General features: G+C 42.2%; 2 protein-coding genes, 2 long non-coding RNA genes and 1 pseudogene across 9 annotated transcripts in view; 2 read left to right on the top strand and 3 right to left on the bottom strand.

The window, feature by feature from the left end:
* Window positions 1–4,679, bottom strand: part of LOC137210164 (uncharacterized) — a 14,832-nt gene extending 10,153 nt beyond the window's left edge. The window contains exon 1 of the long non-coding RNA XR_010936289.1: window positions 4,439–4,679. This is a non-coding gene — a long non-coding RNA (uncharacterized lncRNA). The remainder of the gene's footprint in view (window positions 1–4,438) is intronic.
* Window positions 4,680–90,699: 86,020 nt separating this feature from the next.
* LOC137210155 (uncharacterized) lies at window positions 90,700–125,323 on the top strand. 2 transcript variants are annotated; one of them, XR_010936283.1, is made up of 4 exons: window positions 90,700–91,118; window positions 99,318–99,389; window positions 123,127–123,452; window positions 124,176–125,323. It is a non-coding gene; the product is annotated as an uncharacterized lncRNA (long non-coding RNA). The 2 variants fall into 2 exon arrangements; XR_010936282.1 differs by having other exon boundaries at window positions 123,127–125,323.
* CDH17 (cadherin 17) lies at window positions 99,971–237,483 on the bottom strand. 3 transcript variants are annotated; one of them, XM_067711769.1, is made up of 18 exons: window positions 237,161–237,483; window positions 187,266–187,336; window positions 174,604–174,702; window positions 158,706–158,840; window positions 157,639–157,777; window positions 155,325–155,483; window positions 155,018–155,217; window positions 150,920–151,051; window positions 150,456–150,606; window positions 145,041–145,256; window positions 141,291–141,367; window positions 138,978–139,169; window positions 116,223–116,467; window positions 112,811–112,941; window positions 110,417–110,656; window positions 104,097–104,213; window positions 103,849–103,962; window positions 99,971–100,841 (listed from the first exon to the last, which is right to left on the bottom strand). In XM_067711769.1, the coding sequence occupies exons 2-18, from the start codon at window positions 187,314–187,316 to the stop codon at window positions 100,741–100,743; spliced, it is 2,499 nt and encodes an 832-aa protein (XP_067567870.1). In that variant the 5' UTR covers window positions 187,317–187,336; window positions 237,161–237,483; the 3' UTR covers window positions 99,971–100,740. The 3 variants fall into 3 exon arrangements, with proteins under 3 accessions (XP_067567870.1, XP_067567872.1, XP_067567871.1); XM_067711771.1 differs by lacking the exon at window positions 237,161–237,483 and adding an exon at window positions 219,327–219,418; XM_067711770.1 differs by lacking the exon at window positions 237,161–237,483 and adding an exon at window positions 198,766–199,275.
* Window positions 166,680–167,854, top strand: LOC137210672 (formimidoyltransferase-cyclodeaminase-like; annotated as a pseudogene).
* Window positions 237,484–239,741: 2,258 nt separating the features above from the next.
* On the bottom strand, window positions 239,742–252,016 carry GEM (GTP binding protein overexpressed in skeletal muscle). 3 transcript variants are annotated; one of them, XM_067711766.1, is made up of 5 exons: window positions 251,857–252,016; window positions 250,063–250,465; window positions 243,612–243,688; window positions 242,619–242,823; window positions 239,742–241,121 (listed from the first exon to the last, which is right to left on the bottom strand). In XM_067711766.1, the coding sequence occupies exons 2-5, from the start codon at window positions 250,454–250,456 to the stop codon at window positions 240,844–240,846; spliced, it is 954 nt and encodes a 317-aa protein (XP_067567867.1). In that variant the 5' UTR covers window positions 250,457–250,465; window positions 251,857–252,016; the 3' UTR covers window positions 239,742–240,843. The 3 variants fall into 3 exon arrangements, with proteins under 3 accessions (XP_067567867.1, XP_067567869.1, XP_067567868.1); XM_067711768.1 differs by having other exon boundaries at window positions 250,126–250,465; XM_067711767.1 differs by lacking the exon at window positions 251,857–252,016 and adding an exon at window positions 250,658–250,995.
* Window positions 252,017–288,358: the final 36,342 nt, after the last annotated feature.

The raw sequence follows: 288,358 nt of genomic DNA, 5'->3' as shown, positions 1-288,358 counted from the left end.
ACTTCTAGACAAACATCAACAAGGCAAGATATTCTAACATTGCAGTAACAGCTTTGCAGGCACCCAAAACAAGTCACAAAAACTTTAAGAAAGATTGCTGACAACAGGATCGTTGCCTTTTCCTCCTAGAGAAGTCAGAATTTTCCAAGCTGTCTAAAGGACCATAAGCTTTTCTGCGCCTTTAGAGATTGCCAAATTTCAATCCTCATGACATGCACGTCAATATTTCCAGAGGAGACGGGAGGGCCACAGGACTTTAAATGTCAAGCTTATGATCAACAAGAAAGGAACACTACACTTATTGCATGTGTGAGAACTGCTTTGTATTGTGTGTCTGGACTACAGTACGCTCACCTATTCATTCATTCGTTCACTCCGTATTTATAATTAGCAATAAACATGACAGACAGGATTTCTGTTCTAATAGATTTTACAGGCTGGTGTGGGAGGTGACAGGAGAATGTAGACAGACATTGAATAAGCACTTACAAGTGCTCTTAGTTTTACAAAGAAGGGTGTGGTGCTCTATATAACAGTCAGAACTATCTAGTCTGGGAGGGTGTGGAAGTTCGCTGCAAAGACAGCCACCGGCTTTTCCTTCCAATCCTCTAAGCACTTGTCACTCCAAGAAATGGAGTCTACTTTCCCTCCTCTTGATCTGTGCTGGCCCTGTGATTTGCTCTGATCAGCAGAATGTGACAAAAGGGACACCATATGACTGCCAAGCATAGTCCTTAGGGTGCCTTGTGGCTTCCATTTTCACCGTCTTAGAAGTCAACCACCGCGTAGAGAAGTCCCACTAGTGAAATCTTCGTGGGGAGAGAGTGAGTCCCAGCCGGCCATCTCAGCTGAGGTGCCTGACATATAAGTGAAGCCACCTGGGATCCTCCGGCCTCAGCCAGCTAGCCCAGCGAATGCCACGTGGAGCAGAGCTGAGCTGTCCCCACCAAGCCCAACTCCATCGCAGACTCACAAACAAATGAATGGTGGTGGTTTGAAGCCCCTAACTTTTGAGGAGGTTTGTTCTACAGCACTAGATAACTGAAACAGGGGGCCAAGGGTGGTTTCTGGAGGAAGTTCCATTTTAGCTAAGATTTGAAGAATAGGTAGAAGGGGCCGGTGCTCCGAGCAGATGGAGCAACATGTGAAGAGCCCAAGAATCATGGCACCATCAAGAATTGGAAGAAGCCCAGTGTCGCTGGAAAGTAGGGAACCTGGGGGAGAGTAGTTAGTATGGAGGCTGGAGGGTAGATAAGGGCCGGACAGTACAAGGTTGGTAAGAAGAGACTGTACATGACCCTTCCCTTCATCCTACATGGTTAGCGGAGCAAAATTGAAAATGAGTACTTTGCCGAGAGAGGAAAATTCCAAACTTGGACTTTGCTAGCTATATCACAGACCCGGTGCTGATTACAAGTAAGGTCTGAAGAGAAAGAGAAGATTGATTTATACAAGAAAAAGCTGTTGAGCACCAATCACCTTCGTCATGGGAAAAAGAACTCACAGTTCATGCCTGCTAAACATAGTGACATGCACATAAAAAAGCCAGCCTTACACACACACACACACACACTCCAAAATGCAGAGGGAGCTTCGTGTCAGGTAAGCCTGTGTCACCTCAGAAAAGTCACTTAATTTCTCTGAGATTCATCTGTAATCTTGGAAAAACAACACTCCTTCCGTAGATTATTGGGAGTCTTAAGTGAGAAAAATGTATGTAAGACACCTAATAAAATACGTGAGAGATGCTAAAAATACGGTAGCAAATTAAAAGAGAAAATCTTGTGTAACTATAGTTCCAAGCAAGACAAGGCGTATTTAGTAACACAGCAGAAGTGGAATTCAACATTTAAGACAACAGCAAAGTGCCCTTCTTTTGCCTTCTTATTGTATCTATCAGGAAATCTATTTCTGTCAGTGGTTGTAGACGACCATGAAAAAAATTATAGTTTGTGTTGTTAGCAAAGCCTTCTCCGAAACCCTTTCCCACTCTCAGTGACATGATAGGGAGTCAATAACATCTCTTTTGAGACTGTCTGACACTGTGATGTTCGAATGTGCCACAAGGAGTGTAAATGAATGGCACTTGGTGATTATTATGTACGAGGCACTTTGCATACATGAAGTCATTTTACTTCCCCAGCAATCTCCAGTGATAGGTATTACTCTCCCATTTTGCAGATTTGGAAATCGAGGGTCAGAGAAGTTGCTGTCTTCCCTGACACTAGGTTCTACAACCAGAAAGTGTCAGGCTCCAAACTCACATCCAGGTGTACCTGACTCCAAAAGCTGTGCTTTCTGCCGTAGGCCAAGCCCCCTCTTGTTTGGCATACCTGTGTTTAGATGCACTGTGGTTTCTGAAGGGAGTTGTCCCAATTTAAAACTTACGGGATCTCACAAGAGGCCTGCAGTGTCTCTTTAAGGACCACCCTAAGTCAGTGGCAATTTTTTTAAAAAAACAACTGATATATCAAAGGAGACGAACCCTAGGGAAGCAGATCAGCTCTTGGGAGAAGTGGATCATTTCTTGGGAAGGGGATCATTCTTGGGCACAATGAATCAACATGGTTAGCTCGCTGGAGACTGCTCAAGAAAAACACCAAGGTGAGAGCTTCCAGCAATGACCATCACCTCACTGTCTGCTTACTTTTAACATTACTAATCTATTTTAAAGCCTTTAAAATTGCCTAAGGGTCAATAGAGGTGATCTTAAAGGGCCATTTTCGCTCCAAGATTCTGTTATCTCACAAGATCTGCCATACTGGTTTGCTTCGGAAAGGTGGAGATGCCCATGTGCAGAACTCTGATTGCTCTCATCCTGAGTTCAGGCTCATGTATATCTAAGAATGGAGACTCTCTAAGGCAGTCTAGGCTAAGTAACTTCTTCCAAGGAAGGAAGAAAATAAACATTTATTAAATTTTGTTTTGTGCCGGGAAATAGGCTAAGAATTTTCCCTTACGTTATTAAGCCTAAATCTGGCAACCCAGCCTATCAAGGCTAAATTTGACCTAAAAGCACTTTAAGAAAAATTCCATCTTCATCACTGGTACCTATTTGTTATGGAAAAATAGAGGCTGAGATGGGTAGATATCCATTCTTCCATACATCAAAATACTGACTGGCTTGAGATGTGACATGCAGACAAAACTTGGGAGAATAACAGAAAAGAGTTGGGTAAATAACAAAGAGAACATTTCAGTGCTATGGTGAGACATCCCAGACAAACCCCAGAAAAGGAGGGAATATACAGCCATCACTGAGAGTGGAGGGGCGTGTGAACGGGCTTTTTAGGGACACCAGAAAGGTGGTGAAAGCCAGGATATAGGACAACAGCCAGGAGATGTGACAAAAGTAATAGGTGTGACAATGACTACAGCTTTTCTGTCAGGACCCTAACCACACAAACATCAGTCCACCTTTGTTGTATGAATAGGAAATAATGGCATCATTTGCAGCAACATGGATGCAAATAGAGATGATCATACTAAGCGAAGTAAGCCAGAAAGAGAAAGACAAATACCACATGATAACACTTATATGTGGAATCTAAAATACGACACAAATGAACATATCTACAAAACAGAAACAGACTCACAGAGATGGAGAACAGACTTGTGGTTGCCAAAGGAGAGGGGCATGGGGGAGGGAAGGATTGGTAGTTTGGAATTAGCAGGTGAAAACTATTATATATAGGATGGATAAACAACAAGGTCCTATTGTACAGCAGAGGGAACTATATTCAATATCCTGTGATAAAACATAATGGAAAAGAATATGAAAAGGAATATATATGTATAACTGAGTCGCTTTGCTGTACAGCAGAAATTAACATGGTAATTCAACTATACTTCAGTAAAATTAAAAAAAAATTAAGAATGGCACCAACAGTTTCCTTTCTGAATACTAAGAAGAAATACAAAATTACTGTCAGCAGTGCAAGGGTTAGTCATATATAATTTAATCCTACAATTAACTCTGAGGTCAAAAGCTAAAGGAAATTAGAACGAAGAGAATCAGAGCCTCTGGGACGCTTAAGAGGGTTCTTGGCGAGGCAATGACAGTTGCGGGGAGTAGTCAACAGATGGAGCTAGTGAGCTGCTAACCCCTAAGATTTCAGCAGGGAGCAGGGCTTTTGCGCAGAGAGCTCGGCTTCCTGCGGTGGCAATCACGCTTAATCAAATATACACACATCCCACACAATCCTGTTAATGGGGTCAGAGAAATATGATTCGAGCCCAGGTGAGGCGTGGGCAGCTGACGGCACAGTGATGAGCATGGATCCTGCGTGGTCTGTGACGCAGCCCCAGGACAAAGCCGGCCCTTTTGCTACCTTCAGCCCAGAGGATGTGTGTCACGGAGACAGAGGCTGGACCTCAAGGGGTACCCACTTTGGAAATACGGGATCTCTGTCCCTTTTATTTTATTTAATTTACTTACTTATATTTCTCTCACTTATGAATGATCTCATCTGTCCAGAACCGGCATTTTCCCAAAGAAAATGTTTTTGTCCATAAATGGAAAGAAAAATCAGCTAGAAACGTCCCCATTGTGATGCCTGACATAACCACAAAACCGGCATGAACTAGGGCCTTGGAGAGCAGCCTAAAATCAGTGGCAGGGCTCCTTGGGAGGGGAGGACAGCGGCTCTCCCCTGGTGAACCGCACCCCTGTGGCAGCACAGGGTTTAAGCTCTGTGAAGGTGGGAGCTGACTCTGCCTGATATGACTCATGGTTTTATCTGCTCTACCCCTGGCATCCTGCCCGGCACACAATAGGTGCTCAATACTTGACTCTTGACTGAATGAACCAACAAATGACTGAATGAAGCTTCCAGGTAGGAAGGCTTCCAGCATACAGATTATTCTTAAATTCTGGCTCTTAAATCCTGTCAGGGACAATGTCCTGGGGAAGTTATGTGACCTCCTCTTGGTCATTACTTCTTCAACAATAATGTGCTGTATTTGTCACTATATTCTCAGTGTCTGAAAAATGATAAGTGATCAATAAATATTTTGTGGAAATGAGACTCTGTGCCTCAGTTTACTCATCTGTAAAAGGGGTACCACGATATCTACCTAGAAGGATTAAATTTGTTTCCATCTACAATGCTTTTTAATCATACTTCATACTGTTATAAAGATTAAATGAGGTGATATATTTAAAGTTCCTGGCCCATAAGAAGGGTTGAATAAATATATGGTAACTATTATTTTTGTTGGCAAACATCTCCACTGCCCTCTGTTACCTTACTCCAGGTAACCCTCAAACGTGAACCTGGCTGTCTGCATGCCACCTGTCCTCTCCTACACACCCTCTACTCATCTTAGTTTGCACTTAGAACCATTCAAGGGGTGTCCGAATTCTGAAGGCCCTGACCAGAGATCATTATCCACTTTAGCCCAAAGCTGGAGATCTGCCCCTAGCAACACGAGAGAGAGCTGCAGCTGCACTGCTCAGCCAGGAGAAGGCAGCTGGCTTCCTGGGAGCCAGGCCCATTTCAAACCATCTCCTTAACCCAAGGTAGGGCCCAGAGGAAGAACACTGCAGTCTAAGCTTAACCCTAGGTCTCAGGGGCCTCCCTGGTTGGAAAGATACTCCCAAAGGTAATCCTGGCCACAGCCTCCTTGAACCTGACTTTGGGAAAGATAATAATGGGGGCTTCCACCTCAAGATTTGGAAGTCATATACTCAAATCTATAGGAGATATATGATTCTAGAAGCTTCATGGAAGTTCAAAACTTCAGGACCATCTGGAAGCTTCCAAGAGGTAGACTCTAGGTGAATGAAGACAATTTTCTTTCCAGGGTTCTTAAAGGCAGCCTGACCTGGAGAATTCTTGACGAGTCACTCAATTCTGTGTTTCTATAAAATGATGACACAGAGGGCTTCCCTGGTGGCGCAGTGGTTGAGAGTCCGCCTGCCGATGCAGGGGACGCGGGTTCGTGCCCCGGTCCGGGAAGATCCCACATGCCGCGGAGCGGCTGGGCCCGTGAGCCATGGCCGCTGAGCCTGCGCGTCCGGAGCCTGTGCTCCGCAACGGGAGAGGCCACAACAGTGAGAGGCCCGCGTACCGCAAAAAAAAAATAATAATAATAAAAATGATGACACAGAGAAAACCCAACAGCAACTCGTCTCCTTGAAGATTGTTCTTCTGTTTGGATGGGAATGGATGAGAAGCATCTTTTAGGGAAGAGACAATGCTTATGAGACTGCATTTGTGTAGTGCTTTGACAGTTCTTTCCATTTTATATTTATATTGCCTACAACTCTGTCAGTTAAGTAGACCAGGCACTTTTAATCCCATATTACAGATGGGAAAACTGATATTTAGAAGGTCCAGCTGATTTTCCAAACTTGAATTTAATTACAGACAGACCTGAAATTTGTTTCCATCTACGATGTTTTTTAATGGACCATCCAGCTTCCCAGCTCCCAGCCGAACTTGGAAGAATCTGAATATCAGTATGGTGCCTGCCTCCATGACAGGAAACACATAGATTGTTGTGGTTCAAATCTTTCTTATAATGAAATGTCCTTTCCAAATGTTTTCAGAAACAGACTCAAATATTTTTGAATCTCTTCCCTTTCAACTTCTCATAATTAGTTTCAGATATGTGACCGCTATTTCCCATGAATTTGTCTTCTGAAAAATGTATGAAGGAATGTCACCTTAGGAAAATAATTCTCTCTAAAAAATATGTGAAAAGTTGTGGCCTATAATTTGAAACAGTTTGGCCCAAGATTGACTTTTGGGACAGCTGAGGGGCACTTCCCTACATTTCTTAAAACTCATACAAATTTACTTACCTGTAAACATTGACATACACACGATGAATTTAGCTTTGATTGACTTGATTATTTGATTGGTTTATCAGCTGGGTAATTTTCAAAGTAAGGTTATAATCACATACTTTTATTCAGAAATAACACCTCTCACAACGTCAGCTTCTTCACTCTTGTTTTTGAGGAAATTGGCAATAGGACAGTCTCTTCTGTTGGAATAAGAGTGTGTAAGAGACAGCAGTGGATATCTGGAAGGTTTATGGGCTTTGGAATTAGACCTAACTTTGACACCAAACTTGATTAGTTCATTCATTCATTCATTCATTCACTTGAAAAATCATCCTATCCTATATGCTGAGCATTGCTCTCTATCTAGGCATAAGTGATGATGAATAAAACTCACGGGTCCTGCCTTTGTGGAACTTATAGCCTAGCAACTTTTTTCACTGTCCATATGCAAGTTACAGTACTTCCCTGAGTTCTATTTTAAACTGTAAATTATTCAATAATGGATACTAAAACATTAAAATGAAGAAAGGTGTTTTCTTCACAAGACTATTGTGAAAAGTTATTTAAATAGCAGGAATCACCTGGTTCATGGCCAGAGGTCAAGTAAATACTGGTGTTTTTCCTACTTAATTAAATCAAGTTCCGCAGCAGAGGGCAGTAGAATCACTGCCGACCTCTGCAGTCTCAATAAAACCCCTGCAATGTGGGCTTACCCTCACCATGCTGCTCACTCAGACCTCCCTTGCAACTTGGCCATCTCAGTTGGCTTTTTTTTTCCTTATTTTATTTTATTGAAGTAGATTTGATTTACAATGTTGTGTTCGTTTCTGCTGTACAGCCAAGTGACTCAGTTATACATATACATGCTCTTCTTCATATTCTTTTCCATTATGGTTTATCACAGGATACTGAATATAGTTCCCTGTGCTGTACAATAGGACCTTGTTGTTTATCCACCTTATATATACTAGTTTGCATCTGCTAACCCCAAACTCCCAATCCTTCCCTCTCCCACCTTCCTCCCCCTTGGCAGCCACAAGTCTGTTCTCTATGTCAGTCGGCTTTTCTCACGCTTCATCCACTCCAGTCTTGGCAGAACACTTTGTGTTACTGACCACAGCTTCTACTATTTCTCTCCCATCACTCTTCCTGTTTCCCAGCTCCTTTCTCTCCTCCTCCCCCTCCTCCTATTTATAAGGACCATCTCCATGCACATGGTGCCCATATCTTTTTCACCGGCTGTGACCTTTCTTTCTTCTGACATCCAGTTCCATCTGTCCACCCCCAGGGATGCCTCCAGCTGAACAATCCCAGAACTGATTCTATCATCTTCTCCTCAAAGGGGCCTCCTCTTACCTATTGATTTCTACTTATGAAGTTGAATCTTTTCAGACCCTCCCTGTCCCTAAGTTCCACAGACAAACAAAGATCAAATGCTGATTTGGCCCAGTCTCCTGAATCTGTCCCCTCCTTCTCTTCCCCATCACCTTTGTGCAACATCTCATACCAGTTACTCAGACTACATCAACAGCCTCCCCAATGGGCCCCTGCTCTGTCTTCCTCCATCCCACCTCGCTTATGCTACTAGACTCAATTCTATTCCTAAAGCACAACTCTGATCACCTTGCTTCCTTGCTCAGACACCATTAATGACTCCCCAGAGCATACAAAGTAATGTCCGGTTTCCTCAGTCTGGCACCTGGACACCTCTTCACAATCTGACTTCCACTAACGTTTCTGCTTTACCTCTTTGGGGCTCTCTTGCCCACACTCCTGCAGATTACATCCAGTGGGGGAGATCAACACTGATCAATGATCACAGGAGCACGCATCTGTAAATTAGGATATGGGCTCTGAATGGCAGAGAGGATGCTATCAAGTCATAAAACTAAAATCTTGGTTTGGCACATTCAAGGAGCTGACCACAGGTTGGAGAGACATGAACAGAGGGGACAGTGTGGGGTTGTGACTGGAGAAGGGGCAGGGCCAACCACTCAGGGCTTTAGGGAGACCCTGTGGCCGACTTTGTTCTTTGTCCTGATGGCAATGGAGCCATTGGATGGTTTTAAATATTATGGGCGGGATCACAATCTCAGTTTTAAAAGATGATCCTGCGGCAGGTAAGCTCCTCAACAAGGCGGATGTTGCCTTTAGCTCTTGGTGGCCCTCAGTGCCTGGAAAAGGGTCTTCCATAAGGAGCTGTTAAATGAATACCTGGACAAGAGGAATGAATGCAGACATAAAGGAAGAGGGAGAGATGAAAAGAAGAAGAGGAGGTAGGGAAAGCCAGGTAAATTGACTGGCAAGAGGTGAAAGCCACTTGCGTTGTATGTATAAAAGAATGAGATACTTTTACACAAATATTCTAAGTGTGGGCTACCATTTCATAGCTGTCACCACAAGTCGGCAGAAACCCTGTTGAATTTGGCTTTGGAATTGCCTTCAGAGGCTCTTTATCAATTACACACGTCAAATCTCATTGTCTTATTGTCAAATTTGGTACAAACTTTGCCTATTTTTTCCTCCACGTTTTCCTCCATGCCTATATGATCTTTTTATTTGCCTCCTTCCATTGTTTTATTGAATTATAAATTATATGCCTCTTTATATTGTTTATTTGGATTACAAACTTCTAGAAGACAGAGACTAGATCTTTTAAATAAATTTTAATCGGAAAAGCAGATGTTAGGGATCTGGGTGCCCTACAGGGGCTTTTCCCGTTTACTGCGAAGGTAGAGGGTGTAGGGGGGAGGCATCAGGGGTTGATGAATTGAAAAGGGGACCAGGATCAGGGCAGGAGAAGGAGTCTCCTGCCTTTTATCTTTCTCCTTTATCTAGTACACTGGATATTGAACTTAAAATATATATATATATATATATATATATATATATACACCAATGTGGAGAAATAGCTCTCATAAGGAGAGTGTGGTGTGGTGGTTCACGTGTGGACTCTGAAGTCCGAATGCCTGGGTTTAAATTCAGACTGCATTACTTACTAGCTGCGGTGCCTTGGGCAAGTGGCTTAACCTCTCCGTGCTTCAGTTTTCTCATCTGTGCAACGGGCTGATAATACCACCTATCGCCTATGGTTAATTAAAGATTAAATATGGAAGGCACTCAGAGCAGGCCTGGTCCATAGGCCTGGCACTCAGCTGTTTACTTCCTCCAATTTTAAGATCCTTTGTTCCATAAGATTTGAAATTACAACTATGAAGTTTGATGCACATTTTTCATTTATTCTTCTACGGAGTTTATTTTGATGGTCCACAGAAATGTAAATAGCATCATGCAAATATTTTGGTTAGGGCTAAAAGCCGCCTCCAACATTTAGCACAAAGGACAAAATGTTTAAGAATCATCACGCTTTGAAAGCTGAATGTGAGAGCTCTGTAGGTAAATCCCCTAACAAGTGAGAGATTTTTGAATAAACAATAATTTTGTAGCAAAAACTTAAGTAACAGCTGCAGGAAGTATTGAAACAAACAGAGCCTGGGGGTTGGTGTAAGTGAAGGATGCAACCTGGTGGAAAAATTCATTATCTGGAACAACTGAAATACTGACTCTATGCATATCATCTGTATAGGAAATTTAAGGAATGAAAATACTTGCATGTCATCTTGGAACATTTATTGTCGCAATGTTTACCTTTCAAAAGTAGGTGTGACGTTCGTTAGGCAGCTGTGGTTTTCTGGTATGATGTATAGAGATGGTAAAACATATGTGTATTTATTTGATATTGTCAGAGTTTCCAGTCATTTCCCAGCCTGAGTATGGCAGCGATTTTCCGTTTCATCATTGTTTTTATTTAACAGAATTTTTTGAAAGTATTTCAGCACTTTAAGTAAATGATGAGAGAACAAAGAAGAGAGAGGAGAGAGAGAGAAAGAGAGTAGGCAAATGAATAAGAGATGGGAAAATGGTAGAGTCACGCACCAATAAGTGTAAAGATTAAGTAAAAATCTTGCATATGTCTCTATTGTGAATTTTAGGCCAAATCTTTTCTAATTAAAAACCACCCATGAAGGCATCAAGATGACCTCTGGCCAGAGACTGAATCATCTTTGCATGGCATCAACATGACTCCCTTGTGCAGGTCCTCAGGAAACAGAGCAAACCCCCATTCCTGATCTGAGAAGACAGCCTGGGAACATGTTCCATCCATGTGCATGAGGATCTTGACATGGAAAGAGATGATACACCCTTCTTCCCTACATGGTTCATTCTGGTTATTCATACCCCTAGAACTGAGAAGTTCATAATATACCGCCTTTTAACTACTGTTTATAGAAATACACTTGTCAGAGTCCATCAAAATCATGGACAGTGTAAAGAATAGAGAAAGTGTCCAATGGGGAAGAGTCATAGAAATCACCCAAATGAGGAAATTATAAGTAGATTTTCCATATGACTCCTTTTCTTTAAGGACATGTTCCGTGTACACAATCCTACTTTTGGGCAACTCCAAAGGAAATGCCCCTCATCCCTCACATTCACCAAAAATTCAAACAGGAAGAGATGGATGATCCTTCCACCTTGTCCCAATTAATCCTCAGGGATTGTCTTTTTATTTTCTAACTTGACAAATTAATCAATGTCTGTAGAAAAATAAATTAAAAAGTTGAATCCTTTTCATTTCCCCTGCAGCTTAAGTTGCAGTGGAGTAGAATGGTAAAACATATGTTTGTGAAGTTTAGGGCTGTAATGGTGTATTTCTTCTGAAATAAGCAGTATGATAGAGTTTTGGGTTTGCACCATTTTAGAGATGGGTAAAAACAAGACTCAGAGATTTAAGAGATTTATAGAAGAGTCAGAAACAGCCCATAGCTCTATATTGTAAATCACCCCCATTTTGACTGAAATTGCCTGATTCACAGAGAAGAAGCCTCATGTTCACTAGGTATAAGAGATGAAGAAGAAGGGAGGAAGGGGGAAGAGGGGAAAAAGAGAAAGGGGGAAAAAAGGAGAAGGAGAAGGGGAAGAAGAAAAAGAAGAACAAAGAACTACATTATTCTTCTCTCAGTTCAGTTTTCCCAATTCAAAGTCAGAGCTTGGTAGCTCAGGTAGAAGGGACATGTGGGGCTAAACCTGTACCCTCTGAGTGCTCGACAAATTAACTGCAGGGTGTTTATGCTGAGCTGTCATCATGCTGCAGACCAGGCTGTGAGGAAGGGTGGGTTTGATTTATTCGCTGTTTACAGCAGTGAAAACAACTTGAGTGAAATTAAGGCAGACTTACAGTTTGTTGGTTGGTTCTTGGCCAGCAAGGATCATGTGCCTGTCATATTTACTCAGCTCTTACTACTGAGATTGCACAAAAGTTTAGGCAGTGCAGAGTGTTTTTAATTTTTTCTCCAAAGTAATAAACTCTAGACATTCTTAGGTATCAGTGTATTTGGATAGCAGATTTCAAATGTAAGTACAAGAGAAGCACCAGTCAGTTGGTTTTTCAATGAAAAGAAATTTGTGATTAGCAACAGATAAAACTAACCATGCTTGTTGTTTTTAAAAATCTCTTTTCCTTTGGTATTCTGTAGTTTCATTATAATATGTCTGAGGATGAGTTTATTGTTATTTACACAGTTTGCAAATTGTTGGGCTTCTTGAATCTGCAGATTCATATCTTTCTTCAATTTTATAAACTTCTCACCATGATCTATTCAAATAGCCTCTTTCCTATATTTTCTCTGTTTTTTCTATCTTCAACTCCTATTAGCATATGTGGAACACCTCGTTTTGTCCTCTATGTCTCAATGTTTTTGTGTTTTTCATCTCTTTACCTTCCTGGGTTGATGGGCTTTGGGTGATTTCCTCAGATCAATCTTCTAGATCAACAGTTCTCTTTTTTCTGTGACTTGTTTGTTGTTAACATGTCCATTGAGCTCTAAAATGAATACATATTGCGTAGTTTTAAAATTTGAAATAATTTTCATTTTAAAATAATTATAGAATTATAAGTTGCAAAAATAGTACAGAGAGTTCACGTATACCTATGTTCAGCTTCCCCCAGTGGTGACCTATTAAATAACTAGAGTGCATTATAGAACCTAAGGAGTTGATTGGCACAATACTATCAACTAAAGAACAGATTTTGCAAGTTTTTGCATATAATCATATTTTAAGGTATTTATGTATAAATCTATGACATTTATCACAAATGTAGATTCATATAACCACCACTACAGTTAACATACAGCATTGTTCCGTCACCACAAAGGAACTCCCCCATGTTACCTTTTTATAATCACACACCCCCCTTCCACCTTCTCTTAACTCTGGACATCCACTGATCTGTTGTCCATCATCTCTATAATTTTGTCATTTTCAAAATTTTATATAAATGGAACTGTACAGTTTGTAATCCTTTGAGACAGTTTTTTTTTTCACTCAGTATAATGTCTTAGAGATCCATCTAAATTGTTATATGTATCAATAATTTATTTAGAGGGTTCTTTACATATTCCTGATACAAGTTCCTTGTTAGATATGTAATATGCAAATACTTTCACCTCCAACAAGTTTTAGCTTTTACTGCCCTACTTTTTATTTTGCAAAGTTCTATTTAGTTCTCTTTTCAAGGTCAGCCTGAACTTCTTTTCAGAGAACCTTATACTTTCTCCTTAAGACCTTCTTTATTTTGTTAATCCTTTAAGTCCTTTTAAAGATCATTTCTATTCAAGAATTATAATGTTTAAAATTCTAATTCTGTCTTCTGTATTGTTTGCTGACTCTTTCTCACATTATTGTTTCCTCATATGTTTCACAGTTTTAGACAATGAACTTGGCCTCATTGGAATTTAATCTCTTGAAATCCCTACAGAGACACTTTAAGGGGATGTTCAAGAGAGGTGTTGCTTTTACTTTTGTAAGGTACTCCAGGAGTATCACCAGCTAAACACTACTTTTTATGCTATTATCTCAATTTAAAGTTTCCTACATCTTGCCCATGGCATGAATTTCAATACCAGATGGTTATGTGGCTATAAATCCTCAGAGATATCTTTTTTATTTTTTTTAAACTCCCATCCAAAGCTAATGGATTTTTAAAAAAATTATTTTAAAATTCTACACTGCTTCATCCTGGCTTCATGTTGCAGTTTCAGTTCCAACTTCTTGTCTCTAGGGCTTAAGGCTTTATCTCCTGTTCCTACACAGGGATTAGTATCCAAACTCCTTCCCTGCAGCAGCTGAAGCTTCAAGGCTCATGTTGACCTTACTGGTTTTCACTTCCCTCATTATTTTTGTTAACTGATGATTTCTCTTACCTTATTGTGAGCTTGTCTCTTAATTTAAAATATATATTTCATTTTAAAATAGTGTATTTATAAATATTTGTTATTTTTTATCCAGTATTCCTTGTGTTTAGTAGTGGAAGAGTTTTCAAACTATCTAGACATGTATTTTTCTCATTAGCTGTTTATAACAAATTTTACAAAACCGTGAACTGACTCCTTTAGTTGAACGATGTCAGTATTTATGATGGAGATATAAGGCTTTGTGTGACTTTGTAAATAAATATGCTTTGAGAGTGTAATTATGAGGTTCTGGCTCTCAATATAAATGTCACATCTGCAGAGAAGTCTTCCTTGACTAATTCCCAGCTCCAGTCTTTCTACCTCTTTTTATCTCTCACTCTAGTTTAGTTTCTTCAAAGCACTCACACTTTCTTATTTTTTGATTCTTAAGATATATTTATTACAAGTCTTCTCCCCACTAGGATGTAAGTTCACAAGATTGTGTCAGATCAGAGCAGAAGGATAGAGAATAAGTTTACCTGTCAAGGAGTCACCAAGTACTAGTGATGTGAACACATGGAATATGACATAGGTGACCAGAGGTGCATGAATGGAATGCAGTTTCAACAAAGAAAATGGAAATTTAGTAAAAATATATTGTGTGCTATTTGAAGGGAGAATAAACATATTAACAACAAAAGAAAAGATTTTAGCAAAATCTGACCATCAGAATCATTTTCATTGTAAATCAATGAACAAAAAATGAAAAAAACCCCAACATTTTCATCACCTACAGTTTTGTACGTGGATAACTTTTTTTAAGTTTTATTTTTATGTAAACTACACACTATTTTATAAAACACAATAAGAAGCAACATCTCAGGAAGTGTCTGGTCATGCCCACTAGGGGTGGCACAACACTGCTCCCAGCAAGGTTGGAAAAGCTGCCCTTGAGGAGGCAAGTTGCCCAAGCATGATGGGCAGCAGAACCTTCCCTGGGTTTGCTCTTAGGAGCTACAGAATCTAGAAAAATATGTCTGAGGGCAAGAATTTGGCAGCATTTCTCCAGCTCTGGCCAAGGTTAAGGAGATCTGGTCTGGGGCATTTAGTACAAGGATTATTGCTTCACTTCTGCAGCCTGAATGAAAATGCCATTGGGAGCATCCCTTTGATCTGATTTCATATATCAATAGCAGACATTCATCTGATTGAGAGTGTGGTTGTCCAGGTGTTCTGCATGGCAAACATGAACACTTTGAACTCTGCGAAGGATTATCCCTCCTTGTAATTAGTGAGCTGGCTTTCTGGTTTATACATATGTTTCTTGTGAACTTTGTAAGTGTCCCAATCAGCCCTAGTGCAACATCAAGTTTAATGTCTGTCCAGCTGAAGATCAGACTGAAGTTTGGTCTGGGCAACAAACCAGCCTCCAAGACCTATGGTTCCCCAATTCTCATTCCTGGGCTGGCAGCATCAGATGACCCAGGAAGCTTAAAAATATTTATTCCTGGACCCCACATCAGTCTTTCCTGATTCAGAGCTGGTGTGAAGTGGGGAGGAGAAAAGGGAATCTGTTTTTAAGAAGCCTTTCTGATGAATCTTATGCAGCAGATTTGGGGAACACTGCCCTAGATCATTTTCTTTTCCATCCCCTTGTAACTGGAATGTGCATCTTTTTCCCCTTGCCCCCAAATAATGACTCTGATTTCAGAGGACTTAATTGAGTTTAATGCAATCTCCAGTGCTGTAGGCTTAATCATCCTAATTGCATTTTGAAATAAGAGCTTGTTAGTGCAAATAAATCTTTGCAGCATTAGGGCCTTCTCATCCTTCGGAGCAAGCAGAAAGGTCAGGTTCAGTTCTAATGTCCTTTCACCCGTCCTTCTGCACCCCTCTCCCACATCTGGTGTCTCTTTCCTATTTACACAGGCTGCAAAAATTTACGTTCCAAGGAAGGTGCTGTATGCAGCTTTCAGAAACCAGCTGCCTCTGTGCATAATTTCAGTTGGCCCATGAAGATTCTTTAGGAGACACAGGGTTTCATTCAAGATCTCATGCCTCTCCCAGCCACTCTCTCTGCAGAAAGCATCTACTTCTTTGGAAAATAGAGAAAAAATCAAATTTAGTATGTGGGCCAAAGTGCTGTGACTCAGGGTTCCTGTTACTTTGGTTGGGGACAGGGTAGAAGGGATTTTGATATCTTACCTTCTGCTAATTGTTATTCAACTAGGAAAAGAGAAAAGGAATTAACAGGGAATGAAGGGATTGAACAAATAAATATGGCTTTCATGCAGGAAACTGAGTTGACGCCTTTTTAAAAAAAATGTATTTTATTGTAGTATAGTTGATTTACAATGTTGTGTTAATTTCTCCTGTACAGCAAAGTGATTCAGTTATACATATATATATACACATACGCACACACACACACACACACACACACACATATATATACACATGTATGTATATACATACTTTTTCATATTCTTTTTCATTGTGGTTTATCACAGGATACTGAATATAATTCCTTGTGTCATACAGTAGGACCTTATTTTTAATCCATTCTATATATAATAGTTTGCATCTGCTAATCCCAAACTCCCAATCCATCCCTCCCCCACCCCCCTTTCCCTTGGCAACCACAAGTCTGTTCTTTATGTCTGTGAGTCTGTTTCTGTTTTGTAGATAAGTTCATTTGGGTCATAGTTTAGATTCCACATGTAAGTGATATTATATGGTATTTGTCTTTCTCTTTCTGACTTATTTCATTTGGTATGATAATCTTAGGTCCATCCACGTTGCTGCAAATGGCATTATTTCATTCTTTTTTATGGCTGAGTAGTATTCCATTGTATATATGTACCACACCTTCTTTATCCATTCACCTGTCAAGGGACGTTTAGGTTGTTTCCATGTCTTGGCTGTTGTGAATAGTTGATGCCTTTTTTAGAATGGCTGCGATGGAGAATCTTTGTCTCCAAATTAACCTACTTACTGAAATTTACGTGCTGGTAGGCTTTAATTCTATCTTGAAATAAGTGAAGTGGAAAGGCTTAAAGAGAAGCATAAATTACTGACAATCCACAGAACCCAAGATCTCTTTCCCCAGGACCAGTGCTAGGATTAGAAAGTACAATTCTCATCATTTAATCTCATTATCATTTGAGGATGGTAGCAACCCCTGGCTACAGAGTCCAATTCCATTCATTCAATTCTTCAATGTTATTCAATAAATTTTTGTTAGTTACCCCATTTGTGTGTAGCATTTTTGGGGATGAATACTGTACATTTCACAAGAGTTAGGACTATCTTGTGTGTGGCTATTCAGTGTCCATCAGGGTGAAGTCTAGGAACTTACATGAGAGCTCACATCACCTAGAGTCACATGGACTTGATGATTTAGTTAAGATGTCTTAACATATTGCAGAACTCCTATACCTTGTGATGGATTGATAACAAGTATTTTTCTCTCAGTGCCTCTGACAAAGCTGTGGAGGCCACAATGCAATGAGTGGTTAAAGTACTGTACAATTCCCTCACAGAGGAGCTTGCACTGCTATTGAAAGAGGGTCTTGTTCACCTTAGAGAAGCTTTCACCTAAAACCACCTTGCATGAACTTGATAATGCATTTCTCAAATGTTGTCTATTGAACTTTTCAAGACATTTTTCAAGACAGACCTAACATATTTTCAGTACGGCACCAATTATTTTCTATTTCAGAAAAAATAGAAGAGTTTAAATATCCCATTAAACAGAGCGTAGAGAGGAGTTGTAAGTGAAGGGTTAAAGATGGTATTTCTCTTTTCCTCTTAACTTCAAAACTGTCATGAACGAATGTATAATGATCCATCACTTGGCACTGCATTAAACATATTACAATTATCTGTATCTATATATCTATATCTATTTATAAATTGCCTCTTCCCTGTAACATGTCTCAGTCTGACAAACATGGAAGAAGAGCATTTACAACCCAACAATATATGTAAGAGTGATATTCAAAATTGTGACAACCATGTGACCAGGACACCTGTCAGTCCAATCACATACTGCTGGGTGCAGGCTTGGATATAATCCTGGAATATATGGACACCAGATGCTGAGATGTGTGGAGATCAAGCTGGGAAAATGAAATGTTCTGGGTGCATTAAAGAGGTCTCCTTGGAAAGAATGGGTTTTGAATTGGGTGGTGCACAATGAGGATATGTTTCGGCAAAGTGCCGAACAAAGGTTGTTTCAAACAAGAAGTGGGTGCAGAGGAAGATTAAAAGGTGGGCAGCCAAGGAGTTAAACTAAGGCACCACTAGAATATAAGGAAGTGGAGAAAATTGCACTAATTGGATCTTCATTCAGGGAGAGAACTACAAATGTTTGGAAAGACTATTTTGATAAGCTGCTTGGGATGGTGAGAGGAGATTAAGGGCCTGTAAGTATGTTCATGTTCAAATAACAATACCTGGTCTTTGAATCTCCCTTTATTTTGCTGATTGGGTTACTGCTTCTAGTGGTCCTCCTCCCCATTCTTAATCTTTACCCCAGCCCCTTTGCAGAGCTCAGTTATCTTAAGTAAATGTTGAACAAGTGTCTAAAGAATATTGGTTTGAATATGGGAGCCAATCCAGAGTGCCACACATCTCACACAGAGCTCAGACTGTATGGGAGGGAGCAGGTGATGTGTCTGTAGTAGAACTATTTCCACTGAAGAGAGAGACACAATGGGTAGCGTGGCTTGCTAGAGAGAGCACAAAATTTGCAGTCAAAGTACCTGGGCTTCAGTCCCAGCTCTGCCGCTAACTACCCATATATCTTAAGTAAGTTAAGAATGTAGATGGTTTTTTATTCATCGTAACATCATCAGGAGCTAACAGGATGCTACAGGGCCTGGAGACGTGGAATAAATATTTGTTGACTATATGAGCATATGAATGAGTAAATGAATGACTGCTCTGAATTTAGGTTTCTTCCTCTGCAAGATTGTGATAAGATAAGATCTTCTTGAAGTAGGGTTCTTTTTCTTTTTCTCTTTTCTTTTCTTTCTTCCTTAGATTGAAGGAGAGAATGCATATGTATGTTAGCTCTATGGAAACCATAAAGAATCCTCTAAACTCCAATAGTTTTATAGTCAGTCTAGTGATAAAGATAGGTCAGGAGGTGTAGAGTCTGCCATGTTAATGTTGAATGTGAGACTAAGTTGACAGGGATTCTAGAGTTATGCAACCCCTGCTTTGGTATCACAGCTATGAGGACACGTACCCTGCATCCCCAAGTGAAGAGCACTGAATCTGTGTATTGGAAAATGCTACAGTTCAGTCTATGTCCTGTGAGTTTTTTCTCTTTTACTACTCACACAGGAACACTTCACTCTGGTGACCAAATGTATGGGTGTTTTCCCCACACAAAACAATTCTCCATGACATTATCTGGATGTCCTACAATTTAACTCAATTCTGACACTGTCTTCCTGGAGATAGCATCACATCCCACAGGTTAAGGGCTCAGTGCCACAGGACTTCCCCCGCCCCACTTCAGATGCCAGTTGCTAGTCCCAGGCTGTCACATGTGCTTCTGACCCATTGGCTATAATTCAGAAGTGGCCATGCCCCCTCCTTGGGTTTGGTTAATTTGCTAGAGCAGCTCACAGACGCTCACTTACTTATATTTACCAGTTTACCAGGATATGATACAGGATACAAATGAACAGCCAGATGAAGAGGTACATAGAACTAAGTCTGGAAGGATCCCAAGAGCAGGCGCTTCTATCTCCATGGAGCTGGGATATGTTACCCTTCCAGTGTGGATGTATTCATCTACCAGGAAGCTCTCTGAGTCCCACATTATTGGAACTTTTATGGAGGCATCATTGCCAGTCCTTCTCCCGTCTCGAAAGTGGAGGGCAGGGCTGGAAATTTTAAGCTTCTAGTCATAGCTTGGTCTTTCCCAGTGACCAGTCCTCAATCAGGAGCCATCCAGAGTCACCTCACTAGAATAAAAGAAACTCCTATCACCCAGGAAATTACAAGGGCTTCAGGAGCTCTGTGTTAGTAACTGGAGGCAGAGATCCATACATATATTTTCTATTATCTCACAATCTGAAACCATGACCAGTATTTTACTAGTTCATGGCAAAATGGGGAAAACAAGGTGCTATAATATATATTTTAATAAATCTACCTTTATACAAATTTGAGGACTTTGCTCTTTTTTTCTGATATTATGTTCTTCCTTATTTTGGTGTCAAAATATTCTTTTAAAAATAAAATTAGGGCAGTAGTAGATATTTATTTTGAATGTCCTTATATATCAAATAATAAGATGGAAATTATCTATCACTCCTTTAATAATAAAATGGAAATTATCTATCATCACTCCTTTAAATTATCTATCACTCCTTAAACTGTATTCAACCAAAAAGCCCCCAAATTCAGCAACTGCTAATCCAGGAGAGTTCTGGGTGGACACACAGGAATTTGAGGCCCCTGCTTCAGTGTCATTATCGGGTTATTCAACCCACTAAAGTTTGGCAGTCACAGAAAGAGTTAGAAATTCCACAGTTCAAAAAAAAAAAAAATCATGTAAAGCCATTTTGGAATGTTGTTCTAATGAAACAGTAAGATACAAAAAAATTGTTTTTGAGTTTTTGTCGAGATTCTGACATCTCTTATTAACGAAGTAAGTGGCTAAGAAGTCTACACTTAAACCAAATGGACCCACCAGCTGAAATGTGAATAGATAAAATTACTTATGACAATTTCAGAGCTGGTTTAATTCACTGGGCAAAATGAGGTGCCTGTTTTAATTTGACTCTGGCATCTTCTATCTCTCTGCTTTTTCCAAGATAACTTTTATTTTATTTTATTTTTTAAATTTTATTTATTTATATATTTATTTTTGGCTGCATTGGGTCTTTGTTGCTGGGCGCAGGCTTTCTCTAGTTGCAGTGAGTGGGGGCTACTCTTCGTTGTGATGCATGGGCTTCTCATTGCGGTGGCTTCTCTTGCTGTGGAGCACGGGCTCTAGGCACACGGGCTTCAGTAGTTGTGGCTCGTGGGCTCAGTAGTTGTGCACGAGGCATGAGGGATCTTCCTGAACCAGGGATCGAACCCTTGTCCCCTGCATTGGCAGGCGGATTCTTAAACACTGCGTCACCAGGGAAGTCCCCAAGATAACTTTTGACCTAACTTTAAAAGACTGGTTTTGACCAAACTGAGTAGGTTTTGGCCAGATTGGTATCAAATTACATTTTGAATTTGATATCTGAATTAGTCCACAAATCAAGATCGAAGCACAAAAGAGGCTGTCAAGAATTTACAGATGGAATTACCTTTTATTGTTCTTAACATGTTTCAATTAAGTTTAGTATGTGGGTAGAAGTTACAGAAGTATTTGTTTGCAATACTTTCTCAAACCTCTTGTCCTCAAGTCATTTTTAGGCCACTGTATTATTTCCTGCTCTTATACCTCTTAATTTTCCTCTATGGCGGTTTGTCTCTTTCTGTGAATTCTTTGATTATGAGCTCATCCATAGAAAAGGTTTTTTGTTCTTATCCCCTCCTGAGGAGGTCTTATGAACCTAGAGCTACAAATTCTTTTTCTTTTTTTTTTTTGCAGTACGCGGGCCTCTCACTGTTGTGGCCTCTCCCGTTGCAGAGCACAGGCTCTGGACGCGCAGGCTCAGCGGCCATGGCTCACGGGCCCAGCCGCTCCGCGGCATGTGGGATCTTCCCGGACCGGGGCACGAACCCGTGTCCCCCGCATCGGCAGGCGGACTCTCAACCACTGCGCCACCAGGGAAGCAAGCTGCAAATTCTTTACAGAGCAGCTCGACATTTGCATCTACTGAACCCCAGTGTTTTCAATGTTCCTATACTACTTCCATTTTAATTTCTTAGCTTGGGATTCTGGTGCCACACAGATAGAATAGATGTGGATTCTGATGTGCAGGTACGCAGACCTGGATTTTCAACTTTCCTGAATTGATTCTGGCCTCCTTGAAACCCCAGACAGCAAGCTCAACGCTTTCCTGGGCTGCCTTGTGAATTTTCACTTGTTATTTTTATATGCCCCTTTGTCACCATTGAGCTACCATTTATTAAGTGCTTATCTTGTGCCAGCTCTTTTGCAGACACCGTTTTATAGGGGCCTCTCTATCCACAAGGCAAATATCAGTGTGCTCTACCCATTTTCTGCACCTCTCCTTATCAATACTTGAAGGGGATGTTTGTTTTAGGCCATTATAACAAAGGTATTTGCTGAGAATAACTGAACTGATAATTATTTTAGAGTTAATGTATGCAACATAACTATTTTATCTATAAATGAATAGTATATTCTGTGACTCTAATATTAACATCCATTCATTTCCCACAGGATTTAGGGAAAACCCATAGTCCAGAGTCACTGGGATCATATGTTAGACTACTTCAGTACAGATTATCCTTTTTTTTTTTTTTGGTCTCTGTCTATTTCTGGCCCTATTTCCATGACCCATGCTGCTCTACCTAGATCTACTGTGGATACATAATTTTAGCATCAGAGTGTGTGTGTATATGATTTGCAGAAGGCTTTCAGTTTTTCTCACTGCAATTGTTCGAAATTTAGGTCCTAAATAGAGCTAAATGACTTGCTATTTTCCAAACTTACCATTCCTCACCACAGTCTTTGTCTTTGTATGTGGAGTTCCTCTACCTGGAATCTCACAGTAACCTTTCTGCCTGACAAACACCTACACGTCTTTCCAGACCAAGTTCAAATGCAGCCTCATTTGTGATGTCCACCCTTAGCCTCCCAGCTAATCCACTCTTCCTCTGTGCTCCCAAAGGACCTTTGGCATCATGGTGACTGGATTACCATTATTTGCACATAGGTTTGTTTCTCCCGTTAAATATGAGCCCCCTTGAAAGAAGGGAGTGTGTTTATCATTTCTGTATGTTTAGCAAGCAAGAGTTCCTGTCACGTAACAGGTGATCAAAAAATGATTGGGGAGTGAATGAATAAAAGTTAAAGGCTTTTTACCTCATCAACTGTATTTCTATTCTAGAATTATTTCCATCCTTTTTTCGGTGTTATATAGATATGTGTAATGTAGGGATGTGTTGATTCCACCACATCAGGGCTAATGAGTTTTACAAAATGTCTAGGAATGACTTCTACAAAACTACCGTCTGAAACTGTGGTAGGGTGGGTTTTATAGAATTTATCAATCTGGATGAAGATCCAAATTTGTCTGTGTAACAGTCTCATGCTCATGACTCGTGGGTAAACTCATAAAAATTCACGTGATCCCACCCAGAGGCAAGAGCAGGAGAAATCCGTGACGTATCCTATTAAGAGCCTCTGAGTTTTATAAATGACAAGTGGTTAATCTCTTGCTGTTTTCAAGATTATATTTTTGTTTTGGATTTCAGGTTTTTTTGTTTGTTTGTTTGTTTGTTTGTTTTTTGCAGTACGCGGGCCTTTCACTGTTGTGGCCTCTCCCGTTGCCGAGCACAGGCTCCGGACGCGCAGGCTCAGCGGCCATGGCTCCTGGGCCCAGCCGCTCCGCGGCATGTGGGATCCTCCCGGACCGGGGCATGAACCCATGTCCCCTGCATCGGCAGGCGGACTCTCAACCACTGCGCCACCAGGGAAGCCCGGATTTCAGTATTTTTAATGTGATGTATATAATTGTGGCTCTTTTTGCATTTATTTTACTTGGAGTTTGTTGAGTTTCCTGAATGTGTAGGTTATTGAGTTTTTAAAATAAATTTGGGTTATTAAAAAAAAAAAAAAAGAGCCTCTGGGTTATACACATTATTCCTGGAAGCATTGGACCCTAGCTGCACTTCCAGTTTATAAATGCCTCATCACATTGAAAATGTTTACAGTTCTAAGACCAAGCCACTGCGCGTAGCTCGCCAGCTTTCCAGTATGTGGGGGCACAACTGAAAAGCTGTCAAAACAGCAGAATGATGGCCTGGAACTCTGCCATCCAGAGGTTCGGGGCATAAAGACAGACTCACAGAAATAGATTGCTAGACATGGAAGAAAGTCTTGATTTTTTTTTTTTTTTTTTATTGAGGACTCCAAAGAAATTTTATTTATGTGTATTATATTTATCAATATTTACTGTATTTGAAAATTAGAAAAGAACATTAAAATATTAATTCATTTAAAAGTAACAATAAATCCATTACTGGTTAAAATAACTAATGTATTTTTATGAAAAATAATTACATTTTCTCAAACAAAAAAATTGCTGAGAAGCATGACATTGTTTTACATATTTGAAAATCTCCTTAATGGTCAGTTTACTAGAAGAGCAGTTGGACTCTACTGTCTACTTCTGCATTCTATCTGCTTGATATCACATGTCATGTAACCCCTGGAAAACTCCACTGTACACTTGTGAGAGAACAAGTGGAAAAGGGAACGTGACTTGGACTCAAACTCTAATTAGAAAATGAAATTGGATCCTCTCTCCTCCCCAGCGAGAGAAAAATAACCCTATTGCCTCAAGGTGCTGACAGTGGAAGGGACTAAGACTATATCATAGTATTGTTATGAAAATGGTTTTGACCTTGCAGATCTCAAAGGGTCTCAGTGACTCTCCAAGATCCCCAGACCACACTTTGAGAACTGCTGCCTTAACTAGATGCAGCCATACCTGATGCTATCTACTCTTACCAGTCTTGCGAGCCTACCAATATCCATTTATTTTTTCCCTTAAACTGCTGGAGTTGGGTTTCTGTTACTTGCAACTGAAAGAATTCTGATTAATACACAAATAAACCCTTCATGGTTCTTCTTCGTTTAGGAAAAAATTTAGGGAAGCTTAGGGGAGTCTCACAGATGCAGCTTTGAATCTTTTCTCTCTTTGTATTTCCTCCCTCCTTCCTTCTAAGGCTTAATTTTTATTTTTGTTTTATAAATTCAGTGAACTGGGCAAAGCAGCAAAAGTCAGGTTCTATCTGGTTTACTTCCAGCAAACCAGAGTTTTGTGGTTCTATTTCTTTTCAAGATATCTCATCTTGGAGATGGGCTTTCATCTTTATCAGATAATGGGAATAGAGGCCGACTTAGTGGCACAATTCTTGCCGGTAAGAATGAATCAGGGGACTTCCCTGGTGGCCCAGTGGTAAAGAATCTGCTTTACAATGCAGGGGATGCGGGTTCAATCCCTGATCAGGGAACTAAGATCCCACATGCTGCGGGGCAGCTAAGCCTGTGTGCTACAACTACTGAGCTCACGCGTCTCAACTAGAGAGCCTGCATGCCACCAACTACAGAGCCCATGCGCTCTGGAACCCAAGTGCCACAACTACAGAGCCCATGCGCCCTGAAGCCTGTGCGCCACAACTAGAGAAGAGAAAACCTGCACACCACAACTAGAGAGAAGCCCGTGCACCACAACCAAGAGCCCACATGCTGCAGCTAGGACCTGATGCAGCCAAAAATAAATAAAATAAGTAAATAAATAATAAATAAATCTTAAAAAATAAAAAGTGGACAGGTTGTGAGTTATGTTGTTAGTAATACAACACTTTCTACTTTTTTTTCCTCTCTCTTTCTCTCTCTCTCTCTGTCTGTCTCTCTCTCTCTCTCTTTTAGAGGTTGATATTATATTCCCAGTCATTGGGCAGAATTATGATTACAGTTATAATTAAACTAGTACTTTGAAGGGCCTTGAACAACTTTGCTCTGACAGCCCTCCCACCTCTGATGGCACGTTGCTTGGACAGGGGACTACCTACCTAGAAAGGCAATGAGACAGCCTATGAGACGTTACTGGTTTTGGAGGCAGGAGACTGGATTTGATTCTTGACACTGTGATTTACTGTTTTATGTTCTTGTGTCTCTGAACCTAAATTATCTAATTTGTGAAGTGGGGCTAACAGAGCATTCAGTTTACGGTAAAAGTAGGCTAGGATAGCACTTCCATGGGGTCAGCAAAGAGCAAGGTGTGGCTGGGATGTTGCCGAGGTCAATGACCCCCCGAATTCACTGACTCAGTTAAGAAGGCAGGTCCCAGGGCTTCCCTGGTGGCGCAGTGGTTGAAAGTCCGCCTGCCGATGCAGGGGACACGGGTTCGTGCCCCGGTCCGGTCCGGGAAGATCCCACATGCCGCGGAGCGGCTGGGCCCGTGAGCCATGGCGGCTGAGCCTGCGCGTCCGGAGCCTGTGCTCCACAACGGGAGAGGCCACTCAGTGAGAGGTCCGCATACCGCAAAAAAAAAAAAAAAAAAAAAGATAAATAAAAACAATGTCAACAAAACAGCTTGTGTATAGAAACTATATTCATTATAGCCCCAAACTGAAAACAGCCCAGATGACCATCAACAGGAGAATGGATAAACAACTGTGGCATATCCATTCAAGGCAATACTACTCAACAACAGGAAGGAACAAACTACCAACACATGCAACAACAGGGATGAATCTCAATTACATCATGTTGACTGAAAGAAGCCAGTCACAGAAGAGTACGTTCTTTGTGATTCTATTTATGTGGAATTCTTGTATAAGCAGAACTAATCTACAGGGGGAGAAATCAGAATAGTGGTTGCTACTGTTGGTAGGTGTGGGCTAAAAAAGGGCGAGAGAAAGCTTTCTTGAGTGACGGGAACATTCTCTACCTTGACCGGACTGGTGGCTACACAGGCGTATTTATTTGTCAAAACTCAGAGAGGCACTCTATAATATATATTTTTAAAACAGAGAATTAGTTCAAAAGAGGAAATAGAACCACTGTGCTTTGTTCAGACCACACTTTAGTACATTTTAAAAACAACAATAAATCAAAGTACGTTCAGATATGGGTCACCAGGAGGAAGAAGTGTCAGGAAGTGATGATGCAATGAGAAAGGTGAGGAACAGGGGAGATGCAGGCTGGAGAGAAGACAAGTGGGGAGTGTTGTGTCCTTCTATTCATTCATTGGGAGGGCAGTTGTGTGGTTAAATGCGTGTAGTTATTCACTGAAACTCCAGAGGGCATAACCAGGACCGATGGGTAAAAGTTAAAAAAAGGAAAAAAGTTAAAAAGAGGAAGATTCTTCTAGATACCAGACAATGGAGCTGCAGAGCAAAGCAAAACTTGGACAGTCATCAGGAAGCTGCCACAGAGCCTGGACAAGAGGTGGTGAAGGCCTGGACCACACATGCTATGGGGATGGAGAGGATGTAAAGGGAGAGTGGGTTTGAGAAGTGTCAGGAAGTACAGCTGACGTGACACGTGTGTGTGTGTGTGTGTGTGTATGTGTGTGTGGTATACAAGGGAGAACAATAAATTAAGAATGACTCTCACATTTTGCCTAAGAAGACACTGTTGGTATTAGTTATGTGTCATAAGATCTTATGAATCATGAAATTGTTTTAAAATGTTAGACCTTAAAATTGTGCAACTGTGTCTGACTAAGTGATTGAAATGGATTTTTTAAAAAATGTGACTGAGTCACAGAGCTATTGGAAACAGGAACCAGAAGCCAAACTACCCACCTGTCTGACCTTTCAAAGTAACAAGGTAAGCTGGCCATTCAAGCCCCATCGCACCACCCTATTTTCAGTTTCCTGAACTTACTTCTCTGATATTTTGTAGTTTATATTGTCTGTCTCTGTCCACTAGAATATAAGCTTCTTAAGAGCAAGGATGCTGTGGTCTTACTCACTGCTGCATGCCCAGCTCCTAGCACACTGCCTGTCACAGAGGTGCTCAGTCAATACCTGAGGCTTGAAGGGAGGTTTCAGGCAGAGCTTATCTGGTGATGGCTGTCCGGTGGGTGGATATGAAGAACTGCAGAAACACATGCCAGAGTACGCCAGCCATTCACAGATGCTGTGGCGGGCGTTCCAGATGTTTGTTTCTTTAAGTCTAACGCTCTCCCGATACCTCTGCAGCGCTTATACCTCGTGCCAGTGCAGATCCCATGAGCCCCACACCTTGCTCCAGCTGCCACTACTCAAACAGCTTCCAGACAGGGCTCCAAGCAGACTAATACTGCAAACACACTTGTCCTTTCCTGCCTGGGTTTCTCTGATGCCAGCGTGTGAGATCCTACAGTGACCTGCAGGACACTCATGAGTGTGCAGTTCAGAAATGCGAGCATGATGGAGCCGCCCTTCATCAAACGGGGACAGGTATCAATGCACAAATATTTCCCCCTCTTGTAATTGGGGCTGGTAGCTCCGAGATGACACATTGCAGGAGGCTCCTCAGAAAGTTCAGGCAAGATCAAGCAGTAGTCACCTGTTGCAGGGGCCAACTTGATAACGCGTGCTTACGTTGGCTTTCCCTCTTCCCTGGTTCCTAGTTCCACTCCGCCCTTCTTCACTCCTCCCTGGGATCAGTTCCCAAGTGATAACCGACCTGCACATGTGCATTTGTCTCAGGCCCTGCTTTCTGGGTGACCCAGGCTAAGACAACAATCTAATTTTCATATCCTCGAATCTGACAGTGTTTTCTTGGTTCAGGAAAACCACCTGTATATAGGTCAGACACCTCTGGCAACAAGAAGGACACATTAAAATCCTCCCATGTCCTTTAACTCCCTGGTCCCCTGAAGTTCCGGGGCAAAGTGAGGATGAGCACGTGGCCCTCAGGTAAAGGCAGCATTCCAAGGCCTCACCCGTTATGGTCTAATGGGTAGTGGCAAACCCTCCCTGAGAAGAGCAACGAAGGGCAGAAGCCATCTCCAGATGTGAAAGGCGAGCGCGAGGCTAGGTTGGCAGCTGACTGGAAGCACACTGATGGGCTGAACAAGCAGTAGCAAGGAGATTTCTCAACTTCCAATGCAGTTGAAACCAAGGGTAATCATTAGTCAAATCCATTTCACCTGCCTTCGCTAATCAAGGCTTTTTAAGACTTGCGGGTTCTCCAAGTGGAGCATAGCCTAAGCGATAAATGTTTGCCTGAACTGTTTTCCAGGAACTTGGAGTTAGCTGTGCCTAGTTCAGGCAGAGCTAGTTAAGACTGGTTAGGACCACCAACCCTCCAACTGGGCATACACAAGTGTCCACCGGGTGACCTTTTGATGTCAGAGGACTGAAAACTCCACCCTCAGATGGTGTTAAGGGTCTCCACTTTTGAATGTGCAGAGGTCTATAGCTTAGTTACACCCACGCAGAATGACGATTACTGTACCTTTTTCCAATTACCTTTCCCTATGCTCCCCCTGCTTCTGTATTCTTCATCCCATAAATACCCAAGCCCCTTGCCTTTGCGGAGGCAGATCTAAGACTTGTTCTCCTGTCTCCCGACTTGGCCACCTTGCCAATAAACCCTTTCTTTGCTATGTTTTTGCTTGCGCTGTGTAGGTTAAAACAAAACTGGTTCGGTAACAGTGCTGCATACCCATACCAACTACTGAGATCATTGATCGGGGCAGAGAGGCTCTGGGCTGGGGACAAAGGACAAGTGGTAACAGCAAAGTTTCTTCCTCTCTGGTGGGATCTGTATCTCATTCCCTGGCCTTTTTTAAAAAAAATTGAGCTAAAATTCACATCACACAAAATTAACTGTTTTAAAGTGTACAATTCAGTGGCATTTAGTACATTCACATGTTGTGCAACGATCACTTCTGCCTAGTTCCAAATAATTTTCGTCACCCTAAAAGGAAATTTTATACCCATTAAGCAGTTAGTTCCCAGTACCCGCCCCCTGCCCAGGCCCTGGCTATCATTAATCTGCTTCCTGTCTCTATGGACTTACCATATTCTGGATATTTCATATAAATAGAATCATACAATATGTGTGACATTTTGTGTCTGGCACATTTTGATTGTCTAGTCATCATCTGATGGGCATTTGAGTTGTTTCAACATTTCGGCTATTGTGATTAAGGCTGCTATGATCGTTTGTGTACAAGTGTGTGTTTGAGTCCCTGTGGTCAAGTCTTCCAGTGTGTAGCTAGGAGTGGAATTGCTGCCCATCCATTTTCATGAGGACTTCTTTTACCAGTGTGCCAGTTTGAGTCCCAGAGACTCTATGTGCCAGTTGGTCTCCAGAGGAAATTGATAACCACTTTACACTAAACATCTGTGAAAGGATTTAAGATGACCACATAACTACACTCATCCCCAGTATTCGTGGAGGATTGGTTCCAGGGCCCCACCATGCTCAAGTCTCTTATACAAATGGTATCGTACAGTGAGCGCTCTGGATCTATGGGTTCGGCATCTGTGGATAGGGAGAGCTGACTGTGCATCCACTTGGCCAAAGCTGAAGAAGTTGGCTTCTGGGGATATCTGAGGGAGCTGACCTAAGTCCTTCCCTTGTCTCCCTTTTCTTCACAGTAAGGATCTCAGCCTTACTGGGAACTTACTTGGATGGGTCGGTGAATTTCGCTGTGGGTGAGCGCTGTGCGTGTGTCTTGTCTTTGAGCACAAAAGCTGGATTTAGGTACATCTGTAAAATCATTTCAGAAAAGCAAGCAAGCAGTGTCCCTGTACCCTTATTTCCACATTCCCTTGTGGGAAGTCCTTCAGCTGGGTGACTGGTTATTTATACTGGTTATCATGTAAGCATTATCTGGAACAAATTTTGAAAAACAGAAAAACGGGGGGAAAAATAGAAAGGATTTGATACTACGAAGCTTAAGGTCAGTTCTCTGAATGAAAACAAACTACCTGTACTGTGACAATCTGGGTTGGAGTTGAAGGCTTTCTGTTTTCCACACTGTGAATGCCCTATAGACTGAATTCAGAAACATCTCACTGTGGCAGTTTTAAGACATTAAGTCACCATTGGCTTTGATTAGTAGCAATTCTAAGAAATGAATACTGTTTTAAACAAGAAATGTTCTGGAGTTCTGTTTTGGCAAACTGTTCTGTTTTGGAAAGTTAAGCATGTGTCTGAGTATATATTTGAGTGGCGGAAGAATCTGTGGTCCAGATTGAGACAAGAAACGCTAATAGGGACAGACAACGTATTACAATATTTGTGGCCGGTCAGGTCTCGGTCCCTCACAGCTTGACCTTTTAATTCAATTCAAGAACTGTTACTTCTGATGTGTGTACAAGTGTCCAAGTGCCTCTGCAAGAGTGAGGCTTCTCACTTTCTTGCCTTGGTGTCTCTGCTACTTTGAGCACTCAGAACACTCCCCTCTCAGATTTTCCACTGTGGAGGTCACTGACAACGGAGTGATTAAACAGAGGCAGGATCGCTGAGGTATTTAAGTTTCTGTTCATAAGTCTCTGTGGGAACCTTGCACAGGCCCCGCTTTAATTATTTTCTTTCAGAGCCCCAGGGTCGACAGGAACAGCCCTTTGGGAGTAGCCTGCTGTTTTGATTTTAACTCTCCTCTTCATCAGTCTGATAAAGTGTTTTCACTGGTAACGGTTTTCATAAGAAAGCTGAATTTGCATCTTGGAGTTTCATACGTATTTCAGTAATGTATGCAGAAGGAAAACTGCAAGGAGGTATGGAGAATTTTAGCATTAAGAATTGAGAAAAACACAATTAGCCCACATTCCTAGGAAAACTCCAAGTTCTAAGTTCTACGCTTCCAGCAAAGCTTCCTTTCCCACCTCATCTCCACAAAAATAGTGTTCCCATAGCAGCTAATAGCTATCGCTCCTTCACTTACTTGGCACTGTGCGGTATAATCCTCTCTCAAATCTTATGATGGGTGTTATAAACTCTGCTTTACGGATGAAAGAATTGATGCTCAGGAGCAAGCAGAGCATGGTGGTCAGAAGCATGAAATCAAAAGTAAACAGAAATAAGTTCGAATCCTGTCTCCACCTCCATCAAGGTACTTGATCTCTCTTTGCTTAGTTTCTACATCTATAAAAAGGAGCCAATAAAACCTTAGTAACGAGGTCTTACGGTTGCTGAGAGGATTAAATGAGTGTATAAATGCATTTAACTTAGCAGGAACATTCAAAAAGGGGTCCTTCAGCTCCCTCTGCCGTGACAGGTTTTAAACCCCTGGCTTCTGTTCTTGGAACGGCCTCCCACCTGTCAGTGTCCATTAAAGTGAGGTCATAAAATTGAGCTCATCCAACCACCCACCACTTCACTGGAAAATTTTCATAAAACTGTTTTCTCTTTGCTGAAATAGAGATAAGAATAGTTTCAATCTCATAGGGATGTCACGAGGAAAAAGTGAAGTAATAAGCACAGGGCCTGGCACCATGATATTTAGTGTGTTTTATTAACTACTATTATTATTACTAAATTACATACTATTTAATATCTATTATTATTTTTACTATCATTTAACCTTTAAAATCTATACTAATTTCCTTGCCCTTCTACCCTTATCAAGGAGAGGAAAAAAATGATCTCTCCCTACTTTTCATAAGAATTTATACAAATAATTATTCTTCAACCATATCTATTTATTTTCCATTTTCAGACTTGACATTGACCTAGCTGTGCCACGTACGTTGCAGTCCAGGTACTAGAGGGCAAAGCATCCTGGAATGGCATCAGGAGACCTATGTTCTAATCTCCAACAGCACTAATTTACTGTGTGACCTTGGGCAACTCACTTGACCTTTCTGTGCTTTGGTTTCCTCCTCTGTTAAACAAGAGACTGGACTGAAGTCTCTTTTAGCACAAAGATTGCATGTTTACAACTCTTCATGTGTGTAGATATATATGAGTATTATCTCTGCATCATAATTATTTTTATTATTTAAACCTGCTTTGTAACTAGCTCATTTAAGCCTTTATTTCTATTTTCCTATGAGATAGTGCACAGAGTTCTGCAGGAGGTAAACAGCAGAGACAGAACTAGGAAGTACAGACCTTGGCCTTCAGCCTCTGGTTTAGCTCAGACCTAATATTCCACTATAGAACTCACCAGAGCTGTGGGAAACTAGAAGAGAGCTGTGTGAGGCATACTGTCACCTTTTTCAGTTCTCATTGATGCTCTTATCATTCTTTTTATCCAAATGTCTCTGCTTTTCTTTGCTTTGGACATTTTTCAAATATATCTAAAAATTTCTCAAAAAATATTATCAGTAGTTCTTAAAGATATATTTCTTACCTTACACACACGTTTATGAAGGTGAAAAAATTGTTAAATTCTGTTCGGCTCGTAGAGGTATAACATTTGATACCTTCAGCACCTTTAAAATGCTTAAATTTAGAAGCCACAAAATATTCTTCCCCTGTGACTGAGAGTCCAGATTTCCCTTTTAGTACTTCATGCTTAGATTTTTGGAAGCCTGACAACTCTCTCTCATCATTATCATATTAGCAAAGCCTTAAAAGGTTGACCAAAGACTTTTTAGATTTGATGGAGTTTGGAGTAAAAGCAGAATTAATAGTTAAGAAAAGAAACTGATTCCTCACAATCCATCTTCTCCCAAGACGAATTTTCAGCCTAAACTTCCGGCAGAGACATTTTGAATGATTTTGTAATATCTTACAGTTCCTGGAATGGGCAGGTGCTACACAGATGGGAAGACCTGTGGGCTCATGGAGATAACATGAACATCTCTGCTCTTGCCAGCCTTGGGCGAGGCTAGTCCTTCTGGAGCCACTGATCAGTCGCATGAACGTAACACTGCCCTCTTCCTAAGGGCTCGGGACAGACTTGTACTGAGCACATTTCCTTCCTTTTCTTAATTGTATGTAATAGTGATGTACCCCAAATACAGCACAATACCAACCGGCATTTTACCACATGCTTTTTGGCTGTATGTGTATAAACACATTTTATGTTAATAGTTACACAGTTTTAAATGTATATTATAAAACACTGAGCCCTTTGAGGTTGGCTCTATTGTAATTCCCACTTTTTTTTTTTTTTTTTTTTATGCTATACGTGGGTCTCTCATTGTTGTGGCCTCTCCCGTTGTGGAGCACAGGCTCCGGACGTGCAGGCTTAGCGGCCATGGCTCACGGGCCCAGCCGCTCTGCGGCATGTGGGATCTTCCCGGACCGGGACACGAACCCATGTCCCCAGCATCGGCAGGCGGACTCTCAACCACTGCGCCACCAGGGAAGCCCCACTGCTTTTTTAAGTTCACAGAAATGTAGACTGCCTCTGGGAAAAGCCACGATAAATCATTTGTTGCAGGTGAAGGAATGTTTGTCCGAGCACGGATTTGCGGCCCACCCATACGCAATTAATTGACCAGGAGGAGAAAAAAGAGGGGAAAATGCGTAAATGCAGAGGTCTGTGAATTTTGAGTGGGTTTCATGCTTGTACCATTTTCCAGTTCTGGAACTTTTCATCTGCTAAGCCTGTCTAAACATTGGAGCACATCTGGCATTTTTAAGTTTTTAGCGTCAGACTAATTTTCTTGGAGTCCAAGCCAGACTCTTCTGGTAACTAAGTAACAATTCCAAACTGTGAGTAACAAGAGATTCAAGTCAATGTGTAAAATCCTGCTTTTGGTCTGGCTTTGGCGTTATTACCTTTACAGACTCCAGAGTAAAAGCTGGAGGGGGGAAATGAGGGAAGAAGAAGATACAGAGCGTACCCATGGGAAAAAGTTCAGGCAACCCGGTACACTAAAGGGCAAGCTGACCTGGAGCCCACCTCTGTGAGGCGAGGGCAGGGGGTGAAGGCACCTGAAGCTCTGCACACAGCCCCCTGCCCCCGCCTTCCTTTATGTGATACGTACATTAAGGGAACAAATCCCAAGCGGCTTTCGGGATATAACAGACTAAACTGTGTTAGGACGCGTCCCAAATCTCATGTTTCACAAAATCACAATTAAAGCCAAAAATGATGTTGACAACCCGTTAGGAATATGAACATCTCCTTGAAGGACACTGTTCAGACATTCTACAAAACAAAGCCTCTTAAGGGAATTCTGGCACGAGGAGTTTGCGTTCTGCAGATGGAATGCGCCTGGAGGACAATCCTTGAGTCCCTTGGATGTGTGGGGCTCCCTGATCATTAGTGAAGAGACTGAGCTAATAGGAGGAGGCGGAGCCCAGGTGTCCTCGAGGCTCAGCTGTCTTCGCAGAGAGGCTCCTGAATCCCCTGATGGCGGGGAAACATGAGTCCCCTGAGGAATTCCTTAAAGTGTAGGTTCCTCAGCTCTCATTCAGGAGGCCTAGGGTAGGACCTGAGCATCCAGATCTAAACAAATTTGCACCTGATGCTAATGTGAATAGTTTTGTTTTTTTCTTTTTTTGTCTGCGCCAGGCAGGATCTTAGGTCCCCGGCCAGGGATTGAACCCGTGCCCCGTGCATTGAAAGGGCAGAATCTCAACCCCTGGACCACCAGGGAAGTCCTGATGCTAATAGTTTGAAGACCTCCCTTTGAGAAGCATTCTACAGAATTGGCACCAGAGGATTACCTGATTTACTAGCATTTTGTTGTTGGTTTCCAGCCAGGCCAGCAGGGTATCAAATTGGAGAACCAATATGTACCATCCTTCATCACCAGCTGGTCCTAGCCTTTATTTCTCTCTGTGGAAGGGCCTTTACTCCAGCTTCCTGGAGCGCCGAGGAGGATGCCCTCATCTACCCAAGGCGTCTGCATGTCTGTGCTCCCACTCTGCTCCCTGCAGAGACCTAGCCCAGGGCCACTTGAAAGCCGTCACAGGCACGGTGTCAGGACACGAGTGGCCCCTGCCTCCCACACTGGTGCTGACGCCCCTTTGATGTTGGAGCCCCGCTAAATCTTTCCATTTTCGCTGGTGACCCTGCTGTGCCCAGGGCCAAAGGTGCTGCTGACCCCGGCACGAAGCATGCCAGCCCTAAAGCGTCAAGGCCCAGGGGAAGGAGGGCACTGCAGGAGCTGGAAATCCTTTCATCCACCTTTGTGACACTGACCCAGGGTAGGAACGCTGCGTTCTTGGACTCTTTAATCAACAGAAATTGATAAGAGGCCAGAAGAGGAATTCAGGCAAGGCTTTACTGGGACTCATGCTTCAGCACAAGGGAGAGAGAACAAAGTAACAGGTGCCCATGCTTGATCCCCGGGTGGTGGGGGAAGAATGAGCTGGTTCTTTAAATGGGGTGGGGGTGGGGGTCCGCTGGAGAGCTGGCTTAGATGGTCTGCTCACCCCTTTGGTGGTGCTGTGTGCAGGGATCATGGGTAATACCCTGCTTTTAATCCCAGCACCTCAGAAATGGCAGTTGGACTTTGGCCTTTTTTGTATCTTATTGTTCATAATTTGCCCCAGCTGCACATGTGTGCCGTTATTTTTAGTCCCTTATAGTTTCTTTGTATTCTGTTACTTGAGGAGACGGTTGTCCAGGTGCAAAGCAGTGCAGCAAAGGGCCCCAGGTCCCAGGTCCCAGCCTGGCTCACTGGGAGCCCCGAGGAGGAGCAGAGGCAGGAAGAACCCCAGGCCTGCCTCTTGTGCCAGTCGCCTGAAGGGATGAGGGCGGAGCCATCCTACGGAGACTTTGCTTTGGCAGAGAGGTTACGTGAAGGGGAGGCCAGACCTTGGTCTGGAATGTTTCTGTTGATGCAAAGAGGATTTGTTCTGCCTTTATGAAGTGAAAGGACGCAGGGCTAGTGAGGCCAGTGACACTGAGCATGTGCTCTTGCTGGACACTGTCCCTCGTTACTGCATTTCACTCTGACAGTCAGAGTGCTCCACTTCCTTGCCAACAGCTGGTATTGTTAGTCTTTCTCGTTTTTGTCAATCTGGTGTGTATAAAGTGCAGGTTGTATTTAGTATTTCTCTGATTGCTAATTAGGTTGAGTTCTTTTTAAAGTTTGTGTAATGTTTCCCTCTCTGAAATAATGTCCTGCTTTTACTAGTAGCTTATCCTGGCTTTGATGATCTCTGACGTTTGGTTTTGTCTGGGCCAGTCCAGGAGAAAAGAGATGGGGGAGGAGTGAAAATGTTTCTAGACTTCAAGGAGAGAGAAAATTGGAAATAGACCTCTGTACTGAGGGAATAGGCTCCAGCTGCATGATGATGGTCAGGGCCAGAAGGAGGCCTCTGCCATGAGACTGGCCTGGGTAGATTTGACCCAGGACTTTAGGGAAAGTGATGCCTGGTGCCCAGCCAGGTTCCTTGTTTAATGATGTAATTGACTGAAACCGCCCACCCTGGCCAGGCAGGATAATAACTGCTTGCCCTGAGTTATATCACAACAGGAAGTCCCAATAAGGAACACGGAACTGACAAGCTACAGCCAGCTGGAAGAATTCGCGAGGGGCAAAAGTAGGGAGGAGACACCAGCCCATAATATGTCTGGCCAACCTCCCAGAAATCTTCACACTTGAATCCATCTCAGCTGAGAGATGTGGGCACCACCAGGAAGGACCTGAGTCAGACCAAATATGGGCACAAGCAAGATGATTGGCCAGAGACAACCCAGAAAGCTAACCCCATTACCTTAAAACCTGAGACTGTGAGCCATGTGGCAGAGCAGTTCCCCTGGGTTCCCCTACCCTGCTGCTCTCTGCCCTGGTGCCCCTTCCCAATAAAGTCTTTTGCTTTGTCAGTATGTGTGTTTCCTCGGACAATTCATTTCCGAGTGTTAGACAGGAGCCCTCTCGGGCCCTGGAAGGGGTTCCCCGTCCGGTAGCAATCCCATCATTACAAAAGCCTCCAGCAAGCAACAAGAACATATGCTGGGAAGAAGCTAATGTGGCGTGGAGAGGTAGTAGATTGGTCAGAGGCAGTGTGAGAAGAAACCAGAGCAGAACTTTGGTACAAGGGATGAGAGCACCCTGTCAGGCTGTGTTAGCAGCCCTACCCCTTGGAGCTTTTCGCACTATTTGGGAGTGTATCCTACTGTCAAGACAGAGCTGGGGCCTGATACTAAAGGAAAGGGCAACCCAGGTGGCCTAGAATACAGGGGACATGCAGTTACATCAGGGAAAGGTGAGGGCCGGAAACACTTAATTTTTTGAATCACCCTCCCCCATGCCCTACTGGATCAAGCTTGCCTTTTTCTCTTCCTGTAGGAGCAGATCCTTTCTCAGGCGGACCTCTGTCCCTCAGGCAGCCCAGCTCATAATTTCTAGGCAGGCCTGGACATGTCTGAATCCCAGCAATGAATCCTCTTAGAAAGACGTAGGATGCTCACTATAGGTTTTATTTTGGTTTAATTATATGCCCCCACTTTTTAAAATTGAGGCAGAATTCACATAATATGAAATAAAACTTTTTGAAGTATACGGTACAGTAGCATTTAGTACATTCACAATGTTGTGCAACATTTCCTGGTGGCGCAGTGGTTGAGAGTCCGCCTGCCGATGCAGGGGACATGGGTTTGTGCCCCGGTCTGGGAAGATCCCACAGGCCACGGAGCGGCTGGGCCCGTGAGCCATGGCTGCTGAGTCCGGAGCCTGCGCGTCCGGAGCCTGTGCTCCGCAACGGGAGAGGCCACAACAGTGAGAGGCCCGCGTACCGCAAAAAAAAAAAGAACTTTGACCCACAATCTACAGTAACCTGCCCAGGAAACCAACCTCTTTATCTGCAATAAGCAACCCAGGAAACCAGCCTGGTATAAGTCAGACTTGAGGAAGCCAGATTGCTATCTCCAGTGACAAGCCAGGAAGTTAAACAATAACTTCTGTAACAATCTGCCAGGACTTGATTTATAACTGACAGCTTCCAACTTAGGACCAACCAGAGAAAGCCAAATACATCCCCTAACCAGTCACCTAGGATGCCCCATTTCTAGTTAGCCCTCTGGAGCTTCCCCATGCCAACAGCCTCCAATCAGGACATACCTGAAGCCTCCCCCTTTTTTTACACCTGTAAAGCTATCCCACTCCTCTGTCTGCCTTTGAGTCTCTGTCGAATGTTAGTGGGAGATTAGCTCAAGATGGCTGAATAGAAGGACACGAGCTTGCCCCCTTCTTATGAGAACACCAAAATCACAACTAACTGCTGAACAACCATTGACAATAAAATGCTGGAACCTACCAAAACAGTATACCCTATATGCAAAGATAAAGAGGAAGCCACAGCGAGACGGTAGGAGGGGCACAATTGTGATAAGCTCAAATCCCATACCCACTGGGTGGGCGACCCACAAACTGGAAAACAATTATATCACAGAAGTATCCCACAGGGGTGAAAATTCTGACCCCACATCAGGCTTCCCAGCCTGAGGGTCCAGCAATGGGAGGAAGAGTTCCCAGAGAATCTAAGTTTGAAGGTCAGTGGGGTTTGATCACAGGACTGGGGGAAACAGAGACTCCACTCTTGGAGAGCACACACAAAATCTCATGTGCACCAGGACCCAGGGGAAAAAAGCAGTGACCCAATAAGTGACTGGGCTAGACCTACCTGCTGGTATTGGAGGGTCTACTGTGGAGGCAGGGGGTGGCTGGGCTCACTGTGGGGACAAGGACACTGGCAGCAGCAGTTCTGGGAAGTACCCATTGGCGTGAGCGCTCCCAGAGGCTGCCATTAGCCCCACCAAACAGTCTGTAAGCTCCAGTGCTGGGTCACCTCAGGCTAAACCACCGACAAGGTGGGAACACAGCCCCACCCATCAGCAGACAAGCAGGTTTTCCTGAGCATGGCCCTGCCCACCAGAGGGACAAGACCTTCCTCCACCCACCACCGGTCCCTCCCATCAGGAAGCTTGCACAAGTCTCGTAGATAGCCTCATTCACAAGAGGACAGACAGCAGAAGCAAGAATTACAATCTTGCAGCCTGCAGAACGGAAACCACAATCACAGAAATTTAGAAAAAATTAAACGGCAGAGGTAGATGTCCCAGATGAAGGAACAAGATAAAACCCTAGAAAAACAACTAAGTGAAGTGGAGATAGGCAACCTTCTGGAAAAAAAATTCAGAATCATGATAGTGAAGATGAATCAGGATCTCAGAACAAGAATGGAGGTAAGGATTGAGAAGATGCAAGAAATGTTTAACAAAGACCTAGAAGAACTAAAGAACAAACAAACAGAGATGAACAATACAATAACTGAAATGAAAAATACACTAGAAGGAATCAATGGCAGAATAATTGAGGCAGAAGAACGGATAAGTGACCTGGAAGACAGAATGGTGAAAATCACTGACATGGAACAGAATAAAGAAAAAAGAATGAAAAGAAATGAAGACAGTCTAAGAGGCCTCTGGAACAACATTAAATGTACCATTATTTGCATTACAGGGGTCCCAGTAGGAGAAGAGTGAGAAAAAGGACCTGAGAAAATATTTGAAGAGATTATAGTTGAAAATTTCTTTAACATGGGAAAGGAAATAGTCACCCAAGTCCAGGAAGTGCAGAGAGTCCCAGGCAGGGTAAACCCAAGGAGGAACATGCCAAGACATATAGTAATCAAATGAACAAAAATTAAAGACAAAGAAAAAATATTAAAAGCAGCAAGGGAAAAATGACAAATAACATACAAGGGAACTCCCATAAGGTTAACTTCATAATAATCGACTGTTTGTTTCATGGATCATGCATCTGGTGTTGTATCTTACAAATCATCACCATAGTCCACGTCATCGATAGACTTAGAACTATATGCTTTATGTGTTTTTACATACAATTTTCATACGTCCACACCCGAGCAGCATATGAGTAGCAGTTTATTCTTTCATTGGTGGTGGAGAGTCTGCCTGAAGCACTTTGTTTCTTTATGCTCCTGTTATTGTTTTATCTATTTCTATTTGAGTCAACATCTTGGATTCCTGCGATATGTGGCATCCATTAGAGAAAAGCGAATGAAAATTGAGCACATAGGGCTTTATGGTAGAGGTTCCTGTTGGGCGTCAGGGTGACATGAGGGTTGAGGCAGGAGGTTCAGTAACCTGTCTTCACATTTCTGTAGAGGAGAGGGAACCTCCATTCTATTCTCCAGAGGACAGACTTCTGGAATAATGCTTCTGGTCCCTCTCTTAACCTCTCAATCCTCCTCCATTCTATTCTCCAGAGGACAGACTTCTGGAATAATGCTTCTGTTCCCACTCTTAACCTCTCAATCCTCCTCCTGTGGGGAGAGTGATTATCTGGTTGATGAGATGACTAGAGTTTGACATCCATTGGTCCCTGGATGTGCATGTCCTCTGTTGGGCAAGGTTAATGGGTTAAAGGCACACTTGAGGTTCCCTCCTTATGCCCGTCTTACAGTCTCCTAGACTCGCAGGTGTAAGGCCAGGCCTAATGCTCCATGCTGCTTTCCTGTGCCCAGTACCCCAGGTTTGATTTGGAGGAATGGGGTCAAACCACTATGTTTTCCAATGGTCTAATCATGCTCTCCAATCAGCTTGGCTATCTAGAAAGTGGATGCTCTGCTCCCTATATAACTCCTTTTTACTTCTCAATGGATTCAGAATCTGGAGGGCAGAAGGGAGAAGGCTATGTTTAATTCACACTTCAGAATCCCCCCTTCAACAGACCTGGAGTGGTCCTCAGTCCGCCACCACCACCTCAAGGCCTCCTCCACGGCGAGTTGTGATGAAATCCTCCCCAGCAGCACGTTTGTGGGTAACTTTAATTTTCAGCAAGTCCTCCTTCCCCCATCTCTCCTAACTTCCTACTTCTTTTCCACTCGATTCCATCCATAATGTAGGTAATCATAAGACTTCGGTTTGCTTTTTCTCTGGAAAAGTTTGGATATTCTTGATTTGATGCCACTGAAGTTGAAAAAGAAGCTCTTCTTGGCACCTCATTTTCCTCATCTGTGAGCCCTGTCTTATGGGATTGTTGTGAAGATTAAATCAGATAATGCATGTGAACTGGTGAGCACAGTGCCTAGCCCAGTGCTATAATAGTAGATGCTCTGTAAATAACAGCTGCTATTAATGCTGCTGTTGTTATTATTATTAATCATTATTCAGACCCTTATCCAGCACTTCTCCCACATCTGGCAGCACTATAAAACAAAGCTTCGATAATTGATATGGAGACTTGGACTGCTCTACTTAGGCGCCATTTTGGTTAGTAAAGTCATTCTTCATGACCTATTTGATTCATTAAACCAACTAGAAGAATCTGTGGCATTTGAAATTACCAATGATTCAGAAAGAGTCTTTCATAAAATATTTGAAAACTGAGTAACAGAAACTGGCAAATTCCAGCAGAATGTGTCCCTCAGAATTCTATTGACCTCTAAGGAAATCAGGGCATCTAACCTCAGAAGACTGAGAAAATATTCCCCATATTTTCCCCCAAAAGGATGTCAGGTATTCAAGCAACTTGGAAGGATTTCTCATTTCCAACGTTTTCCCAAAGGTAGAAACACTTTACCCTGCGCGTGCATTTGAGGACTGAAGCCTCCTTTGCAGCACAGATTTCCACTTCTTAACCCACAAATTGTGAACAGTCCAATTATTGATTAAGATATTTGAAGCTCTAAAGGTAATTAACCAAGTTGACGTCTTCCACTGAAAAGGAAATAGATTAAAGTACAGAGGAAATGGTTGAATATAAGGTAATCTCATATGTGAGGTAATATTTCTATTTGTGAAACTGTGAATGTTTTAGGATGTTTAGAAGTAAAGCCCTGTGTTACGCCACACGATGTTTTTCAGTCTGGAACTCAGAGGGTTATTGAATTCTCTAAAATTATCTGTAAAATTTGGGGGGTATCTGTATGTACATTTTTCTTAGGAGAAACAGTATCTTCAGAGAAGGAATTCCTTAATAACACATGAGTAGGATGTGGCCAAATGCGATTTAAAGAAAATGTAATATACTCAATAATAATAGCTCACATCTCTGGAGTAGTTGGGGCCAGACAATATGCAAAGCATTTCCCATATTTACCTTATTTCATCCTTCCAACAACTTTATGGGGAAAGGGAGAGGGGCTATTGTTATCCCCATTTTGAACCAAAGAAATGGAAAGCAAAAACATTAATTAATACACCCAAGTTTACATAGCTAGTAAGTAGAGGACCTGAAATTCACACCTGGCCTGCCTGACCCCAAACCACTCTGCTATCCCTGGTCACCTGGTCAGCTAATAAGAAGCCATTTTTCTGTTTCCTTTTTGGAGCTGGTTTCGGAGCCTTGCCCTGGACTCACCTGCTGGGTGATCAGAGACCCAGAGACCGCTCAAGAGCCTGGTCCCAGGGCTTGCATCTACCCATTGCTTTCCTTCTCCAGCTGTAAGAAGATACCCAAATGGCACCTTCTCTGCCTGTGGCTCCTAAGAACATGGTACCATCAATGCATGGATCCTGTCTACAGTAACAAACTGCTAGGGAGCCAAGGTGCTGTTGAAGTCCCCAAGTGGATGCGATAATAAATTATAATAATGAAGCAACCTACTGCCCTCTTAAGCGGCATCCCTGATTAGGAAGGGCAAAAATCAGTGATTCTTTTTATTTTTAAAGATTTTTTTGATGTGGACCATTTTTTTTTTAAGTCTTTGTTGAATTTGTTACAATATTGCTTCTGTTTTATGTTTTGTTTTTTTGGCTGTGAGGCATGTGGGATCTTAGCTCCCCAACCGGGGATAGAACCTACACCCCCTGCTTTGGAAGGCAAAGTCTTAATCACTGGACCACCAGGGAAGCCCCTCAGTGATTCTCTTTACCCAAAGCAGCCATATTAATGTCCGTCTGGTTTTAGCCACCACTGAGCACCATTGCCTCTGTGGTAATGAGAAAATATTCCCAATAAGAAATATTTCCCTGCACATTTTTTTTCTGTGTGGCTCTGACCTGCAATTGGCAGGTGTCCTGCCTCTTCAAGGCAAGCAGAGTGAGGTCTCCTAAGAATGATATCTCTTGGGCAAAATGATATATCATTTTCATCCGCAAAAATTAGATTATCCCAATTTAATTAGCACCCCACCATCACCCCTCATCAGCTGTATGGTAGAAAGACAGCCAGGACATATCAGGTAAAAAGATTCAGGTGCTTTTTCTAGCCCAAGTCTGGCTCCCTTGTTAGAGAAAACAAAGCAAAGTGAAGCAAACTAACTCCTGGTGGAATCTGAGCCGCAAAGAGCAAGGAGAATTGAGCCATTAATTAGGAAGTAAGAAGGCAAAGGGGCTAGCATCTGTTAACTCTTCCTTTGTGCCAAGCCCTTTATGTACCACAAATGTTTAAATAGACAGCAAACACAAAAAGAATGATGAGGCTCCATTTTTGAAAGATTAACGATCAAAAAAAAGGTTTTGACCAATGTGAGGATATAAACTTTTAGAAACGTAGATGAAATAGACAAATGTCTACCTGTTATATTTATTAATTTATCAAGATGTATTATAAAAATTATAGTAATTTAGAAATACTGCTTTTAAACATTCCCAATCTCATATTCATAAAACCATCCTACATAAGTTCTTCATATTCCCTTTACTATCACTGTATTTGTCGCAACTAAAGTCACTTTTTGAGGCATCTAACAGTTTTCCAAAACACGGCGACTTTACGTCCCACTCAGTTGCTTTGAGATAACATTGCTTTTTGAATCCATACAATATGCTGTTAATGAAAATTTACCTTAGGCTCCAAACATCTATTTTCATAAGACTTAGTACAGTTGTTTTTTTTCATTCATTCTCTAAATGTGTATTTACGATATTTATAAAATAACCCCATTCGTATTGCTTTTTAAAGTGATCCTTAAAAGGCCTGTTTTCAATGATATCTAGTATTTGCTATTGTGAGGTCATATCCCTAGATTTATGACTAAATCTGTATTATCCTCAGATAATACAGATTTATGACTATATCTGTATTAAATTTGCCTCCTTTGAAAAATCCATTGTGTAAAGCGACCCTTATAACCATTCCAAACTGCACTGACAGAATATCGTTTCAGAACAATTTGTCCTTCTCAAACAGTACTTTATCAAAATAATCTAAAGGGAAAGAATTCCTCGGGCAAAGTCTTCCAGCTACCACTTTATCAGGGAATGCGCAGGCAGCAGCCGCGTGCTGGGCAGGGGCAGGTATAAGGTGCATTCCTGAGCTGCAGCCTTGTTGGTATCAAGGCAAGCAAGTGTTCCATCTCTCAAGACACCCTCCAAGAGGCCTTATAATTGTGTCTTGGCTCAGGTGGGATGAGAGGGAAGAATTCATACCCCTGCCCTAGTCTCCCCGGGGTCAATATTCGCCCTTGGGGAGCTATCGTCCCTCCCCTCCTGGGATGCTCAGCATGGGCACTGAATGGACCTCACAGCAAAATGGCAGTGTCTGCAGGGAGTCCCAGAAGGGGCAGGAAGAAGGTGCAGCAGGAAGTGGGACACTGTCGATGAGTTACTCCCATGTGAAGCCACACAGCTGGTGGCCACAGCAGCTGGGCGTTACCTTGGAAACAAGTGAGTCTGAGAGGCTATGAAGTGGCCTTTAAGAGGCCTCTGACACACCCCATAATAGGAAGACTTAGTAGGGACACAAATATAAGGTAGTTCCTTTTTCCTTCTGAGGGCTAAGTTTTCAGGGGGACAAAAAGCTCACCTTATATACAAGCATATATGGTGCATTGTCTATTTACCCCTCAGAACAACTCTGCCAGGTAGGTATTAGTATTCCCACATTACTTAAGAGGAAGCCAAAGCTCAGAGAGGTTAAGTAACTTGCCCAGTGTGACACAGCTTGCTGGGACCGGGACCCAGGTCTGATTCCAGAGCCCATGCTCTTTCCACCGCAGAGCCCCTGGTCTTATCACCGTTATGATCAGGAAGAGAAGGAAAAATGGTGCTTAGGAGAATGGCTCTTTTCACCCCGACTTTTGGAGGAAATTAAGTGGACCCCTCCCCACCTCTCTACATGGGGGTGACAATGATCCTGGGAACTCAACAGAACTGGTTCAAAACCTCTGGTTCCTATCACTTTGGGACTTGAGCTCCTCTCCCCAGCCTCTCTCACTGTTCTTTGGTGGAACACAGGTGAGGGCTTCCCAAGAAGATGGAACCCGGGCCTGAGGAAAGAGCAGCAATGAGAGGCTCCTGCCTTTGACCCACCTCCAGGAACCCTGACGTGGGGCACTGTTCACCTGACCTGCTTCGTGGACACATTTGCCCCCTTCCTCCCACCCCTGCTGTCACGCCTGTTCTTTCCATCCTCATTCTCTTGACTTTTGAGTGGATTCCTGCTGGATCCTCCTTGCTGGTCTCCCTACCTGCAGAATTCTCTCCGCTGCCCCTGCCCTCTGTGCTCCCCGTCATCTCCTAAACTGTGCTCCATCTATGCACTCCTGCTTGGGTGGGTCTCCATGGCCGTACTTTTGCAGAATGGCAACAAATCCCAATTTCTTCACTTGCCTTGACCTCCGTCCGTGGTTCACTCCCAACCCATCACTCAAGCTGCATCACCTACCACTCCCTTTCGCAAACACTGTCCTTCCAACAAACTGGATTTCTTGCTGTTCCACACACAAGCCTTGCTTTTTTCCAGTTGTCACCATTCCATGTGAGCTGGCTTCTCTATCTGGGAAATATTTCCTCATCTCCCAGTCTCCAATGCCTGCTGAAATTTTCCTCATCCTTCCGGGCCCAATGCAAGTGCCAACTCCTGCCTGAAAACTTCCCTGATCCTAACACAATGGGTTTCTACCTCCTTTGTTTATTCTAGCATCTTGTACCCCTCTTCCCTGATGCATTTCATTCTATCTTCATTCAGTAACTGTTAAGAACCTGCTGGGCACAATGGTACAGTGCTCTGTATCAGCTGGGGTCTTGCCAGGAAGCAGATGGCACACACAGATGAGGATTATTCGAGGAGTTTAGTAAAGGGACTATTTACTAAGGAGTGGACAAGGTATAGGGAAAACGCAGAGAGTAGTAAGAGCTGATCACCACTGCCCGAAGGGGCAATAAGGGAGGGCGGTTACCAGAACCTAGGAGGCCGGAGAGAGCCACCTGGACGGGAGCTGTGACCTTCGCTTGAGGGATGCAGCCAGCCCTCCATGGGCAGGGCATCAGGGGAATACATACCCTGACCTCACTGTGCCCAGTTTCCAGGGTACTCAGGATTTGTTTTATCTAGTACCTTAAGACACACAGACACGAAATGACTGTCATGAAGGAAGAAGTTTTTATACTTACAGTTCCCTAGAAACAGGAGGCGTAGCATGCCACTGTGCGAGGGGTCCATAGGGAGGTACCAGAATTGGTCAGGAGGCAGAGGGAGACAGTAGAAAACGTGACCAGAGCCTTTATTGTGGTTTCTACTGGAAGGAAAAAGGGAGGCAGGATAAGAAAGCTTAGGATTGGCTAGTTTAAACAATGGGGTTTAAAGGCTGTCTCTAGTTGTCTGGTACCTGGTCCAGGGCAGAGGGACAGTGGCCCAGAGTGAGAGAGCTGATAAAGAAGGCAGCTGGGAATAAGAACTCTGGATGGGTAAATTTGCATATAAAGGCATCCTCTGAGGTCTGCAAGGCCCTAGACGTCAAAGCTTCAGGATACAGAAAATAAAAGACAGGCTTAAGGGAGCCCGCTCTCTCTGATCTCCTGATGGTGCTGTCCATTGGCTGGCCTCTCCCACAAGCTGGAGCATAAGGGAACTTCTACAATGGTGAGGCAGCCCCTGCAGGCCCACCTCCCAGGATGCGGCGGGGATGGAGAAGACAGGGAGGAGTTCTGGAGGGGCAGGTGGATGTTCCCAGTGCACTGTCTTGTCTCCCTCCTGGAAGACAAGGACTGTGGCTTGTGCGGGGTGCACAGCAGGCCTTCAGTCAATCTCCATCCGTTTATCCAATGCCAAGTGTCCACACGTGCCCTGCACTGCTCTAGGCATGGAGATGGTAGAGCCCACAGAACACATGTGGTCCTTGCTCTCCAAAGCTTATGTATTAGTTGAGGGAGACAGACAATAAACAAGTAAACTATGAACAGGATTTTGTAGACGGTAATCGGCGTTAAAAAGAACAGACAAGAGAGTGAAGGTGGGCTTCCCTGGTGGCGCAGTGGTTGAGAGTCCGCCTGCCGATGCAGGGGACGCGGGTTTGTGCCCCGGTCTGGGAAGATCCCACATGCTGCGGAGCGGCTGGGCCCGTGAGCCATGGCCACTGGGCCTGCGTGTCCGGAGCCTGTGCTCCGCAACGGGAGAGGCCACAACAGTGAGAGGCCCGCGTACCACAAAAAAAAAAAAAAAAAAAAAAAAAAAAGAGTGAAGGTGATGAGGAAGGAGCAAGCCCTCCTCCTTTGTTGAAACCTTGCAGTGGCTCCTGGCCACCTTCAGCATTGGCCACCCACGACCTCCTTCCTGTGCTCCAGCCTTTGTCTGCAGCCTCATCTCCACCACTCATCACACCCGGACCTGCAGCCTTTGTGGGGCACCATTTCCCCTCAGCCTCTGTTTCTTGACCTTTGCTGCTCTGTCCCCCAGATGTGCTACTCACCCTTCACCTCGCTCCCACTCCTCCTGGCTAATCCTCCTCAATCTTCAGGGCTCAGACCTCAGGAAGAAGCGTTCCCTGATGTCCCTGTGCTATCTGCCCCAAGCAGTCCTGTCCCCTTGGCCAGATCGTGGCCCCTTCACCGGACATTACCTTCCTGGCCTGACTTCCCAGACTTACTCTGGGAACTGGGGCTCAGTCAGCTCTGAAGGCCCTGGGCCTGGTGCGCTGGCCCTTGCTGGCTCTCCATAGCTGCTGCTGTCTTACTTCACCTGTTATTTGGAGGTAACAATACCTTCCTCATGGGTTTTGTGAAGAGTGAATGAGATGACGCATGTCCACTGCCTGGCAGGGTATTCAAGAGTGGTATTCAACTCATGTTGCATTTTTTTTAACTCAAGAAGGAGCATTCTTTTTAAGATTGTTTTTTAAAAATTCAGACATTATTGAAACATATATAGTGAAGATTAAGTCTTCTTCTCACCCTAAAGTCTCCAGTTTCCCTTCCCAGAGCATCAACAGTAAGCCAGTAAGCATCTAAGACTGCATATTTGCAGGACTTCCCGGCGGCACAGTGGTGAAGACTCCCCACTTCCAATGCAGTGGGCGCAGGTTTGATCCCTGGTCAGGGAGCACACGTGGTACGGCCAAAAAAAAAAAAAAAGACTGCATATGCCCACATGTATGTGTGTGTAGACAGATAGATCCCTTTTTTGTAATAATCAAATCTAACACTGTTCCGAAGCTTCTTTTCTTCTCATAACAACAAATATCTAACACTGTTCCGAAGCTTCTTTTCTTCTCATAACAACATATCTTAGAGATAATATATTTTTTAATGGCTGCCTGACATCCCATAATATGGGAGGACCATAATTTATCAAGTGGCTTGTTAGCCATGGACACTTAACCTGTCTACAGTTTTTTGTTACAATAACACATGACCTTGCACACGTGTCATGCCCTGCCTGGTGAAAGCACGGCAGAATGGATCTCTGTCTCTGAAGCGCCTGACACTGGGGCTGTCTGGAAGGAGGCTCCGGGTGACTGCTGGGTGACAAACCAATGAGCAACGTCTGGCCTTCATCCCCTTCCAAGAGCTCAGAGCTCTCTTCTGAGCTCTTCCTCACCCAAGCAAAGGCAGCCAGGCCGCTCAGTGTCTGATCCTTGGGTTTGCAAATACCAGGAAGAAAATAACGTGACCTTTTTCTTTGAAACCAGATGTGTTGGGACAGATTTGGATCTCTTGCTAGATCTGAGATACTTTTTCATTCTGTGCCTGCAAAATACTAAGGGGCAAAAAACTGATTGCCTGTGTTGTTCTCAGACTTGAAGCTAAATTGCCCCTGATATTTTCTTTCATTGCAGTGGCTGGATGGTGCCTCACTTTGCTTGCCTTTAATCGCCATTGTTAAGGGACTGAATAAACGACCCTGAGATGTCTCAGTGGCACTGAGGCAGGAGACAAGGTTGCAAATCTGAAATAGTGTGAAAAGCGCAGGGCCCTGAGTTGTTCTCTGAAGCAGGTTCGCTGGCCCACTTCCCCACGTGGCCTGGGGCAGCTGGGGTGGAAGACCGCTCTAGGCTGGTACAAGCTCCACCTCCAGGCCCCAGGAGGGCGACTTCCCCGCGGGAGAGAAGAAGGCAGTCACGACATATCTGTTAGGTGAGAACTCTTAGCTGGGTGTGTGGCTTGTCCTCCGCATGGGTCTAGGAGCTCTGTGTGGGAAAGGATTGTTCCACACCTGGCTCTCATTCCCAGTCACAAAGCAGGTGCTCAATAAATGTCTGTGGAATGGGTTTGGCTTTGTCCTGACCACACTCTGCTTGGTCCTGGTTTGTGAGGTGCATGATACACAAGTGTTGAGCACGGTTAGATTCTTGGAGTTTTAAGTGGACTCGACATACACTTATTAAGCGATATATCAGACATTGTGTAATGTGCTGGGGGGATAGAGACAAAACCTGGAGGTCTCAGGCCTCCAGAAGATAGAAAAATGAGGAATGCTATAATAGAGGATCGCTCAGCAGAGACAGGAACAGAAGAGAGGGGCCTGGAGGTTTAGAATGAGAATAGGATCCAAGAAACTTCCTGGAGAGAGTGACATCGGAGCTGAGTCCTCAATAGTTGGTTGAGGAATGGGATTGGGTCAGGCGACAGTAACAGCGCGCCACACGGCACATGGGGCATCGGGAAAAACGCAGAATGGCTTCGGGGAAGGGACCCGCAGGCTGTAGAAAGGAGGCGTGAAGGATTGGACAGGGGCAGGCGATAAAGGGCCTGAGTGCCACCAAAGGAGCACTAACTTCATCCTGAGAACATGAGGATATGACAGGGTTTGAGCAGAGAGTGACACTCCTGGCCCCTTGCTGGGCGCTGGAACATGACAAACAGCACAGACATTCTCTGCCTTCATGGAACTTGCTTCCTGTCAGAGGACGGGCAAGGAGGCGGCAAAGGAGAATCCCAGGTTTTCTGGTCAGGTGGCTGGGTAGCTGGTGGTGACCTCTGTTATGGTGGAAAAAAGCAGGTTTTAAAATTTTTTTTTTTTTTTGCTGTATGCGGGCCTCTCACTGCTGTGGCCTCTCCCGTTGCAGAGCGCAGGCTCCGGACGCGCAGGCTCAGTGGCCATGGCTCACGGGCCCAGCCGCTCCACGGCACGTGGGATCTTCCCGGACCGGTGCACGAACCCGAGTCCCCTGCATCGGCAGGTGGACTCCCAACCACTGCACCACCAGGGAAGCCCTTGAAATGTATTTTGTAATGATATTCTGCTTTTAACAAAGGGAAGGGACCCTAAGCCACGCTGAAAGGGCCTACGGAAGCAGACAGCTGAATTTCTCTCACTATCCATTTTCCCTTTCTCTCATAATAATAGAACCCCTTATTTTCAGCTGGGCACACAACTCCTCACAAAAAACAACAAAATGAACAAACAAACAAAAGTTACATTTCCTAGCCTCTTTTTTTTTTTTTGCGGTATGCAGGCCTCTCACTGTTGTGGCCTCTCCCGTTGCGGAGCACAGGCTCCGGACGCGCAGGCTCAGCGGCCATAGCTCACGGGCCCAGCCGCTCCGCGGCATGTGGGATCTTCCCGGACCGGGGCACGAACCCGCATCCCCTGCATCGGCAGGCAGACTCTCAACCACTGCGCCACCAGGGAAGCCCTCCTAGCCTCTTTTGATGCCAGACGTGGCCACAGGACTAAGTTTTAGCCGAAGATATACAGAGGAAAGTTGCACGTGTAACTTCTGGATCTGGTGCCAGTAGCTGGAATAGGGCAGTGGAAGTGGAGCAGCCCATCCACAACACAAGACAGATGCACGTATTGAGGATGGCAGAGCAATGAAATGGAAAGAGTCTGGGCCCCTGACATCTTCACAAAGGAAACTTGCTCTACCAGCTTGGACTGTCTCATCAAAGAGAAATAAATTTCCATCCTGGTTAAGCCCTTATTGAATCTGGGTTTCTTTTATTGGCTACACTCCGCATATCTGCCCCAAGCAAAATTGTGAAAGAGGCAGACTGTGAGCTGAGTTTCCTTTCTCTCCACCCTCTTCAGTGTAATCCCCCCACAGGCAACCGGCTCTTCATATCATTCACCAGCTCCTCACTGGTTGGGCCTTTGTGCTTACAATATCCTCTACCCCACCTCGCTCACCCACAACCCATCAAAGCTTGCCGATCATGTATGTTTCATTCAGTTACAGGGAACTTTCTTCCTTCCGACCTCTTGGGACAGGAACGACTCTTTAATCTGAAAATACAAACCTCCAATAGCTAATTATAACTTCGTGTATGACCTAAAATCGGGACAGGGAATCATAGAGACATGGGTTTGAACCTGAGTTCTGCTACTTTCCAGGTGTATGAGCAAGAGGGCTTTGTGGTCTCTGCCTCCTTATTTGTAAAATGGTGATAATGTTAGCACCAACTTTACAGAGTTGTTACAAGAATAAAATAAAATATAGCATTTAGCATAGTTCCTGGAAGAGAATGAGGGTCAAATTAATTGCAACTCTTCTAGAAATGTGTGTTTTCATCCAGGTTCAAGCCATGCGAGTGAGATTGGTCATTGATGCTGCTTTTAGAGACCCCCAGGGACAGTATTTCCATGCCTGCTTAATCATCCTTGCCACTTAGAAGTCCTTCCTTGTGTCTGCCAGGCCCTCCCTCGTGGCCACTCACGCCTTTTTAACCATCTGTGGAGGACATGTGGGCAGCTTTCTACTTGAGATTCTTTGACTTCTTCCTCTTTAGGGTAAAAACCTTTGAGATCTTTATCGTTACATCATAAAATCCCTTGTCTATTACTGGGATAATTTAATAATTTTATTACTCTTTTTAGGAGTCAGAGTGAGGCTTTGATGGTATTCAGCAAGGGACCCAGAAACACCTAGTTTGTAAAAGAAAGCAAAATACTACTTTATCATAAACTGGGCTTGTATCTGAAACTCTAAGCCGGTGATTCTCACAGTGTGGTCCCCGGACCAACGACTTCAGCATTACCCGGAAACTTATTAGAAATGCAGATTCTTAGGTCTCACTTCAGACTTCCTGAATCAGACATCCTGGCTGGTGTCCAGCAGTCTGTGTTTTAACAAGGTCTTCTGGTGATTAAGATGCTTGCTAGAGTTGGAGAACCACTGCTCTGTGCAAAATGGCAGTGAAAAGAATTGGAGAAAGGGGTGCAGCCTGAGGCCTGAAGGGCAGCCCTCAGTTTCCTCCTAGGTCCACATCTGATTCTCAGGCTTTCGCCATCCTCTAGTTGGCAGCAAATGAGAGAAGCCCCCCTACAGGGAGGGGAGAGAGCTTCCCTGGCTCCCTCCCAAACAGGCCGAGACCTCAGCTCCTTTCCCACTGAGAAGAGAAAGGAAGATGGGCCGATCTGCCCTGAATCAGTTTACTGCTTCAGCCACATGCAGAGGAGGAGACAACCACTCATTCCTAGCACCCTTGTCCCCTCGAACGTGACCCAATCAGTGTTCTAGAATCTGAACAACCAGATTATCAGCTCTCAGGGAGCAAGGAAGGGAGTGAGTGCAAAGGCCTCCCCTATGGGGAAAGAGGAGTAAAAACGTCTAACTGGCCCCAGGGAATGAACAACAGCCCTGTGGGTTTCTCCCCCTCAACTTACTGTGGGAAATAAATTCCCTTTGTTGTTTTAAATTAATTGATTTATTTTTGGTAGGGTGAACTAAAGTACCCTAAATTGTGGGGTTTTTTTATGATGTGTGTTGGGAATTATTAAGCAATAGATGTAAACATTATCAAAAGCTTGGGCATAGTCCCAAGAGCAGAACTTTCCATAGCAAAACATCATCAGTTTTCAAATTTCCCTGGAGGTCGAAGGAAATCCGCGTGGTAGACGTTGAGAGGCACCACCAAGGGACCTAAGTCTACCCCACAGTTCAGGCTGGCCACTCACCCAGGCTCTCATCAGGTGGTGTGGGCAGTCCGTGTCTGTGAGCAGCCAGGGAAGCAGGTCTTAAAAGGCACTGGGAAGGACATTGTATTACCGCTTTTGTTTTATTTTTTATGACAGTATGAAGCTAGAAGTTCTGCTTTTGCCCAGTTCTCTGTTTTGTCACAAATCAGTATCGCTCAAAGTCTGAGGTAATTCTGAATAATTGGGATCCTAAGTCTCTGTGCCCTGAATTTCAGCAAAGACAAATATTTCAAGCACGTAAGGAAAAAAGTCATAAACGTCATATTTAAAAGTTCATTAATTTTATTATAGTCCTGCTTTTTCTTTTTGGCAAAATAATGCCTTTTAAAATGCAGTTCACATTAGTCACAGGCCATGCACAGCAGGTCGCTGGTTTCCATAGTGCCGCCAGCTGGGGAGCCACAGGGTAATTATTTTGTCACAGGAAGTGCTCATTCCAGCACAACATCCTCTCAAGCTCTGAGGCAGCCTCCGTGTTTCAAAAGAGATAAATTTTGAGGATCTTTGCGTAAATCTGCCCTCTTCTAAACGGTGCCCTAACTTCCTGCCTGATTTTACGTCTGTTCGTTTGTGACGATTCTGTGGAGGCAACTGAGACACACAGGATGTGAGGGAGTTGGAATCCGATGTCCATTTTCTGTTTTTGAAAATGATTCAAACCTAACCAAATCCTAAAGCAGGCTGCCACGGAACTGAAGCAATCTTTTCACCGGTGACTGAGCAGCCTAGCAGGGTAGCCGGGCCCTGGGCAAAGGCCAGCGAGCAGGAGGTCGTAGCTAACAGAGTCCCTGAACCTTCTCCATGAAGCGATGGTGTGTGCAGAACTTTGTATCAGGCTGGGCAGGAAACGCCCCAGTAGTACTGCGCCATCTCTGCGATCACGAACTTGCACTAAGTCTACAGGTCGAGATGAGCTTGTGCTTGCTCAGGAAGAACCCCAGCCAGAGATGCACCACACACGCGCACACACACACACACACACACACACACACACACAAAAGGTCTCTGAGCGAGTCTCATTCATTTTGGGAGTTTTTTTTGTTTTCCAAAAGTGGAGAGGTCACCTGACCAGGGTGGGGACATGCTCTGAATTTCCTTTCTCTTGATTTTGCTTGGAGTTCTCTAGGGGCTTGTGTTGATGGTATCCTCTCTACCCCTATCCGGGACTCCCGGCAAGGGCCACTGCCTCTGACTCACATTGTCTAGGGGGCCTGAGAAGCCATCACGTCCAGATTTAACCTTTCACAGACGAGGAAACGAGCCCAGAGAGGGGATAAGTCTGCTGAGTGGATTCAGCTCACTGTGAGCTCAAAAGGAACTTTCATTTTCCATTCCTCCCCCGCCACCCTTCCTCCCACAGTAGCCGTCTAGAAGATGATCCACGTCATTCCCAAATTGTTTTCCCTCTGGAAGAGAAAAAGTTGTCTGTACTGAGGCACTCAATCAGAGGCAGGACAAAACTTCTGAGCTCCTGCTTGGTAGCCAGACGGGAAACCACATCTTCTTCAGGCATTTCTCTCAGTAAAGTTAAGGGGAAATACAAAAGACAAAAGGGGGACGCTCTGGAGCCATTTTGAACGGTTTCCGGCGGAAACAATGTATCTTCTAAGCAACATAGTAGGCATTCAAAGCCCTGGTGGCTGAGCCCCACTCTCTTCTAGGTCCTGGGACACTGAGGTAAGGCAGGCCCTGTCCTCAAGGGCTAAGAGCCCAGTGTCGGAGGCAGGTAAGGAGACTGAGTGATAACCCCGCGCGGGAAGAAAGCATGCGCAGCGCTTCAGGGACGCGGGAGGTGGGAGGAGCATCTCTCTCATTGCTCTGGAATATCAGGTACCATGGATGTGGGCAAGGCCTTCCACAGTGGGTTTGTGTGAGCTGGGCAGGCAAGGGTGGAGGAAGGCGATTCAGACCAGTTAAGAGAGGTGACCATTTGGAATTCAGGACGATGTCCAGGGTCATTAGAAATTGGAAAAATAGTAATAAACACAGTCTCGGATTGACCCAGACGGAAACTCACTCTTAGTTTCAAATAAACGATGTGCATCTTAGAAATTTCTCTCAAGGGCAAGCTGTTGACAAAAAGCTGGAGAAGCTCACCACAGACTTCACTAAAGCTTCTGAAGACTGGTATTTTGATTTCAGAAATGGTATTAGTAGTGGGAGTGCCATATGGCATTACACACAGGAAAGGACTATGTAATATTTGTTGAAATCACTTACCTGGAATTTCTTTTTGCTAAGATATTAATTGGGAATTTTTGATTCCTGTTTTTGCTCAAAACTAAAAAATGTACTATAAAAAGTAAAAATTACCTATAATCCCAATAACCAGACATAACCACTGTTAACTATGGAGGTCATACCATTTACTTGTGGCAAATTGTTATCAATAGTTGTATCTAGGTGAACAGTATATGGGTGTTCATTGTACTTTCAACTTTTCTGTGTTTAAAATTTTTCATAATAGAACATTGGAAATTTTTTGTCCATGTCTCTGATTTAATCCTTTTATTTTCTGTTTATGATGAATTCTTAAACTAGAGCCATTGGGTCAAAAGGTATGACCCGAAGGACCTCAATACACATTCCCAAATTGCCCTCTTGGAAGGTTTCACCACAATGTGTGAAACCCTTCATCTCATTCCATCTATGCCATCATTGAATTATATGATTTTTATTACTATTTGTTATTTTAATAGGAAAAAGAGTGTATCATTGGATTTCTTTTGTTACTAATAACTTTGAACACTTTTTTCTTATTTTCATTAGCTCTTTGTATTTCTTTTTGAATCATAACCTTGACCCATTTTTCCATTGAAACCTCAGTGTTTACTCATGTCCTTGAATGGATTTTTAAAATTTATTGTTTATTTTTTCTGGGCAGTATATGAGCATAATATAACATTTAACATTTAATTGTACACGTAGTGTGAACTAGTAGTCCCTGCTCTACCACCGCCCCCCACTACCAGAGGTGACCTCTTTAAAGAGATTTTTTAAAAGAGCTGTTTCTTCTAGTGTTTTCTCTAAGTAACATGTTTTTTCTTCTTTTTTGCTCATTTCAAATTCATTAAGGTATAGCTCACATACAATAAAATGCATATATTTTAACTGTACAGTCGATGAGGTTTTGTTTTTGGCTGCATTAGATCTTTGTTGCTGCACGCAGGCTTTCTCTATTTGCAGCAAGTGGGGGCTACTCTTCATTGTAGTGTGTGGGTTTCTCATTGTGGTGGCTTCTCTTGTTGCAGAGCAAGGGCTCTAGGTGAGAGGGCTTCAGTAATTCTGGCACGAGGGCTCAGTAGTTGTGGCTCGTGGGCTCTAGAGTGCAGGCTCAGTAGTTGTGGCGCATGGGCTTATTTACTTCGCAGCATGTGTGATCTTCCTGGACCTGGGCTCGAACCCGTGTCACCTTCATTGGCAGGCAGATTCTTAACCACTGTGCCACCAGTGAACTCCCCCCATGAGTTTTCTTAATTGGGTAAAAAACAAAAAATTTACCTCTTAACCATTTTTAAGTGTACACTTCAGTGGTGTGAACTATATTTACAGTGCTGTGCAACAGATCTCTAGAACTTTTTCATCTTGCAACTCTATACACATTGAACAACACCCTCCATCCCCCCTGCCGCAACCAGCCCCTGACACTCACAGTTCTACTTTCTGTTTCTATGAGTTTGACTAGATATCATATATAAGTGGAATCACACAACATTTGTCTTTTTGTAACTGTTTTATTTCACTTAACACAATATCCTCCAGGTTCATCCATTTGAACATAAATGGCAGAATTGCTTTCTGTTTTAAGGCTACATAGTAATCCATTGTGTGTATATACCACATTTTCTTTATCCATTTATTCACTGATGGATATTCACTCTTGGCCATTGTCAATAAGGCTGTAATGAACATGGGTATACAAATATCTCTTTGAGATCCTGCTTTCACTTCTTTTGGATATATACCTAGAAGTGGAATTACTGAATCGTGTGGTAATTCTATTTTTAATTTTTTAAGGGACCTCCATACTGTCTAAGTAATATGCCTTAACAGAAGTTTCTTGCTGGTTTTTCTTCAGTTTTTTTTTTTTTTTTTTTTTTTTTTGCGGTACGCAGGCCTCTCACTGTTGTGGCCTCTCACATTGCGGAGCACAGGCTCCGGACGCGCAGGCTCAGCGACCATGGCTCACGTGCCTAGCTACTCCGCGGCATGTGGGATCTTCCCGGACTGGGGCACGAACCCGTGTCCCCTGCATCGGCAGGCGGACTCTCAACCACTGCGCCACAGGGAAGCCCTTTCTTCAGTTTTATAGACATTATCTATTGATAATGTCTATCTGTGAAAGATAAGCTTTATTATACTTCTCTTCCATCTCATTTTCCAAGTATATTTATATCCCAAGTATGTTTCTATCCCAGGTTTCAGTTAAATTACTATTTTGTGTTTATATTTTTATGACTATACAAGCATTATTTATTTTGCTTTCCTGTAGAACTTCTTGTTTTTCTTGGAGCTAAGGATTGTGTTATTTTTTATTCCTTTAGTTCTTTTTATGTACTTATCGCCAACTTACAGCCAGATTCACTTACGAAGCTGTAAAGTTTCCCTCTGTATGGTCAAATACATCAGGTAACCTATTAAATACACTTTTTCCTTGGAGATATCCTCTGTTCTTTTGCTCCATCTCCTCTGGTTTCTTTCTAGGCCTGCTGCAGAGCTATTGTCTTGGAACTTACTTCTGCCATCATCCCGGTTATTCTCTTCATCTCCTTCTTGTGTTGGGTTCCTTATTTCCTGGATCCCATGACTTAGCTTTCCTCAAGTCTGATGGTCCTTGGTTGCCTGTTTATATTTAAGGGTTGAAGCTATGTCTTTACATAGGGATTGACAGTGCAAAGACTGATTGCATGTTACGTACCAGACACTGTTGAGCCCATGGGGCTTGAAAGATAAATAAGACTCAAAAGGAAAGAAATACAAACACACAGTTATAAACCTAAAATATAGATGTGACTACAGTGTGTATTTAAGGGATAACAGTGGCAGAAAGGAAGGAGTAATCAGCTCCTCTTAGGCAGCCTTCCCTTCTAGAATATACTAATAATGATATCAATAGTTGTGTCACTATTGGTGATAAATGCCTACTCTGAACAAGTACTGTTAAATATCTATTTAAGACCAAAGTTTTCCTTTGGTTTTAAGGTGACGACCTTTTCTGAATTTTCTGAACAGAATGTTATTGCCTTGAGAAGAATGAATCATATATCAATAATGTTTGAAGAAGCACAGCTTGACAAGTGGCATTTTGAATGTCTTTGTTTCTCCTTCCATCTCTATTTATCTTTTAAAATAAAAGAAAGTTACAGCTTTATTAAAAGAAGTACCCTTGTGCAGGGCAATATGTATAATATATCATTAGTGCAGAAAGGGATGTATAATACATATTTTTGTATAAATTGCATATTTGCCAAACTTTTTCTAGAAGGACACACCATAGAGTGTGGCTACCCTTCAGAAGGGGATGGGATATGCAAGTATAGGTAAGTGAAGGTGAGCTTTTTCATAACTTTCCTATGCTTCTGATCAGTTTTAACTTTTAAACCGTGTAAATTTGTATTACTTTTATAATTAAAAACTAATTTAAGATAAAATAAAAAATCTAAACATGTAAAATGTAATCTTAACAGAGTAGAAGAGTGATTATAATGGAAAACATCACCAACAATATTCTCCTCAGTGCTGTTTTCAGGTCAAGAGGGAGGGGAACAGGACAGGATGCTGCCCAGGTCAGGGAGGGGAGTGTGGGAAAATGTGACAAAAGGGCAGATTTTTGGAGTCTTGAAATTGTTCTGCTTGTCATCTCGGCCCCTCGCTGACTCCCAGCCTGTAGATGGTGGTGTCTCCAGGTCAGAGCTCAGTCCATCCAATTCCACCTTGCTGTCACCACTGTCTCTCCTACCTCCAGAGCAGTGGTCACAACCTGAATGAGAGCCAGGGCTAGTGATGTCCATGTCAGCTTTGGGGCTAGAAACAGGGTCAAGGTCAAAGGGAAAAATCATGGACTGACCAGGCAGAAATGAACCAATCTGACAGCAAAAACAGTTGGTCAAAACAAGAAGTCAGGAGTGGTTCAGGCTGAGGTCCTGACTGTACCTGTGAATGCAGAAGTCCAGCCAGGTGTCAACACCAAGGAGAAGAGGCAGCATCAGCACCTCAGGGGTTCACTTGCTTAATCATCCCAACGACTCTATGATGTCAACACCATTCTCATGCCCATTTTATAGATGCAGAAACTGAGGCATAGGCAGATGTAGTGATTTGCCCTTGTTATACAGCTGGTAGGTGTTGGAGATAAGATTTAAGTCCTAGTAGTTCGACTCTAGAGCCAGGAACTGTGCTAACAATGGGGATAAAACACTCACTGCATTAACTACTGACTTATTGCTAATAAAGGTGATTACAAACTGAGGTAAGAGGTTTGAAAGGGAGAAATGCAGCTTGTACCTAAGCTACTTGACCTACACTGCAGGGTGAGTTGAAGCTTTCCTGATGAAGGAGAACTGAGGTATAAATATTGAGTTACTGAGACAAAACGCTGGAAGAAGGGGAGTCAGGAAGGGAAGAGAGTTCCAGATAGAAGGCATAGCACTTGGAAAGGTTCTGTGGTGAAACAGAGAATGCTGAGTTTGAGAAAAGCAAGTATAGCAAGTGCTGACTGGTCTTGGGGAGAGCGTGGGGCAGTGACAGAACCTCTTGGAGGTTTGTGGAGGTTGATTCAGGCTGGATAATTGCCTTCATACCTAGGATCCAGGGTAAAGAAGTGCTCTGGCATGGAGGACTCAGACTTTTTGTGGGAATTTCACATGAGGATGTGTGTCAGCCTCTAGCACTATGCTTGCCCAGGCACCGATATGTGTCTGTGTTGTTCTTCCTCTCCCAGGCCCCCATTCTTCCTTCTGCTACATTCCTGGTTCTGTATCTCAGACAGAAGTGAGTAACAATGCCCAGTTTGCACAAAGAACTGGGATGTGGCAGCCCAGCTCCACATCCTTGCAAAGAGGCCCCTTTCCCCCTCCCGCCTCCCCCTGTTGAGAATGACTCACCATAGCGGAGAGGCAGACAGCAGAAGTGCCTTTGGCCAAGGCCAATCTAGCACATTGTGCTGCAGAGCCTGTTGGCTTTCCCTACCCTGGACTTTCAAAAGCAACTCAAATGAAGATGAACCAGCTGCCAGGTCTATTGATCTGCATCTGTTAGAACTGAGGTGGATGTCAGCCGTGTCCCCAGTTGGCACCACGCTTCCAGACTGTGCCAGGAAGGCGCTGGAGGATGCCTACCGGGGTGTGTAATGGAGAGCTGGCTGTCTGGCTTGCACTCACTCTGTTTATCTGGGTCTCCGTACAGTGGCATGGCCTCTATCCGCCACAGAATTGCCATGCTTGGATTGTTTGACTTTGGCATTTTAACCTGTTTTTCATTTCTATGAGAAAAAGATTATTCATTTAACAATCAGGGGTCAATTGGTTATTCAAGAACATTCTGTAAGTGTTACAGGATCAGTTCTTGACTTTTAGAAATAAAGAAAACAGACGTTCAGAGAATGGGGAATACCCAGCTTAGGAACTGCAGTGAAAAGGAGGAGGATATTAGCAGCATGATGGGAGGGTCCTTCCAAAACTCCCTCCCTCAAAGCTGGACTGACTGGCTATGGAGATCTCAGGGCTGTTACAGCAGAGCTGTTTCTTTACATATATGGAATCCTAAACACTGAAAAGTATACAAAAACAATACTTACTCTTCACCTAACATTGAGCCCAGCCCTCTTCCAGGTCCTGAAATCCCAGGAGAGGCTCGCAGTGGAGTGGGGACAGACATTAACTATTGGTTACCTCAGAGGAACCGCCAACGCCCTAACAGATGTTTGCACAAGATGTGATGAGAGCAGAGCAAAGATAGCCATATTTGCTGGGGGAAGGGGGTGTCAGAAAAAGCCTCAGAAGGCTCTCTGATCTTCACACACCTCTTCACAAGGTCCTCGTGTAAGACTTTCACTTCTAAGAGAATTCGTTTACAGCACTTTATGGTTTAGAGCCCCCTTTCTCTACTTCTATCCCTGTCATCACTGCTATAGTGATGTCCTCACCAGAGAGAGGCTTCTGAATGGGCTCCTGGCCTAGTAGTAATAATTAACATGTATTGAGTTCTTACCAGGAGCCAGCCACTGCCCTAAGGAAGCCCTATCTCATTCAGTTTTAGAACTATTCCATGGGGCAGCTTTTATCCCTATTCGCACTTATAGATAAGAAATCTAAGACTTGGAGGGATTAAGTGAATTGACCAAAGTCCCACAGTTGAAGGCAGTGGGCTGTAAAATGGGCAGTCTTGTGGCAGAGACCTTGCTCTAAACCAGGAGTCAGCAAATTACAGCTGGTTGGCCAAATCTGTCCCACTACTTGTTTTTGTAAATAAGTTTTTTTTGTTTTTCCTGTACGCGGGCCTCTCACTGATGTGGCCTCTCCCATTGCGGAGCACAGGCTCCGGACGCGCAGGCTCAGTGGCCATGGCTGACGGGCCCAGCCGCTCTGCGGCATGTGGGATCTTCCCGGACCAGGGCACGAACCCATGTCCCCTGCATCGGCAGGTGGACTCTCAACCACTGCGCCACCAGGGAAGCCCTGTAAATAAAGTTTTATTGGAACATAGCCATGCCCACTTGTTTACTATTGGCTATGGCTGTTCTTATGCTGCAGAGGCAGAATTGAGTAGTTGTTTCAGAGACCTTATGGCCTACAGGGCCTAAAATATATACTATCTGACTCTTTCCAGAAAATGTTTGCTGACCCCTGCTCTCCGTCAGCCTCCCTTTCAATTAAACAAAAGTCTCCCAGGGGACACAGTCTGCCTCATTCATCCCTGCTATCCCCTCAGCCTCCAGCCTGGGAGATTACATTATTAATGGTTACACTTCAATGGACCTTAAAATGCTTGCTCAATTAAATGGATTTAACCTGTATTTAAACAATCCTAAACCTCCTTCTCAAAATGTAGACGTTCAGGCAAAATTCCTATTTGCTGCAACCCTCATTAGTTGAGACAAATCCCAGAGGTCAACACTGATGGCTCTAACAGTGCAGCAAGGACAGCCCTAAATTAAAGTGCATGCTACATTTGTAGCAATCTCGTTCTAAAATGAGTTATTCTGTGAGTGGCTCTGCAATAAACTGCATGGAAGAAAAAAAAAAAACAACAATATATCTTTCAGCACTTTGGAAAGTGGAAAGTACACATAGGCAAAACCTCAAGGAGACAAGAATAAATAAAGCCTACACTAAGTACCTGGCATCTTGCAGGCAGCCCAGGAAGGAAGCAGAAGCAAAGGATGAGGTACAAAGTGGGTGTCCTTTTCCAGCAGTGGGGAGGGGAGGTGGCCAGCGGGCACTCAGTCAGACTTGGAAAGAGTTTCCCATTTTGGTGGGTGCCGCTGAACCAGGGTAGACCAAACCCCCAACCCCACTTAGCCTTTCTCATACGGTTTGCCCAGTTTTGGGTCACAAAGATTGCAGTGGTGTGGGAGAAAGAACATTGGGATGGTATGGGAGATCAGGGGTCAAGTCCCAGCTGTTTCATGCCCTGGTGACTTCCTGGCCATATCACCTGGCTCAAAACCTGACTCTGAGTAAGTCAATGAATGGGTGTCTGACATAGTGAGATGAACACAAGTACTGGAGCCAGATAGTTTTCTATTTTAATCCCAGTTCTGCCTTTACTTTTTTTTTTTTTTTTCTTTGCGGTACACGGGCCTCTCACTGTTGTGGCCTCTCCCGCTGCGGAGCACAGGCTCCGGACACGCAGGCTCAGCGGCCATGGCTCACGGGCCCAGCCGCTCCGCGGCATGTGGGATCTTTCCAGACCGGGGCACGAACCCGCATCCCCTGCATCGGCAGGCGGACTCTCAACCGCTGCGCCACCAGGGAAGCCCAAGAGGTCAAATTTGACAAATCAAAACACAAGAGTCGGGGCCTGGTGCTGAAAGACCATTAAACTCAGGGGAAATTTTAGAGGCCAGAGCAAGAGCCTCCAGGATAAGAGAAGCCGGAACCAAGGTTAGAAATGCAGAGAGAGGAGGAGACCTGTCAGCCAGAGGGAGGCCGGGGCCAGAGATAACAAGCTAACTCCTGTCCCAGATGAGGGGCTGTGTGCCCTTGGGGGGTCTCGGGGAAACCCAGCTCTCAGAACATGCTTAGTTCCTCACACAACCTCTGCCTCTGAATTTATCCTTTTCTTAGTCTGCTCTCTGACAATACACTGTGTTCCCACTGCCAACTCGTCTGTTTCACCACAAGAAGTCTCAGAACTTAGTGATGCAAAGCTCTTTAGCAGATCTGAAATGGAGGTAACCCAGTGTCAGAGGCTACTCCCAGCCAGCCAGTGCCAGGCAGAAGGGTGATACCAACACGGGATCTGTCTCAGGGTCAAGATTAGGGGAAAGACCTCCAGAGAAGCTGCAGCTCTGCTGCTGGAGAGGCACTCCCCAGAAAGGTGGTGCAGTGGTTAACAGCACATACTTGGAAGGCTAGGGAGGTAAGTGTACAAAATATAACCCCTGTGTAAATGTGTCACTGCGCTGCAGGGTGACAGGTTGTGAAACATCAGTTTCAGGGGTGTGGCCGTATGCAGCACAGCCTTCCTGAGTCTCCTTAAAGGGAAGATGCTCTTTCTTGATTCAAAAGCTCTAGCAAACACTCCTGTTTTCTCTTCCATTCTCCTCAACAGGCTAAGAATAATACGGTAAGCAAGGGAGCACTGTCTTACACATTGGCTAATAAAACAAGACAGAAAACCGAGAAAGGCACTATTCCTAAATATTACTGCCAGGAAGCCTCCACAAATGACAAAGAATCGTTTCAGTGACAAGATGAAATCTGTTCAAGGAGAAAGCACCCAGAGGAGCAGCAGGCTATAAGTGCCTCTCACCTCCTGCACCCTCCCTCCCACGTCTAATGACTTTGCATGGTCCCCAGAACGTAAACAAGGCTAGCATTCCAGTCAGCGTGCCAGGGAAAGCAAAGCAGACAGCTCTGACTCTTGGCAGGAAAACCTACATCCAATGTTTATCTAATATTTTTGTTTAGCTTTTCAGGAGCATTTAAGATCTATGCACAGAACCTCAGAGCTACAGACCAATTAAGTTAATGCAGTAAAAAAAAAAAGGTATTGGTCTTGGGAAAAAGTAACCAAACCAATTATTCGATATACCACTAGGAAAACCACCATTAAAAAGTTTTCTTTTTTACGTTTGCCAGCTAATCATTTCAATGTCTGCTTTAATATGACATCAGAACATAAAGACACCTACCATACTTTTAAATGTAAAAATAGTTGTACCCACACAGTGGAATACTACTCTGTTATACAATTATGGGCGATAGTAGTATATTTGCAGATATAGGAAAACATTTACTTGAATATTATTAAATGCAAAAAGCAAATCACAAAATAGTTTGCATTATATGAACCCAGAGAGATGAAAAGATTTAGAAGGAAACAAACTAGTGTATTAACTAGACAGATAAGATTATGTTTCTTGTTTTCTTCCTTTTACTTGTTGACTTCTAATTTTTGTAAAAGATCATATATCCTTTTGTAAAGTTAAAAAAAATCATTTTTTAAATAGTCAAAGCGTCAGGGAGAGGGCTGCTGCAGCAGAATTTTTCACTCATGACAAGGTCCAGGATTGCTTCACAGGTCCAAGTCTCAATTATCAGCAGGTGTTCAGATATGAAAAAAATTACTTCTGGAATAGCAGGAATACTTCTTGTGATAAGCCAGAAGCTCAAGGATCTCCGAGAAGCATTTGAGAAAGAGAGAGCCTGTGTTTTGAGAGAACTCATACGTGCAGCACGTACTCAGAGAAACGCCAGCCAAGTGGCACAGGAGGGAGCCTGGAAGCACCGCCTGCCTGCTGCCTGTCACTCTCGGAGCAAACAGTGCCTGGACTCCTGGGACATGCCCTCAGACAGTGTTTCATTCTTTGGGTCTGTTTCTGCTTCGCTGTGGCAGTTCACTCTCATTGTTCTTAGGACTTCAACGAGACCAGTCCACCAGATGTGGAGCTAGAAGTGGCAACACAATGGGCCCGGAGTGAACAAGAGCGCCCGAGGGTGGACTGAGCCCCCTTCATGTGCTGGATTGGGCCCTGGGCCAGTCCTCTTCTTACATGTGTTATTGGGCTTCATCCTCTGAGATCCACATGGACCAGTGTGGCTTTTGCTCCCCCATTCTATACTAAAGACCATAGAGGTGGGATTTTAAAATTGTAATGCGTTATTGAAAACTAGCTTGTAAACTGCTGAATGGAAAATTCTAGAAGTAGCTCAGAGATGGTATATCTGCCTTATAAGGATGTTGGGAGAATTAACTATTTCATATAAAGCATTTAGCGTAGTACCTGACATATAATAAGTATTTTATAATAAATGCTAGGTGCTAATCATTTCTAACTCAATTTTCCCCTTTTGTAACATAAAATAAATGTGCTTGTATCCCAAATCCTATTTATTTTGAATAGTTAAAACGTTAGTTTGATTAATTCTTGTCTTTTGGAGATACAGAGAAAGAATTCTCAATCATCAACGAGAAGACGATGACGCATCTCAATCAGGCCTAATTTGGTTCTGCAGGCATAGATGCCTTTCTTTTTCAAACTGATTACTCCACTTGATTTCATTCAGGTTCAGAAATTTGAAGATTCCTTGCAGTGCTACCTGGCTCTGCCAATCTTAAAATGGATCTTTTGTGTGCTAGGACCCAATGAGGTTCATTCTTAGTGCTTTTATTCTTTTAAATTTCCATTAGTGTCCTTTATTCCTTTGGAGATCCTACAGTTGTATTCTACTGGATTTTGCATATTAACCCAGGGAAGTTTGCTCCAGAAAAGAGCTGTGGCCAATGGTTTGCTTTCTTCTGACTGCTGAATGACAGAATGAAACTTCTAGAGACAACAGGGGAAGCTATAAAAAAAAATCTGAGCAATTACCAGCATGGCAATCCATTCCAAAGACAACTCCAAATGACAGCTTTAGGCAGGAGATGGATATGTGTTTAGTTTGCTGAGGTCTCTTGAGAGAAATATCCCGCCCATTCTCCATCCTTGTGGTTTACCCACATGTGACCTGGGCCCGTCCAGTGTTCTCCACACCCCACCACAGTTATTGTTACCCGGGATAAATCGGAGCTTTACACTCGGCTTTTTCTGGAGCTAGTAAGAAAGAAGCACTCCTTTCTTTTTTGATTAGGAATCCTTAACTGCGAGAATCATGTAAGCCTAGAGCTGCTGGTGACTCTCTTTGCCTTTACAAGGAGAGGTGGGAGAAAGGTACCCACGAATAAAGCTAACATGGAGCTGAAAAATGGAAAGACAGTCCCCTGCGAGCATCTTCTGAGTCCCTGGGTCTGGCCCTGCCAGAAACAAGCTGTGTCCCAGTCTTCACAGTTCTGTGAGCCCATGAAAGTAAGTCTAAATTGGCTTCTGTTGCTTGACAACTGAAGGAGACCCATCTACTGAAAGCTTACTGAGCAATATTTATGATCCCTTTCTTTGTGCCAGGCACTGAGCTGTGCCCTGTCTTGAGAGACTTTCATTCTCCTTTGAGGTAAATGAAACAGAAAGTCTTCAACAGGAATGAGTCAGCTCCTAAGAGCCTATGGAACTCAGAAATACTGTTTGACCTAATCCTTGAATGTTTAGTGAATCTTGAAATATTAAGGATGTACTTCTCATCAGCACCATCTTACTATTCCGTTTTACCAAAAAAGAAAATCACACCTGAAGCATTGCTATTTCCACTGCAGAGCGTCTACACTATTGCACCACATTGGGGTACCTTTAAGAATTCTTAGCTGACTCTGCTCCATTACCTTGGATATGAAGTTCTCCATTAAGCCATCTGTATTAGTTTCCTAGGAATGCCATAACAAATTAGCACAAGCTGAGTGACTTAAGACACCAGAAATGTAGCTGCTTATAGTTCTGTGGGTTAGAAGTCTGAAATCAAGGCGTCAGCAGAGCCATGCTCCCTCGGAAGGCTCCAGGGAGGAATCCTTCTTTGCCTCTTCCTAGCCTCTGGTAGCTCCCAGGGATCTTTGGTGTTCCTTGGCCTGTAGCTGCATCACTCCAATCTCTGCCTCTGTCTTCGCATGGCCTTCTTTCCTCTGTATATGTGTCTTTGAATGGCCTTCTTTTTTTTTTTTTTTTTTTTTTGCTGTACGCAGGCCTCTCACTGTTGTGGCGTCTCCCGTTGCGGAGCACAGGCTCTGGACGCACAGGCCCAGCGGCCATGGCTCACGGGCCCAGCCACTCCGCGGCATGCGGGATCCTCCCGGACCGGGGCACAAACCCGTGTCCCCTGCATCGGCAGGCGGACTCTCAACCACTGTGCCACCAGGGAAGCCCTGTATGGCCTTCTTATAAGCATACCCACATTGGATTTAGGGCCCACCCTAATCCAGTATGACCTCATCTTTACTAATTACATCTTCAAAGACCCTATTTCCAAAAAGTCACATTCTAAAGTTCTAGGTGGATATGAATTGGGGGGGTCAATATATTCAACCCAGTATACCATCTTACAAGCGCTCTTGGAACAAAACTTTCAGAAATAATGGCCTCAGGAAAATTCCTTCTACTGAGATGATTTCTCTTCATGTCTCAAAAAGTAAAGGTAAAATTTCTAATAGAAATTCTATGCTTTTAAAATTTCACTTTAAGTGAAGAAAGAAATTTAATAAACTGGGCCAGCAGAATGCAGGAAATATAATGATACCTGCATCTATTTTAGTCAAACTAACTCTGGTCAACCAACAAATAGTCTACTTACAGATGTGGGAAAGAAAATATCATCCTGAAGGAGATTTTCATTTCATAATTACTCATCAGGGAAATACAAATTAAAACCCCAATGAAGTACTATTACACACCAGCCAGAATGGCTAAAACCAAAAGACTGACAACACTAAGTGTTGTCAAGGATATGGAGCAATGGGAACTCTCAGTCACTACTAGGGGAAGTTGTAATGGTTCAACTATCTTGGAAAACTGCTTAGCAGTGTATACTAAAGTTAAGCATATGTCTACCCTGTGACACAGGAATTCTACCCTAGGTATATACCCCAAAGAAATGAATGTGTTGTCATCAAAAGACTCCTATAAGATACTTTATTCATTGTGACTAAAACTAGAAATGACTCAAATGTTTATATACAGGAAAATGGTACATAAATTGTGATATATTCACATAATAGAATATTATATACTAGTATAGGGGAAAAACAGCTGTGGAGACATAGAAAAATATGGATGAATCTTAAAAACATTTATATTGAGTTTTTAAAAAGCCAGACATAAAAGAGTATATATACTGTATATCTCCATTTACATGAAGTTCAAGAACAGGCAAAATTAACCTGTAGTTATATGTCAGAATACTGACTTGAAGTGACATTAAAAAACTTTCTGTAGTGATGAAAATGGTCTATATCATGTCCTAGGTGGTAGATATGTGGGTGTATATGCACACAAAAATTCAGCAACCTGTGTACTTAAGATTTGTGTATTTTTATATAGGTAAGTAATATCTCAAAAACAATAACAATAATAGTGAAGGATAAGTTTCCTGCCCTCTTGGAGCTTCCTGATGAGTTGAGGAGATGAACATTAATGAATAAGCATTCAAACATCATTAAAATTATAAATGCTCTGATAGGAAAGAATAATGTACTTTGAGAAAGTAACAGAAGAATACAATTTGAACTGGAGTATTATTTTCCAAATAACTCATATGTTACTATTTCTATCTCAGATCTCTACTGCAATCTCAGATGGTGTCACTTATCTGCAGGCATAATAGGAAGTTATTGAAATCCAGCTGACCCCTGCCTGTTTATTGGATCCCAGGAATCCTGGATCTAAAATACAGGATCATTTCTGACAATGAGTCAGCATTTCATTCCAGGAAGTTGAAGAAACTTGCAAACAAGAATTTTACACCAGTTGTCACTGGCCCATCTTCTCTCCTTGAGCAGAGGTTAGATAAGAGGGAAAGGTCACTTGACTGAGAGCCATGATATGGGCCTTTGGAGGAAACTGGAAGAAATTATTTCCATTACGCTCTTGTTAAACATACTCATCTATACTCAACAAAAGGATTAAGTTCCATTGAATCATTCATGGAGCAATATCTTAAGACTTAACTGCTTCCAAGAGTATCCATGTTGCAGGGGATGAAATGGTCGCTGACTTACTTGACAAGAAGTTGTAGATTATTAATTACGTTAAATGCTTAGGTGAAGAAATAAAAAGCACTACATAATTGAAGTTTTAAAAGGATACCTCCTCATACTATGTATACAGAAAAAGAAACAAAAATGTTAAAGCTAGAGAAGGACATATCCCTGTAAAGTGTTTGGCTAAAAGAAAAAGACACTTTAAAAATATCAGATAGGGTTTCCCTGGTGGCGCAGTGGTTGAGAGTCCACCTGCCGATGCAGGGGACACAGGTTCGTGCCCCGGTCCGGGAGGATCCCACATGCCGCGGAGCGGCTGGGCCCATGAGCCATTGTTGCTGAGCCTGCGAGTCCAGAGCCTGTGCTCCGCAGCGGGAGAGGCCACAACAGTGAGAGGCCCGCGTACTGCAAAAAAAAAAAAAAAAAAAATCAGATAGAAAGTCCCAGCAGATGGGAGAAAATTTGGAAAATCCTGTAGGCATGACAGGTGAAATCTGTCTGAAAGAAGATACCCAATTCAAAAATGCTACTCTGATTATAATGTCTGGAGTGGAAGCACTATGGAATCTCAGTCAAAAGTCTGTTATCTGATAACTTCAGTATCTCCTAATCCCAGCTATTCTAAGGTGCCCCTTTGGATTTGGTGAGTAAATCCTGTGAATTAATCACAGTATATATTTGGTGTTAGCTTTAGAAATGGTTGGTGTCCTTTTAAAATTTTGTGTAATCTCTTGTATATTTTTGAGAATATTGAAAAAATTTGGTTACATACACACACACACACACATATATATATATATGTAATATATGAACACTTGTTATTACAAGTGTTCACTAATGGCATTAAGTGGGCACCCCAAGGGAAAGCTAATGGATCTGTGGCATGGACTTTTGGGACCAAGAAAGATGCATTCTGGATGGTATCTTGACTATAATACACTGCTTTTTATTTTTCTGCAGGTGTGAGGGTTTGCTCTCAATCACAGAGTTAGATTAAGAAAGAGGACTCTTGCCTCCACAACCAATACTGCTTGCTAGCGTTATACAAGTTCAGAACACTAATGATGACGTGATATCACCACACTGATCAACTTCAAAGACGAAAGTGGCCTGCCCACAGGAGAATCATTGAAAGCAACATATCTTGATGAGATTTCTGTTGGTTGGTTGGTATGTTTTGCTACATTTCAAAAGGCAGCAACAAATTTCTGAACACCTCTGTCTCTGTCACCTGGTATTTCTATGAAATTACTAGGATAACATCCATTTAATTAGAATGAAGTTTCCAATTAATAAGGTTGGTTGCACCTACCTCGTTTTCTACTTACCACATGTATAATTACATGTTATTTTGTCATGCTGTTTTCCTTTACCCCCAACTGGGAAATAAGAAGAATGTGTCTTCTTGAGAGCAGGCATCTGAGCAAGATGGCCTTGTAAAAACAATAACCCATTCTAGGCTTTGGAATGTTCTAATGTGGAAACTTATATCCAAGAATGAACTACGAAAAACAGTATCTTTACTATTTTTAGGAGCAAACCACCCTCTTTCTCTGAGTAGTAAGCCTAGTGCTCAGACTTATGACACAAGGACTATAGGCAAGTGAAAAACTATATCAGAATCATATTTTCAAAACAGTGTCCCTATTGTACTTGCACTTTTGCTCAGAATAATTCTACCAAAAATGATATTGAGGATCACAAGCACGTGGCTCCATTGCTAGAAAGAGCTAGCAAAGAAAGAGGAGGGAGGGCCCCGGGGGTGGTGGAGAAGGAGGCCATGAGCTCGCAGGCTACCAGGCCAAGCTCCTGCAATAACAGAATAACCTGTGAGGGGATAATGACACAGACATAGAGAATGGACTGGAGGAAACAGTAAGCTGGGACGAAGTGAGAGAGTGGCATGGACATATATACACTACCAAATGTAAAATAGCTAGCTAGTGGGAAGCAGCCGCATAGCACAGGGAGATCAGCTCAGTGTTTTGTGACAACCTAGAGGGGTGGGATAGAGAGGGTGGGAGGGAGACGCAAGAGGGAGGGGATATGGGGATATATGTATACGTATAGCTGATTCACTTTGTTATACAGCAGAAAGTAACACACCACTGTAAAACAATTATACTCCAATAAAAATGTTAAAAAAAGAAAAAAGGAAAAAAAGAATAACCTGTGAGGAGTGTGCCAGGCCCTCCACTCCTCCAACACAGCAGCCACAGCAAGAGGCCTGAGGGGCTGCTTTGAAGACACCTGTGACCAACGTTGGTCCTAAGGAGAATTCTGTACAGTTGTGATTTGACAGGTTTTGTGTCCCCTCTGCTTAAAAGTCTTGTCCTCACAGTTCTGCTTGATACCAGAAAGTGCTACATTTTTTAAGTGTCTGTCTGATCACACATCTGGATCATGAGGACGAAAGATCCAGGATAAAGAAGGTTTGACAGGAGAAGAAAAAAACAAAGAACAATGCTAATGGGTAGCATTTATTAAGCACTCAGTACCTGTGATACTGAGATATAATAAGTAGGTATTTGGTCTTTGTCCCTATTCCTGGCACAGAGCTCCTAAAACCCTTGTAATTCCCTAAGTGATAAGTGCTCTAAAGGCTACAGGAGCATCATCTGTTATGCATAACAAGCCCCTTTAACCACATCTGAGTTTATGTTAATGAGGTGACTTTTGGAAAGCCCCTACAGATGGGGGCTGGCTGCTGAGGGAACCAGGCAAGTGATTAGAGGGTTGGAGTTTTCAGCCTCACACCCCTCCACTTCTCAGTAGGTGAGAGGGGCTAGAGATGGAGTTTAATCACCAGTGGCCAATGATTTCATCAATCATGCCTGTGTAATGAAGCCTCCATAAAAATCCCTAAAGTATGGGGTTCAGAGAGCTTCCCAGTTCCTGAACACATGGAGGTGCAGGAAGGGTGGTGAGCCTGAGAGAAAAAGGAAACTCCATACCCCTTGCCTCATACATTACCCTATACATCTCTTCCACCTGGCTGTTCCTGAGTTGTATCCATTTACAATAAACCAATAATCCATAGTAAGTAAACTGTTTTTCTGAGTTCTGTGAGCCACTCTAGCAAATTATCAAACCCAAGGAGGGATCATGAGAACCTCCTATTTATGGCCGTTCAGTCAGAGGCACAGATGATAACCTAGACTTGAGATCGGCATCTGAAGTGGGGAGTGGGGCAGCCTTCTGGGACTGAGCCCTTAACCTGTAGGATCTGATGCTATCTCCAGGGAGATCGTGTTGGGATTGAGTTAAATTTGTAGCACACCAAGTTTATGTCCACTGAAATTTGGAGAATTGCTTGGTAAGGGAAAAATCCCTGCCTATACTTGGAGTACAGAGGCCTTCAGTGAATAGTGAGTTAAGGGAACAAGTGTTTTCCTTTTCATCACCTTATTTTCTCTAACTCTCACATATCCCTGGTAGCATCCTGGCGGGAGAAACTCTCGGTTGCCCACCCAGCATCCATTTTTCCCTGTCTTCTAACTGAATCACAGTTTTGTTCTTCCCCAGTGTAGCCTCAGGAAAGCCAAATGCATTCCCACACCAGTGATAAGCTGGCTTCATTTGAGAGTAATCTTGTCTCCTTCCCAGAATTCTTCTGGATGTCCTGTTATATAAGATAACCCTACTGCTTAAGCCAGTTTGAGTTGGATTGTTTTGCTACTTGCAGCCCAAAGCTGATACACTGCTATTATTTTTCCCCCACTTGAAAATCAGGACTCAGACAGCTAACTAATTAGCTCAAAAGTTGGAGAACAGAGTTCAAAACAGGATTTCGCTGACTCTGATGCCAAGGTCTAACCTGCTAACTAGTCTGAGAAGGGGCCATTCATGGAGGGGAGGGTAGCCAAGGAAACAATGATCCAGACCCTCGTGGGGGATGAAACATCATAAAGGAGCGAGTGTAATTCTTCCTTGAATATTCCTCATCAGATGGGGGAGGGATAAGAGGCCAGAGTGGCATAACACCCTAGCCTTTTAATGGGGGGGGGGGGTTGTGTAGAAGAGGACCCCGGAGGTCCCTTTAAAAGCATGAAATTGGTCCCTTGACCAATTTCACAACATTAGAAATAATGTTTTCAGAGGTTTTCAGTGTACAAAGTGCTTTTCTGATACATGATGTTAGTTGATTTGATTCTTTTAAGGATACGATTGAGGCAATACATTCGCCTCCAGAGGAAACTGAGGCTTTGTGAAGTTACAGGACTTGCCCAAATTCTTTCAGCCAAGCGGTGGAGCTGGGGCCTGATCCAAAGTCCATCTGATTCTAAATCCATGCTCTTCCCATGTCACTGTGTTTGTCAATATGACTCTTGTTCCTGCAGGTGACACACTCAAGACCATTTACTTTTAAAAAAATGTGGCAGCACTTTGGGAATGGTAGCTTGCATGGTTTTTGCAATGACTGTGTGATTTAGAGGGAGGTCTAGACTCTCACCCCTCTAGAGAGCACAAAAGGAGCCAACTGCCTTGAGAGTTCACAGGAAAAATTCAGCCCTGGAGCCAAGAATTCTTATCGTCTGGAAACAGGAGAAGCCCTTTAGGGCAGGTCTCATAGACAAACCTCCCACAGGATTAGAATTCTGCAGTGCTCAACCTTTAGATGAAAAGTTCTTTGCCTTCCACTAGTACCCTTCCGTCATGAGAGAAGACATTCCCAGTATCTCTCTTGGTACCTGGCAAAAGAGTCATGCTGAGAAAAGCTATATCATAAATCAGTGGAGAAATTCAAGCTATTGGCCTCCTAATGTTACCTGCTGAGGATTTTCTTTGGTTGTTTATAAAGATGATTATAAATTGGGTTTCCTCAAGCAAGCACACGCCTACCGAGAACTATTCTGTTTTCCTTACCAGCAGCTGTGTGAACTGGGGGATTCTGTGTGGGGCCCCTCCCTGATGTTGCTATGAAACCACAGAAATGCAGCTCAGGGGCTTCAAGGAGCTCCAGTTCTTTATGTCTCAGGGCAGAAAGAATTCAGCAAGAGGCAAAGTGATAGAAAAGAAGTGATTTCTTAGAATAGGACACTTGTGAGGTTTATAAGCAGGTGGGCAAGAGGGGGCCACCCCAGAACTTAGTGGGCTCCAGTTTTATAATCAGAGGAAAAGTGGGGGTGCGGAGAAGACCACCTTCTTCCTCATTCTCATGTGTAGACAAGCTTCCATTATCAGTTCCTCCTCCACACTGGGCGGGGGAGTTTTCTTTTCCCTACATGGTCAAACTGAGATTGTCATGGTGCTACCGAGATTAGCAAAAAGGCAAGTAACATATACTAAAATATGGTAAACTATCTCAGGCTTCACTATAATGTCACCTTTTCCTTATATTTTTGTTTTTAGTGTGCACAGAGGAGTATGTCCTAGGAATCATTAACTTACTGACCTCACTGGGCACAATATGCATCTCATTCCACCATTGTTTAAATGTTTCAGGGCATGTCTCATGCTTCTTTTGCATGGTTTTATTGCTAAGCAAGCCTGCCTGGTTTTGTTGTTAAGCAAGCCTGCTTTCTTGAGTGATCATTAACTTACAGGGGTCTCCCATACTTTTTTTTTTTTTACTTACTATCCCTTAGTGGGATTAACTATTTAATCACCTACTTAGTCCCTTTACTCTGTCCCTATCAGCTATGGGATAATCTACTTGTGATTCTAGTTTCTTAAAACACTTATCGAGCACTGACCTAGTACCAAACACTAAGCATACATTTAATCCTAACAACACTGTGACGGCAGGTATTATTATTCCCACTGAATAGATGAAGAGACTCGGTTCCATGCTGACTTGTTCAAAGACCCCCAGCTAGAAAGTAGTAGAGAAGACACTGATTCTGCGATGATCAGCTTCCGTTGCAGGTGCATGCACTAACTCCATGACTAGCCCATAGTGACCAGGATGGCAAGAGCAGATCTCATGGCAGTTCTTGTTTATGAACCAACTATGCATACATATTATGCTAGTACTTAGTGGAATAAGTGTTGCCAAGGACCCGGTCTTCCACGAGCTTTCAGTGTATTGGAAACAGCTGTTGTAAAACAGACTTCCAGATGAAATCCAAAATTCATTCTCCCCTTCTCCTAGGAGAGAGAATGTTTATGTGGGTGCATTATAACCAAGCTAAACACTGTATGCCCCAGCCTCCCTTGTAGCTAGGAATGGCCCTATAACAAAGTTCTGGTCAATGGGATATAAGAAGTGGTCTTCACAGTTTCTTAGTTGTGCCTTTAAAAAGAAGCGATGATGGCACAATAGAAAAACCCTGAGCTCACCTCCTCTCACAGGTACACGAAAATCACAACTATTTGCAGAGCAACCATTGGTGAAAAAGACCATAACCTACCAGAAAAATATCTCCTACAACATTGGTGAAAAAGACCATAACCTACCAGAAAAATATCTCCTACAAGAAATACACAATATGAGCAGACCAATTACCAGTACTGATATTGAATCAGTAATTTAAAGGAACCACAAGAGATGGGTAGGAGGGCGGAATCACTATGTAGTCAAGTCCCATACCCTTGGGTGGGCAACCCACAAATGAGAAAATAATTACAATTGCAGAGATTCTCTCCAAGGAGTGAGAGGTCCAAGACCCACGTCAGGCTCTACAGCCTGGGGAGTCCTGTGCCAGGAAGATGAGCCCCCATAGCGTTTGGCTCTGAAGGCCAGTTGGGCTTGCTTTCAGGAGTCCCAGAGCTGGGGGAAATAGCGACGTCACTCTTAAAGGGCACATACTAAACCTCACACCCTCTGGGACACAGGACAGAAGCAGTAGGTTGGGAGCAGCCTGGGTCAGACCTATCTGCTGATCTTGGAGAGTCTTCTGGACATGCAGGAGGCAACTGCAGCTCATCCTGGGGACATAGACCCTGGAAGCTGTCATTTTGGGGAGCTCCTCTACCACGTGGACAATGGTGCTGGCAAATGTCATTTTGGAATCCTCCCTCTAGCTCATTAGTCCCAGGACCCAGCCCTGCCCTGGCCCAACGGTCTGTAGGTGCCAGTGTTGGGATGCCTCAGACCAAGCAACTAATTGGGCATGGACACAACCCCACCCCCCAGCAGACAGGCTGCCTTAAGACCCTCTGAGCCCACAGCTTCCGCTGGACATGACCCTGACCACCAAAGGGGCCAGGACCTGGCCATATGTACCAGTGCACAGGCATCAGACATGAGACCAACCCCCCTACCAGGACCTTCCAGACAGAGACCCCAGTACTGAGCTCTACCCACCAGTGGGCAGTCCTCAGCCCTAGATCCCCTGGGCCCTGGCCCCTCCCTCCAGGGAACCCGCTCTAGCCTTGAGACAAGGCTTACCAAGGGGCAGACACCAGCCACAAGCAAACTGCAGCCCTGCAGTCTATGGATCTGGCCCACTAACCAGCAGGCCAGATCCTGCCCTGGGACCAGCTGGTCCCCAGCCCTACCCACTAGTGAACCTCTTCTAGCCTCAGGCCCAGGTTTACCCACCAGTGGACAGACACTACCTTCAAGAAACCCAACATCCCACAGCCTGCTGACCCAGCCCACCCACTAGCAGGCCAGATCCTGCCCTGGGACCAACTGGGCCCTGGCCCAGCCCAGTAGCAGAGCAAAACTATCAACTTCAAAGAAACCCCTGCAAAAACACAAACACATGGAATCTAAAAAGTATGCTACTAAATAACCAATGGATCACTGAAGAAATCAAAGAGAAAATAAAAAAATACCAGGAGACAAATGAAAACACAATGATCCAAAATCTATAGGATGCAGCAAAAGCATTTCTAAGAGGGAAGTATATAGTGATATAGGCTTACCTCAGGAACTAAGAAAAGTATCAAATAAACAATATAACCTTACACCTAAAGGAGCTAGAAGAAGAAGAAACAAAACCCAAAATTAATAGAAGGAAAGATATCATAAAGAGCAGAACCGAAATAATAGAGACTAAAAGCAATAGAAAAGATTAATGAAACTAAGGGCTGGTTCTTTGAAAAGATAAACAAAATTGATAAACCTTTAACCAGAATCATCAAGAAAAAAAGAGAGAGGACCTAAGTCAATAAAATCAGAAATGAAAAATTGGTTACAACCAACACCACAGAAATTCAAAGGATCATAAGAGACTACTACAAACAACTATTTGCCAATAAAATGGACAAACTAAAAGAAATTAACAAAGTCCTAGAAATGTACAGTCTCCCAAAACACAATCAGGAAGAAATACACAATATGACCAGACCAATTACCAGTACTGATATTGAATCAGTAATTTAAAAAAACCTCCCAACAACAGAAGTCCAGTACCAGATGGCTTCACAGGTTAATTCTACCAAACATTTAGAGAAGAGTTAACACCAATCTTTCTCAAACTATTCCAAAAAATTGAAGAGGAAGGAACACTTCCAAATGTTTATTCTACAAGGCCAGCATCACCCTGTTACCAAAACCAGACAAAAATATCACAAAAAAAGAAAACTATGGGCCAATATCACTGATGAACACAGATGCAAAAATTCTCAACAAAATACTAGCAAACCAAATCCAATAATACAGCGGTCCCCAACCTTTCTGGCCCCAGGGACCGGTTTCATGGAAGACAATTTTTCCACGGCCTGGGTTGGGGGGTGGTTCAGGCAGTAATGCCAGTGATAGGGAGCACCAGATGAAGCTTTGCACACTCGCTCACCACCTGCTGTGCGGCCCAGTTCCTAACAGGCTGCGGACTGGTAGTGGTCTGCAGCTCAGGGGTTGGGAACCCCTGCAATAATATATGAAAAGGATCATACACCATGAGTAAGTGGATTTACTCCGGGGATGCAAGGATGTTTCAATATCTGCAAACTCAATCAATGTGATATAATCATATGAATAGATTGAAGAATAAAAACCATATGATCATCTCAAATGATTCAGAAAAAGGTTTTGATTAAAAACTTGCCAAAAAAATGGGCACAGAGGGGATGTACCTCAACATGATAAAAGCCATATACAACAAACCCACAGCAAACATCATTCTCAATGTGAAAAACTGAAATCATTTCCTCTAAGATCAGGAACAAGACAAGAATGTCCATTCTAACCACTATGTTTCTTTTTTTTTTGGTACGTGGGCTTCTCACTGTTGTGGCCTCTCCCGTTGCGGAGCACAGGCTCTGGACGCACAGGCTTAGCAGCCATGGCTCACAAGCCCAGCCACTCCGCATCATGTGGGATCTTCCTGGACCGGGGCACAAACCCGTGTCGCCTGCATCTGCAGGCGGACTGTCAACAACTGCGCCAGCAGGGAAGCCCCATTCTCACCACTATTACTCAACATTTTAGCCCAGAAATCAGAGAAGACATAGAAATAAAAGTAATCCAAATTGGAAAGGAAGAAGTAAAATTGTTACTGTTTACAAGTGACATGATACTATACATAGAAAATCCTAAAGACACCATCAAAAAACTACTAGAGCTCATCAGTGAATTCAGTAAAGTTGCAGGATACAAAATTAACATACAGAAATCTGTTGCATTGCTATACATTAACAACGAACTGTCAGAAAGAGAAATTAAGAAAACAATCCCACTTACCGTTGCATGAAAAAGAATAAAGTACTTAGGAATAAACCTGGCTAACGAAGTAAAAGATGTGTACTCAGAAAACTATAAGAGGCTCATGAAAGAAATTGAAGAAAACATAAACAGATGGAAAGATATACCATGTTCATGGATTGGAAAAATTAATATTGTAAAAATGCCCATAATTCCCAAGGCAATCTACAGATTCAATGCAGTCCCTATCAAAATACCAGTGGCATTTTTCAACAAATAGTTTTAAAATTTGTATGGAACACAAAAGACATTGAATAGCCAAAGCCATCTTGAGAAAGAAGAACAGAGGTAGAGGTATCAGGCTCCCTGACTTCAGACTATACTACAAAGCTACAGTGATCAAAACAGTATGGTACTGGCACCAAAACAGACACATAGATCAATGGAATAGAATAGAGAGCCCAGAAACAAACCCAGGCACTTATGGCCAATTAATCTATGACAAAGGAGGAAAGAAAATACAATGGAAAAGACAGTCTCTTCAATAAGTGGTTCTGAGAAAACTGAACAGCTACCTATAAAAGAATGAAATTAGAACATTTTCTCACACCATATACAAAAATAAACCCAAAATGGATTAAAGACAAAAATGTTAGACCAAAACCATAAAACTCCTAGAGGGAAATATAGGCAGAACACTCTTTGATGTAAACCAAAGCAATCTTTTTTTGGATCTCTCTACTAAGGCAAAGGAAACAAAGCAAAAATAAACAAATGATACTGAATTAAACTTAAAAGCTGTTACACAGAAAAGACAAAGCAAAAACACAACCTACTGAATGGGAAAAAATATTTACTTGCAAATGATAAGACTGATAAGGGTTAATATCCAACATATATAAACAGTTCATACAACTCAACATCATGAAAACAAACAAACCAATTTTAAAATGGGCAGAAGACCTGAATAGACATTTTGCCAAAGAAGACATACAGATGGTCAGCAGGCACATGAAGAGGTGCTCAACATTGTTAATCATCAGAAAAATGCAAATTAAAACCACAAACAGTTATCACCTCACAGCTGTCAGAATGACTATCATCAAAAAGAATACAAGGCTTCCCTGGTGGCACAGTGGTTCGGAGTCCGCCTGCCAATGCAGGAGACGTGGGTTCGTGCCCCGGTCCTGGAGTACCCTGCGTGCCACGGAGCGGCTGGGCGCGTGAGCCATGGCCGCTGGGCTTGCGCGTCCGGTGCCTGTGCTCCGCAACGGGAGAGGCCACAGCAGTGAGAGGCCCGTGTACCACAAAAAAAAAAAAAAAAAAAAGAATACAAATAAATGCTGGTGAGGATGCAGAGTGTACAACACTTGTACACTGTTGTTGATGGGAATGTAAATTGGTGCAGCCACTGTGGAAAACAGTACAGATGTTTTTCAAAAAACTAAAAAGAGAACTACCATAAGATCCAACAATTCCACTCTTGGGTGTATATCTGAAAAAAATAAAAACACTAACTCAAAAAGTGCACATGCAGTGATTAATATAAATAGCACTACAGGAATAATAAGAGCTACTGTTTATTGAGCACTTATGGTGGGTCAGGCACATCCAATGAGACACGCTTTAAATCAATATATGTCATTCAATCCTCACTGCAACTTTTGTGAGGCAGGTACTATTATTCATTTTTCACAGACAAGAAAACTGAGGGTAAGAGAGGCAAGTTGACGTGCCCACGCCTACAACCACTCACTAGCAGCCTGGCTCCAGAGCTCACTCTAAACCATTATCTTATTGTTTCTCCAGTTGTGGTCTGCATAAACCACCTGCATTAGAATCACTTCAGGTGCTTATAACAAACCACTGCACCCCATGCTATTTTAGCTGAATCAGAATCTCTGAGAATTCAAGACATGGTCTCTGCCCTATAATACCTACAATTAAGAAGACTAAAGCACTTGTAGAAACTAGAGGACATTTAAACATGTTAAACTGTGGGATGCTGACTTTAAGAGTGAGTAGTAAATAGGAATCTTGAGACAAGTGACTGAGAACCAGGAAAGGTTTAGCACCTTGTTTGGAGGGCTTCACTGTGACCAAGGACTGCTAATAGTAACATAAGTGTAGTACTACAACTGCAGGCACACCTAGTGTTATTGCACTTAGCTTTATTGTGCTTCAAAGATATTGCTTTTTTTTTTTTTTTTTAAATTGAAGGTTTTTAGCAACCCTGCATTGAGCAAGTCTGTCAGCACAAGTTTTCCAACAGCATTTGATCATTTCACATCTCTGTGTCACATTTTGGTAATTCTTGCAATATTTTAAACATTTTCATTATTATTATTATACTTATTATGGTGATCTGTGATCTTTGATGTTACTATTGTAATTGTTTTGGAATTTTTAGCAATAAAATATTTTAAAATTAAAAAGATACATGCACCCCAATGTTCATAGCAGCATTGTTTATAATTGTCAGGACATGGAAGCAACCTAAGTGTCCATCAACAGATAAATGGATAAAAAGAGATGGTATGTATACACAATGGAATACTACTCAGCCATAAAAAAATGAAATTTTGCCATTTGCAACAGCATGTATATATTGTACAGCACAGGGAATATAGCCAATATTGTATAACTATAAATGGAATATAACCTTTAAAAATTGTGAGTAACTATGTTGTACACCTGAAACTTACCTAATATTGTACATCAACTATACCGCAATAAAAATATATGTATAAAAAATAAATTAAAAAAAGAAAAAAGAAACAGAAGCAATGCTCCCATTCTTTCCCCCTCCTTTTCCTTCCTGCTGCTTGGAATGCAGACATGATGGCAGGAGCAGGAGATGCCATCTAGAATCATGACGTGGAAGCCACATATTCAGGATGGCAGAGAAGCAACATAGAAGGAGCTAGGACCGTGATGATTCTGTAGCTGCCATACCAGCCTTGGACTAGCATCTCCCTGTACTTTTACCTGAGAGAGAAGTCAACTTATCATTTAAATCACTGTTATTTAGGTCTCTTTGTTAAAGACACCAATTAATAGAAATGTGAACACAAATACCTGCAAATCAGTGCCCAATAACTGGGTAAGCCCCGTTTGCGTAATGGTGTCCCCACTTACTCCTGGGAGCCCCAGAAGGTGCTTTACTACCCCACAACTAGTTTGTTAATGTGCACACTTCTTCTAACCTTCCTCTTCTGCTCCCTGTCACCCACATTGCCTTCAGCCTGGCCTGCCTTGCCACAGTCACAGCCCATCACAAGATGGCCACTACCCAGGCCAAGAGACTATGTCCCCCGCTTCCAACGTCTCCAGCTTTCTGGGTAAAGAGCGGTGCCAAAGTTCTTTACAAAGGTAAGTAGGGGGGCTATGCCTGGTGGCGCAGTGGTTGAGAGTCCGCCTGCCGATGCAGGGGACGCGGGTTCGTGTCCCAGGTCCGTGAAGATCCCACATGCCATGGAGCGGCTGGGTCCGTGAGCCATGGCCGCTGAGCCTGCGCGTCCGCAGCCTGTGCTCCGCAACGGGAGAGGCCACAACAGTGAGAGGCCCGCGTACCGCAAAAAAAAAAGGTAAGTAGGGACTCTTTTGCAACTCTGGGCACCTTGAGTGTCCTGGGGCATCTGGGCAGCCCTACCCAGAGCCCCTCCAGACATTGGTGTCGGCTTCTGGCTCTCCCCTTTCACCATGAGGCACACTCAGTCCATAGGGCCTGCCCTTGAGGAAGAGACCAAATCATCCTTTCTAATCTCCTCCTCCTCTTCTCCCTGCCCCCACCAAGGCTCCCGCTCCTCTACCGCTCACCAACCAGAAGCTCAGACACGTATGAACAGAGGGGAATAGACCCCAAGATGCAATCATGGTGTAGGCAGTCAAAGTTAAGCCATATATGTAGCCAAAGCTGACTGAAGTGTGTGTGTGTGTGTGTGTGTGTGTGTGTGTGTGTGTGTGTGTGTGTGTGTGTGTGTGTATGTTGAGTTTGAGGGTCCTGTATTAGCAGGAACAACCATGGAAGACTTCATGGAGGAAGCATTAGCTCCAGATCCTGGCCAGTTACAGGAAGCTCAGAGAGACTTACAATTTGCCATTCACTCCAAATTCTTAATAGATGGCCAGAGGACAGAGCTGATAGGAAAACTGATGGAGAAATTGAAGAGTCTATCTCTCCTTGATCCAATTGTCTTGGTTCATTTATCAAGAGTTCATAAAACAAAAGTACCTAGAGGGTCCAAGAAGGAAATGTCAATGAGTGAAGTGGAAAACTGGGGACATGTGTCCTCCCCATGGTGACAGTGGATGCTCAGATCCTCTAAGTGTTGCCATATAGGAATAGGGACCCAGATCAGATTAAATCAGATGTGTCAAAAAAATGACCAAAACATATGAATATTTGATGTGAAATATCCCAATTTTAAAAAGCTGATTATTAAATCTTTTGAAGTAACTAAGTGGGACAAATTATGTTCATCTTTGGGCCACATTCAGACTTTGGGCCCGCATCCTGACATTCTGAGGCCATGTTTCTATCTGTGCTCATTGTTGCTGAATACTAGCTTTGAGCAGGGCACTGTATTAGTTCTAGGTTGTATGTGTATATATGTATGTGGAGAAAGAGATAAAAACAAAGTCACTGCCCTCAAGGAATTAATAATCTAGAACAGATACGACATAGACACATGCAATTGCAGGAAGGAGGAAGTCACATCTCATTTGGGGAAATGAGGGATTGACAGCTACCCCAAGGAAGCACCTCTGTCAGGAAGAGGAGCCAGAAGAAGGAAGAGGATTTCAGGAAGGGTGTGGTGAGTAAACAGCACCAAATAGTACCGAGTGCTTAAGGAGGACAAAAACCAGGGAAAGGTTGTTGACGTTGACAAGTAGGAGGTCATAGGTCATCAAGGAGAGGGTATTTTTAAAGGGAAATAAGACTGAGGCACAGCTGAAACTACAAGTGATACCACTTGTTGGAGAGAACTGACCACTGTGGGAAGGAAGTAAGAAGACAGCAGAGGGGGCTGGTGTGCTAAAGGGACAAGAGATCAATGAGACTGTGGGAAGTGGGGACACAGGAGAGGGAGCGATGGATGATGGTGGAAGAGGAGAGTAAGAGTGGACTCAAAGGGCAAGAAGGAGAGGAAGGAGTCAAGGGTGTGCACAGGAGGCTAACCTTGGTCAGAGGGCAAGACCTCTGGGGAAGGAAGGAGTCATCTCTCAGAATATTACAAATCACGGGATAGTTCCCAAAGGTCCCATTTCTAAAATATATCAGAACAGAAAGCTGTGTTGGAGAGTTGTGAAAAAGAAAGAACGAAAAAAACTTAAAATTATTTCCATGAAGTTCATTAAGGAATAAATCTTACTGATTGCAGAAAAAATCTTTGAGAAAATAGCTCAGTGAATAGTTCTAAACTCGGTTGGAGGCGATACAAGTAAAGATGCATAAAATTCAGCTTGGCTAAAGATGAACTCAAGAGCGGATTAGCATTAAGTATATCTTGGGGAATGGAAAAAATGTTCTAAGAGTCCATATTAATAGAAGGGGCTGTCTGGGGAGCAGAAAGATAGCCAGTGACTCTTTAATTATGAAATAGAAAAACAAAAGGATTAGATCCCTGTAGATTATTTTGGAAAGAAGTGGGAATGTGTCTGTTGCAGGGTTACCCACTTTACATTCTCGTATAGCTCCCCTGCCATTGTGAGAATTCAACATTTGTTTCTTTCCTAAGCTTGACTTTAGTTCTCCATTGACAATGGCTCTGTAACTGGTTTGTGCTGGCTGCTTCTCCCGAAAGGCTTCCAAGGAAACTATTACAACTGCCTTACCCAGCATGTTCCTATCCCACTAACTTGGTTTTCAATGAAAAGATGCAGTGCTTTTATTTGTGGTACTTTCCCTACACATGGCCTCCACTAGATTCCTATAATTGTTTCTGAGGTGACATCGTGGGCAGAAGGTGACCTAGAAATAGCAACTAGCATTTATCATGGCACATACCTACCATGTGCCAGACAGGGCTTTCCATACATACATTACTGCATTCAGTCCTGACAGTAACCCTCTATCTAATCTCTGCCACTTACCAGCTATGTGGCCTCAGGAAGGTTCCTACCCTTTCTTGAATCTTTTTCAACATAAAATACAATAATGTTAATAGAGTCTACGTCATAGAGTTGTGAAGATTACAGGAGTTTGACATACTTAATGTGCTTAAAATAGTGTTCTGTATGAAGTAAAGGCTCAATAAATTTAATATTATTGTTATTATTATTGAGGGGCTATTATTATCCTTATTTTACATATGACAAAACTGAGACACAACTTGTCTATTTCCCCAGTATCAACACAGCCGGCTGGTAAGTGGTGGAGCTGGGTGATGTCAGAGCCCTCCTTTTTATACAAGAAACCAATTAGACTAGCAAGCTAACAGAGCTCCATGCTTCAAGAAAGAAAGGTAAGGCACCGTGGTTGTGTGTATTCCAATCTTATTCCCTTTCCTTTTCAACTGGAAGTGGCACATGACTGTGGCTTGCTCTGTTTGCTTACATGCCCAGTTGGTTTGCATGGATTTCCCTGGGCAGTTGCAGTCTTCTGAAATTCCATGAGCCCTCCTTTCCTCCAGCTGGATAGAGCACAAGCCATTTATGGGCAAAAATCTTCTCTGAACCTTGACCACAAATATCTGCTAAACAAGGAGTTATTCTGGGGGAACCCTGGTGGTTTGTCATGTGAAAAGAAACACGGGTCATGGGATTTGCAGTGAATCACAGAGGCAAAGATTCCTTCATATGAAATATTGTCACAGGCTTCTGTTGGGGAAACACCGAATGTGCTTAATTTACTTTTCCTGTTCCTCTTAGGAGCTGACTGACTCCTTAGTGTCAGTGCCTCTAAAAATTTCAAGACTCTTCATATTCATACTAAAACCGATGCCTAGTGAAGTTTTATTATGCCGCATGGAGAATCACAGCCTAGATTTAGCAATTCTGATGTGTAAAAAATTCCTGTATTGACATACCGTCTTTCTTTCCAGTGGCCAAAAGGGATTCTGAAGCCTCTTATTTGTTCCCTCTCAGCACTGTTTTTACTAGATAGCTATGATTGTTGTTGTTATTATTTTTATTAATCTATTGGTGGCAGAACTCAGGTTCATTGATGCTAAGTAATGGTTCTAAGATTTTGTAGCCAGTCAAGGGAAGAGCTGAATGACGGCTCCCTTTTGGCCTTAGTTGGTTCCTTCGTTATGGGGGTATATAAGTGTGCCCTGGTCTTCTCTGGTTAAGACTGTGTTTGGTTGCAAGTAAATGAAAGCTCAACATCAACTGTTTAAATAAATACTTTTCTCACATAACAACAAGAAAAAATCAATAAGAAGGCCATTATTTCCATTACTGATTCAACAGCTAAAAGATGTTAGGACTCCTGTCTCTGCAATTGTCTCATTTGCAAGACGGCTGCTGAACTTTGTTTCCTTTTGTCAAGGTGTTTCCCCCACCCTCTAGCAGACATCTGCTTATTACTCTTGCCGGATTGGTGCATATGGCCACCTTTATTTAGCTGCAAGGGAGGCTTAGAAAATAAGCAAGAGGGAAGGGGAAAGGCTGTTGAGTAAGCCAACCCACAGTGCCTTCGCATCTAAATCTTGAAGGTCAGGTTTATGAAACTCCTAAATAACTGAGTCAAGTTGTTCAGCAACTCAGTGAAAAGTATTTCATTTGTTTGGTGGTGCAGCCATCAATTGCATTGTATATTTTATTACTTAATGGGTTGTTTGGCTTTATTTGGACACCCTAATCTTGTTCAGATCGTCTGTAATTTTGGCCCACTGATATATTTAGATAAAATCTGATCAAAACTAGTCATTTTCAATAGCATTCAGTGAATCAGTGCTAGGTTGACTCCATAAGTATCATCTACTTATTCCTGAGTCAGTTTTGGTAATTTGAGTCTTTCAAGAATTTGTCCATTTTGTCTGAATTTTTTAATTTGTTGGTATAAAGTTGGTATATTTTTTAATTTGTTGGTATAATTTGTTGGTATAAACTTTAGGAGTTTTCACCTTATTCTCTTCATCAGATGTTATTTATCCATGTGTTTACGTATCAGTGAAATGAACATTACTGAACATCTACCACGTATGAAGTGTCCTGACATTAACTCTAATTGGCAGAACCATTTAAAGATTAAACTCCTTGGAATCAGTGGTCCAAGCTTATTCACGTTATTGGTGCTGAAGGCAGACATACTGGAGATTTCTTTGTATTAAATCTGAAATCACCTGCATAAGCCAGTGGGGGAACAGACCTTTCTGCTTTATTGTTTTCCATTTTACTTTTGGAACATATGATGTAGTTTAAAAGCTTGGTAATGTTTGCTCTGAATTGGCTCATCTGAAAGTGATTTCAGTTGAGTAATTTAATGATTGGAACATTTCAGAGCTTTTTCCAGGGCACCATAATATTACCTTATTATCATTTTCATGTCTATAAGATCTCTAGTGATGTTCCTTCTTTCATTTCTGATATTGGTAATTTGTGTCTTTCTCTCTCTCTCTCTCTGATCAGTCCAGCTAAATGTTCATCAATTTCATTGATCTTTCAAAGAATCAGCTTTTACATAAATTTAGTTTTGCTATTTCTTTCCATATTCTAATTTATTGTTTTCTGCTCTATTATTTTCTTCCTTCTGGTTACTTTAGGTTTAACTCACCCTTCTTTTTCTTGTATTTTAAGGTGAAATTTTAGATCATTGATTTTGTCCCTCCTCTTTTATAATATAAGCTTGTAGAGTTATAAAGTTCCCTCTTAGGAACTGCTTTAGCTGAATCCTACACATTTTATATGTTGTGTTTTAATTTTAATTTAAAGCTAAATGTTTTCTAAATTTTTTGTAGTGGTGTCTCATTGTTTTTTTAATTTGCAATTCCTTAATGACATATGATGTTGACTATATTTTCGTGTACTTTTTTTTCTATCTTCTTTAGTGTGGTTTCTGTTTAGGTCTTTTGCCCATTTTTAAATCAGGTTCATTTTCTTATTGTTGAGTTTTATGGGTTATTCGTGTATTTTGGATAACAATCCCTTTTCATATATGTCTTTTGCAAATATTTTTTCACAGTCTGTGACTTGTCTTTTCATTCTACTGAGTTGCTCATTTTTTACAGTCTTTTTTCTCTCTGCTTCAGTGTGTATAGATTCTATTGTTATGTCTTCAAATTCACTAATCTTTTCTTCTGTAGTGGCTCATTGGCTCTTAATATCATCCTGTGAACTTTTTAAAATTTCAGATATTGTGGTTTTTATCTCTAGAATTTCCATTTGAGTTCTTATTTATAGCTCTACTGATCTCAATATTTTGTCTTTAAATACTCAAATACAGCTGTTTTACCATCCTTGTCTGCTAGTTCCTTGTAATGTAAAATTTTACATTTTAAATATCATTCTGCAATACTGTGAAGTTGTCATCCTTACCTAATCCCCAAGTTTCATCCCATCGTCAACTTGTACCTGGAAATTAAGATCAAAGTGATCTAGGATGGGGGAGGATCAGAGTAGAAATATCCACTAATTTATTGGGTATATCAGTTGATAATTTTAAAAAATAAACTGTAATTTTTCATTCTGTTGAAGCAACAGAATACTGTGATCAAAACAGTTACATCAAAATACTTCCTATATCAAAATAACCACAACCAAATGGCTGTGTTAATCAATCCTGTTAAAATGTTTTTCTTCAGGTATTTTTTTTCAAAAGAGAAAGTGACTTTAAAACACATCCCGTTTTAAAAGATCACAATTTCTGAAGTATTTTGTTTTGGCTCTTAGTTATCTATTTTGCCTATTTAGTCAAAACAGTTTGGAATTTTCTAAATGGACATTGAAGCAATAGATGAAACCATGAATTGGGAGACTAAAGAGTAAATTGAATGTGAGAAGACATACATCTTCTTAGCTCAGTCATTTAGGAGGGATGTCTTCCATAGTTATCCTTAAACCCATGGGGCCACCACTCTTTGCTGTTAGGTGAGAGAATGGCTACCCTGTGATCTTCAGCAATAGCATAGCAGTACTTCTTGAGACCAATGAAAATAATCCATGTTTATTAATACATATTCCTAACAGAGTAAGTGACTGCAGAAGTGTGCTTGGGTACATATGGCTGCTGGCAGGCCTCAGGTTCGCCCTGGCTACCGGCCAGAAACATTAGGGGTTTTGTCATGTAACTCTCTGCTTAGGACAGCTCACAACGTGGCAGAAAAAGCGAATCAGAGAGTGAGAAAGAGAGGGCAACCCAAGAGAGAAGCCACAGTCTTTCTGCTACCTAACACAAGAAGTAACATCCATAACTTATGCCAGATTCTATTCACTAGGATTCTGTCACTAAATCCAGCCCACACTCCTGGTAGGGGATTATACAAGGGTGTGAACACAGGAAGTTGGAGGTAGTGGTAAAGGCTGCCTACTTAATTGGTCTTATATGCAAATTGCAACTATCATCATCCAGATTACCACTTTGTTATTAAATCCACTTGACATTTATCAGTCCAAGGCATCTCACTACATTTGATCTTGTCAACCACTTACTCCTTTTTATAATTTTCTTCTCTGATTTTTGTCAGCGCTTTAGTCTGCAATTTTTTGTCTTACTTTTTTGACCTCTGTTTTTATCCTCTTTCATAGGGCTATCTTACTCTGCCAAACTTTAGGAGTTTTCACCTTATTCTCTTCATCAGATGTTATTTATCCATGTGTTTACGTATCAGTGAAATGAACATTACTGAACATCTACCACGTATGAAGTGTCCTGACATTAACTCTAATTGGCAGAACCATTTAAAGATTAAACTCCTTGGAATCAGTGGTCCAAGCTTATTCACGTTATTGGTGCTGAAGGCAGACATACTGGAGATTTCTTTGTATTAAATCTGAAATCACCTGCATAAGCCAGTGGGGGAACAGACCTTTCTGCTTTATTGTTTTCCATTTTACTTTTGGAACATATGATGTAGTTTAAAAGCTTGGTAATGTTTGCTCTGAATTGGCTCATCTGAAAGTGATTTCAGTTGAGTAATTTAATGATTGGAACATTTCAGAGCTTTTTCCAGGGCACCAAAACTTTTAACATGGTTTATGAATTCTGCATCACTCTCTGGCTGACTGTTCCCAGCTGCTGGGGAGAATTTACCAAGGCTCTCTGTAATTCCGTAGTTCCGCCCTCACAAAGGGATTTTACCTTTTATTTCCTTAAAATGTTTCCCAGTTGATCTTGGGATCAGGCTCTGATTGTGGTGAAATACCAGAGATAGGAACAGTCCAAAGTGGGTAAATATTACTGCAAACATTTACTTAATAATCACTTGGTGGAAGAGTCCTTGAACCTGGAGTCTGGGAACATCCACAATTCCTTCTGAAGACTTGACAGGGTTCTGTTGAATGAGAAGATTAATGGAGAGGAAAATGCATGAACAAAAGCTATGGGGGTTGTTACCACTGCTTCTGCCTGCTTCGTAGGAATAAAAAAGTAATAAATAGTCATTTGTGGATTAAGTGAATAATGCATGAATCTGAAGAAGATAATCCTTAGCTAAATTCAGAGTGTCCTAATTCAGGGAGCAAATGTCATGTCAATCATTGGGATGACTCTTTGGATAAGGCTCTCATTGACAGAGCAGTCTCATCGCGCACTCTCAGGGTAAATGCTCACTCATCCTCAACAACTGCTTTTTTCCTTACTTTTCTCTCCTTTCCCTCACTCTGAGAATTTTTCCATGCTTCCTTCATATTCTAAACATGATTTTTATAAACAAACTATGAGCATTACTAATGTTAAGCTGTATTAAAGAGCTGGACATATGTCAAGAAGAAAACTATTCAGGGCACCGTTCCAGAAAACACGTACCAAAATGACTTCATTCCTAGCTCCATTGCATGGTGTTGTCCTTGGCTGAAAAGTGGTGATTAATATGCCCTACAAATTCGGAAATAACTAGATGCTTTTTAAAGGGTTGATGGCAAAGAGTTTTGCTTAAATTTTTAAATTGTTGTTCCATTATAGCACAAAGTTATTTTAGTTCGTTCTCTGTTTTCTTGTTCAATAATGTCTAATCTTGGGTAAGGCAAGGCTTCCCAAATTAAGTCCCAGATCAATCAAAGCTAAACTGAGATGTCTGCTCTTTAATAGTCTTTGACAAGGAGGACACGAATTTGGTTTATATGGTTAACAGGCAACAACCTTGGGCTCAGGTGAATTGAGGCAACTTGCTCCGCTAAAAAGAGAACTGAACTTCTGGAAGGTCTTGGAACTCTTCAATTTAATTCAAGTTTACCAAGAAACTTTTGTTAAAGATGCTTTGCTGGCAGCAGAGTTACAATGATAATAAGACATGGTCTCCTGCCCTCAGGAGGTGGGGTGAGGAGAGGTAAACACATGAATAAATAATAAAAATAAGACTTAAATACTCTGTAGACAGACATCCTTCTAGACATGTAAGATAAATAAGGCAAAACATGTATGAAATGGTAACAAATCTTAACCTTCAAAATTTATGGTGTGGAAATCCATTAAGAGAGTGAATCACATGATGTGCTCTATTAGATTTGTGTGAGTGGGTGGCGAGGGGACAGGAATAGCTGACTGAAGACACTATAATTATTGAGCTATATCTCTGCTTCTAAAATCCTTGAAAGGATTCTAAAATATGGCCATCTGAGGTCCTTTCTGGACATTGGGAATCACTTTGTTCATGATGCTGGAAGTGAGAACGGCATCCATAAAGGTTTCCCCCAAACATCCCCATTCCTAGGCTGAGGAGCCATATGAGAGTTCAGTCTCAATGTTGTGTTTGGTCCCCGAAGGGAGTCCACCAAAGCACTCTGGGAGAGAAGGCTGGACAACTGGCCGCCATGGCTTTCACCCATGTTACAGTAAGTTGAAGGAGAGCTCAGGAGGTAAGGAAAGCTAGGGTGATTCCAGATACTGAAAATAAAGGTGCTTCAAACCTGAAGGAAAGAGAAAACTATTTTCTGTTCTCCCACAGACTGCATTATCTCCCCCAGCTGGTTTTTCTCCAAGGTCATCCCTAAGTCTCTGAATTCTGCCCACCCTGTTCAATGCATTTCCTTGACAGTTTCCACCCACCTCAATCTCTCCATTCCTTGAGAAGTTCAGCAGCTATTTTCTGTATCATAGATGTACCTCTTGGCTCCATGATTAGATTCTAAGCTAAGCCATTCATCCATTCAGATAGGGAGTGTCTACGATATGCCAGCACCATGCTCAGTGCTGGGACACAACAGTGAACAAAATTTCTGCCCCCAAAGATGCAAACTAATAAAGGACATATTCTACACTCTGAAAAGTGCTAGGAAGAAAATTAACAGGAAGAAAATAACTGGCAGGACAGCTCGGAGGAGACCAACTTTACAGAGACCTAAAGCAAGAGAAAAGGCAAACCATACAAAAGAGGCTGGAGCTGGGAGGATGTTCCAGGCAAGGCACGCATAAAGGAACGAAATGGAAGGCATTCAGCCTCCTCAAGGAAGTGCCGGATGGTCAGTGTGGCTAAAGCATGGTGAGCAAGAGGAAGGAGGCAGGAGACCAGGTCAGAGTGCCACACCAGGCAGGCCTGAGAAGGGATTCAACGCTGTACTTCTTTCATTCAGCATTGGCCCTCAGGCCACGACTTCCTTCAACAGTCCCCTTAATGCCTGGCACAGACCTTTGCTCAGGATGAGATTTCAGCAGATACTTGATAGTTGAAATGACTGAGGTCCCCATCTTAAGCAACCCTTCCAGAACCTCCCGCCCATCAGTCATTCTCTGCCCAACTTCAGAGTCAGGTCTCCCAGAGGTCTCTCTTCAATCTTTGTGTTTGACAATGTCCAGCCCTCACTCGTGCTTATCCCAGGAAATGGAGAGCTCAGTGGATGAGAATGACTTTGGTGAACATGTCTCATCACTAACTCTCTTCTTCTTCTTTTTCTTTTTTTCAGTTTTATTGAGATGTATAGTAATTGACAAATAAAATTTGGTTGGCCAAAAAGTTCATTTGAGTTTTTCTGTAAGATGTTACAAATGAACTTTTTGGCCAATCCAGTACTCAAAAGTGTACATCGTGATGATTTGAGTTACATACACATTATGAAAGGATTCCTCCCATTGAACTATTTAAATTAACACAATCATCACCTCACATATTTACTTTTGTGTGTGTGTGTGAGAACATTGAAGTTCTACTGTCTTCCAAATTTCAGTTATACGGTACAGTGTTATCAGACTAATTTACTTCTGAGAGGTGGTCCAGCAGTGTGGTTAAAGTCTGAAACTTGGGAGTCAGGCTTCCGGAGATCCTTATCCTGGTATATTTCCCTCTAGCTGTGCCCTGCGGGATGAATTGCTTCACCTCCTTAGCCTCAGGTTTCTGGCTGACAAGAGTGCTTTCTCACAGAGTTTCTGTGGGGATTAAATGGCATGATGCATAGAAAGCCCTCAGGCAGTTCCTGGCACACAGTGATTAGCTATTAATGATTAGCTATTGTTAGCTATTGCTATATTATTAGCATTAGCATTATCAACCATGGCCCTTAAAATGCCCCAGATTTCCCATTTCATCCTCCCCTTCTGTATTTGGAGAAATGCTAAGGCACAGCTGGGTGTCACTTCTGTGATGGGTTCCCAAGACCCTCAGGCAAAAGTGAAGGTCTCTTTAGGGCTTCCCTGGTGGCGCAGTGGTTGAGAGTCCGCCTGCCGATGCAGGGGACACAGGTTCGTGTCCCGGTCCTGGAAGATCCCACATGATGCGGAGCGGCTGGGCCCATGAGCCATGGCCGCTGAGCCTGCGCGTCCGGAGCCTGTGCTCCACAACGGGAGAGGCAACAACAGTGGGAGGCCCGCGTACCGCAAAAAAAAAAAAAAAGTGAAGGTCTCGCTTCTCTCATCTCCGCAGCAATCTGTGTGCTCCACCTTGGTGATACCTGATGCTCACCTCATTGCATGATGACTGTTTAGGTGGTCTCTCCTGTGCAATTGTGCAGCCCATGAGAAGAGAGACAGTGCCTCTGTGTAACAGCTGTCAATTCAAGACTCACATTTTTTCACATTTTAACATCTCTGAAGTTGAGGATGCAATCCTATAATGGTACGGCAAAGCTAACTGATCATGCTCTTTTCTTTCTTAGTGTCACATAAAATAACACATCTTACAATATTCGGTTCCATAGATTAGATGAAATATGGTAGCTTTGGGCGTGACCTTCAGAGTAAGACTTCTGAGATAGTTTATTTGTGACCTTGAGCGAGTTACATGCTTAAGCTTTCTCTATCACAGTTTCTGATCTGTACAATAGACATAATAATTGTATCTCACTCATACAGTTGTTGTAAGGATTCAATGACAACATTTTGTAAGGCGTTTAGAATAGTTCAGGGCACATTATAAATGTAGAATTATTAGCTACTGCTGTTTGTGTTCCTAGTGACCAACTCAGTATCTGGCCATGATGGGGGTTCCATAAAGATCTGACAAATAAACAAAAGACTAAAACAGCAAACTAACTATGACAGCCATGGGGGGGCAGGCTCAGACCTTCCCTCAAGAGGCCCCCGCTGGCTGATGGCCATCTTCACCTTCAGGATCACACCCCTGGTCAGCGACCTGGCAGAGTAGGGGTTCTAAGTTCAGTGGTTTCTGCCGAACAGGGGCTCCTCCATCAGGCTTTGCTTCGGGGCTCGGCTCCCGCCTGGCCCAGGCTCTCTCAGAGCTGTATAATGGGCCTGAGTCCCTTCTCTTTTTTAACACCCATCAACCTACCATCACGGCTCAGGGTCAAAATCCCCGTGCTGGGATTTCTGCGAGCATACACCAAGCCACGTTTGCTTACTCAGGGGAATCCCTCCCCCTCATAGGCCCCAGGAAGGCTGTCTGAGACCCCACCACAAAAGGCAAAACTCAGCAGGGAACTTCAGCTGGGACCTCTCCCCTCCTGCCCCACAGTGGACCTTTCCCTGGTTCTTTGCGTCCACCGCCAACCGAGGCCACAGCTGACTCTGGTTGTCCCAGAGCAGAGCCCCCGGAAACTCTGCCTCCGGGATCTCTTCTTGGCCAGGAGCCAAAGAGGCTCAGTTTAACTTCTGTTACTAAAAATATATTCTGTTTCCCCCTGTCCTGTGCTTAATTCAAGAGACTAACTGAAATGCTGGGTACACACGGGGCCTATTTTTATTCCCACCTCCTTCTGCGTACCCTCCTCCCCTTCCAAATGCAGCCCTCCAAATCCTGGACTTCTCCTCAGCCCAAGTGCTGCAATGGAAAAAATGAGAACTCTTTCTCTCAATCAGATGAACACTTGTTTCCATAACTGGCCATTCGTCACACCCCTTCCTGTCCCACTGTGCACTCAGTCGGCCCTTCCAGGATAAGGATCACATGAAAAAAAGGGGAGTTTTGATTTCCGTCCAAAGAAACCAATGACTGTTCATGGCGAGTAACTTGTGGAGGCCTAAAGTGGGACTTTGCTTTAGCCATCGACATTCTTAGCCCTGGATTCCAGGGCAGCCCCTTACCCTTTAGAATTATCTACCATCTCAGGAGGCCGTCCTCCTTGTCTTAAGGGCCCAGATGGCTGACACACGACTAACACATAGCGTATAGTCACTCTGAAATGTCGAATGGAGCCTGAACTATGCTAGGAGGTAAAAGTGGAAAACCAATAAAATGGGAAATAATTGTGTTATAAAAAATGTTATTTATTTTTGTTAACACTGTCAGGAATTTCCCTTTAAATAGCCAGCTCTCCAAGCACAAGCACAAGAAGATCACTTTACAGAAATGTGTGTTTTCACAGTAATTTTTGCTCTGGTCTACAAAGGGGCTACTCTCCTGCAGGTGAAACCAGCTTCTTTCTTCTCAGCTTCGTGGCTGGAGTTCATAGGCTCCGATGTGCTGGCAAGAGTGACCTGGGGCTGGACCCACCAGGCTGCTCTTAGCTGAAGGATCTCTATGGGCCAAGCAATGGCTCTCTTGACAGCAGCTCTTCCTACCTTCCCTGAACTCTGGGGCATGGCCCATGTTTGCATCTGGGAAAGGGTCTAAGCAGGCCTGGTTAGGATTAAAGGTGCCCAGAAAGTTGAGAGGATTGGGAAGGTGATGTTCTGAAGAAAGACGCTGATTCAGACCCTACAAAAGATCATATTCCACACCAGACTGGTACTAACCCCTCTAGGGATTGTCTGGAATAAGGGAGCTCAGCTGTGGTTGCACATTGGACTCACATGGGGATATTTTTTCAGAATATTAAAGCTAGGGCCCCCTGCCCAGAGATGCTGACTCAGTTGGGGGTAGGGCTCTGGAATGAGTATTTTTGAAAAACTCCCCCAGGTGTTTTTAATCTGCACCCACTGAGCACTCCTGTGGTAGAGAGCTGGGCATCCGACACCTGACCACAGTCTTGGGACTCAGTCAGAATGAGACAGGCTTTGGTGAGAAGAAATTTAGGAGCAATGAGTGGTATTTGGAGAACACACCTGCATGGTGTATACATTGTATGGATATCTTCACAGGTGTGCAAAATGTATATTTAAGTATATACAATGTGTGACACATTTGAATGCAACAAAATCAAAAATAGCATTAGTCTTGAGAGAGTCTCCTCATAAGATAACTTTTCGGCTTGAATGCTATTTTTTTCTCTCTTACTATTGTAAAACCTGTTTTAAAACATTGATATTATGAACAAATATTGTATGATTCCATTTATACCTAGCACACTCAAATTCATGGAGACAGAAAGTTAGAATAGTGGTTACCAGGGACTGGAGGTAGGAAGGAATGGGGAGTTCTTTTTTTTTTTTTTTTTTTTTGTGGTACGCGGGCCTCTCACTGCTGTGGCCTCTCCCGTTGCGGAGCACAGGCTCCGGATGCGCAGACTCAGCGGCCATGGCTCACGGGCCCAGCCGCTCCGCGGCATGTGGGATCTTCCCGGACCGGGGCACGAACCCGCGTCCCCTGCATCGGCAGGCGGACTCTCAACCACTGCGCCACCAGGGAAGCCCGGGGAAGTTCTTATTTAATGAGTAGAGTTTCATTTAGGAAGATGAAAAGGTTCTGGAGGTGGATGATGGTGGTGATTGCCCAACAACGTGAATGGACTTAATGCAACTGAACTGTACATTTCAAGACAGTTGAAATGAGATTTTAAAATCAAATTGTAAGATATTGTACCTTTTCAGGTAACTTTTAAGGTTCCAAGTTTAACAAGTTCCCATGATGCATATGGCATTATACAGAATCTTGGAAACAAATTATTTCCTTCTTGCCCTAGATGCTTCAGAGGTAATCTCAGCTTCCTGCTTGTGAGCTGTCTAGACCATGGACCAGCACCCTGAGATCTCTACTCTTAATTTACTGCTCTCCAGAAACCCCTGAGACTTTCTACGTAGCTACTCACAGGAGTTGCCCCTATACTTCCCACCCCCACCCTGAGACCCCCTCACTCTCCCTGCTATTTCTTAACCATCCAGAAATTCTTGAGGGCTTTGTCACTCACAGCCTCATTCACCATTGCATTCAGCTCTGAGGATGTTTGAACGGAGCGTCAGAGTTTGTATGTAGGGAAACGGAATGTAGTGAAGTGGGAGTTTAACGCCTCTTTGAGGATACTGTAACTAAAAACAGAGAGTGGATTAGTTTCAATTTTGTCAGGTGGGTGGCTCTAAGATGACAGTAGCATAAGTGGCCTACATGAATCAGCTATTTCATGTATTCATTCTTCAAAAACTTATAGAGGAGCTACTATGAGCCAAGACTTGTCATAGAGACATTGAGAGGATTCCAAGAAGTCCCAGACTAGTTAAGGAGATCAAATGGGCCCTAACTGTAGAACATAAGGTCCATAAGCAAGGCACAAATATGCACTCTTGGTTGCAAGGGCAGAAATATATTGAGCTTTAAGTAATAAGGAATGTATTGGCTCACAGGATAGGAAAGTCCAGGGCAAGGTTGCCTTCAGGCACAGCTGGATCCAGGCACTCAACATCTTCAGAATCTTCTCTCAACTCTGTGTGGTCCTTGTTCTGGGGTAGGCTTACCTTTTGTGGTAACTAGAATGCTCTGAGTTTATTTTCTACTAGTTTAGCAAATTCCACTTAAAGAGAGCTATTTTCTAAGAGCTTCAACACAATTCTAGAAGTGAGAGATGGGGAGATGGGGGAAAACCGGAAGTTGACTCTACTCAAACTATACAGACTAGGTGTAGAAGAGCCAGGTGAAGGGGAGGGGAAGATGTTTTCCAGTGGAAATGGAACCATCTTTACCAGAAGAGGGAATAGATCCTAGAATTTTCCTCACCACAGTATAGTAGTTTAGATGAGGTAGTGGCCTGGTACCCTGTAGTTTCCTAAGAGAAGGCTTCCCAAAGGGACCAGTATATAAATTGGTCTTTAAGCCTTTAGGAATGGGTGGGATCTGGTCATGGAAGGAAGAGAAGGTTTAGAGGGAAGGCCCACCCAGAGGAAGAGCAGCACAAGAAATGTGAATACTAATCAGTGATTTTAGACGAGAAGGTTATGTGTAATCAGTCTATCATTCGATGATACAAGTTGGTCCAGAGAGAACAACCCTGAACTGAGGCAGGAGGCATCCCTAAGCCCTCTGAGCAGACCTGCCTTGGGACTGCCTCAGTCTTTCAGGAATGATAAAGTGTTTTCCGGAAAAGAAGCAGGGCTAGCAATGATGCAATTTTAAGTGAACTAAATGTCATATCACAGTCACTCTTGGTCAAAAACACACAAGAAAATACCTACAGAAGTTGCTGAGAAAGTTAAACCATTCCTTAGGTTGGGATATAATTTGCTGTTGGTGCTCTTAGATTTTTGTTTTCTTGTTTTGTCTTTCAGAGTATGGTGAGACAAGAGAGAACCTCGCCCGTTATGAGTTTTCCAATGAGCCTTGTGTGGAAAAAAAAACAGGTAAGAGAGCTCAGTATTATCCTGAAGCACAGGATAACATTCTATCAATACAAGAAAGTAATATTGAGGTCTTAGAAATAGAGTTCGGATATTTTCTTTTGTTTTACTTTTTTGCCTTAAAAAAAGATAATAAAAGCCCTCAAAGAGGATTATTTATGAAAAACAGAACTCCATGGCCTGCTTCAGCCGTCATTGTAGGAGCACCTTTTCAGATACAAGTTGTTTTCCCAAACATTCTTGAAAATTCTGAGAGGCTGTGTAATGTTGAATGCTTTCAAGCCTCAAATCAGAAGCCAGAAAACAGCTCCAGGGCCTCGAAATGCTTCCAAATCTCTAAGGTTTTCTTATTTAAGATTTTAAAATTCCTAGTGTATCTGCCTCGAACACCCCAATCCACAGTCGTGAGCACAGGGAATTTTTATTTCATTGTGGACCCACTCTTTGTGGGTTAATTCTACATGGGAGGCAATTTTGATAAATGATAGATAACCATTGTTATCTAGTCCTTCCCTCAACAAATGCAGAGAACCAGGAAGCAGAGACAAAGAGATCCAAGAAACAAAACCAAAGCCAATGTTTATTCTTGATTTTTGTCACTACATCTTTTGTGCTTCCTTATCTTCCTCTACTGTTAAATATATAATAACCGGAACTTTATTAATATACACATAAAGAAAACATGCGCAGCATGTGAGCGTGGTAGGTAGTGGCCGGTGTTGGCACCAGGGTTTATGAAGCAGGACTCTGCATGGTCTGCAGTGGTCTCATGCTGTTCCCAAGTGCAAAATCCTCCCACGAAAAGCAACATAAGCCATGTGGGGCTAAAGGAGGCGAATAACAACAAAAAGTTTCTGTTCAAACTAAGGGACAGGTCTGCGCTTTAATTTTTTTCCTGAGACTTAGCTTTGTTCTTTCCTCCAACAAATGTTTTAAAATTAGTGAAATACCAAAGGAGATGTGGAGGAAGGAGACACGGGATGGAATTAGCAAAAGCATAAATGGAATCCGGGATGTGCTGTGATGGATGACTGATCGATCTCTTAATGAAGAAAAAATGCACGGAGTATTTCATCAGCCCCTCTTTCCCTAAGAGGGAAAAGCACATACATTTTTGTGTTTGGATAAATAGCTAAGGCTTTTGCAGAGTGGAAAAGTGTCATGAGAAAATGGAAAATGTCTCTATTGTCTACAGCACATGAAATATCTAAGAGTAATAAAATAGTAAAGGGCAGGAAGGTATATCGTAAAAAATTATAGTGCACATGTTGGATGAAAAGCAAAATTATGGGATTAAATGGTTGTGTTACTGAAATAGCACTTGGTACATAGACTCAAACATTCCTTTTCACATTCAGTTTCTCAGAGGCTTGACTTCAGATGCCTGAGCACTTTCAACATTATGTTGGCCTTTATTCTTCTTTATCTGGAAAAACACGACAGCTAAAATTATACCTAAAAGAGAAAATGCAGAGTCAAAGAGATGGAGTCTTAAAATGTACTGTCACATTCATTTATAAGGTAGCACCTGCATAGGAAAAAATGACTCATGTAATTTCATTTTTGTTTGTGGTTCAACAAAGTTTCATTGTCCTGGTGATTAAGAGATTCTAGGCATGGGCTTTCTTGGATAAGTAAGCTTACCACTTATCTTGTTGTCAGTAAATATGTAACAAGTCCCAAGTCATATCGAAGCTGGTGGCTATCGCTGGGTCTCTATCAAGGAATATAGGACTTAATGCCTACACTACCCTGAAGACTAAGTGCGTGAGCATTAGACAGAATTCCTGAACTTCAGACACAGTCAATAAATGTTGATTCCAGTTCTTCTTCCTCTTCCCTAGAGGAAGTAGTCCAATGAGAAAAACCAGAAAGCTGTTCTCAGACCAATTCACCTACCTAAAGCCTACTTTCACCATGTCCACATCAAGTATTACATTTTCTTTGCCGTCTTCCTTGTCGCTCCAGCTTGAGTAGACTACCTAACCTCTCTGGTTTCCCCCATCTCTGACCTACTACAAAATTACATTGTGCATTTTAGCACTATGTATACTATAAATCAGAGACTTATCTGGAAAAGTAAGTCGTTTTTAAGAAATTAACCTGGCAGTAAGTTTACAAGAGGAATCATGGCAAAAAAGACTGGATACTCAGAAGCCCATTAAGAATCTTGCAATAATCCCAACCCTCCTATTTTGAAAAAAGTAAGGATATGAAACTACAAGATCCTATTACTTCTATCTTTAGATCACCAAACTCATCCAATCTTTAACTTGTTGTAAAATTATGAGAGTAAATGGTCATGTTAGAAAACCATGGCATAAAAACTCAAAAATCCTTTCAAGATGAGAGGACAAATAGAATAAGAAAAGGCATAGAAGTAGAGGGGAGTTTGATAAGTGAGTAAACCTCAAAAGCCAGCTCAATTAGTATAAAAGGTGTGCACCAAACTGTGGTTCTCAAAGAGAAATGATGGTCACCATGCAATATTAGGATGCGTAATGGTCATGTCACAAAGGCCCTTCTATGCCATAATAATGAGGAATTCGAATGGAAGGGTATAAGGAAATGAGATCCCTTTTAGAGCTGTGAATCAGAGTCCAATGTGGTAGACTGGATGGTGGCAGAAAAGACCAGATGCCAAGAGAGCAATTAAGAAGACTTAGAATAATCCCAGCTCTTCCTTTAAAAGAGAAAGGATGTGGAACTGTATAAACCCCTTTACACAGGTGAATTGATGAAGTATCTACTTTTTATTTTTAGTACATCTTTTTTGGAGTATAATTGCTTCTCAATGCTGTGTTAGTTTCTGTTGTACAACAAAATGAATCAGCCATATGCATACATATATCCCCATATCCCCTCCCTCTTGAGCCTCCCTCCCACCCTCCCTATCCCATCCCTCTAGGTCATCGCAAAGCACCGAGCTGATCTCCCTGTGCTATGCTGCTGCATCCCACTAGCTATCTATTTTACATTTGGTAGTGTACATATGTCGATGCTACCCTCACTTCACCCCAGCTTCCCCCTCCCCACCCTGTGTCCTCAAGTCCATCTTCTGTGTCTACGTCTTTATTCCTGCCCTGCCACTAGGTTCATTGGTACCATTTTTTTTTTTTTTTTAGATTCCATATATATATACGTTAGCATACAGTATTTGTTTTTCTCTTTCTGACTTACTTCAATCTGTATAACAGACTCTAGGTCCATCTACCTCACTACAAATAACTCAATTTCGTTTCTTTTAATGGCTGAGTAATATTCCACTATATATATGTGCCACATCTTCTTTATCCATTCATCTGTTGATGGACACTTAGGTTGCTTCCATGTCCTGGCTATTGTAAATAGTGCTGCAATGAACATTGTGGTACATGTCTCTTTTTGAATTATGATTTTTTCAGGGTATATGCCCAGTAGTGGGATTGCTGGGTCATATGGTAGTTCTACTTTTAGTTTTTTAAGGAACCTCCATACTGTTCTCCATAGTGGTTGTATCAATTTACATTTCCACCAACAGTGCAAGAGGGTTCCCTTTTCTCCACACCCTCTCCAGCATTTATTGTTTCTAGATTTTTTGATGATGGCCATTTTGACCCGTGTGAGGTGATACCTCATTGTAGTTTTGATTTGCATTTCTCTAATAATTAGTGATTTTGAGCATCTTTTCATGTGCCTCTTGGCCACCTATATGTCTTCTTTGGTGAAATACAAGTAGCTTATGGAGCTCAACAGCAAAAAAACAAACAACTCAATTAAAAAATGGGCAGAAGTATCTACTTCTAATACTTAACTTGTGGTGAAGACACCAGTTGAAAGAGGGTAAGGACTACAGTAGGTACTGAGCTGTTTACAAAAAAGAAGACAGGGAACTCTGCTATCTAGCCAGGCCAGGGGCCATGGCAGAATGAGCCCTGTGATGCAGTGGAATTATTCTGAAATAATAAAGAATCAAGGCCCACAGTCACAAAACATAAAAAGGGGAGTTCTGCAACATTTCAGGTATGCCAGCATCTCCACTGGAAGGCTAGCTTCTACCTATTCCAACAATGGCAGACTAGACCATAAGCTCTGTGAGTGATGGATCTGTGTATATCTGTCACTGTGTTCCCCACCAAGCACTGTGCCTGACACATAGCAGAGGCACAGCTACTGCATTTCTTTCTCCTTCATCATGAAAGCTTGGTAACTAAGCATAAAATACAATAATTTATTCTTTAAAGCCTCTTATGTTGTATTTCCCAACCTAACCAGCAAGGCAGTGATAGGTAGAGGGTGGTACTAAAGCAGTAGCTCCCAATCAGGAAAGTTGGAGATGGTTTACTGGTGATCTATATTCTTGGTTATTGCCTAGATTGCCATTTGAGCAGCCCCACACCAGTCCATGAAGTCAGATCCTGATGTGAGCTTATGTTTCCAAGGCCCAGAACAGAAATCCTTGAATCTGAGAAATTATACTCACCGATGACCAAAAAGGTGGTAAGGAGTATACCAACTGTCATGCCCACAGTAGGTATCCCAGGCATGTGATCTGCTGGCTGGAAACACCTATCTTCCACACACTTGCAGAAAGTAACTGAAAAACAGAACCATATTTTGTAGATAAATTTTTGAGCGAACAATTGCAGAATCCCATCTCAAAGACAAGAATTCCTACAAACTACCATATTGACAGACATTATCCCAAGTTGCCTGCAGCAAAATATCTACCTGGTAAAGAGACAATTCCTTCCAAGGGTGGCCGACCGCCATCATTGATGCGGACTGGGATGTGGTAAACTCTCTCCTCAAAGCCCGTGTGCTTGGTGGAGAGCCTGGCATGAGTTCCTGTCAGAATATGGAAAAAATGACTGATGTGAGAACACAACTGCAGGCCCCTGGATGAGCAGGAATAAAGTTCATCTCTGTATCATATAATACTAAAGTTGACTAGGAAATGGTTAGATATAAGTATGAGTTAAACTACCAAAAGTATTACCACTCCACAGGTAACCTCCAAAATGTTAAAAAGGATGCTAAAACATCCTTCAAGTTCTCAATTCATGACTTCTCTTTAGAAATGAATACTAAACATAGCAGGTTGTCATTACTCGTGGTAGTTATGTTCCATATAGTGTCCGCAAACACTGAATTAGAAAGAGAAAACATATTTGAAGAAATAACTGCTAACTTTTTTCCAAATTTGATGAAAAGTCTAAATCCTCAGATCCAAGAAGACAAACAAATCTTAGGAAAAAGAAAAACGAACAAAACTACACCAAGGCACATAATACTCAGATTACTTAAAACTAGTGAAAAAAAAAAATCGTAAAGACATCCAGAGAAAAAAGACACATGACATTCAAAGGAACGAAGAAGAAACAATACAATCCAGAACACAAAGGAGAAATATCTTTAAAGTACTGAAAGAAAAAAGTCTCAATAAGTTTAAAAGTATTCCAGTCAGGGCTTTCCCTGGTGGTGCAGTGGTTAAGAGTCCGCCTGCCGATGCAGGGGACACGGGTTCGTGCCCCAGTCCGGGAGGATCCCACATGCTGCAGAGTGGCTGGGCCCGTGAGCCATGGCCACTGAGCCTACACGTCCGGAGCCTGTGCTCCGCAACGGGAGAGGCCACAACAGTGAGAGGCCCGCATACAGAAAAAAAAAAAAAAAGTATTCCAGTCAAATGTTCTCTGGTCACTACAGAGTTAAAGTATTTTTTTAATTTTATACGGTAGGCGGGCCTCTCACTGTTGTGGCCTCTCCCGTTGTGGAGCACAGCCTCCAGATATGCAGGCCCAGCGGCCATGGCTCACGGGCCCAGCCGCTCCGCGGCATGTGGGATCCTCCCAGACTGGGGCATGAACCCGTGTCCCCTGCATCGGCAGGTGGACTCTCAACCACTGCACCACCAGGAAAGCCCCAGAATTAAATTAGAAATCAGTAACCAGGAATATGTGGGAAATCCCCACATATATGAGAACTAAATAGCCCACTTCTAAATAACCCATGTGTCACAAGAGAAATCTAAAGGGAAATTAGAAAGTATTTTGAACTGAATGAAAATGAAAACATATCAAACTTTATAGAATACAGCTAACATGACACTAAGAGATAAACTTATAGCACCAAATGCCTATGTTAACAAAGAAAAAGTTCTCAATTGCCTCAGCTTCCATCTAAATAAAAATAGAAAAAGAAGAACAAGCTAAATACAGCATAAGAAGAATAAAGGAAATAACAAAGATCTGAACAATGAAATACAAAACAAAAAAATAGAGCAAAATCAATGAAACCAATAGCTGGTTCATTGAGAATATATCAACAAAATTAATAACTTCTAGCCAGCTTGATCAGGACCAAAATAGAGGCAAATTTTTCCAATATCAGAATGAGGTGATATCACTACATATTCTGCAGATATTAAAAGAATAATAAAATAACGTTATGAATAACTTTGTGCCAATAAATTAGACAAATCAAATGAAATAGAGAAATTATTTGAAAGATACAAACTAACAAGCTCAACCAAAAATAAATCTATAACTTGAATAGCCCTATATCTATTAAAGAAATTGAATTTGTAGTTAACTCATGGTAAGGACACCAGTTGAAAGAGGGTAAGGACTACAGTAGGCACTGAGTCCTACTGTAGAAAACTTTGGGCCAGAAGCCTTCACTGGTGAATTCTATCAAACATTAAGGAAGAAATAAAAAACAATTTTACACAAACTTCCAGGTAATTGAAGAGGTAGAACCCTTCCTAACTCATTCTATGAAGCCAGCATTACTCTGATACCAAAATCAGACGAAGACACTGCAAGAAGAGAAAAATACAGACCAATATCCCTTAGGAATATAGATAGAAATAACCTTAAAATTTTAGCAGATCAAATCCAACCGCATATAAAAATGCTAATATTTCACCACCAAGTAAGCTTTATCCCAGGAAGAGAAGACTGAATTAACATCCAAAAGTTGATTGATATACTTCTCCAATTAACAGACAAAAACAACAACAACCAGGGCTTCCCTGGTGGCACAGTGGTTGAGAGTCCGCCTGCCGATGCAGGGGACACGGGTTTGTGCCCCGGGCCGGGAAGATCCCACATGCCGCGGAGCGGCTGGGCCCATGAGCCATGGCCACTGAGCCTGTGCGTCCGGAGCCTGTGCTCCGCAACGGGAGAGGCCACAACAGTGAGAGGCCCACGTACCCCCCCAAAACAACGACAATAACAACAACAACCAAAACCCCAAATCAACCATACAATCGTCTCAATAGATGCAGAAAAATACAGCTGAAGTTTTTAGCACCCATTCCTAATTTAAAAAAACCCAAAAACACCTCTCAGCAAGTTAAGAATAGAAGATAGAGTCCTTAGTCTGATAAAGGGTATCTACAAAAAACCTATAGCTAACTTTATACTTAATGGTGAAAGACTATGAATGCCACCTCCCTAAGATTAGGAACAACAAGTTGTTTCTGCTCTCACTACCTTCATTCAACATTGTCCTGAAGATTTTAGCCGCTAAGAAAGCAAGCTAAAGATATAAAAGCCATCCAGACTGGAAAGGAAATAAAACCTATAATTCACAGACAACATGACTGTCTATGTAGAAAATCTATGAAAACGTAAGAAAAAGAGGGAGAGAGAACTTACAAGTGAGGTCAGCAATGTTACAAGGCTACAAGATCAATATACAAAAATCATCAATTATATCTCCATATCCTGGAATTACTTAAAAATTTTAAATTTTTAAACATCTAAAATAGCACAAACATATGAAATGCTTAGGGGAAATTCTATAAGAACTATACATTGAAAATTAGAACACATTGCTCAGAGAAAGTAAAGAAGACCTAAATAAGTGGAGACATAATCATATTCATGGATTGGAAAATTCAACTTTGTTAAGATGTAAATTCTCCCCCAAATTCAGCTATAGATTCACACAATCTCAATCACAATCTGCATAGGTTTTTTGGGTAGAAATAGACAAGTTCAATTCTAAAATTTATGTAGAAATGCAAAATAAATGTTTTGAAAAAGAACAAAGCAAGGACATTTACACTACCTGATTTCAAGTCTTATTATTGAGCTGTGGTAATCAAAACATTAGAGTATTGCTATAAAGACAAAGAGATCAATGAAACAGAAAAGAAAGTCCAGAAATAGACTCATATATATGTGGTCACTTGATTTTTGACAAAGATGCCAAGACAATTCAATGTGAAAATGATATTTTCAATAAATAGTGTTTAAACAATTAGATAGCCGTAACTGTAAAAGCTAAAATTATAAGACCTCTGGGAGAAAAAAAAATAGAAAAATTTAGTGACCTTGGCAAAACTTTCTTAAATAATACACAAAATAGTCACAAATTATAGAAGAAAAAAGTCAGTAAATCAGATGTCATCAAAAAAATTTAGGGGCGGGCTTCCCTGGTGGCGCAGTGGTTGAGAGTCCGCCTGCCGATGCAGGGGACACGGGTTCGTGCCCCGGGCCGGGAAGATCCCACATGCCGCGGAGCGGCTGGGCCCGTGAGCCATGGCGGCTGAGCCTGCGCATCCGGAGCCTGTGCTCCGCAACAGGAGAGGCCACAACAGTGAGAAGCCTGCGTACCGCAAAAAAAAAAAAGAAATTTAATTTGCTCTTCAAAAGGCACTGTTACAAAATAAAAATGTAAGCCATGGCCTGGGAAAAAATATTTATAAACATATATCTGACAAAGAACTTGAATCTAGACTATATAAAGAATGTTTATGACTCAACAACAGAAGCCAAACTGCTAAAAATTTTAAGCAGGCACAATATTTGACCAGACACTACACCAGTGAAGATATACGGATGGCAAAAAAGCATATGAAAAGATGTTCAACACCATTAGTCATTAAGAAAATATAAATTAAAACCATAACGACCCAGCAATCCCACTCCTGGGCATATATACCCTGAGAAAACCATAATTCAAAAAGAGTCATGTACCACAATGTTCCTTGCAGCACTATTTACAATAGCCAGGACATGGAGTCAACCTAAGTGTCCATCGATAGATGAATGGGTAAAGAAGATGTGGCACATATATACAATGGAATACTACTCAGCCATTAAAAGAAACGAAATTGAGTTATTTGTAGTGAGGTGGATGGACCTAGAGTCTGTCATACAGAGTGAAGTAAGTCAGAAAGAGAAAAACAAATACCGTATGCTAACACATATATATGGAATCTAAGAAAAAAAAAAGGTCATGAAGAACCTAGGGGTAAGACAGGAATAAAGACACAGACCTACTAGAGAATGGACTTGAGGATACGGGGAAGGGGAAGGGGAAGCTGGGACAAAGTGAGAGAGTGGCATGGACATATATACACTACCAAACGTAAAATAGATAGCTAGTGGGAAGCAGCCACATAGCACAGGGAGATCAGCTCGGTGCTTTGTGACCGCCTGGAGGGGTGAGATAGGGAGGGTGGGAGGGAGGGAGACCCAAGAGGGAAGAGATATGGGGACATATGTATATGTATAACTGATTCACTTTGTTATAAAGCAGAACCTAACACACCATTGTAAAGCAATTATACTCCAATAAAGACGTTAAAAAAAAACAAGTTAATAAATATGTTAACAACTCATATAACCATATTAAAAAAAACAATGAAATACTACACTCCCACTACAGTGGCTAAAATTAAAAAGACTGAGCATAGCAAGCATTGGGAAGAATATTAAGCAACTAGAATTCTCATTCACTGGTGGGAATGTAAAATGTTACAGACTATTCGGGAAGCAATTTGATATTCTCTTAAAAATTTGACTGTATAGCTACCATATGATGACTTCTAGGTATTTAACCAAGAAAAATGAAAGCATAGCTCCTACAAAGCACTTGTTCACAAATGTTCATAGCAATTTTATTTGAAATAGCAAAAATTGGAAGCAATTTAAGTAATAATCAATATGTTAATGAATAATAAATCATGATATAGTCATACAATGGAATACTATTCTACAGTATAAAGGAGTGAAGTGTTGATATATGCAACAACATGGTGAAATCCCCAAATATGTATACTAAGTGATATCCACCAAACAAAAAAAGAGTACATGCTGTTATTTAATTTAGATAAAATTCTTGAAAATGCAAACGAATCTATAGTGACGGGAAGCAGATCAGTGATTACCTGGGGTGAGGGATGGACAGTGTGGGGTGGAAAATAGGGATTGCAACAGAGCATGAATAAAACTTTGGGGGGGTGGTGGAACTCTTCTTATCTGATTGTGCTGATGGCTTCAATGGTATATTGATTTTTATAAAATTGTATGCTTTAAATATGTGCTGTTAATTGTAAGTCAATTATATTTCAATAAAGCTCTTTTTAAAAATCATGATGAGCGGGTTTCCCTAGCGCGCAGTGGTTAAGAATCCACCTGCCAATGCAGGGGACACGGGTTCAAGCCCTGGTCCGGGAATATCCCACATGCCGTGGAGCAACTAAGCCCATGTGCCACACTACTAAGCCTGCACTCTAGAGCCCGCGTGCCACAACTACTGAGCCCGTGCGCCACAACTATGGAAGCCCTCGTGCCTAGAGCCCATGCTCAGCAACAAGAGAAGCCACCGCAATGAGAAGTCAACGCACTGTACCCAAGAGTAGCCCCCCCTCGCCGCAACTAGAGAAAGCCCGCGCAGCAAGGAAGACCCAACACAGCCAAAAATTAAAATAAATAAAATAAATAAATTTATTTTAAAAATAATCATGATGAAACCTGTTTCTCAGCTGCCATTGGAAATTTTGCAATGTTGCTCTGATTGTCCAACTATTCATGTACACTAAGAGAGATGTTGTGTATTAACAATCTTTCTTTCCTCCAAACCCCGGGGGCTTTCAACCCTCTGGAGAGCTTGCCTGTGCAAGTTTCCACAGCATGAACTTCTTTCCTGGAGCGTGGAAGAAAGCTCTGTGTTGAGTGCTGCATGCATACCAAGGCAAATAAAAACTCATTCCATCGCCCATCAGTGTTTTTCTCGATGTTCTTTTGACAACTCACCATTGATTTTGGAAACTTCCCAGTCTTTTTGTAAGCTTTCACTGCCAAGGGAAAATGTAAAGTGTCGACCCCGAAATAACTGCTGATCATCATCGGTGGCCTCGAAAATGAGACTTCCGGGTGCTTTCGGGGGATAGCAGAAGAACAAGCCTGTGTACTCCTTGACCAGCCGCGGGGGGTTGTCGTTCACGTCCGTGAGGGTCAGGTGGAATTGCGCCACGGAGCTCAAGGAGGATCCGCCTAAGGAATTGAATCATTGAAATATGGTATCTGCTTTCTCATTCTCCTCTCAATAAGAAAGGATATTTCCTTTTCTTTAAAAAAATATTTACAATTCAGACCTAGTTTCATTTTCTGCTTAGAAAGTCTTGATAATAATAAGAACTATGTGCTAACATTTTATATACATTACTTCAAAACAACACTGGTGTACATTTACAGATGAGAAGACTGAGGTTCAGAGAAGTTGTGTGACTTGCCCAAGGTCACATAGCGGTAGAGAGGCTTCCAACCCAGGGGATCTGACTCTAGAGCCCACACCTTTAATCGCTCAACACTGACTTAGGCATGTTCGTTAAGTTTTCTAAGGCTCATTTCTTCAGCTGTAAAACGTGACTTTATGAGGATCTGACATGTATTCTTAGAAAATTGTACAGAGCTGTACAAATGTTATTTGCTGTGGTGTCCTGGAGAAAATTTTGACCTCTGTAGCCTGAACAATTGGTAACTGTGTGATCATGGGCAAGTTACTTCTCAGTACCTTGGTTTCTTCATACATCAAATACGGTCAATAATAGTACCTACCCCATAGTGTTGTATGAGGGGTAAGTGCTTAGAACAGGACGGTCAGTACAACGTAAACACTTACTGTTCTCATTCTCCCTGATGTTTCTACAATTTCTGACTCAGACCTGCTTCAATTCCAGTAAACACTACTTGCCTGCTTTTCTTGTCGGCTGTCTCCTTAACCAAAGGAGGACGTCATTTCATCAATGTGTGTCATTTCAGGGCCAACAACGGCAAACAGAGCAGGGTTTTGAACCCTGGTTTCGATTCATGAAACTTCTAAAATGTGAGAGGCCTTTAGGACACATCCAAAGCGAAGTGCTGACCCCACAGTACATTTTAGCGGAAGGCACAGCACAAAGGCTTAGCCAGAAACTTCCTGCTGATTAAATCAGGAACTTTTAAATTGAGAGTTAAATTTATGGAGTGTGATAGTGGTATGTGCTAGAAAGAAGCACATCAACTAGAAGTAAGAGAGAGAGCCAGTCCCCGACCTGCCTCAGCGAGGCCCATCCACTCACACACCACCATTCCAAGTTCGACACACGCTTCTGCGTGTCTACCCTCACTGGTTTAACGTGCCTGCAGTACTTTTGTTTTTCTTCATCTTTTCACACACAGGGACCATTTTCATGATTCCCACCTATTGGAATGTTCCGCATTCCAGCTCCCAACCCTGGGCTTCACATTTTGAAAGTTTCCTTCTTTGGTATAAAACTATATTTATTTAGTCATAATCTGTTCAACTCTAATTTTTTGGTAAGCCAGGCAGATATATTTATTGTCTAATTCAAGGCTCTGACCAGCATAAGATCAACAGAATCCCGACTCCAAGTTGGAAAATTCCATTTAAACGTAAAGAAACTCAGTGTTTTAATCACGAGCCTTATCACTGGTAAGCATAATATTCCTGTGAGTTTATTTTTATAGCTATCTAAGATTCAAACATCCTTGGCTCATCTTTATAATAAATGTTTCCTTTCAAAAGTTCACCTGGTTTCATCAAAACAGATATCCAGGGCCACCCAAATCTACCAAATCAGAATCTGCAAGGTGAATTCCTATCTGTATGGAACAAGCTCCCGGGTGATTCTGGCATATATGAAGTTGAGAACATTGAACAAAACATTTTATGCTTCAAAAGGATGAGACCTCGGTCACTGCAATTTAAGCCTGAAGGAGCAAGTAATAGTCTAGGTAGGCAGGTCAGTGGTTTGACCCTGCTCCCTGGAGAAACCCACAGCCACTTTGGAGGAAGGGAGGTAGCTCAGTGGGGACACAGGAACCTTCCTAGAAGCTGTGGTCCCTTCAGGACACCACAGAGTGAGCAGCAGCCCTGAAGCCTAGCCAGCCTCCGGGTGCATCCCTGCCTGAAAGAGCCCTGCTACCGGGCACGGGGGTTCTCATCTTGAACAAAGCCGAGAAGGTGTGAGCACTTCTCTCCACTTTTGTACCCTTTTCATTTTTCCACTGTAAGATATTCTGACAATTTGACCCAGTTTCCCACCCACCTCACCCTCCTTCCCATTTCTACTGATGTAGCCCCTAATCATTTGTGTTACCTTTTATTTATTATTATTTTTAATTTATGTATCTATTTCGGCTCACCTACTTCTGTTGCCACCACTTGTACCCGATACAGACTTTCAGCTTCCCTGTCCAGCGGAGCCACACTAAAGATCTCGCCGGTGACGGGGTCAATTTTTAGCCAACCTCTCTTGTCACCTCTTAGTGAATAACTTTAGTAAGAGAAAAGAGCAAAAGGAAGCCCACATTACTCTGCAGGAAAATGTAAAGATAGTTTATGCATCACTATGCTATTATATCAGCACTATCCCTTGCATATTACTGACAACATATTTAAAGAAACATGATCTAATATCATTACTGCTTTATTTGCAAACCATCTGCCTTCAAAGGGAGGATTTGTTCATCCTTACAAAGTGGTTTTTGTACTTGTTTTAAAACAAAAGGTATCGTCACAAACTCTAGCAGAAAAAAAGTTAAACTTTTCTGGCAATCAAAGAATTTCAATTAAAACAACCTGGAATTATCTTTTAAAATTGATTAGCAAACCGCCCCCTCTCAGAAAACTTGAACACTCATTGGTGGAAATGTGTGAATGGGTGGATACTCAGAGGCTACTGGTGGGTGGCGCAGTGAATTCCTCATTCAGCAGACATCTATTGAGGGCTTAGCAAATATCATGCTGTGGACCAAGAGAGGAGATTACACAAAGGGATTCTAGGCCGGTGGAGGAGACAGACACAGAGACAGATAATTCCAGTAAAATGTGGTGAATACAAAGAGGCCATGTGGAATCCCAAATAAATTAAAGGGAATCAGAGAAGTCTTTCTGAAAGAGTAGATGTTAACTAAAGCAAGACAAAGAAGGATGCTTTAAGCAGAAGGAATTGTATGAACTAAGGCTGAGAGGCCAAGGAGTAGCTTAGGGTGTGGAGGCATCAGATGTTCCAGCAGTGGTGGGATAACATATCAATAGGACGCAGTGGATGGCAAAAGATGAAGCCAGAGGGATTGGAAAGAGCTGAAACATGAGAAGCAGTGGGCAGCCAGGGAATGGTGGTAAGCAGGATGGTGACCTAGTCATGTTTGTGTCTTCAATGGAACTCATTGGTAGGTGTATGAAAGGTGAATTTGAGAGAGACAAGCCTAGAACCACAGGAAAACCAATTTCTATAGCCTTTTGGGAACAACACTTCAGAGCCATAAGGATGTCTATATCTTTAGGTCAAAGAATCCCACCTCTGGAAATGTTCTCCAAATAAAAAACAATTGAATAGAAGTTAAGAAAAAGAATTATATACATACATTCAAAACTTTTCTAGAATTTAAAAAAAAATACTGGAAGCAGCCTACATGTCCAGTAGTAGGAGAATGATTAAGAAGTTATAATGCGTTAGTTCAAATTAACTTTTCCCCAGTGTTAGAATATTCTATATGCCAAGCACTGTGTTAGGTTATGTGTATGGTCGGTGAATTAAAAATTCCTATGTAGTCGGGATTTCTGAGTGAGACAGACACCCGTTGGAAGGTTTTCAGAGGAGTCACAGGATCTGATTTACTTTTTTAAAGACCCACACTCTGATTGCAGTGAATGGACTCAGGGAGGGGTGGAGGAGATGATTATGGTGACCTGGACCATTGCAGAAGTGGTGAGAAGCAGGTGGATGAAAGAATCTCTAATATTTACTGATACATTGGATTAGGAGCCACTGGGTGCTAATGGATTCTAAGTTTGTGGACCTGAAAGAAAGAAAAGAATTACATTGCTCAGGCTTTGGCAGCTTTGGAGTCATCCTTAATTCTTAACTGACTCATTACTAGCATTCGATCTATTGATTATTCCTCATTCATGAAGTACTTTTTTCATTTGTCTCTTACAGGACACTCCCTTTCTCAGTCTTCTTTCTCATCTTCCTGATTATAACTTAATAGTACATACGTTATATCTTTTCCTGGACCCATCTGAGGAATGATCTTAAATGCCTTTGTTTTCTCCACTCATAAACTCAAATTTTTACTCACTTGTCTGTCTCTGACTAATAACTTTCATAGCATTCTCATAAGGGAGATAGAAGCATTTGTTAAACAATAAATGGTTGTTAAATTAGGAACATTTTGTGCCCCATCATAATTAGTGACTGATGTACAGAGCAGTATCTACACTATCCATACAGTACAACCCAAGTCTTCTTTCCTTTCTCATATTTGTCTTTCTTTTTTTTTTTTTTTTTTTTTTTTTTGCGGTACGCGGGCCTCTCACTGTTGTGGCCTCTCCCGTTGCGGAGCACAGGCTCCGGACGCGCAGGCTCAGCGGCCATGGCTCACGGGCCCAGCCGCTCTGCGGCATGTGGGATCTTCCCGGACCGGGGCACGAACCCGTGTGCCCTGCATCGGCAGGCGGACTCTCAACCACTGCGCCACCAGGGAAGCCCTCATGTTTGTCTTTATGAAAGTTGACAAGTGCTTGCAGAGCAAAACAGTAGGTGGGATCTTAGACAGACAATAAGAAAAAGGTCTTGGAACTGATTCCAATTGCCTAAATGATCGCTCAGTGGGAGGCAAAACTCCCCTTAAATGTTTAGAGGCACTTAAGGAATTGTCATTCATAACCACATGCATGGGTTTTAAGTCATGCTAAAACATCTGTCATGCCATGGACAGTAGGACTGATGTTCTACAATAGAAGCAAAAGATCCGGGTTCAAGTCCTATCTGTGTGCTTATTAACTAGATGATCTTAAAAAGGTTACAGATATTGGTACAGATATGGATACATACACATACATATGTTATCTTAGAAAAATTAATTATCATTGCACATATTTAAGGCAAATCTGTGTGGGTTCTATTGCACTGAAAAAAAAAAAAAAGATTGAGAACTGCTAAGGTAGAAAGAGTTACACATCTTGTTTAACCTTCTCATCCCATGCACTCATCTCTCCAGGGCTGAGTTCTGGAATGAGTCTTGTTGCCCCAGACTTGCTCTCTGCAAAGCTGAGGATCCTATACGACCCCCTTTGAGAAGATTCCCTTCACCCTATCAGGTGGCTGAGTCTGCCGAGTCAGGTTTTTGCTTTATTCTTCTGTTTAGAACTCCAGTCCGCCTTAGGGGTTGGAACTCTTCCCCAGACCCTGGTCCCACGACTGGTCCAGACAGAGGGCCTAGCTTTGGACAGCCCAGTCTCTAGACCCCACCTCCTGAACTCACCAGCTCTCAGCCGGGACCTGCAGTAGGCAGGTTGGGGTGGAATCTGACCCGCTTCCCGCTTGCCCGAGCCTGGATTCTCACTGATGCCCCCCAGGGTACTGGCACCTGCCAGAGCCAAGGGCAGATTCACCAAGTGCACTGGGACATGGCCTCAGATTGCTGGCTGCTCCCTTAGGGGAGAGTCCTGGAGTCAGGCCAGCTTCTCTGCCCTTCCCAGCCCTTCCTCCTCCCCACCATCTGTGGTCACAGCGCACGGCTAGGCCTGCCCAGCACTGCTCTCCTCTACCTTATGTCCAGACCTTCCGGATCCTTGGCAGTCACGTTGCCCACTTTGGTGCCTTTAGCCACATCCTCTCTGACTTTTGCTTGGTATAGTTGTTGGGAAAATTGCGGTGCCTCATTCACATCTGTCACAGTAAGTCTGAATGTAGCAGAAGAGCTGGCATTGTACTGTACACCAAACACCAGAGGCTCTGGGTTTTCTGCTTGGAACACAATATTGTAAACATCTGCTGCTTCAAAATCAAGAGGCTGTGTAGGGGAAAAAAAGAAGGAAAATTAATTGGGGGATACTTAGCTCTCTTAAGATTCATTCCCTATGTTCCTTGAAAAAACTCGTACAGAGCAGCAGTTCTTAATCTAGTGTCAGCAAAAACTTACTTTTCAGGATAATAGAGCCATGGAAAAGTTTTTGCTGCAGGACTTCTCAGGACTTTTAATATGCTAATGTGTGTTCGGACTCTCCTAGAAGAGGAAATCAATGCAGCACTCCTCAAATTTATTAACCCTTGAGTAATTCATTCATTCAGCAGAAACTTACTGATTCTCTCAAGATGGTTCTCAGAAGTCATTGGGAAGTGCTTATGCAGAGATTTTCACATTGGTGGAGGATGATTTCCCAGAAACCTCCGGACTTAAACCTCAAAATAAAAGACTTTAAACTCATGGAGGGTGGGAGAGTTTAGCAGACACAATCAAGAGATCGATGGTCTGTTCTGGTTCAAGCCATGTCGGACAGGACCAGGAATGAAAATCAAGAAACTAATTTTGGTTTAGTTTGAGGAAGAATTTAACAGTTAGGGCTACCCAAGATAGAAAGAGTTGCTTCAAAAAGCAAGTTCCTAACTCTGGAAGCTTTCAAGAATAGGCTTAAACAGGGCTTCCCTGGTGGCGCAGTGGTTGAGAGTCCACCTGCCGATGCAGAGGACACGGGTTCGTGCCCCGGTCTGCGAAGCTCCCACATGCCGCGGAGGTGCTGGGCCCGTGAGCCATGGCCGCTGAGCCTGCGCGTCCGGAGCCTGTGCTCCGCAACGGGGGAGGCCACAGCAGTGAGAGGCCCGCGTACCGCAAAAAAAAAAAAAAAGAATAGGCTTAAACAATACATCAGGTTAGCATAAAAGGACTTAAGTATCATTTAAGCAATTTTTTTTTTTTTAAATATCACCCAAACAATTGGTTTACATTCTTTTAAGGTTCCTCTCAAGGCAGAATCCATAATTCTATGGGGAAAAAGTCCTAATCCTAGAGACCTGCTGAGGAGTGAGACAGACCCTAAAGTAGGGCTTCTAAAGGGGGAAGAAAGGGTTTCCTGGGATCCATGAACTCCTAGAAACCAAAATCTAAATATTGCATTGTTAAAAAGAAACAGGAGGCCCAAAATGGGGTCACTTGTGCTAAACCCCATGTCAACAAACCCAGTCTTAATACCTAACCTAATTACAGTCTCAACCCCTGCCCAGAAATGCAACCTTTAACCAATCAACCTGGAATTACCTCATCAGGACTAGTGAGGTAATCTGCCCAATAGGCCCTTTTGTTCCCTTTAGGAGGGCAACCTTGCCTGAAACAATGCATTCTTTGCTAATAATTTCCTTTTTCCGCCTGCTTTCTGCTTTAATAAGCTCTCCTTTTCTACAGCTTGGCGGAGGTTCCTTCTATGTGCTAGATTCCTAATGCCCAATCCATTTAAAGTCAATTGGATCCTTAAATTTCCTCAGTTGAATTTTTGTTAACAAATTTGGTGGCAGTTGTGGGATTGGAGGAGACTTACAACAGCTTTGAGGACAACGAGAAACACAGGTGTGGTATCCCTCAAAAACTCTAAGTTCACTGTCCTTCTTGCCATTTCCAAGAGCTGGGGGTAAACCCCTCTGAGCTCCACTCTCTTTGTGTTTAGATCCTGATCCACTTGGCTTTCCAGTCCAGGGCTCAGTGGGTCAGCTTGAGCTGGCTGATGGTTCCATGCAGAATCTGAGTCCCTAGGCCTTGGTTCTGTCTGAAGTTCCCCTCGGTTGTATAGCATCCCTTTCCCTAGTTCCAGTCCACAGTCCCCATTTACTGGAATCTGTTGACTTAATCCATGCTGGGAATTGCTGATGGTGTGCACAACCTTCTATTGGTCAGTCTGCAGTAACATCCCTTGATTACCTCTGGTGTGTTAAGGTGTACATGTTTGTTTGTCTTATTTTGTGTAGATAAGGGCTATTGCTAGCAGAGATCTCAGAAGGCAAAAAAAAAAAAAAAAAGCTGCAAAATTTGGTGGGTACAGATGGAGCATTTAAGGGCTATTAGAATGCTCACCACCTAACTCAAAGACTCCTGTATTAGGATAAGTTGGTCATAGAACAGGTTAGATTGATACAGACCACCTGCCAACCTAAAGAAAATTTCTGTGCAACAAGGTACAATACATGGTAAAACAATGCACAATCCCCAAGTCAGTGGCACAGCCCTTTTAGGTATTAGTTCAGCATAGCTAATGGGATCCATAAACGCTAAAGAGTTAAGTGCGCCACCTTCCAGCATACCTGCTTATTTTATGTCTAAAAACTATGTCTCAGGAGCTATAAATACCTACAAAAAAATGGCCAAAATTTTACTAAAGACAACCTAGAATTTTGTGCATAAGAACTTGGCTTGGTAACCATCAGACTGAGGTCCCAAATATGGCTGAACATAAAGTAATGGAAGTTGAACTCCATTTGCTGCTAAGGGTCCTAGCAAACGTTCCAATGAGATAAAAGCATTTAAGAATTGCACTTAGGGCTTCCCTGGTGGCACAGTGGTTGAGAGTCCGCCTGCCGATGCAGGGGACACGGGTTCATGCCCTGGTCCGGGCAGATCCCACGTGCCGCGGAGCGGCTGGGCACGTGAGCCATGGCCGCTGAGCCTGCACGTCCGGAGCCTGTGCCCGCAACGGGAGAGGTCACAACAGTGAGAGGCCCGCGTACCGAAAAAAAAAAAAAAAAAAAGAATTGCACTTAAAATCAAGGAATATCTATTTTAATGGGCATGCAGAAGCCTCCAAAAGACTTAAAATTTCCAAAATAGTGTCATTGAAAATTTCGTTGCAAAAGGCTAATAAAAGATTAGAGATATAAAAGGTGCCCAAAAAAGACTATAGGACTGACATAATTCCTGCTGCTCCCCTCCATCCTCCTTTATTTGAATATTCATTCTGGTAATCTTCTGTCTGAATTGCCTCTCCACTCTGAAGAAACTATTAATTAGTTACCTTTTATTAATAAAATAAGAGCTTAGCTTGGCTTTCTGCCTACCTAGGGCAAGCAGGCTGTCAGTTTTTTCCTTTCGCTATCTTTGGGAGTAACTCTGGATCCTAGAAAGGTAGTAACCTTTGCACCCTCTTTGAGGATACCTCTTGGGTCCATGGAGTTCTTTAATACTGCCAGAAACATTTACCATTTAAACAGGCTGAAAACTGACAAGCTATTGAAGATGTCATTTAGGTTTCAAACCAATCCCTTGAGGAATCAAGAGCAATTCTTTTCATCTTACAAATCTTTGCAAAACTAGATATGCATCTCTAGAGGCGATTCAAAGTTCACTTATTCCTTTTACCAATCTCCAAACCGCCCCTATTTTATCTTAAAAGGCTCATAACTTGCATTCTTTCCCTGTGCCTCTGAGATGTAAATGTTAAAGTACAAACTACAGGGAGGTAAGTTTTATCAGAAGAAAAACAAAAAGGGGAAAGGTCATTTGAAATTTAGGACCAAAAAAAGCAACTTAAATTCAACTCTTTTAATAACTAGTAAAACAGATGTGATAAGGTCTCTGCATCCGTCTGTATGTTCGTGTGTGTCTACATATACACGTGTTGCAGACGTATGGTATTGCTAAGACTCATTTACAAAAGAGTTCTATTTAGCTGGCTTAAACAAACAAGCATTTATATAAATGTAGTCTTCATAGAAAGTCTCAAAAATATAATAGAGGCTAATCCAAATGTTTTTCAGTTTTATATATTCTGGGAAAATATTTTATATCAAAGCTAATTTAAAGTTGCTGGTTTGATTAAAATAGAATGTGTCTAGAATTACACTGAATACAATACAGGCACACAAATTTTATTCTACATGGGTTTATTAGTCAAATAAGTCCATGTTATCTCTGTTACAAAGTTTGTCAGCAAAAAATTAAAAAAAAAAAAAGCTTGTGGTGATGGCTGACTTTGTCTAATGTCTCATGAAGTTTTCATGGGTAATCTAAACATAATAGTTGGGAGCAAGTGATTTAGATAGATGTAAGTGGGATAAGAGTTTTTAGGTAAATGTTTTTCTGCAATAATTATATTTTATGGTATGTGTACTTAGTCTCTCTTTAATAACTTACACCCTTAGCATTTTGCTAAATTAAATGATAGAAGTTCATTGAATATCTAGATCACTTCTAAATAATATAAAATACTAAAACATTAATTATTGAACGTAGATTTTTACCTACTTTTGGTTTCCTTTTGCAGAGGAACTAAAGACATTTGGCTCTATTAGTATATATGGTTTTTGCCACATTAAAAATTTTACTATGAAGAAGCATGTATTTCTAAAAATTATGAAATGTATTCACAAATTTGCTAATCTAAAGAATGCTAGTGGAATTGTTCACAACTGCTTACTAAGTTTTCACTATAAATTAAGGTTTCTAAGGGTTAAGAATTCTAATATATGCAATATATAATATATATTATATATTATATATATATAATATAATATGCAATATATAAAAATAATAAGAAACAACTCTGTATGCAAGGAAAATTGGATATGTTTTTTGTTTTGGAGTTTTTTTTTTTTTGGTTAAAAGGGTATAAAGTATGGAGATACATTTTGTTGAGGGAAATAAAAGTGATTTTGCTCTAAAGTAAAACTAGTTATTTCAAAGTGGGAAGAAAAAAAAAGGACAAACTATGGATATAGGAAGTTAAGAAGAATGAAAGAGAGAAACAGAAAAAGAGAAGGAAAATGAGGAAATCTTGTGTGGTCAAGTTGGCTAAAAACTAAATTGTTATTATAAGGGTTTTAAATAAGCTTTAATACCAGTAGTATACTTATGTAAAACTAAAACTTAATTTTCTTTCCTCTGTTAAAAGGACAAAGTTTTATTAGATTTACTAATAAATGAGATCTACTCTTAATGAGAAATTTAAACAAAGTTTTTTCTTTATCTTTAAAATAACCTGCCTGGAAAGCAAAGATTTTGTGTTTTATCAAAATCATTTTTTGTGTTTTATATCTTTATTATCAGGTCTTTGATTACTTAAGTAAACCGAGTCTTCTCAATATTAAAAGAGCAAAGTTTGGCTCAGAAGTATGTAACTTACTGCATTTGCTCTTGAAATCTTTTATTGTCACTTTGGATAATTAAGTGGATAATTAAGTATTGTTTTATAATGATCTGTGATCCTTTTTAGCCAAGTGTCCAAAACCTTTTGAATTTTTTGGCAAACTTCCCCAAATCAAATTCTAAGTGAAGTCTTTTTGACCTGGAAATAACTTTGGGATTTTCCATAGGGCCTTTGGAAAAATCAGAAAAGATTTCTTCTTTCTCCTTATAAAAAGAGAGATGTGACACTAATTAGGCTTATTTGATATGTTAAATTACATGGGAAAAATCGTCAAACAAGTAATACTGTGCCTTCTTCATGTTATATTTGTATAGATACATGTTATAAGTGTTACAGAAATGGGATAAAATTCCTGGAAATCTATTATTTCCTGGTATGATGTTATCAGTCATAATTGTAATTATTATCTTAAACATTACATATTACAAAAATAACCAAATTTCCTTGTCAATTCCATTATAATGAATTCTCATCAGATCTTTAATAATGGGCATTTTAAGGATTTTGTCATTTACAGATAGTTAAATTTTTATTCTAATGCTTTTGCAAAAACGTTCCTACAAAATTGCTTCATCTTCAGAGAAATCCATAAAAAGGACTCTGACAGGTATTCTAGAATACAGGTTTCTGATCATTTTGTTGTTGTTGTTTTTTGCGGTACGCGGGCCTCTCACTGTTGTGGCCTCTTCCGTTGCGGAGCACAGGCTCCGGACGCGCAGGCTCAGCGGCCATGGCTCACGGGCCCAGCCACTCCGTGACATGTGGGATCTTCCCGGACCGGGGCACGAACCCGCGTCCCCTGCATCGGCAGGCGGACTCCCAACCACTGTGCCACCAGGGAAGCCCTCTGATCATTTTAAGATCATAAAACTAAACTGAGTAAGAATTTCCAGAACTAGTGGAAAAACTCGATTCAAACAGAGCAAGTATTAATTACATTGGATTAAATTAAATGAGGAGGATGATTGATTATAATTTGTATGACTTTTAAAACACTGCTGGTTCCTTAATGCTTTGGTTTTCCAGATTTAAAGAAATCTTTTCACTTAAGCAATCTATGACTTACAGCAATTGATACACTATACCTTTGTAAACAAAAATGACATTTTTTTCTACATGATCTTTCCAGAATTTAGAAACTCTTAATGTATTCTTTTCATGGCAATATAGGTGGTCATTCACATAAGTTCAATAAGAATCTGTTCTCCTGTAATGGAACACAACTGGAAACACTGACCATATTACCAAGGCTTGGACTGAATTGTCACATTTGAGAGAGATGTACATAGACTCAGAGAGTACCTTGCTTCCAAGGTTCCAGCAAAGCAATCTTAAAAAGAGCTTATATAGTCAATCACTATTCTTGCTGCACTTATGTAAATAATCAAGGCAAATTTAATGCAAACAAATTAAGTTTTAGTAGGATTATCCTAAAAAAGAATTTTTTTAAAACGCAGGAATAACTGCTTAAATTTATTAACTGCTTAATAAATTATGTTTGCACCTTTATCTATATTAGATTCTAATCCTGCTAATTATCTTTAAGGATTTGTTATATACATGAAAACTGGATTGGATCCTGAATTTTTCTACTTTCCTCAAATATCTGGCTACAACTTTCCAAACTAATGTTTCCAGTTTTCTCCCACCCTTCTGAATTAGAATCACTAAGAACAAAGACTGCCCTTGAATCTCCTTGGAAGGGACTATACCAGGTCCTCCTCACTACCCTGATGGCAGCCAAACTTCAGGGTCTTAAACCTTGGATACACATCTCACAGCTGAAGAAGACTCCACCTGACATCTGGTCTTATATAAATGCTGGAAATCTCCAAATCAAATTGACTGGGAAGAGAAGTAGCTGACCCTGAGGTAGATGCTTCCTTCCAAGACACCACAACAAGACTTCACACTTCAACTGAACAAGAAACTTTTTTTTCTTTCCCTTTCTTTTACTCTGGCATTGGCCTGGAAAGGTAACACCATCATCTGTATCTTCCAGGCCATTGCTAAGGGATGTAACCTCTGAAGTTTAAAACAACTACTATTTCAGGCTAGGAGAAAACCTAACTGACATCTAGCTTGAACAGGCAAATGCAACTATCCCTGCAAGTGAATCTATTAACAGTGCCACCTTGGTGGAAGTGATTTGTGTCCCGACAGGATTTATCTTTGTCTGTGGTGGTTGTCATTCTTCTTATGTACCTAGACGGCTGGTACATATCAGGCAATGTCTCTTAGGTTATCTAACTGCTCCCCTAAATGTTCACAAACAAACTGAGACACCTCATTGGTTGACTCCCCTGGATTTACATCATTGAGTTAGAAAGGAATTATCAAGAGGTATTCATGACTCAGGATTCACTTCCTTTAGCAGGGCCATACTTCCCCAGTTAAGAGTATATGTAAATGAGAGAAAAAAAAAAAAGAGTATATGTAAATGAGACTAGATCAGGAACCTTTCCTTAACTCTTGAAAATATTGAAACATATTGAAAAATCCTCTGTTAGAGCAATAGCTGTCCAACAAAAAAATCTTTAGACTTTCTGGCCCAAGTTGTTCTTGATAATAATATAGCCCTTGATTCTCTTTTAGCTGAGCAAGGAGGTGTCTGCACTGTGGCCAACACCACCTGCTGCACCTGGAGTAACACTTCTGGGGAAGCTGAAATTCAGTTCCATAAGATCACTGAGCAAGCCACTCCTCTTGGTTTAAAAGGGTTACTTCTGCCATGGAGTCTTTCTTTGACTGATTTGATTGGTTTGGGTCTTGGGGACCATGGCTCCAAAGTGCTCTCCAAACATTGGGAATTATCCTGCTTGTTAGAATCAGAGTACTCGCCCTCATGTGCTGTATTCTCTCAAAAGCATTAAATGCAGGGCTTCCCTGGTGGCGCAGTGGTTGAGAGTTCGCCTGCCGATGCAGGGGACACGGGTTCGTGCCCCGGTCCGGGAAGATTCCACATGCCGCATAGCGGCTGGACCCGTGAGCCATGGCTGCTGAGCCTGCGCATCCGGAGCCTGTGCTCCGCAACGGGAGAGGCCACAGCAGTGAGAGGCCCGCGTACCACAAAAAAAAAAAAAAAAAGCATTAAATGCATGCTCACAACTGCTAACTACCAAGTCTCCCTAAGACTAGAACATCAGAAAAGAGACAAAGAGAATGACCAACTTAAAAATTGTGAACCTGAAGCTGATGCCTGTGACTATCACAGAGATTAAGCAAAAAAACATTATGACTTGTGAGTACCACACAGAGGATCAACAGAAGCGGAGAGAACTACAGAGAGGTATGTGATAGTGGCATTTAATGCCTTACATTTTGATCACATCTCTCAAATAAGCTGAGAGTCTGATCAAAAGGGGAAAATTGTTAAAAAGAAACAGCAGGCCCAAAATGGAGTCACTTGTGCTAAACCCCATGTAAGCAAATCAAAACTTAATAACTAACCTATTGCAGTTTCAATCCCTGCTCCAGGAATGCAACCTTTAACCAGTCAGTCTTGAATTATCTGGTCAGCACTAGTGAGGTAATCCACCCCATAGGCCCTTTTGTTCCCCTTAGGGGGGCAGCCTTGTCTGAAGCAATGCATTCTTCGCTAATAATTTCCTTTGTCCGCCCCCTTTCTACCTTTAAAAAATCTTTTCTTTTCTACAGCTTGGTGGAGCTTCTTTCTAATTGCTAAATGGGATGACACTTGACTTATGAAGTATTTAATAAAGCCAATTTGATCCTTAAGTTTACTCAATGGAATTTTTGTTGTTTAACAATACATATGTTCATATGTGAATCTTTTGGTAGGGGGAGGATATGTAGCTTTTGTCAGAGTCTCAAAGGTACCCATGACCTCAAAAAGATGAAGGAACCAAAGTAAAGCCCAAAAGGCACATTATAGATTATGGGAACTGCTCTGTTTTATTCACTCTTCCAGGCCTGGAGGACCCAGGATCTCCTGGTGAGCTGTCAGCTCTTTAACCTGAGTTTATATCAGTTTCTCATCAGTTAAACAAAAATGGTAGTATCCTTTCATGAAGAGAAAAATTGACACATGATTGCATTAGCTTGGCCTGCCCTTCCCCAACATCTGAAAAAATTCTCCCCCTCAGTCAAAAATTGGCTCAATGCTGTCCTCACCATATTGGCTTCCCTGGACCTTCCTCTCTATCCACAAATGGGTGAGCTCCATGTCGTCTGTAATCTCATCATACTTAACTCAGGATTCTAATTGTTTGGTTATGTATTCTAGATCCTTATTGACCATGAGCTCTCTGAGGAGAGGAACTGTGTTATATTCTTCTTTGCTTCTCATCACTTCCCTGACATGCAGTGCCCATAGTATATCCATTAGGATAGGTAAAAATGAGAAGCCCTCGGTCCTTCTCAAGCCCTCGCAGACTCCAGTGGGAAAGAGATCCTGGAGAAAATCCCCACTCTCTAGAAACCCTCTCCTCCACGTACACACAAACACACACAACATCACAACCCAACTTCTAGTTCAAAAGAAAGTATAATAGAAAGTTTGCCCATATGGAAGAGAAAGAATTAAGTATGAAGACTCAAGGTCATTTGAGATAGAAAATAAGAATCAATTGACCTTTGTTAAAATACAGGATATAAAATTTTGTAAGCTAGCTACGATGTAGAAATGAGGTTTTTCATAGACATAAGCACCCACTGCCCGTAGGGCACAACCCCATGATGACCTCTTGATCACTACCACATGGTCTGAAAGGGCCGCTCACCTGGGGGTTGTGAGGAGGTGTGTGGAAGCTGGAGCATCTGACTCCCAGGGACCCACTCATCATCTCAGGGGATAAGGGCAGGGGTGTCAAACTGAGAAGGTCTGGTTGATGGAGCAGGAAGGCAGCGGCCCCCAGAGCAAGACTGCCGTGTGGATAAAGGACACAGCACTCTGTTCCTTGTGGGTCCAGCCACACCCAAGCTCAGACAGGCAGCAGAGCGTTCTATGTGCTCAGGCAGAGGATGCACACCCCCCATTCTTACCATCAGGTCCTAAGTCCCCTCCCTGGCTTTTCCATCCCTTCGTGTGGTCACCAGAGGTGAGGGGTAAAGAAATGAGATGGTATATCTGCAGAGGTGGAGCAGCCTGTGTTACCAGAACAGAACATGTGAAGCTGAGAGAAGAGAGAGATGACAGTGAAGATACACATCAAGCTAAGAAGTTGGGACTTTATCCTTGATGAGGAGAGAGAGGTGGTGAGCACAAGACTGACAGGGGCGGGGATTTGTGTTGTAGAAAGTTAACTCTGGGAGCAGCCATGGGAGGGGTGGATTTGAATTCATCTGACCTGGGCAGGGAGACCAGTGTCAGTCTCTTGGGAGTCACCCTCCTAGGAGAGGGTGTCAGTGCTCCTGAAACACTTACTGAATGGAAGAATCAGCCTGCCATCAATCAGTCTGCTTAACTTTCACACCAGGAAAAACACTGAACCAAGTTTTCCAGGGATAAAATTAGAAATGGAAGATGCTAAATTTGCAAATGATAATCAGCAGAGTGGAATCAAGGACGAGCCTTGTCAAACCACGTATACTGTCTTTCATGACATGGCAGGTCTGCAAAGCCAGGTCAAGAGACCCTCACGGCCTCTTGGGATTACCTCGGGCCCATCTGGGCAACTTACTCCTCAGGTAAGCTGAAAACACATGCTCATGCCACCATCGCTCTTCTGCATACAACTGCTCAAAAGGTCAAACCCCATGATTTAGATTCAACCTGGAAGCAGAGATAAAGTGCCGAAGGAAAGGAATTGAGACTGGGGATATTTAACATTTACACCAATCATCGGTGATGAGGAAAAAGTGCACATTAGTTTTCCAGATGATACCCTTGCTGGTCAAAAATAAGTCACGTACTAAGAATGAAAAAGAATCAGCCATAATGAAGAAGTGACAAAATTTGTATAAAAAAAGAAAATTAAAGCCAAAACAAACCCCTGAATTTCAAGAAAGGGGGTGCCAGGAGAGTTATTGATGAGCCAGGCAGGGCTCAAAGAAATAGGCTCCCTGGCTCCTGACACCTGCTTGGTCCCAAGGGTATGATGATCTACCACACAACAGGCGAGAGCTTGGGGCAGCAGTAAACAGAGAGAGGACAGCGCTTCTAAAACTTGCTTAATCCTAAGCATCACTTGGGGCAAGTGAAACGATAAAAAATGTATATATTGGTCTCTGCCCCTGGCTCCTGACACTGAGCTCCTAAATCCCTTGGAATTTCCCGGATGATAGGAGTGCCTTTTATTCTAATGAGGTGACTCTTGGTGGCTCCTTGAATGGTTTCAGGATGGGGGCTGGTTACCAGAAAGACCAAGCCATGATTAGAAGCTTGGAACTTTCAGCCCCACACCCACCCCACCCACCGGAAGGGGAGAGGGGCTGGAGATTGAGTTAATGATCAATCATGTCTACATGATGAAGCCTCAGTAAAAATCCCCAAAGTAAGGCCTTCAGAGAGCTTGTGGGTTAGTGAACACATCCATGTGCTGGGAAAGTGGATACACACCCTAACTCCATGGACAGAAGCTCCTACTCTTGGGGCCCTCCCAGACCTCGCCCTATGTATCTCCTCATCTGGCTGCTCATCTATATCCCTTATCATATCTTTTATTAAATAAAAATTGGTAAATATGTTTCCCTGAGCTCTGTGAGCTGTTCTAGCAAATGATCCAACCCAAGGAGAGAGTCATGGGAACCTCTGATTTATAGCCAGTCGGTCAGAAGTACAGGTGAAAACCTAGGACTTGCAATTGACTCTTGAAGTGGGGTGCGGAGGAGTCTTGTGGGACTGAGTCCTTAACCTGTGGGGTCTGATGCTATCTCCAGGTAGACAGTGTCAGAACTGAGTTAAAGTGTAGGACATCAGCCTGGTGTTGGATAATGGCTTGATGTGTGGAATACCCACAAACCTGGTGTCAAAAGTGAAGTGTGGTAGTAATGCAAGAGTAAAGGAGAAACACTTTGCAGGCACTAAAATTACTGATTTCCAGGTCCTCCCATAGAGAGGCTGAGTCAGCAGTCCCCAGTGGGCACCATTTGACTCTTGGATTAGACAAGTTTGGTCCCCTTGGCAAGAAGCGAAAACACATCTATCCACAGGCAGAATCCTGGCTTCTGCCCTCACTCTAATTAATTAGAATTAAGATAATGCTGGACATTCATTAAATTGACTGCTACCTGCTGGGGGCTGTGTTAAGAGCTATATATGTATTTTCACACTGAATCCTCCAATGTCCTTATCAAGAAGGTGCTGCCATTTCCCCAATGTTTCAGATCAGAAAACTGAGGTCTGAGGTTACAACATTCGGTCAAGGTCGCAGAGCTAGTAAATGGCAATGCCAGGCCCCAACAGAAATCATTTCCTGAAGGGAGTCAGAAGCCTGGGGTCAAGTTCCCAACTCTGCCATCCCTGGGGGACTGACTGTATCTTGCTGTGGGCCTGAACCTCATCTGTACAGCGGGGCTCTTTCCGCCTCCCTCAGAGTCAGCGTGAGAAGAAAAGGAGCCTGTGCAGAAGTGCTTCATGAAGCACAAGGGGCTTCAGTTGTGGAGTGTGTGCTCCTCGGTGAATTTTACCTGCGTTAGCACATTTGTAATTCATATGAACAGGTGCTGATAGAATTGTGATTAAGAAAATATCAGGGAGAGGAGCTTCAAGATGGCAGAGGAGTAAGACGTGGAGATCACCTTCCTCCCCACAGATACATCAGAAATACATCTACATGTGGAACAACTCCTACAGAACACCTACTGAACACTGGCAGAAGACCCCAGACTTCCCAAAAGGCAAGAAACTCCCCACGTACCTGGGTAGGGCAAAAAAAAAAAAAGAAAAAACAGAGGCAAAAGAATAGGGACGGGACCCGCACCTCTGGGAGGGAGCTGTGAAAGGGGAAAAGTTTCCACACACTAGGAAGCCACTTCGCGGGCGGAGACTGCGGTTGGCGGAGCGGGGAAGCTTCAGAGCCACGGAGGAGAGCACAGCAACGGGGGTGCAGAGGGCAAAGTGGAGACATTCCCGCACAGAGGATCCATGCCGACCAGCACTCACCAGCCCGAGAGGCTTGTCTGCTCACCCGCCCGCGGCGGGCGGGGCTGGGAGCTGAGGCTCGGGCTTTGGAGGTCGGATCCCAGGGAGAGGACTGGGGTTGGTGACATGAACAAAACCTGAAGGGGTTAGTGCGCCATGCCTAGCCGGGAGGGAGTTCAGGAAAAAATCTGGGCCTGCCTAAGAGGCAAGAGACCATTGTTTCGGGGTGCACGAGGAGAGGGGATTCACAGCACCGTCTAAACAAGCTTCAGAGAAGGGTGCGAGCCGCGGCTATCAGTGCGGACCCCAGAGACGGGCATGAGATGGTAAGGCTGCTGCTGCCGCCACCAAGAAGCCTGTGTGCAAGCACAGGTCCCTATCCACACCTCCCCTACCAGGACCCTATGCAGCCCGCCACTGCCAGGGTCCTGTGATCCAGGGACAACTTCCCCGGTAGAACACACGGCGTGCCTTGGGCTGTTGCTACGTCACACTGGCCTCGGCCGCCACAGGCTCTCCCTGCATTTCATACCTCTCCCTCCCCCCGGCCTGAGTGAGCCACAGCCCCCTATTCAGCAGCTCCTTTAACCCCCTCCTGTCTGGGCGAAGAACAGACACCAGAGGATGACCTACATGCAGAGGCGGGTCCAAATCCAAAGCTGAGCCCCAGGAGCTGTGCAAACAAAGAAGAGAAAGGGAAATTTCTCTGTGCAGCCTCAGGAGCAGCAGATTAAATCTCCACAATCAACTTGATGTACCCTGCATCTGTGGAATACCTGAATAGACAATGAATCATCCCACACTGAGGAGGTGGACTTTGGGAGCAACTGTAGACTTTGGGTTTGTTGTATGCGACTGACTAGTTTCTGATTTATATGGTTATCTCAGTTCAGTTTTTAGCACTTGTTATCATGGGTGGATTTGTTTATTGGTTTGGCTGCTCTCTTCTTTTTAAATTTTTTTTATTTTAATAATTAAAATTTTTTTTTAGTTTATTAATTTTATTTATTTTTCTTTCTTTCTATCTTTTTCTCCCTTTTCTTCTGAGCTGTGTGGTCGACAAGGTCTTGGTGCTCTAGCCAGGTGTCAGGCCTGAGCCTCTGAGGTGGGAGAGCTGAGTTCAGGACATTGGGCCACCAGAGACCTCCTGGCCCCACATAATATCAAACAGCAAGAGCTCTCCCAGAAATCTCCATCTCAACGCTAAGACCCAGCTCCACTCAATGACCAGCAAGCCCCAGTGCTGGATACCTCCTGCAGAACAACTAGCAAGACAGGAACACAACTCCACCCATTACCAGAGAGTTTGCCTAAAATCATAATAAGTCCACAGACACCCCAAAATACACCACTGGACATGGTCCTGCCCAACAGAAAGACAAGATCCAGCCTCAGCCACCAGAACACAGGCACCAGTCCCCTCCACCAGGAAGCTTACACAGCCCACTGAACTAATCTTACCCACTGGGGGCAGACACCAAAAACAACAGGAACTACAAACCTGCGGGCTGTGAAAAGGAGACCCCAAACACAGTAAGTTAAGCAAAATGAGAAGACAGAGATATATGCAGCAAATGAAGGAGCAAGATAAGAACCCACCAGACCAAACAAATGAACAGGAAATAGGCAGTCTACCTGAAAAAGAATTCAGAGTAATGATAGCAAAGATGATCCAAAACCATGGAAACAGAATGGAGAAAATAAAGAAACATTTAACAAGGACCTAGAAGAACTAAAGAGCAAACAATGATAAACACCACAATAAATGAAGTTAAAAATTCTCCAGAAGGAAACAGTAGCAGAATAACTGAGGCAGAAGAATGGATAAGTGACCTGGAAGGTAAAATAGTGGAAATAACTACTGCAGAGCAGAATAAAGATAAAAGAATGAAAAGAGTGGAGGACAATTGCAGAGACCTCTGGGACAACATTAAACGCACCAACATTCGAATTATAGGGGACCCAAAAGAAGAAGAGAAAAAGAAAGGGAGTGAGAAAATATTTAAAGAGATTATAGTTGAAAAGTTCCCTAATATGGGAAAGGAAATAGTTGATCAAGTCCAGGAAGTACAAAGAGTCCCATACAGGATAAATCCAAGGAGAAACATGCCAGGACACATATTAATCAAACTGTCAACAATTAAATACAAAGAAAAAATATTAAAAGCAGCAAGGGTAAAGCAACAAATAACATACAAGGGAATCCCCATAAGGTTAATAGCTGATCTTTCAGCAGAAACTCTGCAGCCAGAAGGGAGTGACAGGACATATTTAAAGTGATGAGAGGGAAAAACCTACAACCAAGATTACTCTACCCAGCAAGAATCTCATTCAGATTCACTGAGAAATTAAAACATTTACAGACAAGCAAAAGCTAAGAGAATTCAGCACCACCAAGCCAGCCTTACAACAAATGCTAAAGAAACTTCTCTAGGCAGGAAACACAAGAGAAGGAAAAGACCTACAATAACAAACACAAAACAATTAAGAAAATGGTAATAGGAACATACATATCAGTAATTACCTTAAACGTATATGGATTAAAAGCTCCAACCAAAAGACATAGACTGGCTGAGTGGATATGAAAACAATACCCATATATATGCTGTCTACAAGAGACTCACTTCAGACCTAGAGACACATACAGACTGAAAGTGAGGGGTTGGAAAAAGATATTCCATGCAAATGGAAATCAAAAGAAAGCTGGAGTAGTAATTCTCATATCAGACAAAACAGACTTTAAAATAAAGACTATTACAAGAGACAAAGAAGAACACTACATAATGATCAAGGGATCAATCCAAGAAGAAGATATAATAATTGTAAATATTTATGCACCCAACATAGGAGCACATAAGGCAAATGCTAACAGCCATAAAAGGAGAAAGTGACAGTAACACAATAATAGTAGGAGAATTTAACACCACACTTTCACCAATGAACAGATAATCCAAAATGAAAATAAATAAGGAAACACAAGCTTTAAATGATACATTAAATAAGATGGACTTAATTGATATTTATAGGATATTCCATCCAAAAACAACAGAATACACTTTCTTCTCAAGTGCTCATGGAACATTCTCCAGGATAGATCACATCTTGGGTCACAAATCAAGCCTTGGTAAATTTAAGAAAATTGAAATCGTATCAACTATCTTTTCTGACCACAATGCTATGAGACTAGATATCAATTACAGGAAAAAAAACTGTAAAAAATACAAACACAAGGAAGCTCAACAACACGCTACTAAATAGCCAAGAGATCACTCAAGAAATCAAAGAGGAAATTAAAAAATACCTACAAACAAATGACAATGAATACTCGATGGCCCAAAACCTGTGGGATATAGCAAAAGCATTTCTAAGAGGGAAGTTTATAGCACTACAATTCTACCTCAAGAAACAAGAAAAATCTCAAAAAACAATGTAACCTTACATCTATAGCAATTAGAAAAAGAATAACAAAAAAACCCTAAGTTAGCAGAAGGAAATAAATCATAAAGATGAGATCAAAAATACATGAAAAAGAAATGAAGGAAATGATAGTAAAGTTCAGTAAAACTAAAAGCTGTTTCTTTGAGAAGATAAACAAAATTGATAAACCATTAGCCAGACTCATCAAGAAGAAAAGGGAGAAGACTCAAATCAACAGACTTAGAAATGAAAAAGGAGAAGTAATAACTGATACTGCAGAAGTACAAAGGATCATGAGAGATTACTACGAGCAACTATATGCCAATAAAATGGACAAATTCTTAGAAAAGTACAACCTTCCAAGACTGAGACTGGAAGAAATTAAAAATACGAACAGACACATCACAAGCACTGAAATTGAAACTGTGATTAAAAATCTTCATCAAACAAAATCCCAGGACCCGATTGATTCACAGGCGAAACATTTAGAACATTCACAAACATTTAGAGCAGAGCTAACACCTATCCTTCTCAAACTCTTCCAAAATATAGCAAAGGGAGGAATACTCCCAAACTCATTCTACGAGGCCACCATCATCATGATAACGAAACAAGACAAAGATGTTACAAAAAAAAGAAAACTACAGGTCAATATCACTGATGAACATAGATGCAAATATCCTCAACAAAATACTAGCAAACAGAATCCAACAGCACATTAAAAGGATCATACACCATGATCAAGAGAGGTTTATCCCAGGAATTCAAGAATTCTTCAATATATGCAAATCAATCAATATGATACACCATAGTAACAAATTGAAGGATGAAAAACATATGATCATCTCAATACATACAGAAAAAGCTTTTGACAAAATTCAACACCAATTTATGATAAAAACCCTCCAGAAAGTAGGCATAGAGGGAACTTTCCTCCACATAATAAAGGCCATATATGACAAGCCCACAGCCAACATCATTCTCAATGGTGAAAAACTGAAACCATTTCCACTAAGATCAGGAACAAGACAAGGTTGCCCACTCTCACCACTATTATTCAACTTAGTTTTGGAAGTTTTAGCCATAGCAATCAGAGAAGAAAAAGAAATAAAAGGAATCCAAACTGGAAAAGAAGGAATAAGAATGTCACTGTTTGCAGATGACATGATACTATACATAGAGAATCCGAAAGATGCTACCAGAAAACTACTAGAGCTAATCAATGAATTTGGTAAAGTAGCAGGATACAAAATTAATACACAGAAATCTCTGGCATTCTTATACACTAATGATGAAAAATCTGAAAGAGAAATTAAGGAAACACTCCCATTTACCATTGCAGCAAAAAGAATAAAATACTTAGGAATAAACCTACCTAAGGAGTCAAAAGACCTGTACGCAGAAAGCTATAAGACACTGATGAAAGAAATTAAAGACGACACAAATAGATGGAGAGATATACCATGTTCTTGGATTGGAAGAATCAACATTGTGAAAATGACTCTACTACCCAAAGCAATCTACAGATTCAATGCAATCCCTACCAAACTACCAATGGCATTTTTCACAGAACTAGAACAAAAAATTTCACAATTTGTATGGAAACAAAAAAGACCCCAAGTAGCAAAAGCAATCTTAAGAAAGAAAAATGGAGCTGGAGGAATCAGGCTCCCCAACTACAGACTATACTACAAAGCTACAGTAATCAAGACAATATGGTACTGGCACAAAAACAGAAATACAGGTCAATGAAACAGGATAGAAAGCCCAGAGATAAACCCACGCACATATGGTCTCCTTATTTTGATAAAGGATGCAAGAATATACAATGGAGAAAAGAGAGCCTCTTCAATAAGTGGTGCTGGGAAAACTGCACAGGTACATGTAAAAGAATGAAATTAGAACACTCGCTAACACCATACACAAAAATAAACTCAAAATGGATTAAAGACCTAAATGTAAGGCCAGACACTATAAAACTCTTAGAGAAAAACATAGGCAGAACACTCTATGACATAAATCACAGCAAGATCCTTTCTGACCCACCTCCTAGAGAAATGGAAATTAAAAAAATAAAGAAAGAAATAGGACCTAATGAAACTTAAAATCTTTTGCACAGCAAAGGAAACCATAAACAAGACAAAAAGACAACCCTCAGAATGGGAGAATGTATTTGCAAATGAATCAACAGACAAAGGATTAATCTCCAAAATATACAAGCAGTTCATGCAGCTCAATATCAAAAAAACAAACAACCCAATCCCAAAATGGGCAGAAGATCTAAATAGACATTTCTCCAAAGAAGATATACAGATTGCCAACAAACACATGAAAAGATGCTCAACAACACTAATCATTAGACAAATGCAAATCAAAACTATAATGAGGTATCACCTCACACGGGTCAGAATGGTCATCATCAAAAAATCTACAAACAATAAATGCTGGAGAGGGTGTGGAGAAAAGAGAACCCTCTTGCACTGTTGGTGGGAATGTAAATTGATATAACCACTATGGAGAACAGTATGGAGGTTCCTTAAAAAACTAAAAATAGAACTACCATACGACCCAGCAATCCCACTACTGGGCATATACCCTGAGAAAACCATAATTCTAAAAGAGACATGTACCACAATATTCATTGCAGCATTATTTACAATAGCCAGGACATGGAAGCCACCTAAGTGTCCATCAACAGATGAATGGATAAAGAAGATGTGGCACATATATACAATGGAATATTACTCAGCCATGAAAAGAAACGAAATTGAGTTATTTGTAGTGAGGTGGATGGACCTAGAGTCTGCCATACAGAGTGAAGTAAGTCAGAAAGAGAAAAACAAATACCATATGCTAACACATATATATGGAATCTAAAGAAAAAAATCCAATAGTTCTGAAGAACCTAGGGGCAGGACAGGAATAAAGTTGCAGAAGTAGAGAATGGGCTTGAGGACATGGGGAGGGGGAAGGGTAAGCTGGGACAAAGTGAGAGAGTGGCATGGACATATATACACTACCAATTGTAAAATAGATAGCTAGTGGGAAGCAGCCACATAGCACAGGGAGATCAGTTTGGTGCCCTGTGACCACCTAGAGGGGTGGGATAGGGAGGGTGGGAGGGAGTCGCAAGAGGGAGGAGATATGGGGATGTATGTATATGTAGAGCTGATTCACTTTGTTATACAGCAGCAAATAATACAACAATGTAAAGCAATTATACTCCAATAAAGACGTTAAAAAAAATGAAGAAAATATTAGGAAATAAAAGTAGTCTGGGGCTTCCCTGGTGTCGCAGTGGTTGAGAGTCCACCTACTGATGCAGGGGACATGAGTTCGTGCCCTGGTCCGGGAAGTTTCCACATGCCGCGGAGCGGCTGGGCCCGTGTGCCATGGCCGCTGAGCCTGCGCGTCCGGAGCCTGTGCTCCGCAACGGGCGAGGCCACAACAGTGAGAGGCCCGCGTACCGCAAAAAAAAAAAAAAAGTAGTCTACATTGGGATTTTAAATTTTTAAAACATGATCAACACAATTGTCCTGAAGCAATGGATGGCTTAATGGGGAGGGAATTAGAAGTAAGGCTAAGCTACACGCGAAAAACCACATAATAGAGTCTAATTTATTTAAAATACTGAAAACTGTATGAATACATACATCTGTCAGTGTGGGTACACACATCCTAGGGGCAGTTGGCTAACATCTAGTGTATCCTCATCAAGAATCCACACCTCTGGGCTGGTTGTCACTTAGCATTTGACAGATCCTAATCAGAGATCCACACTCCAGAGGCAGCTTCTACAGTTTTTGAGCTCACACTATCTCAAGCTGCACTAGAAGGTTTGTTAATTAGCAAAGCGATCCTACAAAGAGGTTTTGTGATATTAGTGGTATTCAAGACATGCAGTTTGGTTAACAATATAGTATATCTCTTGGTCATTAAATGAACAAGAGTGTGGCATCTGGCTAGTCCAGCAGCTTATAGCCTTCATAGTTCCAGGACGCCAGTTCTGTTGTCTGTATCAACACCTTTTCTGTGGACAGTCAGATGAATGCTCTCAATAGAGTACTGTGCCCACAGTGCCTGAGGGACAGAGAGCTGGGACGTCACAAGCCGAAAGCACAAGTTAGATGATGTTTTTTGTCCCAGCTTGTTATTAATTGTACATGGCACAGAATTCAATTATTTATTCAATGCAACCAATGTTTATTGAACCTCCACTATGTGCCAGACGATATTCTGGACACTGTGAATATAACCACAAACAAAATAAGGATGTGACAAAGATTTTGGCCAGAGGCCTGCTGTACTGTAACGTACCTCCTCGTGTCAAGAGCACGTGGGAGTATACTTCCAGCCCTTACCTACCGCTAATCATCAAGGTTATCAATTTTTCCCTATAGGTGCCCTTTAGCCACAAATGGTCCAATTAACTTGATTCACAACAAGCCACCATGAAAAATTACTGACATGTGGGACTCATTCATACTGAGATGGACAGGGCTTTATCTTCTCTTAGATGCCTAGAGAGCTCTGGGCCTGTGGGAGAATAGAAGCTATCTGCCCCTACCTCCTGCAAAAAGATCACGTATGTTGCCTGGACCACCCACTGCAAACTCTGAAGATTGGCCTTTCCTTCTGGGTTCTTTGTCTCCATGTAGGCAGCCACAAATAGAGGGGGAAGATGTTACGGCACCTTTTCCAAATGTCAGACTCACACAAAATACTAATGTCTTGAGTAGATCCACACAAAAACCTCGCAGCTACAGCTCAGCGAGGCCCTTTGTCAGAAGTAGGTTATATAGTCATAATGGTATCAGAATTCTGAGATTCTGCCCCAGGGCTTCCTTCAGCATTAGCACTTTTCTCCCTGAGCTTCTATCTATTTTCTGTGAAATTATTCTGTCTTCATTTTCAGCCTCTACTTCAGCTTTCCTTTATTCTGGGTCAAAACTTTCCTCCAGAGCTTTCTTTTGCAGCCTCCAACACACTGCCCTACAAACCTTCAGCATCCAACCATGTCTGCAAAGTCTCAATTGCTGTAACTCTGACCCCTTTTAATTCTAACTACATTGGATGACAAGCGCTGCTTCCTATTGAGTCATCTGGTAAACGGTTTACATGCTCTAAAGCATAAATGAGGCAGCCATGGAGGAAAGGGTCAAACTTCAGCTGTACACAGTAGGGGATGGGATTAGACTGAGGGAAGGATGGGAAGACCCTCTATTAAAAAGCAAGTATCATGGTAATCAAGATTTTGGCTCTAGACTACCCAGTCCTTACAAAGGGAGAGACGAAGCAAGAGCCAGTGGACGCAGCAATACCATAAAAGATGAAAGTAAGGGGTAGGCAGGGAAGAAGCCGTGAAAGAATAAAGTTGTTTATTAAAACTTGTCTATTAAAGGAAACCTACCAATTTCCAGTCATTATTAAAGAGGAGCCAATGGCTGGCCCATTAGAATAAAGAGTCTAACAGCCTAAAGGGCTCACAGGGTTCATCTAGTCTAATACCCCACATTTGCAAAGAGAGAAATAAAGCCCAGAGCACCACCTTGCCCAAGATTTAGCAAATAAAAATATAGAACAACTGGTTATATTGGAATTGCAGGTAAACAACAAGCAGTTTTTTAGTATAAGTGTGTCCCAAGTATTTCATGGGACATACTTATACTAAAAAATTTTCTATCTTGTAGTTTATATATTTTAGTTGTCAATCCTACCTCACTCTGCAAAGGCTACTTGGTCAGTTAGTGACAGATCCAGAACAAGAATCCTGCCTTCTGTCTTTTGGGAGGACAGGAATGACTGAGAGTGTTCCAGGAGTCCATCACACACCTGAGAGGTCACTGCTAATATGTCACCTCTGCTTATAGGTCCTTGAATGGTCCTAAGTAAATTAACCTTTGAAAAAGACAAATTCCATTCAACGTGCTATTTACCTTTTTAACCTTGACATATCCAGTATTGGTTTCAGGATCTGTTTCAATCTCCAAATGTCCCTCACTGTCTCCCTGTGTAATTCGGTACAAGATTTTAGAACTTCCCGTATACGGTTCATCAGCGTCGGTGGCCTGGATGGTTAAGATGACAGTTCCAATGGCTGTATCTTCAGGGAGAGTTAGGTTTCCATACTAGGAAGGAAACAGGGGAAGGAAACAATGAGAATGTCCATTGTCATCGAGTACAATTGTCAAAGGGCAAACTTGTCTCCTTGGTTTCAGAATGGACACAAGTCACAGTTTGCATCAATACTTACCAAGCATGTTTTTTTCTATTAACGAGTGGATTACAGTTGATTTTGACATCAGTCATACTTGTAGACTGATATCCATTGTACCAGGAAACACAACGTCTCAGAGATCTACTGATAGGATTCTAAAACATATCCCTCCACTCACATCCAATATGTTTAATAACTGTAATTATCATTATAGTTGAGACAAATAGATAGCTACTATGTATTGCGTACCTACAATGTGTCAGGCACTTTACATTATTTTAATTAATTCTTAAATCAATCAGGGAATAGTGGTTAAGAGCCTGAACTTCAGAGTTAAATGGCCTGGGTATGAATCCTAGGCTTGTCACTTATGACCTGGGTGAACTGAAATAAGTTATCTAATTTTTTAAAGTCTCAGGTTCATCATCTGTCCTTGGAGATGATAATGATGATAATAATAATAACAGAACCTACTTCATGTGTGCTGTGGTGATTTACAGAGACGATGCATATAAAACCCCTGAATGCCTGGCACATAATAAGTGGTCAATAAAGATAAGCAACAAAACAAGGCACCCGGGCTTCCCTGATGGCGCAGTGGTTGAGAGTCCGCCTGCCGATGCAGGGGACGCGGGTTCGTGCCCCGGTCCGGGAAGATCCCACATGCCACGGAGCAGCTGGGCCCGTGGGCCATGGCCGCTGAGCCTGCGCATCCGGAGCCTGTGCTCCGCAACGGGAGAGGCCACAACAGTGAGAGGCCCGCGTACCACAAAAAAAAAAAAAAAAACAACAAAGCACCCTACTGAGTAGCTATATTATCATCTCCATTTGACAGAGGAGCAAAAGACTGAAGAGGTAAAACCCACCCAAGACCACACAGCTCGCTGGTCACAGAATTGGGATTCAAACCAATGTCTGTCCAACTCCAAAGCAGGTGCTCTTAATTAACACTGACCTAGACCATCTTCCACTCCTCCGCTGAAAATCCCCCAGATCATGTCTCTTGGCATGATGATCATGAAGATGGTAACAGGCAGGGTCCAGGAAAGGACCACGGCAATGAAAGAAGTGGACTCACCTTTCTAAGGCCCAGTTTGCCTTTCCAAGCTCTGAGATTCCCAATGCAAGACTCTTACCCTCAATCTAAAAACACCGTCTAGATGTAATGCAAGGAAACTACAACACACAGAAAGGATCAAATGCCCAAGAGAATGGAGGCAGAGTAGAAACAGGCTCTTACTCTCACGCTTGCTTAACCTCAGTGCCTACTCTACAAGTTATATTGTCACACTTTTTACCTGCTCAAACCCTCCCATAAATCAATTCCCGTTCTTTGTCACTGCCTTATCCCTATTGTGATTTACGAACATCGTCACAAGGCTCTGGGCCGCCTCATAAACTGACTTCAAACGTAACAATCTAGCCAAAAGGGCTTCTCTCTTCTCCAGAATAAATAAAGAGAGGCGTCCATTTTAAGGGCAGCATCGATCAAACTACCCCCACATTAATAATAAGTTAACTTGAATTCTTCTTGATATACTCAACTGATCATTTTTCTCCTGCTCTTTTTTCCCAATTCTAATTCTTGCAGATGTCTTGGGCACATTTTTTGGCATAAACCAGAGATTCGTTTTTTCTTCCCCTTTTCTCTTATCCAATAATTACAAAATGAGTTTAAATTGGCAATATTCAAAATTTTAAACTCTGACTACACATGCTTGTTTGAGACCTAACAGTAATCTATTTATTGTCCTGCTACACACTGGTTGTAGCTTCCAAGCAGTCCTTGAAATAAATGAGCTGTTGGCAAAATTTTTAATTAAAAAACCAGATGCTTCCAGATACTATAATCGTGAATGTTACTGTTTCCTGAAGAGTTCCACTGAAGATGGTGTTTGAGTTTGGTACCAGTGCATCGACTAAGATATTAAGTCTGGCATTTTCCCGAACTACTGTTTGTGTCTTTATTCCAGAAGTAGGGGTCAGGTAAATATGAACAAAGTAAAGAAAAAGCAAGGTGATAACTACTCACATCTGATTTTTCGAAGATGGGGATCTGATCATTGATATCAATAACGTTGATCTGCACAAAGCAGAGGGTCTTGAAATCTGAAAATCAAAGTCACATCACAGAAATTTTCACTGAAAATCATGCATAAGAATCAGAAATCTGCAAGAAAAACAGTTGGCAAGTAAAGTGACGGCCATAGCCACAATTTTACTATTGACATGCGATTTGTGTGGTGAGAGGATTCTCTGCTCCCCACCTGCACCCATGAGCAGGTCACCAAGGGCTGAAGAAAACCCCACGAGAGGCTCCCCTGGGCTTCCCACTCCCTCTACCTGCCCCCTCCTCAGTAAGGCTTGTCCCCGAGCAAGATGCCTTCTTTTCTGTGAAGCAGCCTCTCTTTTCTGGCTAGTGAAACTTCCTTCAAAGCCCAGTACAAAACTATCCTTCTAGAAAGACTTCTTTGAGCATCCCAGAGGGTTGTCTTTCCTACTCTGAACACTTCCAGCACTTACTGTCCTGTATCCCTTCTGCCCCCCCTAAAGGGAAGGCCCAAGTGAGGGAGGAAAGGTACAATTAGGCCCCTTCAAAAGGCCTGGCTGCCCAGCCTACAGAGGCAGAGGTAGCTCATAGAACTCTAGGAGATGGCATAGGCTTTGAGGGGTGGGTTTGACAATTCAGAGACCTAGTCAGAGACAGCAGGTTCAACCTAGGTCCAAGATGAGCATGGAGTACAGGTGGGGATGGGATCCCCAGGGAAATATCCACAGTGAGAACCAACATGATAGGTTTTTTGTTGGGGTTTCCATTGTTCTATCTATGAAGTAGTATATTATACAAAGGCTAAGACTCTGGGCTTTGGAACCCCACTGTTCAAATTCTTTCTCTGCTACTTATCAGACGTGTGAGAGCTTGGGAATGTCACTCAAAATCTCTGTGCAGTAGTCAGTTTATCTAGAAAATGTAGATTGCAACAGAGCCAAGGTTCTCATCCTAACTGACATTGTTAGCACTCTTTATGTACCAGGCACCATATTAAATGCTTTGCTTCCATGACTAATTTCATCTTCATTCTAACTCCATGACATAGGTACAATTATCATTCTCATTTGAGTTTGAGTTCACACTCAAATGAGTTCACACACATGATTAGTTCACACACATCATTTGAGTTCACAAATGAGGAAGCCAAAGGACAGAGAAGTTGGTGACCTGACCAAGGTCATACAACTAACTAGTGTTCAAGCCAGAATTCAAATCCATGCGTTCCTTTTCCCTCTCTGTCCACTCTCCGCCCTTCACCCTGCTTTGTGCCCTGGAGGCTGACCTTAGGAACTGCATCAGTGGGCATCCTGGCCCTCTGGGTAGAAGTTGGGTTCCACCAGTGGTAGCACTGGCAGGAGATCTAAGGAAGGGCAGGAGGAACAGGGTCAGGGTCTAGTTCCCCACTGCCAGCAGCCTCTTCTATAGTCACAGGAACAGGCTTTGTTCCTTCAGGGGATGTTACCTTCCCTCATCCCTTCTCACCTTCAGGTAAGGAAGGCTGCCATTGTGCTTCACACCCCCTGTTGGTTTCCCATAACCCCTACCCCCAGCCTTTACAAATAATCCCCTCTCTAAACACTTTTTGGTTACTTCTTTTGAGGGGGCTGTCTGTTTCCTGCTGGGATCCTGACAAATATATTCACACAGCCTAGCTCTAAAGCTTGTGCTCAACGCACTGGACACAAAGCCAGGCATGTAATCTAATAATAACAGTATTACAAATAAGTGGATGTTAACTCAAGTTGGGTCCAGTCCCCAGAACATTTGTAGACAGCAAGAACGGCTGAAGATTTCAGGAGGTCCCAGGGCCTGAACTCACTGGCTCCCTGCTCTGCACAAACCTTATTTGGGCCAGCAGTGGACCTCCTGGCTAACAGACCTTCCCTGATTTTAGGTTAAACTATGTTAATTACAGCCTACCAGTCTAATTTTCTACAGTACGCAACTGGATGTTTAACTCCATCAATACACATATATAGTTATATATAAATATACTGTATAATCTGGTCCATATAGTCTATAGATGTACTCAGGTACATAGACAATTTGTAATCTGATGCTCTTGCAGCCTCAAACTGCTTCAGGTCCCCGTGCATTTTCACATGGGCTTTCTTCTCCTCTGTAAGCCTTTACACTATTTTGTAACTTGTCATATTCATCCATCAAAGTTCAGAGCAATGACACCTCTTCCAGAAAGCTTTATCAGCTCTCTACCTTTCCAATGAGTCCCTCATTGCCTTTATGGGCTACCTTGTACATATTTCTTACAATTTATTTTTTCCCATGTCCATCTCCTCTACCACAAATGCTCCTTGAGGACAGACACGGGGTCTTATTCATTTGTGTATCCCCAGTACCTTGAATGGTGCCTCAATCACGGTAACTGCTCAATAACTGTTGAAAGAATGGCTGGCTAATGGTGTGAGATTGTCAGCTCATCATGGGCAGGGATGATTTATTATACCCACTTCTGTTGTACCTCTTAACATAATGCTAGACATTATGTTAGGCCCTCAATATTTGCCTAATCACTACGTCTCAAACATTCTGCTTCGGGGGCCTGCTAAACCCCAGCTCTCTTCAGTATCTAAGCAACTGTGGAATGAAAAAAAAAATGTGAAGCACAGTATGAGATGGTGCTCTTTACTTCAGCACACCTGTATAATCTCTCTCTCGTAGCATAACAATTACTGAACTATTTGGTAATCTAAGATTCAGTGCCAGTTAAAGAACGATTCTTAGCCTAGGAGTATTAATGATCTTAAAATAAGCCTGTCCCTGAGTTCATGTAAGTTTGTATGTCTGTGCAATTTGTTGATAATGTGTACATTTGTTGAGGAATTCATAGTTTCCATCAGATTTTCAAAGGGTCTCATGACTTAACAAAGATTAAAAACCACTTGTTTTGAAATTGTATAAGGCGTTAAGGAAGAATGTCTCCAGATATCGTCAAATGGCCACCTAGAAGCTAATATAAGAAGACAAAACTTCCCAAATGATACATTTTTCCTTCACTGTCATACAGTAGAATCCTTTGAGTCTGAAAGGGAGACTTGGGAAATACAACTAATGTTATTGTTTGTGACCATGGTGGCCATGACAACGTGCCTTGCCAACCCCTAACACCAGGGGTTGTTAATTGACAACTTAATTGACAACATGCCACCTTGCTCTGAAACCCATCACCACATTTGCACCAAGGCCTTGCTTCCCATTGGCTGGCCCAAGCCAGTGACAGAGCAAGGCCGGCAGGTTAAGGTAGGCCTGTTTTGGAGATCACAGGCTCCTTCCACAGCCAACTTTGGACCCCTAATGACCTTGCTGAGCTTCCCTTTGACTGCTTAGTGGTCTATGGTGCTCCCACCACTGTCCTTCCTTCTCTCCTTCACTCAGCGTCCGGCTTGTATTGAGGTCTGATGGCTCTCCCAGCCTTCTCTGTATCCCTCCCCGTTTTTTCTCATAGGCAATTCCCCTAATAAAATCCTTATATATTTAATCCCCTCTTGGGCATCTTCTTCTCAGGGAACCAACGTAATAATGTTGCCTAAGCTGCCACTCTGGCCATTACCATGTTGGACCTGCTGCCTCTGTGCTGTGTTTTACATAGGAAGCAAGAACCCTTAAACAGCATCCTTCTGTAATACACCTAGGCATCAGAGCAGCCTAGCAAATCACAACTAGAAAGAAAACAAGTGTTATCACTCTTGACACAGGGAAGGTGATACTAACCTTTGTCAGACACCTCTACTGTCAAGTTGTACTGCGGAGTGTCTCGCTTCCGCAAGGACTGCAAGGCTAACTGGAACATTCCTGAGTAGGCTTGGACCAGGAAGAGTCCATCTCTAGGAACTTTGGGGGTTTGATCCACAATTCTGTATCCTAAAACACTGTTGATAGTGTTTTCTTCATCCATGTCATGAGCAATAAGTGTTCCAATACTGTTCCCTGTAGAGAAGAAAAGAAGGAAACCCATCCGTTATAGGCTCTTTTTACTCTGTTAAAAAATGATTTCACCAAAGAATCAGGTTCCTAGAAAGCACTGGAAGTAACTTTGAGTAGCAGACTAAAGTTCTTAGATCGATGTTGGTTCTTCTAACCCTTTCAGTAGTACAGTGTGTGGAGAAGTGTCTTTGTCTGCTAGGGGCACCATAACTAAGTACCAAAAACTGGATGGCTTTAACAACAGAGACTTATTTTCTCACAGTTTCTGGACACTAGAGGTCTGAGATCAAGGTGTCAGCAGGGTTGATTTCTTCTGAGACCTTTCTCCTTGGCTTGTAGATAGCTGTCTGGTGCATGTGTTTTCACATGGTCTTCCCCCGTACTTGTATCTATCCAGATTTTTTCTTCTTAGAAGGACACCAGTCATATTGGCTTAAGACCCACACTAATGACATCATTTTAACTTAATTACCTCTTTAAAGACCCTATCTCTAAATAATAGTCACCCTTTAAGTTGCTGGAGGTTACGACTTCACCATATGAATTTTGGGAGGACACAGTTCAGGATCTTGAGATGAAATCATCCTGGATTTGCTTTTTTCTTTTTAATTTACTTTTGGCTATGTTAGGTCTTCTTGCTGTGCACGGGCTTTCTCTAGTTGTGGCAAGAGGGGGCTACTCTTCGTTGCAGTGTGTGGGCTTCTCATTGCGGTGGCTTCTCTTGTTGCAGAGCACAGGTTCTAGGCACACGGGCTTCAATAGTTATGGTACATAGGCTCAGTAGTTGCGGTTCACGGGCTCTAGAGCACAAGCTCAGTAGTTGTGGCACATGGCTTAATTGCTCTGCGACATGTGGGATCTCCCCAGACCAGGGATCGAACATGTGTCCCCTGCCTTGGCAGGCAGATTCTTAACCACTACACCACCAGGGAAGTCCCTCATCCTGGATTTGGAGTGGGCCTTAAATCCAGTGATGGGCGTTCTTGTAAGAGGAAGAGAAGACACAGAGATGCCCACGGAGGAGGAGGCAATGTGAAGAGAGTGCAGAGACCGCAGCGATGCTGCCACAAGCAGCCAAGGAACCACAAGGAGCCAGAAGAGGCAAGGAAGAATTCTCCCCTAGCTGGCACCTTGATTTCAGACTTCTAGTCTCCAGAACTCTTAGCAAATAAATTTCTGTTGTTTTAAGTCACCAAGTCTGTGGTAATTTGTTACGGCCACCCTCAGACACTAATACACAAGGCAAATGGTAAAACTAAACAAGGACAAGCCAACCGTGGTTACTTCTAAGTAACTTCCTGGAAAAATAGCAGAGACTGACTCCACCCCAAAGATAAAGACGGGCACGGGACGGAGAGCAGGGACCGTCTCTGCCTTGCTGCAGTTTATGGTCCTAAGTTTTATTTCTGTTGACGTCTCAGTCCAGGGAGTTCCAGAAGTCCGGCTCTGACTCAGTGCTCCACCCAGGTCTGGCTGAGTTCTGATAGGTGCTGGGTCATCTTGCTCTGTGAAATGGGAATTGTGGGTTTCTCTACACACAGCCAGAATCCCATGTGAGGGCTAAAACTTGAATATGTATTCCCCACTGGCGGAGGTCGGTTTCATCCCCTTCCCCATGTTACTTTGCATCTACTGATTTACAGGGAGATTTGGAGCGTTTGTGAGGGGAGGAATGGAAGTACCTATGTTATGTCTATAATGGAGCTGGCACGTGCAGACGTGTCTCACGGGCTGGGGAGGCGGGGCAACATGGGTAGCAGAAGAGAACACGTATCTGGTGTTGCAGCTGCTGCCATTTCTGCTTTCACACACAACCGAGTCACCTTTGGAACATGCATCTGCCCTTGTAAGAAAAGCATCTGTGTGTTGGAATGAAAGAGTGTCTCGCTAACTTCTGTGATTGTTTGGTGTCTGAGCAGCCCTGCTCTGGACCTTTCCCCCCAGCAAGTGAGCATAACACAGAGGACACTGTCCTTCTCTCACCACGGAGGAAACCTCCGGCTGTCAGAGGCACCGTGAAGACTGTTGACGTCAGTGACAGGGAAATTCCAGTAGGAGACACCACTCAGTGGGAGCAGAGAACTTATGAATGAGCCAGGAGTCAAAGAAGTGTCCCTGAGTGACAAAGGCCAGGAACAAGTGGCAGCCCAAACTGATTCAGAGGTACATACAGCAACTCTTGGGGCACTCGGAAATACTTTAGGGAGGTGGGGCTTTTATAAGAGGATGAAGTTCCTGTATGAACACAAAGGTCTTGGTAGCAGGTGGGATTTCAGAATTAATGTTGTTATTGCTGAGACTTGGGGACATGAGTCCCACAAGATTCTGGCCAATATAAGACACCAAACAGGAGAATATAAATATACTAAGGAATAATTGAGTATTTTATTGAGCTAGACAGTAAGCCCCCAAAAGGCAGGGACATTTTTTGTACCCCTTTGGGCTACATATAGAGAATAGACTCAATCTGTGTTGATTTATAAGAATTCCTGGTCCATTAAGTCCACAATTCAAGACTTTGTGAAATATTGTTACAAAATAAATTCTCACTTTTGGAGATGCAAAGAGCATGCAGCATCCCTGAACAATTTGTTTTACCAACAATGACATCCTCAGCAGCTTCAGAAAACTAGTACTGTCCTCCTCCCAAATAAGGCAGGCAGCCTCTACGGTGGCTCGCAGCAATCCCCCCAACCCTGATATTGATGCCTTGGTGTAACCTCCTCCTTTTGAGCGCGAACTGGGCCTAGTGACTCATTTCTAATGAATATAGCAAAAGTTATGGGATGTTACTTCCAAGATTAGTTATAAGAAGACTGACTTCCATCTTTTTTTTTTTTGAGGTATGTGGGCCTCTCACTGTGTCCTCTCCCGTTGTGGAGCACAGGCTCCGGATGTGCAGGCTCAGCGGCCATGGCTCACGGGCCCAGCTGCTCCGTGGCATGTGGGATCCTCCCGGACCGGGGCACAAACCTGTGTCCCCTGCATTGGCAGGCGGACTCTCAACCACTGCGCCACCAGGGAAGCCCCTGACTTCCATCTTACTTGCCATTTTTTGAGCTCTCTCCCTTTCTCTTTCTCTCTCTCTCTGAATCAAAGGCACTCACCTCACATCCAGATTCTGAATCAAAGGCATGCACCCCATATCCAGATTCCTGACTTCCAGAAACTGTGAGATAATAAATGTTTGCTGTTTTAAGCTGCTAAATTTTGGGACAATTTGTTATGCAACATGGATGACTGATACACTAAATGTTAGGCCCTATGCAAAGAGACTTGAGGTATCATCTACAAAGGTCTTCAAAGATCTTCTGCCTTCATTCAGCATCACAGACCATCCCATATTTTCAAAAAGGGTGATGCCATAGGTGTTTCTTGGCTATTGTCACACATTTCATTGTTACTCCACTGCCACTTTAGAAGATTCTTCCTTAAAATTAACTGAAATCCTTCAAAGTGTCATTTAATACTTCCCGTTGTAAGAATAACTGGAATAAATGAAAAACAGAAGACCTAAGCAGAACACAGTGACAATAGATAGCCTACATATGACTCTTGACAGCAAGAAGGAAAAAAAGTGAGCATTGAGCAAGCAGGCCATGTGAGCAGTGTCCACCAAGACAGCACCCACTGTGTGAAAAGTGTGTGGCAAGAAGAGTAAAGAGATCAAAAAAAAATGATGAGAGTGCCCATGAGGCAGGTGAGGATCTGCCTACAAGGGCAGCCAAGCCCTGGGAATGGTAGTCATGAAAGCCTGCTAACCCTGTAAGCCCTGAAACGTACACGAAACAGACAAAAACACTTCAAGCAATGCCAGCCCGCTCAGCCAATGGGCTCAACACCAAGGGGTAATAGACAATAGGTGTCCCAAATCCAGCAAAGTCATAAAACTCCCAGAAATCACAGTGCTGTAATAGTAGTCGTCCCTGTACAAAACTAAAGCTATCCTGGCACAGTACAAGGAAACAAAACAGGTCAAGAACAAAAGGTCAAAAACAGATAGGATTTGAACTTCATCTTCCAGCCTCATGAGCTATTATCAGCTTCCTAGAGAGGGACAATCAAGGGTCAATTGCAGGATATCTGACATTGGGTGTGAATGTTTGTTTAAATTATTTAGCAAGTTTGACGGGATTTTACCTGTCACTGAGTTTGTTGAAGGCAAATAAGAATCTATGGAGAAACCCTTGCAGGGGCTTCCCTGGTGGCGCAGTGGTTAAGAATCCGCCCGCCAATGCGGGAGACGCAGGTTCGGGCCCTGGTCCGGGAGGATCCCATGTGCCGCAGAGCTACCGAGCCTGTGTGCCACGACTGCTGAGCCCGCGTGCCACAACTACTGAAACCCGTGAGCCTGGAGCCTGTGCTCCGCAACAAGAGAAGCCACCACAATAGGCACGTGCACCGCACGTGGTCCATGCTCTCCACGTGGTCCATGCTCTCCACAACTGGAGAGGGCCCGCGTGCACCAACGGAGACCCATTGCAGCCAAAAATAAATAAAATAGATGAATTATAAAAAAAAAAAAAAGAATCTGCCTGCCAATGCAGGGGACACAGGTTCGATCCCTGGTCCGGGAAGATCCTACATGCCGCCGAGCAACTAAGCCCGTGTGCCACAACTACTGAGCCTGTGCTCTTGAGCCCATGAGTCACAACTACTAAAGCCCGTGTGCCACAACTACTGAAGCCTGTGTGCCTAGAGCCTGTGCTCCACAACAAGAAAAGCCACTGCAATGAAAAGCCCTCGCACCACAATGAAGACCAGCCCCCGCTCGCTGTAACTAGAGAAAGCTGGCGCACAGCAATGGAAGACCCAACGCAGCCAATAAATAAATAAATAAAATCTAAAAAAAAACCTTGCAAAGAGATAACCTTATACATGTATACAGGATACTGGTGTAAATGGTTACAGTGCTAGTGGTAGTGGTAAGGGTGGTAGTAGTAGTAGTAATAGTAGTGGCAGTAATGGTGCTAGGAGTATGAGTAGTAGTTATAAAATGTCCAATTTTGAAAAACTCTTCCCAGATATTGCTTGAAATTAAATACTGTACCTATGTGAGTCCCCAAGTCTAGTCTACCTCTATGCTGTGCTGGGCATGGACCACTGATCCCCAATCAGGTTTACCTGCCCACCTTTTACTTGACAAAGAGGAGAAAGGGATTACAGAGTTAACATAGGGAGGACAGATACACGGCTTCTTACCTATTTGTTCATTCTCCTGGACCTCAAGTACAGTCACTGTAGATGGACATGTAGGTGGATTATCATTAATGTCTTTAACTTTCACTTGAATTTTCAGTGGCAATGCGAGTGGTTTTCTATGCTCATCCCTTGCAACCGCATAAAAAACATACTACAACAAGATCAGAGTTAAGACATGAATCCTTCATCATCCCCTTTAAAAGGCAGAGAAAACAACGATTTCAATGCTATTTCATTTATCCCCTTATCATCAATTCGCTTAGAATTGGGAAATGAGAAAATATAAAATGGGCTGAATCTGTGAGGGTATTATCATGTCTCTGAGAGCAATAATGCACTGAGTTCAGAACACAGTTTGGGGGATATTGGTGGGGGGCTGGGTGTTAAGTAAAATTGTTTCTGCTCTCAGATATCCATGGGCCCAGGATCTCATCACCTGTGAAACTCCTACTAATTTTACTCACCGCATCCTTTTCTTCTCGGTCCAAGGGCTGAGTCACATAGATATCTCCTTCCTGGTCAATTAAAAATGGGAATTTTGATGGCTTCTCCTCTTCCACTAATGAATATAGTGCACCTGGTTCGTTCCACCGCACCTACAGGGCCCAAAGTGAATTGTCAGGAAAGATACATCCGGACAGAGAGAACTGGAAAGGAAATAAACAATTTTCTCGTTCTCGATTTGAAATTTCTGACAACCCTGTTTAGATGTCTGTGGTTTCTTATAACTACTAAATTACATTTTTCGTTTTCAGCTTAAAATAATCCCTCCGCTTTTTTTCTCCTTTGTACTAAGTTATATTGCTCCAAATAAGCATATAGGGGTATTTTTCTTCTCTAAAGCAATTCTTTGTGAACCCTCTAAAGAGTTTGTGGGTTGTTCTTTTGGAAGTCTGCGTGTGAAGATTTCATGTCACGAAACACCAATTTAAGAAACAAAATGTATTTAGTAGCGGCATTATCTGAGCACTAAGCCATGATGGACAACAAGCTCCCAGAACTCACCAGTGAAGATGATGAGACACTTTCAGTTCTTCACCATGCTATTATTTAAGAAAGACAAATGACACATAAATAAAGAACATTCCTCCCTTAAGTCTTTAGTCTTAAAGACTTCAGGGATAAGAATATTTGCCAACAGACTTCTCTGGGTGCGCAGTGGTTAAGAATCCGCCTGCCAATGCAGGTGACACGGGTTAGATCCCTGATGAGGGAAGATCCCACACGCTGTGGAGCAACGAAGCCCACGCACCACAACTACTGAGCCTGCGCTCTACAGCCCACAAGCCACAACTACTGAAGCCCACGCACCTAGAGCCCATGCTCCACAAAAAAAGAAGCCACCTCAATGTGAAGCCCGTGCACCGCAACGAAGAGCAGCCCCCACTCACCGCAACTAGAGAAAAGCCCGCGTGCAGCAACGAAGACCCAACGCAGCCAAAAAGAAATAAATTAACTCATTAATTACTTTTTTAAAACAAAGAATATTTGCCAACTCCTAGAGTTGTTTTGTAAACAACTTGGCAAAAAAAATCAATAAAGTGGTGCTGGGAAAACTGGACTACTACACGTAAAAGAATTAAATTAGAACACTTCCTAACACCATACACAAAAATAAACTCAAAGTGGATTAAAGACCTAAATGTAAGGCCAGACACTATAAAACTCTTAGAGGAAAACATAGGCAGAATACTCTATGACATAAATCACAGCAAGATCCTTTTTGACCCACCTCCTAGAGAAATGGAAATAAAAACAAAAATAAACAAATGGGAAAGGAAACCACAAACAAGACGAAAAGACAACCCTCAGAATGGGAGAAAATACTGCAAACCAAGCAACTGACAAAGGATTAATCTCCAAAATATACAAGCAGCTCATGCAGCTCAATATCAAAACAATAAACAACCCAATCTGAAAATGGGCAGAAGACCTAAATAGACATTTCTCCAAAGAAGACATACAGACTGCCAACAAACACGTGAAAGAATGCTTAACATCATTAATAATTAGAGAAATGCAAATCAAAACCACAATGAGGTATCACATCATACCGGTCGGAATGGCCATCATCAAAATATCTAGAAACAATAAATGCTAGAAAGGGTGTGGTGAAAAGGGAACCCTCCTGCATTGTTGGTGGTAATGTAAATTGATACAGCCACTATGGAGAACAGTATGGAGGTTCCTTAAAAAACTAAAAATAGAACTACCATATGACCCAGCAATCCCACTACTGGGCATATACCCTGAGAAAACCATAATTCAAAAAGAGACATGTACCACAATATTCATTGAAGCACTATTTACAATAGCCAGGACATGGAAGCAACCAAAGTGTCCATTGATAGATGAATGGATAAAGAAGATGTGGCACATATATACAATGGAATATTACTCAGCCATAAAAAGAAACGAAATTGAGTTATTTGTAGTGAGGTGGATAGACCTAGAGACTGTCATACAGAATGATGTAAGTCAGAAAGAGAAAAACAAATCCCATACGCTAACACACGTATATGGAATCTAAGAAAAAAAATGGTTCTGATGAACCTAGGGGCAGGACAGGAATAAAGACACAGACATAGAGAATGGACTTGAGGACACGGAGACGGGGAAGGGTAAGCTGGGACGAAGTGAGAGAGTGGCATGGACATATATATACTACCAAATGTAAAATAGATAGCTAGTTGGAAGCAGCCGCATAGCACAGGGAGATCAGCTCGGTGCTCTGTGACCACTGTAGAAGGGTGGGATAGGGAGGGTGGGAGGGAGGTGTAAGAGGGAGGGGATATGGGGATATAAGTGAATATAGCTGATTCACTTTGTTATACAGCAGAAACTAACACGACATTGTAAAGCAATTATACTCCAATAAAGGTGTTTGAAAAAAAAATCAGTAAACTCAATACTAAGACCTGTCTACTTGCTACAGACAGGGCCTGGCCTATCTGATAGTCTAGTACTAATAACAACACGTACTGAGGGTTTTACCCCATTCCAGACCTAATTCTAAACACTTTTATATGTTATCTCATTTAATCCTCAAATAGCCCCATGAGGTAGAGACTATTGTTATCCCCACCTTATAAATGGGGAAACTAGGGCACAAAAATTTAAGTGACTTGCCTCTAGACTTACAGCCATTTGAAATTTCCACACTCAACTATTCTCTCAAACCAGCTTGGGAAGGGTATCCCTTTCTAGTTATTTAAGCAAACCCTCTGTCCAAGACAAAAACCATGTTCTTAGTTGTAAGCGAGCTCCTTTGATGTCCTAAAAATTCAGCCTAAGTTCTCTCTTGAGCTGTCCCCCTCCACTCTTATTCAGTTTCAAGCCACACAAAGTACCTTCCCCAGGCCTAGGTATTGGGTGTGGCTCTTTAGATTTTCTTTTCTTTGACAGCCCTAAGTGAAAACAAGTGTATGTGTTCTTTTTAGCATTTACAAATCCTTATGAAGGTAACCTAAACAATAAATGGGAAGACTTTAGTAAAGAAACCCAATCTGAAATTCTCACGGTAAAGAGTCCTGACATAGTTTCTTAGCTGGTAAAGCAGAATATTTCTTGCATTCATTCTTTTTGTTTTTTCCTCTGGAGGTGAAATTCATTAATTCAATGTTTAATAAATAAAAATCCTTTTAAGTTAGACAATAGATATGGTGGGATAGGCCATTCCAGGACCCCTTAACAACAACAGTGTCATCTAAAAAAAATTAGGGCTACTACAGACTACAACTCCTTCATAACGTTAATACCTTTTATTCACTTCCACAGATACTAATTAATTTCCACAACAACCCAAAGATCTGTTATTATCCCCATTTTATTGGTGAGAAGTTGGGGCTCATAACAGTTTATCTGCTTCCAAATCCAGTGCTCTCCCACTAACTCACAGTTTTTGCATCAAGAAACTTCCTGATCTTCCAGAAAAGATCAGATCTGGGTGAACCCCAGAGTGGATTTCCAGGAGCTAAAGAAAGAGGAGGGGGCTCAGGATGAACACCAGCCATAGAGGTGGGACCGGGGGAGGGTTTGAATGGAGGGGAGAGGTACCCACAGGAGATGGAGTTGGCAGGGGTGGGCTCCAAAGGTAAAGGTCATCTACTCAGCTTTCACACTTGACCAGTCTTATCTCTGTTCCTCGGCCTGTGATGGGTTGAGTCTTTCGCATAGAGATTTTTCCCAAAGGAATAAGAAACAGCCTTTCAAAAATAATTTGCAGCCCCAAATTTGAATCATGTACATGTACCACATACAGCCCACTCTAGGGCAGCCATATCCTACACTCTTGACAGGGAACAACAGTATTATCTACTTGGAAGGTGAAGGTGAGTGAAGTTCTCTTTTAAAACTCATATATATAATATCTGAATCCAAGTTGTAAAGTCCAGAGTTTACCCATGATGGCAAACTCCAGAGACTTGGGGCCAGAGACCTTGTCTATTTAGTTTGCTTCATAATGACGCTATGCAGAAATGTCAGTGAAGACCATGAGGGCGGGCCCCTACAATGTGAGTGCTGATTGACTGGGTAGGCTCTAGGCATTCCTTGGGCACTACCTGAGTGATTTTAATGGGGTAAGGATTAGTTGAATTTTCTTCAATCTCCACTGGTTCTGGTGTTTTCCAAATATTCTCCTTCACCATAATATCCACAGATGTGGTGTCACTAAAGGAATGCTCATTCTGGCCTCCCATGTCCTCCACTGAGACCACTAGCTTGTAGGAAGGATTCTTCAAAGGATCCAGGTCCTGGGATCCTATGGGAAGTAGGAGAGAAAAGAAAAGCAAATGTCTCTGAAGGTGATACAGATCTAGGTCCTTTTAACTGCCTCAGAGAGTCATATGAGGACATCACTTAACTTACCTGCTAGAGTAAGTGAAATTGCCCCCGTTTTGTTGTTGATCTGAAAGTACATGACATTGTTGACCTTGGGAAGCTGCATGATAATTTTATAAATAAGCTGGCCGTTGGGTGTGGCTGGATCATCCAAGTCTGTAGCATTGACATACATAAAGGGCTTTCCTGTTTAACAAAATGTACCCAGAAAAAAAAGATATTAATTGAAACCCAAACCAAACACAGACACATTTGCCTTCTAAGAGGCAGAAATAGAATGGAGGAAGGTGCCATAATTCATATCAGTGGTGAAATAATTCTTTATTCTGCCCCTTTCCTCTAGGATGAGGTTTCTTAAAGTATGATCCAGGGACTTCTAGAGGTCTTTGAGACTGTTTTTAGGGTCATACATGTGTGAAAGACCCATTGAAATCACAACATAAGGGCTTCCCCGGTGGCGCAGTGGTTGAGAGTCCGCCTGCCGATGTGGGGTACGCGGGTTCATGCCCCTGTCCGGGAAGATCCCACATGCCGCGGAGCGGCTGGGCCCGTGAGCCATGGCTGCTGAGCCTGCGCGTCCGGAGCCTGTGCTCGGCAACGGGAGAGGCCACAACAGTGAGAGGCCCGCGCACCGCAAAAAAAAAAAACATAATTTGATGGATTTTAGCATAAAGGAGTATCCCAAAAAAGGCATTAATATGGTTTCGGATTCTACATTGAAAATAACATTTAAGAAACCACCACTTGTTGAGTTTTGGTCTAGTATCAAAGAATATCCACAATTATCTGAAGCGTTATTACACTATTAACACTGTGTAGGGAGAGTTTTTCTTTAAATGTTTCAGCCAAAACAGCATATGGCAACAAAATGAATGCAGAAACAGAAATGAGAATCCAACTGTTCTCAATTAATCCAGACATTAAAGAGAGGTGCAAAGATTAAAACAATGCCATTCTTCTTAACATTCCTTTTGTCTTTGAAAATAGTTGTTTTTATTAAAATATGCTTATTACTTTAAATCAATCACTAAATAAATATTTTTTAATTTCTCAGTTTTAATTTCAAATACAATAAATATTGATAGATATAACCAGTGACGTATTGGAGTCAACTCGTGAGACCTAGTTGAATTTTCAGAAATTTTGTGAGCCAATTATTAACACCAGTGGTAGCTTAAAATAGGTTATGGTGAGAGTACTTATACCACAGAAATTGACAAATTCTACAAATCAAGGTTTTTTCTCCCCGGAGAGACAGCTATTAAAATTTACTAGCACACCACTGGATATAACCAAAAGTTTCTTGGAGTCCACAATAGTTTTTATGAGAATACAAGGGCCCTGAGATGAAAAAGTTTGAGAATCACTGAATTAGAAAACCCTATTGGTAAAGAATAAGACCTGGAAGATTATTACTTGGCAGAGTTTAGTGGTGAGCCTTTGGTATGCAACCTCAGGGACAGAGACACGTGAAATTGCTCCACATAATAAAGTGGAAGGAATATTCTTCCTGAGTTATTGGAAGTGGGCATTGAAGAGTGAGAGATAGCGATTAAGTGACACAGAGGGAAGTTTGACAGTGAGTTGACGGAAATGGCCAAAAGTCTTTCTGAGAACTCACAGTCTAATATTCATGTTTATTTTGTGCACTGTTATGACATGATGCTCCTTCATTCCTCTAAATCTTCAGTAAAGCCTGCCACACACACCTATGCTTTGATGAGGGGCTTTTGTAGAAATGAAAAGTAAAAGAGTGAAGGGATGAGTCATAGCTAGGAGCTGAAGTCAGAGAAGAAAAAGAACTGGAAGCCAGCAGTGACCATGAGAATGTGGATTTCTGGGAGGATGTGGGAGAGTAAGCTTACCTTTCCAGAGTGTTCTAGAGTGTTCTAAAGCTGTAAGGTGTTCTAAATTTTCACCCTAAAATGGTGATTCTTAACTAGGGGTGATTTTGTCCCCCAGGGGACATTTGGCGATGTCTGAAGACATCTTTGCTGTCACAATTTGAAAGGGAAGTGTTGCTCCTGGCATCTGGTGCATTGATAGATGTCAGGGATGCTGCCTAACATTCTATAATGCACAGAACAGCCCCTAACAAAAAAAGAATTATCAGGCCCAAGATGTCCATAGTGCCAACGTTGAGATGTTGTGTCCCAGAGCAGTGGGGATAATAAAACAACTCCCAGAGGATTGCTGTGAAGTTTAAATAAGATAAATAAAATTTAAATAAGATGGTAAGTCCTTAATGAATGCTAGTTACACATGTTAGCCACACAAATCTGCCCCTCTGCCTGTTACACTTGCATCTTTCCACAGATATCTCCAGGCTCCTGCCTATTACCTGGGCGAGAATTCTGCCTTACTGAGCCTTCATACTTTGACTGGAGAAACACAGGTCGATTGTCGTTGATGTCCTTCACTTCTATGGTGATGGGGACCGGGCCCTCCACTGTATTGCCATGAGCATCCAGGGCTGAGACCTGATGTTGACAGGAAAAGGAAACCTCCTTGGTGAGTCTGGACCTCATATCACACACTCAAAAGTCACTTGAAAGAAATTAGAGCGCAAATAACCAATAACCTGGTCACTACAGGGGAGAAAGACACCCATAAGAGCCCAGATTGGGAGCTGCTAAAATAGAGGCCCTATCAGTTAAATCAATCTAATCATGACTGTGTTTTTCCAGCAGTGAGGTTGGCTGGACACTGGACATGCTTTTTTTCTAAATAGCTGGAATCAGTAAAATAAGAACACTTTGACCCTTGAGGGTATGAAAATATGTCCTGTTACAGAGGCATTTTAGTGGCTGATCTGCAGAGCCAGTAGTAAAATTTAAACAGAAAGCTTTTGGCTTGCTCTTTTCCCCACAATTAGCTCTCCATCATTCAGATAGAGATACAAACCATGAAAAATAAGGGGGAAAGAGAGAGAGAAGGGTCTCTCTAGGCAGCCTCTGACTTTGGTCATTGATTACTTCTGCTTCTTGCAAGGCCCAAAGGAGCTCCATCTAGTACCACTGCCACCTTCTTTGTGGGTCCAGAGACCACCCAACAGCCACAGGCAGACACCAGTGTAATAGCAGAGAAGTACTGGCTAGTTTTGATCCATGTGCCATCCAGGTTTCCACTCATTTTGATGAGTAATGCCATCTAAGAGCCTTAGCCATATAAATTGGGTTACTCTGGTCATAAAGCCTAAAAAAGAGGATACCTTTGCCACACGCCTCTCTAGTTGTTAAAAAATAAAATAAAATTTAAAAAGACAAATGAGATTTGCAAAGCATGTCATTAGTGTCAGGAGAGCTGAAACAGGATTCTGTGCTAGGAAAGAAGGTGCCAGTGATATTTCCAGGACAAAGAGTGCTCAGAGAGATTAGAGTTAGTGTCATTTGTCTGGTCTCAGTTCACCTGGAGTTTGTGAACAGCTCTTGTTTCCCTGTCCAGGGCTTTGCTGTAATACAGAAGTCCATCTTGTTGTATCTGAAATATGTCATCTGTCTCCCCAGTTAGTTTGAAAGTCACAGCAAGAGGACTGGCCTTAAACTGGGGAAAAGCAAACATTAGATTAGGTTGTAAGGAAAAACAATGTTGTAGAATTTGTAGTAAGTCACCAATTTCAGGTAACGTTTTCATTTGTACAATCACTAAAATAAGAAATTCTAAGCTTTTAAAGTGATACATTCTAAAAGTCTGCTTGAACGTTAGCTATGTACATTCAAAATACATTTTCCTCAAGAAACAATATGTGACATAATTCAGTACATTGATGAAAGCCAATAGATGCTTTAAATTGTAGCTAAAGTTAGATGAGATTTTTCTGGGAATATCAGAAAGCTATAATACTACTAGCTTTTAAGTAACATTAAAAAGGGTAGCTTCATTGCTAGGATAAAAAAGATGTCATTTAGTACTTCTACAACTTGTGACAAAGATTAAAAGACATTTTAATATTAAGGAAAACAACTTAAAAGTGGCTTTAATTGATAAAGTTCTATATGACAATCTCACTTTTTCAGAAGTAAAGAAAATACCAATGATTATTAATGGGATAGCTGGATAGCTATAATACTTTTAAGACCACAAGAATAGAAAATTCACATAAAATAAAGCAGATGTAAAAGTTGTTCAACCTCATTAATAATTTTATATATATATATATATTTTTTTTTTTTTTTTTTTTTTTTTTTTTTTGCGGTACGCAAACCTCTCACTGTTGTGGCATCTCCTGTTGTGGAGCACAGGCTCCGGACGCGCAGGCTCAGTGGCCATGGCTCACGGGCCTAGCCGCTCCACGGCATGTGGGACCTTCCCAGACCGGGGCACGAACGCGTGTCCCCTGCATTGGCAGGCGGACTCTCAACCACTGTGCCACCAGGGAAGCCCCTAATATATTTTTATATATTTAAAAAATAAAAACTAATAGTCAATGTTGTAAAGGATGTAAATAAACACACATATTATTGATGAAAATATAAATTAGTATAATCCTTTTGGAAATAACTTGAGGCATAAAATGTTTGTAGCCTTTGATAGCAAATATTACTAAATAGAATTTATTCTAAGGAAATATTTTTTAAACAATAAACTGCATGCTTGTAGCATAGTAGCCTACAATACTGGTAAAGTTGAAAACTCCTAAATGGTCAAAAAAAGAAAGGTATAAAATTATATAACACATAAACTTAATGAATTTTAAGCATTAAAATATTCATTCTATAAATTATGAATCAGCAAAAGAACAATGATATGGTGTAAAGTAACAAAAGGAGAACATGAGTAAGTCTAGATAATGATTGTAACAGTACCAAGTGTATTCATGTCGGTTGGCAAGAAATGGAATTTAAAAAAAAAACCAAACAGCTGATGTGTTACATGGGTAGAACTGTGGCTTGCAAAATCCAAGGATTGTTTATTTAAGAAAATTACTATCAGTTAGAAGCAAGCTTTGTAGTTGCTTTGACTTGCCCTAATTCCATCATCCTTTCTCAGGATATGCAGTGGCCTTGAAAACCAACAGCCTCACAACCATGGTACTATGTAGGGGGTAGAAGGAGTTTGGAGTTTGGAGTTTCCCAGAAGTCCTGTCCCCAAAGAACTGATATTATCTAACCTATCTGGAAGCTCCCTGGAAATACCTATTCATGCAGCTTGTCTTTATTTGACCCAACTCAGAGCTCACTCACTGAAAACAATTTTCTTCCTGGGGAATCTGTTGAAAATAATCATCAGCAGTTGCTTAACACTGCAGCTGCCTGAGACAGTGATAGCAGTTGATGCAAATAAGACTTTAACTAAAACACTTAAAAGGTAAAGCTTGAGAATGAGATGTCCCTTGCAGGGGCCAGGGGAACATCAAAAATCTCCAATAGATTCCTGGGAGTCTAAAAGGCCACATTCATAAGTAGAGCTGTGCACATGCCCAGGAAAAACCTTAGAAGGCCCTAATCTCTCACCTCTGACTGACCTTGAGGCGCTGTGCAAGCAGGAAGTAAAGGCTAATGCAGAGTTGTAAACTGTTTGCCACATCTTTGAAGATGTACCCAACAAGTACACAGAGCCTATTGGCAAAGGTTGGAAGACTTATTGATTCTAGGCTTGTAAGGAAACCTTAATTCAATCATTAGCTGAACACTAAGCTAACCAAACAGACTTCAGTGGCTACATATGGCAAAGAATACAGACTTTACAGAATTAATTCAGGAAAGTCATTAAACAAACAAACAGCAACAACAACAAATCCTGGGAAGACAATGGGATATGATTTCTGGTGTTGCCACATCATATTATTTATAAAGTCCAGTTTTCAACAAATGATTGTGAGACATGCAAATAAAAGAAAAGTAAGGCCCATATAAAGGAAAAATAGCAGTCAACAGAAAATGTCCCCAAGGAAGTCTAGATGTTAGACTTACTAAATAGGATTTTAAATTAACTATTTTAAACAGGTTCAAAAACAAAAGGAAACTATCTCTAAAGAACTAAAGTATGATAACAATGTCTCACCAAATAGAGAATATAAATAAAGACATGGAAATTATTTTTTAAAAAAACAAATAAGAATTCTAGAGTTGAAAAGCATAATAACTGAAATGAAAAATTCATTAGAAAAGGCCCAACAGTAAGTCTTAGCTAGCAGGAGAAGAATTTGTGAATTTGATAATAGATCAATTGAGGTTATCCACCCTGACAGAAAGAAAGAAGAAATATTAACAGAATCCTAGAGACAAACGGAACATCATCAAGCAAACATGCATAATGAGAGTCATAGAAGAAAAGGAAAGAGTGAAAGGGGCAGAAAGATTATTTGAAGAAATACTAATCAAAAACTTCCTAAATTTGAGAAAAACATTAATCTATGCTTCCAAGAAGTTCACTGAACTTGAAATACAATAAATTCAAAGAGACTCAAACTTAGACTCATCATAATAAAACACAAAACAAACAAACAGGGACTTTTCTGGTGGTGCAGTGGTTAAGAATCCACCTGCTAATGCAGGGAACATGGGTTCGATCCTTGGTCCAGGAAGATCCCATGTGCCATGGAGCCCATGTGCCACAACTACTGAGCCTGTGCTCTAGAACCTGTGAGCCACAACTACTGAGCTGCGTGACACAATTACTGAAGCCCATGCACCTAGAGCCCATGCTCCACAACAAGAGAAGCCACTGCAATGAGAAGCCTGCACACTGCAACGAAGAGTAGCCCCCACTCGCCGCAACCAGAGGAAGCCTGCATGCAGCAATGGAGACCCAATGCAACCAAAAATAAATAAATAAAAATATATAAATTTATTAAAAAAAAAACAAAAAGGGCTTCCCTGGTGGTGCAGTGGTTGAGAGTCCACCTGCCGATGCAGGGGACGCGGGTTCATGTCCCGGTCCGGGAAGATCCCACATGCCGTGGAGCGGCTAGGCCTGTGAGCCATGGCCACTGAACCTGCAAGACCCGAGCCTGTGCTCTGCAATGGGAGGGGCCACAACAGTGAGAGGCCCGTGTACCACAAAAAAAAAAAAAAGAGAATTTGGAAGTGCAGAGACTCATCACATACAAAGGATCCTCAACAAACTGAACAGCTGATTTCTCATGGAGGCCAGAATACAGTGAAATGACATACTCAAAGTGCTGAAAGAAAAAGACTGCCAACTAAGAATTGTATATGCAACAAAACTATCCTTCAAAATGAGGGTGAAATTAAGCTATACTACTATTCGAACAAACAAACTTTAAGATAAAAATTATTACTAGAGAAAAGAAGGATATTCTATACTGATACAAGGGTCAATCCCTCAAGATTCTATAACAATTATAAACATATATGCACCTACCAACAGACCCCAAAATACATGAAGCAAAAACTGACAGAATTGAAGATAAAATATACAATTCAACAATAATAGTTGGTGACTTGAAAACTTCACTTTCAATAATGAATATAACAAACAGACAGACGATCAACAAGAAAATAGAAGACTTGAACAACACTGTAAACCAACCAGAAGCTAACAGACATCTATGGAACACTCCATCCAACAAAATCCTAACACACATTCTTCTTAAATATACATTAAACATTCTCCAGGCTAGATCATATGATAGATCTCAAAACAAGTTTCAATAAATTTAAATCATTGAAGTCATACAAAATATGTTCTCTAACCACAATGGAGAAACTAAAACCAAATAACAGGAAATGTGGGAAAACCACAAATATATGGAAATAACAATACACTCTAATAACCAATAGGTCAAAGAGGAAATTAAAAGGGAAATTAGAACATACTTTTAGATGAATGAAAATGAAAACACAGCATACCAAACTTTATGGGATACCGATTAAGCAGTACATGGAGGCAAATCTATAGCTGTAAATGCCTATAAAAGAAGAAAATGTCAAATCAATAATCTTCTACCTTAAGAGACTAGAAGAAGATGAATAAACTAACCCAAAGCAAGCAGAAGGAAATAAAAATTAGAGTGGAAATTAATAAAATGGAGAATACAAAAGCAAAGGAGAAAATCAGCAAAACCAAAAGTTGGTCTTTTGAAAAGATCAACAAAATGGACAAATCTTCAATTGGACTTACCAAGAAAAAAATAGACACAAGAGGGACTTCCCTGGTGGTCCAGTGGGTAAGACTCCCTGCTCCCAATGCAGAGGGCCTGGATTTGATCCCTGGTCAGGGAACTAGATCTCGCATGCATACCACTACTAAGAAGTCCACATGCCACAACTAAGAAGCCCGCGCACCGCAACTAAAAAAAAAGATCCCGCATGCCAAAACTAAGACCCAGCACAGCCAAAATAAACAAATAAATATTTTTTTTAAAAAACACAAGAATCAAACAACTAAAATCAGGAATGTAAGAGGGGACAGTACTACCAAACTTACAGAGATAAAAAGGATGAAATAGAATACTATAAGCAATTGTTTTCCCACAAATCAGACAACCTAAGTGAAATGGATGAATTCTTAGATTAAAAACTACCAAAATTGACCAAAGAATAAGTAGAAAGTCTGAATAGAACTATAACAACTAAAGAGCTTGAGTTAGTAATCAAAAAAATTCCCACAAAGTAAAGCCCAGGACCAGGTAACTTCACTGGTGAATTCTACCTAACAAGTATGGGAGAATTAACATGAAACCTTCACAAATGCTTCCAAAAAGTAGAAGAGTATGGAATACTTCCCAACTTATTCTATGAGGCTAGTGTCATCCTTATATGCAAAACAGAAAAAAAAATAACAAAATAAAACTACAGAGCAATATCTCATAAATATAGATGCAAAAGTTTTCAATAGAATACTAGCAAACTGAATCCAGCAACATATAAAAAGAATTATATATCATGACCAAGTGGAATTTATCTTAGAATACAAGGCTGGTTCAACATATGAAAATCAATTAATTTAATACCCCATATTAATAGAATAAAGGACGAAACCAGATGAGTATCTCTAGAGAGGCAGAAAATCATTTGACAAAATCCAGCATCCTTTCATGATAAAAAAACACACAACAAAGTAGGAATAGAAGGTAACTTCCTCAACCTAATAAAGGGCATCTAAGAAAAACCCACAGCTAATATTATACATAATGTGAAAGACTGAAAGCTTTCCCTATATGATCAGGAACAAGATAATGATGCCCAATCTTGTCACTTCTATATAACATTGTACTTGAAATCCTAGGCAAGAGAAAGAAATAAAAGTCATCCAGATTGGAAAGAAATGAGTAAAAGTATCTCTATTCACAGATGACATGATCTTACATATGGAAAATCCTAAGGAGTATAAAAAAGTTTTACAGCAAATAAACAAGTCCAGTAAGGTTGCAAGATAAAAGATCAATATACAAAAAAAAAAAAATCAACTGTATTTCTATACACTAGCAAAAAGAAATCTGAAAATGATGTTAAGAAAACAATTCCATTTACAATAGGATTAAAAGGAATAACATACTTCAGAATAAATTTAACCAAAGAAATACAAGATTTGTAAACTGAAAACTACGAAACATTGTTGAAAGAAATTAAAGAAGATCTAAATAAATGGAAAAAACATCCCGTGCTCAAAACTTGAAAAACTTAATATAGTTAAGATAGTACTATTCTCCAAGTTGAGATACTAATTCAACACAATCCCTATCAAAATTATTTTGTCTTGTTTGTAGAATTGACACGATGATCCTAAAGTTTATATAAAAATGTATAAGGCCCAGAATAACCAAAACAATCTTGAAAAAGAAGAACAAAGTTGGGAGACTTAACACTGCCTGATTTCAAAATTTTCTACAAAGCTACAGTATTCTAGAGAGTGTGGCACTGGCATAAGGACAGACATATAGATCAATGGATTCAAAATCAGGAGTACAGAAATAAACTTTTGTATTTATGGTCAAATTAATTTCTGACAAAGGTGCTAAGATAATTCAATGGGGAAAAAATAGTGTTTTCAACAAATGGTGCTGGAACAACTGGATATCCACATGCAAAAGAATGAAGTTAGATCTCTACCTCTCGTATCATGCACAAAAATTAACTAAAACTAGACCAAAGGCATAAATGTTAAGAGTTAATACTATAAAACTGAGAAGATAAATCTTTCTGACTCTGGCTGAGGCATGAGTTTTTTAGATGTTATAGCAAAAGCACAAACAAAAAAGAAAATAAATTGAACTTCATCAAAATTAAAAGCTTTTGTGCTTCAAATGAACTATCAAGAAAGTGAAAAGTAACCTATAGAATGTGAGAAAATATTTGCAAATCACGTGTATGATAAGGAAGTTTATGCAGAATATATAAAGAGCTCTTACAACAATAAAAAGACAAATAATTCAATTTAAAAAGAGGTAAAGGATTTGAACAGACAGTTCTCCAAACAAGATATACAAATAGCCAATAAGCACATTAAAAGATATTAACATTAGTCATTAGGGAAATGCAAACCCAAACCACAGAGAAATATCACTTTACTCCACTAGGATAGCTATCAATACAATAAAGAAACAGATAAGTAACAAGTGTTGGCAAGGATGTGGAGAAATCAGAACACTTATACAATGCTGGTGGGAATGTAAAATGGTTCAGTTGTTTTGCAGAACAGATTTGCAGTTATTTAAAAAGTTAAAAATTGAATTAACTGTGTCCCAGAAATTTTACTCCTAGGTATATATCCAAGAGAATGGAAAACACATATCCTCACAAAAATTGTACATGAATGTCCATAATAGCATTATTTATAATAGCCATAAATGTCCGTTAAATGATAACTGGATATTCAAAATGTATTATATTCATACAATGGGATATTAATCAGCCATAAAAAAGGAAAAAAAGTACTAATACCTGCTACAATATGGATGAACCTTGAAAACATTATGCTCAGTAAAAGAAATTATACACAAAAGGTCACATGTTACATGATTCCATTTATATGAAATGTCTATAAAGGAAATCTCTAGAGACTGCAAGTCGATTAGTGTTTGCCAGGGGCTGGGAGGAGAGGAGAATAGGGGGTGACTGCTAGTTGGTACAGGGTTTCTTTGAGGCTGGTGAAAGTGTTCTGGGATCAGATAGTGGTGGTGGTTGTACATTTTTGTGACATATTAAAAACCACTGAATTGGACATTTTAAAAGGGTAGGGCTTCCCTGGTGGCGCAGTGGTTGAGAGTCCGCCTGCCGACGCAGGGAACACGGGTTCATGCCCCGGTCCGGGAAGATCCCACATGCAGCGGAGCGGCTGGGCCCGTGAGCCGTGGCCACTGAGCCTGCGCGTCCGGAGCCTGTGCTCCACAACGGGAGAGGCCACAACAGTGAGAGGCCCGCGTACGCAAAAACAAAAACAAACAAACAAAAAAACAAAAACAAAAGGGTAGATCTTATGATATATAAGCTATATCTCACACATTACAAAGAAAAAAGAGGCCATCCTACAGCGACGTCCTCCGCCCCCGCAGGTGCGTCCCCCCAAACCGCGGAGCGGCCGGCGTGGTCGCAGGCTGGAGGCGGGCCCGGGGCAGCGCCGCCGCCGGCCGCCCCTCGCTCCGGGCCCCGCCGCCCGCGGACGCTGATCCCCCTGCTGGAGTCTCCCGGGGCCCTCAGCGAGTCCCTCTGGTTACCCTTCGGCCCACGTGGGTCTGGGCCACTCCACACCAGAACCTGGGCGGGACCGCGCAGGGGGTCCCAGTGCCGGTGTCTGCCCAGACCTCGCACTACGACCTCCCCGCAGAACCTCTGCCGCCCTAAAAGTGCTAACGGTGGTGTGTGCGCAGGACACAGATTGGGGCTCCGTTTGGCTGCCTGTTTATGAAACATTTCAGAAGCCAGAAGAAAATACATTGTTGAGAACGCAGCAAAAGCAGCTTTTCTTGAAAAAAAATGGACAGAAACATCCTGAGGTATCAGTGCTCAATATATTTTCTGATCAAGAGTGCAACAGGGCTTCCCTGGTGGCGCAGTGGTTGAGAGTCCGCTTGCCGATGCAGGGGACACGGGTTCGTGCCCCGGTCCGGGAGGATCCCACATGCCACGGAGCGGCTGGGCCTGTGAGCCATGGCCGCTGAGCCTGCGCGTCCGGAGCCTGTGCTCCGCAATGGGAGAGGCCACAACAGTGAGAGGCCCGTGTACCGCAAAAAAAAAAAAAAAAAAATGTGCAACACAAAAGACATTACAATAGCAGCTTCTCTTGCTGAGTTACGCAATTCCGTTCTGGCTGCCTGCCTGGAGGCCTTTCAGTCAATTGATATGGAGGTGCAAGAGGCGATCCATCCTTGCCTGGGAGCAGTGGACCCGATTCCCATTTACCCTCTCTCTGGTGTTGGAGTGGAAGAGTGTGGAGCTGTGGCTAGAAGCCTTGCTGAGAATCTGGTCCAACGTGTTCCTGGCTGCAGTGTGTTTCTCTTTGGTGAGGCTGACCTGCCTGAGAAGCACACTCTTGTCCAGAGAAGGAAGCAACTGGGCTGGTTCACAAGGAGGGATTTCAGTGTTCTTAAACCTAACCTGGGAGCTGCACCTGCCCGAAGATGTGGTTTAACAGCTTGCTTCAGGGTGTTGTGACAGTTGCGTTGGACCAAAATTGGAATTTCAGCTTTGCAGTGAGGAGATTCATGCTGCCGCTAGAGCAGACGAGAGCCAATCTGCGGGAGGCAGGAGCTGAGCGAAACCGCAAACTGAGAAGCAAACTTTCACATCAAGCATCGTAGCTAGCCCGTAAGTGATGAACTGCAATGTTACCAAAGATGATCTCAAGATTTGGCTCTGGGAAAAGAGATCACTAGTGCCATTCGGGGCTCAAATGTGAATGGACTGAAGGGCGTCCAAACGATGGCTTTTCCTCACGAAGGGAAAATGGAGATAGCTTGCAATGTAGAGAGTTTTGAAGATCAAGAAGTTACAGAAACCTCAGAAGGCTCTCAATACATGGCTTACAGTGTCCTTGGGGACCATTTTTATTATGTATCTCCTTATTAAATAGAAGCTCAAATTAAAAAATTGACAAGTGATCGGGGAATTGGTACTACAGGGAAAGCATTAATTGGATTTACACCCCAAGAGTGTAAGAACTGTGCTGAATATGCTATTAAGGAAGGTATTGGGGAGTTCTGGAAGATACGCGGAGGCATTTTCATGTGATCCAATCTAAGGCTTCATTGAAATTGTAAGGAAAAAATATCAGCCATTACAAAGTTTTCTTTTGGCCAGTGAAGATGAGTGGAAGATCCGAGAGCTTGGTTCCAGCTGTGAATTGGAAAACTGGACGCCTTCTCTGTCCAGTGACAACAACAGGTGTTTATAGATTGTCCATAGTCACCTTACGATATTTCTAGTCGTCACTGAAACTTCATGAAATCCTCCTCTGTATCAAGTGCATGCACTTGCATGTACTAGAAGCCCTCCTGAATGAGCTGCGTAAAATGGCCATCGTTGCTGAATCATCTTTAATTATCATGAACAAAACTAAAAACGGACTCAATTTATTTGGTATTCCTGACCTCTTTATTCCAAAGTCATTCAACTCTCATTTTTTTAATGTGCACTTTTAAAAATCAAGTACTAAGCAACTAATAAATGGGGAGAATTATAAAATAACATTACTCCTTTGAAGCAAAAAAAAAAAGAAGAAAAGTAATTACCTATCTGAAATATGTATCATACTATCCTTAGATCTAGAAGCCCCTGAGAGTACAGAGCTGGGGATAGTTGAAAATCCTCAGTGAGACAAGTCTATAGGTGTTCAGTTCTTTTTTCTTTCTTTCTTTCTTTTTTTTTTTTTTTTTTGGAGGACCTGTTAATAACCCAAGGATCAACCTCATGGGGCAGAAAGCTTGCTTTGTTCCTCCCTGACTTCAGGTAAGAATATTTCAAGGGATACAGATGAGGGAACTGGGACAACTCCTTCCCACCACTGTGATAAAGAGCTCAAAGTACATCTTACCAAGGCTGGGTTTTCCACATCATTTCCACATAAGAAGATGGAGAGAGCACAGTATGCTATTTTTTTTTTTTTTTGTATATGCCAGATGTTACTTTATTTTTTTTGCTATGTAACCTACTTTTTATTTTGGTCTTTTTTTAAATTGAAGTATAGTTGATGTACAATACTACATAAATTATAGGTGTACAACATAGTGATTCACAATGTTTAAAGGTTATATTCCACTAATAGTTACTACAAAATACTGGCTGTATTCCCTGTGTTGTACAAGACGTCCTTGTAGCTTATTTATTTTATACATAATGGTTTCTACCTCTTAATCCCCTACTCCTAACTTGCCCCTCTCGCCTGCACTCCCCCCACTGGTAACAACCAGTTTGTTTTCTGTATCTGTCTTTTCTTTTTTGTTATATTCACTAGTTTGTTTTATTTTTTAGATTCCACATGTAAGTGATATCATACAGTATTTATCGTTCTCTGTCTGACTTATTTCACTAAGCGTAATACCCTCCAAGTCTATCTATGTTGTTGCAAATGGCAAAATTTCACTCTTTTTTATGCTGAGTAGTATTTCATTGTGTGTGTGTGTGTGCACGTGCACATAGATACATAGATAGATAGATAGACAGATTACATCTTCTTTATCCGATGGACACTTAGGTTGCTTCCATATCTTGGCAACTGTAAATACTACTACTATGAATATTGGGGTGAATGTATCTTTTCAAATTAGTATTTTCATTTTTTTCAGATATATACCCCAGGAGTGGAATTGCTGGGTCATATGGTAGTTCTATTTCTAGTTTTTTGAGAAAGCTCCACACTGTTTTCCTTGGCTACACCAATTTACACTCCCACCAACAGTGCATGAAGGTTCCCTTTTCTCCTCACCAACGTTTATCATTTGTGTTCTTTTTAGTGATAGCCATTTGACAGGTGTGAGGTGACATCTCATTGTGGTTTTAACTTGCATTTCTCTGATGATTAACAATGTTGAACACCTTTTCATGTGCCCGTTGGCCTTTTACATGTCCTCTTTGGAAAAATGTCTATTCAGGTCTTCTACCTTTTTTCTTTTTTTTTTTTGCGGTACACGGGCCTCTCACTGTTGTGGCCTCTCCCGTTGCGGAGCACAGGCTCCGGACGCGCAGGCTCAGCGGCCACGGCTCACGGGCCCAGCTGCTCCACGGCATGTGGGATCTTCCCGGACCGGGGCACGAACCCACGTCCCCTGCATCGGCAGGCGGACTCTCAACCACTGTGCCACCAGGGAAGCCCTTGAGTTAATTTTTGTATATGGTATAAAGTAGCATGATATGCTTGACTAGAAAATGAGAATATCAGTGTTCTAATATCAGTTATGCCATTAACTTATTTAAGCCTCAGTTTCCCTATCTGTAAAACAAGCAGTTGGTACAAAAAGTCTCTAAGGTCTTTTCTAGAACAAAGACTCTGAGATTCTAGAAGGAAATCCCCTTCGTTGCCTACACTCCTCCACTCCAACACACACACCCATAAACAAGAAGCATTCAGCCATGGCAGTTGGGCTATCATTTTCTGTTAAGAAGAGACAAGCTTTGTAGTTTGGCTAATGGAAAAAGAACAGAAAAAGAAGTGGAGTAACCCAAGGAATGATTTTACTGGCTGGGCTCCTGAGAGACTGCAGAAGGATCCTATGAAGCAGTTTCCAGGTGTGTGACGTTTGTTAGCTGGACATTGCCACTAGGTACAGTTCTGATTCTGTTCAGTGGCACGTGGACCTGTACTCACAGAACATCTACTCCCTTCTGCTCAAGATTCTCCTCAAGCAAAGGTTGCAGAAGTAACCACAGACTCTCTGGCCCACAAGTACATTTTGCTTAGATTATAAGATGACTTTTTTTATTGTGCCAATATTCTTAGATCAGGAAATTTTACATAAATATAAAAATTTCTGACTTTTGTGGAAAAACTATAGAATCCAGTAATACTGTACACAAATTCTGACTTGTGAAATCATTTGGAATTGAATTAAGGCTATACTTTTTGATGTACCCTCAGTTTGTCACAGTCCCCACTATTCCCTGTGTCCCACATGCTGGAGCCAAGTATCAGAAGACTGTTAATTTCACGTTTGCACAGTTGGGGGTTTTTCTACATCTGTTTTTTGCCACTGCCTGTCTTATCCCAAGATAGCATCATTCATCACTTACCTGGCCCTTGTGGGCTGTTGAGATACTTACTACAGATGGACTTTCACACCCAAGCACTGGGTTAGCACCTGTGTGAGGAAGGCTCCCCAGTCTGTATCTCCAGACCCACATGGCCACTGTCTCCTCAACATCTCCACCTAGCTAACCCCACATATTACCTTAAATTCAATAGGCCTAACACTTATTTACTGACTTTCCCATAAATCTTCCCTCCCCTCCCCTCCTTCTCTCTCTCCTTTCCTCTCTCTCTCTCTCTCTCTCTCTCTCTCTCTCTGAATGACACCACTAACCAGCCAGTGAAGCAAGCCAGAGGCCTCGGAGTTACCCTAAACACCTCCTCTCTCCCACTGCACTCATTCAGTCACCAACCCCAGAAGGTGTGACTTCCTTGCATTGCTCCCACCCCTCTCCTTCCCTCCACTCCCCCTTTATACTTACTTAAACCAGGCCTCCACCGCTTGCCACTGGTCTATGGCAAACTGTCCCAAGAGCCTTCCCACCTCTAGGTTCACCCCCTTCATCCCACACTTACAGTGATCACAGAGTAGGTCTGTGCAAGCACAGTCTAATTCTGTCACACCTTCTTTAACCCTCCACAGGGGCCCTGCAGCCTACCACAGGTTAAAGGGCCGGTCTGGACACCCATCCCCACCACCCGACCTCAGCAGCCTCGCCTTTGCACACCCTAAACCACCTGTTATCTTTCATTCTCTTGTTGATTTGCACACCCCCGTGCTTTTTCCCATACTGTATCCAGGGCCTGCTTTCTGTCTGTGAGTGCCTGTTCAACTTTAAATACTCAGCTGAGGGGTCAGTGAAACCTTTTCTGTTCAACCACTACCGCCAACACTTAAAATCGAGCACTCTTTCTCCATCTGCGCTTGGTTCCCTCTGCAGCCCACCAGACTCCAATCAGAACCCTTCACTACATTGTTTGCTTACTTGTTAGCCTCCTTCTACTACCCTATGAGCTCAGCGGGGGCAGGGATGGTGTTGGGGTCATCTTGTATCCTCAGTACCCAGCATAGTGCCTTATAACAATAGGCACCATCAGGAACGAAATTGGGTCATTTGTAGAGACGTGGATGGACCTAGAGTCTGTCATACAGAGTGAAGTAAATCGGAAGGAGAAAAATAAAGATTGTATCTTAACGCATATATGTGGAATTTAGAAAAACAGTACAGATGAACCTATTCGCAACACAGGAATAGAGACACAGACATAGAGAACTGACGTGTGGACACGGGGCGGGGGCGTAGGGGGTGGGATGAATTGGGAGATTGGGAATGACATATATACACTACCATGTGTAAAACAGATAGCTAGTGGGAGCCTGCTATATAGCGCAGGGAGCTCAGCCCGGTGCTCTGTTGTGACCTAGATGGGTGGGATGGGAGGGGGAGGTCCAAGAGGGAGGGGATATATGTATACGTATAGCTGATTCACTCTGTTGTACAGCAGAAATTAATGCAATATTGTAAAGGAAATATACCCCAATAAAAATAAATAAATAAATACAAATATATCAAATTCCAAAAAAGAGATGAACGTGTGCCTATCCCACAGCATTCTTACCAGCTTATGAAGCATAAAAATACACAAGTGAACAGAATGTTTTTTTATTGGAGTATAGTTGTTCTACAATGTTGTGTTAGTTTCTGCTGTAGAGCGAAGTGGAGTTCCCTATGCTATACAGTAGGTTCTCATCAGTTATCTATTTTATACATATCAGTGTATATATGTCAATCCCAATCTCTCAATTCATCCCACCCCCCCTTTCCCCCCTTGGTGCCCATATGTTTGTTCTCTACATCTTGAACAGAATTTTTTAAATGTAAACAAGATATCTATAACTAAGTGCTCCCTGGCAAGGGAGGGAAAGTTAGTTAACGAGATCACCTCTTGTGTGAGCCCTGCCATAGACTCCCAACCAGTTCCTTTGCAACCTCTTCCGTTTCCCGCCCCCCTCCAGTTTGTAGCCCTGAATGGAAACTTGATTCAGGCCCGCTGCTTTGAGGAGAAAATCTAAGAGCCTTAGAAGTCAGGGCCCTCCTGTCTCTGCAGCCTCCTCTCCTACCTTCTTCTTTAGGCTCTCTGCTGGCCTTCTGCTGAAACTCGGGGCATGCCCTGCACTCTCCCAGCACAGGGCAGGTGTCCAAGCTGTGCCTTTGCTGGAACACTCTTCTCTTATTAGCCTCCAACTCTCAAAGCATTTGCTCGTCGCTCAGTGCCGGCTTCCCTGACTGGAGAGGTCAAAGCCTCTAAAATACCCACAGCAGGGCACAGAGATACACATGCACCCCCAACAGCTCATACTATGGAGCCCCTTTGCTCTAATTTGGTACCAAATGGCAGAAAGTGGCATGAGGCAGCTTTCAGTCTCTCCTCTGTGGACGGGAACTGCCGAAACAAATGCTTGGACAGTTAACAGAAGGCATCCACCTTAGATGGTAGTTTAGCAACCCTCTGTCGCTCCCCCAGTGCATGGGACGGGAGATCATGGGCCCACCCAGAGGCTCATCAAAGCACCCTCAGCCACTCCAAGGCCAAGCAGGCTTCCCCAGGGGATTTCTGGTCAATGCAGTAGTATGTTTTTCTCCCTCTCTCCATTACATTTCCGGGATTATCTCAGGGCCCTTAAAGCTGAAGTCTCTTGCAGTCCACTCCTCAACCTGATGCTTTCTCAGTTAACTAACTAAATGAGATGACTGCCTCCCACTGTGCCTTGTCTAACCCATGGGTGAGGGCCCAGGGATGGGCTCAGAGGAGGCGGTGAGGAAAGCAGGCCATTCCAGCAGTAATCCAGAGAACCCGCATCTTCAAATGCTTCAAGCAGCCAGCTCATTGAACAGACAGATCCTCAGATGGCCCTGTCACTCCAGAGACAGGTTCCCTTCCCACCCTGGGGGAAGAGGCAGAGTCTACAGGCACCAAGATCCCCGCCCCAGAGATGGGAGTACTTGCCCCAGACACCACTGAGGAAGTCCGAATGAGGAAGTTAGGTACAACGTCTTATAGCACTGAAGCCACTCATCTCTGTGTTTAACTTAGCTTCTGAAATCATTCTTGATAATGAGATCTACTATGCCTATATTTTATTTCTGGGTGTACAGTAGATAAAGGAGTAAAAGAGAGAGCCTGCAAAATCAAGATGACAGTGATCAAGAGTAGCCGTTACCTGGAATATGATTTGACTCGGTCCTTGGCCTTCAAAAATAGAAAAGGTCATGGGCTCCAGGGGTCCACTAAACTTTCCCTCTTGGCCATATCCAGTTGTCTGTTAAAAAAAGAAAGAAAAAGAAAATTAGCAAAAAAAAAAAAAAATTAGCATCACCATCTACTATGAATGTATATGCGTCACTTGCTGATTTTCTTATGGTTCCAGGACTGATATATGAAACCTAAGATTCTAACCTGGCTCAAAACAATGTGAAATCTAGTCAAAACAGGCAGGAAGGGGTCTAATAGTTGTTGAGGCTCTACTATGTCAAAATGGTTTGCTTAGAGCCTAACACGGCTTTTCTCATTTAACCATTCAAGCAATCACCCTGTGGGGAGAAATTAACACTCCCGTTTTATACATGAGGCTCACACAGGTTAGCTACTTGCCCAGAGTAAAACCCATAAGCAGTGGACATGGCACACACACTGGGTTCTAACTGAAGGAAAGTTCATGATCTTCCCACAATGCCACTATGCTGTTAAATTCTACATGGTTTTACATAAGCTTCTTTTCTTTTTAACTTTTTTTATTTTTGGCTGCATTGAGTCTTCGTTGCTGCACACAGGCTTTCTCTAGTTGCAGTGAGCAGGGGCTATTCTTCGTTGTGGTGCCAGGGCTTCTCACTGCAGTGGCTCTCTTGTTGCGGAGCACAGGCTCTAGGCACATGGGCTTCAGTAGTTGCAGCACATGGGCTCAGTAGTTGTGGCTCGCAGGCTGTAGAGCGCAGGCTCAGTAGTTGTGGCGCACGGGCTTAGCTGCTCCGCAACATGTGGGATCTTCCCGGACCAGGGCTCGAACCCCTATCCCCTGCATTGGCTGGTGGATTCTTAACCACTGCACCACCAGGGAAACCCCTACACCAGCTTCTTAAAACCCCTCTATTCCAATCCTTTTAGTTTATAAGGAAATCCATGGCAGATTCCCAGCACGTTAGAGTTCAGGCACCTCAAAGACAATTGAATTTTTAAGGGGAAAAAATATGTAGACGTGTTGAGTACAATTCTTGCCTGGCACCCAACAAGAAGAGCTCACACTTGTTAAATTAGTATATGCTGAGCTTTGTCCTAAACACATTGAATCCCGACAACAACCCTACAGGGTGGATTATTATTGCCAGCTCTGTTTCACTGGTGATTAGGCTGAGACGCAGAGAGGTTAAATAATTTGCTCAGGTAGTGCAGGAAGCAGGATTCGAACCTGCAACTCCAGACCCGGCCCTCTTAGCCACTACCCCCACTACACAACAGCAGAAGCAGCTGAGACAGCCTGGGGTGGGGGGGGAGGGGTGGGAAGCTGGCAGCATGGGGATGCGCAGGAGGGTGTATTCAGCAGTAGTTCCTGCCATCCCTTCGTCTCCCACCAGGAATGGTCACTAACGGGAGTCGTGAGGCAGAGCGGAGCAGGCGGAACGCAGGAAGGGGCAGCCAGCCATAAACCCACCACAGAGAGCACCCTCTGGAACGAAGGATCTGACACCCACACTGATGCCAGTGCCCCCTCCTTCCCAAGTGGTTCTTCAGGTCTCCTACTTGTTATGGGAATCAGGGCTGGGATAGGTTAGAATTAGAAGTACGATATGGAAAGTTAATGGTTTGGGGAACTGGACAGGTAAAACCAAAAAAGAAAGAAGAACTAGTGAGAAGAGAATTTATTTTCCATTTCTTTATGAGGAGCTAGTGTGCTCTTATCGTATAGAAACACTGGGAATAACCCAAAAACAATTAGGAAGAAATCATGGGGAAAAAGGTCTTGTACTATATCCCTTGGTTAATTGAATCTTGATTAAGTTGATCTGGGTTGTCCAACAAAAAAATAGTAACAAACAAGAACACAGAGGACGATCTACACGTGGAACAACTCGTACAGAACACCTACTGAACGCTGGCAGAAGACCTCAGACCTCCCAAAAGGCAAGAAACTCCCCATGTACCTAGGTAGGGCAAAAGAAAAAAAAGAATAAACAGAGACAAAAGGATAGGGACGGGACCTGCGCCAGTGGGAGAGAGCTGTGAAGGAGGAAACGTTTCCACACACTAGGAAGCCCCTTCGCGGGCGGAGACTGTGGGTGGCGGAGGGGGGAGCTTCGAAGCCGCGGAGGAGAGCACAGCCACAGGGGTGCAGAGGGCAAAGCAGAGAGATTCCCGCACAGAGGATTGGTGCCGACCGGCACTCACCAGCCCGAGAGGCTTGTCTGCTCACCCGCCGGGGCGGGCGGGGGCTGCGAGCTGAGGCTCGGGCTTTGGTCTGAGCGCAGGGAGAGGACTGGGGTTGGCGGCGTGAACATAGCCTGAAGGGGTTAATGCACCACGGCTAGCCGGGAGGGAGTCCGGGGAAAATTCTGGACCTCCCGAAGAGGCAAGAGACTTTTTCTTGCCTCTTTGTTTCCTGGTGCGCGAGGAGAGGGGATTAACAGCACTGCTTAAAGGAACTCCAGAGATGGGCGCGAGCCGTGGCTAAAAGCGCGGACCCCAGAGAGGGGCATGAGACGCTAAGGCTGCTGCTGCAGCCACCAAGAAGCCCGTGTGCGAGCACAGGCCACTATCCACACCCCACTTCCGGGGAGCCTGTGTAACCCACCACTGCCAGGGTCCCGGGATCCAGGGACAACTTCCCTGGGAGAACGCACGGCGAGCCTCAGGCTGGTGCAAAGTCACACCGGCCTCTGCCACCACAGCCTCACCCCGCACTCCGTGCCCCTCCCTCCCCCCGGCCTGAGTGAGCCAAAGCCCCTGAATCAGCTGCTCCTTTAACCCCGTCCTGTCTGAGCGGAGAACAGATGCCCACTGGCGACCTACACACAGAGGCGGGGCCAAATCCAAAGCTGAGCCCCGGGAGCTGTGAGAACAAAGAAGAGAAAGGGAAATCTCTCCCAGCAGCCTCAGAAGCACCGGATTAAAGCTCCACAATCAACTTCATGTACCTGCATCTGTGGAATACATGAATAGACAATGAATCATCCCAATTTGAGGAGGTGGTCTTTGAGAGCAAGATTTATTATTTTTTCCCCTTTTCCTCCTTTTGTGAGTGTGTATGTGTATGCTTCTATGTGAGATTTTGTCTGTATAGCTTTGCTTCCACCATTTGTCCTAGGGTTCTGTCTGTCCTTTTGTTTTGTTTTGGTTTGGTTTTGGTTTTGCTTGTTTTTTTGTTTTTGGTCTTTTTTTTCTTTAAAAAATTTTTTTTTCATAATAACTATTTTAATAACTTTATTTTATTTTATCTTCTTTCTTTCTTCCTTTCCTTCCTTCCCTCCTTCCTTCCTTCCTCCCTCCCTCTTTCCCTCCCTCCCTTCCTCCCTCCTTTCTTTCTTTCTTTCTTTCCTTCTTTCTTCCTTTCTTTCTTTCTTTCATCCTTCCTTCCTTCCTTTCTTTCTTTCTTTCTTTCTTTCTTTCTTTCTTTCTTTCTTTCTTTCTTTCTTTCTTTCTTTCTTTCTTTCTTTCTTTCTTTCTACTTTTTCTTGCTTTTATTCGAATCCATGTGGATGAAAGGCTCTTGGTGCTGCAGCCAGGAGTCAGTGCTGTGCCTCTGAGGTGGAGAGCCAACTTCAGGACACTGGTCCACAAGAGACCTCCCAGCTCCACATATTATCAGATGGCGAAAATCTCCCAGAGATCTCCATCTCAACACCAGCACACAGCTTCACTCAATGACCAGCAAGCTACAGTGCTGGACACCCTATGCCAAACAACTAGCAAGACAGGAACACAACCCCACACACTAGCAGAGAGGCTGCCTGAAATCATAATAAATCCACAGACTCCCCAAAACACACCACCAGACGTGGACCTGCCTACCAGAAAGACAAGATCCAGTCTCATCCACCAGAACATGGGCAACAGTCCCCTCCACCAGGAAGCCTACACAACCCACTGAACCAACCTTAGCCACTGGGGACAGACACCAAAAACAACAGGAACTACGAACCTGCAGCCTGCAAAAAAGGAGACCCCAAACACAGTAAGATAAGCAAAATGAGAAGACAGAAAAACACACAGCCGTTGAAGGAGCAAGGTAAAAACCCACCAGACCTAACAAATGAAGAGGAAATAGGCAGTCTACCTGAAAAAGAATTCAGAATAATGATACTAAAGATGATCCAAAATCTTGGAAATAGAATAGACAAAATGCAAGAAACATTTAACAAGGACCTAGAAGAAGTAAAGATGAAACAAGCAGTGATGAACAACACAAAAAATGAAATTAAAAATACTCTAGATGAGATCAATAGCAAAATAACTGAGGCAGAAGAATGGATAAGTGACCTGGAAGATAAAATAGTGGAAATAACTACTGCAGAGCAGAATAAAGAAAAAAGAATGAAAAGAACTGAGGACAGTCTCAGAGACCTCTGGGACAACATGAAATGCACCCACATTCGAATTATAAGGGTTCCAGAAGAAGAAGAGAAAAAGAAAGGGACTGAGAAAATATTTGAAGCGGTTAGAGTTGAAAACTTCCCTAATATGGGAAAGGACATAGTTAATCAAGTCCAGGAAGCACAGAGAGTCCCATACAGGATAAATCCAAGGAGAAACATGCCAGGACACATATTAATCAAACTGTTAAAAATTAAATACAAAGAAAACATGTTAAAAGCAGCAAGGGAAAAACAACAAATAATACACAAGGGAATCCCCATAAGGTTAACAGCTGATCTTTAAGCAGAAACTCTGCAAGCCAGAAGGGACTGGCAGGAAATATTTAAAGTGATGAAGGAGAAGAAACTGCAACCAAGATTACTCTACCCAGCAAGGATCTCATTCAGATTTGATGGAGAAATTAAAACCTTTACAGAGAAGCAAAAGCTGAGAGAGTTCAGCACCACCAAACCAGCTTTACAACAAATGCTAAAGGAACTTCTCTAGGCAAGAAACACAAAAGAAGGAAAAGACCTACAATAACAAACACAAAACAATTAAGAAAATGGGAATAGGAACATACATATCGATAATTACCTTAAACGTATATGGACTAAATGCTCTCACCAAAAGACACAGATTGGCTGAATGGATACAAAAACAAGACCCATATATATGCTGTCTACAAAAGACCCACTTCAGACATAGAGACACATACAGACTGAAAGTAAGGGGATGGAAAAAGATATTCCATGCAAATGGAAACCAAAAGAAAGCTGGAGTAGCAATTCTCATATCAGACAAAATAGACTTTAAAATAAAGACTATTACAAGAGACAAAGAAGGACACTGCATAATGATCAGGGGATCAATCCAAGAAGAAGATATAACAATTCTAAATATTTATGCACCCAACATAGGAGCACCTCAATACAAAAGGCAAATACTAACAGCCATAAAAAGGGAAATCAACAGTAACATATTCATAGTAGGAGACTTTAACACCCTACTTTCACCAATGGACAGATCATCCAAAATGAAAATTAATAAGGAAACACAAGCTTTAAATGATACATTAAACAAGATGGACTTAATTGATATTTATAGGACATTCCATCCAAAAACAACAGAATACACATTTTTCTCAAGTGCTCATGGAACATTCTCCAGGATAGATCATATCCTGGGTCACAAATCAAGCCTTGGTAAATTTTAGAAAATTGAAATTGTATCAAGTATCTTTTCTAACCACAATGCTATGAGACTAGATATCAATTACAGGAAAAGATCTGTAAAAAATACAAACACATGGAGGCTAAACAATACACTACTTAATAACGAAGTGATCACTGAAGAAATCAAAGAGGAAATCAAAAAATACCTAGAAACAAATTACAATGGAGACACAACGACCCAAAACCTATGGGATGCAGCAAAAGCAGTTCTAAGAGGGAAGTTTATAGCAATACAATCCTACCTTAAGAAACAGGAAACATCTTGAATAAACAATCTAACCTTGCACCTAAAGCAATTAGAGAAAGAAGAACAAAAAAACCCAAAGTTAGCAGAAGGAAAGAAATCATAAAAATCAGATCAGAAATAAATGAAAAAGAAATGAAGGAAACAATAGCAAAGATCAATAAAACTAAAAGCTGGTTCTTTGAGAAGATAAACAGAATTGATAAACCACTAGCCAGGCTCATCAAAAAAAAAGGGAGAAGACTCAAATCCATAGAATTTGAAATGAAAAAGGAGAAGTAACAACTGACACTGCAGAAATAAAAAGGATCATGAGAGATTACTACAAGCAACTCTATGCCAATAAAATGGTCAACCTGGAAGAAACGGACAAATTCTTAGAAAGGCACAAACTGCCAAGACTGAATCAGGAAGAAATAGAAAATATGAACAGACCAATCACAAACACTGAAATTGAAACTGTGATTAAAAATCTTCCAACAAACAAAAGCCCAGGACCAGATGGCTTCACAGGCGAATTCTATCAAACATTTAGAGAAGAGCTAACACCTATCCTTCTCAAACTCTTCCAAAATATAGCAGAGGTAAGAACACTCCCAAACTCATTCTACGAGGCCACCATCACCTTGATTCCAAAACCAGACAAGGATGTCACAAAGAAAGAAAACTACAGGCCAGTATCACTGATGAACATAGATGCAAATATCCTCAACAAAATACTAGCAAACAGAATCCAACAGCACATTAAAAGGATCATACATCATGATCACTGGGGTTTATCCCAGGAATGCAAGGATTCTTCAATATATGCAAATCAATCAATGTGATAAACCATATTACCCAACTGAAGGAGAAAAACCATATGATCATCTCAATAGATGCAGAGAAAGCTTTTGACAAAATTCAACACCCATTTATAATAAAAACCCTGCAGAAAGAAGGCATAGAGGGAACTTCCTCAACATAATAAAGGCCATATATGACAAACCCACAGCCAACATCGTCCTCAATGGTGAAAAACTGAAAGCATTTCCACTAAGATCAGGAAAAAGACGAGGTTGCCCACTCTCACCACTATTATTCAACATAGTTTTGGAAGTTTTAGCCACAGCAATCAGAGAAGAAAAGGAAATAAAAGGAATCCAAATCAGAAAAGAAGAAGTAAAGCTGTCACTCTTTGCAGATGACATGATACTATACGTAGAGAATCCTAAAGATGCTACCAGAAAACTACTAGAGCTAATCAATGAATTTGGTAAAGTAGCAGGATACAAAATTAATGCACAGAAATCTGTGGCATTCCTACACACTAAGGATGAAAAATCTGAAAGTGAAATCAAGAAAACACTCCCATTTACCACTGCAACAAAAAGAATAAAATATCTAGGAATAAACCTACCTAAGGAGACAAAAGACCTGTATTCAGAAAATTATAAGACACTGATGAAAGAAATTAAAGATGATACAAATAGATGGAGAGATATACCATGTTCTTGGATTGGAAGAATCAACATTGTGAAAATGACTCTACTACCCAAAGCAATCTACAGATTCAATGCAATCCCTATCAAACTACCACTGACTTTTTCACAGAACTAGAATGAAAAAATTCACAATTTGTATCAAAACACAAACGACCCCAAATAGCCAAAGCAATCTTGAGAATGAAAAACGGAGCTGGAGGAATCAGGCTCCCTGACCTCATACTATACTACAAAGCTATAGTAATCTAGACAGTATGGTACTGGCACAAAAACAGAAAGATAGATCAGTGGAAGACTGTAGAAAGCCCAGAGGTAAACCCACACACCTATGGTCACCTTATCTTTGATAAAGGAGGCAGGAATGTACAGTGGAGAAAGGAAGGCCTCTTCAATAAGTGCTGCTGGGAAAACTGGACAGGTACATGTGAAAGTATGAGATTAGATCACTCCCTAACACCATACACAAAAATAAGCTCAAAATGGATTAAAGACCTAAATGTAAGGCCAGAAACTATGAAACTCTTAGAGGAAAACATAGGCAGAACACTCTATGACATAAATCACAGCAAGGTCCTTTTTGACCCACCTCCTAGAGAAATGGAAATAAAAACAAAAATAAACAAATGGGACCTAATGAAACTTCAAAGCTTTTGCACAGCAAAGGAAACCATAAACAAGACCAGAAGACAACCCTCAGAATGGGAGAAAATATTTGCAAATGAAGCAAATGACAAAGGATTAATCTCCAAAATTTATAAGCAGCTCATGCGGCTCAATAACAAAAAAGCAAACAACTCAATCCAAAAATGGGCAGAAGACCTAAATAGACATTTCTCCAAAGAAGATATACAGACTGCCAACAAACACATGAAAGAGTGCTCAACATAACAAATCATTAGAGAAATGCAAATCAAAACTACAATGAGATATCATCTCACACCAGTCAGAATGGCCATTATCAAAAAATCTGGAAACAATAAATGCTGGAAAGGGTATGGATAAAAGGGAACACTCCTGCACTGCTGGTGGGAATGTGAACTGGCACAGCCACTATGGAGAACAGTATGGAGGTTCCTTAAAAAACTACAAATAGAATTGCCATATGACCCAGCAATCCCACTACTGGGCATATACCCTGAGAAACCCATAATTCAAAAAGAGTCATGTACCAAAATGTTCATTGCAGCTCTATTTACAATAGCCCAGAGATGGAAACAACCTAAGTGTTCATCATCGGTTGAATGGATAAAGAAGATGTGGCACATATATACAATGGAATATTACTCAGCCATAAAAAGAAATGAAATTGAGCTATTTGTAATGAGGTGGATGGACCTAGAGTCTGTCATACAGAGTGAAGTAAGTCAGAAAGAGAAAGACATATAGCGTATGCTAACACATATATATGGAATTTAAGAAAAAAAATGTCATGAAGAACCTAGGGGTAAGACAGGAATAAAGACACAGACCTACTAGAGAATGGACTTGAGGATATGGGGAGGGGGAAGGATAAGCTGTGACAAAGTGAGAGAGTGGCATGGACATATATACACTACCAAACGTAAAATAGATAGCTAGTGGGAAGCAGCTGCATAGCAGAGGGAGATCAGCTCGGTGCTTTGTGACCACCTAGAGGGTTAGGATAGGGAGGGTGGGAGGGAGGGAGACACAAGAGGGAAGAGATATGGGAACATATGTGTATGTATAACTGATTCACTTTGTTATAAAGCAGAAACTAACACACCATTATAAAGCAATTATACTCCAATAAAGATGTAAAAAACAAACAAACAAACAAAAAGAACACAGGACTTTGGAATTTGGTCTCCTCTCCCTCAGAGTTGTGTCAGGCCCTTGGGTTAGCTGTCCCCAGCCATTGCCAGCCTCTCTCCCTTGGGAAGACAAGTGGTCTCTTTCCCAGACTCCCTTGCAGCTAGGAGGGTGACCAAGTGACCCAGTTCTGGTTTGTTAAACAAAAGGTGGAGTCTGCTGTGCCTGGGTGGAAGTGAGGGAATGGTTCTGGTCAAGATTTTGTATTCCTGATTAAGAAAGACAGATGTGGCTGGCCTCTGCCCTGTTCGTCTTGCTCAAGCAATGGACCTCATGTCTGTAGCTGTGGCCGCCATCATGAAACCACAAGGGGATAAACCAGCTCAAACAACAGTGGAGCAAAGAGAAAGAAGCCCAAATCTCTGATAACATCACAGAACTGCTAAACCTGCCCGGGACTGCCCACAACAGGCTTCTCGTTGTCTGAGAAAAATAAATCCCTATTGACTGGAAAGACTCTAAGGTTGCTTGTAGCTAAAAGCATTCTTAACTGACACAATAACTATACAGACTTCTAGCTCATCAGTTCCTCTCAAAGTGTATTTTCCTCTGGGGGCTCTTCCCCCCTTCCACTCCTTTCCACATCTTCTCCAGCTCCAGCAGTTCCTCTGCAAGGCAGGACACAAGAAGTAGGTGCCATGGTTGGTACAGGACGAGGGCAGTGCTTTTTGAGGGGCTACTGCTTAACAGCAAATGTCTTCATCAACTTTCTGCTCGCATCAGCAAGCAGCCCATCTTTCAGCTGATCACACCAGTGACGGCATCTATAGGAAAACTACATTAGTCAGGCAAACCTCACAAATAAGCCTGCATTTTCCCCAGGTAGACGAGCTGGCTCACCTATGAGAAATAAAGGATAAGTCTCAGTTGCAATGTTCAAAGTTGGGTTGGGTTCTCGTATCAGGGCAACAAATCTCTCTTCCTGCCCATTAACCTGGCTATCTGAGCTATAAAGATTTCAAAATGCATGGGCATGTCATGAGTCATCAAGCCATACATCCATAACTGGGAAGAATGCTGTGGTGGAAATTTGTGAAAAGAGTTGGAAGAATAAAACCCACCATCTTGCATAAAGAGGTGAAAAGTAGGAAGAGAATGGAACTGATATTTTTAAGTGTTTCCTGTATGGCAGCTATGGAACTAGAACCTCCACACATGTCATTTCTTCTGATCCTCAACAATATCAGGAAAGCTCTGGAGGAGTCCCACAGCAGAGGCATATATAACTGGTGCCGCTGTGGGATGGTACCAGCTCTGTTGGACCACCAAGCCCCAACTCTGCACCACGTTGCTCCACTGCCTTCCGGGCCAGCAAAGGACGCATGCTGTTATCAGATCTGCCTGCCTAGTAGCCACCGTCATTGTACTTTCCAGCAAGAGTTCTCTGTTTATATAGTATGTATGTCAGATCTTCTTCCTTCCAGAAGAAGCATAGTCCCAGGCAAAACTCCAAAACAGTTGGCTTCTCCTTGATTTCCCTGCCTCCTTACTCAGCACTCTTTCCCAAACCCTCTCATCAGTGCCCTTACAATATATTCGTGCAGTGTTTCTAACCCTCTATGAGAACCTGTTCTCAGGAAAGAACAGGAGAGCCACTCATAGTATAGAATAAATGACTGGGAATCACTTTAAATGGTTACCTCTGCTGAATAAAGCCTTATGCTGAAGGAAAGACGCTCCAGCTGAACTTCCAGCCTTCACAGGAGAGGGTCTGGGCATAGGGGTCGGTGAAGGCAGAAGAGAAATGGCTCCATCCCAATGCCCCTGAGATCCCAGCACACAGGCCTCAGCCTCCCTCCTTCACCCAGAGACAGCTGTGCACGTGGCTGTCTCCTGGGCAAGGCTCTTGCTGCCAGCAGTAGTTTGGGCAGTACTTCTTACTCCAGGTAAAAATCCCACTGGGGTGAGAGTAGGGAAAAAGGAAAACTTACTTTCATCCTTTATCTAGGAAGAAAAATCCATGTCCCCTTCTCAGACAAGAAGCTGATGAGCCTGCTAATGTCAAATTATCACGACAGAATCTTCTCTCTCTCTTAGGTCTCACTGTTGTTTCCTAATGTTTCCTAATATAAATCCGTAGTTATGTATTTAAGTTCTAACTTGTTCCGGGCACTGTGCTATGTGCTGAGGCTGCAAAGATGACTAAAACATAGTTCTCCTCATGGAGGTCAGAGTCCATCTGAGTGTAGACGCTGGATATTTAAAACATGGTAGTAATAATAATAGCTAATATTTATCAAGTCCTTAGACTGTGTGAGTCATTGATTCAAGGGCTTGATAAATGCATTATCTCATTTAATTGCCACATAAGGCAAGTACTATTATTAGACCCATTTCACAGGGCAGAAAACTGAGGTTCAGAGCTTTGTAACTCACCCAAGTTCTTATCACCAATCAATAGCAGTGCCAAGTTTGAACTAGGCACTGACTTCACCACCATTCTGAGATAATACAGATAGCAAAGGACATCTGAGAGGGTAGGAAGAGGAGAGAAGTCAAGTGGGGATGTTAGACCCAGTCCTTAGGCAGTCTTAGCTACACGCTTCAAGCCCTGGTCTGTGAGGACGCACCTTGCTCGTAAGGTTTGAACTGCAGATTTTCCCCCCAAGGGGAGAGCTCTGGTAGGTTTACAAGTTTGGCTGTATTTCACTCTAACTATTTTGAACTGTGTGGGCTCTCAGGGGCTCTCTGGAACTTGAAATTCAATATGGTATATTTGGGTTTTAGAAGAAAGGAACCAAGATTAGAGGTATGAGGATCTAGTAGCTTCCTTCTAAGGAGAAAGCAAAAGCTTCCCCATAATCTTGCTTCATAATACAACAGATTTGGCAAGTGTATAACCTTTATGAGCTTCATAAGGAAAGTGAAGACAGCACCCCTGTCTCTACCCGAGGTTAAGGTCTGGTCTCCCCAGGTTCCATCCAGCTCCAGCTTCTAGAAGCCCGAGTCGATAGGGTTAGCTCAACAAGTGACTAAGCACAAATTTGGTCAGAAAACTCCAAGCCATATACGGGAAGAAAAGTACAGAGCAGAGCAGGGTCAAAAATGGAGAAAATGCTTTTCTTAATTTCGGTGGTAATTTCTCATGGTCAAAGTTAAAAAAAAAAAAAGTCAAGATTAAGGGACATAGACTAACACAGGTATCAGTATACTTTTCTTTCCAGATTCCCTGAGCTGTATGCAATGGTCTAAAGCTAAGTAGATGGATTTGCTTAAACCTTGCCCGTGAAGTGGCATTGGCTTTTAAGAGCTGAGGAGAAAGCACACCTCTGGTTAAAGGTTGGACATATGACTTGTAGCTATTTCAACAAAAATAGTCCATCGGGGCAAAGTGCCCTTTGCTCACAATGAGTTAATTTTGATAGACTATTTTTTACATCATGATAGCCGTTGCTTCCCTGGTACGGGGTAGAAGGATGACTGGGGATATTCTACTAAATAAATAAAGAACATTCTCTTCTCTTACCAAGTAAAGTGTAAAGAGACACAAGCAGTGCAGTTGGGCTTGCATCGTCATGGTTTTCTTTATTCAAACTCCTGTGAATAAACCGGAGATAAGTTGATTAGTTGCCAATCCTGTTAAAACCATGTTTCTCCAAGCATAAAGGATCATTGGATCATATTCATTTATAAACCTAGTAGAAGGCATCCCTGAAGTTCAGCCTCTGCTCTGTGGAACAGCCTGGCCTTCCAGAAGCTTCCTGATAGCTTGTCCTCCACAGCAACCACAAGTCAACATCCGGAAACAAGCGTGTGCTAATTCCATCTTTACTAACCGCTTCACTTTATTAGTCTTCTTCATTTAAGAGTCTTAAATGATAGGCAATAAGTATAATTTTCACTCATTATATGCGTGGGGGATATATGTTTTGGCAAATGCCACAATAAGTAGATACTAAAATGTTAGTGGTGCTGACTCAAACCTGCAAATAGATGAGCTTCTTCAAGCAGGAAGAACCCAAGAATGTTCACAACCCTTCATTCAAAGACCTCACCAGCTGCCTCTTTGCTCTTCTAAACCTTCCTGTTAACTATGCCATACATCTAAGGAAAAAATGTACTTCTTATTACTTCAAAAGCAACCCAGTAAAAATCCAAACTCTGCCCCTCTTCTATTCTGTTCAATGTTATTTTTCCTTTTTCCTCGTGCCTTTGCATTTCACAGAAATTATAATTTTCACCCTAAGACACATCATGACTAACTGATTTTAAGATCTGAGATAAATTTTCCACATGTCCTGTAAAGCAGGGTTGCTGCCTATCATAATATTGGACTGCTAAAACAAAACAAAACAAAAAACCAGGGAAGTGAAGAATGCACTCACTGCACTAAAATTCCAATTATTTTATTACCTCTAGGGATTGTGGATGATCTTGGTTTATTTCTTTATTTTTTCTTTATTTTTTAAAGTTTTCTGCATTGAACTTATATCATCAATATAATCAGCATGGGAAAATGGTTATAAAATTCTAACTACTCTAAAAATTTAGACCCTGAAATTGTTTAATTCCTTACTCTTGGATAGCTTATATTTGAACTTTATAGAGGTCAAAGTACTATCACATTTTAGCTTCACAAATGCCCTGGGAGATAAAGATAGAAATGAGCATTTATTAAGCAGCATTCTATAGGGTAGATTAGTGGAGGGACCTTTACAAACAGGATGTCAGAGGTACAGAAGGTAAACTCTGCGTCAGCCTGGACCAGAAACCCAGCTTGGCCTTTCATTAGCTGTGTGGCCGTGGGTGTATTATTTAATCTCTCTGTGCCTCAGTTTCCTCAAATGGAAAATACATAGCAATTGCTCAGTACTAAATGAGCGCTCTTATGAGTTTCTCACAGACATAATGAGTTAGGAAATGTTACTCTTATTTTGTACATGAGGAAATTGAGGTTCAAAGTTAAGCCATTCACCTAAAGACACATAGCTAGGAAGTGATATTGCCATGCTTCCAACCAGATCTGTCAGATGCCAAAGTCCAAAGAGCCTTTCGAGTCTTTCTGCTATACCCTACACAGTGTGATAGCTGGACAGACGTAGCTGTAGGTGTAGAGATGTAGAGACGTATAAAATGTACATATTGCTTGTATATGCTATATAAATGAAGCAACTCGTCCCAAGGATCTACAGCTATGTTAAGGAAGAGCTAGGACTACAACCCTTCAGTGCAATTAGAGCTGTAAATTTTGTGAATGTTTAGAAATGAGCTTTTGCAACAGAATTAGTCTGGCCGCTGTGTCCAAACATCATTTTAGAATTGGCTCCTTGTCAAACACAAACAAGACATTTTTCTGCTGCTTTAGACTGCTCACGGGGTTTGGAAACACACAGAAACCAATAAGAATCGCAGGTTCTAGCATATTGCAATATGAAATGTATCTAAATGAATAAATTGGTATTCTTAAGTCTAATTGGTCTTTTTTTATATTAGCCAAATAAACATGATCAGCGATCAACCAATATTTGCTTAAGAGAAGTAAAAATACAGACAATAATGACACATTGGAGGATCTTTCTCCTCAAACCCCTCAGCGTTCAAGAACTTTTATTTATTTTTATTTTTTTGGCTGCGTTGGGTCTTCACTGGCACGTGGGTCTTCTCTAGTTGCGGTGAGCGGGGGCTACTCTTCATTGCGGCGCGCAGGCTTCTCACTGCTGTGGCCCCCCACCCCCGTTGCGGAGCACGGGCTCCGGGCGCACAGGCCTCAGCAGTTGTGGCTCGCGGGCTCTCGAGCGCAGACTCAGCAGTGGTGGCGCAAGGGCTTAGTTGCTCCGCGGCACACGGGATCCTCCCGGACCAGGGCTCGAACCCGTGTCCCCTACATTGGCAGGTAGGTTCCCAACCACTGAGCCACCAGGGAAGTCCCTCAAGATCCTTTAAATGCTGCTTCCACTTTACTCGTCTGGCCTTATCTCCCACACCCACCACACCCAGTAATGCTGAGCACCCCACGGACTTTGCACCGAGCTTCCCTGTCTCCACAATTTGTCACTGGCTGTTCTCCCCACCCGGCACAGGGCCCCACCTGGAGTAAATGACAATTGATATTTTCTGAATCAAGCTGGATTGAGATTATCCTTTCTCACTTCTACTTTTACTTCTCATACCCTACCATCTAAGACCAACTTATTCATTCATTTTAAAATCACTGAATTTAATCATTCTATTATGTGCCAGATACTGTGCTAAGAACGGGGATGACAAACTAAGGGGTACAAGGTCTGCTTCATGGAGCTGGAACCTACATCCTTCATGAAATCTCCCTGATTTCCAGCCAGAAGCATCTTCCTCTCAAGGCCCCTCCTGCCTGCATTTTATTTTTTATCACGTATTTACATGTCTGTGTTGCTGCCACTACTAGAATACAAAGTCCTTCAAGACAGGGGCCTCATTTTAAAATTATATTTTTTAACCTCTCATGGCTCTTCATAGTATGGCTTGCACATACTAAGCTCTCAACAGATGTTTCTTAACTTCTAAAACACTTGTGATTGTCTAACATTGGTATTCTATGAATTTGTCCAATCTATAAGAGCTTTCAGAATAAACAGAAAATGTTAAAGGAAACGAATTTGAAATCTAAAGATTTATTTTGATGCAAAGTAATAAATTTTTATTGTTGACAAAGAGGATTATTTCTCTTTTAAATACATGAACAGATTTCTGTTCAGTAAATAGGTTAAGAGCTGGTTGATATATATACCATCTCCACTTGAAATGATTTTTTTAGCACTTTCAATCTTCCAAAGACATGTAAGTTGAATGATAAAAAGCAAATAAAAATAAATTAAATGCCTTATTTTAGTCAGATGCTCAAACAGGCCACCATCCGGGGTGTTTTAATGGAACCTAAAAAGTAAACATAGCATTACACTCATCCTTTCTTTTATCATTTACATTCAGTTTCATCCTTCACGGAAGGGTTTCTGGTGGGAAACAGAAGTGATTGCTTTCTGCTCCCACGCCTAAGGTCTCGTGATTTCTTTGTGGACAAATCTATCATACCATGTGGTTGTTAGTTTGTCTGGTTTGGATCCTGGCTCCTTCACTGACTAATGTCTACTCAACTGTAAAGCAAGGATAATAATAGTATCTACTTTTGAGAGTTATGGGACTCAATAAGTTAATATTTTGAACAGTGTTTGTCAAATAAAAATTCCTTCTGCCACCCAAGTTTGCTTAGTCAGAAATTAAATATTGTCCCACAGGACAGCTCCTATCACAATTCCCAGCTTTCAACGGCCCTGGCCATAAGGATACTCAAGAAGCATCCTTCACAGCAACACTCTCACAGCCAAATGAAGTGGCCAGGCAAAGCCTTCGTCTGAACGATCCAAGGCAAACTACACCACTGCTAGGATGATTCCAGAAGAGGACTTCAGCCTCTCAAACAAGTCTTGCCTATATTTCCTCTTTTTACAGACATCATTTCACTAATGAATACCACGTCCTGGATCATAATGATGCTGGAGGGAAACCATGGTTTATAACTCAAATGGCCTAAAATCACCAAGCCATACACACTTGATAGATTATTTCACAAACCCTACCCGGCAAAGGATTGGAGTAGATTTCCAGATAATTCAGTGACATTTCTTCTGAACTACCTGAAATAGTTGATCCAACCATCTGTTGGGAATTTTTGCTATTCGTCAGGGTTTCCTCAGGTACAAAGACTAAATTCAGACAGTTTCTATGGCAACTATCTGAGATGGCAAGTACATCCTTAGCAACAGAGGTCAAAGGTTTAGGGGGAGTTTTAAAAAGCCACCACCACTTGCTTTAATCTTGGACCACTCACAAATGCAGAATCAGGGCTGCTGGACTTGCAGATTAGGGCTGAAGCCTTTGTTTAATTCACCGTAGCCCAGAAAACACTGAAACCCTCCACATCCTGAATCTGTGTCCAGCCAGGATAACAACACAAAGGCAGCTAACATCTACTAGAAGCCCTTTGTCTCAGCACATGCGGAGAGATTTATATGAATTACCTTACTGATTTTTCATAAGAACCCTATGAAGCAGGTACTGTTAAAATTTCTCTCTCAAAGATCAAAAATCAAGAGGTGAGGGTCAAAACAGTTACCAGACTTGTCCAAGATCACACTGCCTGGTTAATTTCACACCTGTACTCTATTCCTATATTATTCTCTCTATGAAAGCACAAGCATCCTGATAAAGAAGACATCTAGCGGCACTGAATCTATTACACATCTTTCCAAAACTTCAAAAAGGTTTTTTTTCACTCCATAGCTGCCCTTCTTCTTCAGACGCTGACATGAGTCTGCCTTCTCAGAGGGCCGTCGGTCTAGGAGATTTGGCTCCTATAGCACATCTATTTCTGATTTGTACCCTCTCTCCTCCTTTCCTTCTGACCTTCACCTCAGCAGTCTCTCATTTTTCAACCAAGCCAAGTGTTATGGGTCGAATGGTGTCCCCTGCCTCAAAATTCATGTTGGAGCCTAACCCCCAAGTACCTCGGAATGTGATTTTATTTGGAGACAGGGTCTTTACAGAGCTAATGAAGTTAGAACGAAGTCATTAGGGTGGGCCCTAATCCCATATGACTGGTGTCCTCATCAAAAGGGAAAACTTGGATGTGGAGACACACATAGAGGAAAGACAACATGAAGACACATGGGGAAGACAGCCGTCTGAGAGCCCAGGAGAAAGGCCCCAGACCAATTCTTATGGTCCTCAGAAGGAACCAGCCCTGCAGACACCTTCATTTTGGACTTCGAGCCTCCAGAACTGTGACACAATAAATTTCTATTGCTTAAGCCACTCCGTCTGTGATACTTTGTTACAGCAGCCCTAGCAAACGAATATATCAAGGAACTCTAGTTTTGACTGATAAAGGCACTGCCGTCCCAGGATAGGGTGGCCTCAGATGGGACTTTATCCAGTTATTATACATGCAGTGCCCACGGCATCCGAGGGGGTCCACTCCAAGCTTGATTGAATCTCCTGCTGGGCTCCAGAGACTCCAAGAGGCATTTTTAGACACTCCTGTCATTTTGCCATTTATCTGAGTAAGGACAGGAAATTTCTAGGTCCCAGTTCTCAAACTCTGCAAGTAAATCAATGCATAAGCATTGAGTTTTTCCCCCCTTCTTAAGAAAGCTAAGTGATAGGCAAACCTTAAATCGAGTCAGTCATGGCTCATCCCTTTTGTTAAAAAAAAAAAGTTAAGGGCTTTGAATTAAAACACTTCACCATGCTCTAAGGCTAAACCACACATTTCCAAAGAACAAAGAAGGTACAGAGGAGAGGACTGCAAAATTTGTTTTCAAATATCATAGGTGATGTGGACAGGAAAGAATGTGACTAGAATTCATAACATCACCAGAACCAAACAGCACCAAATAATCCTGTGTGCCATTTACTTTACCTCTGCACTGTATATTGCTAAGAGCAGCATAACTTATACAGCAAGGCCAGATATGAATAAAGATCAGATAAAAAGCCTGCTCACACCATTGTTCATCAAGTAATGTTCAGATCAATCATGCCCATCTTTTGTGTTCTCACTCACAAACCTCTGGTACCAATTACATCACTTAAGGTTTAGAAAAAAATCACAGGAGGATCTGACCAATTTGCACTCTTGGCAAATTAAGGACCCAATGAAAGTGACCATCAAAAAGCTAGAAACAGACAGGCAGGCATAAAATCTGGGCTGCTGCCTTGCACTTCAGACTGATTAGGAGGGAGGAAGGAAGGACCAAGGAAGGAAAAGGAAGGGTGGATTGCCCCCTCCCCACCCAACATACACATAAATGTAAGCACTTTGTCCTCTCCCTAAACTTCGTAATAAGTATGCCAATCTTTCAGCATATGAAAATCTGGATTTACACATATGCAAAATTGAGGATGATTTCTTACTTAGTCAATAGGTTCATGATCAGGTAAATAGTCTTATGAGAGGATAGATGGCTCCTCTTAAAATATTTTAAATTTCTATGATTGACTTAAATACACATTACAAGCATAATTATTAAAGAAAATAATAATGAGTTCTAAGGGATATTTTAGGAAGTGTGCTCACTCTTACTCCCAGCCGGCTATTGTCCCACCCGGCACTCCCCCAGCATGAGCAAGGGAAGGGGCAGGAGGGGTGAGGAGGTCAGAGGGAAGGGAGGCCCCCCACATGGGGACACAGATGGCGACCCCCCCACCCCGTGGTGCTTCTCTGACATCTTAAGCAGGCTGGCAGTAAGGATGTCAGTGTTGAGTTCTCTGAGGTGCACAGGTTTCCACCCCAGAAACTCTACAAGGGAGACAGAGGGAGGACTTTCTTTCTTCCATATCTAGCAGAACAACATCACAAGGGTCTTTTCTAGCCTAAAAAGGAGGGTAGAAATCACTATTTCTCAAAAAAGTGGCTTAATTATTTTTGACAAAGTGTTGCTTCATGCATTATACAACATTTCTTTGTGTATTATAAAGTGCACAGATGAGTATTTTGTCAAGATAATAAAACTACACATTCTGGCCTTAGAAATTCAGTACGAGGTAAATCTCAATTAGATCCCATCCCATATGGTTTAAACACTGAGATTTAAAACAAAACAAAACAAAAGACTTGCTATAATACTAGCTCATTTATGAGGTGACCTTGAGGCAAGGACTCTAATGACAAAAATGCACAGTCATGCTCAAGTGTAGTAGGCTAACCTTCTGATTTCTGTAATTAAATCATAATTGACAACTGGGATGGGGAAGAGAGTAAGGTGGAAATAAATTTAGTTCTATCTTCATAAAGGATGCCATACCACTATGAAATCTCACTCATTAGCTAGTTTTTTTTAATAATTGAAAGTTTAAAAAACTAGCATTTAATGAACATTTACTAAGCTAAGTACTTTGGAAGACTTATTTCATTTAAGTTTCACAACAATCCTATAGGCAGGTCCTGTTGTCATCCCACAGGACAGGAAACAGCTCAGCGAGGTTGAGGAAAGGGTGTCAGTCTGACTGCAGAGACCAAGCACAGACCCTCTGTGTGAGGAAGATGTGCTCATCCTTAGTTTAAATATTCTTTAAGGGCATAAATCTACTTTTCTGATTTCTCTTTATCTCTTACTCAGAAACACAAGTCCTAATGTTTTAAAATAATTAACATACGGTAAGAAATCATTGATTCAGAATATCATGGATGAGAGAACTCAGTGTCAGGCTTACAGAATATTTTAAGAGAAATTAAGTTTTCTTTGTGTCACATACACAATAGCCAAGGATAGCTTTGTCTGTCATATATGCATAAGTGAAAAACTCATCTTGAGTATGGTTAAAACCTCAACCACTAGGTGAATGTCTGCTTTTATTAAGTTAATATTTCTTATACCTAAATAAACGTTCATGTTTGTTCTCACAAGTAACAAATAGATAGATAGATATTCCCCTAACAAAAGTCAGTACTCTTTCCTTGTTTAATCATTGGGGAGACCACAGAACAACTAGCTCCTTCTAAATTCAACACCAGAGGTTTCCGAAGGAATACAATTGTATGCCAACAAATAAATATGTATATTTCTATCTGTGTAAACTAAGAGCCATAAAAGCACTTATTTGTCAGCCTTTGGAGAAAGGGACACAGTGGTGCTCAGCTTTCCTTCTCAGAGTCATCTCTCTTGACCTGGAAGAAAAGCGAGAGCACACTCTCCAGAGAGTTCCTTTGACAAAGGAATAGGAAGTCGAGTTGCTGCCAGGATGTATTTTGCCTTTCATAAAAGAATGGAGGAGGTACCAGAAATGCAATCTTCACCTTGAATGACAGTGACTTTTCCCAGGGGACATCTTAGCCAGTTTCAAAGGATGCCACGCCCACACCTCACCAGAAGGCTTATAGTGAAACATCAGAGGGGCTTTAAAATGCCTCATTAATGTTGTCCCAGAGGTCTCTGAGACTGTCCTCAATTTTTTGCATTCTTTTTTCTTTATTCTGCTCTGCAGTAGTTATTTCCGCTACTTTATCTTCCAGGTCACTTATCTGTTCTTCAGCCTCAGTTATTCTGCTATTGATCCCTTCTAGAGAATTTTTAATTTCATTTACTGTGTTGTTCATCACTGTTTGTTTGCTCTTTAGTTCTTCTAGGTCCTTGTTAACCGTTTCTTGTATTTTCTCCATTCTATTTCCAAGATTTTGGATCATCTTTACTATCAGTATTCTGAATTCTTTTTCAGGTATTTCCTCTTCATTTGTTAGGTCTGGTGTGTTTTTACCTTGCTCCTTCATCTGCTGTGTGTTTCTCTGTCTTCTCATTTTGCTTAACTTAACTGTGTTTGGGGTCTCCTTTTCGTAGGCTGCAGGTTTCATAGTTCCCGTTGTTTTTGGTGTCTGCCCCCAGTGGCTAAGGTTGGTTCAGTGGGTTGTGTAGGCTTCCTGGTGGAGGGGACTAGTGCCTGTGTTCTGGTGGCTGAGGCTGGATCTTGTCTTTCTGGGGGGCAGGTCCAATATTGGAGAGGGTGTGGAGAAAAGGGAACACTCTTGCACTGTTGGTGGGAATGTAAATTGATACAGCCACTATGGAGAACAGTATGGAGGTTCCTTAAAAAACTAAAAATAGAACTACCATATGACCCAGCAATCCCACTACTGGGCATATACCCTGAGAAACCCATAATTCAAAAATAGTCATGTACCATAATGTTCATTGCAGCTCTATTTACAATAGCCCAGAGATGGAAACAACCTAAGTGTTCATCATCGGTTGAATGGATAAAGAAGATGTGGCACATATATACAATGGAATATTACTCAGTCATAAAAAGAAACGAAATTGGTTATTCGTAGTGAGGTGGATGGACCTAGAGTCTGTCATACAGAGTGAAGTAAGTCAGAAAGAGAAAAACAAATACCGTAGGCTAACACATATATATGGAATCTAAAAAAAAAAAAATGGTCATGAAGAACCTAGGGGCAAGATGGGAATAAAGACACAGACCTACTAGAGAATGGACTTGAGGATACGGGGAAGGGGAAGGGGAAGCTGGGACAAAATGAGAGAGTGCCATGGACATATATACACTACCAAAATAGATAAAATAGCTAGCTAGTGGGAAGCAGCCGCATAGCACAGGGAGATCAGCTTGGTGCTTTGTGACCACCTAGAGGGGTGGGATAGGGAGGGTGGGAGGAAGGGAGACGCAAGAGGGAAGAGATATGGGGACATATGTATATGTATAGTTGATTCACTTTGTTATAAAGCAGAAACTAACGCACCATTATAATTGCTTAATTATACTCCAATAAAGATGTTAAAAAAAACAAAAAACCTCAAAAATAAATAAATAAAATGCCTCATTAAAAAAAAAGGCAAAACTCAAGTGTTTTCTCATCCTCTCATATTATTGGACCCCACTTCTTTGGCATAGAATTGGTTTCTCCCTTGCACAATGGACAATGTAGTTATTGCAGCATTACTGGGCTTTTTCCCCTAGAGAATGAAACAGCAACTTCTCAGTTTGACCTGCATCACCTGCTTGAACTTTCTCATGGAAAGAAGAGATAATATTCATTGAACATCTGTTGGGTGTCAGATAAGGTAATGAGTTCTTTACACGCTGATCTAATTTACTCTCACAATCACTTGGTTAGGCAAATATCTCCATTTTGTAGATGAAAAAATTAAGGTACAGTGAGCTTAAGCAATCTGTTCAGTGCTTGCTGGCTGGTAAATGATGAAACTGGCCTAACCCATCTGCCCAACCCTGAAGACTCATAAACTATATACCCAACAGTCCATGATAAACCCTCACTCAGTAAGACTCATTTGTTTCCTGGTGAGAGCTGAATGCCATCCATTTTCCATGTCACCTAAACATATGCTTTCTTCTTCTTTCAAATTATTCCTCTCTTGCTATCTAAGTTTTTGAAGAAAAATAAAGACAAGAAAATATTAGAGAATACATTGCTCTTCCAATCTCCTGTTTGGTATCCCCCATCACAGAGGGCATCTGTTCCCAGAAAGTCACTCACAATGAAAAAAAAACTGAGACAGAGGCAGGGGCTGGACCTTTGAAGACACCAATAAGCTGTACACGTTTTGACATCTCAAAATAATCACACATTAGTTGATGTTACATCTGCCAATGTGGCCAAAAGAAGGACCAGAATCTGACCAACATACACACCAGCCTTGCTTTCCCAATTGGGAAGGCAGATCTGTCTGTTTTCAAATCTTATTCCGCTTCTTTTAAGAAAGGGCGTTTTTCCTCCTATGACTTTCCCCTTCCCTGCTGTGTCCTGGGCAGTCAGTCCTAAGAATCCTAAACTGCGGGCTTCCCTGGTGGCGCAGTGGTTGAGAGTCCGCCTGCCGATGCAGGGGACACGGGTTCGTGCCCCGGTCCGGGAAGATCCCACATGCCGCGGAGCGGCTGGACCCGTGAGCCATGGTCGCTGAGCCTGCGCGTCCGGAGCCTGTGTTCCACGGCGGGAGAGGCCACAACAGTGAGAGGCCCGCATACCGCAAAAAAAAAAAAAAAAAAAAAAAAGAATTCTGAATTGAATCTCACTCTAATTTTTGAAGACCACATCTGAGATATGACACCTTGTGAAAATGAGATTCCAGCCCTGATTTGTAGAGTATAAGAGCCCCAGGGCATCTCAGGGCTAGGAACTTTTTTTATATTTTAATTACAAAGAATGGGTGTAATCCACATTTAAACATCCAAAAGTTTATTCTTTTCTTTAATGTCACTACCAAGCTAGATTCAAGCCAAACCACTTCATCCAATGAATTTATAAAAGATATAGACTAATAAAAAGAAACCACGAAAGAAATTATGCTCGGTAAACAAAACTTATCACACTAGGAATAAACTTTCCTTCCCAGCAAATGATAACATAGCACCCCTCAAGGAATCAATTTGTCCAGCAACTTAAGTAATCCCTCCACCATCTATTCTGTCATTCGTAAAGAAATACGCTATCGACATAGTTAAGACATGTCAACGCTTACCTTTCTGTAAGTAACAAAACGGTTGTTAAAAGTTATTTTCTTCCATTCAGCTGTTGAGACTCTTGCTGGGACTTGAGTATCTTCCCCAGAGGACACTCTCCTGCTCTGCTCTGCTTCCCCGCCTCTCCCTTCACCTTCAGTCAAACATTAACCGTCGACTGGCTTTATTGATTTTCAGGAACCATCAGATGTCATAAAAGGTATTGTACTCCAGGAAAGAAATGCGTTTGTACCAAAAGAAGTTAATTCACATCTAATACATCTCAAAACAGGTTTCTGAATTTTGGAATGTAGGTTTAATAAATTAGAAGACAAGAAGAAGTTAAAGTGGAAAAACTCTCTGTGTATTCAACTATCTGTAGAGTGCGAGGTCCATGACATCCAAGAGTTTCATCCATATTTTGCTCCCCCACCACGTAGCACAGAAAACTCAGCTGACATATATTTGTGTAGATTCCGTCTTAAACACAGACAAGCACAGGGTGCCATGTCTGAGCAGTGACTCAGTTCATTGGTAACCAGACACGAGAGACATGGGAAATGACTCAGAAGGTACAGCCAATGACGTAAACGGGCTGCACCTGCTTCTGAAACCCAAGGGTCCTCTTCAAAGTCTGCATGAAACAACCAGCAGTAGCCTTCCCCCAAACCACAAACCAAGTCCTTTTTCTCACCACTCTGAGAATGGATTTGCCTGAGAGCAAGTTACTACTTTTTTCACTCAGAATGAGGTTTCCGATTAAACAACATGGCCCCAGATTTCTTAAGGCAAGGGCTCTTTTAGACAGATTCCTGATTCCCACCCCTCAGTCACTCTTGGAATCTACACTAAAGATGAGAATCAAGGTCACCTTTGTGTCAAGTTTGATATCCATTCTGATATTCATTTCTGGGCTTCTCCTGAGCTGTGTTGTGTTTTCCATCTGCTAGGTGGGCATCGAGCACAATGAAAGCACAAGAGCACAGCCCACTGTCTAGATGGGCTTCTTGCTTCCCAGATCCCCTCAGGAAGACTTAGTGATTGCTCTAAGCCTCGTTTATCTTGGGGACCGTGAAGTGAAACCATCTAGTTGCGTGCCAGTGCTTAGCATACTCAGTGGACCAGCAGGCCCAGGAAAGAGCCTTCTTCCTCTGTCTCACAGCCAAGATAACTACATTGAGGGAAATGAGGTCAGTGAGGCTAAGCAGCTCTCACATTCTTAACATCTGTGCCCTCCCCTGAGCTGAATGAAATGACTCGGTTCCACAAAATCAAATAGCTTCCTCTTGTATGTTTCACTTCCCGAATCAATGACAAGCATCTCATGGCATTGCTCTGAAAGGAGTTTGCTTCTTTGGAAATTTTTTGTACTTTTTAATAAGGTATGCAAAAAGTACGTTTAAATCTATAAAGTTTTCTGTGAAAGGATGTATATATATATATCACTTTTAATCCTTGTTTCTTAGCAATATTATACAGCTATGTTCATAGCATATGTTAAAAAAGATGTTTTCTTGTTTAGTCTTTACAACATGGCCTGAAGTGGATTCCATCTTATAAACAGAAAACAAAGGCACAGAGGGGTTTTACCTCTTGCCCAAGTCACACAGCCTGTGATTACAGAATCAGGACTCCAGCCCTCGTCTGTCTGAGTCAAAGCCCAACCTATTCACCACAAGTGTTGAACTTGCCAGATTATTTTCCTTCTGGCTCCAAGTAATAAAAAAATCTACAGGAAGAAATTCCTCTGTGTGAGGCCGTTACTGACAGGAGATGGCCAAGTTCCTAAACTGGGCTTTCCTATATATTTTATGCTACCTCTAGGCTGTAGCTTCCAAGTCAGAACATCAGATTGATTAAACTCTAAAAAAGCCATCAGAGAAATTAACAGGTGATTGCATCTCTGGGTTATAAAGGCTTTTCCTGTGCTCTCCATGATAACAGGTTAGCATGGTGCTCAGAGCTGTGTGTTTCATCATTTATGTATTAACTTATGCATTTATAATTTATAAAATTATTTGGATTTTATAAGTCTAGATTAAATCCAAAGATTAAGAGCATGCACGTTTTGCCCTGTGTTTCAGAGTGAACACCGCTGCATTTTAGGAACCCATTGTCACACAAAAATGAGGCATTTCTAGTTCAGTAGTTTAATACTGACTCAGTAATAATAGGAATAATAAGGAAAATCTAATTGATGAAGATGACTAATTCCCTGTATCAGAGCGAAGTAGACATAAATTATGTATATGATGGAAACAAGTGAACAATTGGAAAGATTTGGGCAAATACTTCTGACGAACAGCTTCATGGTATTAAAACATATTAGCACTTCTGTCTATAATGTTTTAACCATTCCTCAAACATTAGCCCTAGAAAATATGTAAGTAATATTTAATTTATGGACAGTGCTAGTCAGCAATGAATAAAGTTTGGAGAGCCTCCCAGATAAAAACTTTATGAAATTTGGAATGATTCTTAAAATTCAAAGTATGTTACATTTTTAATATTCCTATTACTTAAAACTCATGGTAAACGAAGTCTACGAATGCTAAATTTTTCCATTTTTCATGCACTTGCACTTTAACATGGACTCTATTTGCATTACATATCATGTGTCTTGAGAACATTTTATCATGAGCCTATCAACATACAGCCTCACCTGACAGAAGTTGGATAATACATACATACGTAACAATAATATTTTTAAATTACTCGATATCTGTCTCTTAAGGTTAACTTAATGATGGCAGAAACTTTGTCTTCCATTAGCACTCAGTAAATACTTCTTAGAATTGAACTCCTTTCAGTTGTTTAATTCCATATTTCCAAATAGGATTGCAGGCAGGCTTAACCAAGGCTGATGGGAACCCAGACAAGTGAACGATTTTGTACCCCCTCAAACCAATATTTTACATCTTTTGTTCCATATTTATTTAGTGGGATGAGGTGAAACTAATTTTCTGCTAGTGAATGTTTGAGGCTGAAGCAGAATTTTCCCTAATTCCTTTCACTGGCCAGGACAGTGTGCGTTTAAATATAAGCAATACACCCCCTACATTTACAGCTCTTATACTCGTCTGTGGGTTTGTTTGAGTTTGGGATTCTTTTGTTGTTTTGGGCAATTTTCCAAACCAGGACACTTGAAGGCATTATTAAATGATTTAAGAGTCAGATAAGAAAATAAATCACTAATGCCAAGAAACACCGAACCATACATAATGCAGTTGCAAAAGCTTAGCTAAGAGTCACCTGTGTTCAACCTAAAAATATTCAAAAAAGACAGTTTGAGGCTAATCAAGAGGTTTTTTCCCCTGCTCTCTATTCTGACAGAAGTAGATCCGGTTTGCAGTTGTTTATTTCAGAAATAGTTTTACTCCATCTACAGATGGTTGCTCCAGGCAATTAGACAAGGTCCTTGATCTGGCGCTAGTTACCCATGTCAGGAAACTGCTAGAGAATCCTGTGACTGGAATGGTTAGGAAATATCCACATCAGCCATACATTGGACAAATGCCTTCTAGAGCTTTCTAAATCTGGAGAGTTTATTAAAACTGGGCCTTATATCATGAGATCCTTGTTCAGCAGGTCTGGGGTGCAGCCCAGGGATCAACATTTTTAAAGCCCTCTGGATTCCTTATGTGGGTAATCACGTGGACCCTTCTCTGAGAAACACAGCTTAAGGATTCTCTGCTTTATCCACCAGTAAATATTCTTTAGCAAGGCCTGTGCTCGGTAGTAATTTCCCCCCATCATTTAGGATCCATTTCTGCAGGATCTGTCTCATACAACACTGCAGTTGACTTGATGTTGTACGTGAAGACCGAATCTGGCAGACACAAAGATGCTCATCTTGCCTCAGACCTTTTTTTTCACAGTCTACTGAATGTTTTATTTGACCTCAGTTTTTTTCTTAATTCCAAGAAATTACAATAATCTTGTTGGTTTTCTGAGACCTATCTCTGTCTCTCTTATCAGATTTCACCAGCATGGGTCATTCCTCACATCCAGTTCACTGCCCAGACCATTGCACGTTGTTTCCACCTCCTGTACCCCATTGAAACTGCCCTCGCCAAGGTGATAACACCTCCTCATGATAATCAGAGACGCTCTCCAGGCTGCACCTTACCAGACCTCTTGAAACATCTGACACTATCCACAGCTCTCCCTGAAATGCCCTTTACCCTTGGTTTGTTTGCCAGTACTCGGTCCTGGTTTTTCTTCTACCTCTCGAGCCAGTCCCTGGTAGTCCTATTTGTAGCCTCACCAGACTCCTGGGGTCAATCCCAAGTTGTCTGGCCTCATCACTCATTCTAGGAGGTTGGATCTGTTCCCATCTGTACACCAAAGTCTCAAGTCTCTCTCACCGCCCAGATCTCTCTCTTGGTCTGGGCTTCAGTCTTTTTAGTCCAACCAATTTTTGCCAGAGCACGATCTACACTTCCCAAACGCACAACGAACTCAACATATCCAAAATTAACCACACGGTTTTAATTCCTCCCAAACAGATCCTCCTGGGACACCACTGCTTCATGCTAGCCCTGGTAGCACGTGTGCTGTGATTGATTAGTAATTCCTGTCATGGGTACAAATAGGAGACTGGCAATGGATATGCCTGGAAATCACCATCCTTGTCTAGGAGGACTCTGTGACTTGGATATTGGGGGCTCAATAAACATTGGTTTCCCTTCTCTGCTTATGAGTCTCTCACTAGACAACAAAACATTGGGACTGCCTCTGAAAATGTTGTCCTTAAGAAGTATTTCCTGGGAAAAAAATAGCCTTTTCGACAACTGGTGTTGAAACAACTGCATATCCACATGCAAAGGAATGAAGTCAAACTCCTACCTCACACCATCCAGAAAAATTAACTCAGAATGGATTAAAGACTTAAGTGTAAGAACTCTGTAAAACCCTTAGAAGAAAACAGTGGTAAATCTGTACGTCCTTAGATTTGGCAATGGTTTCTTAGATATAACAGCAAACGCACAAACAATAGAAAAAACAAATTGGACTTCATCAAAATTAAGAATCTGTGCTTCAAAGAATACTATTGAAAAAGTGAAAAGACAACCCACAGGATGGGAGAAAATACTGCAAATCACATATCTGAGAAGGGAATTGTAGCTAGAAGACATAAAAAAAACTCTTACAATTCAAAAATAAATACATAAAAATCTAATAAAAATAGACAAAGGGTAAGAATAGACATTATTAAAGAAGGTACACAAATAGCTAACAAATATATGAAAAGATGGTCCACGTGATTAGGCGTAAGCAAAATGTAAATCAAAACCGCAATAAGATACTACTTTGTACCCATTAAGATAGCTATAATAAAAAGGACACATATAATAACAAGTATTGGAGAGGATGTAGAGAAATCAGAATCCTCATACACTTCTTGTGGGAATGTAAAATGATACAGACACTCTGGAAAAAAAATCTGGAAGTTTCCTCAAAAACTTAAACCATTGGACCTAGCAATTTCATTCTTAGGTATGTATCTAAGAAAAATGAAAACGTATGTTCAAACAAAAACTTGTACCTGAATGTTCCTGGCAGCATTATTCATAATAACCAAAAGTAAAAACACCCAAATGTCCATTCATCTGCCAAATGGGTAAACAAAATGTGGTATATCCACATAATAGGATAGTTTTCAGCCATAAAAAGGAATGAAACACTGGCATATGCTACAACATGGATAAAGAAAAAGTAGCCAGACAAAAAAAGACCAAGTACTGTATGATTCTATTCATGTGAAATGTCCATAACAGGGAAGTTCATAGAGCTAGAAAGTAGATTAATGGTTGCCTGAGGTCAGGGAGTAGGGGGATGGGGTGGAGGGTTATAGTTAAAGGATCTGGGGTTTCTTTCTGTGCTGGTGAAAATGTTCTAAAATTCATTGTGATGATGGTTGCACAATTCTGTAAATATACTAAAAGCTATTGAATTCTATACTTTAAATGGGTGAATTTTATGTGCATTAATTTTATCTCAATAAAGCTGTTAACAAAAAAAGGAAGAGGTAAGTCCTGCAGCCAAACCCACCCTGATATGAAAAACAAGACACAGGCTAAACATTTGCAGTTACCTCAGACCAGGCATTTCAGAACAAATTCACTGTGTTCTATTATCATAGATGTTTTGAGGGTTTTTAATTATTTTATTTTCACTTAAATATACTTGTTTTACTTAGTTTACTTATTATTTGATCTCCTCTTTCATGTTTTACTGTTAAAAATGTGAATAAGAACATTTCAGTACTTGAAGATTATCTTTGCCCTGAGCAAAGAAGGAAGGAGAAGACAGTGTGACCGACAACAGGCCCTTCGGTCTCTCTCCTAGTGTTTCAGGTCAGGCAGTTCAACACTAGAGAAACCCTTTAAACTCACTGCCCACCCAAAAGGGAAGAAAATTTTCTTTCTACATGACCACACCTAGCAACTCGGAAGAAAAAGGAGGAATTTTTTTCTCCCTTTGCTCTTTCCACTCAGGGTAATATTAAGCCTAGTGTCAGTAACAACCCAGGAGAATTTCTGGAAAACTTCTGTTATCTTAAGCCTGAAATTTCCCAGTTGCTACATGAGAAAATCCAGGAGCTGAAATCTCACATCTACGATCTACTTAGTTCCCCTGCCTCTGCCAGTCCTCAGGAGCTTCTCACAGTGCAGAGGAGGGGAGGAGGGGGGCCACTGGGGAGAGATTCTCGGGGGTCACCAATGAACGCTCAGGAAACGCCAGGTCTCCCTCACAAAGCATGGGGGAGGCCCTGCAGAGCATCTTGAATTAAACTGCTAGAATCCCACTCACCCCCATGCCCCTAATTTAAACCTGATGAGCTTGACCAGTGTGTCACAGAGGCAGGGCTCCAGAGGGACTATTTTTAAATCTGTTCCCTAAACATGAGAAACAAAGGGGATTGCCTAGAACCAGGACTATATCCAAACAGACTTACAAGACAGAGGTGGCTGTACCGTCTCTAAGTTACAAATACAAAAGAAAACTAATAACAGTTAACAACACAGGACTTGACTAAAAGATAACCAAAACCCACCACTCTTTTCTAACCCCTGAAAGAATTTTCTGAAGACAAATAATAAATTTTCAGGACTGAGGTTCTTAGCCCTGGCTACATGGAATCATAGGGATTCTGATAGGATTGGTGTTTGATGACCTGACAGCAACCATCTCTAGGTTCTTCTTGGTACCAAAGGCACAGCTCAGGTTGAGACCCACCGATCTAATGCGGGCCTTTGCCGGGCACTTTCCTAATTGGTCTAAGCATAGTATCTCATTTAATCCTCACAACGAAACTGGGAGGTCATTATTTTTATTACTTTACAAATAAGGAAACTGAGGAACAAAGAAGATAAAAATGGACTCTCCAAGGCTTGAATCCAGGTGTGAATTAAAAAAAAAAAATCAAAGCACTTCACAGCTGCCCTGGGCTGAGCTCCTGTAGAATGCGTCTCCTACGCAGCTCTACTTACCTACCAGGCACGACAATCAGATGCGCCGCTCAGTCCGCTAGGCAGATGCATCAGCTCACAGAGCCACAGCCAAAACGTCAACACTTCCACCCTAGGAGCATTCTCACCAGCTGTCCTTCCACTCCACCTTTTCTGAGAGTTACTTCGCTGGGAATCCTGCCCGGGCTGTGAAACCTGCCCGGGTGTCATTTCCATGCGCTGATAACACCAACCGCTTTATCCCATAGAGCGCTTTCTCCCCAGATCTCTTCCCCAGCTGTGTTGTCTTAGATGTCCCCCTGACCTCCCTTGTCATGCAGCAAGTGCATCACCTGGCTGACTTGGATCCAGTCTGTCTCTCAGCTGGTCTGGAGGAAGGTCACCCTCTCTCTGAGCTAACGAGGAAGTGGTTAGCTTTACTAGAGCTCAGCTCAGACCAGGCCTAGCAGCCAATATTGTTCAAAGAATTAGGCTTCCCTGGTGGCGCAGTGGTTGAGAGCCCACCTGCCGATGCAGGGGACACGGATTCGTGCCCCGGTCCGGGAAGATCCCACATGCCGCGGAGCGGCTGGGCCCGTGAGCCATGGCCGCTGAGCCTACGCGTCCGGAGCCTGTGCTCCGCAACGGGAGAAGCTACAACAGTGAGAGGCCCGCGTACCGCAAAAAAAAAAAAAAAAAAAAAAAGAAAAAATGGACAAGCAATATGAACACTAGTTTACAGGAAAGAAATGCAAATAGCCCTAAAACATATGAGAAAAACACTGTACCTCACTAAAAATAAAAAACAATTGTAAGTTAAAGACTATTTCTTAACTATCAGATTAATAAAAACCTGAAGTACAAGTCCTGTTGGAGAGGCTATGGAGAAAGAACTACTCTCGTACACTGCTAGTGGGAGCAGCGGGAACGCGAAATGGTATTACCACGCTGTGGATGGGAATTTGGCAATATTAGCAAAATTACATTTACCCTTTGTCTTAGAAATCTCACTTCTAGGAATATATCCCACAGATACACTGGAAAAATTATCCAAACATGTATGTACAAGGTTATTTATTTCAGCACTAGTTATTACCAAAAACCAAAAAAACTAGAAGCAAGCAAAATACCCACAATAAGGTTCTGGTTGAATAAAATGTGCTTGCACCCACTCGATGAACAGTTTGCAGTTAAAAGGAACAAGGATGACTTCTATATAACATTATGGAGCAATCTCTAGGATAGCTATTAAGTGAAAAAAGCAGGATTGAAGGAAGTATATATAGTATGATACCATTTATCTAATAATGAAGGGGAAGACACAAACTTATATACTTGTATGTATATAAAATTATGTACATATATAAACACATGTAAGTGTGCATTTGCTTATACTTCAGAAACCAGAAGGATAAACCATATTTGTTTAATAGTTACCTTAGGGGAAGCGAGGGATCAAAGCGGAGAGAATAAGAACAGAAGCTAGAACTTCTCTGAATATAACTGACTGTATAGATTTGACATTGGAGCCATGTAAATTCTTTACATAACTACAAAACAACATTAAATCAAAATGAAAAGAAGCTATTCCTAAAAATAGAAAGCAAATTAAACAAATGAACTTCACTGCGTATTGAGTCGGAAGCATAACCTGAGAGGAACTAATCCAAGTAATTTAAAAACAGTAATATCAGGTTTCCTGGTGGCACAGTGGTTGGGAGTCCACCTGCCAATGCAGGGGATATGGGTTCAAGCCCTGGTCCAGGAGGCTCTCCCATGCTGTGGAGTGGCTAGGCCCATGCACCACAACTATTAAGCCTGGGCTCTAGAGCCTGCAAGCCACAACTGCTGAGCCCACATGCCACAACTACTGAAGCCTGTGACCCACCACTACTGAACCCCATGCTCCTGGAGTCCGTGCTCCACAATAGGAGAGGACACCGCAACGAGAAGCCCACGCACCGCAGCAAGGAGTGGCCCAAGCTTGCTGCAACAGGAGAAAGCCCGCGCACAGCCCAACACAACCAAAAATAAATTAAAATGAAATAAAATTTTAAAAAAGGAAGAAAAAAAAAAAAACAGTAATGTGTCTGTGAACCCTAGTGGGTTAGAACCTAAGGACAAAAATCACTTTAAAAATCTTGAACTGTTTTCAGAAATCATTCTGCTAGCAATTATATTAATATCATCATTCTGAAACGTAGATAGTAAAGTCAAAAGTAATTATGTTAATATTGTTTGGAACCAAGATTTTAGGCAGAAGAGTGGAAAAATACAAAATCAAAGAAGTTAAAGTCCTGCAGTACTAAGTTCAAATTCAAAATATTAGCAGGAACTCATGATGTATTTTCTCCTAAATATTTTTTATCATTCTGCCCACTGAAACATCCTAGAAACAATGACCAACTCATAAGCAGTGAGCAGCCCTAAAGCCAGCTTGTGATCTTTCAATATTGCTTTTCACAGAAGGAACTAAGCCTCCTTGGAGAAACTGCTGATTCTAGGTCTGGAGCAGGAAATGTACAAAATGTACCTAGAACATTTGTCATAACGGACAGCAAGGAAGTTATCAAAAAATACTGGGCTTGTATCAAAGGATTCAGAAGCAAACAGAAAGAGGTTCTCAGAGGCAAAAGGCAAAATTTTTGAAAACCAACAAGAATAATGACTGCAATGAACTGAAACACATCAAATATGTTAAAATCCATGAGGTTGTAATTATACTTGACAACAAAACTCATTGATCACCTTTGGAGGATGCCTGAGAAACAATTCATTATTCTGAACACATGTTAAGAATCAAGGATTTAACCTGCCTTTGCCATACAAACTGTATCTCAGGGTAACCAAATAGTTTTAAGGAAAAGTTTCTCTTTCTAGAAGTCTTCCAGTGAATAAATGAAGGAATGATAGAATTAGAATATTACCGTTTTGCAATCCCTACTCAAAAATCGGATCTAATCAAAGATGATAAACTACAACAAACAGACAACGGGTCGCCCAGTTTGCCTCCTGAAAGAAGTATGCAATACCACTTACGAAGAATTCTTGATGGAAAATTATACTTAAATCAGATCAAACCTTCCATTCTAGACTGTAGGTCTAAAGAATTACTCTATAGGAAATGTTGGTCAGAGAAACAAGTTACAGATGAAATGACACTCAGGGCTGCAAAATACAAAATGTGAGAAACTACAGGACAGATGACTCTGTTTCTTCCATGTATAAATTGAAAAGGAAAAAAAGATTAAAAGATTATAGATTAAAAGAAATTTAAGAGAAGGTGTGGACCTTACTTGGACCTGATTGACACAAACCAATTCTTTCTTTTTTTTTTTTTTTTTTTTTTGGCCACACCCTGAGGCTTGTGGGATTTTAGTTCACCAACCAGGGATCAAACCCAGGGCCTCGGCAGTGAGAACACAGAGTCCTAACCACTGGACTGCCAGGAAATTCCCCAAACCAATTCTTTTTTGAAAAATATATATATAAATAGGGAAATTCTTTTGTTGTCCATTTTGAGGTGTGAAAATAGTTACGTGGTTTCAGTTCTTAAAAGGTTCTCATTTAGCAATACACATAAGAAGAGTTATGGATGAAGTGGTTTGCTATCTTGTATTTGCTTCAAAAGAATCCATTCCGGCTGTTGGGGAGGGTGGTATAGTAGAGGGCAGCAAAAATGAAACAAGACTAGGCGTGAGCTGATAATTGCCAAAGCAACTGGGCAGTGATGGTGCATGGGAGTTTATTACATTATTCTCTCTACTTTTGTTTATTTTGACATGTTCTATTAGAAAACTTTAAAACGAAAAAATTTGTTACACTCACACACACACACACACACACACACACACACACTCCGGCTTTCCCTACCTTCTTGATCATGTTTTGAGTAAAGGATCTGGCTCAATAATGAGTGAGTGGTGATTTTTTTTGTTCAAACAATCAAGACATTTATTTCTTTAGAGACAGTGATGAGCACATTCTCATTGGAAAGCTGCCGGAGAAGAGACGGTTCCACCGTCACCCCATGTGCTGTTCCTCTAATTTCACATTCTGAATCTGGCCTTTCAGAAAAAGTAAATGAAGATTCCTGAACTGGAAGATAAATTTGGAGGTCAAAGTACTACAATATTAGTATTGAAACAGAAGAACTGTTCTCCTTTGTTAGCGTCTAAACAGAAGTAGTGCTTGTAGACGGAAGAGCTGGAGACCTGGAATCAAAGGGGGTGTAGGGGGAAGGGGCAGACTGTCCACTTGGGATTAAGCCTCAGGAATTTTCAGACATCTTGGGGATGCCTTTAGCCTTTAACAGCATAAGTTGAGATTCTGTGTCTCCAATGGTCAGGGAAATCTGAGCTGATGGCGGGTTTACAAGCAATTAGACTCACTGCCGTTCATGAATTATCATTCCAGACCACGTACTAAGCATTTTATATTAATTACCTCACTGAATCTTCACAGTCCTTCCCCTCCCCCATGGCACAGGAATTATCACCCCAATTTTACAGATAAGAAAAAGGAGGTTCAGAGAGGTCGAATTATCCTCTCAGGGTCACACAGCCAGCAAGTGACTTCATTTGTCCTCGAACCTAGGGAAGTCCGCCTGCAAAACCCTTCCTCCACTGTCTGGGTTTGGTAGGCCTTGGGCAGCACTTTGTGGACACCAGTGATTGGTGTCCCTGCAGGCACCATGCACACAGCATTTCCTGGGTGAAAATCCTACCCCTTGAAATAAGGGCAACAGCCCCATCAGGGAAAGGGTAAATACCTGTTACAGAAGTTAAGTGAGTTCAGAAGACAATGTATGCCTCTGTCGCCTATCCGGGCAGCAAATCCAGGACAAAAACATCCAGAAAGCCCGACAGGTGCTGGTGGGCAGTGAGTAAGGAGAAAGTATATTTCACAGCTCCTTTTTCCCATTACCTTATAACACTTTTAAATAGACCTCAAATGATATTTTTATAGACAAACACAGCCCCTTTTCCCCTGTGGCAAGTAATGCAATAAAGGCTCATTTATTTACCATCCTATTGATTAGAAAGTAGTGATACACATTAGAGAAATGCAAATCAAAACTACAGTGAGGTATCACCTCACACTGGGCAGAATGGCCATCATCAAAAAATCTAGAAACAATAAATGCTGGAGAGGGTGTGGAGAAAAGGGAACCCTCTTGCACTGTTGGTGGGAATGTAAATTGGTACAGCCACTATGGAGAACAGTATGGAGGTCCCTTAAGAAACTAAGAATAGAACTACTATATGACCCAGCAAACCCACTACCGGGCACATACCCTGAGAAAACCATAATTCAAAAAGAGTCATGTATGACAATGTTCATTGCAGGTCTATTTACAGTCACCAGGACATGGAAGCAACCTAAGTGTCCATCAACAGATGAATGGATAAAGAAGATGTAGCACATATATACAATGGAATATTACTCAGCCATAAAAAGAAATGAAATTGAGTTATTTGTAGTGAGGTGGATGGACCTAGAGTCTGTCATACAGAGTGAAGTAAGTCAGAAAGAGAAAAACAAATACCGTATGCTAGCACATATATATGGAATCTAAAAAAAATTGTTCTGAAGAACCTAGGGACAGGACAGGAATAAAGATGTAGACGTAGAGAATGGACTTGAGAACGTGGGGAGGGGAAAGGGTAAGCTGGGACGAAATGAGAGAGTAGCATGGACATATATACTCTACCAAATGTAAAATAGATAGCTAGTGGGAAGCAGCCACATAGCACAGGGAGATCAGCTCAGTGTTTTGTGACCACCTAGAGGGGTGGGATAGGGAGGGTGGGAGGAAGACACAAAAGGGAGGAGATATGGGGATATATGTGTACGTATAGCTGATTCACTTTGTTATACAGCAGAAACTAACACAACATTATAAAGCAATTATACTCCGATAAAGATGTCAAAAAAAAAATAAAGAGCATAAAAAAAATCAAGGAGACTATTTAAAGCATGTTTAAACAGAGGTTATTCTTCTTTGGCACTTATTCTAGAACAGGGCAGTATGCTAAGAGCTTTAAGTATCCTGTTATTTCAATATTCTATAGCATTCCTATGTGATAGCTTCTATTTTTATCCCCAATCACAGAAAAGCAAACTAACATTTAGGGCAGTTCAGTGATTTACTCAGCATTGCACAGCTTCTAAGTAACAGACCCAGGATTCAAAACCAGGTCTCTCTGGAAGCAGAGACTGCATGAATCTTTGTTCTTGTTTTTTGTTTAAAACAGTTTAGACATGAAGAATGTAAGTTATATATTAAACTCCCATGTTACTATTGCCCAGCTTATGACATAAAATATTAGGAATAAAGTTTATAACCCTGCAAAAAAAAAAAAAGTAGTGGTACAACACAGTGAGAATTGAAGACTGTGAAGATGACCCAAAGGCAGTGAGATATCCTAAAGAGGTTTATGACCCATCAAAATGCAATTACATTCCAGAGGCAGAGCATTAAATATATCTTATTGAATTAAATTTATCGGACAACTGTTCAGCTGCATATGGTTATGTGAAATCTATATAACCAGAATACTTGATTACCCAGAATAAACATATTCTCTGATGATGCTGGCTTTTCTGTCATTGGATCTAGGTAAACAAAACCTCCACCGTACATATTTACTCTACCACATGAAGAGTTGAAGATACATAAAACTAAACTGGAAAGAATCTGGTAGAAAATCATCTGGAGATAGCCCTTTCAAAATGTATCATTCCTAGGGAGATACTAAACACTACAACTTGGGAGCCTGCAGTGATTCCCCGGTGCATTTGGGGAGGCTGCTCAAATCTATTATCATGTTTAAGGAAATAATATATGTAAAGTCCTGTATATGCCCAATAATTGGTAAGGGCTCCTAAGTGGCAGCTATTGTTATTACTATCATATTATAATTATTAAAATGATCCTTGCCTTGTAGATCCTTATAATAGAACTACGTTGATGGAAACTGGCTTATATTGTCTTTTATTTTGTCATCAGAAGAGGAGTGAGTGCGTGTCTTTGGTCTTAGTTTGAATTAAGATTCCCTTGAACATAGTACAATCTAATAATGACCATATTATTCCCTGTTTTATGCTTTTAATTTATCCCAAGTAAGGAAATACTGAAAAGCAGGCACAAGAGAAAAAGACTACAGTATTTCTAAAATGCAGAATCTTTGTGAAAAAAGTGCTATGAGCAGAGTTGTCAAGTGAAGTCCCTCAGCTGATACAAGGCAGCAGAGAACACTGATACTCCTATTGTCTCACCAGAATTAGTCAGGGTTCTCCAGGGAAGCAGAACCAACAGCAAGAGATTTCTTTTAAGGAATTGGCTCATGCATTATGGAGGCTGGCAAATCCAAAATCTGCAGGGTGGGCCAGCAGGCTGGAGAACCAGGAAGAGCAGTTCAAGTCCAAAGGCCATTGACTGACAGAATTCTTGCCCAGGGGAAAATCAGTCTTGTTCTGTTCAGGCCTTCAACTTATTGGGTAAGGCTCACCACACTAGGGAGAGCAATCTGCTTTACTTGAGCCCACCAATTTAAATTTTAATCACATCCAAAAACACTCTCACATATGTTTGACAACACATATGTTTGACAACATATCTGGGCAGCATGGCCCAGCCAAGTTGTCCCTTAACTGTCACAATCACTCTCTCTCTTTTACACACACACACACACACACACACACACACACACACACACACACTTGATCAAGATTCATTACAAAGTGAGGAAGGAAGTATCTACATCATAATGCCAAGCACCAGGGGTCTTCTGGAGCCCTCCCAAGAGGTCACTTGCCTGATGAGAGTATCATCATATCAATTTCAAGGCACTATTATTTTATTTCTTCTTCTTTTTTTTTTCACTTGCATAACTTGTTTTTCTTCTTTATTCATTTTTTATACAGCAGGTTCTTATTAGTTATCTATTTTATACACATTAGTGTATATATGTCAATCCCAATCTCCCAATTCATCCCACCACCATCACCCCCCACCCCACTTTTCCCCTTTGATGTTCATACGTTTGTTCTCTATATCTGTGTCTCTATTTCTGCCTTGCAAACCAGTCCATCTGTACCATTTTTCTAGATTCCACATATATGCATTAATATATGATATTTGTTTTTCTCTTTCTGACTTACTTCACTCTGTATGACAGTCTTTAGGTCCATCCACGTCTCTACAAATGACCCGATTTCATTCCTTTTTATGGCTTTCATTCCTTTTCAAGGAATCCTTTTCATTCCTTTTTAAGGAATCCTTTTCATTCCTAATATTCCATTGTATATATGTACCACATCTTCTTTATCCATTCATCTGTCAATGGGCATTTAGGTTGCTTCCATGACCTGGCTATTGTAAATAGTGCTGCAATGAACATTGGGGTGCATGTGTCTTTTTGAATTATGGTTTTCTCAGGGTATATGCTCAGTAATGGGATTGCTTGGTCATATGGTAATTCTATTTTTAGTTTTGTAAGGAACCTCCATACTGCTCTCCATAGTGGTTGTATCAATTTACATCCCCACCAATAGTGCAAGAGGGTTCCCTTTTCTCCATACCCTCTCCAGCATTTACTGTTTGTAGATTTTTTGATGATGCTTATTCTGACCCATGTTAGGTGATACCTCATTGTAGTTTTGATTTGCATTTCTCTAATAATCAGTGATGTTGAGCATCTTTTCATGTGCCTCTTGGCCATCTGTATGTCTTCTTTGCAGAAATGTCTTTTTAGGTCTTCTGCCTATTTTTTAATTGGGTTTTTCATTTTTTTAATATTGAGCTGCATGAGCTGCTTATATATTTTGGAGATTAATCCTTTGTCTGCTGATCCATTTGCAAACATTTTCTCCCATTCTGAGGGTTGTCTTTTTGTCTTATTTATAGTTTTCTTGCTGTGAAAAAGCTTTAAAGTTTAATTAGGTCCCATTTGTTTATTTTTGTTTTTATTTCCATTACTCTAAGAGGTGGGTCAAAAAAGATCTTGCTGTGATTTATGTCAAAGAGTGTTCTTCCTATGTTTTCCTCTAGGAGTTTTATAGAGTCCAATCTTACATTTAGGTCTTTAATCCATTTTGAGTTTATTTTTGTGTGTGGTGTTAGGGAGTGTTCTAATTTCATTCTTTTACATGTAGCTGTCCAGTTTTTCCAGCACCACTTATTGAGGAGACTGCCTTTTCTCCATTGTATATCTTTGCCTCCTTTGTCATAGATTAGCTGACCATAGGTGTGTGGGTTTATCTCTTGGGTTTATCCTGTTGCATTGATCTATATTTCTGTTTTTGTGCCAGAACCATATTGTTGATTACTGTAGTTTTGTAATATAATCTGAAGTCAGGGAGTCTGATTCCTCCAGCTCCGTTTTTTTCCCTCAAGATTGTTTTGGCTACTTGCGGTCTTTTGTGTCTCCGTACAAATTTTAAGATTTTTTGTTCTAGTTCTGTAAAAAATGCGATTGGTAATTTGATAGGGATTGCATTGAATCTGTAGATTGCTTTGGGTAGTATAGTCATTTTCACTGTATTGATTCTTCCAATCCAAGAACATGGTAATAGAAACATTTGTGCTGTTTGCTTTTAAAAGTTTGTGTTGGACCAAGGGGGATTGGGGAGGGAGATAAATTGGGAGATTGGGATTGACATATACACACTACTATAAATAAAATAGATAACTAATAAGGACCTACTGTATAGCACAGAGAACTCTACTCAATACTCTATAATGACCTATATGGGAAAAGAATCTAAAAAAGAGTGGATATATGTATAATTGATTTCACTTTGCTGTACAGCAGATACTAACACAACATTGTAAATCAACTCTACTCCAAAAAAAATTAATTTAATAAAAAGTCTGTGGTGGTATTTTGGCTAGGAAAGCAGTCTATCTCTTTCTTCTCCGTATGGCCCCCAGATAACCCTATTCCTGCCTTAGTGCAGTGCCTTATCTCCAGGAGGACCTGGAGTAGGTAAGAGGCTGAGTGCTCGGCAAAGCCACTGGGTGCAGACATGAAAATAACACACCCATCCATGAGTTACACACCCAACAGACATGTCCAGAGCAAGCAGATATGCCATGGCCACCTTCTGGTGGGACTGACACAGGAGAAACTGCCTTCCCCTCCACAGTGCCTCTTGCTGCAAACAATGAGCCAGTGTACATTTGCCAAAGCTCTGCAAATCATGACTAATGTGAAAAACAATGCAAGAGCAGCTGGTCTAAGCCAAGGAAACCATGGGCAAGTGGTAAATTAAAGTTGACAAGAGGTAATCCCAGACATTCCGATGCAAAGATAATGACCAGAAACCAGGAAAGTGGTTGCCTAAAATCAAAAAAACATATTACTAGCAATAAGGTAACAATTCAGAGAGGATTTCTATTAAGAGAATCCTGCACTGGGAAGAAGATAATAATACATTAACTCAGGGGTCCCCAACCCCAGAGAAGTTAAGTAAACTTACACAAAGTAACATAACTAGAAACATGGTACAAGCAGGATATGAAACCAGGAAGTGTGACTCCCAAGTCTAAAAACTTAGCCACTCTACTATACGGCATCCTAATTTTGTAATTTTTTTATGCCTGTGAGACATTAATAGGGCTGTTGAGATTTATCTTTTCCTTATCCCCATCTTATCCACATACATTTGTTTATAAATAATAATAATAAAATTGTATATTTTCTAAATATTTTATAATTTGGACTTTTTTTTCCAACAAATAAGATCTTGTCCATGCCCTTTCCTCCAGAATTTTCCATATATGTGACTTGTTCTGGGCTGACCAAGTTTTAACCCAAATTGGTTCTTTAAAATATGAGATCACCCTGCTCATTACCCTATACCATGTTGCGTCTTTCAGGTCACACTGAGTTTTAGCTTCTTTCAAGAATGATTTCATTGTATCAGAAATTCAAGCCTTAAGTTGAGCTCTAATTTATTTTCCAATATCAATGTGTAAGGTGAGAGGAAATTGAAGTGAGATTTGGGTTTTCTGATTTTCAGTTTTTGGAAAGGATTTTTTTTTAACTTACGGTCTTCCTATAATCATACCATGGAGCTAATTCCATTCTGCATCTACAGATAGGTGAGCAATTTGTTTCTGGGTGAACAGAATTTTTACAGGAGTTTGTGTTTTTTTTAAGTCATTCCAATGCTTTAAACAGTCCTTGTGGTGTCACAGGCTTACTGTGTGGTGACCTAACTCTTCATTTAGTTGCTGCTGCATCATAACTCGAAGCCTCAGTTTTCTCAGCTACAAAATGTAGCCAATAATCCCTATTTCCTGGAATTGTGAGATGTAACTGAGGTAGTAAAGATAGAGACCCAACACAAGCCTGGCACAAGGAAGGACACAATGACAGTTAACATCCGCGTGATTCCCCTAGTCTGAGCTCTACCAGTCACAGTTATGATTTGGATATGCTTAATTCTTCTAAGACTCTGTTACCCTATATGTGGGTCTAGACATCAAAGGGTCCCACTGACTCTCTCTGCGATTCCAAGATGTCCTCTGTCCTACCCACCACCCCCTCAGTATGCTGACTGTACCCCACCACCCAGGCGGGCACTCAGACCCGGCCCAGGCTCCTGGCAGATTTTCGTATCCTAGTTCACATGTATTATCTTCAGGACATCTGAATTAGCTAAATGTGCCAACTATGCACTACTCAAGTAATTGCACAAGTTTGAAGCTCCCTCCATTAAACTGAATGTTTGGGCTGAAGAAAACTTCAGCTTGGAAAAGAAAGACAATTCCCAAGTTTGTGAAAGAATTTTCTTAATGCTGTGACTAATCTAGACTTGGCAGAGCTGAGGGCTCCCCCAAGCAATGGAAATGTCTCTCTTCCGCATCCTCCAGCCCCAGCACGCTCCAGTGTAACTGCACCACCACCTCTCCCCATCCATTGTCATCACATTTGATTTGGAAACTGGTCCAAAGAGAAAGGAAACTGAGCTCAGTTAAAAAAAAAATGGGGTGCTGAAAGAATAAAACAATAATTACATAGTACCCACCATTTATTGAACACTTACTCTGTGTCTAAGTTCAACCATTAAGACAATCCCCACAACAGTCCTATGAGGTAAGTAGATATTTATGAAGTAAGAATTTTAATTATCCACATTTTATAGATGAGGAAACTGAGGCAGAGAGAGGTGAAATGGTCTGACTTCAGAGCCCACGTTCCTCACCAACACACTGTCCTATCCTTGACGGCAACAGTAACACTGATGATGGCTCATATTTAGTGAGCTATCTGCAATGCACTGGACACTACACAAGTGTAGTATGAAAAGGGAATTTGCTCATTAAAAAAAAAAAAATCCAGCTTCTAAGATGTCCACATTTTAAAAAAGGAGCAAAATTCATCTCAGAGATACACGGTGTTTTTGTTTATTCCACTGGTTTTCAACCTTAGCTACATATCAGAACCACCTGGAGAGATTTTTTTTAAATACCAACATCAAAGCCTACCCCACGTCTGGGGGTGGGATCCAGGCATCAGTAATTTGTTAAAGTTTTGCAGGTGACTCCAATGCCCAGGTTGAGAACCACTGGTATACTTTCATCAACACACTTAGGACTATTTTTGGTGAGAACATGATTGGAAAGGAAAACATTGTCAACAAAGAAAAATAAACATTTTGCATAATAAAGTTGCAAGAAGTTGGAGTCTTCTTCAAGTAGGAAGAAGAGTTGGGGAACCTAGAAGAGGGAGAAGAGATCTCTTTGGAAAGAGATCCAGACAGTCCAGGAGGAGAGACTGGAGATCCAACAATAAGACAATAGGAGAGACCCTGAGGGGAAAAGATGGAGCCATAGGTTACAAAACATAGATACAGTACTTCACTCTGCCCTGTATCCACACCTTTGCCATGTGGCTTTGCAGCTCCTTGTATCCAAAAGGAGATTCCTTTTTGTTTCCTCTTGAATCGGGGCTGATTCTATGAGTTGCTTTGACCAACAGAATACAGTAAAAGTACTAGAGTGCCAATTGTAGGCCTACATCTTGGAGACCTTGCATGCTTCCATTCACTTGCCATGTGAACAAACCTGGGCTTAACTGCTACAAGTTGAGAAAACCACATGAAATAGAGCTTACCTGTCCCAACCAAGCCCCCGGACATGTGAGAGTTCAGCCAAGATCAGCAAACTGACCACAGCTAACTGACGATCCATATGAGAGACCAGCTGAAACCAGAAGAACCACATTGCTGATCATCAATTGCTAATGCACAGAATTGTGACCAAAAATTGTGGGTAGTTTGTTATGCAGCAATAGCTAACTGATACAGATGACTAGTGAGACAGCCTGTGGAATGGCTGAGAGACATTAGAAGGGTAATACCTAACACTCAGCTTTAGGTTGTTGTCTGGTCTGTGCTGTAAACCCTCTTGAACCACCCCCAACTAGACCCAGATCTTCAGTAAACACAACCACCATGGTAATGATGCTTTTCCTAGTAAATAAAAGGGACAGGGGTCAGGGAGTCACAGGAGGGCAGTTACAGCAGGAAAGATGCAGAAGGGGCCTGAAAATTCTTTGGAGGCAGGAAATCAGAGTGAGAAACCATCAGGAGGAAAACAAAATCACCCCAAGAATTCTGAGAGCCCTGAAGGAGGGGAGATGGGACAAGCCACAGTGTGTGGAGTAGGCCTCAGGTAAGACTTTCAGGGTATCAAGGAAAAGGTGAGTCTCTCAGGCTAGAGGGCTCAGGACACCCCAGCAGCTGACCCATGGGTATGCTGGTATTATTCCATTTGACCCTCACATCAACCCTAACAGGGAGATATTTATTACTCTCATGTTATAAAGGTAAGGATTAGAAAGTTAAATAACCTCCCGAAGATGACTCAACAGGGAGGAGGCGGAACTGAGTCTGACTCAAGCTTTCTGAGCAAATCTGATGAGGAGGTAGGAGTTCTGAACACTTCTTCCTGAAACTCAAAACTTCCGGGCTTCCCAGAATGTGGCATTCCACTGTACCCCAGCCTTATGTAAAGGTTGAAGAAAGTGACCCTAAATCCCGAGATCCAAATCCTCCCATCCCATTCAAGTGCCATCCCAACCAGCCGCCTCGGACTTTTCTCTCTGGTGAACGATTCCATTGGCTTCCCCCATCCCATCCGCCCGGCTTTCAACCAGAGTCAGTGCTTCCGGGTTCCTGTGACCACCCCGTCCTCCCCCCTGTGGTAGGACTGGGTCCTCAGATCAGGAGACCAGCCTAGGGGTCACATTAGCATTCCCTGCTCAACCCAGTGGTCCAATTCTGCCCCAAGATGCGACACTTCTCGCCAGAGCCTGTGCTGGCTGTGCAGCCCGGAGAAAGCCTCACCCACTCCAGCGTGTGCACCGACCCTCTGCGTGGCGCAGGGGAGGGGAAAATCAAGACATGGGCAAGTTAAAGCTGGGGCATCACAGAAAACATCAGGAACCCATGGCTTGTGTTCCTGCCCCTCTCCCTCTGCCAGTGCAGGGTCAACATCATCTCTGGCTACTAGAAGTTTTCCCCTAAAAATATGCGTTCTTGTTTGTTTGTTTTGTTGTTGTTTGTTTGTTTTTCTCACACACACACTGTATTTTATTTTTACAAGAGATAAATAAACTGACACCAAGCATTGTAAATGGATGACCACAACAAAAGCAACAATGATTGCAATTACCAAACATGAAACGCACTCATACTATGTCATAATATTGACATTCAGTCCAGTAATCCTCCACTGTAACAGCTCCTTTACTTTGCAGTGAAAATTGATTTGTATATTTTTTGCCTCTGAGTCCTTGTGGAATTTTTTTTTTATTCAAACAGAAAGTCACAAAAATTATAATCATCCTCATCAGTTCACTCAGTCCCATGTAATTAATTTTTTTATCTTGATCTTTTGTTAGCACTTTTATGAATTCATCAGTTTTCCATTAGAGTTCTGAAAATGCTTATTCATTCAGTTCAGCAGTATAGTCAGTTACCAGAAACCTGTACTTGTCAGAGTCTTTTCCATGAATTCCTTGAAGATGAAACACTTTTATAGGAACATTTTTGCAAAAGCATCAGAGTACACCCAGAACTGTCTGTAAATGACAAAAGACTTAAAAATGACCATGGCTAAAGATTTGATGAAAGTTCATAATAATGCAATTGACAAGGAAATTTAGTTATTTCTGAGATATACATTTTAAAGTAATAACTAGAATTATGACTTATAACATTATACCAGAACATATAAGACTTTTAGAAATTTCATGTAATCTCTGAAACATTTATATTCACATATTTCCATACAAATAACCCAAAGAAAGTTTAGTATTAGTTGTTTTGTTTGTTTGTTTGTTTTTTTATACTGCAGGTTCTTATTAGTCATCAATTTTATACACATCAGTGTATACATGTCAATCCCAATCACCCAATTCATCACACCACCATACCCACCCTACCGCGGTTTCCCCCGTTGGTGGGGTCCCTACATTTGCTCTCTACATCTGTGTCTCAACTTCTGCCCTGCAAACTGGTTCATCTGTACCATTATTCTAGGTTCCACATACATGTGTTAATATACGATATTTGTTTTTCTCTTTCTGACTTTCTTCACTCTGTATGACAGTCTCTAGGTCCATCCTCATCTCAACAAATGACTCAGTTTCGTTCCTTTTAGGGCTGAGTAATATTCTATTGTATACATGTACCACATCTTCTTTATCCATTCATTGTCAATGGGCATTTAGGTTGCTTCCATGACCTTGCTATTGTAAATAGTGCTGCAATGAACATTGGGGTGTATGTGTCTTTTTGAACTATGGTTTTCTCAGGGTATATGCCCAGTAGTGGGATTGCTGGATCATATGGTAATTCTATTTTTAGTTTTTTAAGGAACCTCCATAATGCTCTCCATAGTGGCTGTATCAATTTACATTCCCACCAACAGTGCAAGAGGGTTTCCTTTTCTCCACACCCTCTCCAGCATTTGTTGTTTGTAGATTTTCTGATGATGCCCATTCTAACTGGTGTGAGATGATACCTCATTGTAATTTTGATTTGCATTTCTCTAATAATTAGTTATGTTGAGCAACTTTTCATGTGCTTCTTGGCCATCTATATGTGTTCTTTGAAGAAATGTCTATTTAGGTCTTCTGCCCATTTTTGGACTGGGGTGTTTGTTTCCTTACTATTGAACTGCACGAGCTGTTTATATAATTTAGAGATTAATCCTTTGTCTATTGATTCTTTTGCAAATATTTTCTCCCATCCTGAGGGCTGTCTTTTCATCTTGTTTATGGTTTCCGTTGCTGTGCAAAAGCTTTGAAGCTTCATTAGGTTCCATTTGTTTATTTTTGTTTTTATTTCCATTACTCTAGGAGGTGGATCAAAAAGATCTTGCTGTGATTTATGTCAAAGAGTGTTCTTCCTATGTTTTCCTCTAAGAATTTTATAGTGTTTGGTCTTACATTTAGGTCTCTAATCTATTTTGAGTTTATTTTTGTGTATGGTGTTAGGGAGTTTTTCTAATTTCATTCTTTTACATGTAGCTGTCCAGTTTTCCCAGCACCACTTATTGAAGAGACTGTCTTTTCTCCATTGTATATCTTTGCCTCCTTTGTCATAGATTAGTTGACCATAGGTGTGTGGGTTTATCTCTGGGTTTTCTATCCTGTTGCATTGATCTATGTTTCTGTTTTTGTGCCAGTACCATATTGTCTTGATTACTGTAGCTTTGTAGTATAGTCTGGAGTCAGGGAGTCTGATTCCTCCAGCTCCATTTTTTTCCCTCAAGACTGCTTTGGCTATACAGGGTCTTTTGTGTTTCCGTACAAATTTTAAGATGATTTGTTCTAGTTCCATAAAAAATGCCATTGATAACTTGATAGGGATTGCATTGAATCTGTAGATTGCTTTGGGTAGTATAGCCATTTTCACAGTATTGATTCTTCTACTCCAAGAACATGGTATATCTCTCCATCTGTTGGTATCATCTTTAATTTCTTTCATCAGTGTCTTATAGTTTTCTGCATACAGGTCTTTTGTCTCCCTAGGTAGGTTTATTCCTAGGTAGTTTATTCTTTGTGTTGCAATGGTAAATGGGAGTGTTTCCATAATTTCTCTTTCAGATTTTTCATCATTAGTGTATAGGAATGCAAGAGATTTCTGTGCATTAATTTTGTATCCTGCAACTTTACCAAATTCATTGATTAGCTCTAATAGTTTTCTGGTGGGATTTTTAGGATTCTCTATGTATAGTATCATGTCATCTGCAAACAGTGACAGTTTTACTTCTTCTTTTCCAATTTGTATTCCTTTTATTTCTTTTTCTTCTCTGATTGCTGTGGCTAGGAATTCCAAAACTATGTTGAATAATAGTTGTGAGAGTGGACATCCTTGTCTCGTTCCTGATCTTAGAGGAAATGCTTTCAGTTTTTCACCATTGAGAATGATGTTTGTTGTGGGTTTGTTGTATATGGCCTTTATTATGTTGAGGTAGGTTCCCTGTATGCCCACTTTCTGGAGAGTTTTTATCATAAATGGGTGTTGAATTTTGTCAAAAGCTTTTTCTGCATCTATTGAAAAAATATGCTTTCTTGAAAAAACTGTGCCACCTGATTTCTCTTTCAAATTCCAAAAGAACAGGCTCGATTTTACTTCCCCAGGTTTCCAGGGGGTGGGGGGATGGAGGGGAGAGGACAGTGAATCTCATTATTCTCCCATCTGATCGGTTTGCACACCTCACAAATACACTCTCCAGTCTGGAAGGACCCCCACCTGCAGCTCCCCCTGGCCCTGGCAGAGAATATAATCCTTACAGCAGCAGCCAAGCTTTGCTGCAGGAGATCAGGCAGGTCAGATAAAAATTAATTGAACGTGAAGCACCGTCTCTTCATGCTAATTGCAAACCCAGCTTGGAGCCTTACATTTTTAAGAAGCTTTTATCATAATTAATCATGTATTATATAGGAGGGCGGCTCTGGTGACAGCTTGGTTCGGGTCCCTGGGTTTCTGGGCAAGCCTGTGAGTGACTCACAGAGCATACCTCATGCCCATCTCTATGGAGGCCATGACCTTTGTCCATTAGCATCTGTCATGCAATGATGACTTCACCAGCTGTCAGAGCCCCCTCTCCTAGGGCCCTGCAGCTTGCAGACTCATCTCTAGGCTGTTCTGCTTACTCCACTTGAGCTGTTGGTTACCTTAAAGGTCCCTCTGAAGCCTCTGCACATCCCACACGCTTCCTTTTGCTGATAAATGAGTCTAAGCTTATCATGGCTGCTTACATGATAATTAAAATCCAGGGCCTGGAGGGTCAGCTATCAATTGGCAATTAGTTCTCCAGTTACCAGCCACCCACCATAAGGATCCATCCAGTCTTCACTCACATCCAGTTTACTCCTCCTTACTTTGAATCCTTAAGTCAGGAAAATCACAGGGTGGCAGTAAGGGGAGAGGGGACAATGGGACACACTGGAAAATCAGGATTCAAATCCAGTTCTGCTGCTTTATAGCTGTGTCTCCTTAGACAAGACACTTGACCCCCATGCAGTGGGAAGGATGACACATCTCACAGTACAGTCATGATAATGCATGTGAAAACACAGTGTTCAAGGGCTGCCATGAGCAGGCATCATTTATAGACTCACAGAATGCAGGAGCGTCAGGAGACCTTGGAAAGCATCATCACAAGACCATGCATCAGGCTTTATTTAATGTCACATCCCTGTAGCACACAGCCTGGTGCATCATCAAAGCTCAGTAAACATTTACTTTTGAATTAATAGATTTAGCCCAACCCTCCTTACTTTCTAGAGGAAAATATCCTGAAGCATAGAGGTGATGAGACATTGGTGGAAGAGCTGAAGCTTGTCCCAGGCCTCCAGTGTCCTGCCTCCTGGTTCACATTCTAGAAAACACCATCCTCATTACCAGGAATATTCCCACTGCCCATTCTCATTGATCCCAGCTTACTGCACGCGGCATGCGGGTCATTCATCCTCAAACCTGACCCTCTGAGAAGCAAGGCTGATCCAAGCCTTGAGAGGCTCCCAGCAAAGCCCTGATTGCTGCCTTCTGAAACCCAGCTTCAGAGGGCCCTGAATCACCTACCACCTGGCTTTAAGTTTTGGAATTAACAAACATCATTCCTGGTCATGTAAAAGGAATGAAATTACATGTAAAAGAATGAAATTAGAACATTCCCTAACACCATACACAAAAATAAACTCAAAATGGATTAAAGATATAATGTAAGACCAGACACTATGTACCTCTTAGAGGAAAACATAGGAAGAACACTCTTTGACATAAATCACAGCAAGATCTTTTTTGATCCACCTCCTAGAGTAATGGAAATAAAAACGAAAATAAACAAATGGGACCTCATGAAACTTAAAACCTTTTGCACAGCAAAGGAAACTATAAACAAGACGAAAAGACAACCCTCAGAATGTGAGAAAAATTTGCAAAAGAATCAACAAAGGATTAATCTCCAAAATATATAAACAGCTCATGTAGCTCAATATTAAGAAAACAAACAACCCAATCCAAAAATGGGCAGAAGACCTAAATAGACATCTCTCCAAAGAAGACATACAGATGGCCAAGACGCACATGAAAAGATCGCTAATTATTAAAGAAATATAAATCAAAACTACAATGAGGTATCACCTCACACCAGTTAGAATGGGCATCATCAGAAAATCTACAAACAGCAAATGCTGGAGTGGGTGTGGAGAAAAGGGAACCCTTTTGCACTGTTGGTGGGAATGTAAATTGATACAGCCACTATGGAGAACAGTATAGAGGTTCCTTAAAAAACTAAAAATAGGGCTTCCCTGGTGGTGCAGCGGTTGAGAGTCCGCCTGCTGATGCAGAGGACACGGGTTCGTGCCCCAGTCCGGGAGGATCCCACATGCCGCAGAGCGGCTGGGCCTGTGAGCCATGGCCGCTGAGCCTGCACGTCTGGAGTTTGTGCTCCGCGATGGAAGAAGCCACAACAGAGAGGCCTGCGTACTGCAAAAAAAAAAAAAAAAATACTAGAAATAGAATTACTATATGACCCAGCAATCCCACTACTGGGCATATACCCTGAGAAAACCATAGTTCAAAAAGACACATGCACCCCATTGTTCATTGCAGCACTATTTACAATAGCACGGTCATGGAAGCAACCTAAATGCCCATCGACAGTAGAATGGATAAAGAAGATGTGGTACATATATACAATGGAATATTACTCAGCCATAAAAAGGAACGAAATTGAGTTATTTGTAGTGAGGTGGATAGACCTAGAGACTGTCATACAGAGTGAAGTAAGTCAGAAAGAGAAAAACAAATATCATATATTAACACATATATGTGGAATCTACAAAGATGGTACAGACGAACTGATTTGCAAGGCAGAAATAGAGACACAGATGTAGAGAACAAATGTATGGACTCCAAGGGAAGAAAGTGGGGGGTGGTGGTGGGATGAATTGGGATATTGGGATTGACATGTATACTCTAATATGTATAAAATAGATAACTAATTTTTATAAAAAGAAAACAAATACAAAACTACTAATGCAAAAAACAAACAACACCAAAAGAAAACATCATTCCCTCCTTCCCTGAGCTGAGGGGGTTACTGCAGTCCTGCTGGACAGCCATTCATTTCTCAAACACCAGGATTTGTGAAACAATAGAAATACGGATGTCTGCATGGAATTTGGAGAAGCAGGAAGAAGAGGCGCTGGCAACAAAATAAAAAGGCACCCATTCTGACCATTCTGAAAGTCACAAAGGATCCCCAGATTAATGGCGGATTCACAACTGTGCCCTGGGGAAGACAAGCCATGCCCGTGAACACAGGCCCCTGTCCATCCCCCACATTGATCTGCTTCCTATCACTTCAAGCCCACAGCCTGTCAGACATCAAGACTTAGCAAACCAGGCACCTGGTCAAGGTCCTGCCAGGCCACAATAGCGAGACTCTCTTCTCTCTGTTCACAGGGATTTCAAATACAGCTCTACAGAGGTGAGTCATGGCAGATTCAATGAGGATATGGAAATTGAACCATATTGGTTGTATGTTGCTACTTTAGAAGCATGCTGTCCATTTTTGGAAACTAGGAGACCAATTATGGCATCTCAGAAGACTGAGCTTTTTCCACCGCCAGGAGTCTTGTCAGGCTTTTGTCTCCAGATCTAGGCCAGTGCCCATAAAGTATGGTCAGAAGACCTGCTGAATCAGACTCTCCTGGGAGTTTATTCTGGGTCCCACCGCTCTGGAACTGAATCAGAACCTCTGGGGACAGAGCCCTGGGATCTTCAAAAGTCCCAGGAGACTGAAATTTGATTACTGGGCTGCACTCCCCTTACCCCAAGTGCTGGATCACTAAATGCCAGAGGAGGAGGAGACGGAGGTGTTCATGCTCTGAAGTAAGAAAGAGAAATGACTCAGTGTCAAGTGGGATTGGAATCCCAGATCCTGGGGAGGGGAGGGGGCTTCTGCAGGTCTACCCCAGCATTCCACTGTGCCACTCCACACACAAGAGGACTTGAGTTTGGGTTTGGCTTCATGGGTGCCTGCAAAAGCCAATGCTAAGAGATTTGGGAAGCCACACTGAGAGCCCCATGCCGAGTATGAGGTCGGGGTGAAGAGCACTGTGGTGGGGGCATCTCAGGAGCCCACCTACAGCGTCAGTGCCCAATACATGGGGGATCAACACGTAGTGGAGGTACTGTGTATCAGAAAGCAGAACAGTGATGAAGATAACCATTCCCTAGAGACCAGCTGTTTGGGTCTTGAATAAGTCCCATAGTATCATGAATAAGCCAAAGGAGTGGTGGTCTCCCAAAAAAGACCAGCCCTGCTGAGAAAGTACTGAACTAAGATTTAATTTTATTTAAAAAAATAAAGAAACGTATCATTTCTCACATCTCAGTGTCACAGAGAAACGTATTTCCATCCCATAGATGATACGTACACCAAAAAAAATTTGTGAACTGTTTTTCTGCTTGGCTTATGTGAAGTCATCATTAAATCTGTGAGTTTATGAAAGAGGATTACTTGAATCTGACCCCTAGCTTCCCAGCACGAACTTGGGAAGTCCAGACCCACTTCAGCTCAGTGCTTGGATGTATGTGACATGAATGTGTCCTTGCTCTTTATGTAAGCTGTGTCTAATTTACCCACTGAAGAAAAGAGTCAACCTGGATTGAACTGGCTATTGTACAAGTACAGAGCTATTTTTACTAGCATATGAGAGCATTTCCCAAAACATGTTCTATGGAACATCAATCCTGTAAGATGCACTTAAGAGTATCTTAGACAAATAAATATGGGAAACATTCCATATTCTATTCCTGCCTACTTGAGATTCACAATGTATTCATTATCAGTCAACTTCTGAGAAAGTTTTCAGTGAGGTAAAGTAGCAAGTATTTATTGTTTGGCCTAGCCAGTACCCCTTCCCGCTTCCTTTTGTAACCGCATTCTGGTTTTCCTTTGGGGAATCACTCCCTCTCTCCCTTCCACCCACCCAAACCCTGCATTTCATCTGGGCTTGTTTGTTGAGATAATTCAGTAACAATGCTGCCTCATCCTCAATACACACACACACACACACACACACACACACACACACACACACTTCCACTTACAGGCCTCCCAGCCAAATATGACACACACAAGATTTTTGGAGCTAAGTCTCTCATATCACAGCATCATTAGAAACAGTCCATGAGTTCCTGTTACTAAGATTCCTAAATCATTGCCATATTCTGTACTTCCAGAGATTTTACCATTCAGAGCTTCCCTTAATTCCTATGAACTATCTAGAATTATACCAATAATCAGCCTATCTCGGTTTCAGTTGCTTGCAACCAATGAATTCTAGATGATGCAAGAAGCCTATTTCTCACATGCAAAAATATATATATATATATGAAGTTGTACCCTTACCTTATACCACATACAAAACTTAACTCAAAATAGATCCAAGACCCAAACATAAGAGTTAAAACTATAAAACTCTTAGAAGAAAACATGGAAGAAAAGTTTCATAACATTGGATTCCGCAAGGATTTTGAAACCAAAGGCAGTCATCAGAACTCTTAAACCATAACTTGCTTAATAAATAATATCCTGTAACCTGCCTTCACTGATCAAGCTCACCTTAACTGTTCTTGCAAATTGCATACCCTCCAAGCTTCATGGAGCTTCGACAATATATCACAAGACTCCTTTAACTGTCCCCTATAGATAATGCCTCTGATGTATGGTTCTCAACAGTAACAGCTGTTGAAGTTGTTTTTCAGGAACATGGAGCTAGTCTTGCCCAGATCAAACCGATTTTGATGACCAGCCATCCAGTTGGGACTGCGTGAGTGTTTGATGGATGACTTTTGATGTTAGAGGGCCCCAAACTCCACCCTTAGATCATGCTAATGCTGCCATTTCCTGAACGTGCATCCCATGAAGAAGCATGTAACTCAGATACGCCACAGAACACCAGTTACTTTACCTTTTTCTTGCCTCCAATCATCTTTCCCCATTCCTCAGACCACCTCACTTCCTTACACCATAAATATCCCAAGGCCCTCACCTTTGGGGAGGTGGATTTGAGACTTGTTCTCCCATCTCCTCACTTGGCTGCCTTGTGAATAAACCCTTTCTCTGCTGCAAACCTCTCTATTTCAGCATTTGGCTGGCTGCATGTCAGGCAAATGAAACTGGCTTGGTAACAATTTCTTGGATATGACACCAAAAGCACAGGCGACGAAAGAAAAAATACTTAAATTGGACTTCATCAAAATTTAAAATGTTTGTGCATCAAAGGACACTATAAGCAAAGTAAAAAGACAACCCATGGAATGGGAGAAGATATTTGCAAATCATATGTCTAACAAGGGATTAATACCCAGAATATATAAAGAACTCCCACAGCCCCACAACAACAAAAAAACCCAATAAAAAATCAGCAAAGGGGCTTCCCTGGTGGCGCAGTGGTTGAGAGTCCGCCTGCCGATGCAGGGAACACGGGTTCGTGCCCCAGTCCGGGAAGATCCCACATGCCACAGAGTGGCTGGGCCCGTGAGCCATGGCCACTGAGCCTGCGCGTCCAGAGCCTGTGCTCCGCAACGGGAGAGGCCACAGTGGTGAGAGGCCCGCGTACCACAAAAAAAAAAAAAAAAAAAAAAAAAATCAGCAAAGGACTTGAATAGACATTCCTCCAAAGACAGTATATAAGTGGCCAGTAAGAACATGAAAAGACACTCAACATCACTAATCATTAGGGAAATGCAAATCAAAACCACATTGATATATTGCTTCATATCCAGTAGGATGACTGTTATCAAAAAAAAAAAAAAACAGAATATAGGAAGTGTTGGGAAGAATGTGGAGAAATCAGAACACTTGTACATTCATTGCTGGTGGGAATGTAAAATGGTGCAGCCGCTGTGGAAAATGGTATAGAGATTCCTCAAAAAATTAAAAATAGAAATCCTAAAAGATTGAGCAATTCCATTTCTGGGTATATTCTCAAAAGAATTGAAAACAGAGACTCTAACAGATACTTGTACACCCATGTTCATGACGGTATTTTTCATTATAATCAAAAGGTACAAGCAATCCAAGTGTCTTGATAGATGAATGGATAAAAAAATGTGGAATACATTTGTGGATACATTCAGTGGAATATTATTCAGCCTTAAAAATGAATGTGAATCTGACACATGCTGCAGTGTGAGTGAATCCTGAAAACCTTATGCTAAGTGAAACAAGCCAGTCACAAAATGACGAATACTATGTGATTCCACTTATCCGAGGCACCTGGAATAATCAAATTCATAGAGACAGAAAGCAGAATGGTGGTTGCCAGGAGCTTGGGGGAAGGGGAATGGATGTTAGTGTTTAATGGATAATTGGGAAAGATAAAAAAGTTCTGGAGATGAATAGCAGTGATGGTTACACAACAATATGAATGTGCTTAATGCCACTGAAATCTACACTTAAAAGTGGGTAGAATGGTAAATGGTCTGTATATTTTACTACAATATTTTTAAATGAAGCCTATTTTACTTTCTATAGCTTAATTTTCCCTGAATACATCTGACCGTGGAATTCTCCCTTTTCACCGTAACTCACTTGAATATCACAGAGTGCAAGGGACCAGAGATCACACTATGGGAAACGCTGGCATGTGGCGTGGAAGCTGGACCTTCAAGGATAAAACCCCGCATTGCAGTAGGGCAAGAATCTCACCTAACATGAGGAAGAGACACATCGGGCCAGGCATCTAGGGAGGGAAGATGCCTGTATCTCACTCAGTAAACTAGGATTAAGACGGAAAACACTAAACAGCAGGGAGCAGAGGAGGTATCTGCTTCTCCGGAGCTTGATGTCAAGATATCTAGGCGGTAGTTCCTGAGTCTGGGAACTTAGGGAATCCTCTTTTGGAGGATCGGAAGCTTGGAAACAAGAAATCCAGGCAAGAGGGCTGAGACAATATGCCCCCCACATACATCCTCAGGGACTGTGAGCTAATTCCCTCCGCCTCTGCTTACATGCAGAACACAGGCTACTTAGCAACCTCAGAACTTACTAAAGGCTTTTTGAAATTTTTAGCCTGTTCTCAGCTGCTAAGGGGAACTCTTTTGGCAGAGAGTTTGGTCCACCTTTTGGGCAGGGCATTCAGGCTGGATTACCCATCAGAATTGTACTGAACGCCCAATGGGAAAATGAGAATTTACAATAACAGAGTAGGACAGTCTCTTGTTAGACAGCCCCTCCCTACTTCCAGGCTTCCCTCCTAAGACTAGTCTCTGAAGGCTCTTGGTTTTTGTTTGAATAAAGAAAATAATTAAAATCACTAAAAACTTTCATCATGTGTCAGGAGCTGCACTTTTTATGCACTTTCCCACTATTCCCTGCGAAAACCTGAGAAGTAGATAATCTTAATTCATTTACTCAATTTCTTGCTTCAGATGACAAAACTGAGCCTGAGAAAGATTGTTACTTGCCCAAGTTACCGAGCTGGGAACAGGTGGAGCCAGGATTCAAACCCAGGCAGATGGACTCAGAACCCAGCTTCCTCTCGGTTCATCTCATCTTTTCAGCCACCCTCTCACACGGCTGCACAGTCTGCATCTTCCTTCTCATAAAGGGGGTGGATTCCATGTGTCCACTTCTGTCTTCTTCCCTATACTCACAGTTAGAACCCGAAGCACCTAGGAAACCCTAGGGTTTCGATTATCTGTTGGGTGGAACACTGTTCCACCTAAAAGCGGGTAAATGGACAAGGTCACTATCAATCTGATTGTTTTTACGAGTCAATCGTCCTCATCTTCCACACCTAAAATAGCATTTCTCATTTCCCAGTCTGTACAGAGACTCTCAAAGACACAATAAAGAAAATCAAATTACAAGTTCTCTCCTTTTGCTGCCAGAAGAGATAGCATTGGCATTTCCCCAACTGCTAATGTTTTTTAACTGGCTTTAGATATTCCAAGGGACAGTGATCAAGGCCAGTCCAATATGTCAGCAAAGTAGGTGAGTGTCTACACCGGGGGTGGGCAATCCGCTGTGGGTGGGCACCGAGAGACCCACCTACTCTGGAAGATCTTCTCCACGTGCCAGTCAGACTGACACCAGTGATTTTCCCTCAAACACTGTTGAAGCCATGGATGGGCAAACAAGCCCTAAGGCCACCTCATACGTGCAAAGCACTTTAATAACCCTGTAGAGATTTGAAGACCTTTTAGAGATTGCAAAGCACTTTTACTTATCTCATTCCGTCATCTTAAAAACACTGAGGTTGGTATCATTTTTCTTATTTTATGTAAGGATTTTGAGGCTCCCTAATAATTAGCAAAGCCAGGACCTGTATCTATGTCTTTCAACTAAGGTGGCAGGGCGGTTACTCTTGCGGAAAGAGCATTGAACTGGGATCAGGAACCCTGAGTGCTGGCCCAACTGCGTCACTGAGAAAATCGCACTTATCGGGGTCTCATTTTCTCTCTGTGCAAAAAGGAGGCCCTCTGCCATCCTAGGCCGTCTCAAGCTCTAACCTGGAGTCATCCTTTGGAGGCAAAAGGTCTGCGTGTACTGCCGTGGGACCAAGAGAGCTCAGTAAACATTCGTGTCCAGAGTTTGGCTAAGCTACTCTGCTCCAGGGTATTGCTGCCTCTGCACCCATTTTATTTGGCCAAGTGACCTGTGGGAGGCCTTAAACTGGCACGGCCCCCCTCATGCAAGTGCATGCCCTAGATAGCCCACAGAGTCATAAGCAAACGTAAGTCCCTGATGTGGCTTTCCCAGTAGCCCCGTGAGCACAGTCTCCCCGCAGCCATTAGATAAGACCGCCGTGGAGCTTACCAAAACTCCCGCTCTTTTGTTTGAATTGACCCATCCAGCCTTGCCCCAAGAACCCCAGAGCCCTCCATCCTGGAATCTTAATAAAGGCGTGTGTGCAGGTCCAGCCACTCTGTCTGCACCCTGCCTGGACCTCCCTGTGTGGCCCCTCAAGGCACGCTGTGCTTCCTCCAGGACCTGTGAGTAATAAACTTCTCTATTTCACTTCGTCTTGTGGTCCGTTGTTGACTGAGGTTCACCATCCAGCACTCTGTGCTGCATTAACAAATGTTAAGTTAGCAAAGTCATAACAATTTGCTACCACCATCCTTATGGACAGCATCGTCTTGGCCACGTCTCCGGTAATGCATGCAGGACAGTTAAAATGTGCCCTCCTGCAATGCTGGGTGAAGGTGCACGTGGGACGACCACCCAGCTGCCGGCCTGCTTCCCCAGGTGGCACATTCACAGTGTGGCAGGTCTTGTCTGAAAGACCTCTGGAGGTCCTGTTTTCACTTATTGTTTCCACCTCAGCTCAGAATTCCTTTTGCCCAGTCATTCCCCAAATAATCCAAGTTCCTCACAGTGCTGTTTCCAAATACTGTAACACATTATGGCCAGCCACCAGCTCCATCTTACAATCAAACAGATGAATCACAGGCAATTTCCTTTGGATTTTTTTTTAATAGGATTTTCACTTCTACCTCATTGCCTTGTCCAACCTGATGCTTACAAAAAAAAGAAAGTACTGCTTTCAAGTATATCTGTGTTTTTGTTTGGTTTTTGTTTTTTAATTAATTATTTATTTATTTTTGGCTGTGTTGGGTCTTCATTTCTGTGCAAGGGCTTTCTCTAGTTGTGGCAAGAGGGGGCCACTCTTCATCGCGGCATGCGGACCTCTCACTGTCGCGGCCTCTCTTGTGGCGGAGCACAGAGCTCCGGACGCGCAGGCTCAGTAGTTGTGGCTCACGGGCCCAGTTGCTCCGCGGCATGTGGGATCCTCCCAGACCAGGGCCCGAACCCGTGTTCCCTGCATTGGCAGGCAGATTCTCAACCACTGCGCCACCAGGGAAGCCCCTGACTGTGGTTTTTAATCAAATAAAAGCTAAACGACTATCGAATTGCAGGCCTCACAGCTCTTTGCCTTGCCCGTTTTCTGATATTCACAACATGCTTTGTGTCTTTGTGTCTGTGGTAGTCCTGATAAGGTACCTTTTGCCAATATTCACGTGAGGGGTATAGTTCCCTCATCAGATATTTATTTTAAAACATCTGTCATCGGTATTACAATTATGGTTTCTCTTCAAATGAGGCTGCTGTAAATGTGTGCGTGTGTGTACATATACATGCATATATAGGTAGGAAGGTATGTGTATGTGTATGTATGTAGCTAAAATTACAAATACCCTACAAGAAAGTGCCCTTCAAAACTGTTTCAAATTACCCACAAGGCAGCCAGATTTCTGCAAGTCAAACAACGACCGTGAAGCCTCTGGGTGATGCTAGATCGAGTACATCTCAGGCCGCCTGAATTTCCATGTTTCCGAAAGCCTGACAGGAAGAGGTCGCTTCTCTACTTCGGAGCAAGTGGTTAAAAACACCAGCACCACAAAAGATGCAGATTCACTTTTGTCTCCACTTATTTGACCACGATCTCAGCAAACTTAAGTTACAAATCATCTTGAGTTTCTGAAAGGGCACACACCTCATAAATACTCAGTTTCCTTGATAGATGCTGAAGTAAGTAAGACCACTGACAGCAGCAGCATTTTGGGAATATACTGGAAAGTGGAGCAAGATGAGAGTCTAGGTGACTTTTTTTGTTTGTTTTTTTCGGTACGCGGGCCTCTCACTGTTGTGGCCTCTCCCGTTGCGGAAAACAGGCTCCGGACGCGCAGGCTCAGCGGCCATGGCTCACGGGCCCAGCCGCTCCGTGGCATGTGGGATCTTCCCGGACCGGGGCACGCACCCGCGTCCCCTGCATCGGCAGGCGGACTCTCAACCACTGCGCCACCAGGGAAGCCCTCTAGTTGACTTTTGAAATTATTCTACTTGCAGTGCTCTACTCCCTTAGCTGTGAGCCCTCTCCTTCCCTCCTCTGCCCCTCAACACACACACATACACTTACGCACCGGCACACGTACACACACACACACGCACACCCATGCAGAGTCACGTGCGTGTGCAACGGCACTCCTCAAGCCCTTGGTTTCCATCCTTCTCCCTAGTCACATGACAGGGCAAGCAGGTGTATAATATTTACTTCCTCAGAGCTTCAGGAGTTAAACTGGACCATTACTGATGGTCTCGGGTCTCTTGTACTGTGGCTGTTTCCTAGGCAGTCACAAAGTCAGAATCCTCCCCCTTACTCCGGTATAATCTTGTAACCCAGGGCCTCAGCTGACAGCTGGGCCCGCCCCGTTCTTCTATCTTTCTCTCTCTCTCATTTGCATTGCTGTCTGGCTATTTAGGTATCAGGCCTGACCGCGTTGGGAGCACTCCTTGTACAAAACTTTGAACCCTGACAGATATGTGTACTCGTAAATCCAAGGGACACATCGATGCTTCTCCTGCTGGACGGCTTCCTTCCCTCTGCCCAGGGCACAGTACTCGGTACGCTAGGCCAGGTGTTCCTGAGGCTTCCTCACAGTCTCCTTGCGGGGAGGGGATGGTCTTGTGCCTCTTGGTTCCTGCCAGGTCAGCTTTCCTGGGGCACGTACTGAAGCGGCGCCACTCATCTGTCACACCCTATTTGTCAATATTCAAAAACTGCATTGCCTTCTGAACTAAGTCCAAACTTCTCAGCCTGAAAAATTGACGTAGTCTATGACTGCTCCCCTCTTATCTTCCTGGTTAGTCACTCTCGTGCTTTACATTTAATCCTCGTGATAATCCTTTGAGATGGGTATTATCCTTGTTTTTCAGATGAAGAAATCGAGGCTTATAGAGGCTAAGTTGCCCTAAATAACCCAGTGTATTTCATTTCCTAGGGTTACTGATGTTACCATAAACTTGGTATTCTCTTGCAGTTCTGGAGGCTAAAAATCTAAAATCATGACGTCAGCAGAGCCATAATTCCTCAGAATGCTTTAGGGGAGAATCCTTCCTTCCCTCTGCAGCTTCTGGTTGTGCCAGACGTTGCTTGGTGTTGCTTGCTTGCAATTGCATCACTCCAATCCCTGCTTTCATCTTCATGTGGCCTTCGTCCCTACGTGTCTCTTCTGTGTCCAAATCTGTCTCCCTCTCTTTTCTCTTATAAAGGCATCACTCATTGGATTTAGGGCCCACCACAAATCCAGAATGATTTCATCTCAAGATCCTTAACTAAGTACCCTACAAAGACTCTATTTCCAAATAAGTTCACATTTTGAGGTAGACCTGCATTTTGGGGGAGCACAATTCAACCCACTACACCTAACAAGTAAGAATGTGAAAACTCCAAGCCTCACATATTTAACCATTTACATAACCACCTTCCAGGAAGCTCCTGGTCAAATTGGACTTCTTTTATTTTTCTCAACAGATTTTTCTCTTTCCTGCCTCTCTGCCCCTGCTTATGTTATTTTCTTTACATAGGCCAACTTCTCCGTTTTTCTTTCTTTTAACCAATCTTACCTGTGGAAATCTTGTGTAGTCTTCAAGATGAAGCTCAATGCCACTTCCTCCAAGAAGCATTCCAGGATTGCACCAGCCAAGAAAGGAATTCTTTTTCCCGTCTAAGCTCCAACCACCTTACTTCACATGCCTCCATGGCCCCTTCTTATCTTCTATGTCATATTCTAGTTATTTGTGCAGTTGTCCTCATTCACACCATGCCCCCCTCCCACCAATATGTCATAACTGTATCATAAGCTTCTTAAAGGCGAGACTGCCGTCTCCCACCGTGTATTCTCCACAGCACCTTTGCACAAGCAGGCACTGCATGGATTTTGCCAAGTGATTTTATTTGCCTTGTTCCCTGTATTGAGTAGTTCATGTACTGAGCGAAAATGTAGGATGCTTAAAATCCAACTTTTCTCCAGTGCTCCTAATTCATTTCCCAAAATGGAATTTTTAAAAATAGCCCAATTTGGGCTTTCCTGGTGGCGCAGTGGTTGAGGGTCCGCCTGCCGATGCAGGGGACGCGGGTTCGTGCCCCAGTCTGAGAAGATCCCACATGCCGCGGAGCGGCTGGGCCCGTGAGCCATGGCCGCTGAGCCTGCGCGTCCGGAGCCTGTGCTCCGCAACGGGAGAGGCCACAGCAGTGAGAGGCCTGCATAGCGCAAAAAAAAAAAAAAAAAAAAAAAAAAAATAGCCCAATTTACTTTTCCACACTGAATCCAATCATTTTAATAATATTTTTCTTTCATTTGAATTTTATCTAATGGCAGCAAATCTAGCGCCTTCGAGGTATAATCCTCCCACAGTTCATTTTCTTCCTATCTCTAATGCCACCTTCTTTGGCTTTATGGGACAGTCAACTTTACTCTGAGGACCAGGACAATGTCTTAGTCATCACTATATTCCCGGCACCTGATGGTGCCTGGGTGCCCAGTAAAATCTAAAGGAGGTGTGAAGGCGAGGATGCTGCGCTGGAGAAGTCGTGGGAGTTCTCTTGGGGCGAGAACTTTTGTCGGTCTCACGTTATTCTCACCACAACACTGTGAAGTAGGTGATATTGTCATCCCCACATCACAGATGGGAAAACTGAGGCTGAGAGGATAAGCAAGTTCCTCCTGGTCACACATCCACAGTGATGAAACCAGATTGAAAAGCTGTGGGATATATGTGTACTGTGTTTGCTGTATGTGTATGTTATATGTGTGTGCTGTGTAGAGGGGTGTGTGTGTGTGGTGTGTGTGGGGATGGTCCATGAGGATGAAAAGAGCTGTGTGTATAGGAAATGGTTTTGGATACTAGAAGATGCAAATGAGTTCCATCTGGACCCCAGTCCTAGCCCAGACATTTCACATCTGAACTAGTATCCCCCTGGACTTGTTTGCTATAAAATGTCCTGTCAACCTCGTGGGGCCACTGAGAGGAACCATTCAAGAAGAAACACTATAAGAAGCTTCAATATATGCAAAGCACTGTATTGCAGAGAGTAAAGAAATGAAAAGGAAAAGACATAGTGGCCCCTGATTTTGAGTTTCCAGACATATAAAACTAACTAACTGATGCAGAATGGAAGATATGTGACAATGAAAACTGCCGTCTCTCGAGCTCTTTACGGTATGGCAGACTGAAAGACATCCATCTCACAACCTTCCAAGGTAGGTATTATTAGCAACCCCATTTGCAGATGAGAAACTAATAGTCAAGAAGCTTTAAACTTTAACTACTCCAAAGACACACATGTCAAATGGCCCAGCCAGGATTCATCCCAGGCCCGTATAACCTGAAGCTTTACTCTTATCACCTCCCTGTACTGGTTCCTCGACCAATTCAAAGATGCAAAGTGCAGAGCTGGGAACCTTTGCTCCCAACTTGGAAAAAGGAGGAGAAAGGGCCAACAAAATAGAGCAGAGACACCTTGTAAAACTGCGTCACTTTGGGCAATATGCAAGATCCCTTGATTGTCACTACTAGTGTATGTCTGATTACAAACTCAGAAAGATAGGGAGTTGAGAGCGCGTGCTGGTGGGGGGGGGGGCACAGGTGTGAATGGGGAACAGCAGGAAGTCCTACCCTTGAAGCAGAAGGGCTACACAGCACCACTGGAAAGCAGCCACGTGTTAATGTCCAGTTGTAAAAATGTCAGGGAGGAGAATTTGGTTAAAAGCCTTGCCTGGCTAGAGCTCAGGCTGAAAATCACCAGTTTCCTTTTGCTCCTCCCTAATCCTTTATAATTTCCTCTAATGCTTTACTCAAGCTTAGGACCATGAGCCTTTGGGGAGCAAAGCCAAGCCCATCTGTTGAGTCAGGAATTTGCCAGACCAAAGTAAAGGTCAATCTTGCTTTTACTATAACTTGGCATTTACATGACCTCAAATACTTGCTAACTGTATCAGCCGAAAATCACTTTGCATTATTGTGAATCACATGTCAAAGGAGAGATGTCAGGGATACTCTTTAAAACAGATGATGACTGGGCTCTTGCCAATGAAGAGAAGAAATAAAATAATAGGTAAGTTTCTTTATAATGTGCTTGCTCTAGAAGCTACATCAAAATGATCGTCATCATCTTGAGTCGGGAGGAAAAACATTTCGGAATGTCTTTTTTTTCAAAGATTTTATTTATTTTATTATAAGACATATAGGTAAAAACTTGAATATTCTGAAAAAGATAGAAAATGGTAATAAAATGGGCATTTTTCTTATTAAGAAACATGTTCATAAATATGCTTTATCAAATGTTAAAATGGTTGTTATTTTGCAAAATAATAATAAATAGAGCAGAGCTGTGGCATAAAAGGGTCAACCCAAAATGCTGGAAGTATTTATGTTTTGTGTTTTATAAAACTGCAGACCTTCGATTATATTTAAAAATTTGGTATTTTGCACTCCAGGTTCTCAATAATTTAGATTTTAAAAATATCTTTTTATGATGGCCCTATGATTTTGAAAATAATGCAACATAAAATGTGGTTTGACTAAATAGAATTTGATTAAAATAATTTTCCTTTAAATAACAAATTATAAGACAACAGTAGTAAAGATATAATTTTTGAACCCATTAGTGGTACACGTAGCAGTTCCCAATCCTATACACTTCTGGATCCCTGACTGTGGGCACTGAACAAAGATTGTTTACTAAGCTTTAGTTTCCAGCAAGTCCATCGTTTCTTTTCACAGCTTCATGGAGCAATAACAGTGAAGATCGTGATGAACCCAGTTCCGCAACCCTAGCTCCACAAATATAAGGTACAGAGAAAGAAGTTCTCCCTCCTTTGAAAAATTCCTTCGATGGCTTTCCTATATTTGTCTATGACCCACTGATCGGCCTCAAATTCACATAACAGAACACCAGGCAAAATTTTAATAATGAAAAATTCTTGTCTAGGCATTATTTTGTAGGCTTCAATTCTCTACTAGCCAAAGGAGAGAGGAAACACATGTGAACACCAACCATGTCCCCTAATGAGTCTTGGGTGTTCAAGCAGCAAAGGTCAGGCTTTTCCTGTAAATAAATACTGAGTCTTCACAAAGCTCTTTCATTTCTCATGCATTTTGCTGCCCATCAGCCTAGCACGTTAGTTCCCAGCTAATAACGGGGGAAGCCACATCTAACAATACTTAAGAATCCAATCTAATATAGATTACGGGTCCCAATGGCCTTCAGTGATGTCCACTGGGGGACATTGGATGACTCCGGGTGCCTAGAGCACAGAGAGGTCATGGCAGGATTTGGACTTGAGCTTGAAGGCCATGTTCTTGTTGTTTTTGGCCACGATCTTGCCCCAGAAGCGCCTGGCTTTCCTGGGGATGCTCTCTCTCCTCTTCTGGTAGGCCAGCCGCCGCTCATTTTTCTCCTTGCTGTCCCGCCGGAGGCGGACCTGCCTCACAATGCCTTCAAACAGCTCCTTGACGTTGTGCTGGACAGCTGCAGAGGTCTCGATGAACTTGCAGTCGAACACCACAGCACACGCTCTCCCTTCTGGTGGGGAAAGGAGGGGAGAAGAAAGTCAGGGGGGCTGCAGAATATGACCCTACACACAGAAAGCCAAGCTGGATGAGTCCTAATTTTAAATGGTCCTCTAGGGAACTCTAAGTCAGTCATATATGCGATGGATACAAGAGGCCACTGGGACACATGTCCTCCCAGGGCTTAAATAGAAGGAAAGACTCTCACACGAAGGTTCCTGGAAACAGGAGAGATGGGCTTTAGATCTGGCCCACCAAATTCACTGTGTGAAACTCCAATTTCGTCAAATATCGGAATATTAATTAGTCAAAGCCATAGCCTAAATTGATTCCCATAAGGAACTGGGTTGAATACTTTATAAACATTTTTTTAATGTTTACAACAATCTTTAAGAATACATTATCCCTTTCAGATAGGTGATGAGACTGGAGGGGAGAGAGGTGGTCCTTTAAAAACTTGAGACAGTTCACATAGCCTGTAAGTGACAGGTGTGAATCCAGGCCTGCTTCACTCTCAAGTTCATGTTCTTTACTCTTTCTCCTGAGTCAGTTTCCTGAATTGAAAATAAGAATCTGACTATTTGACTTTCCTCTCTGAAAAAAAATTTTTTAAGCTTTGACGAGATATTTTGAAAAAAAAATTGGAGAATTTCACACAGTACAATACAATTACGGCAATCTATCCAAACAAGCTTTTCTGAAAGTCTCATTTTCGAATGTTCTATTGTGTTCAATGACCAGGTGTCCAAGTTTTGGTTTGGAAAAAAATGACTACTGTAGACGGTCATTTCCTAAGAGTAAGACATTCCCAAGCTGGTTGGGTCTATTAAGTATTCAACAGGGTTCTTTTCTCCTAGGTGGAGCCTGGCAATGCAGTATTTTATTTTTTTACCATCGTACCAAATCTGTATTAGGCCAATAAAATTTTAAGGGCCCCCAAAGGCACTTGGGTGCCAACTCAACAAACAGGAATTATCCCTGAACCAAGTACGACAAAAGATACGTGACACCATCAGACTGATGCCTTAACTGAAACTTAGGAAGCAAAGGCTAAGGGCTGGGAGGGTGTTTCTCGGGTCTACAGGAACCAGAGGCAACCAGAGTGGAATTCTTAATCTCAGTGAGACTCTCACAGTGCCCCTAAATCAAAGTTCCCGTCCTTCTTGCTTGAAGATGCTACTTTCACTTCCCAGGACTCTTGAGATCTCCCTGGAGAGTAGAAAGGACAAGGAGCAAAGGCTGGGGACTGCCAGTAAACCCCTGAGCATGACCTCTTCCCTAAAGGAATTCCAGGGAAAGCCTTGGGGATAGGGAGATGGGAATCCTGCTGGTAGAACAGATGATCTGCTGGGAACAGGGGCACCTTAGAGAGTATACATAAAGCTCCATGTGGCATTTTAATAAGTCCCTGGTTCCAACTTCATGAAAGAGGAAGGAAAGAACAACTGTTGGAAGGAAAATGCAGGTGACCCAGAGGCAGTTTCTATGGTATTGGCACCACTCCTCTCACCTGATACAGACACTTCCCGGCACCGCACCAGGTCACTTTTATTGCCAACCAGAATTATAGGAATGTCCTCTGTCTGCCGGGCCCTGCGGAGCTGGATTCGAAGCTCAGATGCCTTCTCAAAGCTAGCTCGGTCCGTGATGGAGTAGACAATCAGGTAGGCATCCCCGACTTGCATGCAGTGGTCTTGGAGCCACTCATTCTCCCCCTGATAAAATGAGATCTCCCATGAGCTCAGACTTGCCTGGTAAATGAGGTGTTAGTTTGAAAGAGACAATGTGTTTATCCTAAAGTACCCTTGCTGATATGAGAAAGGAAGAAAACTTATTCCAACTCTCCAAAAGGCATCAGTCTTCCATGCCTACAAGATGTCTGTGGCTGTAAAGACTCCTAGCTCAGACAGCACTGATGCCAAAAAGTTTTACTTTATGATTCCTCCTACAGCTTGAGTTGATAAATTATACAAAGAGTCTGCCAAACAATATTTCCAATTTTATTTAAACTACCAAAAATGAGTCCTTCCTGGCTTCCATAAAACTCTTTTGCCCCTAAGTGACAAAATGAAGAATCCTTTTGTTAGCATAGGAGGGTTCTTAATAAACAGAAGGTCTAGCAAATGGGCTCAGAAACCCCAAACCTTTAAAAAACCAATGTTGAAAACTAGTAGTGGGAGTGTCAGCTTCATATAATATGTTTTTACGTAGTTTAAAATTATCATCCATACTTACTGGCGCTTTCCCTAAAACAAACACACTTTTTTGTATTCTTGAATAGAACTAAAGGCAAATCACTGCAACTTGCTTGTTATTCAGATCTCATTTATGAAAGACTTGTTCCTTAGAACAGTTTCATTCTCCAGAAGTAAATGCTTTTAATCAAGAAAATGAGTCCACCTCATCTGCAACATCAAAAAGGGCAATGTCACCCTTGCCCCAAACAGCCTGTTGGAAGGCAGGCCCTGAAAGGAATTTACAGAGAGCTACACGCTCTGCATACCTTATTTTCCCACATGTCCAGGAGTATAATTGTTGCACTTTCCCCATCAACAATCAGTGTTCGCTCATATGTATCTTCTGGAAAAGAAAGAACAGTGATCCTGGAGGCAGGCAAATAGGCAACACTTTTCTGTAAAAGGGTGTAGAAAATTATGCCAGAAAATAAACTTACTACATATGCAATTAATTATGTAAATATACAGAGTAAACTGTGTAAATATTCACACAGGCAAATTATTTTTTTAATCACCTTCAACAACATTCTATGTATATTCCTCCAGTATTCTGCTTAGTAATAAGGAGAACACCTACATCTTCTGAATGTGTATACCTAAATGCTTGAAATGAAAGGCATTTGTTTTCATCATTTCTATACCTTTTATGTAGTAAAGCCATTCAGGAGAATAAACTCACTTTACTGCTTTTGACTCAGAGTCCACGGACGGTGCCGTGAGAAACCCTAACTGCCCAGCAGAACTGTAAACCCAGCTCATAAGCCTTCCATGGAAACCCACTGCACCTTTCAGTGGGGTGATTACTGAACATTCACTGGCCATTTCAGGAGCTTTCAGCTCAGAGACATTTCTCCTCTTTTGAGATGTGCAAGAAAAAAATCTTGAAACTAGCCCTGCTTTGGCGAAGTTTTCTTCGTTAAAAAAAAAAATACAGTTCCCTAGGAATAAACAGCCTTGTTTTTCCATCTTAAGTAGAACAGAAGTGCAGTCTCCAGCTCTACTTAGTAATGGAAACCTTCCCCCCTGCACTTGAGCCCAGATGGAATGCAAGCGAAGGGTGAATGCAGTACAAAGGGCCAGAGCAGCTCCATCCCAGAAAAATCAGTGGGAGTGGGGAGAGGGGGGATTAACTGAGTTAACTGGGATTTTTGCAAGAGAGATTCCCACCAATCCCACACAACTGAACCCATACCCACTCTATTTTCACAATGAGGTTTCCTGTTTTGAATTTTATCATGTGAGAATTATGATCTTCATAATGATTTTTTGCCATTTTTCTTGCTGTTCCTTTTGCCTGGAATCTGTTCTCTCAAATATCGAAACACTTGTTCCCTCAGCTCCTTCTGAGGGATGTGTTCCCTGACCATCTAGTTAGAATTCCATCGCCTCTCTGCTATCAATAATCCTTACTCCCTTCCTTGTTTCATTTTTCTTCATTGTGCTGACTGCCACCTAACATGAATCCATTTAACTTATTTTATTATTTTCTGTCCCTCTTGCCTTCCAGAATGTTAAGGCAGAGACTTGCATCTATGCCGTTTACTGCTATTTCCCCCAGCACCCAGGACAGCGCCTGGTAGGTTGCAGGTGCTCAGTAAATACTTATCAAATGAATGAATAAATGATAAATATAGCATTGTGGCTTGTGAGCACAAGCAAACCTGAATTCAAATCTGGGTGCCATCTCTTATTAACTGTTTGGCTCAGGACTGCTTACTTAAGTTCTCTGAGCCTCAGTTTCTTCATATGTGAAATGGGATTGATAACAGTATCCACACCTCAGGGCTGTGACAGCTACATATATTAAGCCTGGGCACAAAGTAGGAATGCAATAAGTGTTAGCTGTTATCATCACTTCTTCAGATGGAGGAAGTTGGCTCCTGCCATACTTGCCATTCCCTGCCATAGGTAAATCCTAGCTTAAGAGCCCTGCATTGTAGGAACCAGGGCACTTCCTGTTTCATAATAGTGAGGGGTTTATAAAAAGCAATGCTCCTGGTTCAATGTTTCTTCCTCTAAGAATTAGAGTCAGGAGAGGGAAAGAAAAGAAAATATGGACAAATGAGAATAAAATTAGCCAGGAATGGCTCTTTCTGTCAGTTTTCCCATCTCTTTAGGTGTCATTCTTCTAAATGATGTTAACAGTTTCCCACTGGGGGATTTTAAATCTATTATTCCCATCATGTCTGCCATCTACAATATGTATCATGAATGGGATCGCAGTGGAATGCCTAATTTGGCTTACTAGAGGTCCTCATGACCTCAACAGGCAACTTTATACAACCAAGTGCAAATCATCAAAGTTTGAGCAGCACAGATGGGGGTAGGGGGCGGGGGAGCTGACTGCCCCTTACCACCTCAGAGTTTTTCTCTTTTCTCTGAAAGACCTCCCTGCACTCAGAAAACTCAAAAAAGCGCTTTCTCTGCCCTCAGCTCATCACTCACCACGCAACAGTAGGCACAAGAGATTCATTTCAATCCTTAGTAGTTCAGACAGAAACATACTGTATTCCAATAGCTAAGGGGAAAAGCAAACTCAAACTTTCTCTTGGCTTACGTGGTACCAGAAGAAATCTAGAGAAAAAGTGGACTAAAGATTCCAGCTGCAAAAATAAGGCCAAACTGCTTTTCTGTTCTGGAAAGTTCCTGACAGGATCATTCTGACTGGACTTACCTCTGCCTGAAAGTCATTGTGCCGGAAACCCAAAAGCCTAAAGCAATACACCTCCGCCCTGCTTTGTGCATATGCCCTGCACCTGGGCTTATGTATCACCTCTGGCCACATGCCCCAAGGATTTCTCACTCAAAGCATCCTGCTTGAGAGCCTTCTGCGACCAGGAGAGGACCTGCTTGCAACCAAAGCTCTATTTTCTCTTCCTCTCTTAGTCCCCACCTTTCAGCCTTTTCAAGGGTTAACTGGGTGAGAAGAGGGGAAATAAAAGAATATAAAATTCTGGAAGAGTCCTTTGAAATTTGCTCTGGGTGAAGGTGTATGGAGAAAGGGTTAAGGCCTATTGGCTTATAAGGCTTTTCAGTAACCTGGTCTGGGGAGTCCTCATTCTTCCGGTCCTCTCCATGAAAGCCAGGGGTGTGTTCTCACACCCTGCGTAGCAAGAGAGATCATCCTGAGGTGTGGGATGGAGTTTGTTGTCTGCAGCCATCTTCCCTGGACTAGCGCATCCCGATTTGTCTCTCTGCATCTGACCCCCACTGTGCCTGGAGGACCATCCTGCTCGAGACTGGCTCAAGCGCTGTGTGTGAACCTGCCCAAGAGTTCTCTTACCCGCTAGAAACGGCTAAGGCAGCCCCTCGAAAGTTCAGAGGCTCCGGCAACCCTCTCCCCTCAAAACTCTCAACTGGGGCTTCCCTGGTGGCGCAGTGGTTGAGAGTCCGCCTGCCGATGCAGGGGACGCGGGTTCGTGCCCCGGTCCGGGAGGGTCCCGCATGCCGCTGAACGGCTGGGCCCGTGAGCCGTGGCCGCTGCGCCTGCGCGTCCGGAGCCTGTGCTCCGCGGCAGGAGGGGCCACAGCGGTGAGAGGCCCGCGTACCGCAAAAAAAAAAAAACTCTCAACTGCTTTCAGCTTTCAGAGCGCAGAGGATCCCAACGAACCCTAAAGGAACTCCTGCTTAGGAATACTGCCCTATCCTCTAGTGGCTCACGTCTCCTCTGCACATATCACGGGGCCCCAGCCAAGAGGGACCAAAGTGGATGAAAGGTCCAGTTGTGGAAGATAAGCCCAAGGAAAGGAACCAACAGATTCAGAATCAGCTCTCACTAATGTTCGTTCACTCGGTACTTACTATGTGCCAGGCACCTGTTATCCTCTTAATACACTTTGAATAGTTATTGTCTCTATTTTACTAATAAGGACGCTTAAGGAGGGTAAGTTTCTTGTCTCCAGGGCACCTAGCTAAGTCAGTGTCAAAACTGGGGTCCAAACTCACATCATCAGGCTACGAGTCCGGTGCTCTCTCCTGTACTCCCTGTGCACACGTGCAATGCCTTCCACCTACCTCAGGGCTTCCAAAACCTAGTGGTCCTTAGGGTCCAGCTCAGAGACCACCACTTGCATGAACCCTTTTCTGATTTTCACAGCCAGAAGTAATATTTATTTTCTCCTCTGAATTCCCACAGCACTGCCCTTGTACCTCTTTGAAGACACTTATCCCATCCTATCGATTTATAGCTGATCTCTACTGCATATACTGTAAGCATCTTTAAGGAAGAAGCCCCGTGACTCTTTGTATGTCCTCAGCGTGTCCCATCAAGCTCCACGGTATAGGTTCAGTAACTGTTTAGGGATGAATGGGTGGATGGATGAATGAATGAACGGCATTAAGCGTGCACAGAGAGTCATAAGATTATTGCAATATAATCTTAACAACATCCATCTTTATTTGGAGAAATGATGATGAGAGTATTGTGTAGTTTTTTTCTTATGGTTAATGCTGAAAAAAGAACGATGCAGTGAAATGCCGTGGAAAACCCTCTCCTTGGGAAACATAAAAGCCAACTAGTGATTCCAATAGCCACCTATACGTAAGGGCTGTAACCCTAGACAGTATAAATTTAGTTACTCAAATAGGACACATTAGGTAGGATGAGTCAGCTGAGAAGCTTCTTGTTGCCCAAGTTTCCCTCTTTGAGGAGATAAGGAAAGGATTCTACCAACTGCCCCCTCTCCCTATTAAACAAAGAAGCTTCCCAGATACCGAAGCCTGCCTTCTCAAGTTTCAGGGATGGGTCAATCTTCTTAATACTCTATGCCTATGGGGATACTGCCCTCTGGATAGATACCACTGCACTCTAATAGACAAACATTTTTGAAAGTCTGTTATCCACTAACTGTTTCAATTCCTCCCTCCTAAAGAAACAAACAAAAACTCTTGGTTGGTCTCTCCTTTATATCAGTCTCCAAAGCACTTTATTGTTACTTCTTAAGGTATTCATATAATTTTATCCTGCTCTGAATTATAGCCACTGACACTTAGCTCCTTCCTAAGAGGGTACGTATGGTGCACCTCGTTCATCACTGGGTACCCCAGAGCCTAGCATGCAGCCAGGCATGTGGTCGGTACCCAGCCCAACGTGCTACAGTATGTAACAACATTTGGATGCTAAATCCAGGGGCTGCCGAGTACAGCGAAAGAACACAGGATTTAGGTTCAACCACAACTAGTTTTGAATCCTGTCCAGACCATGGACTAGCTTTTTCAACCTGGAAAAGTCACTTGACTTCATAAGCTTCCATTTCTTCACCTGTAAAATAGGGATATTAATACCAAGTTGGTTCAATTTTCGTTTAAGTATTATCAAAATACTGTGGGAAGTACTGAGCACAGTGCCTGGCACATAGCAAGTTCCCTATCAATGACAGAAGGAGAACACCACCAAACTAACATTATAAAATCCTGAGTTCTAATTCCAGCTGTCCCAGTGGGTGATTCTAGGAAAGTCCCTAAGACTCAGTTTACCCATATGAGTACAGGAATAATGTCAGGACCAAAATAAACAGTAGCAAATATAAGGCTCCCAACAAAATGCATGTCACACTGCAAATGCGCATTCTAGACTGTAGTTCCTCCTCCCTTTCTCCTATAGTGACGCTCACCCACAGGCTTTTACATCCAAAGAGATACTGACCCTCTTTCTCCCTTGAAATACGGTTTAGCTATCGTCCCTGAGATTTCAGGAGTGAGGAGAGAAATCAATGTTCCATCAGTGAGTCATCATTTAAAGCCAGTTCGGAGCTGCCTTATGAAGCAGTGAACTCCCGGACAATGGAAGAATAAACATTTAGTAGAAATGGGCTGACAGTAGTGAGGAAGGAGTAGGATTTCTGTGCATGAAGTAGAGGGCAGAACCGAGTCATCGCTAAGACATCTTCCTACTCCGGAAGTCTGTGATTCAGCTGTGAGTTGCAGCTGAGCGTAGAGACAGACATGGTCTGTCTCTACGCTCAGCCGAGAACTGGAAGGCTCTTCCTTCATTTCTGCAGCTGCAAACAGGGACACACAGCGACCCTGGCATTGTCTAAGACAGGAGCCGTGGCTGAAAGACACTGTATGAAAACCATCGACTATTAGGATCCTCATCTTACTTCCCAGAATGTAGTGCTATGCTTTACACATATTTGAGGAATATGTGAATTTTTGAGACTGTGTCACCTCAAATTAGTTTTGGAAATCAAGGCTTAAATAATAAATATTTTAAATGAGATAGTACAGGGAAAGTTGTCTCGAAAAACTGTAAGACTCTATACAAATGTATGTATCATCATTGTTGTATTTCACTATTTTTTTTAAATGTGCTATTTAAAATACAGATTTTAAATGATTTTATACCCTCAAAAGCCTCTAATATTGCAATAAACAAACTAGTGAATTCATCCTAACAGTTTTTCAAATCGGTTTGGTTTTAGGTGTCACCATGGAAAAAGGCTGTGCCTACACTCAGTTCTTGAAAGGTCCAGGCCAGAAATGGCAAAAGCCAGAGGTGGGATCCTGACCCTCTGGCTCTGCCCTCTATAATCTGTCTCCCCAGTCCCTTTAGAGCTGGAATCTAAGAAATTCCCTTTCTGGCCCAGGTTCTATCTACGAGCATTTTCATTTTCTTGTCCCAGGGGCTTATGCCAGTGCTTCTGTGGGGACTCAGCTCCTGAGCCAGAGCCAAGAATGCATAAACGCAGTTCCCAGCTCTGCAGATAAATGATCCACCTACTCGCTCTTTCTCCTGGACCACTGCTGACCACAGAAGCCCGCTGGGGCTGGTCCACCTACCTCCCAACATTTCGCAGTCACTGTCCATGCTGTCATGCACGCCTGCAAAGATGCTGGCCAGAGTGGACTTGCCCACCCCCTGCTCCCCTATGAGAACCACCCGGTAGTAGGTGTTCCCCGACTCGGAGGAGATGACTGAGTCCGTGGAGTCGGAGGACCAGCTCCGGCGGCAGTGGTCCTCGGGGGCAGCAGAGTGACGGTTGCGCTGGCTGTACTGGTGGGGCTCTTTCTGGACCATCAGATGCCTGCCATCGGCTGGGATGCTCCAGCGCTGCTGCTGCGGCTGCATGCCCACAGTGCCCTGGCGCATGGTGACATTATTCAGAGTCATCGTTGGGTCCTAGAGAGCAAAGCAGCCAAGGTGTTAGCATTAGGAAGCATGAGTGAGAGCTCAGGGGGCTTAAACCAGTCATCAGTGATGTTCTATTACATGAGGTAAGACACAAGTAACCCTAACACAAGGAACACCAATGAAGCCGTCAACAGGCTTTCAACCGAACACACACACACACACACACACACACACTGTTACCAGCTCCTCAGGCAGATTGTCACTTGCAAAGAGGAAAAAATGCCATTAATATCCCCCACTGCCCTGGGGCTTCCTCCATCGGCAAGGAAGCCTGGGGATTCCCCACTCAGAGCTGGCACAGAGGCAGCCAGAAGGAACCAACAGCCTCCAGACATGGCTTGAAAAGCAACAAGTTAATGCAGCTGGGGACCAGCTGGCCAGATTAGCTGCTCTTGTCTAAACATGGCTCTTAATTGCACCAGCACCCAGTGGGCCTCAGTGGGAAACACGTGACAATGACATCACTCCCCCTGGCTGGACTGGACAAGAGATTATTGGAACTTCCATGTTTAGTAAAGTTGCCCGGATGCTCCCCAGCTGCCTGAATTAGCTATTATTTGGGGGGGGGGGTGGGGGGGAAGAATTTGTTTGAGGTTTATGCCTCAGCTCTGCCCTCCTGTCCACGGATATCACATTTAAAACATCCCAGCCCCATGCCTTGTCTTTCTGGCAGGGAAACGACCCGCTCAGGTTCAGACCTGTCAAATTCGCAGAGAAAATGCTTCACTCTTATTAAACCATGTCCGCTTCAAGAGTTCTTTAATTCAACTCAGATTTCCACCTTTCTGAGAGTCAAAGACTCTCCCCAAAGACATTCAACAACTTCGCTACAACTTTCCCTTTCCCCAGGGAAAGTTGCACGGAGGTCCCCCTTGCACGGAGGTCTGTACTCCCAGGCTCCTTGAGATAAAGTAGAAGCCTTCTTATTTGAATCAGCAAGATCCACTCGGGAGAGCGAGAAATGCGCAGACACTCCCCTTCCCACGCTCACCCCCACTCTCCACACCCCAACCCGTCGATGACCCTAAGCACGACCCTGACCGCGATGATCAGCCGGGTTTTTTAATCTCACGAGCAGCGCCCCCGTTGGCCGACTTGAATTCAAACAACCAGAGCCTGACGGCTGCCCTCTGACCACAGCCTGTAGGAGGAGGTGGCCCTCTTCCTGAACTGAAGCAAGGAACCTGCTGATGACAGATGGCATCCTTTGCACCTTAAACTTTGCCCCCAACCTGGAAAACCACAGTGCGGACAGCACGTTCCGAAGGCTCTTTTCTCAACTTAGAAAGTTCTGCGGGCTGGGAACGCCCATCCCTTCCCCAACCAGCCCCCCACCCCTCTCCAGAGTCGGGAGGGCCCCCGCGGGCCGCCTGGCTTACTTGGGCGTCCGAGGGTCGGTGAGCGCTGTGATGCTGGGGCCGCCGAGCGCAAGGGTGCTCGCGCGTTGCCGCCGTCTGTGCCTCCGCCGGAGCCCGCCGCCCGCAGCCGCCGCGGCCCCGCGGTTTATACCGGCCCGGCCGACCAGCGCCGGGGCTTTTCCGTGACGTCAGCGCCCCCGCCGGGAGGGGCCGGCTGTGCAGCAAACCCGGACTTGCAGCCACTTCACCTAATCAGTTACTCGCCATCATGTGACCCCACTCTCCCCTTTTAAAAAATAACGACAGTTCAATCCCGGGCTCCTTTATTTTGTTTTGTTTTGTTTTATTTTGACCAGGTGGACACAGGAAGATGAGAAAATACACTAAGTGCCACATAATTGCGCTTCCCAGGAAAACACTTGCTAGCTGTCCGGATAAAGGATGGAGGAAGGGGCAGGTTTGAATTGGAAACCCAGTTTCGCCAGAAAACAAAACAGGGATCCGCCGGGCGCGCGTGGAGACTTAGCCCTTCGGATGGGGCTGCAGCCACCTTGAGCGGTCACGGCTTGTGTTAGCCGCATCTTCTGCAAGGAAAACAGCCTCTTCTGCTCCTTCTCCTTTCTCCCTGGAAGAGGGATGGAGGGGAGCCCCACACTGCTCTGTTTCCCTTCTCTGACAGGGACCCAGAGAGAAGGGGCCAGAGGAAGTTGAGGAAAGGGGACAAGACCTTGAAAAGGTCTTGAAAAACAACCTAATTAAGGATCCAAGCAGATTGTGCTAAATGTTGCCGGCGCTCCCGCTCTGGACCGGGATGCAGAGGCTCCTCAATCAGGGAATTCAATCAGCGTCGCGTTCGGCAGCATCTCTGTACCAGGCTCCCTGGCATGGCTGGGCCTGGTCTTGGAGCCAGTTCTCCACCCATGGGAGGAGCCCTGAGCCAGAAATGGGGCCCAAGTCCCCCGAATGAGTCCTGTGAGTAAAGGGCACAGGGTAGTAATACAATAGCAACTTCTACTACCATTTACTGAGTACCTCTGAGTCCCTATACTCAGTAGGAACTGTTAGGCCTCTGCAGTACCTCGAACTTTACTACAATTTGGCAAGGTGGGTATAGTGCCACTCCCATTCCATGGAGGAGAAAAATGACAACATAGCCAGAGAGCTTGCCCAAGGTCACACAGCTCGGATAAGTGGCAGCGTCAGGATTCAAAGCCTGGCTTGCCCAGCTGAAGGGATTCAGTGACTTCTTTCTGGGCACATGGGCATTTCCCAGACACTGTGTTTGCAGATGACACTGGCCTTTCTAATGCATCCATCCATCCACTTTTCCAGCCAGCTTCTTCTCTGGGTTGGCTGGTGGCTCTGGAAAACAAGCCAGAGGCACCAGCATCTATTCGAGTGGCCGGACTCTGCTGTGAATAGGGCCCATGTTCCGTTATCCTGCAGCACTTATCTGCTCTGGGGATTATCCAAGTGACCAGCTGCTGAGACATGCCAGGCCCCAAGCTGGCAAAGGTGAAATCCACAGAGGAATGAAAACTTAGAGATCTCTCAGTCCTACGTGCCCTGGCCTCCCCCAACCTCCTACTTATTTTATATGTGAGGAAGCTGATACCCGGAGGAGTGACTACCACTCAGTTAGTAATTAGCAGAGCTGGAACCAGAACCTGGGTGTCATAATTTCCTGGATGGTTTCCATCATTTCCATCGAGTTTTCCTTCTGGGCTTAACCAGGAGGGGATGGCTACAGATGTGGGGAAAGGAGAAGAGCGGGGGGTCAGGGAGGGACAGAGAGAGAGAGAAGGCGGGAAGGACACCATCCAAAAGTCTTCCGCTGGCTCCATGCTAAAATACATGTAACACGTGAATCATTGGTACTTCAGAATTATCCATGCTTTTTCCATGCTGAGCCTCTGACTCTGTCAACTGGTCTCAACAGAAACATTATATGCGGTAAAAACTAAGAATAAATCAAAGTATATAAGCATATCATCTACCTCTCAATTCTACTTTTGCCCATTGATAAGAACTTAATTCTTCCCATTAATAAGAACCTAATTCTACGTCTAGGCAATATCCACTCTGAACTATTTTTCATTGGTATATGTGAGGCATGCGGAAAGAAAACCAACTCTAAAGATGGGGGAGGGGGACTTTCAGTCCACTATTGATTCGGTAGGTACAGCAATGTTGTGTTCGAATAATAGAATCTGCCTTCTTAAATTTTCTGTCCCACAAGAAGCCAGATGAGAAAACAACTACTTAGGAAAAGTTTCAACTGAATGGCAGTTAAGTTGGAGTGAATATTAGACAAAAGTCAGTTATACCTCGCAAAGCACATTTGACAGCCAAGCGTTATCCGGCAGAGTCCCAGCTACCTCGTCCAAGATTCCAGCTCACTGAGACCATCTGAGGTTATAGAGCTGGAGAAAAAAAGGTGGAATCAGGGAATTTGGGCCGATAGCAAGTTCCGAAGAAGAAAAATTGGCAGAATATTGTAGTTTCTTATTCTATGAATTATTCCATCTGTATTCCTTCTGCAGGCATTTGAAGGCTTCCTCAGATTTTATCTAACAGAGAAAAGAGTGGGGCTAGGAGACAGAACTCCAAACAAAAAGAACTAATATTTACTGACCAATGCACATACCTTATCTCAGTTCATCCTCATCACCACTGCATCTACCCATGTTTCATGGATGAAGATGCTGAGGAATGAAGTCAAATGACTTGTTCAAGGTTACAGAGCCAATAGGTAGCAGAGCTGCACACTCTGGGTCCACAGCATTAACCACTATTGTTTAGAGTAAGGGATACACTTCAGCCCTATTCTCTTGCTAGCCCCGCCTCAGCCCAGCTCCTTCCTAACCCCCCTCAAAAGAGAAGGAGTTTTTATTTGATTGGCCAAAGCCCATGACCTTCATTGCGCCCCATATTAATGGGGAAGGTCTCTCTCTCCTTAAAGGCATGAACCACGCTGTTCTCTGTCTTTTCTCTGGGTCCTATGCCTGGGTGAGAAGGTAAACTTGGGGTTCTTTTGGGGGCCTGACTATCTCTCTTGTCTTTGTCACTGTCACTCTTTGTCTCAGCATAGAGACCTGTGCAACTACCCCATGACTTCAAAAAGGGGATGAGAGAGAGAGGAAGAGGTGGGGAAGGAGGGGAAGAACTTTTGACCAGGGCTGGGACTGAGGCATAAGGGATTTGCACAACCAAAAATGTCATATTACTTTGAACCTCATCCCTTGAAAATTCTAGGGAAGACAAGATGATGGGTAGGCCCAGGATACGTACATCCTTGGGTCTGTAATACTATCCTAAAAGCCATAAAATCACTCAATCTTTAACATATACTTCCTCATCTATACCGGAGACTTACTGCAACCAAGGTCATGCTTACTCACGCCACCAAGTCAGTGCTACTCAGCGATAAAGTGACACCATCCATCTTCACCACCAACAAAGAGAAGTTGTAGACTGGACACTGAAGAGGTGGTAAAAGAAATGGGTTTGGTTTTTATTGCTTTTTAAACGCTTTGCATTTTGATGCCTTTAGGCAAAGCATGTTCTCTAATCCCCCCACAGTCCTCACTACTCCCTGATGTCTTCTACTCCAGCCAGCTTCTCTCATTTAGATTATCTACCTGGCCCCCAGAGGCACTTGCCTTTGTGACCCCTGCAAGGACTGAAAGAAAAAATAGGGGATTCAGCATTAGAAAAGCAAGTTCAAACCTCGGCCTTTCCTCTTTGGTGATCCTGGGGATGTCACCAAACCCCAGAGGTCTTGGCTTCTGCTGCTGTGAGGACTAAAGAGCGGCTGAGCATGCAGCGCTCTGTTAACCACAGTGCACCGTGTCAGTGCGAGTGATTATAATGATGACGCAGGAGCCAAGGCTTGGAGCTTGGCCACCTGCCATCGGTTTGGCTGCCCCTTAAGGCTCACGTTAAATGAATCCAGCAGAAATCAGGACACATGAGGCAGGGCGGGAAATGTACTCCTATTGATGTTACTAGGAAAAAATAATTAGTAAGGAGAGTGGCATGGTTAAGTCCTTTGTAACCAAACAAGGATCTGGGGTCAAATCCAGCACACAGAATAGGTCTACACCAGCCGCAAAAGCGCTGGGAGGAGCTGGGTGGGAGGCAATGTGCAAAGTGTCTGAGCACAGAAAGAACCTCCTACCCCCTCTGGGAAGTCTAAAGAAGGAAAGAATTACTATATGGAAAATCATTGCTTTACAGAAGGGGAAAAAAAGATTCCAGTTGCAAAATCAAGAGAGCCCTGATCAAGAGAAAATAAGGACTGAAGAAAAGATGGCTAAGAATAACCTCTCAACGTCCAGAGGCCTATGGGATCCAGACGGACACTCCCTCCAGCTGCATCCTCCTTCAGGCTGGCCCCAGCTTCTCATCAGACCCCTGCTGGGCAAATTTAATTTTCCGCTGAAAAAATTTTTAGCTGTCACACTTCCTCCGCTCCATTAGCCCAGGCTGCTGCAGGCGTTTCTTGCTCCTTCAAAACTCCTGCAGGGTAAGTGCAGAATGTATCTCGGAAGGCCGAGGGGAGGTTCCTGAAGTAAATGGACATTCACTGCCCAGGTTCTTCCATTCATTACAATAACTACTGAGCATTTACCTGTTACCAGAACCTGTTCTCAGGGCTAGGGGTAAGGTACTTATGTTCATGGAACTTATATTCTGGTTAAAGAAATAATAAATAACAAATAAATAAAGTATCACCATATTCATTCATTCATTCACTCATTCACTCATTCTTTCTCTGAGCTTGCCACTCTTTAGCCTCAGTTTTCTCATCTGTAAGAAGAGAATGATAACACTGGAGACAATGTATAAAGTAGGGGTCAAGTACACACCCATTCAGAAGTCTGACAACAGCAAGGTTGATGAAAATGTGAAGGAGAGTACTCGTGCCCTGCTGGTGGGAGTGTGAATTGGGAGGCCACCTTGGCGATCAACCGTCAACATCTAAGATATGCACATCCTTGGTGACCCAGCGATTCTGCTTCTCCGTGTGCATCTTCTATATCACACAGGAGACAGACACAAGGATGCTCATTAAAGCACTGTTTGTAATAGCAACAATCAGAAACCACCTAATGATCATCAATGAATAAATGCACAGTGCTATATTTTTGCAGTGAAATACACAGCAGTGAAAATGAATGAACTAGACCTACTTGTATCAACCTGGATAAATATTGAGACCACAATGGTGACTTTAAAAAGCAAATTGCAGGATATCTACAAGAGTAATAATTTATATAATTTTCTAAAACCCCACACTAATAGCTTATAGTTAAATATATCTAGTAAAAGCATAAGAACATGGATGAGAAAAATACATACCAACTTCAAAATAGAGATTACTCCAGGGAATAGGGGAATGACAAGTAAGTAGATGGACACCAGGTTTCTCAAAAATAGCCAAAAAGCAAGTAGACAGTCACATAATAAGATCAAAGTGTTTAGAGAAAATAATCATCAAACTGGAATTTTATGTTCAACTAAACTGTTGTTCAACAATGCGAGTTAAACAAGTATTTTTTGAGCACTTATTATTACTAAGCAATATCGTAAGCCCCAGAGACACGGAGTTATATAAGCTCAGGAGCATATGCTCGTCTGCTGGTCCTTTCCCCAGAAATTACCAAACCCATGAGAAGATCATCTAAGAGCTGCATTAAAAGCTTTGGCCAAATGTATATTTGGTTTCCAAACCAACATGATGTTTTTCCCTGAGGTTCCTTCTTTCAGCAACAGAAAAATCAATGACACTATTTAACACAAGGAGTCAAAACCAGCCTAAGGCTAAAGCCTTGATTTAGCCAATTGTAGTGACCCAAGAATTCTTCAATGATAAACCTAGAAAGGCTAAAAGAATGAACTGTAGTTGGGTTGAGGACCTGGGCAGTTAACACCTTTCCTACATGGTTGTAAGTAAGCTCACATTTTGATCTCTATCTGTGTCTCGTTAATCTATATCTCACTGGGTTGAGAACTCTGAAAACACATTGAGATTTAGCGCTCTCTCAAACCCCAACTTATATGAAGGTGGAGATCATATATGATTTATTTACCACTGCACAGCAGGTGTCTAGCACGGTGCCAGGATTATAGCTGGCATTTAATAATTATATTGGATGATTGGCTAAAGAATGAGATCCCTTCCAGAGAGAGTGATTGAGAAAGACTTTATAATAATGATATTTAAGATGAGTATTAGATGTAATAATACTCATAACATTAGTGAGAATAACATTAACTAACTTTTATTGAGATCTTTCCATATTCTAGGCACTCTGTAGATTATCTCTACCCTGTGAGCTAGGTACTATCATAATTAAAATTTTACAGATGATTAAACTAAAACATAGAAAGTTTAACTTGCCCAAGGTTCCATTGCTATAAACTGGTAAAGTTAAGATTTGAACCCCAACTGCTGATTCCAGAGAACATGAACCTGATTGAGTAGGCCACTGGGATCCATCAGTTCAACAATGTCACTCAACAAACAAACGTGAAAGAGTTATTATACACCTGTCTCTAGGAATACAGGGCGCATAACAGTCTCCGTACAAGATGGTTGGGTAGAAAAACTGAGGAGTTGATAGTAATAGCTGCCCTTTATTGAGCCGGGTATTTTGCTAAGTGATTTACCTGTATCATCTCATTTAATTTTCTCAACAAACGTTTATGGTTATTATTAACAGCATCCCCATTCTACAAATTAGGAAACTGAGGCATGGAGATATTAAGTAACCTGCCCAGGATCGTGCAGCCCAATGATGGAGCTGTAATTTGTAGCCAAGCAACCTGACTTCAGGGACAGAGCCCTCATATCCAAAATCATCACTGCGAAGTGACGTGACAGACAGCATCACAGAGTATGTGTGCAGAAGAGTGGGACAGCAAGAGGGGGTGATGAACTGTGCTCGAGTGGGTCAGAGAGAATCTCACAGAGAAAACTTCAGTTTGAGCTTTGAAGTACAGAGAGCAACTGGCAGGGTGGTGTGTGCATGTGTTCTGTGCACGTTCTTGCACCACCATGTGGACAGGGGCTGGGAAAGAGGAAGCATTCCAAGGTTAAAAAAAAACAGAAAAGGCTCAGAAGTATGGGCATTTGGGTGATTCCAAGTAATTTCAGGTGGCTGGAGAACATGTCGGGGGGAATGAGAAGTAGGGCCAAAAAAGTGGTCAGGAGTCCTCTGCAAATTCCAAGCTATGGGAGGACAGTCCCAATGCTCTGTTTAGTCCTACCCACGAACTCAAAGTTCCAGCAGGAGCTCAGGTGATGGGAGGCGGGGAAGAACCTCTAGAGGTACAGGAGCAAACAAGGAGAAGCCAGCTCTGCCAGGCTTGAAGGCCAAGGGGTTGCGGGACAGTGACATGCCAGTGCATACTTGCCCTTTCCCATACAAGGAGCAAGAGGTGTCCACAATTGTTATGAGGGAGCAGCTCCATTAAATGGAGCTAAGTGGCTCACCAGACCCACGGGCTCTGCTCCAGAGGAAGGGGGTAGGCCTCGGATCCACCAGGGCCAGCCTGACCACCAAGGAGGGACAGGCTGCACATAGCGCCACCAGCTGGCGCAGGGAGAGTTTTCCTGCACACCCACCCATTCACCACTTCCCCTTTCTCCTCCTCACTCCCTCTCGACACCTCTCTTCTTTGTCCTTGGTCTACATTATTTTCCTAAGCATCCAATACACACAAATCCCTGGTTTGTGCTCAGCCAGGGATTCTCATGTATACACAGGACATCACGGTTGGATGGGGAACAGACGTTTCTGCCCATTAAAATTTACATGAAAACTATAAACATTCCTCTGATGGGTGAAATAAGTGGAAGCCTCCAAGAAACTGTGAAGTCATCTCTCCAGGAGAATCCAGCAGGAGTGATGCAGGACCCAATGGCAAGTGGGATTATCATTTTTCTCTCAACATTAAAGCACAATCTGAAGTAGAAAAAAGCAAGATCCCTGGAAATGACACGTAGACCCAATATTCTTATCTGTCTCCCACACTAGGGCATTCACAACTTGAGGGTTAAGAACTTGCATAGCATAGACACCATCATCATAATTAACACCCTAATGAAATATACTGGGCATCTATCCATTTGCACGCTCAGATTATATAATTTACGACATGGTTTGGTTTCAGGTTTTGGATCCTGTTTTTGGTACCTTCAAACTGCCACTGAGAAAAACAATTTATTCTGTCTTTCACTCAATAAGTTTTGATGGAGGGCCTATTAGGTATTGGGCCAGGTAGTTCAAGGTACGCGAATGAAAGCAACACAAACTTCGCCCTCAATAGAGTCACAATCATTGAACGCACATTTAGTACTAAAGTGTCTGTTCACCAAGAAGGCCAAGCTCTGTCAGCACACAGGGGCAGGACCACAGTGAGACTTCAAATAGGGAAAGGGGGACACTGTACCTGAGAATATGGGCATGGGGTCCCCCATTCCTACTGCACTAAGACAGCCTCTGCCCTCCAAGAACACAGACATACAAAGGGCAATGAGAAGAGAAAACAGCAGAAGTATCCTCATATAGAAATTGGTATTTGATATTTGAAGGTCTAACTCCATTAGTTCCATTACATCAGATTCTCCAGCTAGGGTTGTTAGTTCCTTCTGGGTTTCAAGAAAATGAGACATACCCAGCTGGGAACTTCTTGTAAGAGAGGCAAGAAGCCATCTTGACAGCTGCCCTACTAAGTTTCAAGGAGAACACAAATTTTGTGCAGGTTACCACACTAGCTCTATGTTTTCGTTGAGACTCCTCCTTGCAAAATCTGAACACTACCTTGAGCCATGTTAATTTTTTAAATGGTAGTGGATATTATAAAAGTACAGGCACCTTGAGGCTCTAAGGGATGTTTTGGGGGGATCAGAGCCAGGAAATGGAAAGCTAGCAGAAGCCAAAACTCTCACACTCTCTCCCTCCTTCTCTCCACATGGCTTCTCCAAGTCTGCTTCTCACTGCACATCTGTTTCTTTCTTTTCTCTCCACACACCAGCTTTGTCATCTTCTCACCCCATAGCTCCACATCCTGTTGCTCCAGCCACACAGAGAGACAGACTATCTTTTAGTCCCAGTTCCAAAGCCCCAAGAGGGAGCACCTGATTGGCTCAGGAAGGATGACACTGCCACTCTTGATCCAATCAACTGAAGCCTGAGAGGTGGGGCTATGTAGCACAAACATGGTTGCCACAGAGGAGGCTTAAGAGGATGAAGGAAGGGCATTATCAGATGAAAGGTGTTGTGAACTGAGCACCACCACAAGAGGTGTCACTAATCTTCAGTATTTTGTCATCTTTAAGTTTCTCCCCTCTCTTATTTTATAGCTTGTGGCTTCTTTTTACTTGTAACTACTATTGTTTCACGCTTTCTATTTACTTCCTTTCTCCATGTCTCTTGGCTTCTGTGCCACTTTACTGCCAGTATCTCTCGGAGCAAATGGAATTCACTCTCCCCCAAAGTAGATTGGATTGGATTGGCTTTCCAACCTCAATTGACCTGTAGCTGTCTCTGGGCCAGTTATCAACTAGGCAGTCCATCAATCCCTGGTCCTATCAGCTGTGGTCAGGGTATCGGGGTTACAAGGCTACAGAATAGAAACTAAGAATAAAGAGCCGCCTAATCTTGCTTTTCTCAGAAAAGAATTATGGGCCTGTTCGTTTTCCTCAAAAGTACTATGAGCTTTTAGCACACAGATCATGAAAGACCTGTCCTACCTCCAGATCCTCTCTAGACATAGAGTGAGCTCCTCAGGAATCTCTATGAGCATTTAAATTTTTCAAACAATAACCAGTTTAGCATTTCATATACATTTAATAAAATTTCTACTGTGCTATTCAGTGTACCCCCAATTGGTATTTTAATAAGACATTCTTTTCAGATACAGTTGACCTTTTTTTTTTTTTTCGGTACGCGGGCCTCTCACTGTTGTGGCCTCTCCCGTTGCAGAGCACAGGCTCTGGACACGCAGGCTCAGCGGCCATAGCTCACGGGCCCAGCCACTCCGCGGCATCCTCCTGGAGCGGGGCACGAACCCGTGTCCTCTGCATCGGCAGGCGGACTCTCAACCACTGTGCCACCAGGGAAGCCCGTGAGTTTTTCTTTTAATCTATCAATTACTTGCCCTATTTGACTTTAAGATTCTCAGAAGTAGGTACAGTTGACCCTTGAACAACATGGTGGTTAGGGGCGCCCACCAGAGTCAAAAATATGCATATAACTTATAGCTGGCCTTCAGTATCCTTGGTTCCTCTGTACCCACAGTTCTGCATGCACACCAACTGTGGGTTTTGGATCTTGTAGTATCATAGTATTTACTATTGATAAAAATCTGTGTGTAAGTAGACCTGCACAGTTCAAACCTGTGTTGTTAAAGGTCAACTGTATCTGGGGCTTTGATTGAGGGGATCTGTGAGCCACACCCTTGAAAAAGCCTTTTGTGTGACTGGATACTCTTACGTTTGAAATTTCTGAGGTGGTACAGCCACATCCTCAGCTTTTTCTTTAGAGCGTATGCTTTCCTAACAATAAATCTCTCAATTTTAGAATCTTTTGCAATCTGGATAGGCTGAGAGTTTCCTAAAACATCAAGTCTTGGGTCTTTTTTGTTTAACCATGATCTCTGTCCTCTTGTATTTTACTCTAAGCAACAAGCAGAAACCAGGCTGCATCTTCAACACTTTGCATGGAAATCTCCTCAGCTAAATATCCAAGTTCATCATTTACAGGCTCTGCTTTCCACATCAATGCAAGTCACAATTCTGCTAACCTTTCCATTATATAACAAGGATCCAGCTTCCTCCAGTTTCTAATAACATGTTCCTCATCTCCTTCTGCTTCTTCATCAGAAGTGTCCTCAAGGGCCAGATTTCTATTAATAGTCTGTTTACAACCATTTAGATATTCTCTACAATGATTCTTCTGAGCCTTCATCAGCAGAGACTTTAACATCTATATTTCCACCATCAGTCTAAGGAATTTAGCTTCCTTAAAATTTTTCCAGCCTCTGCCCACTGCTCAATTCCAAACCTATTTCAACATTTTTAAGTATTGGTTACAGCTGCACCCAACTTTCAGGTACCAAAATCTTTATTAGTTTTCTACTGCTGCTATAATATATTAACACAAATTAAATGGTTTAAGATAACACACATTTATTATTTTACAATTCTATAGGTCAGAAGTGGGACAAGGTCTCACAGGGCAAACTAATACAGATGTGTTGGCAAGGCTAACTTCCTTCCTGAATGTTTGTGGGGAGAATTTGTTTTCTTGCCTTTTCCAGTTTCTGGGGGCCACCACATTCCTTGGCTTGTGGTTCCTTCCCTTCCTCCATCTTTAAAGCCAGAAATGGCAGATTGAGTCCTTTTCATGTCAACTTCTCTGACCCTCCTTCATCATCACATCCCTCTCTGACCATAGCCAGGAACAGTTCTCTGCTTTTAAGAGCTCATCCAGATAATACAGGAAAATATCCCAGTCTCAAGGTCTGTAACCTTAATCACATCTACAAAGTCCCTGTTTTCGTGTAAGGTAACATTCACAGTTTCTAGAGATTAGGACATAGATATTTTGAGGAGGCCATTATTCTGCCTACCACAGAAAGAAACTTCTATCTTGTCTAAGTCACTATTATTTTGTCCTTTGCAATAAAAACCAAACTGGCATCCCAAATGATATAATCCTCCTGTCCAGTTTCAAGGTTTTGAGTGGTTAAATTTCCTGCCCTTTTCAAGTGCTGTTTATAAGGCAGGACGAGGTAACAGTCCACTGAGAAGTAGAGATAACAAACAACGTCCTATGTAATCTAAATGTACCTCACTTTATGTAAGACTTACCCGAGATTATATATATAATTATGATTGTTGTAAATTGAATCATATTTTAAATATACCAGGAGAACTTACTATGGAGAATCATTTATAAAGTGAAACAACACTTTATATAGTGAATAAGCATTACCTAATATATATTTTCAATCCAGATTTTTACATATTTTGTTTGACTAAAGTAGGACATACCTACATATAAGATATGAACATGTTACATAGCTACTCTTTATTTTTGGATGCCTATAAGGTACTAGACTCTGTGCTAGGTGTTTTAAAGAACTCAAAAGACTTTTAATAGGGTATTAATGTGTGTTTTATTACTGAGAATATTTATCTCTGCTAGAAAAGACAATAGAAATAAGTGGAGATTGAAATTCACAAAATGTAAGTAAGTTATATGAGTTTAAGTTAAATTTGGGGGAGATGTTAAACATAGACAACGAGCGAACAAGTAGCTTGTGAGAATTAGGCAGAATTCTTCAGTTATGGGCATCCAAGGGCTCATGCTTTCAGAAGGTAATTTTTACCCTTAGTAAACACCTCACTGAGTTCCCCCTTTCAGTGGGTGTACCCCAATCTATTCAGCTACAAACAGGAATTCAGGAGTCAACCTTGACTATTTCATCTCTCTCTTTCCTCACATCCAATCCATCCCAAAGTCCTGTTGACATACCTTCAGAATAGTTCTTGATTTCATCCAGTTCTCTCCATTTCTCCCATAATGGCTCTAGTCCAAACTACTGTCCTCTCTTGTCCAAATTTCAGCAGCTGCCACCTAATGGGTTTCTCTGAATTCACAGACTGCTGAGCTATTGCTTTAAAACACAAATCTCAACTTGACCTTCCTCTGCTCAGAGCCCTTCACTGGCTCCACAATCTTTATAAAATTTCATCTCTGAGAAACAGTCCCTGCCTCCCACTCCACTCCTGGCTCCCTCCATATTCCTGCCTCCTCCCTTTCTAAACTATTTCAATATTCTTACCTCCTTTCATTTGCCAGAACATGCCAAGTTCTTTCCTCCCTCAACCCCTGGGCTTGAAACACTCCTTTCCTACCCAGGGATTGAGGGAGGAAAGAACTTATTTATCCTTAAGATCTTGGCTCAAACATCATTTGCTCAGAGAAGCCCTTAACCCCCAAGTCTACACTAGATCTCCTGAGGTTTACTCAGACTTTTCTCGACTTTTCCTTCCCAGGGATGACCACAAGTCCAAAAAATATTTATTAAGGACTTATTAAGCATTCTAGGCACTGTGGACACAGCAGTAACAAAGCAAAGTTTCTGCTCTCATACAGTATACATTCTACTATATTAAGTTTGGTGGTTATTTGGATAATGTCCATCTCCGCCTCTAGTCTACAACCTCAGGGCAGGCAGGCACCACACTGACTTATTCACCATTGTATCCCCAGTGCCTTACACTGTGCCAGACACAAAGAAGGTGCTTAGTGAACATTTGCTGAAGAAATAAATACACCCTCACAGTCAACATGCCCTATAGTACAGTTCATATCTTATCATTAAAATCTAGTTTCTGTACGAGAATCACACTTTCTCTAGCACCCATGGGCTTAAGGTAATTTTAAGTGTTGCTTCAGCAGTGCTGACCCTTCTGAACAGTAGCTTTCATTTATATAGTAGTGAACAAAGTGGATAGCCACATGTAAATCAATGAAGTTAGAACACTCCCTCACACCATACACAAAAATAAACTCAAAATGGTTTAAAGACCTAAGTATAAGACATAACATCATAAAACTCCTAGAAGAGAACATAGGCAAAATATTCTCCGACACAATTCATGGCGATATTTTCTTAGATCAGTCTCCCAAGGCAAAAGAAATAGAAACAAAAATGGGACCTAATCAAACTTAAAAGCTTTTGCACAGCAAAGGAAACCATAAACAAAATGAAAAGACAAGCTACAGAATGGGAGAAAATATTTGCAAATGATGTGACTGACAAGAGGTTAATATCCAAAATATACAAACAGCTCATACAACTCTATATTGAAAAAGCAAACAACCCAATCAAAAAATGGGCAGAAGAACTAAACAGACATTTCTCCAAAGAAGACAAACAGATGGCCAACAGGCACATGAAAAGATGCTAATTATTAGAGAAATGCAAAGCAAAACCACGATGAGGTATCATCTCACACTGGCCAGTACGGCTATCATCAAGAAGTCTACAAAAGGGCTTCCCTGGTGGCGCAGTGGTTGAGAGTCCACCTGCCGATGCAGGGGACACGGGTTCGTGCCCCGGTCTGGGAAGATCCCACATGCCGCGGAGCGGCTGGGCCCGTGAGCCATGGCCGCTGAGCCTGCACGTCCAGAGCCTGTGCACCGCAACGGCGGAGGCCACAACAGTGAGAGGCCCATGTACTGGAAAAAAAAAAAAAAAAGAAGTCTACAATAAACAAATGCTGGAGAGGGAATGGAGAAAAAGGAACACTCATTCACTGTTGGTGGAAATGTAAACTGGTGCAGCCACTGTGGAAAATAATACGGAGGTTTCTTTAAAAACTAAAAACAGAACTACCATATGATTCAGCAATCCCACTCCTGGGTATATATCCAGAAAAAACAAAAACTCTAATTCTAAGAGACACATTCACTTCAATGCTCATAGCAGCACTATTTACAATAGCCAAGACATGGAAACAACCCAAGTGCCCATCAAGACAATTATCTTAAGAAGACACACACACACACACACACACACACACAGAATGGAATATCACTTGGTCGTAAAAAAGGATAAAATATTGCCATTTGCAGCAACATGGCTGCACCCAGAGAGTATTATACTTAGTAAAATAAGTCAGACAGAGAAAGATGAGTATTATATGATATCACTTATATGTGGAATCTAAAAAATAATACAAATAAATTTATATACAAAACAGAAACAGACTCACAGACAAAGAAAACAAACTTACAGTTACCAAAGGGGAAAGTGAGGTGGGGAGATAAATTAGCAGTATGGGATTAATAAATACAAACTTCTATACATAGAACAGATAAGCAACAAGGATTTACTGTATAGCACAGGGAACTATATTCAATATCTTGTGATAATCTATAATGGGAAATAATCTGAATATATATATACACATATATGTATCTGAATCACTTTGCTATATACCTGGAACTAACACAATACTGTAAATCAACTCTACTTCAGTTTTCAAAAGCAGAGAGGAAGGAGTAAAATCTCTGTTTAGTACAGCAGAGAAAGCTGTAACTAAGGGTGGGGCCATTTTGGGGGCTCTGAGATCAAGGTCAGCAGAAATAGAGAGTGGGAGTGGGAAGGAGAGCAGAAATCCACACGATAAATGGAAGGCCTGTGCCTGGAAGGGTTGGCTAGACATTTACATTTTGAGAACAACTGTCAGCTGAAGGAATTCTCCTTGGAAAGAACCAAGAAACTACTAAAGAGAGTGAATGAACTTTTCAGGGAGGACCAGGATTGCTGGTTCATGTGCTAAAAACTGCAGTGGGCACCTCTCCTTTTGCCTGACCTGCATGCATTCCCCTTTCTTTTAGAACCCCAGTTTTGCTTTGGGGACCCACTCATCTTGCATTGCCTACAGTCTGGTCAGTCAAGAAACTTGCAGACCGAAGTTTCACCTCTTGACCAAGGGGTGAACACCTGACCCAAACGAGGCCAATCAGATCATCTAACAGACCAACACAAAGACCAAATAGAGCTCAAGTTCTTTCTTCCACCCTGAAGAAACTGTTGGTTCCTAAACCTTGGTTATTGCCTAGAGGTAAATCCCCAGTGATATTCTGGTTACTGTTGGTCCCCGCTCCTATCTTACCCTGACCCTGGTCCTTCTGTTTTACCCTAAGCTTTATACACTACCCCGTATCTTTTCTGTAAGTTTCCTTCACATCCAAAGAACCATGACTATTATATAAACCCAGAGTCAAGCCCTTCTCAGTTAGCATTTGTCTCCTCTCCCATCTACCCTATAGCAAATGCTACCAGTCCACACACGCTAGTTCCAGGCTCACAATGACAACTTCCTCGCAAAGGATCTGCAGACCTATACAACATGAAAAAGCAATGGTACAAATTAGAAGGACCTAGATGACCAAACATCTGACCTCAAAACTAAAAACTAATTTTAGTCAGTATACCTAGAGAGATTTAAGACAACAGTGCTTAGAAAATGGGCTTCTGTAAAAAAGGAACAATAAAAAATAAAATAAATAAATATTTTTAGGTTATTAGAGAGGCTACAAGACAAAGTCACAGAGATCTCCTGGAATATAGAGCAAAAGTCCAAGAAATAGAAAGTATAAGCAAAATGTTGAGTCATATAGAGGACTTATCCAGGAATTATCCCCCATATGAGTTTCAGAAAGAGAAAATAGTGAAAATACAGGAGATGAAAATAGGAAATAAATAACAGAAGAAAATTTCTCAGAGCTAAAGAAAGATAGCTTGAGATTATAAGTGTTCAGCAGGTACAGAGCAGAGAAATAAAAAGACCCACACTAGCATACATCGTTGTGAAGTTTCTGAACATCAAGGACAAAGGAAAGATACTTTTGTCCTGAGAGCAAAAAAAAAAAAAGAAAAAAGTTAACTATAAAGGACAAGAATTCGATCAGTGTCACATGTATCAGCAACAATAATATGTTAGAGAATAGTTCTCAAAGTTCTAAGGGAAAAATTATTTCAAACCTAATATTCTGTACATAGTCAAGCTCTCAATGAAGTGTGAGGTAAAAATAATGACATTGTTTTCCATACAAGAACTTAAAAAATGACCTCTCACACAATCTTTTTGGAAAATAAATTCTTTTAAAAGTAACCAGCAAATCAAAAAGAAAATGAAGGAATCCAAGAAAAAGGAAAACATGAGACTTAGTAAACAGGGGACCTAAACCAGTAGCCCAATTTTTGAAAAAAGCCTAGGATAATTGTCATGCAACAGCCTAGGAAGTAATCAGTCCAGTTAAAACAAAAAATTGGAGAGCTCTGAGAACAACTCTTCAAGAAGGAATGGATTCACATTGATAGTCTGATTAAGCAGCTGGGTGGACTTGGTGATAACTTGAAGTTATATGCTTCTTTTGTCCGCAAGAAAAGAGGCAAACAGAAATTCAGGGGTAGAGGGAGGTGAAAATAAGAAAATCAGAACCCAAATATGAAGCTAACTAAAATGCAGAATGATTTTGAGTCATTGTGAATGTGAGATGGCAATCCATTTGATCTTGATGTTTGGAACAGTCTGCTTCATGAAGCTCAGTTTTTGTGACATAGGACTACATTTCTTTCCAACTGCACATCAATGTTCCACATGAAATAATATTTATGTGAATCAGAAAATTGTAAACACCTTTGCTAGTGCCTCATTCTTACTGAAAAATAAAGATTCAGGAAAACCACAAAACAAAAGCATAGCTTAGTGAATTACTATGTGGAGAATATCCATTTAATCTTCACTCAGCTCAAGAAATAGAACTTTGCCGCCCACCCAGAAACTCCTCCATTTTCAACATCCCAATTTCAACCCTCCTGGTGATTATAAGTAATCATTTCCTTAGCTAACCATTTTATCACCCAAATCTGCATCCTTAAACATTCTAGTTTAATCTTGCTAATTCTTCAAAATTTTAAGACTTTTCAAAATTTCCCCTCCATCCCTTTCTTTTTCTTTATCTACTGAAGAACAGGTAGTCTAGACTTTGCTGAATGCGTACTCATGCTGCAGTCCTGCCTGCAAATGGGCATCTGGATCCAGAGACTGGATCAGTATTAGTATTTAGTATTATGTTTGGATTCCTTTCTTTTGTGTGTGTGTGTATATATTATAGGTTTTTGGTTTGTAGATATGTATGTGTGTGTGCGTGTGCGTATATAGATACATAGATAGATAGATAGATGTAAAATTATGTTAAATTGATGATCTCTTAAGTTTAAATGTGTTCTAGTATTCACCCTGCACCCACACTTATTTTTTGACCTCACATTTTACATCTTTTTGTTTTGTCCATCCCTTAACTATTTATTGTGATATAGATGATTTTACTACTTTTGTCTTTTAACTTTCCTACTAGATTTGTAAGTGGTTTATCTACCACCTTTACTGTAAGTTTGCCTTTACCAATGAGACTTTTCCCTTTGTAATTTTCATATTTCTAGTTGTGGTCTTTTCTTTCCTGTTTACAGAAGTCCCATTAACATTTCTTGTAAAGCTGTTTTGGTGATGCTGAATTCTTTTAGCTTTTGCTTATCTGTGAAACTGTTTATATCTCCTTCAAACCTGAATGAGAGCCTTGCTAGGTTGAGTATTCTTGGCTTTAGGTTTTTTCCTTCCATTACTTTGAATGTATTGTGCCAGTCCCTTCTGGCCTGCAAAATTTCTGCTGAAAAGTCAGTTGATTGTCTTATGGGAGTTCCCTTGTACATAACTAGTTGCTTTTCCCTTGCTGCTTTTAATAGTCTCTCTTATCTTTAATTTTTGCCATTTTAATTATAGTACGTCTTGGTATGGACTTCTTTAGGTTCATCATTTTTTTTTTTTTTCTTGCGGCACTCGGGCCTCTCACTGTTGTGGCCTCTCCCGTTGCAGAGCACGGACGTGCAGGCCCAGCGGCCATGGCTCACGGGCCCAGCCGCTCCGCGGCATGTGGGATCTTCCCAGACCGGGGCACGAACCCGTGTCGCCTGCATCGGCAGGCGGAGTCTCAACCACTGCGCCACCAGGGAAGCCCTAGTTTCATTTTATTTGGGACTTTTTGTGCTTCCTGGATCTGGATGTCTGTTTCATTCCCTAGGTTAGGAAAGTTGTCAGCCATTATTTCTTCAAATAAGTTGTCTGCCCTTCCCTCTCTCTCTTTTCCTTCTAAAACCCTATAATGTGGTTGTTAGTATGCTTGATGTTGTCTCAGAGGTCTCTTAAACTATCCTCATTTTTAAAAATTCTTTTTTTCTTTTTTGTGTTCAGAGAGGGTGATTTCACTACTCTGTCTTCCAGTTCACTTATCCATTCCTCTGTATCATTTAATATACTGTTGATTCCTTCTAGTGTGCTTTTTATTTCAGTTATTGTATTCTTCCACTCGGATTGGTTCTTCTTTATATTTTCTAACTCTTTGTTAAACTTATCACAATGTTTATCCATTCTTCTGAGTTTTTTGAGCATCTTTATGATCATTACCTTGAAATCTTTATTGAGTAGACTATCTCCACTTTGCTAGTCCTTCTAGGGTTTTGTCTTGTTCCATCTTTGGAACATATTCTTCTGACTCCTCATTTTGCCTAATTCTCTGTGTCACCTCACTTCTGAATTTTCTATTTCTGATTTATGTGTTCTTTCATGTCTGGTATTATTTTACTAATATGCTTTAGCTCATTTTGAAATAGAAGGGTACCATTTTAATCTGTAGGCGGGTCTTCCCGGCATGCATTCATTGTTTATAGGGATATCATTCTGCTCCTCATTCTTTTTTTCTTATAATAACTTTGTATGCAATTTGACCTCAATAATTTTCTGTTCTTTATTTTTATGTGAAGTTTATTTTCCTGAAAGAAAAATTAACATAGCTTTGCTAACCTCATAGAGTTTCCATTCAGTGTAGACATCAGTAACGGTTGTTTTGTTATTGGTGCTGGTGATGGTGGGTTTTCTCTTTTTTTTTGAAAGGTGGAGATTGTTCAAAAATATAATGCCTTGATTTCTAAGACTTTCTGTCTATTCTCTTTTCTCATTTTTTCCTGGACCTTCTCTTTCCTTCCTCTCTATTTTCCCTATCACAATCATTTTTTATTCTACTCCCAACAGTTTCCCCTCAAACTGCTGGATGGGAGCTCTGGCTGATCCAACCCCTTCAGATCTTACCATGAGCTCCTTGTATTCATTCAATAGTGGAGGGTAAAAGTCTTCTCACATTTGGTTCTTTTCCCAAATTGGCTTTCCATGCTTGTCAGTGAATATCTATTGGGTTTCTCCTGGTCTCGGGCCTGTAAGATAGTCTGTTACTTCCCTGTGGTTTATTCTTTGCAGATACTGATACAATACAGTTTCTGAGGTTAGTAGTGATTTGTCTTCTCCTGCTTGTGTTTTGGGGTTCCTGGAGATTCCTTACAACCTAGTTCTGTTGTAAATGTTGTCCATAAGTTATTTACTTTATTATCTAGTTGTTCTGTCTGCTTTTATGTGAGAATTCAGAGAAAATGAAATACTATTTCATGGCCACTCCCCTTGCCACTGCCATCTTCTCCAAGGCCCCAGGTTAAGAATCATTTATATGTATGTACCAAAGAATGTACCAAAGCATTTTCATTCCATTTATAGAACATAGTATAATGATGAAAAGTAATAGTATGCTGGGTGAAGCTGAGAAGGGGAGAGGAAGGAGGTATGGAGGGAGGGAAGTGAATTGAGCACTAATTTCCTCATTTTACACAGTGAGGGAACTAAGAGATACCTTCTAAAGTTGGTGGATAAAATGGCAATACACCTTGATTACCCAGAGGATTCTCTGAAGAACTGTTAGAAAAAAATAAGAAAATTCAGTAAAGTGGTTAATTGTGAAATTAGTTGATAGAAATCAATAACTCTGCAACATAATTAACATCTCAAGAGCTTCCTATGTGGCAGGCACTTTTCAAAGAACTCTTCAAAAATAATTTGCTTAATCTTCTAAACAATTCCCTGAGGTAAGCACTATGATTATCCTCATTCTACGGAAAAGGAAACTGTGGCACTTAGAGAGATTCAATAACTTGCCCTAATTCACAAAGCTAAAGATCATATTTAAATTAGGCAATAAGTCACCAAAAGCCTATGCTACGCTATTATACCACTGCTTCAGAGAGGAACCACCACCAATTCAAAACTATAACAAAGAATATCTTGTTAATCAAAGCACAAAATAGACAAAATGTTTGAGAATCGTATAAGAAATGTACAGACCTACCTGAAAAAAACCTTTAAATTTCTAAGACACACAAAATAAGATTCAAGTAAATAGAATTATATACTTTAATATTAAACAAGGCAAGGCAATAGTAATAAAATCAACTCAATTATCTCTAAACTTTAAATTATCTCAAAATTGTTCAATTATCTCTAAATTTAATCTGATCTCAAGTTTTTTAAAACTAACATGATTATTAGTGGGACTAGACAAATCGGTTCTAAAGGAAAAAAGTATGGGTTTCATATGGACTATAAACATGCAGGATACTCCATGAAAAAATATTTTAAAAAGAATAACTGCTGTAGAGTGGGAAGGATTGCCCTACCATATGTTTTTAAATAACATAAACCTACAGTAATTGAAAGTTTGGGACCAGCACAAGAACAGAGAGACACATCAATGCAAAAGAGATTCAAATACATATGGAATTGTTATATATGATAAAGTTAGCATTTCAAAACAGTAGAGGAAGTTAGATTATTCAACAAAGGGAACACTGGCTAAACATTTGGGAGAAAATAAAGCTGGAACCTTTTTTTCCCCCTACGCTAAAATAAATTCCAGGTAGATCAAGGATTGAAAACTGGGAGAGATAGAGATATTGGTTAAAGGGGACAAATTTCCAGTTGTAAGAGGAATAAGTTCTGGGATCTCACAAGCTACTTGTTTACTCACTATCTATACTTAACCTCCCCTCTAAGTTTCATCCATTCTATTTGTTTTCTTTTCTCCTATAGCAGAATTGAATATTCTCAAATAACAGAGCAAATACACAATATACATGGAAGACTTTCCTTTTTCATCTTGTACCCTTCTAGGCTATTTGAAAAGAAAAAGTTATAATGGGCCTGAACTACTCCAAAAATACTAATAATTGATAATAAAAATCTTCTATACCTATATCTATGCATGATTATAAAGATTTATCCATTATTAATCCTTTTACATTGAAGTATTAATTTATTTTAACAATTTTTATATGGTTTCTCTGTGTCCTAAGATTTCATACTAAGAGTTCCATTGTGTAAATCACCAAGTAGATCATGAGAGGAATACAATGCAACAGCTAAGACCTCAGCCTTTGAGGTCAGGCGAATGTGGGTTTGAATCCTGGCTGTTTGACCAAGGCGAGATATTAGAACTCTGTTCCCAGTTTCCCCATCTGTAAAGTGGAAACAATAAATAATAAGACTACTACTTCCTAGGGTCATTGTGAGAAGGAAATTAAATGAATGTAAAACGCTTAACACGTTTCCTGGAACATTTTAAGTTATCTGCTATTAGCCTCATTACATTGAGGGTGAGGCCACAACTTACATTTCATGTTCCCACAAAGGCCTATTATTCGTTCTTGGTAAAACCTTAGTGAGTTGAATCAACTGTAGCTTCCACAGAGAAGAAAAAGGTGGGAGGCAGGGGAGACCAAAGCAAAAACAGTCAATATGTTTAAAGGGAAGCAATTAAGGAGAATAGCATCAGCTAATATGAACCAGCCTCTAAGACTTGCAAAGTACCTACAGATTTCCTAACAATTACTCCTTATGAAAAGTTTTGTTTGTTCCTTAGGAAGAGTCTGAGATTTTATTTAATTACCTTGATTTTGGTCCCAGGTCTTGGCAATATTCTTCTGGCATCCTCTACTCCATGAGGTTTCAGGACAGGCAAGTCAAAGCACAGCCCGCAGGGATTTTTGTTCTTCCCCAGCAGTAGCCTCTCCATTGTTAATAATTCAGCGGATTTTAAGGAAGCGATTGTTTAAGGGATAATTCTGCTTGGCTTTGTAAAGAGCCCTGAGACAATAGATGCAGAGTCTGGCTGGTACCAGAAGCCAGTTCAGCAAGGAATCAGCCCTAGGGCTGGAGAGTCTTCTGGAAGAACTGACCTTTATGATTGCCTCTGGAAACCCAAATGTTGATGAATCGGGAAGAGAACACATAGGACTTGAATTCCAGAGGACGTAAATTCTGATCCTAATTCTGGCATTCACAGTGTCTGAGCATTTCAGTTAGTGTTCATTCATTTGTTCATTCATTCATTCAATATCTGTTGCTCACCAACCATGCTAAGTACTGGAAATATAGACATGAATAAAAGCAGTTATCTCTATACCAGATAGATATAGTTATTAGAAATATAGATGGCAGCATTCCCCAGATATTTAGTCAAATATTATTCCGGGGACTTCCCTGGTGGTCCAGTGGTTAAGAATCCGCCTTACAATGCAGGGGACGCAGGTTCGATCCCCGGTCAGGGAACTAAGATCCCACATGCCGCAGGGCTACTAAGCCCACACGCCACAACTACAGAGCTCACACACCACAACTAGACAGCCCACGTGCCACCACTACAGAGCCCGTGTGCTGCAACTACTGAGCCTGCATGCTCTGGAGCCCATGCACCACAACTAGAGAGAAGCCCACGCACCGCAACAAAGAGCCCGTGCACCGCGACAAAGAGGCTGTGCGCTGCAACAAAAAGATCCCACGTGCCGCCATAAATAAATAAATAAATAAACAGATATTTTTTAAAAAACATTATTTTGGGTGTTTCTGTGAGAGCGTTTTATGGATGAGATTAATATTTAGATGGGTAGACTTCAACAGTAGATTAGACTACAATTTTAATCACTAGGGTAAAGCAGATTGCCCTCCATAATGTGAATGGGCCTCATTCAATCAGTTGAAGGCAGTTGAATAAACAAAAGACCAAACCTCCCCGAAGAGAGAATTTTCTAGCAGACTACCTTCAGACTTTCTCTGCAGCTCTTCCTGCTGGCCTTCAAACTGGAACATCAGCTCTCCCTGGGTCTCCACCCTGCTAGCCCTTGTCAGCCTCCATGATCACACAAACCAATTCCTTATAGAAAAAAAAGAAAAGAAAAGAAAGAAAATATAAATACACACACACACACACACACACACACACACATATAATCATCCCTCAGTATTGGCAGGGGATTGGTTGCAAGACCCCTGGGGATACTACAGTTGCTTGAGTCCTTTATATACCCTTATATAAAATGGTGTAGTACAGTTGACCCTTCATGTGCACAGATTCAGAACCAGCAGATACAGAGGGCCCTAATATATATATATATATATATATATATTCTCTGGAGAACACTAACTAATATGTCTTTCTGAGAATTACAAGGTGTTCCAAGGTTGATACTGACCCCCACTGAGGGAGGGAGAGGGGACTCCTGGCATCCTTGGGCAAGCACACCTTGCACAACTATACACAGCAGCCATGTATGCATGCTTCTTGCCCAAGTCATTACTGAATAAAGGTCTTTTATCCTCATTACCCTTAACACTAGCAATAGCATATGACAACAGATAGGTGAACTGTGGGCTGGAAAACATCAATATATATTTTGGTACTATCAGTCAAAAAGATGACTAGCAATGAAATATGATGGGAACTGATCCAAAATGCCAAAGACAAATATGAAAAATTGAAAGATGACAGATGAAAGTTAATCTATAAAGAAAAATTCATATATCAGTGAGAAAAAGATGGATAACACAATGTTTAAGAGGGAAATGGACATGAGCAGATAGCTCTGTAAATGGAAAATAAAAGCACTGTTCAACTTCAGTAATAACCAAAGAAATGCAACCTCGCAACAATAAAAACACCACTCTGCCTATCAAACGGGCACAGTTCAGCTAATGTGTGTGTGAGTATAGGGTAACAGGCACCTTCCAGGCTGCGTGTGGGAGGGTAAACAGGTCAATGTTTCTGAAGAACCATTTGAAAAAAGTCTCAAGAGTCTTTAAAATGTTTATATCCTTTGGACCAACATACACACCCATAGGCATTTATCCCAAGGAAACTGAAAGACACATGAAGATTTATGAACAAGAGTGTTCGTTAGAATGTTATTTCTAATGGTATAAAATGGGAAATAACCTAAATGCCAACAATAAGGAATGATTAAATAAAGTATAGTCATTAATACAATGAAGTAGGATGCAACAATTTCTTCAAATATTTTTGTGCCCTGTCTTCTTTCAGGGACTCCAATTACACATATATTATAGACCATTTGAGTTTTACAATAACTCACTGAGACTCAGTTCATTTTTTCATTCTTTTCTCTCTGTTTCCTGAAGACGTTCACGCCCTGGCGTTTCTAGCCTGCCTGGCACATGGAAAAAGAGGGTCTTGGCAGCAAAGCAAGTCCTCGTGTAAAGAGATTCAGTATTGGCCTTTGGAAGTAGGACAGGCATGAATGGAAATGGTGAGATCCAAGAAGATGCAGGCAGAGCACCAACAGCTGCTCTGGTCTCAACCTGGTCCTTCCACAGGTTCAGGTCCCAGCATGGCTTGTGAACCAACTTCACCATCAATTGAGATTTTAAGTGTATCTCCACACCCAGGGAAAGAATTATGCTGCGGGCGGGGCAGAGGCAGGAAGGAATGCCTCCACAAAACCAGGAAAAAAGGGAAAGAGAAGACATGGTCCTAGGTGTAAGCTCTGCCGTGGGGAAGATGGTACAAACAGCCCTAGCTGTCTTCCACTCCTACTGGATTGCCATCCGCCATCCTTGTCACCATCCATCCCAGTATTGGTCAGTGGAACTTGGCAGGTTACAGCCCAAACTGGGCAGGAAAAGAGAACAGCTGGGGGCCTGATTGAGCCTGTGAACGAGGGTGGAGAAGGCTAAAAGCTGGAGTCAGATGGGCAGGATGCAGTCTGGTTGACAGAGGAAAGGGTGCCAGGCTGGCCACCATCCTCAACCACAGTTCAGGCAAACCAACCAGTCCAGACAGAGCAAAGTACTGCATTTCAAACACCAGCTCTGCGCCAGACACCGGAGGGCTGAGGCTGCTTCAAGTGCTTTCCACTGAAGCCTAGATCTGCCTTGGAACAGAGAAATGGGAAAGGAGGTGGAAAACCAGGGTCACAGCTGGTCCATAAACCATGAGGCAGGGGAACATGGCAGGACTGGGTGTGGACCACGGCATCCCTGGAGCCAAGTGCTCTGAGTATGTTGTCAGCGACTGCCGTTGGGCCACATTAAAATGTATTCCTAGGTGATACTGAAGAAACATTCCCAGGCGCCAACCATATTTCTGGCAGTCTTTCCTCATAATCCTTGTGTTCGCAGTTTGTAGAAAGTTCAGAAGCTATCTATAATTTATTCCTTCAGCTTTGTCTCCCTCTCCTCCTTCACACAAACCCTCTACACTGGGCAAACCCACGTACACACCGATCCTCAACCAAAGGCTTCCATTTCCTGCGTCCACAGCTTGACCTTCAAAGTTCCACCCCTCACCCAGGGCCTTCCCTCTCCCCACATGTCAGGGAGAACACACACACACACACACACACACACACACACACACACACACACACCTGTCAAGAACTATGAAGGGTCTGAGATTTTGCCCCACTTGCAAGCTAACAACTGAGTCACTCACAATTTCATGGATGTCACTCACAGAAGCTACGAGACTCCTGGGTCAAAGACAAAGGATTTCCCACTCATGGTGCAGCAAGCAGCCTGAGCATCAGCGCATTCAGTGCTGGTTTCCCAAGCTACGGCCCCCACAGAGCAGCATGAATAGGGCCGGTGAACACTTGCTCTCACAGTGGATTTCACTACAGGAGAGGAATCAGGGCTTAGGGAACCTGAATTTTTTCTAATAAGCAGTGAGCGTGCCTACCCCTTGTTCTGAAAGGAGACATCATTGCTATCCTCCAAGATAGTTCGCTATAAAAACATCTTGGAAAAGATAACACCAAACAAAAAGCAGCCGGTTCGCTCACAAGACAAAGAGAAACACAAGAGGCACATGGAGAGCTGTCTCCCAAGAGCCACTAGAATACAGACTTTGGAACTAGACTCACTTCTGTTCAAATTCTAGATCCCCTTCTTACTAGCTGTGTGACTTTGGACGTGTTTCTTAATTTCTCTGAACTAGTTTTCTCATGTGTCAGATAGATATAGTAGCATCCACCATAAAGCTGTTTAGATTGAATTAATAATATCTGCATTAATGCTTAGTAGTAGAGTGCTTATACCTGATCAGAGCTCACTAAGTGGCTGGAATCATTTTTATGACTAGCTGTCCAAAATCCATAAGTCTTTAAAGCCCAGCATGGTTGATCCCTTTGTGGAAGCTCTCCTGCCCCTCCCCCCATCCCACCTTCCTACTTCTCACCCACCACAGAAAGCTCAACCTCCTTCTAAAGTCGCTGGCCTCTCCTCAGTTAGCTGTGTCCCAACCAGGGATGACTCTTGCTCTGTTGTTTAAGTCTTGTCATTTCACTGAAGATGTCTAAGTCTTGTCTTCCCAGCTGGAGTATTCCATTCTAGACGGCAGGGTTTCTGTATCCTACCTCTCGGTATCCGCACAGCAGGCAGCATTATACTTGGTACACACTCCAGAAAGCATTGACAGGAAGATTATCCGGCTCGAGGCAACCGAAAAATGTCACATTCTTGGGCAATTAGACCCCTCTCGGCTACACAGAAGCGTAGCTGAGGAAAACAAGACAGAGGCCCTTCTTGGCAGAATGGAGGACGAAGCCTGGCCTGTTGCCTGAGAGCTGCCAGCCCAGCTCCAGCACCACAGCCCCCAACTCTCAGCCCTGGAGCCAGACTCTCCCTCCGCATGACTCATCTCCAGCACTTACAGGAGGGACCTGTCAGGACCCCTGGGAGGAGTTGTTCCCTTGGCATTGGGAGAGGAATCCTGGCCACAAGGAGGAACTTGTTTGAAAAGAGCCCGTTGATTCGAAGTCCAAAACATGTTATCCCCGGAAAGCCAACTTCCAGCCAATCTCTGGAAAAAAAAAAAAAAAAAAAACCCCTCTGATTAAATACCATGCCCCAGGGTGGCAAAAGACATGCACCTCTAACCTGGCTCTGAACTGGCAAACCAACAGCATTTTCTGTGGGCATTTTAGTATTTAGTAACCTCCGGACAGCTGATTAAATCCAGATGTGCACTGCAGCCTTCTCTGGTCAGCAAAGAACAAACAGGCTTTCCCAGCCATGCCCGTCCCCTCCCCCAGGGCCAGCCTCCCAGCCTGGCAGGATCTGGGGGCTGCATCCCAGCTCTCATCCTGCCCTCACCTAACCATGGCCACTCGGGAGAAGAGCTGGCTCACTGCAAAGCTCTGACAAATCTTCACCTCTCACCTACCTGGAAAGCACCTTTTCTTTTAAAAGTCAAGGTGCTGAAAACCAGTAGTGTTATTATTTTTATTTATTTATTTATTTTTGGCTGCATCGGGTCTTAGTTGTGGCGTGCTGGATCTTTCCTTGTGGTGCGCGGGTTCTTTGTTGCTGTCTGTGGGCTTCTCTCTAGCTGTGGCGTGGGGGTTTTCTCTCTCTAGTTGTGGCACGCGGGCTCCAGGGTGCAAGGGCTGCAGAGCACATGGGCTCTGTAGTTTGCGGCAACGCGGGCTCTCTCGCTGAGGCACACGACCTCAGTAGTTGTGGCGCGCGGGCTTAGCTGGCCCGTGGCATGTGGGATCTTAGTTCCCCGACCAGGGATCAAACCAGCGTCCCTTGCATTGCAAGGTGGATTTTTCACCACTGGACCACCAGGGAAGTCTCAAAACCAGTAGTATTAGATACTACAAAATGTATTGACGGGGAGCGGACCTGGCCTGTGGTTTTGTGCATGAAGAGTTGCAAATTGGGAGCATTCACTCTCCTCCTTCTCTGCTGAGGTTCAGTGAGAGGGAAAGCCGGGTGCAGACACAGCACTGGTGGCCACCACAGCAGGAGTAAGGGTGGGGAAGGAGGGGCATGCCACCTGCCTCCCACACCCCCAAATGGGAAAGACCTTGTACAAGGCCTCTTGCCTGCTTTGTGAAACCAGAGTAGTACCACAGGCTGTCCTAGTGTGTATGTGTTGGGTGTGGTGGGAACAGAAGCAAAAGACAACCAAATCAGGAGAGAGCACGTGGTGGCCATTCCAACATGGAGGCTGCGACCCCACAGTGGGAAGCTGAGGAAGAGGTGGGAGGCTGTGAGTGTGGGAGTGTGGGCCCCACTTCACACAGCTAATGAGGAGACATCTCACTCTGTCTCAAGGGCCCTCAAGTCAGACCTGGGGTCCAGATCTAGCTCTCCACTCATGAGCTGAATGGCCTGGGTCAGGTTGCTTACCTCAGTGAGCTTTGAATTTCCTCCTTACGTGAAATGAGGAAAGTACATTAATATTATCTTACAAGGCTGTTGTGAGGCTCGAGTACATGATGAGTGGTCGGTAGAGAGCTTGGGGAACAGTGTGGTCTCAGTGAGAGACAGTGATTTTTAAATCTGCCTCAGCTGACTATCACCGGATGGCTACCAAGTTGACTGCAGAGTACAGAGCCTTCTTCCCCAGAGATTATGTGAGAGGAATCATCTCTGTTCATCACCTGGGCCATCCCAATCCGGGACTGACCAAGCGCCTCACTCTCTCCATCCTGATAAAGTCCTGCCTGCCACCATTTCACGTTTTCCACCACCATCTCCATCCAAGGAGCTTGGAACCCGAAAATCTGGGGGTTCAGTTTTTTGTTGGAGTCCCTCTGTTTCTCAGAAAGCTTTTCAGTGAATGCTGCAATGTAGTTATTACCTCTGGGTCTCTCAAACTGGGGCAGCTGGACCTACTGACATGGAAGCTACAGGCTACACCAGGCATGTGTTCCCAAAGCATCAATTTCACTGCAGTATTAATTTAATACATTTTACTCTATAAAGAAAGACTTGTGGAAGAGTCATGGAGGGATGGGGCTGGGATGCTGATGTGAGAGAAGTCTGGGCCGAGGCCACCTGATGTCTGTAAGGCAGACGGTGCAGATGGCCCTCAGACAACCCTGCTCCGACCCCAGGGCTGCAGCTGAAGTTTCCAGATACCATCGCCACCTTCCTTGGAGATCAAGCACTGGCCCGTGACCCAATTCTGGCCAGAGGATCCTATGGGGAAGTCTGCTGGGGGAAGCAGCAGTCGAGGGGCTCCAGGGGAGGGTGTTTTCTTCCAAATAAAATGAGATCCATGGGAGGAAATGTCCTCTTCTTTAGCCAGGTGACCCTACACACTAGGAGCCTAAGGCAGCAGCAGCCATTTTCTGACCCCAAAAAGACAGGCTCACAAACGAGCCAATGTCCAAGGACCCCTGAGAAGGTGGATGGAGGAGACCAGGTCATGGTTAACCCCATCCAGCTCCAACAACCAGCCCAGAGAGGCTTCTATTCCCCTCTCTGCTTTAAAGGTTGGTGTCAACGTTCCACAAATACAGTCAAATTTACTGACTTCCACTGCCCTTGCGTCAAAGTCCCTGGAAGTTTGCCAGGGATTGCCCAAAGCTGAGAGAGTTTCCTAAAATCATATGCAAAATGTTGTGTGGCTTAAGGATGTTTTCATTGGAGAAACTCAACAGTTTTCAAAGAGCTCTGTGACGCAAAAAAGGTTAAGGATCTTCCTCCGCACATCCGTGTTTATTGCAGCATTATTCACAATAGTCAAGATTTGGAAACAACCTAAATGTCCTTGGACAAATGAATGGACAAAGAAAATGTGATATACGTGTGTAATAGAATATTATTCAGCCATAAAAAAGAAGGAACTCCTGCCATTTTCTACACTATGGATGAGCCTGGAGGGTATTATTCTAAGTGAAATAAGTCAGACAGGAAAGGAAATACTGTATGGTATCACTTACATGTGGAATGTAAAGGAAACAAAATCCAACTAATTTCATACATACAGAGAATATGTGGTATAGCCAGGGGCTGGGGTATAGGGGAAATTGGGTGATGTAGGTCAAAGGGTACAAATTTTCAGTTATAAAAAGAATAAGTTCTGAGGATCTAATATACAGCACAGTGACTATAGGTAATATAATACAGTATTATATACTTGAAAGTTGCTGAGAGTAGAGCTTAAGCATTCTCGCCACAAAAAAATGTTAACCATATGAGGTGATGGATGTGTTCATTTTCTTGACGTTAGTAATCATTCCACAGTGAACGCATATATCAAATCATCACATTGCACACTTTAAATATATGCAATGAGATTTGTCAATTATTCCTCATTAAAGTTAAATTTTTTTTAAAAAAAATCAGCCTCCTAAAGAAATATCAGCCAGGCCCCACCAAATTTTTTACCATTCAAAAGGCCCTTAGAGGCAGTCAAGACCAATGCCCTTGCACTATGAAGGAAAACAAAGTTAAGAAGTACACTGACTTGTTAATGCCACTCAGCTAGTGGGGAACAAGGCTGGGACTGGAGCCCAGAGCTCAGAGCACTAACCTTTCCCCCGGTGGTCTGTTGTACCACCTGAGATTCCACCATCAGAATTTCCTCTTCTGAATTAATAAGCCCCGAATCCACATACGAGTGATTAGACATTCCTTCCATATGCTCTAAGGCACGCCGTCCCTCCCCTTTCATGCTGTATTGTTATTGTTTATTTAATTGCCTGTCTGCCCTCTAGATAGACCCTCTTGCAAGCTCCATCAGGGTAAAAAGCTTGCCATTGTCTCCCAGGATCTAGCACACGAGGGCTCTTAATAAATATTCATCATTTGAGAAAATGAATGAATGAATGAATGGACGGAAACCACCTCCTAAGAGAACGGCCTTTGCAAGTTTACACGAGACTCGGCGTAAGCAGCTACTTTCCTCCTCAATGCTGCTGAGTCAAGGCTCATGGAGGAAAGAGGACTGTTAACGATATGATGAGGAAGAAAGGAAACAAATCCACAGTAGCGTTTTGAGGAGGGCTGGCTGAGGCGAGAAGTTCAGTGGATGTAGGAAAGTCCAGAGCACCTGTCTCCAATGGAGAGATGCAAGCACATGTGGTGGAGGAGCATCTGAGAGGCCCACGCAGACTCTGCCTGGTCCACGGCACGGTATAGGACTCACTAGTTCTGCCAAACCAGCGCCCAACATCTCCAGGCACCAGCAGGTGTTTTCCAGCCACGAACTCTACTGTCATTGCCCGTGCCCTTCTGCTTCCCCAAGCACAACTTCTGAGCCATTAATTTTCTTTCAGCATGCAGGGAGCATGCCAAGAACTTCCTGTCACTTGTGAGTCATGGCCTCTGGGCACAGAACATCTCCCTAGGAAAGCGAGGGCTGTGGGGCCCCCACGCCCTAAGGGAAGCTCTGTCCAAGGGTGCGCTGACCCAGAAGAAGCACCCGGGAAAGGCCCTGTCAGAGATGCTGCGATAAATCATGCAGGGTGTCATGGAAACCTCACTGGGTGGCCAGGGCTGAAAGAACTCAAGAGCCAGCAGAAAACCAGGCATGGACCTGGGCGTGGGCAGTCTGGCGTTTGTTCTGAGGAGCCCAGGTTTGACAGGGTTATTGAGGTAATTGAATGAGAAAATGTATGTGAGATTGTTCCTCAAGCTGTAAAGTACTGTTACTACTAGTTGCTGTGGCTAAACAAAAACTAGACCTCAGATCTACAGGACGTAGTGTTCCCTGCCCCTCCTTTCTATTCCCTTTGACTTCCATTTTCCAGGAAAGGATAAGAAGGGAGCTCTCAGAATGTCATGATTGTGGAATTGAGTTCAACTGGATCTGTTGCAGGTAGACGTCTATAGTCTCTTTGCTAGTGGGAAGCTTCAAACACTAGTACGAGGGACAGGAGAAGGAGAGTGACATTCATGCCCGGAGCTGTACCCACTGAGACCTGCAAACCAAAGGCAGAAATGGCAGCCTGGTAATTTTGCACACACCTTTCAAGGTTGCCTTTATACTCTGGAGTGTGACTACTTGTTACAATCCCACTTGGATCTATCAACAAATATTTATTCAGCACCTGCTCTGGGCCAAGACTGTGTTGGACAAGTGGCTTCCAGAAACTATCAACAATCTTTCCCTTCCTTAAAATTCTAACGCATTCCTCATCTAACAACAGCACTGCATGCTAGTATTCTCATCACTGCTTTGGTCCAGGTGGTGAGGGCAACAGAGACAGTTGGAAATTTACCTTCGTGTCAAATGCTATCGTTTTCCTAGTTTCCAATTATATCTTTTTCTGCTCTCAGCTTTCTATAGAATCTATTCTCTTTTACTTCTTCCTTTCTGTTTCTCACACAAACTAAACACACACATACATGGAACTAAAATGCTGGCAATTTCAAGACACCTCGCCGCTGAGGGTCTGTTTCCTCACCTGAAAAATGAGGATGTTAAAGAAGGTGAGTTCTAAGGACCCTTCCAATTCTGTCTTCCTGGGACACTGAGGTTCTAAATAGGAAGGTCTTCATTTGTAAATAAGGGAAGGAACTCAAGGCAGGGAGAAGCACGCAGGTCATGGGCAAAGTAGAGATCAGAGACTCTAAAATTGTTGAGTTGCTCTGCTCCATGCCTAGCATGTAATAGCCTGAATTGCAAGAGACACTCTGCACATGTCCAAAACAGAAGGAAGGGCTTCCCTGGTGGCGCAGTGGTTGAGAGTCCGCCTGCCAATGCAGGGGACATGGGTTTGTGCCCCGGTCCGGGAAGATCCCACATGCCGTGGAGCGGCTGGGCCCGTGAGCCATGGCCGCTGAGCCTGCACGTCCGGAGCCTGTGCTCCACAACGGGAGAGGCCACAGCAGTGAGAGGCCCACTTACCGCAAAAAAAAAAAAAAAAAAAAAAAAGATATTGGTTTCAATTATTAATTGCCTAAAGGGGTTTGGCCTCTCTCCTTCCTCATTTTGAAAAATAGATGATAATTTCTGAAAGAATATAGTATACATATGATGGTCCTCAACCATGAGACCACCGAATCACCCTGAGCTTTTTGTAAGCACACATGTCCATAAAAAGGAACAAAGTACTGACACAGGCCACAACATGGACAAATCTCAAAAACATGAAGCCAGACACGAAAGACCACATAGTGGATGATGCCATTTATATGAAAGGATGAGAGACGGCAAATCTTTAGAGACAAGGAGTAGATTAGTAGTTGCCTAGAGCTGGGAGGTGGGAATGGGGAATGATGGAAAATGGGGTTGAGGTTTCTTTGGGGCGGGACGGAAATTATTTAAAATAAGGTTGTGGTGATGGTTGCACAACTGATACTAATAACCTTTGAGTTGTACACTTAAAATGTATGAATTTTATGGCATGTAAATTATGTCTCAATAATGCTTTTTAAAAATATACATGTCCCTTGTTACCCCCAATTTGAAAGTCCTTGTGGGGGAAAGAGGGGAATGTGTATTCTGAAAGAATTTCTTCCGACTGGTTCTTACATACACCTTCCCTGCCTCCCCATGAGAATCACTGACACAAGCCTTTGGTCCTCAAAGAGCAGTCCATGGGGCCAGCATCATCGGTTGTCCCCAGAAAGCTGACTGAAAAATCAGAATCTGAGGCCCCATCACGGAACTGTGATTGTGGTTTGAAATTGGTGAGAATATTGAAGCTTGAGAAGCACGAATCTAGAACAATCTGCAAACCATGATTCTCCTGCCCTCACAAGGTCTTACCTCTTCCCCTGCCTTAATCCTTTATGTAGCCAACATTTGCTAGGAAAAGGCCTTTCTCTGAGAACATTCTTGCCTTTCTGAAACCACGTAATAGAAAAAAAAGTAGCTTTTCTGCAAATTAAGGTTTATTGGTTATAAACACTAATCAGTGTTGCCGGCCTGCCTCAAAGCCTTGACCAGAAGATGTTTATGTGAGGTTGCAACCGGGAGTGAAATACCAGGCATCCAAGGGGTGCAGCCCATTTACTGTAGCTGGGAGGCTGCCCCACAGTCTGTCATGTTGGTAAGCTGCCCCTACCGATGCTTCTCTCAGGAATCCCACTTAACACAAATATCATCTGGTTAGACTTGTGCGCTAGAAAACAACCTAAATGTGAGCAACTCTTCCATATTCTGTTGCTGCAAAGTGAGTGACACAGCAGGGGCCTGGTTCCTAATTGCTCCGCTTCTGGCCTGGAGGAAAAACAGAAACTGAATTTGGAAACTGCTTTGGGGACCGTTAGTTGCAGGAGCTAAAGGCTGCCCCATCCCCGGAGAAGGTACGGGCATTGAAGTTAACCTCAGATATCTACATAATAGAGGCTTTTCCTTGCAACTTTTACTGTAAAATTCTTACTTTACTCTTAAGAGACATTATCTCAATTGCCTTAGAGATTTTGACTATCTCTAAACCACAAAACTGTTTAGAAAACATTATGTTGTTTTAGCACGATCCCACAGTGTTAGGCAAGGCATTTAAAGAGTCCTGTCCTGCTCTGTTACTCAAGGTGGCAATCCAGCCCAGGGTTCACACCTGCCTTTCTTTGGTCCCATAGGTATCTTCACTTTGATCATTTTTTCCTTCATCACCACTACCTCCAAACGAGGCACAAGAGAAAGGAAAGGTTGCCAAAGCTGGGTTAACCAAGTCTCTATTCCTCTGGAGGTCTGAGGACAATAGTGGACAATATTTTTATTTTTTATGTGATGCTCCTCCCTGAGTCAGAGAAGTCAAACTCACAAGGGGATTCAACATAAGATGGCGGACGAATTCTGAGCCAAGTTAAAAAAAACTTCAGAAATTGATACAAAAGTACATTCATTCACTCCTTCCAACAGTGAGAAGTGTAAAGAATTTTCTAAACTCTGCAAAAACGTAAAAAGCTTTTTTCATGTATTGCCTTACTTATGCTTGTTGTGGGTGGATAAAGAATGAATTCATGACTGCTGGGGCTCTCGAGCCAAAGATGTGGAGACAAAAGCTGGAAAGGGGAAAGAAGGGAGAAGACAGTCTGCAGCTGGGACAGGTTAGCTGTGTCTGACCACCTGTGGACATCAGATGCGGCTGCTCCAAATACAGCAGCCAGAGAGCAGCTTGATGATATGAGGCCCTTGTGATGTCTTCCACACACCATAAAAATGACATGACGTGCCTCTCAGGGCCCTAGTTTTACTTCCCAAGATTTGAAGAAATATACACTCAAACTATGACATTGGATGAGGGACAATTCTTGCAGCCTAGATTCCCATCACCAGCTGCAAGAGCCATTTCCAGCAGAGTCTGACGCTACCTCCATCTATGTGTCATTATGAATAGCCATATTAACCTATCAAATTGAACACAGAGATCCCAACAATTACCAAAAAGAAAAGAATAATTAGGAACTATATTCAATATTTTGTAATAACCTATAAGGGAAAAGAATCTGAAAAAGAATACATATATATATATATATATATATATATATATATAAATATAAAACTGAATCACTGGGACTTCCCTGGTGGCGCAGTGGTTAAGAATCCATCTGCCAATGCAGGGGACACAGGTTCGATCCCTGGCCCAGGAAGATCCTACATGCCGTGGAGCAACTAAGCCCATGTGCCACAACTACTGAGCCTGCACTCTAGAGCACACAAGACACAACTACTGATCCCACATGCCATAGCTACTGAAGCCCGTGCACCTAGAACCCATGCTCTGCAACAAAAGAAGCCACCACAGTGAGAAGCCCGCATGCAGGAACAAAGACCCAACTCAGCCAAAAATAAATAAATAAATTTATATTAAAAAAAAAAACTGAATCAATATACTGTACACCTGAAACTAACATATTATAAATCAACTATACTATAATTAAAAAGAAAAGAATAACTACATCCAAACCAGAGCAGCCTTGGGTGATTAAAAAATGTTTAACGATGTGCCTTCAAAACATGTTTGTTGGAGGAGCTTCAAGATGGCGGAAGAGTAAGACGCGGAGATC

Source organism: Pseudorca crassidens, chromosome 17 (assembly GCF_039906515.1).
Source record: "Pseudorca crassidens isolate mPseCra1 chromosome 17, mPseCra1.hap1, whole genome shotgun sequence".
Lineage (NCBI taxonomy): Eukaryota > Metazoa > Chordata > Mammalia > Artiodactyla > Delphinidae > Pseudorca > Pseudorca crassidens.
Note: the sequence above shows the minus strand (reverse complement) of the source record. Positions and strands in the feature narration are given on the sequence as shown.

What these genes read in the sequence shown, in the direction of transcription:
- CDH17 (XM_067711769.1), bottom strand. Translation starts at nt 187,316, where the DNA reads ATGACGATGCAAGCCCAACTGCACTGCTTGTGTCTCTTTACACTTTAC. An exon ending in AAGGCAGAATTCTCGCCCAG is followed by an intron (nt 155,484 to 157,638) that starts GTAATAGGCAGG and finishes TTTGTTAAACAG; the next exon opens with GAAAGCCCTTTATGTATGTC. An exon ending in AGGAATTGTCTCTTTACCAG is followed by an intron (nt 103,963 to 104,096) that starts GTAGATATTTTG and finishes TCTGTTTTTCAG; the next exon opens with TTACTTTCTGCAAGTGTGTG.
- GEM (XM_067711766.1), bottom strand. Translation starts at nt 250,456, where the DNA reads ATGACTCTGAATAATGTCACCATGCGCCAGGGCACTGTGGGCATGCAG. An exon ending in CCAGGAGAAAGAGCGAGTAG is followed by an intron (nt 243,689 to 250,062) that starts GTGGATCATTTA and finishes TTTCTTTTCCAG; the next exon opens with AAGATACATATGAGCGAACA. An exon ending in CCGGGAAGTGTCTGTATCAG is followed by an intron (nt 241,122 to 242,618) that starts GTGAGAGGAGTG and finishes TTTCCCCACCAG; the next exon opens with AAGGGAGAGCGTGTGCTGTG.